This window comes from Vipera berus (genome assembly GCF_964194415.1).
Source record: "Vipera berus genome assembly, chromosome: 2".
Lineage (NCBI taxonomy): Eukaryota > Metazoa > Chordata > Lepidosauria > Squamata > Viperidae > Vipera > Vipera berus.
The window spans coordinates 256,246,308-256,534,665 of NC_138203.1; the positions used below are offsets into that span (position 1 = coordinate 256,246,308).

The window sequence follows — 288,358 nt, forward strand, 5'->3', positions numbered from 1 at the left end:
CAGTGTTTAAAGACCTTTTCAATCTAACTGAATTCATCCTACTGACAATTTAGTGAAGATCGTGACACTATCTCTTTTCTATGTGGGAAATGAATGTGTAAAACTGCAGAAAATAAGAAATGAAGAAAAGGCTACACCCACAAAGCATTAAAAGTACAATTTCCTACTGCAGATGATGATGCTCAGGTAACTGCTCTGTAAAAATGGAAACTCTAGTTTAGTCTAATTTTGCTAAACCTTGTCCACAACCTAGAGACCTCTTTTATGCAACCACTAATGATGTTTGTATTTTCTGATAAAGACAAATTGCTCTGCCTATATCAAAATTAGGTTCATTTGGAGAAAGTGAGAAAAATGTTTGAATCAAAGAAAGAGCATTTTGGTTGCAGACAATAAAATATAAACTCTGGGATGGTCTACTAGCAATTCAGCATTCAGAAGGGAAATGCGATTTTTCTTTTCATTAAAATACAACAGCACAAGTTTTGACCCACTAAACTAAATACACCTGAGACTGTCTTGAAGACCAAGCAAGGCCAAGGTTCAGTAATATGCAGAAAGCTTTGCATTTACAATGTGATGGTCAAATAACTGTCAACACAGATAGTGAATATCTTTTTTAAAAAAGATAATTCTTTTTGATAACACAGTCCCTTTTGTTCCTGGGTACAAACTTCTGAGAGATTATCTCATGGTATAAGTTTTAGGTTTGTTATTTAATTGTTATTTAATTTATTTATGCAAAGTTTTCTACCACCTCATGCTCTCTAGGCAGTTCACAATTACAAAAATAAGAAGAATAAAAATATGCTTTTATGACAAACAACTAACATTGTTTAAATTATAATTTGAAAATGTATTAGGAAATCTAAAATATAGCATGCCGACATATGTATATATTAAATATTTCATACATGAGAAAAAAATTTGAGAATTTGAGAACTGGATTCAGCTAATCCACCATCAATAATAATAATAATAATAATAATAATAATAATAATAATAATAATAATAATAATAATAATAATAATAACAACAACAACAACAACAACAACAACAAACAATAGTTGGAAGGGACCTTGGAGGTCATCTAGTCCAACCCCCTGCTCAGGCAGAAAACCCTATACTATTTCAGACAAATGGCTGTCCAGTCTCTTCTTAAAAACTCCCAGTGTTGGAGCATTCACAACTTCTGGAGGCAGGTTGTTCCACTGATTGTTTAATTGTTAATTGTTCCACTGATTAATCACAACCTGTCTCCAATAAAAGAAATTCAAAAAATCTCTCCCTCCCTCTCCCCCCCTCTCTCTCTTATTCTCTAGAAAAGGAAATGTTTATGATACTTATCTTTGCCTCAGAATTCTCCCAATGTTTATTTGAAAAGGTAAAATGTTTGCATCAGTTTAATTTTATTTGGGTGAAATCTAGGAACACCCTAGAAATAGTACTAGTATTTTACAAGCCTCTCTCAATTCCTTGAATTTTTCTGATATATAATGGGACTATGCTTGTTTCGGAAATGGTGCAGAAATGCTTTGGACTTCATAGCACCAATCATCTCTTTGTATTAAAGCAACCCCAACGTTTTCAGACTTCCATGGGCATCTGAAAAACAATGGTGTTACTGTTTTTAGAATCATATTAACTTTAATAATTTGGCTTCCTAAAGCAACCATACCGGTTTTTCCCCAAAAAAACATATTGAAGCACTTGTTCAAAATATTTTCACAATGTGCACAATCGTGATTTCCATCACACTGAAGAATTTCACCTACCCAAATTTTTCCTATTTTTCTTTAGGCAAATGTTCAGTAGTATAACTTTTCTACTTTGGTTTTCTTTCCACAACAGAAGAGGCAGGAAAATGGTTAGACTTTTGGCAGGCTATAGTCAGTGGTGGGATTCAAATACATGAACAACCAGTTCTCTATGTGGATGCCACTTCCAGAAGTCCATTCTGGGCCTGGGAAACAAAACATTAGCTACCAGTTCTGCCAAAGTGGTGCAAACCAGTTGAATCCCATCACTGGCTATTGTTCATATTAATCAAGATATGCTAGTTATCTTGGTTCACAAGCTATCCAGTCCAGTTTTAAATTATGAAAATAAGGGGAAAATAAGGGGAAAACAACTGTAGGCATCAAAAGTCATCTGTAAATAATCTCATTTTAGTGTCTACTGAGATAGGAAGCTATTCAGGTTCTTTAACAGATAGTTATGCTCAGCTAAATCTTACAAAATCTGGAAGACTCTAAGCCAGGCATGTTCAGCCTTTTGGTTTGCACAGGCTGAAGAGGAATTGTCTTGGACTGCATATAATATATATATATATATAATATAGTAACTAGTGCTAAAATAACAAAATAATTTTAAAAGTTTACAGTTTTGTGGGCTTGCATTATTAGTTGTCCAAGGTTGCATGCAGGTTGGATATGTATGCTCTAAACCAGGGGTAGGCAACCTCGGCTCTTTTATGACTCGTGGACTTCAACTCCCAGAATTCCTGAGCCAGCATGGCTCAGCTTGGAAACCTCTCCCTTTTCCCTCAGTGTGGCTGGCTCAGGAATTCTGGGAGTTGAAGTTCACGAGTCATAAAAGAGCCAAGGTTGCCTACCCCTGCTCTAAACACTTTCCAATGCCTGCTAAACCTTGATAGCAATAGCACTTAGACTTATATACTGCTTCACAGTGCTTTTACAGCCTTCTCTAAGCAGTTTACAAAGTCAGCATATTGCCCCCAACAATCTGGGTCCTTATTTTACCAACTTCAGAAGGATGGAAGGCTGAATCAACCTTGAGTCACTCAGAATCGATCTCCTGGAGTGAGCACTGTGTTATTTTATTTATTTATTTTATTTATTTATTTATTTTTATTACATTTATATCCCGCCCTTCTCCGAAGACTCAGGGCGGCTTACAAGCTTAGCAGTAGCCTTCATTCTACAGTATGTATATGCCTGCTTGTTAGGGCTTTCACACACACCCCCAAGCGGCATTATTACAAAGTCAGCTTATTGCCCCCAACAATCTGGGTCCTCATTTTACCTACCTCGGAAGGATGGAAGGCTGAGTCAACCTTGAGCCTGGTGGGATGCGAACCTGCACTAATTGCAGGCAGCTGGTGTTACTTAAGGAGGCATTAGCCCACTGCTCCACCAAGGCTCATGTTAGCCCACACTACCACATTCTAACCACTGTGTCACCACGGCTTATCCAGTGGTGGGATTCAGCCAGTTTGCACCACTTCAGCAGAACCGGTAGCTAATTTTTTGTTGCCCAGGCCCAGAATGGACTTCCGGAAGTGGCATCCACACAGAGAACCAGTTGTTCATATATTTGAATTCCACCACTGGGCTCATCATAACATGCAGTTATAATGTTCTGTATGCTCTGTAACTCCAAATATTAGCAAAATATTCAGGATTTCCACTGCATCTTTTGAGATTTGGGAAAATATGAAATATCTGTGCTTTTGTTCTTGGAAACATAAATTTAAACATAAACAAAGACTTCTTTTACAGATGTTAGGTAAGTAGAAATGCTTCTGACAGGACAATGTTTCTCAACCTTGGCAACTTTAAGATATGTGGACGTCAACTTCCAGAATTCCCCAGCTTTCTATATTGGCTGGGAAATTCTGGGAGTTTAAGTCCACATATCTTAAAATTGCTAAGTTGAGAAATATTATGATAGGACTTCAAGGACATTGTTCAACAAAATCATCCATACCTTCGCAATAATCTTGAAGCTAATTTAGACTTAAAGTGGTTCAGCAAAGACATTATGATTCGAATCCAGCAATCGTGGGTCAAAACATTACTTATACCACATGGGCTTCTAGGTTTGCTACTTGCTAGGAGCTCTAGAGTTTAAAGTATTATTACCTGAGATGCACTTTGTTTTAGCACATCATTTATGTGCTGCGTGACCTGCCCTGGAAGCCTATGAGACTGATAAAAAAATAAGATTCTTTGTTTAATGAATAGAATTTAAAAAAAATGATTGTGGGTTTATCTGAAAAAGATATTACTTTTGCATAGTTTATGTAGGAGAAAATGTGTTTTTGATAAGGCGAAGCTCATTACAACGAATTTAGCTAACTTTTTGATGATTCTACAGAAAATTCCAGGCATTATTCTGAAAGAGATTAAACTGACCACCAGCACGGGCACTCTGACCTTAGTTCTGGATTCAACACCAACAAGTAGGTCTATCTCGTCAGCAAGTTAAAAGCTAGTCAGCACAATAAAGTTGCTAGAAGTACCACAATATTCTTTGTTTAATGTTATGTTTTTACTTTGATAACTATACTGCTTAATGTAGCTGTGCCTTTCGGTACAGAAACTGTAAGCACTGCAATTAACAATGGAAATATGATGAAAACAAAAGCAAAAAAAATCTATCTGGGCAGAGATCTTTCCCAGTTTCTCTGTCTGAGCCACATGGGTCACACCAAGAAGATTTTGGAAGACAGCTGAACAAGATGCCAGCAGTGGGCTGCTCATTTCCTCTCCAAGGCAATGTACCCATTCACTTGCCTTCTTCCTCTGCACTCAATCCATGCAACCATCAGAAAGAGAATACATGTCAGACGGAGAGATAATTCTTCCCATCCTCTGTATAGTTTGCGAGGGGAAAAATATTGTTGGGACCCATGCAGTTGTTAGGAAGAATTGCCGCATGCAGTCTCTTTGTGCAGATGACTTTAAATTTCCTGAATGACATACTCTATTGAGGTCCCCATGCAATAAGAAAATGGATATGAAAGGGGGAAGTTGTCAGTGCAAGTGGCAGAATACACGTTTGTTTCAGTTTAAGCAAAAAGGCAGGAGAAAATATTCTATGCAAAGCTTTTAATAGACTACTGAAACCATAGACAACATAAGAATTCAGCTAGATCAGGCAAAGACCCAATCTTGTTCAATATTCTATGTCAGAGCTCCCCAATCTTTCCAGGTTGGCAGGGAAATGTGCGAGCCCGTGCCCTGTGCACATATGCAAATGGACATGTGCATGGTGGCAGAGCTGGCAGTGGCGCGGGTGCCGGCGTGCATGTGCAAATGGGCTGCTAGCACTGCATGCATAGGCAAATGGGGCTGCTAGTGCCCACGAGGCAGCGCTAGCACAAGTGGGGGTGTGCGGGCAAGTGCATGCACTCACCAGCCATTCCCACCAGCCAGTGGCCAACAGGCCACGGCGTGATACCAGACAACAGCCCACAGGTTGGGGACCCCTGTTCTATGTCACACTATGGCCAATTACTCTTTCATTATGTACTGTATGTATGTATGTATGCATGCATGCCTGAATGAATATATGTATAAAGCTATCTAGACAAAACAATTCTTTATTTATTTATTTATTTATTATATTTTTATACCGCCCTTCTCCCAAAAGGAGAACTAATCCAGTTAGCTTTCCTGTACCTTCTCCAGTCTGCAATATAACATCTTTTTAAAAAAGATTACACAGCTTGCTTTGCTCAAGCCAGTTTAACCTATAAGTACATTTCTAATATAAAGATACAAATGCAAGTATTGAGCATGAAATAGAATCTTTTCTCCTGTTTTTGCTGTGTTTTGTAAAATGTTTTGTGTGTACACATTTTAATCAAGCTTACACAGAAAATACATTCTCTGAGACCATACTGTAGTTATTTCATTTATTAAATCATGGATGTACCCAGAGTTAATGCTGATCTTAGACATTCAAACCACAGATATGATTGTACATAATTAAGAGATTTTTGAAATTAATTCCTTATGGAAAGGAAGGGAGGGGGGAAAAAAGTCTCTAATGACAACCTTAGAATTGATCTGATTGTTCCGAGTCTGCTAGTTATTATCCATGATTGTTTTTCTTGTCTATTTCAGTAGCTCCAATAAGACCAATTTATCTTCCATTTTATTATTTGCTGATACAACAATAAAAAACCCCAATAAATACAAAAATATTTTTCAATTAGATTCTACACCAAACCAGTATGAATGAAGAAGATGTCCACTTATTCTCCAAAGCACCTGAAGGCAGCACAAGAAGTAACACATGGAAAACTTATCAAGGAGAGAAGCAACCTAGAACTTAGGAGAAATTTCTTGATAGTCAGAACAATTAATCAGTGGAACAACCTGCCTCCAGAGGTGATGAATGCTCCAACAAGTGGATGTTTTTAAGAAAAGATTGGACAGTCATTTGTCTGGAATTCTATAGGGCAGAGGTTCCCAACCAGGGTTGCTCGCACCCCCTGGGGGCACGAGATGATATTCCAGGGGGTGCGAAAACTTGAGTTTTCAAAATCATAGTGTATATGCATAATTCGTTGCTGTTGTTTCAAACTTTTGTAAGGGGTGCGAGAATATATCAGCAGCATCCTAGGGGTACTATGTATAGAAATGTTTGAGCTGGGGGTTGGACTAGAATACCTCCAAGGTCCCTTCCAATTCTTTTATTCTGTATTCTGATCAAAAGAAAGTCTGAAGCGAGGTGCCATCAGTACACTGATGGTGTCTAATGCTGTATTTTGTCTACTCATTTATCTACTCATTTGTCTACTCATTTGTCTACTCATTCAGAAGTAGCAGTTCCATCTCTTAAATGGAACCAGACTGAAGAACTGTAGGTAGTTGTATGGAAAGTACAACTACAACGGCAACAAGAAGAATAATTGCTAATGTTATTTCCAGGCAAAAACAAAGGGACAAGGAGGTCTGGAAAGAATAGAATGACTTGGTAACTTTGTGTCCAAAAAATTTACCAGTGTGGCATTTATATTTTAACAGCTGCAACTTATTTATTAGCTTTTACTATTTCAGGAAAAAGCCTTCAACATTTTTTTTTAAAAAAAAAACTTTTAAAGTTTAACCACCATGATAATTCTTCCTTTGTATTGCTTTGGCTGGTAGTGCAAAGGTTATCTTCTACAAGCTATTAGAAATTGCGGACATATACAGCTTATATTGCATTGCCTGCTTTTATTATTAGGCATAATCCAGTGTTGAGATGCTATTATATGCCTGAATTCAGCCTAACGTACGAAGTTCATTACTCTGGGTATAGCAATACAGGTATTCCTCATTAAGCAACAGCCTCATACAACAACTGTTTGCAGTTACAGTGGAGATGAAAAAGTAACTTTGAAAACAATCTTTTCATTTACAATCTTCCCAGATCTATAAAACAAAGGAAAGCTGAAGATCATAAGCACAATTTCACTTAATGACCAGAACTAAGTTGCCAGGCCTGTTTGCGGTCACTAAAGAAGGGCTATCTTCATCAGTCATTCTGATACACACACACACACACACACACAATCTTGCATAGAACATTGTGAGCAAATTTTAGAATAAAAATGAACTTGTGTTGTACTTGTTTGAAACTGGCCAAGCTATGCCATGATTGACTGGTACTATCCTTACCATCAGTGGTGGGATAGAACCAGTAGTTAATTTTTTCTTGCCCAAGCCAAGAATGGACTTCCAGAAGCGGCATCCACACAGAGAACTAACTGGTTGTTCACATATTTGAATCCCACAACTGCTTACCATTGATAAAGTTGCAGCTGGTATGAGTACAAGTAAAATTGATAGGCTAGTGTATTCCTTCTTAATTTTATTAAGAATTCATCCACACATTCCCTTAACTTAAAACCCATCTCTTTGAACAAGCTGGCCTGGCCTGATGGGACGGGGTTGGATTTTATAAATGGATTTTAACTTTTAATCTGTATTAATTTATTACGGGCACTGTTTAATTACTTTTTAATATTTTTTAATTTTTGTATCTTGTTTTTATGTATTGCCCTGTTCACCGCCCTGAGTCCTTCGGGAGAAGGGCGGTATACAAATTAAATAAATAAATAAATAAATAAATAAATAAATAAATAAATAACTGAAGATGCCTCACTAATACTGATCTTTCAGAACATATGAGCATGCTGTGATCTTTTATTTTTCTTATTGCAAATCTTCCATTTCTTTGGCTTAATATTTTGTTATTTCTTTTGGGGGGGGTTATGAATAGTTAGTGATTGTAGTTTGTGAATATACAAAGAAGGATAAAGGAGGAGGGAGAGGTAAAATTGTTGAGGCAGAATTTTTTGTTTATTTTTGTGTACTTAAAATGTGTGTCTATATATGTACACAGGTATTTACATGCTTTACGTGACTGTATTTTATCTTAGGTTTTTTCTTTAGGATTTTTTTTTAAAAAAAACCCTTGGGTTAACATGTAGCAATGAATAAACAAACACCACCCTTACTGGATGGCATTTAGCCAGTTTCATTCTCCAGAATGTTTATTATGGGACTATGTTGAGGAGGAAGTGTTATGAATATATTTTCAGATTCTAGAGGGAAGGTAGGATAACAATCATCAAACGGACCAACAAATCCAAAAAGAAAAATGTAGCAAGATTATTTGGGCCTTTACACAATCCTCTTCGTAAAATTGAAAATTGGTATGAAAACACATTCTTGTTATTCAACAATTTGCCCCCAAATGTTGACAATGTGGTTTTACATGAGTTAATCTCATGAGTTGCATCTTTTTCCTGAGTCCTGTGTTATTTAATTTAATAATTTAATTTAATAATTTGATTTCTATACCGCCCTTCTCCCGAAGGACTCAGGGTGGTGAACAGGGCAATACACAATAAAAATCGAATACAAAAATTAAAAAGCCATTAAACATCATGCCCATAAAATCAATACATATTAAAATTAAAACTAGTTTTAAAAACCCAACCCCATCCCGTCAGACCAGGCCAGCTTGTTCAAAAAAGAATGTTTTGAGATCGCGCCGGAAGGAGCGAAGGTCGGGGGCCATCCGGAGCTCTACCGGTAGGCGGTTCCAAAGGTCTGGTGCGCCCACAGAGAACGCTCTCCCCCTGGGGGTCACCAATCGGCATTCTTTGATCGGCGGCACCCTGAGGAGGCCCTCTCTGTGGGAGCGCACTGGACGGAGGGAAGTTGACGCCGGCCGCAGGTGTTGCCGTAGGTAATCCGGACCCATGCCATGAAGGGCTTTGTAAGTCATAACTAACACCTTGAACCTCACCCGGAGAGCAACCAGTAGCCAATGCAGCTCGCGGAGCAAAGGTGTAACATGGGAGTATCGGGAAACTCCCAAGACAACTCACGCGGCTGCATTCTGCACAAGTTGGAGTCTCCGGGTGGACCTCAAGGGCAGCCCCATGAAGAGAGCATTACAGTAGTCTAGACAAGAGGTCACGAGCGCATGAGTGACTGTGCGCAAGGCATCCCGGTCTAGATAGGGCCGCAACTGGCGCACCAAGCGAACCTGGGCAAAGGCCCCCCTAGTCACAGCTCCAATATGCTCTTCCAAAGAGAGCTGTGAATCTAGAAGGACCCCCAAGTTGCGGGCCCTATCTACGGGGGGTAATAGCTCACCCCCCATGGCCAATGATGGAATAATCGGAATTTCCCGGGATGCCGGCACAAACAGCCACTCAGTCTTGTCAGGGTTGAGTCGAAGCCTGTTCCTCCCCATCCAGACCCGGACCGCCTCCAGGCAACGGGACATCACGTCGAGGGCATCGCTGGGGTGGTTTGGGGTAGAAATAAAAAGTTGGGTATCATCAGCATATTGGTGATACCCAACTCCAAAACCACGAATGATCTCACCCAGCGGCTTCATATAGATGTTGAACAGGAGAGGCGAGAGAACCGATCCCTGAGGGACTCCACAAATGAGAGGTCTCAAGGTCGATCTCTGCCCCCCTGCCAACACCGACTGCGAACGTCCCAGAAGGTAAGAGGAGAACCACTGGAGAACTGTGCCTCCCACTCCTAACCCTCTGAGATGTCGCAGCAGGATACCATGGTCGATGGTATCAAAAGCCGCTGAGAGGTCTAAAAGGACTAGGACAGAGGAGCAACCTCTGTCCCGAGCCCGCCAGAGATCATTTACCAGCACGACCAATGCCGTCTCCGTGCTGTACCCGGGCCTGAAACCCGATTGGTACGGGTCTATTCAATAAAGAGCTTCTTTTTATATTCAAAAATTAAACGTTCCCAAGTGTGTACAAGTGTGATGGCTGAAGCTTGCAAGGTTGAAATTAGGAGCCTGGAATCAGAGATTATTGTATAGACACAGAGTAGGGGTCATCAACAACCCAGCATCAAGCAAGCTATTCAAGAGAAGAACTAAAGAAAGATGCTCAGGAGTTAAACTTTGGGATTTGGGCACCTACAAAGAGACACACACGGTTAGATAGTTAGTCACTGTGGAAACTGCTCTTTGCCACTAGGGCTGCAGAGCATCTATAATAAAGTTTCTTCTCAAGTCAACTCCTTTGAGACTTCTTGAGTGCAGTTTTAATTCTCAGAGAGAAAGAATTAGTGCATTGGCCCGGATATAACCCCTTGTAAGAAATCAGGAAGGAATGAAATTACTGAGAACTCATTTTGAGTAACAGTGAGCAATATCCACACTTTAAAAAAAATCTTAGAAAAGCCATTGAGGATGCAAATAAGAAGAAATGGTAATATTTTTCACACCCAACCGTCTTCCCAGCACTTCTAAGAGCAATGTTCCTCATAACACTTTATTCCCTAGTCCTGTGAATTAGGATAACAAAATAATAAACCATCATTATCATCAGGATTTCTACTAAAAATTATGAAGCTTTTTTCATATCACCAAATGATGCATTGTGTTTTACAAATACGCTATGAACTATTATAAATTTAATATGAAATATTTCAAATATATCTATTTTCTTAAGTAATGCAGCAACAAAGAATCTAAAGTAACCAAGGCTATGGAAGTAAAATCCTACAAGCAATAAGAGTATGACATAATACATATTCAGATTGACTGTAATAAACTTTTATCTTTGGCACATTTCAAAAAAAATATTTAAAAAATGCAATGAATTCAAAGCTGTAGAGAATCAGGATATTATACTGTGGGAAGTGAGGTGGCTTATATCACCTACCACCTATCTCCAGATTCTGAAATCCCATTCAGATGTTATTAACACCATGGAAGTGCTCTTCATAAGATCTGCCCCTGCCAAGGTAACTTTAATGGACTTGTGCCTACAGCACGATTCTCTGCGGAATCTCCATAGATTAATGCAAAGCTCGGAGTAGTTTGGAAGCCAATGTATGGGTAGTCTTACATGTAAAGTCGTTCTTCCTTCACATGTTATTTGAATGATATTGCAGGGAATGATATAAAGTCAGGATAAGTGGGTCATGTCTTTTCTTTTATGAATCAAAAATTGCAAATTACCATCCCTAATGAGTTCACAGCTCCAGTATTAAGCTTTTCACTCCAGTATTAAGCTTCACCACTTGTGAAGAATATTCTCACAGAAGCTGGGATTGACTCTATAGCAATGTACGCTTACAACTCAAGGAAGACTTTTGCTGAAAATGAACTGCTCATAGCCCCCATATACCCTGTTCACTGCACAATAAAGCCTTTTCCAAAGAATCCCAATCAGAGAGCTTAAAATCAGAACTCTGAAGTATAGAATTTTGAGCGAAATTTGATGTTTCAGCCTGTGAAGTCCACGAAGTGACTTTCAGCCCGTGAAATCATTATCAGGAGAGTAAAAGTTCCAAAAGCATGTCAGCTGACATCAGCCAGAGTGGAACTAGGAGTAGGAATGGGTTCTCCCTTTTGTTATTTATCCAGTTCTCTAGCTTCTTCCTTGTTCACCTACAAATTGGTTCCAGTGGGGCAAACAAATCTGAGATCAGAGGAAGTCCAGAGGTGGGAGGAAGGGGAAGTGCATAATGAGAAGAAAATTGGAGAATGAAGGAGCTTTAAATCTAAATCTTACCGACACATTGCTACTCCCATTGCACAGCTGAATTGTCATGCCCATATCCCAGGGAACAACCCACTTTGGGATCTAACACTTGCTAAGCAAATAACACAACTAAAATTAGATTTCAGTTTGTGGAAATGTCTAGAGATGTACTTAGGTGTGGATGCAGAAAACACTTCGCCATCAGCAAAGGGCCAGTTCTAACTTCCCTTCAATGGCCACCTCAAATCAAATCAACCTTTATTGTCAAAGTACAACATGTGTACAATGAGATTGGTTGAGCCTCCCTTTGTGCACCCCACCACCACAACTCACAGTGACAACAAACCCACCATCTTATTACACTATGTGAACTTATTGCACAACGCACCGGCCCTGCAAGTCTATCATACATAGGGTTATTTTCCATTCAGGAGTCTGACAGCCCATGGATAGAAATTGTTCTCCAGCCTGTTGGTGCAGCTGGTTATACTTCTATATCAGGTACTGGCATCACTGTGTATGTCACTCTGTATAGGGTTTCCTGCTTGAACAGGGGGTTGGACTAGAAGACCTCTTGTAGTCCCTTTCAACTCTGTTATTCTGTCACTGGTTTATTAACAATTTTGACTTCAGCTCCATTTTACATTTATTTGCTACACCTGCTTTTCTCACTTACGGATCTGCAGCAGCCGTCCTTTGTAGCAAGCTGCACGGAAATTCAGGAACCCAATATTTCAGCTCCTAAATGTACAGCAATATAGCCATCCAGGCATTTTGACCAAAGCAGGTTCATAACTATCTCTGTTAACAATGCAGGTCATATATCAGTCTAACTAGGTTTGTGGGTATCCTAGGTCCTCCCTAGGTCCCATCCTATGTTAGTAGCGTCTGAAAGGCCTGCCAGTGTGGCACTAAATCAGATGCCCCTAAATATGTAGCTAAATTTACCTCTCTGTTCTGCTTCAAATGGAGAAGCTGGCATGGAAGGCTGGACAAGCTTCATCAGAAGACCTTAGCAGGGCCCTGAAACCCTCACAATTTCCTGGAGACACCAGTTGCTGACATCAGTCCTGATATTCATTAAGTGATACAAACTGGCTATAACCTGTAAATATGACAAGCCTGTAAGTTTTCAAGCTTTTTCTGAGCCTGCTTTCTGTTGAGTCTGCATGTAAAGGGAGACCAGATTTTCTCGCAGGAGGCCCAATGACGCATAGTGAAGCAAATCCAAACATACCGCTCTGTTCACTGAAGCAGCAAAGATACCACAAAGAACATTTTTCTCCTCTCGTCTCCTCATCCCCAGCCCCCTTTTGTGCTGTTCTCCTAAACTGTTTACAATAAATAACTGCGGCTAGTCCTTGGCTTCAGAGCACTTCTTCAAGGATTCAATCCAGCTTGAAAATGCAGGTCACCGTGACTTCCCCACTCTAGAAAGCAACTGAAAAGGGAGCTGAACTTGAAAACAGGAAGATTAGGGCAATGTGCTAAAACTGCAAAAGTCAATTGATTTCCAGGGCAAAGCAAAAAAAAAGTCAATAATTTCGTCAGCGTCTGTATCTCCTGTCCTCAATTATTTTATCAAGCAATGACATCTTATTTCTTGCAGGATGAGATGTGCTTCCTTTAGTGCCAATATAATATAATCCTCCTCCTCCTCCTCCTCCTCCATTCACAAATCCTGGATCTTATTTTGGAGTCTGACCTCTCTTTTGCCATCCTTTCATCAAGCATACAGGTAGTCCTCAACTCCCGACCAAAACTGAGCCCAGAATTTCTGTTGCTAAATGAAATGTTTGTTAACTGAGTTTTGCTCTCTTTTACAACCTTTCTTGCCATCGTTGCTGAGTGAATCCCTGCAGGTGCTAAGTTAGTAACATGGATGTTAAGTGAATCTGATTTCCCCATTGAGTTTGGCCAGTCAGAAGGTCGCAAAAGGAGATCACCTGACTCTGGGATGCGGCAACCGTTGTAAATATAAGCCAGTTGCCAAGTGTCTGAATTTTAGTCCTCTGACCCTGGGGATGCTGCAATGGTCTTAAGTGTGAAAAATGGTCATAAGTCACTTTTTGGGGGGCTGATGTAACTTAAATCGGTCACTAAATGAACTATTGTAATTCGAGGAATACCTGTACTTTATTCTATTTCTCCACCTATTTTATTCCCATAAAACTGTTTTCACCCTCTGCAAGAATATAAGGAGCTACCTTCCTTAGCTATCTATATGTCTACCTCCCCACTCAGTTAGTACAGGCAACCTTGACCTGTGACGATGCTTCGGTTTCTCAGGCAGATTCCTTTATCGTCTTACTGTCCACATGTGAAGTTTGGGCCTGTCTGACTTGAAATCCATTTTGATGAGTTCTTCTTCTTCCTTCTTTGGGCAGCTGAGATGATTTCCTTCTAGGCCCCAGCAAAGTTCCCATAGTAAATCTTCCACTTTTGCAAGCTGCATCTGTGAAATTCAGTTGCATTTGACACCATTTTCCAAGTTTTGCAATTTCCCAAATTTTTCAGTCTCCCTCTGCTTCCTAGTTAGTCACTTTCAAACTCCTTTTAAAATAAACCAGTGGTTCTCAACCTATGGTCCGCGGAATCCCTAAGGGCTTGAAGAAAATAATAATAATAATAATAATAATAATAATAATAATAATAATAATAATAATAATAATAATAATAATAAAGTGGCAGTGCCTAAAGACAGCAGAATAGAGAAAGAACTGGAGAAGATAACAAAATACAAAGACCTACAAATAGAAATAGAAAGACTGTGGCAAAGGCAAGCAAGGGTAGTACCAATAATAATAGGCGCCTTGGGTGCAATCCCAAAACAACTGGAGCACCACTGGAACACCATTGGCATTGACAAATTCACCATTAGTCAATTGCAAAAGGTGGCCTTACTAGGAACTGCTTCCATCCTGCAACAATATGTGTAATGCCATCAAACATCCACATCTGCCTGTCCCAGGTCCTTGGTAAGGACTCGATAGGTAGACAAAAATGCCAAATCCAGTCTGAACATCTGGATGACTGTGCGATGATTAATAATAATAATAATAATAATAATAATAATAATAATAATAATAATAATAATAATAATAATAACAACAACAACAACAACAACAACAACAACAACAACAACAACAACGTCTGGATAGTGGACATGGCTGTGCCTGGAGAAAGCAGACAAATGGCTGTTCAGTCTCTTCTAAAAAACTTCCAGTGTTGGAGCATTCACAACTTCTGGAGGCAGGTTGTTCCACTGATTAATAGTTGTAACTGTCAGGAAGTTTCTCCTTAGTTCTAGGTTGCTTCTCTCTTTGGTTAGTTTCCATCCGTTGCTTCTTGTCCTGCCTTCGGGCACTTTGGAGAACAGCTTGACTCCCTCTTCTTTGTGGCAGCCCCTGAGATATTGGAACACTGCTATCATGTCCCCCCCTCACCCTTCTCTTTATTAAACTAGACATACCCAGTTCCAGCAACCGTTCCTTATATGTTTTAAACGTTAAATGTTATTATTTAAATCTTAAGTCTTGGTGGTTCATGGCCTTGATCCGTTGCCACAACAGGTATTTAAAGGGGGTCCCTGGTGAAGAAAACATTGAGAACCACTGAGTTAAGCCATTACTCTGTCTCCCTACATAGAAGGGTTATAGCTGTGGGGAAAAAACACTGGCCACAATAATACAAATCATCACTACTGTACCGCTTTCAGTGCTACATGCCAAAAGGAATGATGTCTTAGGTCAGGAAACTTTCCATTCCTTTTTTTTAAAAAAAAAGTCAGGCAGACAAATGGACACAGCATGTACGGAAATCACAGGGGAGGGAGAACTCATTGTTTGTTTTTCCCTTTCTTGTGTACAGTGGGTATGAAAGGATTTGTGTGTCTTCGGGAGCTCTAATAGCTCTTAAATTACCATTTTTACACTCTTCTATGGATCCACTGGAAGAATGATGAATTCCTAGTTCACGGTCTCTGCTTGTTCTCCACATGCTAAGGTTGAAGGAGTGAAGGTAAACACACAGTCAGCTTCAAAACACATTGGAAGGACTTTAGCTGGAGATATCAGGAGCTGAACTCAGTCAAACAATCAAGGATATGTTACAATATTCAATCTAGGAAAGAAATAATATTTTCCTGCCTATGCCTATACAACCTAAATTAGGGTCCTTCATTTCATAAGAGCTTTCTGGAAATCTGATTGAATTCTTATATTTGGAACTGAGATGTAAATGTGTAGTCCTCAATGTGTAATTGTTAATGGAACTGCATCTAAATGGAGAGAAGTATGCAGTGGGGCACCCCAAGGCTCTGTTTTAGGCCCAGTACTCTTCAATATCTTTATATGTGATTTAGATGAATAGATAGAAGGGGAACTCATCAAATTTGCACAGGACACCAAGCTGGCAGGAATAGCCAACACACCAGAAGATAGGCTTAAAATACAGAAGGATCTTGACAGACATGAACACTGGGCGCTATTTAACAAAATGAAATTCAGTGGTGAAAAAAGTAAGGTTCTACATTTAGGCAAGAAAAACCAAATCTACTGGTATAGTATAGGTGGCACCTGGCTCAATAGTAGCAACTGTGAGAGGGATCTTGGAGTCCTAGTGGACAATCACTTAAATACGAGCCAGCAGTGTGCTGCTGGTGCCAAAAAAAGCCAACACAGTGCTAGGCTGCTTTAACAGAGGCATAGAATCAAGATCACATGAAGTGTTAATACCATTTTATAAGGCCTTGGTAAGACCACACTTGGAATACTGCATCCACTTTGGGTCACCATATTATAAAAAAAGATGTTGAGAATCTAGAAAGAGTGCAAAGAAGAGCAACAAAGATGATCAGGGGACTGGAGGCTAAAACATATAAAGAACAGTTGTTGGAATTGGATATGTCTAGTTTAATGAAAAGAACTAGAGGTAGAGTTGTTCCAGTGAAACAACTTGCCTCCAGAAGTTGTGGATGCTCCAACACTGGAAGTTATTAAGAAGAGATTGGGCAACATTTGTCTAAAATGGTATGGTTTTTTCTCCCTGAGCAGGTGGTTGGACTAGAAGACCTCCAAGGTCCCTTCCAACTCTGTTATTCTGTTATTCTGTAATATAGACATCTCAAAGACTGAGGAAAGGGTGGGATGGAAAGTTTTTCAATGGGCAGGCATAATGCTGAGAAGATACATTTCTGAGTCCATCACCCAATGGCATTGTGCAATTCTTAATGCAAGCTCATCTCTGTATCATATACGTTCTGTTCACTAATATACAGGTATTCCTCAACTTACAACCATAACTGAGCCCAAAATTTCTGTTGCTAAGTGAGATAGTTGTTAAGTGAATTTTGTCCCTTTGAATGACCTTTCTTGCCAGAACTGCACTTAACTTAGTAACATAGTTGTTAAGTGAATCTGGCTTCCCTATTGACTTTGCTTGTCAGAAGGTCACAAAAGGTGATCACAGGACGCCAGGACACGGCAACCGTCACAAATGCAAGTCACTTGCCAAGCATCCAAATTCTGATGATGTGACCATTGGGATTTTGGAACAGTTGTAAGTGTGAAAAATGGTCATAAGTCACTTTTCTCAGTGCTGTTGTAACTTTGAACAGTCACTAAATGAACTGTTGTAACTCAAGGACTAGCTGTATTCAGTTTTGAGTGCACATTTTGTTATTCCTTTGCTTGCTTGTTGTGAGCCATCCAGAGTCATTGAGAGTCTGGCAGCATACAATTTTAATAAATTACTATTTGCAATTTTGTCCATATGTTTTCTATAATGAGCTAGCTAGATTATAATTGTAATGTTGATCTATCCAGATTTTAAAGTTGCCTATAGGTTTGGAAAGTGCAATGTGTAATTTCACATTAAAAAAAAAATCAAATAAATACTTTTTCTCCCTAGCTTTATTTATTATTGTGTCTTCCATATTTGCCCAAGATTGAATTCTTCTATTTTTCTTCTCTGCAAATAGATTTTAAAATATGTTCATATATCATAGTCTAAACAGAAGTTTTCAAAATATATTTTACTTCCCTTGTGATTATTTGGTTTACTCCATTTCCTTAAGCTGCTCTCAGATATAAGCCATTGTTAATCTATGTCCTCATTTTTTTTAAAGTTTATTTTTCATCTTCAGAACTGTATTATTGTACCATCAATGTAAAATCAGGGTTAAATAAGTGGAGTTTATTTTGGCTTGACTTTTGACAGTGCTACTCAGTTCTCTGAAGCCTCTGTCATTTAGAAATTATTTATCTTTTTTTTTATTGAAAAGTTTTACATTTTTTTAAAAAAGACAAAACCCCTCCCAACCCCCTCCCCTCTCCCCAACCCTCCCCAACACCTCCCTCCCCTCCCCCTCCCTCCTCCCCGATTTCCCAGAGCTCAATACAGGGTATAAAAATACAAACAATCATAGTCTACCTTATGCAAACAACAATAAAATATTAAATCTATCGCACTTTAACTCTTATAGAATAAATAAAAAATAAATAAATAAATAAATAAATAAATTATTTATCCGGGTGATAGCTGACATTCTTGTAATTTTGAATAAAGGTGTGGGTTCTTGTTAAACAAACACAATAGAAACTGTATGCGGTATTGCCCTTTAGATTTGAGCTGTGTATCAAATTCAACAAGAAGTAATAGTTTTTGATTCATTAAAGTAGTAGCTAAGGTCTTCTTCCCCCCCCCTTTTCTCATGGCTGCCATGTGGAGATTTTACATTGTACTTGTTCTAAAACACTGGCTAAGTAGATCAATAATATCATATATATTGTATCGAGGCATTTTCATAACCACCACACCATGGTGCCTGGCTGAGGAATTCTGGGAGTTGAAGCCCACAAGTCATAAAAGGGCCAAGTCTGAAGACCCCTGTGATACATAGATATAAGCATCCCCTTTGCAAGCAGTTCTGATAATTAATAAAGACAAGATCGCCCTTGTCTTTATTAGTAATAAAGACAAATAACAAAATACAGGCAAATTCACTTTGCATTAAAATATCAGAGATGGATAGCATAATCCTGGCTTTGACTGATTATGTGCCATCAGACCAGTGTTGACTCAATACATAGATAGTTGACCGACAAATAGATAATCCCATCTTTACCCAAATGTTAATTTTATTATTTGTAATTTGGCCTTCAGGGGTCAATGTAGGATGATATTAAAAAAATAATAAAACTGAAGGTAGGCCAAAGGCTAATCACACATATAACACAATAAAGCTTTGACTTTATTTGCTGAAAGCTTATTTAGCACAACAATGTGAGAGAAAATGCCAGGAATTAAAGAGTTTTAGTTTTGTAAGAAGATGGACAATGTCAAAAAAGAGAGTTCAAAACATGTACATGTTGGTGGTTTAACTTAATAAAAGAACAGACTAGCTGAAACATTGCAAAAGGGAAAAAAAACATATTTACAGGTAGCCCAAAACCTACGACCATAACTGAGCCCAACATTTCTGTTGCTAAGTGAGACATTTGTTAAGTGAATTTTGCCTCATTTTATGACCTTTCTTGCCACAGTTGTTAGGTGAATCATTGCAGGTAAGTAAGTAACTTGGTTGTTAAGTGAATTGTTAACTGAATCAAAATTAATTGACTTTGCTTCTCAGAAGTTTGCAAAAGGTGATTACCTGATCCTGGGACACTGCAACTGTCATATATATCAGGGGTCCCCAACCTGTGGACAGGCTGGCCAGTGTGTGCGCATGTGTGCACACACCCGCTCACTTGCACTAGTGCCGTGGCCGCAGGGTGCAAAAACAGGCTGCTGCTGTGCCATAGGGAACAAAAAATGGGCTGCCGCTGTGCCAAAGGGAACAAAAAACGGACTGCCGCTCTGCCACAAGGTGCAAAAATGGCCACCGCCGCACCACGGGGTGCAGAAACAAGGTGCTGCACCCCACAAGAATGGGGCAAGGCTAGTGAATATCATGTGGGCGCTAGCCCTGCCCCGTTTGCGGCATGCACATGCTTGTGGCCCCGTGCGCACACACATGCACATGAGCATGTAAAATGCTTCCCCCTCCCTTTTCTTCCAGTCTGCGAACTGAGAAAGGTTGGTGACCCCTGATATATATGATTCAGTTGCCAAGCATCTTTGAAGTTTGATCATGTGACTATTGGGATACTGCAATGGTTGTAAGTGTGAAAAATCAGCATAAGTCATTTTTTGCAATGCAGTTGTAAATTACAAGGGTCACTTCATGAACTGTTGTAAGTCTAGCACTACCTATATTACAAAAGCTAAATAGTTATACACGCATTAAACAGGAACAGGAAAGTTGAAAAAGCACTGAAAATATATTGAGCTGGTGTGGAAAAAATAATGATACCATGCGTCTTTATCTGTAGAGAGAATGTTCATCGGTGTTAATATGTTGTTGTTGTTAGCTGCGAAGTCGTGTCCGACCCATCGCGACCCTATGGACAACATTCCTCCAGGCCTTCCTGTCCTCTACCATCTTCTGGAGTCCATTTAAGCTCACGCCTACTGCTTCAGTGACTCCATCCAGCCACCTCATTCTCTGTCGTCCCCTTCTTCTATTGCCCTCGATCTTTCCCAGCATTAGGCTCTTCTCCAGTGAGTCCTTCCTTCTCATTAGGTGGCCAAAGTATTTGAGTTTTAGCTTCAGGATCTGGCCTTCTAAAGAGCAGTCAGGATTGATCTCCTCTAGGACTGACCGGTTTGATCGCCTTGCAGTCCAAGGGACTCGCAGGAGTCTTCTCCAGCACCACAGTTCAAAGGCCTCAATTCTTTGGCGCTCAGCCTTTCTTATGGTCCAACTTTCACTGCCATACATTGCAACTGGGAAGACCATAGCCTTGACTATACGCACTTTTGTTGACAGGGTGATGTCTCTGCTTTTTAGTGTGCTGTCTAGATTTGCCATGGCTTTCCTCCCCAGGAGCAAGCGTCTTTTAATTTCTTGGCTACAGTCCCCATCTGCAGTGATCTTGGAGCCCAGGAAAATAAAATCTGTCACTACCTCCATTTCTTCCCCATCTATTTGCCAGGAATTGAGAGGGCCAGATGCCATGATCTTGGTTTTCTTAATGTTAAGTTTCAACCCAAGTTTTGCACTCTCCTTCTTCACCTGCAACAAGAGGCTCTTTAGTTCTTCTTCACTTTCTGCCATTAGAGTGGTGTTAATATAGAATGTTTAAAATATGTGCATCCATATTGCTCAAGTATTTTACTTACCAAGAGAATTATATATTATGTCATGTGAGGACTATCACTGTCATTTTAAGAAACAGTCCCCAATTTTTGTAAAGACAGGTGGGTTTTCTGTTGTTGTTGTTTTAAACTTAGTTTAAATTTCAAAATACAGCAGTACAGTATCTGCAGAAACAAATTTAAAAGCTCTCCCTGGACATGCAGCATATTCCAATATAGGAATGTATTGTGCAATGACGAATTGATAATGGTAAATGGTTGTGTGTAGAAAATGCCCTACTTTAGATGCAGTAGCATCAATTGAGTGGAGAATTTAATGGCTAAAAACAAAAATCAAATCCACTCCTATAAAATCTTCAAAGAAGAAAGAAGTCCAGCTGCAAAACTATACAAATAAGAAGAATATGCTACCCTGAGGGGAAAAATAAATAGCTGCTAAAGACAAAAGAAAATATTCCATATGATAAATCCATGAAGAGATACAGTGTGACATCACTCCTAAAACAAAATACAGGCAGAGACAGAAATTCCAATAAATTCAGAAACAGAAGTAGAAACTATTTTAAATGCACTTGATGGCTCATCACTAGTACCGTATTTTCCGGCGTATAAGACGACTGGGCGTATAAGACGACCCCCAACTTTTGAGATGATTTTCATGGGTTAAAGTCTTATACGCCGGAAAATACGGGTAAGTAGGGAGTCAGGGCTGCTTCTCAATTAGGTGAAGGTTTATCAAGAGCTTTTGGCCTCAAGATCAGCTTTGCTCTGCCTCGCCTAAACCTCGTCTCCTCTCACCTTGGCGCCCCCTTCTACTTCAGCCACACGCGCTGGCTGTTTCGGCCAGGAGCAACGAGCATTGTGGCCCAACACTTCGGGAAGGCACCAGGTCTGAAAGAAGGTGGTTCTTTCTGTAGATTAGTTAATGAACAGGGCGGCGGAGGGCGGGGGGTGGTGGTGAAAGAAACGGGCTCAGCCCTGCGCCGCAGGTTTGAGATTCCCTTAAAGAAAGCCCCGAGTCTCCAAGTAACTAGAAACCAGAAGGAGCCCTGCGTGGCACTGAGATCGAGAAGCCCATTTACCCTCCCCTGCATTTTGCTGTGCTTTTCTAAAGTTTTCCAAGAAAATGCAAACTCGGGGTTTTTCCTCCTTTCACTTGCATAAGTTATCGCTGGAGTATACAGAAAGGGGAAAAAGAAATAAAGGGGAAAAAACCTGCACATATTATAATATTTATTTTTCAAAAGGCCGCCTTCTACTTCAGGGCGGAGGGGCGACCCCGGGTTGCTGAAGCCCCAGCTCCAGCTTTCCGCTGCGGTCTGCCTGTTGCAATTCCTGAGCTGCGCCTTCCCGGGCAGGTGTTGCTGTAGGTCTGGTCACGGCACCACGCCCTGAAGTTGAACTCCCAAGGTCAGGTGAAGCTCAGCTCCGCGCAAACATGTCAGGTCGGCCTCCGCCTGGCTTCCCGCGCTCCCTTGAGCTCTCGTGCTCGCCGAGCGCCGGCAGCTCGGCACGCGCTTGACTCCCACTCCCTTCCCAAAAAAGGGGGGGTCTGCTGCCCTAGGACGCCGGTAAGCTGGAGCCTCAGCCTCGGTTGGGCTGGTCGCTTTATTTATCAGGAGGCCGTCTTTCGCCATTCTCGAGCGCTGGATTTGTCCGTTTCCACTAACGTCTCTGCTCCTGAGGATTTACTATTTTCCGGCGTATAAGGCGACTGGGCGTATAAGACGACCCCCAACTTTTGAAAAGATTTTCATGTGTTAAAAAGTTGTCTTATACGCCGGAAAATACGGTATATTGAAATATGTATTTTGCACACAATAGAAGATCAGAATCAGTCAGAAATGTATTTAATATTCTATTTGACCCATTTTATTTTTATCAAGTTAACAGGCATATATTGACAGCTTAATTTCTATACCACTCTTTTTGAGAATTCCCAGGTTAAAAAAAATAGTCATTAAAATAACAGCAAAAAATAATAATTCAAGTATATATTCTGTAACAAGCATAATCCAATATTATTTGTTGAAAGAATTCTAGGCAATGAATAGATAATAAAAAAAATAAACATTAGAAAAACATTGATGACAAGAATTGGAAACATAACGATCTACATCAGGGATCAAGCTTGCCAGTAATAATAAGGCGGCCTTATCTCTAATTGCCAACCTTCATCATTATGATGGAGAAAGTGCCAGAAAAAAAGCCTTAGCAATTATTTCAGTGAATTGAGAAAGTTCATATAATAATAATGACAGGATAATAATAATTAAAGATATGCACAAATAATTTTTGCAATCTTTCTTTGCTACCCTCATTTCTTTCCAATTAACATATAAGGTATGGCTTATGAACTTGCATGAACATTATCCTTAAAGGTACAAGGAACACATATGCTGCTTCCCCTCCACCAATGTCAAAGGTCAAGAATTCAACCTCAGGGTCAAGAATTCTTCCTCCCAGATGTCAACTGCCCTCCAAGGTCAGTTGTTTTTAGGACTGGAAATTAACAACCCTAGAAAATACTTTTCCCCCCACCCTTAAACTATTGGAATTGGGAAGGGGTGAGGCCAGATAGGATTGGAATCCACTAGATCCTATGCTGTTTTGCAGGCTATTTCTGCTGAATGCTCTTTATATTTAAACTAGTTTTCAAGCTTACAATAGCCAGAGTTGTTTTTTCTTTAGATACTGCTCTTCCAGTATTTTTGTCAAGCTACTTCCACATTAGTGGGGCACTGGAAACATTGAAGCTTTGTTAGCATTGTTACTTAGTGGATGCCTGGGAAAGGGCTGTCACTGAGGCACTCGACCGTGTTGTCCCCTTGTGACCCCTAACCCGACACAGATCCCGATGGGCTCCATGGTTTTCTTCGGAGCTCCGGGAGATGAAACGTCGGAGATGGGGTCTAGAGTGCTGTTGGAGATCCAGCCGATCTGAGCCTGACCGATTGCGACTAAGAGCCTTTACAAGGTCTTATCTCGCTGCAATGAGGACGGCAAAGTCTAATTACTTCACTACCCTCATCGCGTCCGCAGATAATTGCCCAGCCGCCCTGTTTCGGGTTACTCGCTCCCTCCTTCATCGGGAGGAGAGGGAGGATCCCTTGCAGGGACAGGCCGAGGAGTTCAGTCGTCATCTTGCAGATAAAATTGCTCAGATTCGGGCCGGCTTGGACTCTGACTGGACAGAATCTGACAGGGAGGATTCGAGTGGTCTTGAAAGTGTTATCTGGACTGAGTTTGATCCTATGACCCCCGATGAGGTGGACAGGATCATGAGGAGGCTGAGCTCTACCACCTGTTTATTGGACCCGTGCCCCTCCTGGCTGGTTTATGCAGCCCGGGAGAAGACACGAGGCTGGTTCCAGGCAGTAATAACTGCTTCTTTGAGCAAGGGTGTTTTCCCTTCTGCCTTGAAAGAGGCAGTGGTGAGGCCACTCCTCAAGAAGTCCACCCTGGACTCGGCGATTTTGAATAACTATCGTCCTGTCTCCAACCTTCGCTTTTTGGTGAAGGTTGTTGAGAGTGTGGTAGCGCATCAGCTTCCTCTGTTCCTGGAGGAAACCGATTATCTCGACCTGTACCAATCGGGTTTCAGACCTGGGCATAGCACAGAGACGGCATTGGTCGCACTGGTGAATGATCTCTGGCGGGCTCGGGACAGGGGTTGTTCCTCTATCCTAGTCCTATTAGACCTCTCAGCAGCTTTTGATACCATCGACCATGGTATCCTACTGCGGCGTGTCAGGGGGCTGGGAGTGGGAGGCACCGTTTTACAGTGGTTCTCCTCCTACCTCCTGGGCCGCTCGCAGTCGGTGTTGACGGGAGGACAGAGGTCCACCCTGAGATCTCTCGTTTGTGGAGTCCCTCAGGGGTCGGTCCTCTCTCCCCTCCTGTTCAACATCTACATGAAGCCGCTGGGTGAGCTCATTCGTGGTTTCGGGGTGGGGTATCACCAGTACGCTGATGATACCCAACTTTTTCTTTCCACCCCGACCCAACCCAGTGATGCCCTCACTGTGATGTCCCGTTGCCTGGAGGCGGTCTGGGTTTGGATGGGGAGAAACAGGCTTCATCTCAATCCTGACAAGACTGAGTGGCTGTTCATACCGGCATCTCGGGCTGACCAGCCTTCTCCATCATTAACAATAGGGGATGAGGTATTACCCCCCGTTGATAGGGCTCGCAACTTGGGAGTCCTCCTGGATTCAAGGCTCAGTTTGGAAGATCATATAGGAGCCGTGACCAGGGGGGCTTTTGCCCAGATTCGCCTGGTGCACCAGTTGCGTCCCGGTCTCGGTCCAGATGCTCTACGTACAGTCACTCATGCGCTCGTGACCTCCCGGTTAGACTACTGCAATGCCCTCTACATGGGGCTGCCCTTGAGGACCACCCGAAGGCTTCAACTGGTGAAGAATTCAGCCATGTGAGTTTTGATGGGAGCTTCCCGATACTCCCGTGTAACACCTCTTCTCCGTGAGCTGCATTGGCTTCCGGTTGCCCTCCGGGTGAGATTCAAGGTGCTGGTAATGACCTATAAAGCCCTAAATGGCTTGGGTCCGGACTATCTAAGGGAACACCTGCTGCCGGCATCATCTTCCCATCGTCCTGTGTGCCCCCACAGGGAGGGCCTTCTCAGGGTACCGTCGGTTAATGAATGCCGGCGGGTTATTCCCAGGGGAAGGGCGTTCTCTGTGGGTGCGCCTGCCCTATGGAACCAACTACCCACAGAACTTAGGACTGCCCCCGACCTTCGCTCATTTCGCCGGGACCTGAAAACTTGGCTCTTTGATCTATTTTGGTCCAGACTGTGGGGTTGTTAATTTAACTGGGTTTTAGATTTACTCTTGGGGCTTGAATTTAATTTAATTGTTTTATTTGTTTTTAATTTTTTGTATTCATGGTTTTAACTGCCCTGTAAACTGCCCTGAGTCCTACGGGAATAGGGCGGTATACAAATCCAATAAAATAAATAAATGAATAAATAGTTACTGCATAGAATTGGAAGGGACCTTGGAGGTCTTCCAGTCCAACCCATTGATCAAGCAGGAGACCTTATACCATTTCAAACAAGTGGATGCCCAGTCTCTTCCAGTGATGAAGCACCCACAATTTCTGAAGGCAAGCCATTCCACAAGTTAATTGTTATCACTGTTAAGAAGTTTCTCCTTAATTCTAGGTTGCTTTTCTCCTTAATTAGTTTCAATCCATTGTTTCTTGTCCTGCCCTCTGATGCTGTGGGAAATAATTTGACCCCCTCTTCTTTGTGGCAGCCCCTCAAATATTGGAACACTGCTATCATGTCTCCCCCTAGTCCTCTTTTTTTCTAGACTAGACATGCCCAATTCCTGCAACCGTTTGTTTCCTTAACTGAACAACAAATTGTTTTATTAAGGTTTTTAATGTGGCATGTTGTTACTGTTTTAGAAAAAAACGTTATCTGAAGTACATTTTGGCATGGGTTAGTGTTAGAAGTTAACCAAACCATTACTGCATTCTAATTGAATTTCCAGGAACTAGATTTATGGGCTTATGGATCTTTGTTTTCAGAGAAATGGGTCTTAGAAACCATTTTTCCCCCTAAAGAAAATGTTCTGATCTGTGTTTTCTTTTTTAAGAAAAACCTGAAGAATATGGGCAAGTTTTTCCTCCAAAGAAAGCATGTTAAAAATATAAACACAACCTCTGGATAAATTTCAGTATGCCAAGAGAACTTGTCTTCTGTTTAATGTTCATCCAAAACCATCTGGTACCTTCCATTCATGGCCAAGAAACACAGTAATTTATTTATTTTTTAGAGGATATTTGGCTTTTTACCTTAAAATTCATCTGCCTCTCTTGGATACCAGTTCAGACATGATATTTCAGATGATACAGCTGAGTTTGGCTCCAACTTGGGGATGGGGTGACTTAACTTCTTCACTAATTGTCAGGATGCTCTTTCAGAAAAGGACCCACAGGAACCAATACAAGTAGCTATATGAAATTTATGTTGTTAAGTGAGACATTTGTTAAATGGGTTTTGCCCCATTTTACAACCTTTCTTGCCACTGTCGTTAAGTGAATCACTGCAGTTGATAAGTTAGTAACAAAGTTGCTAAGTGAATCTGGCTTCCCCATTGATTTAGCTTGTCAAAAGGTTGTAAAAGTTGATCACGTGGCCTTGGGACACAGCAACGGCAATAAGTATGAACCAGATGCCAAGCATCTGAATTTTGATCATATGATCATGGGAATGTTGCAAAGGTTGTAAGAGTGAAAAATGGTCATAAGTCACTTTTTTCAGTGACATTGTAACTTTGAACAGTCACTAAACGAACTGTTATAAGTTGAGGACTACCTGTACCCAGAATCATGGACCACATCTACCTCTGCCTTACTGCCTACTTTCAATTTGATGGACAAATATACCAACAAATAAGAGGAACAACCCTGGGATCACTGCTTTCCGTACCCACAGCAGAGACTAACACAAGATGTAGAAACTATAGTACTCCCAGGCATATCACCAAAAATATGGATCCAGTATGTAGATGATACCTTTGTCATAATAGAAAAATAACCAACAGCATTTTCAAAGCAATGAAATTCACAAAGGAAGGAGAAAACAACAATATAATACTCTTCCTTGATGACCTCATCAGGAGAGGAAATGGTGGCAAATTAGAAAGACAAGTTTATCATAAACCATCCACACTAGCCAAGTGTTCCGTTTCCAAGCTAAGAATTTAACCCCTCACAAGAGACCTGTGTAAGAACATTATTTAGATGAGCACAAACCACTGCAGCAACACTGAACACCAGAAAAAGGAAATGGGCTGCCTATATATCATCCAACAAAATGGATATCCATGCATCTTTTTGATAAAGTGTCTCACTATTCAAACCACTACAGTATAACCAACACAAACTATGAAAAAGATAACATAAGTAGACATCAAAAACAGCTCAGAAAAACCAACAGATTACTACCACAAGGTATCACCCTAGCACACAAACCAACTAAAGTCCTTCAAAAATCTTAAATAAACCAAAAGATCCAGTAGCTAAAGAAGAAGAAAAACACAAGAATAATCTACAACACACTGTGGAAAGATTGTAACAGTCACTATGTAGGACAGACAGCTCAAAACAAGCAGAGTGCATCCCTGAACATCAACTAGCTGTCAGCGGACACAATAAAAACCCCATAATCTCACATGGACAGATTCAATCATACTTTCAACTGGGAAACTGTGAGCATTCTAGACCCAGCTAGAATTATTGGAAGCTTGGCACCCATAAATCAGCCATCAATAGACACAGAGAGATAAACAATATTCACACACCATTCAAAACAGAAAGATAAAAAAAAGCTAAAAAGGAAACAAAAAGACCAAAATATCTCCTTGCCAGCAATCCACACTCAGATAAACCGGGATTAATGTGAGGATTAACATGATGCAAACAAGCTGCAAACAATACTCCAAACAAAGAAATGCCAACTCAGACAAACAAGGAAACAATAAACAGACTAATCAAGGAACTACCAAGAAAAAAAAAACACTGCCACCAACAGTGACAGGACACACCACTGTATATACCAGAGAACAAACCCCAATCTCTTCTAGCATTGAAAATGTTACCAGGTTGGGTAATGAAACAACTGCAAGAATACAACCAAGCTCAGAGAACATCAAGGATTCCACAAGGAAAAAAAATATTGGAAGATTCAGCAGCATTTCGACATCATATTTTTTGCAGAGGAGTTCACAACAATTTATTTTTATTTTATTTATTTTAATTCCATTTATATCCCACCCTTCTCCGAAGACTCAGGACTCAGTATAATGAAATAGCTAATACCTTTATGATCAGGTTGTTTGATTCTGAAGGAAATCAACACATCAAAGATGTGGAAAATAAAAGGCTTAATTGAGAGAGCTATAAAAAAATTTTATGCTGCCTTGTGATACAATTCTTTGTCCTACACATCAAGATATTTTATATAGTCTTGGGGTAAACAACATGGGTTTGTGTACACCACCCTTGGTGCCTGTCAGGTTCACTGCATCACCAATTTTTAGAAGAATTTTTTAAATTAAATAATAATAACCTGGGAAGATGCATGCTACAAAACAAAGCACCAGCCTCCAGCATTATTTTATTTACAAAAAATGCCTGGAGGGATTCTTTAGAAAATAATAATATTGGTATAGCTTCAGGCAAGTGCTTTGTTTGGATGTAGGCCCATTTGTCCTGAGAAAAAGAGAAAAAGATACTAGAGAGCATCTGAGGGGAAAGTTAATGGATGTCAAACCTCCCCTACTTGTCTTCTTAATCAATCTTTTGTGACTGACTACAGCGATCATGGCAGCCATTTTAGAGATAGCTCCAAATGTTTGCTTCCCAGCCTAAATTGATGCTGCCCATTTTAAGGAGACATTGCAGCTTCCTTGCAAAGGAAGTGTCACTCTGCATAACAATGCCTTTTACTGACAAAACAAACTGTGACATTCCTGTGATTCTGTCACCTTTTTGAGATAAGCCAGTTTACAAGCAAATGCGTGCTGGAACAACTCACCATTCTCTCCGAAGTTTGATTAGTTGAATAATACAGTGGGAAAGCCTCAAGTTCACTGCCCACATGCTATATATGTGCCCAGATTCTTAACAGATGTGCTCATTTTAAATAAAAATGAATAAAATTAGAAGTCTGGTCCACTTGTTCTCTGCTGCTGATAGATGGCCTTGGATCCAGGCAGCATTACTTTCCTCATGAGCTTATTTGAGTGATTACTTTATGGTATCATGGATTATGAAATAGTTAGTGAAGAATAGATGGCCATAAGGCTAAAAGCTCTCTGGGCCTTTATGTACATTACCCATTTCACAAATCATTTTCTGGGTTAGATAGAAGAATTACAGTTTTTTCCACTTAACTGAGTACCATTTATAATTTTTCTGGCAAAGATTCCTGGGTTGTGATCCATACTACATGTGTTTTCAAATCTTTACCATTACTTTATATGATGGGTGACCTTGAGCCATTTACTTTGCTTCACCTTTAGACTGTCCCCCCAAAAAATCTATCTGCAAACCAGCATGGTAGATTATGATCCATAACCTTCAACAAAGGGGCTTTCATTCTGCAGTGAATTGATTTGGATGGTAATCAGTCAATTGTAATAGGCAGCTTGACTTGGAACAGCTTATGTCCTACAGTGATACCTTTTAGCCCATCAAACAACAACATCTGCCTATCCCAGGTCAGGTCGACTGCAACCAACCATAATAATAATAACAGCAATAGTAATACTTTCTTATCAGGAAACCTTATCTACATAAAAACATGAGATGTATTCAAGGAATACTAGATTTTCCAAGGAATGCTTGTGTGTGTGTGTGTGTGTGTGTGTGTGTGTGTGTGTGTGTTCCCTATGAAGGGAAAAAGGAAATTGCTAAAAAAGCAGATATACAGTGAAAAATGTCCCTAAGTAATAATAATTTTTTCTTGGTAAAATTGTCTCTCAATAGGTTTTCAATCCTGCATATTGTTAAAACATTTATCTATGCCACTTAAGTCAACGTGTCTTTTTATATTATCAGTAATGCTGATACAGTATTTCATAATCATAATCATAATAGTAAAGTTGGAAGGGATCTTGGAGGTCATCTAGTCCAACCCCCTGCTCAGGCAGGAAACCCTATACCATTTCATACAAATGGTTGGCCAGTCTCTTCTTAAAAACTTCCAGTGTTGGAGCATTCACAGCTTCTGGAGGCAGGTTGTTCCACTGGTTAATTGTTCTAACTGTCAGGAAGTTTCTCCTTAGTTCTAGGTTGCTTCTCTCCTTGATTAGTTTCCATCTGTTGCTTCTTCTCCTGCCTTCAGGCACTTTGGTGAATAGCTTGACTCCCTCTTCTTTGTGGCAGCCCCTGAGATATTGGAACACTGCTATCATGTCATCCCTAGACCTTCTATTCATTAAACGAGACATAACCAATTCCAGGAGCCGTTCATTTTATGTTTTAGCCTCCAGACCTCTAATCATCTTTGTTGCTCTTCTCTGTACTCTTTCCAGAGTCTCAACATCTTTTTTACATCGTGGTGACCAAAACTGGATGCAGTATTCCAAGTGTGGCCTTACCAAGACATTGTAAAGTGGTATTAATACTTCACGTGATCTTGATTCTATCCCTCTGTTAATGCAGCCTAGCACTGTGTTGGCTTTTTTGGCAGCTGCAGCACACTGCTGGCTTATATTTAAGTGATTGTCCATTAGGACTCCGAGATCCCTCTCACAGTTACTACTATTTGATACCCTTTGAAGGGTATTTGATAGCCTTTAAAGCAGAAGTCAACCAAAATACTTCTGATTCTCTTCCTTTCCTCTTTCCTCCAGTCATAATTCTTAAAACATAACTCTTGATGCCATATAATTTTCATAGTGCTTCCAATTTTAGGTTGTTTTATGTTATTGATCAATGATTAAGTGTGCATTCATACAGACACATATTTTCCCTCTTTCCGGAACACACACACACAAAAACAACAACCAACAGATAAATGTGTTACAAGAATAAAAGCCATGTATCCGCAAAAAAGGAAATGAAGGAAAAATAAACATTGTATAAGTACAGACTAAGAGATAGAGGAAAAATAAAAGGCTATTTATGGTGGTGAAAAGATTCTAGAATAGCATTCGTACCAATTACCTGGGATGATCATAGTTTGGGAGAGGAATCATCACATAAGGAAAACCTGGTCCAGGAAATCTCAGACTGATTAAACAGAATGATGGAATGTCCATACCATGTTTACCTTGTCTGTTTTCCCAAGGACATCCCATATCTTGCCTGACCAACCAACCTCTATTCCCAACTCACTACAGTCCAGGCTAGAACATCTAAAGGTGGCATAAGAAACAGCCAGGAGCAGTATGAGAGACAAGGCTGCAGTGAGGAACTGCCTATCCTCTAAACAGGAGGCTTCAGACTTGTGGACTTCAACTCCCAGAAGTCCTGGCTGAGGAATTCTGGGAGTTGAAGTCCACAAGTCATAAAAGGGCCAAGGTTTAAACTAAAGAGATGAGTGGATTCATCTCCAACTGTTAAGTTGTAGTGTATTTTAAATTGTAATAACCCTCCTCTTCCTTCCTTCTTGTTGGTATGAGGAAACGGATGGTTCCCAATGTTGAATAGTTGAATTGATCCACATTATGAATCTTCTTCCTAAATAAATAATGCATCCTATCAGAAATAAAGATGAATTCTGTGCTCTAATACCGGTAATGAACTCAGATTTGACACCTCCCCACTCCATAAAAAAAGAAGGTAAGGTGAGTATTGCACAGTCAAACACAGAAGGCCAGCACAAGACTAGAAAGCTAATTGCAGCATTACCCAACAGCCATTAGAAAATAGTGCCCATTTTGGCTTTCACTAAGTAATGACAGTTTCATTTCTTTTTTCTTTTTTAAATTAATTATCTGGAGCTGCCACCAGAACAGAACCTTACTGGCAATGTGAAAGGAACATTTTTTTGCAAATATTTCTTTTGCAATTTGATGAGCTACTGATTTACATTCATGCTATTTAATCTTCATGTCTACTATGACTCTTACTTTTCTATGTAGATAGTAACATTGCACAGGGCAAGTCAACCTACGGTTGAAGGAAAAGTCTTCATCATGGTTCAGTCCAAGCCAGGAATAAACAACATGGCAACTGCTTTAGAAAGAAGGTTGCAGTTTATTGAAGAGGAGAGCCAGACAGGAAGATGGCTCTGGAAGAAAAAAAAAGAGAGCACATGTAGGGAGTGGGTTTTTATACCCTCTGGGGCTTTTGAGGTTGTTTCCTGTTCCTGTTTGAGGCTTTGTGTTTCCTGTGTCATGTATTTTGACCTGAGTCTGAGTCTGCCCCTTTGGCATCCTATTATGTCCTGTCTTAGACTTTGGGTGGGGTATGTAGATTTTAGGTCTTTGTCTTCTTAATCTTCTAGCTGGGGTCCTCCAACCTTTCTGGATTATTTACATTTCTACAGAGCTGGTTTCTGCTTGGGGGAGGAAGACTTGGGGCTATTAAGAAAACTGGGCATGCTTTTCTGCCTCTTTAAGATCCTTTGAGGAAATATATTTTTCTGCCCTTGTAATATTTCCTTCTCTGGGGGGCTGACTTCCCATACTACTTTGGTTAGGAAATGAAACATGTAGCAAATTATCACCTACTTCAGTTTGTGAGCTTGTGAGCTGAGCACCTATCTGGTATTGAAAATCAGCTGAGGACTACTACTATTAACTTATTCCTCTAAGTGTCTTTTTAAGATAAGGTACATGTTCCTTCAGGTCATGGGAAGGTTTGCTCTGAAAAAGTGGTAATATTGCACCTTCCCTCCCAAATTACAAAGGGCAAGACTTTAAATCAGGTTGAGGGGAATGCTCAGCAACTGTCAGCCTTACAGCAATGCACTAGTTAGATAATGTGAAATAAATAATAACTTTATAATAACCTCTGCTAATATGAAAAGGTTTCCTATTTATAGCTCATGTGTTTCTTAGATGTCCTTTCTGTAGAAATATGCACTTATGACTTTGCTATTAGTAGTAGTCTTAGTAGTTCTGAGAACAAAATCATTTGCGTCTTACTGTTATCAGGCACTCTAACATCTCCAGGAGAGTTGAACAATTTCTTCCAGTTGCCATTGCTTCTCCTTTAACTTTTAGGATCCCATTAATATACAACTCAGCTTTTAAAAAACAGCTTTCATGTTTGTGTTTTTAGTCTTGTTATGTTTCACTAAGAATCAACCACAACAAGGTTTATACAGTAAACATACATGCATATGGTATGTGAGCATATACTTGCTTACCAGTGTAATGCTTAGTAAGTAAAGCATTTTAGTTTTTTTATTCACATACTAGTTTTATAATCCTGTTAATTAATTATAAGATCCAGATTCCTTAATATTTTATTTTCTGCATGTATAGCATTATTCTGAATTATTATTTCAGTTTTAGACAATATGCCTGTATTTGTAATTTGTAATTTGAACCTTGTAATCTCTTATAATAATTGCACAAAATGCTGGCAGTAAAAAGTTAATTAATAATAATAAAAGATAACATAGGGAAGACCGATAAAAATGTTTTCACACATATCATTTTATAGTGTATTTAGACAGCCTCAAAGTCAAGGCCACTAGTACCTTCTACAAAAGACAAATTATCTTCTTTTCCCAAGAATTCATTGTGTCTAAGGCCTACAATCTGTAGACAACAAGGACAAGTAATTAAAATATATTCCTTCGTATTTCTGTTATAATATTCTTCTGTACTAAAGTGATGAAGACCTAACCATTGGAGAATTACTCAGTAGTACAAGGACCAGGCTTAAAAGCTAATTGAATAATTTGGACTCATTAGTTATGAAACTAAACTTCAGTGGTTTTATGGAAATCAAGCTATAAGTGAATTCTCTCTCATCAGCATGTTACACCTTGATTTAATTCCAGTCTACAAAATAAATTAAAACTGGTCAGGAACTATAAAATAAATTATATTAATCCATCTTCCTTATATGAACTCAGACTATTTCTGGGCTCTTTGGACTATTAGATTAAAGTTTAATTTTTACCTAAACTCGCCCAACCTGGAACTTTCCAAAAATGTTGGGGTTGCCATTCAAAGTATTGCTTGTACAAATGGGCATTTCTGGAAGCTGGATAAGAGTAGCTTGAATATAGAATATAGAAATATAGAATATAGAAATGATCGCCCAACAATTAATCCAGTCTGAAATAGCAGGAAGGAGCTGAATTTTAGACCCACATAAATGTCATTTTCCTCTCTTTGGGACTACACAGTGTGATGTTTGCACAAATATTACATCCAGAGCTGTTTGTGAGTAGAAACAGACTCTTCATGATAGGGAAGCTATTTGCTGAGTATGTATTTAGGATTATAGCTTTGTTCTTTCAGATGTTGGATATCTGTTCACTTAGGCTAGAGTTTTTCTGCAAGCAGACGGTCTCTCTTGTCTGCAAAGATTCATGGCACAGAACCATAAGAGACTAGTCTGCATTTCATCCAAACTGCCAATAAAATAAATCAAACAGTCAAATACAATACCACCCAGGAACTGGGGGCAACAGCAGAGTCTGATCTATAGTTCCATTCCATAGTTGATGGCTCTTTATGTAAGCACAGAAATATGTTGATCAAGCTTGGTAACAAGAACAAAACAAACACAACATAAGCATTTATTTGACCTTTTTGTGTTAAAGTTGGAACACTTCTAAAGAAGAAAAAGCAAATGGCCTTTTGCTACCATTCCTGTACGGAACTATTCCTATGGACAACAATGAAAACAGCTAAATAAGTATCTGCTGCACAGAATAATATTATAGTGTAGCAACAGATTGTAAGGGAGCACACTGTTCTTTAGAGAAATTACTTCCTTATGCTGCATGTTTCCTTTCTAGAAAACCTAATTGGGCAAAAGGTAATTAAGATGGCAATGTACTTACTAGGAATAAGCCAGAAGCTTACCTCTCAGTAAACAGTGTGCTGTTAAAAAAAAAAGTTTCTCTATAGAATCTTAGGATGATGAGCTTTTTTTCCCCTCTTATCTTTCAGGGCTCCCTTGATCTTTCCTCTGTTTATTGTATTTTCTTTTCAAAAAACGGAATTATGTGAGAATGATGAAATAAGTCAATTGTAATTAGGTACTTAATTAGACATTCTATTAAGTACCATTTGCAGTTAATATCTAACACCGGAGGCTTGTTTGGAGTTGTGCTCAACTTGAGTTTTTAAGAGCTAAATTGGTACTTAACAAAACAGGCCAAAACTGTTATCTCTTAAGTTCTCTTCAAATAATTACATGATTATTACTCATTCCCCACCTAATTTCTCCAATGTGTTGGCTGATGACCAGCAGAGGTCTATTGACTTGGCATAATGGGAGTTACAGTATGCCAGATATAAAGGAAATACCTTTTTTTTTAGTCAGTGCAGATGTTGTGGGAAAACGGGGTTTTTTTGGGGTGCTTATATGATATGCTTTATTATCTCTCTCTATGTATGTGGTTTCCAGTCAATGTTGACTCCTGGTGACCACCTGGAGAAGTCCCTAGAATATTCTTGGCAAGGTTTTTTCAAAAGTGGTTTCTGAATTGCCTCTTTCTCAGGATTGAGAAAGTCGGGGAGGGGGGAGAGTGACCCATGTTCACCAGCTGGTATTGTGCCTAGAACTCCCAATCTCCCAATTTTTACCCTGATGCCTTCTGGGAAGGAAGGAAGGAAGGAAGGAAGGAAGGAAGGAAGGAAGGAAGGAAGGAAGGAAGGAAGGAAGGAAGGAAGGAAGGAAGGAAGGAAGGAAGGAGTTGGAAATTGCTCCCACTCTCATTGATTTTTTTGCCCAGCCTTGGTCATTCTGTTTCTCTGTTTAAGTAAGGAAACATCTCAAAAATGATGACTCAATGGACCACAGGTTGTCTAGTGAACATTAAAACTAAATAGCAGGTCACTAGAAGGTGCCCTAATATATTATCTCTAGATGAGGGGTCAAATATTTTGCTGTCCTTTGCTGCATATCTATCTGTCGCATCTCTCTCAGCTTTTCTTCTTTGGTCAGATGTGGTTTTTCAACCATCTTCAGTCACAGGAAGACTCCTTACAATTTGTCTTCTCTTTCCTCTCTGCTCCATTTTTCCCCACAGATCTGTCTGTTTCACAGTGCCTTACAGAGGAGCAAAATCTGAGGCCACAGAGTCCCAATAAGCTTGAATGGGATCACCAGCCTCCTGTGAAAAATGTAATTTTAATGGCTTAAAAATTATTCATTGTATGGTTATATTAATGGTATTACTTTAATTTAATGTTTATCTTGGCCCTGTTTATTTTGGGACTACAGCAACCTTTTCCAGTGCCTCTGAGTGGGTAATTGATGAGATACCCTCATCAACCATTACAGTTCCAAAATGGATGGAAATTATTTCTTAAAGACTATTTTCACCCATGTCAGTCTTTGAAATCTGGAGTCCTCGGCTTATAACCATTCATTTAGTGACAATTCAAAGTTGCTACAGTGCTGAAAAAAGTGACTTACAACCAGTCCTCACACTTATGACTTTTGCAGCATCTCCATGTTCACCTGATCAAAAGTCAGACACTGGGCAACCAGCATGTATTCACAACAGTTGCAGTGCCTCGGGGTCATGTGATCACCCTTTATAACTTTCCCAACTGGCTTCCAACAAGCAAGTCAATGGGAGAAGCTGGCTTCACTTAGTGACAACATGATTTGCTTCACAACTATGGCAAAAAAAGTTGTAAACTTAGGAATAACTCAATTAACACCTAGCTTAGCAACATAAATATTTTTGCTTCACAACAAACAAAAATGGTCTTATTCATGGTCATAAGTTGAGGACCACCCATATTACACTAATTTCCCATAACATCCAGTCTGCAGGAACAATGAAAGTGTTGCCTGGGAACTGTGAAGACTAGTCTCACTGCTCTGGATAACCCAGACTGACCCTGAGCTAAAAGGGAATGCACTGGAACAACAACCTTTCAAGGGAAAATGGGCCACAGACTGAAGTAATTTTAAAAATGGATTGGTCTCTGTGCAATTCCCAGGGTTTATTTCATCTTGCTTGGACATGTATGCATTACATTAGCTACTAATGTGGTTTACAAATATTGGACTTGCAGGGTAGAGTTAGCTCGCGGCTGTGAACCTGGTTGAGCAACTGCCTGTCATTCATCCAAGAACCACATCCAGTTTGCCAGCATGCTCCTCAAATGCTGTCTACTTTTTTTTTGTACATGCGGACAGGACAAGGCAAACCAGTTATCACCTCAGGTTCTTGCTACCATTGTGCCACTGTTGTTTTGTTTGTTTTTTCCCTTCTATTCATTTCACCCGGTTGATTCTAGCTGGCTTTTATGGTAGGTTAAGTTGTTACTGCTGCTTTATAGGAGTCTGTTGGAAACAATGAGGGTTCATAAATGGCTTAAGAATGTTTGTGTGCAGAGAGAGAGAAAGAGAGAGAGAGAGAGAGAGAGAGAGAGAAAGAGAATGAGAGACAGAGAGAGAAAGAGAATGAGAATGAGAGAGAGAGAAAGAGAGAAAGAGAGAGAAAGAGACAGAGAGAGAGAGAAAGAGAAGAGAGAAGAGAGAAGAGAAAGAAAGAAAAAGAGAGAGAGAAAGAGAGAGAGATTGTGGTCAATCATGGCCAGCCAGAAAGTGGAAGTCTCTTGCAGAGATGAAGTCTAGTAGAGCTAGTCCTTAATTTATCCCCACAATGAGGACCAGAATTTAAGTTGCTAAACATTGGAGGTTATTAAATGAGTCATGCCTGATTGTACAATCTTTTTTGTCATGACCTTTAAGCAAATCACTGCTGCTATTAAGTGAATCATGCAGCTGTTAAGAGAATTCACCTCCTCTCCCTCCCCTTGACTTTGTCAGAAGGTTGCAAATGCTGATCATGTGACCACAGGATGCTGCAACCATCGTAAATATATGCCGGCTGCAAAGTGCTCAGAATGTGATCACACACCACTGCTGGGATGCTGTGACAGTGTAAGTGCAAGAATCAGTCGTAAGTCACTTTTTTCAGTGCTGTGGTAACTTTGAATGGTCCCTAAACGAATAGTTGTAAATTGAGGACTACAGGTAATTCAAGTGGCCACTGTAAGGGAATGAAATTAATTCACAACAAATGGCAAATATTCTTAATACTGTTGTGCTTAAAAAAAAATCCTGCATTTTTTCCCCTGCCAGTTTATCATTCAGTTTGATGAACTGAATTTTGGAAAAACTTTCATAGATGAAGCTTCGTCATTCTTCCATTATTTTAACCACAAGGGCCAGAGAAATGGGTGAATGCCCTCCCTTTTGTTCAATAATCATCTCTCCGTCAGGCTTATTTTATTGATCAGCTGCTCCGAGTCACATTGAATGGTGAGATGTGTGGCAAATAAATTTGATAACAACAACAACAATAATAATAGTAATTGATGGAGTGATCAAATTTATACACCACCCATCTCACTATCTAAGTGACAGATTGCAACCTCTCTGAGTCTCCACTCTTCAATTAAATAGAAAGGGGAGACCTGATTTTTTTTAAAACAACAACAACAACAACCTCCTTCTCTAACATAGCCTTTTCAGGTTGGCAAAGCAGAGAGGCTTCCGAATGATGGAAAGATGTACAATTAAAAAAATAACAACACTCGCAGTGGTAGCTCTCTGCCATTTGTAACAATAATTTCTCACCACCAACAACCCTCCCTGATTAATAATAATAATAAAGTTGGAACGGACCTTGGAGGTTATCTAGTCCAACCCTCTGTTCAGGCAGGAAACCCTATACCATTTCATACAAATGGCTGTCCAGTCTCTTCTTAAAAACTTCCAGTGTTTGAGCATTCACAGCTTCTGGAGGCAGGTTGTTCCACTGGTTAATTGTTCTAACTGTCAGGAAGTTTCTCCTTAGTTCTAGGTTGCTTCTCTCCTTGATTAGTTTCCATCCATTGCTTCTTGTCCTTCCTTTGGGCTCTTTGGAGAATAGCTTGACTCCCTCTTCTTTGTGGCAGCCCCTGAGATATTGGAACACTGCTATCATGTCCCCCCTCATCCTTCTCTTCATTAAACTAGACATACCCAATTCCAGCAGCCTTATATGTTTTAGTCTCCAGTCCCCTAATCATCTTTTTTGCTATTCTCTGTTCTCTTTCTAGAGTCTCAACATCTTTTTTACATCGTAGTGACCAAAACTGGATTCCCCAAGCATTCAAAAGGAATCCTCAAAGCACTCAGGAAAGTGCAAGACAGATTTTAGGGGCAGCTTATTATGTCCAAAGACATATTAAAGGTGCAAGAAATCTTTTGATATTTTTTCCCCAAGGCTGGTTTCCTGACTTACAAAACAGAAGGTTAACTGATTAAAAGTCTAGGCACTTTTTCCTGTGGTGAGAGACAAACCTCTATAGCTGAAAATAGCAGTTTTTCTAACTGTTGGATATGGGCACCATTTCTTTGCATGCCCTCTTGTGAAATTCAAATCCCTGTAGCTCCAATGAAATAATTTGGAACTCTGCAGGATTCAGAATACCTTTAATTCATCCACATGAGTCTTTCAAGAGAACAACATCAACAAAATAAGAAAGACATTAAGTAATCGAAAAGATAACTTGATTTTTTAAAAACGTATAGGGAGGGGTGTCTTCTATAAATCAGTAGAGAGGTACCTCAAATATTCCTTGGGAAAAGAATTGCAAAATGATTACAGAAGATACCATGTTTTGTTTTGTTTTTTTATGAGGCCCTTTTTATCCCAGCTTCACTATTTTTTATAAATAAGGAGACAAACATGCATAATAGTCCTTCCTTCTCCTATTTTTCCCATAACAAACCTGTGAGGTGACTTGGGCTAAGGAGAGTGACTGGCCCAAGGCCACCCAGCTGGTTTCATGCTTAAGGCAAGGCCAGAATTCACAGTCTCTTGGTTTCTAGGCCAACATCTTAAACCATTACACCAGACTGGCTCCTGTTCCTAGTATTCTTCAGCTGGTGTCTCTTTCCATTCTCTGAAAGATAATAGATATTTTCTATTCTCAGAAAGAAGACAGAATATCAGTCTGAATGCAAGATAAACTTCAGGGGAACTGGTCTAGAACAGTAAACCCTAAACATTTTAAAGTGAACTGGATTAAGTAGGCAGCCAATTATAAGGAGTATAGAAGAGCTTAATGCGGTAGGAATGTTTTACTCCTGCAGGAAACCTATTGCTGCTTTCTGCTTGGAGTTTCAAGAACATCTTTAATACTTATGTTATGCACCCCTGAGGTCTCCATCATCAAGTTAGCATCTTAGTCATAAGGAGTCACATCTTAGTCACCACTTCAACAGAACCGGTAGCTAATTTTTTGTTGTCCAGGCCCAGAATGGAGTTCCAGAAACGGCATTCACACAGAGAACCGGTTGTTCACATATTTGAATCCCACCACTGGAAATAATGGCTTATAAGCAAGCAGTGTAGCAGTAATTTATGACTTCTACATTGCTGCCTCAGATGGAAAGAGAATTACATACAATGCCTGGAATTATACAACCTGGAATTAAGGAGAAACTTCCTAACAGGGAGTACAATTAACCAGTGGAACAGCTTGCCTCCAGAAATCATGGGTGCTCCATCCCTGGAGGTTTTTAAGAAGAGACTAGACCACAGGTCTGCAACCCGCGGCTCTGGAGCCGCATGCGGCTCTTTCAGCCGTCTCCTGTGGCTCCCAGTCCTCTGCCATGTGCAGTCCAAAAAAAAAAGTGGGACTAAAAAAGTTCAACCAATCAATTCAAATATGCAGGGTAGGTGCATATCTCGCCTTGGCTCCACTCTTCAGTCATACCCTGTTCTGTGCATGCGCGCCTGTACACGCATACGAACATATTTTTGGCGGCTCCCAGTTTTTCCTTTTGTGAGGGAACCGGTTCCGAGTGGCTCTTTCACTGTTTCAGGTTGCTGACCCCTGGACTAGACAATCACCTGTCTGAGATGATATAGGTCCTCCAGCTTGAGCAGGGGGCTGGACTAGAAGACCTCTAAAGTCCCTTCAAGCTCTATTCTACTCTATTCTATTCTATTCTATTCTATTCTATTCTATTCTATTCTATTCTATTCTATTCTATTTCTCCATTTAGCCAAGATTCATAGGAAAGTCAGTGACATTTGACAGATCTACAAAGAGAAAATGTAACCTGATAAAAAATTTTATTTTTATTTTTATTTTAATTCCATTTATATCCCGCCCTTCTCCGAAGACTCAGGGCGGCTTACAGTCTAAGCACAAATCAAATGTGCTTAGCAATAGCCTTCATTCTATGTATATGCCTGCTTATTAGAGCTTTCCCCCCCCCCCCAAGCAGCATTATTACAAAGTCAGCTTATTGCCCCCAACAATCTGGGTCCTCATTTTACCTACCTCGGAAGGATGGAAGGCTGAGTCAACCTTGAGCCTGGTGGGATGCGAACCTGCACTAATTGCAGGCAGCTGGTGTTACTTAAGGAGGCATTAGCCCACTGTCAATGAGGCAAGCGTGGTTAGATAAAATAGTATAAGTTCTCTTGTCTATGGAGATTCTCAGTCATCCAGGTCATGGTTGTCTCAAAGGGGCTTTTTCAAGAGACAACTGGACTTTCATATAAGCTCTCTTATAAAGAAGACAGCTGAAATGGACTGGCTGATTGATTATAAGAATAATCAGCATCAACTCTTACAGACAACATAGCTAAACCTTATCTTGGGTAGTTGTCTTCAGTGTGGTCTCTCAGGTCTTTTAGTAGAATCCCTAACATTGGTGTAATTGGGGCATCCACTTTGCTGCTGGCACTTTCCTCCCACTTTTCCAGCATTATAGACTTCTCAAGAGGTAGACCGAATTAGGGCTATGTATAATTCATAGTATTTTTCTGGTTGAAGTTCTGCAATATTAAAACACAAAGAGAATGTTATTTCAGCAACTGGTCAGATGATATTTTATTCCTTTAAGGAAGCCCTCTGACCTATACAAAACTAAAATATGGTGTAGCATTATTGCCCATATTAATTGCTGGTGGGAGGAGGCAGTAAGGGAAATAGTTACAGCACTAAAATATAATCCAGGGTTGTTTTTCCCATTATGGGAGGAAGTCAGACTGTGAAGGTTGTTTTTCATAGTATACAGTGGAATCCAGTGTTATTGTATACTTAGAAATATCTAAGGAACTGTACAACACATTATTAGATATTTGCCTCCCTAGCAGATGTTAAATAGGGTAAGTTACATCATCCATTCCTCAGTCTATTTCCATTAGATAACTTTCTTGCAGCTGCCTCAGATTTTCAGCAATGTTTGCCTCATCCAGCACAAATCTTGCAACAAAGATAATTTCACTTTCTTGTCATTTTTGTTACTCCTACCAATCCATTCCCAACTCATATCCAGTTCTTAATTAAATGTAAGTTATACATTATTCATTTCTAAATAATTGGGCTAGTGTGTAAAAATGTAAAACCAATAGGCCATTAAATATCAGGTAATGTTTAAGTAGTTTTATTTTATACTAACAAATTAGGCATTCTTGAATGATATTTCCCATGCTATCTGGGAAATGAGAAAGGTTTAAAGCCACAATTTCCAAGCTTTATTTTCCAGACTGTTCTTTCAGATAGAGGGAGTTACAGAAGAGTTTGCTTGAATTAGGAACCAAAGAAGAACTTTTGAGGAAAATGCAGCAATAGTGATTGGACTGCAGCCTTGATCATTTCAAGTTGGACAAGTTCACATTTCCTTGAGCCAATTAGCTTTGAACTTTGGCAACATCAATGCATCTCTGTAGCACTGCATAAGCCCAACTTAATGGTTGCTATTTTAAGTATCATAAACCAAAACCATTTAAGGAGTAAGTTGATTTGGATTTTCAAAAAGTCTAGGCCAAAATGGATTTATTCATTTGATTTATAAAACTGTCCATTTTACTTTTATGGGTGGATGATCCTAAAGGGGAAAAGCATTGTAAATTACAAGAAAAGAGAAAGAAATTTCACATTAATATGCAATGAAAGATCTAAAAATAACAAATATACTGATTCAATTAAAATCTGACATCATGTGTAATTTTTTGGTATAAATATAATCTGCTTAGCAGGAACTATCAAATCTCCATGTTCTTTCCACATTTCTCTTCTATTTTCTTTGGATCACTACAGGAGCATCATTGTCAGAATACATCTTCAAGCTAACATACCAAACAAAAGCAAAATTATTATTTTTGTGTTGAGAATACTCCTTGCATTGAGTTTCCTGATCACCTTGAGCAGGGGTCTTCAAAGTTGGCCCTTTTATGACTTGTGGACTTTAACTCCCAAAATTCCTCAGCCAGCCTGGCTGAGGAATTCTGGGAGTTGAAGTCCAAAAGTCATAAAAGGGCCAACTTTGAAGACCCCTGACCTTGAGGATACCAGAAAGAGTGAGTTGAGGGATACCTTTTCAACCAGACTTGGAGCCTATGCATTTGGGAACAGAACATCCCACAAAATAAAACTGAACTGCTGCAAACTGTGTCTTGGAGAATGCCTTATTGCCGAAGATTCTGCATCCTGTTAGAAATATATCATAATTCACAGTGCAACTATTTGTTTTTGAGTGCTGTGGTGGGAAAGAGTAGTAGAGTAGTAGTTATGGTCACTCCCATCAACTGCACACTGATCATTTTTCAGCTTTCTGTCCCCATGTCTAGATTGATTTCAATGGCCTCAGCCTCATTGGCACCAAGGTGCTCAACCTGTGCGGAAGGACAATGAATAGATGTGACTTTAAGATGTCTCCTCTATAAAGAAAATGCTATTCATTCTATGTGTGGGGAGGGGGAAGGGCTCTCCATCAATTGCCATAAGATATTTTGGACAGGAACACTATACAATGTAGGGTTCTAATTAAAGTAATATAATGAATATTTTAATCTTCTAACGTCCCTTTAGAGCCTGCCTAACCTGAGGAATTTTTTTTAACTGTCAAGATCCAGCTTCTAGATATATTTTGAAGGTGTGATATGCAAATAATATTTTCAATAACTGATTTATTTTGCTGCCTTTGGGGATAATCCTTACGTTTTAGTTTTAACATATATAAACAGATTTTGTTTTTTTTAACACAATAACACTACTGGCAGGTCAGAAAAGCTAAAGTGTCCAAACAATAATTAATTTTAGAAGAGTGATGCTAGTCTATCACATACCTTCCTGTTGAAGGAAACTTTCCTTCCCAAGTGAGATTAGGAGTTGACTAACAGAATAAAATCAAATGAACATTAAAAGGATCAAATCAATATCAAAAGTGTTCTTTAATAGAAACCAGTTAAACTGGTATGAGGTAGCAGGTACAGTAGGTTGCCACCAAGTTCAGTTCTGTATCTTCTCAATATATATTTTAATGATTTAGATGAAGAGGTGAAGGGAATGCTTATACAATTAGCAGATGACACAAAATTGGATGGGATAACTAACGCTCAGGAAGACAGAAATGTAATTCAAATTGGTCTTTATAGGAGTTGGCCATAGGATCAGTGCAATATAAGTTCTGCCTCTTTCAATTATTTATTTGATTTTTATCTCACTGCCTGTGGAGATTCTCAGTCATCCAGGTCATGGTTGTCCCAAAGGTCTTTTTTTCAAACAGCAACTGGATTTACTTTGTTTTTTTTCCTTGAAGACATTTCGCTTCTCATCCAAGAACTGAAGAATCTTCTTGGATGAGAAGCGAGACGTCTTCAAGGAAAAAACAAAGAAAGTCCAGCTGCCTTTTGAAAAAGCACTTTGGGGATTTTTAGCTCACCATTACTTTGTTTATAAATAATTCAAGGTGGCAAATATACCAAATATTCCTTCCTTTTATTTTCCCCACAACAACAACCCTGTGAGCTGAATTGGACTGAGAGCAAGTGACTGGCCCAAGGTTACCCAGCCAGTTTTTCAAGCCTAAGGAGGCATATTTGCAAGCTTGCATTATATGACACTCCATTTGTCATTTACCTCCCATCCCTGCTGCCGACATTGCTCTTTACAGCTTAGAGAAATGGGCTGAAAGTAACAAAATCCAATTTAACAAGAAGAAATGTGTTTTTTTTCACTTAGGTAACAATTAAAGTATATATATATATATATATATATATATATATATATATATATATATATATATGTGTGTGTGTGTGTGTGTGTGTGTGTGTGAAATGTTAACTATTTAGATTACCTTGCTAGGCCCCAAACATGGGGCAAATCTTTATTTCCTGTTTTCAGCCTATCTTGAAGGCCATCGAACAGGCAGTAGTCACACCGGACAGCTCATATATTTGTGTAAATTACTAACAAAGAATTAAGGGAGACTGAAATGCAATTCTTTGTTAGTAATTTACACAAATATATATATACACAGTATATAAAGGTAAAGGTTCCCCCGCACATGCGTGCTAGTCATTTCCAACTCTAGGGGCCGGTGCTCATCTCCGTTTCAAAGCCGAAGAGCCAGCGCTTGTCCGAGGACATCTCCGTGGTCATGTGGCTGGCATGACAAGACGCCAAAGGTACACGGAACGCTGTTACCTTCCCACCGTAGTGGTTCCTATTTTTCTACTTGCATTTTTACGTGGTTTTGAACTGCTAGGTTGGCAGAAGCTAGGACGAGTAACAGGCGCTCACTCTGTTACACGGCACTTGGGATTCAACCCACCAAACTGCCGACCTTCTGATCGACAAGCTCAGCATCCTAACCCACTGAGCCACCGCAACCACATATATATATGTTTTCTGAGGTTTTCGCGGGTGTTTGTATGTGGATCTTTGGTTATTCAGGTTTTTCCCCACATAGAATTGAAGGTGTAAAAGCAATGTTTCAACGAAATCCCATCCGTCATCCTCAGGCTCGTGGCTTCAGCTTCCTTCTTCTGGGAGAAGCATGTGGTAGTGACTGTTTGTTCCTCATATATATATATATATATATATATATAAAACAAGCATATATATATATATAAAACAAGTATATATATATAAAGATCCATATATATATATATATATATATATATATATATATATATATATATATATATATATATATATATATATATATATATATATATATATATATATATGGATCTTTGGTTATTCGGGTTTTTCCCCACGTAGAACTAAAGGTGTAGGAGCGACGTTTCGACGGAGTCCCATCCGTCATCATCAGGCTGGTGGCTTCTGCTTCCTTCTTCTGGGAGAAGCATGTGGCTGTTTGTTCCTCTTTTTTAAACTGCCAGAGGGGGTGTGTTCTGTGGGTAGAGGTGTGCTCTGATTGGGTGGGAGTTTAAGTGTGTTCTGATTGGGTGGGAGTGTGTTTTGAATGGTGGGTGTGTTCTGATTGGGTGGAGGTGTGTTTTGAGTGTATGGGCTGGTGTGTGTGTGTGTGTGTGTGTGTGTGTGTGTGTGTGTGTTAAATGTTTGTTAAGTATTTAATTACCTTGCTAGGCCCCAAACATGGGACAAATCTTATTTCCTGTTTCAGCCTAACCCAAGGCCATCCACAGGCAGTGGTCACAGTAGTGACAGCTCATATTTGTGTAAATTTTTTGGGATTGCTAACAAAGAATTAAAGGGAAACTGATATGCATTTCAAACTTATTTGTTCTCATCAGTCAGCCATACCCTTCTGAGATTCGAACCTGGGCTGATTGCACATTAGGCAATTGTTTTAACTCCTAGGCCACAGGCTCTCGCTCTCTCTTTGTTAGCTGAGAAGCAAGGGAGATATGTGTTTAATGTTTGTTAAGTATTTCGATTACCTTGCTAGGCCCCAAACATGGGACAAATCTATGTGTGTGTGTGTGTGTGTGTGTGTGTGTGTGAAAATATTTACACACCCCTCACATCCTAGATATAAACTATTTCAACTTCTTCTCTCAAGACAATGCTACAGGACATTGCACACCAGAACGACTAGACATAAGGACAGTTTTTTCCCTAGGCCATCACTCTGCTTAACAACTAATTCCTACAACACTGTCGAAATACTTGTAAAGCTGTATTACTATGATACTCCTCATCTTTCCTATTACCTATCCTTATCTTCTTATGACTATAACTTGCTGCTTCTATACCCTAGTATGATTTATGTTGTTTGGTTAGCTAGTACGCTATGACTATCACTAAGTGTTGCATCTTATGATTTATGGTGAAGTGTTGTATTTCACAATTTATGATGAATGTATTTCATGTTGTATACGATCATGATTACCACTATTACTTGTATGTACACTGAGAGCTTATGCACCAGAAACAAATTCCTTGTAGGTCCCACCACACTTGGCCAATAAAGAATTCTATTCTATTCTAAATTGAATGTGCAATGAGTAGCAAAGAGGGAAAAGCACAATTTTAGGCTGCATCAATATAAGCATTAGACTGTACAGTTTCTAATTCCGGGGAAGTACTAGATCTACTTGAGTCTGCATTAACTAGTTTCCACTTTGAAAAGTTTGTCCTGTCCTGGGGATAATGTTTTTAAAAGTTTTAAAGGTTAAAACTTTTGTAAAGAGGTTTTAAAAAGTAAAAGAGGAGCAGGAATAGGTACAGACAAAAGAAACAAAATTATTAAGGGACTCAATAATATGAAAAGAGAAAGACCTGCGTACGTATATCCTTGAGAAGACTGGGGCGGGGGGGGGCAAAATCAATAGTGTTCTTCAAGTCTTTGAAAGGATGTCACACAGAAGGAGGTTAAGACCTATGATTCCAGCATACAAAATAAGGATTTAAGTTACAAAAGGACAAACTTCAGTGGAAAGTTAAGGGCAGGGGGGAAATACCTAACATTAAGACCATTCAACAGCGGAGCTAGCTGCTCAGGAGATGTAGAACATTTCTATTCATTGGATGAGTTCAATGAAATAAGTTAGCTAACTGTTGCAAATGCTTTAACTTGGATTCCACGTGGAGCAGGGATTTGACCCTAAGTCACCCCTTCTAATTCTATAATTTGAAGCAATGGAAGCTGTAATCCAGGTACAGGTTAAAATCACTTTGTTCTTTAAAACATCATTCTGGTGTCAACAAACACTTTACACAGTAGCTTAGAAAAAAAAATAGATTTGATTTTGCAACTGTAGTTCAGGGGTGTTAAACTGCCGGCCCGCGGGCCAGATGCGTCATGGTGAAACCGCGCCGACCCCATTGCTGGCAATGGAAAAAAAGTTGTGATACATCACAACACATTATTATTATTATTATTATTATTATTATTATTATTATTATTATTATTATTATTATTATTATTATTAAATTTGTATACCGCCCTTCTCCCGAGGGACTCAGGGCGGTGAACAGGGCACATACAAATAGAAAATACAAAAATTAAAAGGAATTAAATAATCGCCCAGATAAAAACAATAACATTATAAAAACCCCCATTAAAAACCCTAACATCCCCCATCAGGCCAGGCCAGCTTGTTCAAATAAATGGGTCTTCAGACCACGTCGGAAGGAGCGAAGGTCCGGTGCCATCCGGAGCTCGACCGGCAGCTGGTTCCATAAAGCCGGAGCGCCCACAGAGAAGGCCCTCCCCCTGGGGGCCACCAGCTGACATTCTCTGACCGGAGGCACCCTGAGGAGGCCCTCTCTGTGGGAACGCACAGGGCGGAGGGAAGTTGACGCCGGCAGCAGGTGGTCCCTGAGGTACTCCGGACCCATGCCATGTAGGGACTTAAAGACCATCACCAGAACCTTGAATCTCACCCGGAAGACAACTGGTAACCAATGCAGCTCGCAGAGCAAAGGTGTAACATGGGAGTACCGGGAAACTCCCAAGACAACTCTCGCGGCTGCATTCTGTACCAGTTGGAGCCTCCGAGTGGTCTTCAAGGGAAGCCCCATGTAAAGAGCATTGCAGTAGTCCAGACGAGAGGTCACGTGACGTCACAAGTTTCACACCCCTGCTCTAGTTCAACCACAGTTAGCTCTCATTTTATGTACATGTATGGTTTGGTTTAGGTTTTAGGGGGCCAAAAAATGAAATGAAATCTTATTTTGCATTAGTTAGCACTCTGTCATAATTTGACAGTACTTTCTTTCTTTTTTTTTGGTTTGAGCAACATAATAGGAATATCTCTCTACACACACACATATGCATACTATAAGAGATTATATAAATGTATTTCTGTGTGACTCTTGGGAAAAAATGAGGGTTTCCCCTCCAATTAGATTATCTAATAAAGTAGAAATAAAAAGATAAAGGTTCCCCCGCACATGCGTGCTAGTTGTTTCCGACTCTAGGGGCCGGTGCTCATCTCCGTTTCAAAGCCGAAGAGCCAGTGCTTGTCCGAGGACATCTCCGTGGTCATGTGGCCGGCATGACTAGAAGCCAAAGGCGCACGGAACGCTGTTACCTTCCCACCGTAGTGGTCCCTATTTTTCTACTTGCATTTTTACGTGCTTTCGAACTGCTAGGTTGGCAGAAGCTGGGACGAGTAACAGGCGCTCACTCTGTTATGCAGCAGTCAGGATTCAACCCGTCAAACTGCCGACCTTCTGATCGACAAGCTCAGCGCCCTAACCCACTGAGCCACCGCATCCCTTAAAGTAGAAATAGGTATAGAAAAAAGAAGCAACATTATTGTTTTATTTAATATTAAAAAGCTTAAGAATGCTGGTAAACTCAAAACATATTGAATTACAGCTCTTTTTATCCCCAACCAGTGTAGCTAGCTTGCCCTAACTGGCTGGGCATTGGTACATTTGAGTCCAGTACAGCTGTAGTACAAAAATTTGTTCAGCCATTTTAACACTGTTTCACAATTTTATTAATATTCCTCATGTGCAGATTTCAATTCCCTAGGCTAGCTGGGGAATTCTTGAAGCTGAAGTCCATACAGCTTAAAGTGGCTGAGGTTGAGAAACACTAGTATAGAACTACAAGGTGGTGGGGTGGGTTTTTTTGGTCTATTCAAATAAATGAAATATTGAATAAATGAATGATAGCTACTCTTTATAAGCAGTATAAAGACAAGCATGTGTGCGGCAGGCATAAATGGAGTCTGACTTCCATATTCTCTGCCAAATTAATAGTATTTCCTACGCACATCAAATAAATCTGAACATTAGAAAAGCAGTGAATCTATAGACCATGGAACAGGTTAGTTTGTTTATTAAATTTATAGGCTGCCCATCTTACCTCTAATGCGATGTTTAATACAAGATTGTAGGAATAGTGCAGCTGAAATGCTACTATATTAGTGAGATCCACTTTTATAATTTCCTTCTAAATAAAGTTTGGTAAAGTGTCACTTCATTATTCAAAACTGATTTGGACATGACCTTTTTATTCAATTTAAACAGTAAAATATATGCATAGCGCCATGCATTCTGAAAAGTGTGTGGATATTGGATGGCTCAATTTTTCTGCTTTAAACTAAGAAACAAATCTGGGAAAAGATGAAATCCCTACTTACACATCCAGTGAGGAACAGCCTCACTATTTAAATGAATATTCATAGCTCATAACTGACAAGGCCTTCAAGTGCATACGTTTGCTATTTAATTTGAGTACCTTCTGTACCAATTTAAATAATAAAGTGTGACTTTGCTGTAATGCAGTTGTATCATGATGGCAGTTTCATATGCGGATGTGACAATTAGCTAGTATGATTAAACTTTATTAGGTACAAATCTATTTATAAAAATGTTAGATGTTCTTGGCCTAATTTTACTTTTAGTTGTGTTAGGACCCTCTTTTTAAGATTTCATTCCTTAAAGTTACGTACAGAAAGAAACACACAAATATGTAAGTGGTAATATACCCCATCAGCTATTCTCAAGTGCTGGGGGAAAAGATTTTTAACTTTTAAAGGGCAACTATCTATGCTTTTAGCAAATGGAAAGGTGAAAGATGAAGTTATATTTGAATGTTAGGAAAGATACAATTTACATTTTAGCTAATTAAATTTACAATTTAGCTAATTAAGGACACAAAAAGATACAGGTGGTCCTCAACTTACAACAGTTCCTTTAGTGACCACTCAAAGTTACAACCGCACTGAAAAATGTGATTTATGACATTTTTTTACACTTACGACCGTTGTAGCATTTCCATGGTCACGTGATCAAAATGCAGACCCCTGGCAACTGACTCATATTATGACAGTTGCAGTATCCCAGGGTCATGTGATTCTCTTTTGCAACCTTTTTACAAGCAAAATCAGATTCGCTTTACAACTATGTTACTACTTTAACAACTGTAGAGATTCACTTAATGGCTGTGGCAAGAAAGGTCGAAAGTGGGGCAAAACTCACTTAAATAATATTCCACTTAGGCAGAGAAATTTGGGGATCAATTGTGGTCATAAGTTGAGGACTATCTGTACTGCTCCCAAAGCATCAACAATTCTTAGCCATTTATATACCAAGTACTTCTATGCACAGAGACCACACACACACATACAGTGTGTGAAAGAGAGTGAGAAAGAGAAAGAGAGATGAAAGAGAGAGGTATTCCTGCCCTTTCTGAACTTCTACAGATGTCCCTCATGAATCTCAGCCTGCTATATATTCCAGGGATTGAAATTCCTGCAATTCATACTGGATAATTTGTAGGCCGTCTCAAATGTTCCTATATGAGCATATAGCATAATTTGGGGTATATTTATGACAAAAAGATTGCTTTGGTTACCATGGTGAATGATCTAATTTGCAAACTAGCAAGGGGTGTATGTTGCTTTTGATTTTGTTGGATTTCTCAGACATTTTTTTTTATTTAAAATGGCCATGACATCATAATTGGATAAGTCTTCACAGCACTGTTTTATGAGGGGTCTGTTCCTTCTTGGAGCAGGTTTCAAGAGATGGTGCCAAGGCTCAATAACAGTTTTCATTTTATCCTACTTGAATTTTTAATTCTGCTAGGAAATATTCTGTATTTTAGATATTCAATGGCATTACAGGTAGTCCTCAATTTATGATTGTGACTGAGCCCAGAAATATGACGATTAAGTTGTGGTGGTCATTAAATAGATCACCACGTGACTATGTTCTGATTTTGCAACCTTTTTTGTGGTAGCTGTTAAGCAAATACCACTCACTAAGCAAATTAATTTTCACCAATGGGCTTTTTTTTTGCAGTAAACCAGAAGCAAACACTGGAAATCAGTGAAAAATGCCAAAAATCATAATTATGTGCTCTTGGGATGCTGCAAATGGTCATCAATGTGAGTTGGTTGCCAAGCACCCAAAATGTGATCACATAACCACATGGAATTTCAAAAAAAGGTGGTAAGTAGCTCTAAGAAGATCCATTATAAGTTTGAACAGCCGCTAAGTGAGGACTAGCTGTATGTATACTGGTTTCTATAACTTTAGTGCTCCATCTCCATCTTGCAAATCGGTGCTCAATACTGTTAATGTAGTGAAGCTTAATCCAGAAAAGACAAACTTATTTTGGACAGTCGAAACAAAATAGGCAATAGGATTAGAGATATCATCTGTGCTGGAAAGCTATATACAGCCTGAAGATTCCTTGGCTCAGCCCTAAGATTCCATTCCACATTCACATAATATTAATATAGCTGTCCTTTATAATGTTATTTGGCTAGTGTGTATATCTTTTGATCACAACTAGTTGGACAATATTCTCCACCAAGAGGTTTAGAAGTTCAATTGGTCCAAACAATTGATTAAAGTTAGCTAAAGGAATATAATGATTTCCATGTTAAAACAATCTTTCCAACTACGGATACATTTTCAGCCTGATTCCATGTGCTGGTTATGACTTAAGAAGCTGTTTACAACTTGAAACCTATCCCAAGGAATCTGCCCGGGTCCCAAATGAGATATTTCTAAAGGACTTTCTTTGTTTTTCCTTGAAGACATTTCGCTTCTCATCCAAGAAGCTTCTTCAGTTTTGCTTCTCATCCAAGAAGCTTCAACTATGGAGCTGAAAAAGCTTCCTAGTTCCTAGTTGCCTTTCAAAAAGCACTTTTGGGACAACCATGATCTTGATGACTGAGAATCTCCATAGATAATCTGTCCAGGTGTTAAGATTTTTAGGAAAATACTCTCTTACAGTTTTTCCATCAAGACATGGTTGCTGGAACACGAGAGTGTTCTATTTGGTGACAACTCCTTTACTGTATAAGGAGGTAAAGCTAACTGTGGTCCTCATATTGGCAGAGTAAAAAAAAAATAAGCATTTTTTTCATATGTAGTCAAGGACTGGCTGATAAAGTTAGCATTTTTCAAGTTATGGTATATCTTAATGTATTTTAATGTATACTTTTAGTTACCGGTATACTGTACTGTATAGTTTAAATTTATCTTGTTAGCTAGCTTGAGCGCCACCTATTGGTGAAAATATAGGATACACATCCTCTAAATAAAAACACTAAATGTTTTTAAAGAAAAAAAATGCTAAACAATTACAGAGACATTTACCATAAAAGCTTAAAATTATTACATAGTGCCATTAACACTATCAAATTTGACATTTTAGAATCATATATATTAACTGGAGATATTAAGCCTGTGCTTAAGGCTGTAATCTAAAAAAAAAATAACTCAATAACAAGTTCTGCTTAAGTCAATTGCATTTTTTGTATAAAGCAGATTTTTTTTGGTAAAAATCTGTCATTAACACTCTCACTAAACTAAATGGACTTTAAAAGTATTTAATTTTAATGGCTTAAACTTTAGGTCCACATGTGCTGTGGAGTGTAGATGAAAGACCAGTATTGCACTTTTCAACTTGCTACTTATTAACCATAGAATCTACTGTGTACAATTTTGTATTGTATAAGTGTGTTCTATTATCTGGCTCTATAATTCAGGGTTTCTGACTGCCCAGAATAAATGCTATGGATGTCAAATTGGCTATGAATAGACTCTGTGTGAACCTATAGGCTCACCGAAGGATGCTGACCCAGTCCCTCCTCTCAGCCCAACCAACCTCACAAGGTCATTTTTGGGGGTATAAAATTGCAGGAGGGGAAAAGTGGGATAACAATCAGAAGAACAAAGAAAGCACTGAAGAGCAGAGCTCGCTATGACTAACATACTGTATGTCTTTTTATTTCATGAGATGCTTTGAATATCTGGGGGGGGGGGAAGATCTGGGGACATGCAACAGTAACTTTTATTGTAGCATAAGCTTTTATAACTAGAGCCCATTTCTTTTAGCAAACAGGTGCATCATATTTTAAGGTGAGCTAAGATTGTTTTAATGATTTGTTGCAGAAGACAATGACTTCGAAAATATGTAATTATTTTGTGGCCCAGGTCCTGACTGCCAATGGTGAGATTAGTACATTGTGCAAACACTGTAATTCAATCAGCAGTGATGTGGGAAAAGATTACATTTAATATTAGACAGCTCCAGGTTTAGGCAAATCTGTTAGGCTAGCGTCATTTGACAAATTGCATTGTGTGAATGCTATATTCTGTTCAAAAGTGAGGTGCTTTCTAAATTCTGTCCAGTCAACCCTATTAAAATAAAAGAGTGTATTCTCACAAGACGTGTAACCTGTTTCCAAATTAACCCATGTTATGGCTTTCCATAGTATGGGGAACTTAAATGTTCTTTAACAAAACCATTAAAAAATAACCAGAAATAAATAAAGCTGCCTTTTACAATTGACCGGCAATTTTGTCAATGCCAATGGTGTTCAGGTGGTGCTCCAATTGTTTCGGGATTGCAACCAAGGTGCCTATTACTATTGGTACTACCTTTGCTTTTTTTTGCCACAGTCCTTCTATTTCTATTCGCAGGTCTTTGTATTTTGTTATCTTCTCCACTTCTTTCTCTTCTATTCTGCTGTCTCCAAGTATACCACATCCACTATCTAGATTTTTTTTTGTCAACAATTGCTAAATCTGGGGTGTTATGTGGCAGGTGCCTATTTGATTTCTAAACTCCCCCCAGCACTTTAGCTTCTTCATTTTCTATTACTTTTTGTACTTTATGGTCCCACTAGTTCTTGCTTGCAGGCAAATTATATTTCTTGCAGATCTTCCAACGCACCGTTGTTATGACTGTTGTGCAGTTGTGGTCACTCTGCAATCTTTCTGCAGCAGCTAACCCGGTAGTCTGCTGTTTCTCCTCATTATTAAATTTATTTGCCATCCATCTGACAGTTTGAAGCGACTCTGAGCAGTTATAGCGCAGCTATGAAGCCCACCTTGGACTTCACTGCAAAAAACCTTTCATTTCCAAACACTGGTTGGCTGTAGCACCAAAGCCATACCTACTTCTGTCCGCTGAGCCAAGAGTGAACCAGTTGTATTTGTAAAGATACTATGCTGTGCAAGTGTTCATGAGATAGCAAACACTTCCAGGAGAAAGTGAGTCATATCGCCTGAACCATCGGTTAGAACAGTGTTCCTCAACCTTGACAGTTGAAGATGGGTGGACTTCAACTCCCAGAATTCCCTCACCATACTGGCTGAGGAACCATTTTAAGTCCAAGTTGCCAAGGTTGAGAAACACTGGGTTAGAAGAGTTAACCAAATTAGTTGACTTGCCGATCGAAGGCTGTTCTTGTTCAAACAGCACTGGTGTAATAACAGGGATTATTAGATTATAATAAAAGTTGTTAAAAGTGCTACGTTCAAATCTTGATTTTTGGCATATTGCTTTCCTTCTAGCCACCTCAAGGGCTTGTCTGAAGAGACTGAATGTACTTGGTATAGGTGCATCAGAGGAAAAATTCCAAATAAAATGAATAACATTTAAGGTTCATTTATTTTTAATCCTAGTTCTATCCTGAAATTAGATGAGAATAAAGAACCAGTTTGGTGTAGACACCAAGCTATAAACCAAGAGTTCTAGTTCTGTCCTAGACACGAAGCCAGTGAACCTGGCCAGTCCCTATCTCTTAGTCCTAGGAAGAAGGCAGGGACAAACTGCCAAATCTTGTCAAGTAAACTGCAAGGACTTGTCCAGGTAGTCACCAGGAGTCAACACTGACTCAAAGTCACCAAAAAGAAATGAGAACATATTTATTAAATCCTGTATAATTCCATACCACTCCATGGCCTTTCCCCAAAGCTGAACTGAAGGGTTATTCTCCTGTTCCTTATAACAAAAACCTGTACCAGCATTACATTTGCTTTCCTAATTGTTGCCCACCCCTAGCTCTATTGCTGTTGATCCCAGTCAGCTCAGGTGCCTCCAAGGTGATAGGTAACAATTATCAGATTTTCCGTGTCTTCGACTTACCCTTGGGCAGTGTCGGAATAAAATGGCAAATATTACTTTTAACACCAGTGCAGCTAAGGACAGCTCAAGATTGTCTTGCTCATGGGTTAAAGACGAGACGCACCATGAAATGTAGAAAAAAGATGTCCAGGCAAGTTTGTACCATGGTTATTTGCAAATGAAGCAAGTCCTGTAATTACTTCATTGTAACTTTAATGCAGCAGAGACGGGATGTCATCATTTTAATGTTTACACTGCTGGTATTTATTTTATAGGAATTGTTATGGTTAACCAAGGACTGATCCTACTTACTGTGGCACAAAAACACCTCAGTAAGCATTTTTACAAGAGCTGTACCCCTGACATTGCTTGTCTCATCCTTAACCTACTGCAGAGAGACCCTGAATAGTCTTTCGTTCCTTTGCTATTACAGAGCTTTTTCCCTTCTTCTCCCAACACAAAGCGTGCTGTACAGACAATTGATGTCTTGTTGAAATGCTGGCAGTGGCATGATCAGGGACTGGGATCTGCCCAACTCCTACTGGCTATTGAAGTCATTCCTCCCCACCACGCCACTGGGCACAGGCCATTCTCTCTGGTCCTTTGAGCTTAGGATTTAAGGGAGACTGGATGGCCACTTCTGCACGGACATTGCCAGACTACCTATGTAGAGGTATCTACATAATACACAGGCCTAAGTATCTTCTGCAAGACCAGGTCGGCTTCTATGTATACAGCAGTCTTTCGAAAGAACAATTGAAAGGGGATTATTAGTTAATGTAAGCCAGGGAAGTGCTGGTGTCCTTGTCCCACATTAGTACATTAAACTTTTTTTATAGTGCAGATGAGCATGTAAGCCGTTCTCATCCTGGCTTTATTATAATTTATTAGAAGGTGGGGTTCTGCCTCCATCCTTATACATGACTAACTCACATTTCAAGCAGTGAAATTTACTTTTTTGTTTACATGAGACTATCAGTTGTCCAGAAAATTAATCTTTGCCTCTGTCGGTATAATCTTGGTTTAGAGGTCAGTTTGGGGTATAGGGGAAGCAGAGTAAAGAAGCTCTGATACATTCCCAATTATTTTTCTAGACATCTGTGTTTATCTACCCAACATATTCAGTTGCACTGATTCTGGGATGCTATATGGTCAGTCAGTCCTACATTTTTGCCCTGAAATGATGATATTGAATTCAATGAAGCCTACATCGAAGTGCAACATATAAATAAAAAAATATAGCATCAGTAAAGATTATTTCTTCTCTCCCCCCCCCCAATATTTTATGCCTAAATAAACCTGCAGGGGGAAAAACGAGGTTTAAATTACCCTGTCTAAAAGAACGCTAAAATAATACAAGTAAAACTTCAAAGGTGGGGGGGGGGGGGCGGGTAGTGGTGTATTGAGTTATTTCTTAAGAAGAGCACAGGCAGGATTTTTTTTTCCCCCTGGCTGGCGATCCATTTTCCTTTTTATGTCTCGGAAAGAAAAAGGGCAAAAAGGGAAGAGGAAAAAAACCGCACTTCCCAGATAACGTTAAGATGCTCGATTGTCCCGGGTTAATTTTTATCGAACGGGAAGCTAAACTGAGGCAAGCTTGGCCGACAAGCGCCTTAAGCTTAAGAGAGTCCAGAGCGCAAAGCAGGCGGATTTCAGGAGGCAAAAATTCTAACGGGAAAAGCCTGGCGAAAAGCCAAGGGGACACCGCTACGAGTCCTTTGCACACACACACACACACAAAAAGTTACGCGTTGCCCCTTCGGGCCGGTGCCTTGTCCCTGCCAGCGTGCCCCGGACGTTAATTGGGAAAGGATCCCTTCTGGAAGAAGATTGAAGAGGGAGAAAGACGCGGCGGCGGCGGCGCCTTGGCCTACCCGCCACGGAAGGCCGGCATGAACTTCCCAACCCCAAAACTCCGCGGCCTCCGCGCCATCAAGCAACCCCTCCGGGCCGAGCGGCCAAGCAAAGAGACGAGCGCGCTGCCTTCCCCAACTTTCTCCCGCCTTTTGTCCCCTCCTTCCCGGGAGGCGGGAACTCTCGGATCCCGCCTCCTCGGGATCCTAAGACTTTCCAGGGACCCTGAAGTGCGGCGGAGAAACGGGGGGGAGGAGGCGGAGGGCGAAGAGGGAGCCGCAGCTAGCGGGGCTGATTTTTCTCCGTCCCTCCACCAGCCCCTCTCCCTCTCTCTCTCTCTCTCTCTCGCTAAAAAAGCACGATGCTGGTGTTTATCCTCTCCCGAGCTCGACTCCTTTTTCTCCTCTCGATCGACTGGCTCCAGGGCGGACAGTTCTCGCCACAGCCGAACCCCGAGAACCCCAATTAGATGAACGCGATCCTCAAGTTTAATAAAAGTGAAGCCGAGGAAGGCGGTGTGGGGGGAGGAGGAGGAGGAGGAGGAGGGGAGAAAAGACCTCGGGAGTTTTGACAATAAACCACCTCTCCTCCCCTCTCCGCCCCCCCTCCCCAAGCAACTAGAAGGGAGGACTCTGGGGGGGGGAGAAACCAAGGGGGGGTGGAAAGCTTGATCGCTGCAACCAAGCGGCACAAACCACCATGCAGCTGGTGTTATGGGCGGTAGGGTTAAGCACGCTACTCCTGCAAGACTTCTTGGATAGAGCCGGCGCAGCAGCAGCAGCAACAGCAACAGCAGCCGCCAGAAAGCAAGGGAGGCATCTCCGACAAGGTAAGAAAGATGCTTGGCAGGACTAAAGAAAAGTCGCAAGAGCAGCGCGCAGCATTGTCGGAAAGAGAGCGGGCGAATTTGGCGTTCACTTGGCGTGAGGTCAGGGCTTTGGGGTGGTTGTTGTTTTTTTTTTCTTCTTCTTTTTCTTTTTCTCCCCAACCCCCCCACCACCACCACCACCACCCCCCCGCGCTTCTCCCTACACTGCCGCAGGGAAGGAAAATGGCAAAGCTCAGAAAGCGGCGTTGTGCCGTAAGTCCGCGGAGTTCTCCGATCTGCCAGCGGCTCCGCCTACAGATGTATGCTAATTTTATTCCTGGTGGCTCTTCTTCCGTGCATGTCCTAGGAAAGCACCGATTAGGGCAGCGTTTCCCAACCTTAGGAACTTGAAGATGCGTGGACTTCAACTCCCAGAATTCCCCAGCCAGCTATGCTGGCTGGGGAATTCTGGGAGTTGAAGTCCACGCATCTTCAAGTTCCTAAGGTTGGAAAACGCTGGATTAGGGAGTCCCCAAGTGTCCTCTTGCCACTCCGGGGTGGGGGGGTGGGGTGGAGGGTGGGGGGGGGGCGACAAAACACGTCCACTATGCCTAACTGCAAGCGGATCTGTTTTATCTGTGTCTTGACGTTTTGGCCTTTTGCATTAAAGCTAACATTTTTTAAAAAAAAAAAATCAAATTATGCCAGGGTGGCACAGTTCAAAACTCTTATTGGTCACAGTATTTTCTGAGAGTCTGAGAAGCTTTTTGCAAAGCATTTTAAAAAAAAACCCAAACAAACCTTATTTCCTATCGCGATGAGTTCATCGTATATGAATAGTGAACAGGTATTGTATTCATACCTGTAATGCTGCGGGGGGGGGCGTTTGGGGAAGAGCATTTGCGGGTCCTAACTGGGTTTCTTTTTATTCTGTAAATGCTGCTGATTGTGTGAACTATTTGGAGTGTTTAGCCTGGTTACATAAAGGCTAAAAAAAATGAATTCAGCATCCTTTGCTGCCATTTTTTAAGTTGCCAGCTTTTCACCTGTGTGACTGTGTGCAGACTGGTCAACTTTGGGAATATTGCAGAACGGAGTTGGGTGGTAAGGAAGGTGTTTAATTTGGACGCTGGCTAGATGAAGTTTAGAAGGACTTTCCAATCAGTTCTGACAAGAATATTCCTTCATGACTGGCTAAATTAATCTTCCTGTTGGACCAGCACAGTAAAAAGTATTGTTAAATAGTTTGCGCATGCGTGCGCACACCCACACCCCGTATCCATTCATGGGCACCTATGTCAACTTTTCACAGCCAAACTTTTGGAGACGCTGAGAGAGTACGAGATTGTGATCCCGACCCGTGTGAATGAGCTTGGGGAACCGTTGCCTACAAAGGTGCACTTTCAGAGAAAGAAGCGAAGCCTTCATTCGGAAGCTGAGCCCTGGATCCTGGATGCTCCCTCTTCTTCCATCGCCTCCTCTTCTTTCAGTACCACCCAAGTGCATTATAGACTGCAAGCCTTTGGGCGGCACTTCGTTTTCAACCTTACAGCCCATTCGGGATTTATTGCCCCTCTTTTCACGGTCAGCTTCCTTGGACAACCCGAGGTTAACCAAACAAACTTTTATGCCGAGGAGGAAAGTGATATTAAGCACTGTTTCTATAAAGGACATGTCAACACGGAGCCCCAACATACAGCAGTCATAAGCCTATGTTCTGGGATGGTAAGTGTATAAATCCTCTTGCTGAATTCATGGTTTTGCTTACAGGATGGAAAATCAACAGCTTTTTAAGAAAAGACCTCAGTTCCCAGCTTTGGATCTTGCTAGGAGAGTTGGAAGCACATGGTGTGTTTTTTAAACATCTTTTCGTTGTTGCCTTCTCCACAGCATTCTTGGTTTCGATCGCAACAAAACTTGAAAACAAAGCAAAGCTCTCTTCAAAGTTGTGCTGATCAACACTACAACAGGGTGCATTTCTCCCCCCCCCCCCGTTCCTTCCCTCCTGCCTAGCCACTTTCTTTCTTCTAGATTATAAATAACTTCAATCTAGTGGCAGAAAACTTAAGAAATCATTACTGGAGTATATGGCAAAACCTCAAGAATCAAAGGCTTTGCTTTTAAGGAGCTCTCACTTTGATTGATGGGAGGGGGAGAAGAAGGGAGGGACGTCCTGGGAGGTGCCAGGAACATGCAGTAGTCATGAACCATTTCTGTACTTCCCCTATAAGGGTCATCCCAGACAGGTAGCTTGGGGGCATTGTTTTGTGCTCTTGGCAACAGCTGTGTCCCCTGAAGACTTTCAACATCTCAACATCCAGGAAACTCTGATGTGGAACAGTTTGCCAGGGGAGTGAAAGCAAGGAGGTGGGGTTTTACCCCAGGTGGCTTTTGGGAAGAGGGGGCCGCTGAGTGGGTTGGTGAGGAGCACTTGAGTCTGAACGGCAAACAAGGGTGGCACTTGGAGGCCCGAGAGACATTTAAGGTGGAGGGAGACAAACAGAAACTGCGTAATTGATTCCTTCTCCCTCACTCCCCCTAGGGACGAAAGTTTACTCCAGGAAGATTTGACTGCCATTGCTAAGAGCCAGTCGGGTTTTTGCTCTCCTCAGTAAAGCTCCCGTTTAATGGCCTTGGGATTTGAAAAAGGCACGGAATTGTCAGCATGCATGCATTTGGACTGAGGAACCATTCCCACCACCCCCGGAACAGGGAAACGGTTTAAAAGTGAAGCAGTTGAGGGGGAGAGCAAAGGAGAGGCTTTCAAAGCACCAAATCAGTAATTTGATTTTTTTTTCTCCCGTTCAGCTTGAGAACTTATGCTCTTAGCAGCTAAAAATAGGTTGTGGAGGGGGGGGGAAATAACCATAGTTTGGTAGCTGTCTGCTCTGAGTGGTGAAGAAGTAGCGGTTTGGTTTCCTATAATAGATTTTTCAAGATCTATTCTGCAAATATAATTGGGATGGGAGCGGGGAGGGGGCTAGGCTCTTCTTTCCTTCCTGGGTATTCCAAAAAAAAAGAGGATGCAAGCAGCTGAGTTTAGCTATACTTACCAGCCAGGCCGAACTGTCCAATGGCAGTGCCCTACTTCAAAGGGGAAGGGGCTGTAGGAATGAAAAGCCCCCAGTCTCTCCACCCCAAAACCATCTTGTCTTCTTCCAGTTTGTACCATGACGGGTCACTTTCTGGGCTTGTTGTTGTTATTGTGATGTTCTGATGTTTGGTAGGTGCGGCCGTAGAGGAGGAGGAGGGCCGATACCGCCCCAGAGTTCTCCAAAGGGAACCAGTGGAGCTGGTGGGAATGTGTTTTTCCAGACCTCCAAGGCAAAGATTGCAAGCTGGGTTTAAGCTGAGGAGGAAAACAGTTCACACCCACTTCCTGGTAGATAAGGCACTCTTTGGCATTTGCTTTCATGGAAGGTCAACCTTAAGGGAGGCCAGGCTTTTTTATGGAGAGGACTTAAGGTGGAAAGAAGAGAAGGCTGTCCAGAGAGAGTCCAAAATGAATTGTGGCAGATGGCAGGAGGAGCCCTCCCCCAAACTTGGAAGTAACCCATGGAATGTGGGGAAGGCAAAGCTCTGTAGCACAGCATCTGACTTTAGTGTGTACAGTATGGCAGATGTTTAGAGCATTTTTTAAAGGTTTGCCTTTCTGAGATTTGTGCAGAAAGACCCAATGCATCTTTCTAATTTTTATTAGAGTGGAAGGAGAAGGTGTGTGTGTGTGTTTTTTTTAATGCTGGACCAGGGGTAGGTAACCTTGGCTCTTTTATGACTCGTGGACTTCAACTCCCAGAATTCCTGAGTCGGCATGGCTGGCTCAGGAATTCTGGGAGTTGAAGTCCACGACTCATAAAAGAGCCAAGGTTGCCTACCCCTGTGCTAGACAGACAAGTATCTTCTTTTTTTTATCAAGGAAACTCTTGGAAGTAGAGTTCTATCTGTAAAGTAAAATCATCCCTTTTCCTCAGAGTCTGTATTTTTTTTGTTACACACGGTCCTAAACTTGTGTTTGTGAGATACTGGCCTGATGCTTTGGTGAAAGATGTGAAGGGGTCAGTTACAATTATGCTGCCTCAACCTGTGTCTCCAGGTTAATTTCCACTATATTTATTTTCCTCTTTTAGTATTTTTTATAATTCAGGCTGGTGAACATACATAATATTCATTCCTCTTCCTATTTTCCCCACAACAACTCTTATGAGGTGGGTTGGGCTAAGAGAGAATGACTAGTCCAATGTCACCCAGCTGGCTTTCATGTGTAAGGCAGAACTAGAACTCACAGTCCTCTGGTTTTTCAGCTGGTGCTTTAACCGCCAGACCAAATTCCTCTCCAAGAAATTGGATGGGCAACTAATTTGGGAGGCAGGTTGAAGACAAGACTGACTGACTAAAAGCCTTGGTGGAGCAGTGGGCTAATGCCTCCTTAAGTAATACCAGCTGCCTGCAATTAGTGCAGGTTCGAGTCCCACCAGGCTCAAGGTTGACTCAGCCTTCCATCCTTCCGAGGTAGGTAAAATGAGGACCCAGATTGTTGGGGGCAATAAGATGACTTTGTAATAATGCCGCTTGGGGGGGGGGGCGAAAGCCCTAATAAGCAGGCATATACATAGAATGAAGGCTATTGCTAAGCACATTGATTTGTGCTTTAGATTGTAAGCCGCCCTGAGTCTTCGGAGAAGGGCAGGATATAAATGGGATTGAGAGAGAAAAAGTCCCCTTTGATTGTTGGTTTCTCTGGTTGCATCACTGTGGCATATTAAGTGAGTGGTTCCCAAAATTTAAAGAGACAAATCCATCAGAGATTCTGAATCTGATAGAGGGCCATGAAACTGGTTTATCTAGTATACCATCTAAACTAGTTTAAAACTGTTTCATCAATTACGCCAACCATTCTCCAGATTTGTTGACCATACTGCAGGGGATTGTGTGTTTATGGCAACTCACCGTGGCCAACTCACTCCAGGACAACTCACCATACGACAAGAGTTATACTAATATCAGACAAATAGTGGAATAGAATCATTAAAGAAAGGATGCCGAAGGAGGGACCCAATGAAACGTGAATGACAAAAATTAAAATAGTTTTGTAAATGTTTCAAATAATTAAACTGAACAGTTGAATTGTCCTGCAGCAAGTTGCCCCATGGTGAGTTGCCCCATGGTGAGTTGGCCTGGCAAACTGACTGTGGTGAATTGGCGTGCTTCGACGAATTGTCCTGTTCTGGGAAACTGTAGTGACTGGAAGGTATTATTGCTGGGGAAGCTGGCATTAAAAAACATTGCTTCTCCTTCAGATTGTGCTTGGTTGCTGGCGACTTCATGGACAGATCCATTGAGCTAACTTTCTAGCAGTATAAAAGTGGTTTGCCACTGCATTCCTCCAGTTGAGATCTTCAGCTTCCCAGGCTGATACGATGATACCTCTCTGGAAATCTCCAGTGCAAGTACTAATCAAACTTGCACATCCAAATTTGACCAAGCGCTGCAACCTATTTTAAGTAAAGGTCAACTCAGGTTGGCAACCGAGTATACTGTACATTCAAGGAGCCACAGCTAGACATGTTTTCTGCTTGGTTAAACAACAAGCTATAAACTACTTCCAAACCGCGTGTGAGCGTTCCTAAAGTTGCTATCAAATTATAATTTTCTTGTCATCCAAGGGGAAAATTATTACACGTTTGGGAGCAATTATATCAACTTGAATGTACTTGATTTATAATTTTCATGGGGAAGTAAAAGTAATTTTGTGGCTTCATCTGATTTTTTGGAGTGTAGCCTTTACCTTGGCCCCGAAAAGGGCTGACATTCAGGAAGCTTAGGAATGATAAAACATATAAAGCAAAACCAGAAAACAGCCTTGTGGGTCCAAGAAACTGTTACAGTTCTCAGCGGAAGATTTATAAATCTCCATTAAACTTTTGTGGCTTTTTTTTTTAAAGCACAGCTCCATTGAAAGTTATGTGATGTGTCTCTCATTCCTTCTCAGTTAGGCACGTTCAGGTCTCATGATGGAGAATACTTTGTAGAGCCACTCATGTCACCTGATCAACAAGAATATGAAGAAGAGTATAAAAAGCCACATATTGTCTACCGACACAGTGTATCACCAAGATTCTCACCAAGGAACAAACGGACCTGTGATATTTCAGGTATTTTCCATTTAAATTTTTTCAGGCCTTTTGATCTGAACTGGTAAAATAACTTTGTAACAATACTATTCTGTTCGTGAGAACTAAGATCCAACATGTAAGATGAAGAACTGATTGTATGGGATGTTTTGTTTTTTTACTCTAGAAATAGTAAATCAGAATTAAAAACTTGACGCCAGCACTGAATAGGGATGTCCTGAGGTAAAGTTCAACCATTTTCATCTCTCATTACACGTGGTTTGTTTTCCTTTTTCAGGTAGTCCTCGACTTACATCCACAATTGAGCCCAAAATTTATGTTGCTTAGTGAGACAGTTAAAGGAGTTTTGCCCCATTTTATGACCTGTCTTGCTGCAATTGTTAAATGAGTCGCTGCAGGTGTTAAGTTAATAATAATAATAATAATAATAATAATAATAATAATAATAATAATAATAATAATAACAATAATAACAACAACAACAACAACAACAACAACAAAGTTGGAAGGGACCCTAGAGGTCATCTAGTCCAACCCCCTGCTCAGGCAGGAACCCCTATACCATTTCGGACAAATGGCTGTCCAGTCTCTTCTTAAAAACTTCCAGTGTTGGAGCATTCACAGCTTCTGGAGGCAGGTTGTTCCACTGGTTAATTGTTCTGACTGTCAGGTAGTTTCTCCTTAGTTCTAGGTTGTTTCTCTCCTTGATTAGTTTCCATCCGTTGCTTCTTGTCCTGCTTTCAGGTGCTTTGGAGACTACCTTGAGTCCCTCCTCTTTGCCCCTGAGATATTGGAGCACTGCTATCACGTCACCCCTCGTCCTTCTCTTCATTAAACTAGACATACCCAATTCCAGCAGCCGTTCCTTGTCTCCAGTCCCCTAATCATCTTTGTTGCTCTTCTCTGTAATAACACGGTTATTAAGTGAATCTGGCTTCCCCATTGACTTTGCTTGTCAGAAGGTCACAAAAGGTGGTCACAGGACCCCAGGACACGGCAACCGTCATAAACATAAGCCAGTTGCCGAGCTTCGGAATTTTGATCACGGGACTATGGGGATGCTGCAATAGTCATAAGTGTGAAAAATGGTCATAAGTCACTTTTTTCAGTGCTGTTGTAACTGAATGGCCACTAAATGAATGTTTGTAAGTCGAGGACTACCCATATTTCATTATGGTTGAATCCGGAAATGAGCCCTTAGTTTCCTTCCTATGAAAAATATAATAATGTGGTATTCATTTTATAGTACCTCAAGAAGGAGAGGAAAACTTTCTCCAATTGATTTGTGGCTAACACCCCAGGAATGTGGGCCTGAGAAGTTGATATTTCATTATTTATGTATTTATTTATTCAATTTCTATAAATTGATTGAGAACACAGTCAAAACAGAGAAAACTTTAGCTGCCATCCAGAGTTCCTTCCACCCTCTGTCCATCCCCAAATGTGTCCTGCTTGAGTCCTCTTTTGGTGAGGCTTTCCTGACAATAGACATAAGGAACTATATCACATTTCTTCCCCCCAAAATCAGAGCTAGGAAACTGAACAAAGTTATGGTACTTGGGATTATGCAACTTAAAGGGATTGATTTCATTGTTCATTACACTACAATAAATTAAATAAAACTATGAAGGCTGCATCAGCTGTATTTATCAGTTCAGAGAGAAAAATAAGGTGTAAGATTAGTACTTATCATATCATCCTGTAAAATATCAAAAAAATCCAGATGAAACATTTGGGTTCCAAGTTAATATTGACCTAAAACCACACCCTAGTTGTAACTGCATCTTGTTACTAAAATAGAAATAATATCTGATGTGCATGATATGTGACTATGTATAGTATGGTAAAATTCAAATGATGTGAGAGGAAGAGTGAAGTCAGAGACAGTAAAAATAGCATAACTTGACAGTATAGTTGCAATGGCTTCTTGCATCATTCTGAGAAAAAAGGAAGCTAATGAACACTAGACCTGTATGTCTGTACAAGTAACATTTAGAATGTATTTTATAATCTTAATTTAAAACTAGCAGATAATAAACCACAATTTAAATTTGGCGACAATACGTTACATCCTGTTTTGAGTAATTGCTACTTATAAAGTATATTGTTAATTTCCTTGTGCTGGAGAAGAGTGAGCAGAATTTTATGGCAGCTATAAAAGTTGAACCAGAGAGCTTCTGTTCCATATTTCGTATTCTAAGCAACTGTACTAGTATTCAGTATATAAGGATATGTAGAAAATGATGAAGGCTTGCAGTAGGATTTGGTTTGGAAGAGGGGCTTTGGAATATGAACACCACACCTGCCTGTGATTCATTAAAGGAGGCTTGATTGTTTCCAGGATTGTGCAGCTTCTGGAAGTGGATATGACTGCTTTAATGAGTCACAGACTGGACGGCATCCGCATTATTACACGTTCTGAAGCACATCTTTCAAATCAAATCTGAAGCATTGGACAGCCATAGGTATTGATCTGCACTGATAATAGATGATACCTAATCAGCTTTCCCCAAGTAGGAATTCTCCATATGTGTAGTGGGAAGGGGTGTGTAGAGGTATTGATGCAACCAGGAACCATAATGTAGAGGTGTAACAATTTCATCCTATTAGATCATGTCAGAGGACAGAGCATACAGGAGTGAGAATTGTACCTCTCACAAGGCTCTTATTGTTCTTCCAAGGGTTGCTGCTGGACTATGCCATTCTGGTTTCTCTCTTCCAGCTGTCTCTGCTCCCTTCTTTGAGATCAGATACAGGAGATTCAGAACAGTTGGAAAGAAACATGGAATCTGGCACAATTCATCAGCAACCCTTGGAAGATTGAAGCAACAGATCCTGGACCTCAACAAGGCAAAGGTAGTTGGAAGGGTCCTGGCAAACTGTATGGAAATTTTTCTTCCCTGTCTTTCTTCTTCCCTTTTCCAAGGAGAGAGGGATTAGGTCCATCTATCTTTCTTTCTTTCTTTCTTTCTTTCTTTCTTTCTTTCTTTCTTTCTTTCTTTCTTTCTTTCTTTCTTTCTTTCTTTCTTTCTTTGAATTGCTTGATTTCCTTTACTTGACTGAATATTCACTTGGAGAGCATTAAAAGTTGTTTGCTTCTCGAGAAGAACCAGGTTTCCTTATTCAGTTTCTCTGTCATCGTCCCAGTGGAGACTGCTGTGCTGGTAACTGTTGGCCTTAAAGATATCCGGGAGGCACAATACAGACCATGAGGTCCTCTTCTGTGACCTTTCTGTCAGAGAGGGGCTTGCTCCAAAAGCATAGGGCAGTGGGGAGGAGTAGTGGCTTTTGTCAGCTTCATCACTGTGACTTGCTTGCTGATGTCCTTTTGTGTAGGGTGACTTCATCAGTCACAGATGCCAGCCAACCCCAGACAAAGAAATAATCTCATTGTCACTTTGAAGTTTCCACTATGTTTACAGCAGCCCCAGAGCAAGTTATATTTTTCAGGTTGCTTCTTATCAGCAAAGGTTGGTTAACTAAAGAAGAAGACTACAAATGTGGAAATATCTTAAAGACTCATTCATAACAGTTCAGCTATTAAGTCTTGTCAGCCGAGAGTTGAGTGCAGGTTCATGAGAAATAAAAAGTTTCTCAGACACTATTAATGTTCATATATTTCCTAAATGTAAAAATAATTTATCTGGTCATTTCCTTATATTTTACTTAGGGATCTTCTAAGGAAGACATTACAGTCATTCTCTTGAAGTTACTTCCTTTATCCTTTATTTCCTGGGGGGGGGGTGAGGATGACAAAAAATGCTGATTTTTCCCCTAAATGGTATTCTGAGAGTTTTTCTTTCTTTTTCTTCTTGTCTTTTACAGTTCAAAACAGGTTATAAAAATTGCTAATGGGAAACCTGCCTCATAGGAGAAAAAATATATATCCTTGAATTAGATACAGATTCTCCATCACATTTATGGCTAGAAAAATTGAGTAGATGCTTATTTCAGCAGATGGGAAGCTATCCAACAATTTCTCAAGGGCAGAACTGCACTAAGTGGTACTGTTACTGAGATGCTCTCACCTTATGTCTTTCCTTATGCTTTAATTGAAGTGTGGGTAGCTTGGCAGACTACAGACCACTGGAAGGTTGACTGTATGGTGCCAAGAAGGACATTCACATTCTTGGTCCACCTTGTAACTGGATGGGTTGGAAAATCCCACACAACACCCACCAGGATCTCTCTAGCCCAGTGGTGGCGAACCTATGGCACGCGTGCCAGAGTCGGTACTCAGAGTCCTCTCTGTGGGCACGTGTGCCGTCGCCCCAGCCCTGCCTCCTCCCGCAGCCCCCTCCTCACCAGCCCCCCCCGGAGGAGAGTTGCCCTCGGGTGCATCCCGTGTGGAACAGCACACCCAAGGACATGACAGCTGGGCAAGACTCCACCCTCGCGCTCCGTCGCGTGCAGATGATGCTGTGGGGTGCGGACAGAGGGCATGGCTGCCATGGTGCTGCTGGGCTGCCTGGGCGATCTCTGTGTAGGTGGTGGGTGGCCCTGAGGGCGGGGGGCGGGGCAGGGTTGGGGTGGGGCGGTTTTGGGGCACTTGGTCTCTAAAAGGTTCGCCATCACTGCTCTAGCCTCTTCACTACTGAAAGAATTGCTAAAGCAAAACCTCTTACCTCAGGCAGAGTAAGAATTGGTAGAGAAAATGTAGCCCACACCTACAATTGTCTAGGAAGAATTTGGATATCAAAATGTGCTAAATCTACTATCTAGCTACATCTACATGTACAGTACATGTCCATCTACCTGAACATGGACATCTACACCTACAGTACACTTACAAGTATATGTATACTGTAGATATACAATTGGTTTATTTGTTTATTAAATTTTTACGCTACCCATTTCACCTAAGCTACAACCTAATAAAACAATATAGACACATTAATAAAAACACAGATTAAAAATGCAGTTAGGAACAAAGTCAAAGCTTGTAAAAGTGGAATTCAAAGATGAAAAAAAAACCCAAAAGGCTAAAAATTGACAAAACAGGGAGTATCTTCAAGCTACCAACCATCCCCAAGGTTGCATCATATTCTCAGGCATCCTGGCTAATTGGCAAAGCTTGGTCTTTACGCTCTTCTGGAAAATCAGAACGGTGGGGGTTCACCTCACCTCCTGAGTGGACTAAAAGCACTGAGGCACTGCTCATAGTATATCACAAGAGCAGACACTAAACACCAAGTCCATAGTAGCAGGGATCTACCAACTAGAAAGGATCCAAAGTGCAGATTATGTAGATAAGCCTCAGAGACAGTCCAACATAGAGTGACAAATTGCACGATGCAGGCAGGAACAGGATACACTGAAAAGCACAAGTAGCTGGCCATTGTGGACAGGAACATCTGTCAGCTGACTCAGGAATTCTGGGAGTTGAAGTCCATGAGTCATAAAAGAGCCGAGGTTGCCTACTCCTCGCTTAGGCCCTCCCAAGACCAGATGGAAAATTCTACAGAAAGCCATAGAGAGTCAAAGGGCTAAGGTCCTTTGGGACTTCCTGATCCAGGTAATAGCCAATCAGCCAGACACCACAGTAACAAGATGCAAAGCAGAAGACAACAGGGGTGATAGGAGTAATAATGCCAAGTGACAGAAACATCCAGGAAGAAAGAATACGAGAAGTTGGAGAAGTACCAGGGCCTCGAGGAATTAGGATGTGAAAGTAAAGACCAAAGTGCTCCCAGAGGTGGTGGGAATGCTTCGGCTGGGAATCTAAACTTGGAAGGTGGCTCCAACAGTTCCCAGGAACATCATCAGAGCTGTCTGTGCAGGAGAGTGCAGTGGTAGGAAGAAAGGCCACCCTTCTAAGTTGATGCCACAAATGGAAGCAAACCATTTTGTAAGCATTGAAGAGGGGATGCAGGATGATTCATAGTCCAGAGATCCCCAACCTTTTGGGCACCAGGGACCGGTTCCGTGGAGAGAAGTTTTTTTCCTGGATTGGAAGGTGCGTGGTTTTGTGTGCTGCCTGCATCTCGCGGATGGGGTTTCACTTGTTGGTGCAGCCCGGTTGCTGGCATGCCACGGCCTGCTACTGGTCCACGGACCGGGGATTGGGGATGCCTGGTCTAGTCTACCTATCAGCAAAATAATTACAAAAATCACAGGGAGGGTTAGGATGAGTGGTCAAATGTGAGCATTGTTTCTCTATATGGGTTGTCCTTGACTTACAACCACAACTGAGCCCAAATTTTGATCACATGACCATGGGGATGCTGCAGTGATCGTAAGGTTGACTCAGCCTTCCATCCTTCCGAGGTAGGTAAAATGAGGACCCAGATTGTTGGGGGCAATAAGCTGACTTTGTAATAATGCTGCTTGGGGGGGGGCAAAAGCCCTAATAAGCAGGCATATACATAGAATGAAGGCTATTGCTAAGCACATTGGTTTGTGCTTAAACTGTAAGCCGGCCTGAGTCTTCGGAGAAGGGCGGGATATAAATGGGATTTAAAAAAAAGTGTGAGTAACATTCACAAGTCAGTTTTTCCAGTGCCATTGTAACTTTGAATGGTCACTAAATGATTGGTTGTAGGTCAAGGGCTATCTGTAAAAAGAAAAGATAACAAAAACGAATGCAAAAACTACAAAGTTATTGAATTGCTAAGTTTTTCTGGGAAGTTTTTCTTTGGCAGACTAGCAGTAGCACTTAGACTTGTATACCGCTTCACAATGCTTTACAGTCCTCTCACAGCGGTTTACAGAGTCAGCCTATTGCCCCCCCCAATAATCTGGGTCCTCATTTTAGTGACCTCGGAAGGATGGAAGGCTGAGTCAACCTTGAGCCGCTCAGGATCAAACTCCTGGCAGTGGGCAGAGTTTGCCTGCAATGCTGCATTCTAACCACTGTGCCACCATGGCTCTTAATTCTGATTCAATTCTGATTTAATTATATTAAGTTAATTCTGATTAAAAGAGTAGAAGAAGGGACAGTGAGCAAAAGTTGAGAAATGCACCACAGCCTCTGTGCAGAGGAGGGAATGTTCAGACCAGACTTTTGTTCTTGGGCAGGTCATTAAAATTTATGGGCACAGGGAAGTTTATTGTACTTTGTTGATTTGGAGACAGTGTATAATAAAGCAAAGAGCCTTGAATTATGGGACGTTCTCTGCAAATACGGGATTGATGATTCTCTGCTGAATGTAAGCTGGGCAAAAAGCAAGCATAAGAATAAATGGAACCTCACTGAATTGTTCAACACTAAGGATGCTGTTAGTTGTTTAAAATATTTATGGGTGGGAATACAGAAATTTTAAGACGTGCATATGCTGGTAGAGAGATAGTGGATATGGCGTGGTCTGTTGTGAAAAATGAACGTTTTCCTTAAAAGGAGCTGAATGGCTACAAACAGTGTAGCAGCATGCACGGGCTCACTGTGTTAGGTGTCATAGTTGAGAATGCCAGGAGGAATATAAAAGTAAGGGGAAATGCAGTCGGAATGGGGAAGAGACAGAAATGAATGGATGCAGATTGAATGTATAAGCAATGGTGTTTTATCTGTGTTTCTTTTCTGTTGCTTATCTCATGCCTTTTAATTTCTTTGCTATTCTTTATTCCTTTACTTTGCCCTCAGTTGAAAGGGTAGTCAATTTCAGCCTGAATTACCCCACATAGCTCTGACAGTAAACTTTGCCACCCTTACCTGGAGAATCCAGGCATTGGGTATAGGTGCTTCTGGCAGCCAAACATATCTTTTGCGATTGAATTAGTGTTGCAAGTATGCACGTAATAGATCTTAAATTTAAATCTTGTTTTGACTGTATTAGATCAATCTGAATTGCTCAGTACAGAAGATGCAGTTGATGTTTCTTTCTCTTTTTAAGTTCATCATGCCTGCAGCCTTGGAGCTTGTCAACAATAAATTTTGCATACTGGTAGTTGTGATGTGTGAAGATCTGGTTGCAACTGCACAGGACTGAATATAGTTACCAGAGGATTCTTCTAGTCATAAGCTCAAATTGCTGCCAATTGTAATTCTTTATGTCAGCATCCCTGTTGAGTGGTCCTTCAGATCTGAGCTTCAAATAACTCTGATCTAAACATTTCCAGTTATTGTAGGGAGGGGAAGTGAAGGGAACAGCCAGGAGAAGGAGGGGATTTGGGAACTTAAAAATAACTTTAATAAAGAAAGGAAATTTCTCATAGCAGATTTCAGGAGCTGAGTCTTTCCTGAGTTGTTGAAGTAGGATACTGAGAGAAGAATTCAGATTTGCTTGATGATAAAGAAAGGGAGACTTGTTAAAAGGTCAAGAATTAAGTTTTTTATTGCTAGAGATAGAGTGATATCCAATCATAGCACTATAAAACACAGGATGTTCGTTTCATATCCTCTTATATTCTAGTTTAGTAGTTTGGCACATATTTTCCTACAGGATATACCAGAAGATGGCTTCAATCAATCCCACTTAAAGGAAACTTTTGAATTCAGGGGTCAGGCTATCATAGATAACAGGTTCCACTGTATTCTGTGGTTTTACTCTAAACATGATTTCCACATGGAACTTTTTCATTATTAACAAAATTTGCAAAATTTAGTACTAGTAGACTTCATTTTTTTAAATCTACCAAGTTAGAGTATATATCTCTGCCTTTCTAAGTTCTGTTGTCATGATTCTATTGCTTCTCACAATAATAACAGGTCCAAATGGGTTTGTACTGAGTTAGATTTATGACCATCAAGTCTTACACCGTGATAGGTAGGCTCCATTTCTGTTGTATAGAATATAGAATAACAGAGTTGGAAGGGACCTTGGAGGTCTTCTAGTCCAACCCCCTGCTCAGGCAGGAAACCCTAGACCATTTCAGAAAAATTGTTATCCAGTCTCCTCTTTAAAACTTCCAGTATTGGAGCATTCACAATTTCTGCAGGCAAGTTGTCGCACTGATTAATTGTTCTAGCTGTCAGGAAATTTCTCCCTGGTTTCAGGTTGCTTCTCTCCTTGATTAGTTTCCATCCATTGCTTCTTGTCCTGCCCTCAGATGCTTTGTAGAATAGTTTGACTCCCTCTTCTTTGTGGCAGCCCCTGAGATATTGGAACTATCATGTCACCCCCTAGTCCTTTTTTTCTTTAAACTAGACATACTCAATTCCAGCAACCGTTCTTTATATGTTTTAGCCTTCAGTCTTCTGATCATCTTTGTTGCTCTTCTCTGTACCCTTTCTAGAGTCTCAACATCTTTCTTACATTATGGTAACTAAAAGTGGATGCAGTATTCCAAGTGTGGCCTTACCAAGGCATTACCAAGTAATGCCTTCACATGTTCTTGATTCTATCCCTCTGTTAATGCAGCCTAGGACTGCATTGGCTTTTTTTGGCAGCTGCAGCACACTGCTGGCTCATATTTAAGTGATTGTCCACTAGGACTCCAAGATCCCTCTCAGAGTTATGTTGAGGACTATCTGTACCAGTTCTGGGGCTCGGCTTCTGCATGTTATGGTTGTAGAGAGAATGGTTTCAGCAACATTCATGGAATATAAAAGTATCAGAACATTGGAATGTTGGCTGGGGAATTCTGGGAATTGAGTTCACACATCTTAAAGAAGCCAAGGTTGGGGACCCCTGCCTTTGATGGTCAGGTGACTAGGATCAAATATGTTGAAGCATATGATTTTTTGGTTGCGGCTTGTGTTAGCATGTTTGATTGTGGCTTGTAGTATAATATGGCTCAGTCTACTGTATGAATCATCAGAGAAGGGCTCATACAGGTATCATCTTTGTTTCTTAAAGATCTGCTCGCAATGCACTTGTGTCAGAAGCACCGAGGCGCTTCCAGGGTGAAAGGATTAGCCAGTGACATCACTTTGCAGGGGATGCCTGGTTCCTTTCACATACCCAGCTGGAGCTGGAGCAAAGGATGGGAGCTCGCCCCGCCCCATGGCAGCACTCAGGGTCTTGAACATGGGCTTGCTAATCTCCAACCCAGCCTCCTAACCACGTGAGCTACTGTGCTCCTGATGATCTGGCGATTTTGGTTATACACCAGCATAGAAATTACATCATTCCCTTTTCCTGAGACATGATATTGTCTCTAAGCTTTTGTGGGAAAATGGTTCAGGAATGCTCTACTTCCTGTAACTTCTACAACCTGTGTGCAACAAGGGAGCTTTCCATTGTCAAGCAGCTGGCAAAAAAAATGGGAAAACCAAAGTTTATATTGTTTTTAATTAAATATATTTAGGTTTAATGATGATCTCATGTGTCCAGATACACTGGGGCTATGTCTTCCAAGCTGAATTCCAGTCCAGCTTGCTGCATTAGCTGGTAGCCAATTCTAGGAATGAAATCCCAGGAGAGTATAGGGAGAAGGGTTTGTAAGGAAGGTTTTAGAGAAAAAATATTAATAGCAGAAATTTGAAAATAATAAAATAAAATAAAAAGCAAGAGTGGTGTCTCACGCCTTTTTTCTACTTCATTATATTTTATAGTTCTATTATCAGTAACTTTTATGCGCATAGCCTAATGGCTCATTGATAAGAATATTCAGAGTTAATAAACTACAGTATACCAGGATTACAGGTATTCCTCAACTTACAACAGTTCATATAGTGGCCAGTCAAAGTGACAACAGCACTGAAAAAGTGACTTATGACTGGGGTTTTTTCCCCCACACTTATGACTGTTGCAGCGTTCCCCGGGTCACATGATCAACATTCAGACTCTTGGCAACTGGTTCATATTTATGACGGCTGCAGTGTCCCCGGGGTCACGTGATCCCCTTTTGCGACCTTCCGACAGGCAAAGTCAATGGGGAAGCCAGATTCACTTCACAACCCTGTTGCTAACTTAACGGCTACAGCGATTCACTTAATAAACTGTGGCGAGAAAGGTCATAAAAGGGGGCAAAATTCCTTTTAACAACAGTCTCACTTAGCGACAGAAATTCTGGGCTCAGTTGTGATCGTTACGTCGAGGACTACCTGTATGGCTGGGTTTTTCCTTTATTTTATTTCTGTGAAACTAGGAATGCCACCCTATATGCAACTACTTGGCAATAAGTTGCATTGTGCATATGAGGCTTAATCTCTGATGAAACATGGGTTGGATCACACAGCTGCAGTTTCCTTCCCTTTTCCAGGGCTAGATTTATTTATTTCTTTTTTTTTCCTCCCTCCCTACCCGTCAGGCTGTGCAAAGTCTTTCTTTCCTTCTCCCTACGTACTGCATTGAGGAGGTGTCCTTTTTAATGAGCTGTTTCTGCTCTTTTCCTCTTCAGCTTCCTGAATGGTGTTCAACTTGGGGTTTGGCCTTTCCCTCGCTGCCTTTGTTTTGTTCTCGGCTTCACCTTTATATTTTTCAAATGTGTCATACAAGTTGCCTCCTCGTTCCCGCACAACATTTTCCTTCTGACCTCTCTGGTCTTTGGGGGCGGTTAGGGAGAGCTGCATCTGCTTTGGTCTGCAGCAGCTGATAAGGAGATTTTCCCATGTATTAGGAGCAGGGCTAAAAGCCTTGACTGAGAGCGGATTCCCGGTGTGCTTGGTGTGGCGGCCTGCGTGCCTCGGCCCTTTGCGGAGGCCAGGGATTCCTGAGCGAGGTGAAATGTTCACCCGAGGCCCCGTAGCTCTAGTGACCCAGCATTACTCATCTCATTTGTGAGTAGGAAAGCGATCAGATTTCCCTTGTCTTGAGAAGAGCCAAAAGGGGATTACAGTCAGGGGAGAAAAGGCCTGCTGCTGATTCCTCCAGTGGTAGTGGAGCTGTTCTTAGCATGGTGCCATTTTCTGGGACCATACAGGGGACCTGACGCCAACATCTTCTCCCCCCTTTCAACAGTGACTGATCAGGTAAAGTGTGGGTGACAGAAGTGCTAAAGGTTTTTGTCTGAGGTCTTTTGTGCCCTCGCTTCAATGCACATCACAACTCTCTGAAGCTTAAACACATGAAGAAATCACCTAGTATTTGATCTCTCTCTCTCTCTCTCTCTCTCTCCCTCCCTCCCTCCCCCCCCTCTCTCTCTCTCTCCCCACTACGTGAAGTATAAATCAGATTCTTATATACTTGCCTCAGATGTGGTTTGGCTAATTTAGATGTATATACACAGAGAGAGCCTGACAGCTCACTTATGCACACTGCTTTCCTTCTAAAAGGTAAACGGCATGCAGGATTGTGATAAACAATGCAGAAACAAAGCTAAATTGAATGTCAAACCATTGGCAAGAGTAAGATGGGCAATCTTTTATATACATGAACTTTACTGTTGTTGTAGGCAGTCCCTGGGCTGAAGCCAGTCATTAGTCTCTTTCCTTACTCACTGCCACCGATTTTTGTCTCCTATATACTTAGAATTCTATCGTTCTCCCCATACCATAGTAGCAGCATGTTGTCTCGGTTACAATTGTTGGCAAAAACGCCCGCTTGCAAAATTGCAAGCCTGTTTACATGCCACTTTCACAACTCATGGCAGCCTTTAAATGGAATTGAGAATTTAAGTGTTTCCCTGTACATTTTTAACGATCCACGTGTTCACTCGCAGCTTCCCAACCTAGAAAACTTCCAGACTGTTGTTGTTTTTTTGTTAAATCAACAAACAAACAAAAAACACAGTGTATGAAAATTGGGAGGAAGAGGTCCCAAAGGTGCTTTTTTTCATGAGAACCCGTCAGAGCTGAAGAAGCTTCTTGGATGAGAAGCAAAACATCTTCAAGAAAAACAAGAAAGTCCAGTTGCCTCGTGAAAAAAGTTGCCTTTGGGACAACCATGACCTGGATGACTGAGAACCTCCATAGAACCTCTGTGAGGAAGAGGGTACTGCGTGTGACCAATTTGTTTCATTTGTGCTTGAGTGTAGAGTGGGAGCTTCATGTCATTTCTGAACTGGATGGTGTGTGGTTTTTTTCCTCATCTCCTGTTGACCAACTGGAGTAGAAGATAAACAGCAACTGCAAGATTAACAGAGATGAAGAATATTGTGGAGTGATTTCAAATTGCTTTTTGAGAGATTGAAATGCATGGAAGTTTCTGCAGCAATAATATTCGGATCTGTTCTCAGCTTTGCACTCTCAGTTTTGGAGGTCATATTGGATTCTCATACTTAGCTGTGTACTAAGCAATAGCAATGGGAGTCTCTGTGTGTGACCCCATTAAGTCTGGGTTGAAGGACATAAGCAGAATGAACAAAAGTTGAATCACTGTAGCCTGTATTACAGTGTTGTATTGTCTACCTGGCGTTTTGGGGGAGGGCTGGGGCAAGGTGAGGTAATAGCAATATGGAATAAGTTTCCACTATCTGTAATGTTAGCAGCCTCCATTAGCTATGATCAAAAGGACCTTTGAAATAATGAAAACTATCTATAATGGAAGCATTTAGAGATAAGCTGAAATGAATAGACATCTTTGTTGGTATGGATGTTTTAGGGCCAGTTCCACCAGAAGGGAATGAAGTAAGACTTGGATTTCCTAGTGGCATAACCTCCCAGTCACTCAATGACATAATGTAGAGTAGTCTATAAAGACAGGGGAACTCACATCACTTGTTTTCTTTAAATTTTCTTTTCACAGCCTTTATGGATTAAATGAATGTGATGACTCTGGACGAATTGAGTCAAGACTGAATTGGCACATGCTTAACTTGGTTTTTAAATTAACCCAATTTCTGGTTTAGGACCCTACTTTGAATCATAAATTAACCCAATCAGCTAGGATTGTAGTACCTGAAAACAAGCAAGCCATGGTTAATACTAATCCAGTTTAACAAGTTGTGGTAATGCAGTCACTAGGTATTGAATTGAATTGAGTTATGTACTTGCTGTGCTGGTTCCTGCACCCTTCCTCTGGGTCATAATACAAAATATGGATAATTGTATAGTATGATATGCATGTGTGTGTGTGTGTGTGTGTGCACGTGCACACACACACACACACATGCCACATTAGTTACCATTTAAAGTTACAAAAGCACTGAAAAAAGTCGCTTATGCCCTTTTCCCCCCACATACAACCATTGCAGCATCCCTACAGCTATGTAATCAAAATTCAGGCGCTTGGGAACAGCATGTATATATAAGTTGCACTTTCCAAATCATGTGATCAATATTTGATAATCTTTTATCAAGCAAAGCCAATGGAAGAAGCCAAATTCGCGTAATGTCCACGTGATTCACTTAAAAACTGCAGTGATTCACTTAACAACCGTGGCAAAAAGGTCGAAAAATGGAGCACAACCATTGCCTTGCTTAGCAATCAAAAGTTTAGGCTCAGCTGTGGTCGTAAGTCGAGGACTACCTGTATCTATGACTGACAGAGAAAAAACCTCCTCAGGAGCTGATTCTTAATGGACTTTCTGCCTTCCATGAGGACCTAGAGTTGTTAAATGGTGTCAGAGGACAAATGAAGGAGAAAGGTCCTTCTCAAGAGCTAATTGAAAACGTTCCCTGCTATGGGTTCCTCATTACTTAAGTGAGATTTTTATTTTCCCCAGTCACTGGCTTTTCTCCTGGCAAAATTTCTTCTTTGAATTGTTTAAGTATGGATTAGGAACAACAAGAAAAAGTTTGGAAAGCTCAGTAAGTTGTATATGGCTTGTTATTTTCCATTTAGCAGGGTTGAATGTTGATTCACAGAAGGTAGCAGTTTGTCGTCCCCCCCCCCTAAACGGAGATAAATTTACCAATGCATCTGTCCAAATTGGGAATTTGAGCAACTCAACCTTGTGAGATTTGGGGGGAGGGGGGGCAGGACATGGATTATGGAATAGATTCGTCTGCTCTCAGGGATCTGGTAACACCCTCCCTAGTGGTGTTTAAGCTAGCAGGAAAGACAGAATTATTCCATAAAATGTTTAATGTGCAGCATTGCTGGCAAATGGATTCTGAAGGAGATTTGATTACATTATGGTTTTAATTGTTTCAATGGTTTTATGAATAATCTGTAAACCATCAGGAGACCACATGGAATTGTCAGTGTATAAATACTGTAAGTAAATCAATCAACTGCACAGTGGAGGAGAGGCAAGTTTTTCCTGTTTCTTAACTCTCACTCTTCTCTCTGCTGTCCTGGCCTTTGCTGTCTGATTAAGTTCACACAGCACATAGTCTCTCTAAACCTGGGTTCACAACATGTACTTTGTGTAACAGCATGACCCAGCTTAGAAGACCATGGGAGATGAAGTTGTGGCAATTTATTTAATCAAGGGGTTATGCATAGCACATGGGTAAAATATCATAATTGACAGCCGATATGTAGGATGAGAATTAGCTATGGTAATGAAGAAGCTGAATCTGTGGTTTCTGTTCCTATCTTGCCCTTTCCCATATCCTTGTCAATAATGATGACTGTAAGTTTTCATTCCAACCTAAATAACCAGCTCTGGGGTCTTTTCCATATTCCTTGGTATATTGGCATTTATCCACTTAGTCAGGCCTTATTTTATGTTAATCCAGACTTTGTAAAACCCAGAATTTGTGTGAAGAATTCAATTTTTTCTCTCTTTTAACCTCTCAATAGGCCCTGGGTTCACTCCCAGCCATAGGTACCCAGCAGAATAAGAGAATAACAAAGTTGCAAGTCTTCTAGTCCAACACCCTACTCAAACAGGAAACCCTATACCAGACATGTCAAACACAAGGCCCGCGAAGCCATCCTGGAAACAGTGAGGGAACGGCCCCCACTGCCTTGGCCCTGGCCCAGAGACCCTCCTTCTGCCAGAGACCCTCAGATCTGTCCCACTCCTGCCCAGGCCCCCATAGGCACCCTTGATGCAAAAAATGTAGAGCTGGCCACGCCCACCCAGTAGGCCTTATGCACTCTAGCCACTCCCACCCAGTAGGCCACGCCCACCCTGGCCATACCCACCCGGTCCCCTGAGGGCAACCACAATGCTGATGCGGCCCTCAATGAAATTGAGTTTGACACCCCTAGTCCAACACCCTACTCAAACAGGAAACCTATACTGTTTCGGACAAATGATTGTCAAAATCTCTTCTCAAACACCTCCAGTGTTGGAGCACCCAAACCTCTGGAGGCAAGTCATTCCGCTGATCAGTTGTTCTAACTGTCAGAAAATTTCTCCTTAGTTCTAAGTTGCTTTTCTCCTTGATTAGTTTCCATCCATTGCTTCTTGTCCTGCCTTCTGGTGCTTTGGAAAATAGTTTGATTCCCCCTCATCTTTGTGGCAGCCCCTTAGATATTGAAACACTGTTATCATATCACCCCTAGTCCTTCTTTTCATTAAACTAGACATACCCAATTCCTGCAACCGGTCTTCCTATCCCCTAATCATCTTCACTGCTCTTCTATGCACTCTTGATAGAGTCTCAACATCTTTTTTGTATCGTGGTGACCAAAACTGGATGCAATATTCCTAGTGTGGTCTTACCAAGGCGTTGTAAAGTGGTATTAACACTTCACTTGATCTTGATTCTATCCCTCTGTTAATGCAGCCTAGGACTATGTTACCTTTTTTGGCAGCTGCTACACACTGCTGACTCATATTTATGCTTCTAATTCAAAATCCTTTCAATCAAAGCTGCTGCTTCCTCTTCCATCAGCAGGAGAATGTATGGAACATTACCACTGTTCTCTAGATAAGGGGTGTCCAGTGTTAGCAAGTTTAAGCCTTGTGGTCTTGAATCCACAGGTCTTAAAGTCGCCAAGGTTGGACACCCCTGCTTAGATCCGATGAGATCTAAGATACTTCTAGTTAAGAACAGACTCTACACTTTGACTTCCTTGCTTTTAGAGCACAGGTTCATAACAAGCCTATTTTAGAACCTGCATTAAACAAGAACCACACAGAGTACTCCAGGTATGTTCATAGTAAGACCACACTGGAATACTGCATCCAGTTTTGGTCACCACATTACCAAAAAATGTTGAAACTTTGAAAAAAAAAGTGCAAAGAAGAGCAACTATGATGATTAAGGGCCTGGGGACAAAAACATATGAAGAACGGTTGCAGGAATTGGGTATGGGTAATCTAGAGAAAAGAAGGACTCGGGATGACATGATAGCAGTATTCCAGTATTGGAGGGGCTGTCACAAAGAAGAGGGGGTCAACTTATTTTCCAAAGCAAGACAATAAACAATGGATGGAAACTAATCAAGAAGAGAAGTAACCTGGAATTAAGGAGAAACTTCCTAACAGTGAGGACAGTTAACCAGCCACCTGTCTCCAATGGTACAGGCTCTTCTGCTTGAGCAAGGGGTTGAATTAGAAGACCTCCAAGGTCCCTTCCGGCTCTATTCTGATTGTTTCATTGTTTCATGATATTGTATGCAAGTCTTGTAATCCAGTTTATTGCTGCCATATTCCCAGTGTACTGAGACACAGTGAAGGTACCTATGTTACTCTAAATAAAGGCAATATCATTTGAGGTTCAGCTAGTAAGAAAATCCCCATCATTTCTCCTCTTACCCTAGGTGCAATTGCCAGAGGGAGCATTTGTTAACAAGCAATCAGCTCTGTGAAAGCCTTTTGAAATAACTAATTCCCTCCTTACTGTATTTAATCCTGAGGTAGCTGAGTCAAGGTTTCTATAGTAATTCCTCTCCCCACACAAACGTGAAACCACATTTCATTTATTTTCATGTTTACTAATAGAAAATGCTTGGTTTTCGGAGGACTAGTTTAATATGGAAGTCAAAAGGATCAGAGGTACTAAGAATTTGTTATTGTCCTCTTTCATTTTGTCATAATAATTTAGCACCTTGGCAACTTGAAATGTGTGGACTTCCAAGTCCCAGAATTCCCCAGCCAACATGAGTTTAATTTACACATTTTAAATTTGCCAAGGTTGAAAGACACTGATTTAGCATGACAATTTTTATGGGTACAACATATGTGCCCCTATATGTGATTGTATATGTGATTTGCCATATAGCCTGAATAACTTATTTTTAAAAAAATATTTTTGGACCTGCTGTTATATTGTTTGAACTATGGCACCCAGACTTTATTCTTACCTGTGTTTTTCTGTCTTTCGGTCTTTGTTTTGATATGTAAGACTCCATTTACTGCTGCTGAAATTTTTTAAAAGCTGTGCAGACTACCTTCTGTTAAATCATTTAATTAAAAACAAACTTTGGTTTACACTGTTCTAACCAATGAAAAACAACTCCACAAGATTAATGATGGCAGAGAGTCATTGGAACTATAAATGAATAGTAATGTCCTTTGTATAGTTCACTTAAATGACATAGTTGCTAATTTTATTTGACATTCAAGAAGGAGAATTATAAAATAGATACAGAAGTATGCATTCAGAATTTTTTTCCTAGTCCATATGACTTTGTATGTTTCTCAACCTTGGCAACTTAAAATATGTGGACTTCAACTCCCAGAATTCCCCAGCCAGCCTTCCCTTTCTTTGCTAGCTAGGGAATTTGGGGAGCTGAAGTCCATATTCTTAAAGTTGCCAAGGGTGAGAAACACTGGCCTGCACTCAATTCACTGAACAGTAGCTATTTATATTAATATAACTTAAGTGTTTGTATAATGTACTTTTCAGATGTGAATGGTTTGGTAATTGCATTATTATATTTTACTTCCCACTTTGTATACTGTAGTTCATTTATATGTTTCTTTTTAACATTTTGCCTGGTTTTGTCTCTTTCTTACACATTTTTAGCCAGTTTAGTTTACATTTTCTTTTTCAGCATATACTTTATTATATAACAGTTTTATTTTTGTCTAAAGTAGATTTGCATAGATTTGTTGCCAATTCTAATTAACATGCAATGTCTTTTAAGAAAATTTAGCTGTAATGCATCATAACATCTTTTAAAACTAGATTTTGACAGGTGCATTTTGGTTCATAAACATATTTGGAAAAGATGTCAACCGTGGTCTGTTTTTCTCATTTCTCCACTTAAATGCCTGCTTTTGAGCATGGACTTATTTGAGCATAAGTCCAGATCTCTTAAATTGCCAAGGTTGAGGAACATACAAAGTCATATAGTCTACAGAAAAAATTTTTTGCATGTATACCTCTGTATCTATTTTGTAATTCTCAGTCTTGAATGTCAAATAAAATTAAGAACCAGTGAAGTTTAGATAAGGTTTTTTTGTGCCTTACTAAGGTATCTTCTCGAGAATACTTACTGCTTTATTTTCTTTTAAAACTTCAGGGCATGTAAAAAATCACAGAAACCCTAAAAGACAAAACAAGGCAAAGCAATGGGCCCCCAATGCCATATCCTCTGACATAGAGGCTTTGAAACTTAACTTAGGGCAATTTCCTGCATCTAGTAAAAACAGTACTGGCAACATAAGGAAAAAAAGTAGTCCGCGAAGAATCAAACGATTTCTCTCCTATCCCCGATATGTGGAAGTTATGGTGGTGGCAGACAGTCGAATGGCTGCATACCATGGAGCAAATCTTCAGCACTACATTTTGACATTAATGTCCATAGTAAGTATTAAAATGTATTTATTCACTTATTTCATTTATTTATGTCTATCCCACCTTTTGTACTTTTGAAAGTTACTTAAGGCAGCAAACATACATAATGTTCCTTCCTCCTCCTCATTTTCCCCACAACAGTCCTGTGAGATGGGTTGGGCTGAGGGAGTTCACCCAAGTTCACCCCATCAGGTTTCATGGCTAAGGTGGGACTAGAACTCACAGTCTCCCAGTTTCTAGCCTAGTGCTTTAATCACTAGATCAAACTGGCTCTCTCTATATTGCTGTGCACCTCCACTGTGCTCCTAAATGTTATACTTGCCCACTAACCAAACAGCCTGTGTCACCTGTGTTAGGGTTTTTCTTTCTATGGGCCTCTAAATGTAGAACATGACTACCCATTGTGGAATGGTTTTTTTTGTGTAGAACATGACTGCCTACGATGGAATGATTCTTGGGTGTAGAACAGGGGTCTTCAAACTTGGCCCTTTTATGACTTGTGGACTTCAGCTCCCAGAATTCCTCAGCCAGGCATGCTGGCTGAGGAAATCTGGGAGTTGAAGTCCACAAATCATAAAAGGGCCAAGTTTGAAGACCCCTGGTGTAGAACATGACTATCCACAGTGGAATGGTTCTTTGATACAGAACATGACTGCCTACAGTGGAATGGTTCTTGGGTGTAAAAACATGACTGCCCATGGTGGATTGGTTCTTGGGTGTAGAACATGACTATCCATAGTGGAATGGTTCTTCACTCCATGGAGATGTCATCAAGATTCCTGATTTGGAATTCTGATTTGGAATAGGTCAAAGGGAGTCTCCAGGTTAGAACCAATTCTCTTTATAGAGGGTGCTTACCACATAAAGAACTCATATCAAGCAAATGACTGTGCAATTGTAAATATGCTGAACTCCTGGATTTTTCCATTGTGGGCAGTTGTACTGGGGGAGTCCTGAAAGGGGCATTCAGCCTGAGTCCAGAAATTCCCACTCCAAACAATGAAATTACTTGCTGAAATAGTTCATTATTTCTGTGTCCAAAAATATTCTGTAAGATCCTGGAAGCTACATATCTTTAAATTCAGGACTTCTGTTTACAAATATATATAGTTTTGCATATTGAGGTAAGTCTAGGTATGCGAAAACAACCTATTTTTGTGTGGTCTCTGTTCCCAGACTTATAATTACTAAATCGCCTGAGCAATTTTTCCCAGAGAACAGTGATTTCTGCAAAACAAAAAAACAAACAACAAAAAAAAAACAGCACAAACAAACAAAAAAACCCACAAACCTTTTGTATTTTTTTTTCTCCAGGTAATGTTTTAGAATATTTTGGTGTATTATGAAAACAAAGAACATTTTTTCTGTTTCCTCTTTTAAATCTGATCTATGTTTTTAAGCCACTGTTTTGGCTAGATTCCTTATTTCAACTTTAGATTTCCTTTTGGCTTTAAAGTGGAGTTATCACAGCTTTTGCTTCCTGACCACCAACGTTATAACTGTAAAAGCTGCACTTCCAGCACCTGTATGACTGTCAAGGAGAGGATATATAAATAATATGAGTTAAGGAAGATAATACTAGTCTGGATAGGGAAGATTGTCAGTCAGTCTGGTAGCCCAGGGCTCTTTTCTGTCTGTGCTTGCTTACTGAAAGGAAAAAAGTTATATCCAGTTCCAGTCTTGGTTGCCTGCTACTTTACGGTGCAGCATTTCCTTCTGTGTAGCTTTCACTTTTTGCTTCCTTGTATATTTTTTATACCAATAAAATCTGCACCTTTTTCAAAAGAAGGAAAAAAAAGCTGTCAATTCTTTCCTTGCTTGTATGCTAATTAACATCTTTTTTGAATTTATCTTTTACGCAGGTAGCATCTATATACAAAGACCCAAGCATTGGGAATTTAATTAATATTGTTATTGTGAAATTAGCCATCATACATAATGAACAGGTAATTGCTTTTGAGAATACTCCCTTTGTTTTGTGTATCTGCTTGTTATGTTTCCAGAAATGCCTTCTTAATTATTCCTTCAAGGAGATGCTTTACAACATGTCATGCCTGACAATTCACTATGTTTCAAAGTGCTGAAACTTGTCTGATAGAGGCAGGTAGTTTATCTCAGTCACGGAGCCTATATATTTTAGTTTGCATTAAGACCAAACATCATTATTAGCCCCTGCACTGTGTGTCTAGATAGATAGATACAGTGGTGGGATTTAACTGGTTCACACCAGTTCAGCAGAACTGGTAGCTAATTTTTTGTTGACTTCGGTGAACCGGCTGATACTCTAGCCCAGGGGTAGGCAACCTTGGCTCTTTTATGACTCGTGAACTTCAACTCCCAGAAATCCTGAGCCAGCAAGGCTCAGCTTGGAAACCTCTCCCTTTCCCCTCAGCATGGCTGGCTCAGGAATTCTGGGAGTTGAAGTCCACGAGTCATAAAAGAGCCAAGGTTGCCTACCCTGCCCTAGCCCTTTTTCTCAAGGCCCAAAACAGACTGCCAAAAGTGCCTGGAGAGATAAAATGAAAAAGCCGTAGATGTGGCAGATTCTGGGGAGCACTGGGCTGTGGGGGCAATCGTGCTGTTCCCCAAGACTTGAGTGCCATTGTACAGGGTGGCCTAGATGGGGGGGGAGGGGGAGGAGGAGGACAGCAAATTGTTTCTGTTGTTGTGGGTGGGGTGACATGCCAGCAGGATCAAGTTGCCCATTTTCCAATTTGAGGGGTCCTTGGTGCTGCCTGAGCTTGGTTGCTTTCCTGCAGACGTTTCATTACACAAACTAGGTAACATCATCAATGCTAGTCAGGAGAGGGATATTTTCCTATTTCTGACATGCACTCCCAGGCCAAAAGGTTCACCACTATTGATGTACACCGAACAAGCGGGCCTGGACTGACTACGATTTTTAATTAGGCTTTTACTGGGTTAAATTGTTTTGTAATTTTGTATTTATTGTTTAATTCTCTTTTAAATTTTTTACTCTATGTTTTTTAATTTTTATTGTTGTGAGCCGCCCTGAGTCCTCAGGGAGAAGGGTGGCATATAAATTTAATAAAATGAAATGAAATGAAACGAACTTATACTGCATTCCCCTTTCCTCTAGATCAGTATTACTTAACCTTAGCAACTTTAAGCTGTGTGGACTTTGATTCCCAGAATTCCCTCACCGGCATGGGAGTTGGATTCCAAACTGCTTAAAGTTACTAAGGTTGAGAAACCCTGATCTAGATGCTTGAGGCAGTATAGGTTGCATTCCTCTACTTTTCCCAGACAGCCATTCAGGAAGTTTGGAGGCATCTAATGGACAGTGATTGGTAAAAAGTTACCTAATATATTTTCATGGCTATTGGTCTGCTCTCTCCAGTCCTAATCCAACACTTTCACTAGTGCAGCATACAGAGTCTCATGCTAACTTCAGTTAATTTTAACTTGGGCTGTTTTCTTTTTGTGGGTCAGCATCTTGTACAAATGCAGGCAGTTTAATTAGTTTGATTCAACACACTGCAAGAAGCCAGAAAATAGCTTGATTTGGCAATCAAATAAAGCGGGTTGTGTGAGCCCATCTAATATGTAATTTAGCACTCAGCTTTTCTTTTTGTAGGAAAGACTTTGTGGGAGAGGAAACACGCAGAGCTATTTTTCTGATGGTTTCTAGTATGGTTCATAATTACAAAAGCTGATTGTGAATCCTGTTCATATTACTTTGCGTTTTTATGACTATCCTTTTCGCACTTTACTCTTTATTGAGTTTATATTTTACTGTGACATATTTGGGGCAGAAAAATGGTACGTAGGTATTTTATTTGCAGAATGAAATGCCTTTCAATAAAATTTGCTGATCTGAAAAGTTGATACCAGTTTCCTTCTGACACAAGGAGAAAGAACACCTAAAGAGGATAGAAAATTATATAACCCCTTTTTTTGTACCTTTTATTTTTAGGATGGCCCAGCCATATCTTACAATGCTCAAACAACACTAAAAAACTTCTGCCAGTGGCAGCAAACTCAAAACCAGCTCAGTGAAGAACATCCAGATAAACATGATACTGCTGTATTGGTGACAAGGTATGTCATGGGAAATTTTCAGCTCACACTGAAATCATCATGTGATTGGTTTTTTTCCCCTTTCATACAATCATATGTGGTTCTGAAAGACTGCCCAGACAAGTTGATGTAGTTTTCTTGGCAAGATTTTTCAGAAGTGGTTTGCCATTGCAAGGGCTGAGAGAAAGTGACTGGCCAAAGATCACTCAGCTTTCGTCATGCCCAACACCAGACTCGAACTCCCAGTCTCCCAATTTCTAATCTACTGCTTTAACCACTACACAAACTGGCTCTGAAACTTGTTTTCCCAAGAATGGTACCACCCAAATAGGTTTCCAGAATTCTCAGTCATAGGATATGCCTGGTAGCAAATATGGAAAGTATAGTCCTAGTACATTTAAACCAGTGGTCCTCAACCTTGGCAACTTTAAGACTCCCAGAGTTGAAGTCCACAAGTCTTAAAGTTGCCAAGGTTGAGGACCCCTGATCTAGACAGTACTAGGTTGCAGAAAACTGACTTGATCTATGACAGTAAAAATATCAAATGATTCTAGTTAAAAGTGTAAGGGACTATCTGGTTGTAACTGGATCAATTTAGCAATATATCATGAACAGCTTACGATATGGAGAATCTTTCCAGCTATCTCCATGGGCTGAATGTTGGCAAAATTCCCTGAAATTTGGAGATATTGTTACCTCTAAAGCAGAAATATACCTTGCTTTTTTAATGAGGTTGGTGGGGAAGGACTGTGCACTTGTTTCTTATAACAAGCTGATCATCACATCCCAAAACCTGGCTGAGGCCAGGACAAAAATAGTAGTATTTAAATGCCTGCAGTTGAATGGTAATGTTAATTTATATTTTGGATTGTTTGTTAAATATTTGTTACTCTAACACTTTAAAAAAAACTAGAGTTCATTCTTACTTTTGAGCCTACTGTTACCAAATCTGTATGAAAAAAATTGAAAAAATATTAACATTTGGCAGGAAGAATAGGTTTATTGTGTTGCAAATGATGACTTGCACAGAGATTAAAGGCATTAAAAGTGTGTTTTGCTTTCAGGCAGGATATTTGTAGAGCTCACGACAAATGTGATACTTTAGGTAAGCTTAATCTCCTTTTTTTACTCTTTAAGATAATAACGTTTTTGACAGCAAGTTGTGTGTCTTTATAACAGGTTCTTTTTTTATTTTATTTTTTTTAATTTCCCAGGTTTGGCTGAATTGGGTACAGTCTGTGATCCATACCGAAGTTGTTCAATTAGTGAAGACAGTGGACTAAGTACTGCTTTTACAATTGCACATGAACTTGGCCATGTGTATGTGCTATCATTTTATATCAACTTTAAAAACCAACAGTATACAGTATTGGGTAATATATTTTAAAAGCCAATGCAGGTAGTTCTCAACTAATAACCGCAATTGAGCCCAAAATTTCTGTTGCTAAGTGAGACAGTTGCTAAGTGAGTTTTTCCCCATTGCCACAGTTCTTAAGTGAATTGTGTGTGATTTTCTCCTAGATCAGGGGTCGGCAACCTCGGCTCTTTTATGACTCGTGGACTTCCAACTCCCAGAATTCCTGAGCCAGCATAGCTGGCTCAGGAATTCTGGGAGTTGAAGTCCACGAGTCATAAAAGAGCCGAGGTTGCCGACCCCTGTCCTAGATAGTTTCTTGATTAGGGTATTGCTCTCTGCTTGATAGTTTGTCTGGTGTTAATCCCTGCTTATCTGGGTGTTGGCTGCTGGAGAGGATGTATTCTGGTCTTTTTGTTTCCTTCTTAATTTTTTTTATTGTCTCTTTTGAATGGTGCATAAATGTGGTTAATAAATATGTCTCTTGTTAGCTGTTTTGTCTGAATGCCAAGCGTTCAGAATTTTGGATTTAGCTTGGTTTAGGATGCTCACAGGTACCCTAATCAAGGAACTACCAAGGAGAAAGCCACATCCACATTAATACTGACAGGGCCCACTGCTCTATATAAACAGGGAGCAAATTCAACATTCACTAGCACTGTTTATGTTACCTAGTTGGATAGTGAAACATCTGCAAGCAAACAAGCTCAGCCAGCATAATAAATCTTAAATGTGACTATTAAAGTTACTTTCTATTGAATCCAAAAATGCCCTACAATAGCAGAAGGTCCTGGCCTTGCATAAATTTCTGAAACCAGTAAATTTAGGTACTTTGTTCTTCTCCTAGAAGCCTACTGGATTGAGGGAAGAGGTGAGACAGGAATTTAGTCTTACCCAATCAAAGAGAGTGGAAGAGAAAAGAAAGAATGCAATAGCTGACAATAGAACAGCTGGACTTACATTGAATCAAGCCTGTGTTCTGCTGTTCATTCAACTGTGATATAGCACAGCTTAATCTACTAGCCGAATCAAAAGGTTTCCAAACTTTAATATATACGTACATACTTTGTCATATTGCATAACTGAAAATTTGGGAACTGAACTTAGTAAATTCAGAGATTGGATGGACTCTTGGGATTATCGTAATAATTCATCTTTTTATTATTTATACTTTGGGATGTTTTTTTTGTGGCTTTAATTATATTTTGGTTTATGTGTTTTATTATAAACTCCTATGAGTTGCAAGATTCAGCAGGATATAAATGTGCCGAATCTATAAAATAATAATGAATTGTTTTAAATTGTTCCAAGAACTTACAGTTTTCAGGAAAGAGCTAATTAACTGAAATCAACTAGGATTACTAGGAGTGCTTTAATCAGTTATTCATAGTGAGTTGTAGAATTCAAAAATATTTCTACAGTGGTTGCATAATATATACAGTACATTATAATGCAGAGCAAAATATTGATAAGTAAATGAATCTTTGAATCCCATGAGGACTAACCTCTTAATTCATGTATATCTGGTGATAGCATTTTGGCTGCTGGTGCTATTTTGTTTCCTTGCCTGTACAGAAATTGAAATTCTTTGTTGAGACTGTTCCTGGGTTCAGGTTAGGGACAGATAATCATGGAAAATTTCTATGTGGTTGCTGAGAGTCGACAAGAATTCGATGGCATGTAATCAATCAGTCATTCTTAGGTTCAAATATGTTGAGCCAGCTCTAAGACAGTTCCTCCAATTATGCATATAGGCTACAGGTCTTTGCTTTGGAATGAGGATTCCAATCTTCAGAAAAGAACCCTATTAATAAGGTACTTCAAATTTCAAAGAAATAGGGTATGGAATTTTGTGTGCTTATTTGCAACTTCTGCACTTTTGTTTTGCACAATAAATCCTATTTAAAGCATAAGCCAGCAGATTCAGCTTTTTTAAAACCTCATTGATCTCAACAGGGGAGTTAACCTGTCTAGTTCGTGTAATCTGCTATATATAAAAGTGTTTAATTTGGACAAATTGATTTTTTTAAAAAAATTGTATTAACACAGTGGTCAACCTACTGTCTCTCTTTAGATTTAACATGCCCCACGATGACAATAATAAGTGCAAAGAAGAAGGAGGAAAAAGCCAGCAACATGTTATGGCTCCCACCCTCAACTACAACACTAACCCCTGGATGTGGTCAAAATGTAGCCGTAAATACATCACGGAATTTCTGGAGTAAGATTGTAATTATTTCTTGATGCGTGTCATATGATTTTAAAAAATACTTTATGAGCTGCTTTTGGCATAATATGTGAGAGAGTGACATGTAAATAAATAGGTGATGGTAACGATATACTGCAGGCAAGTGCCTAATGTTCATGTCTCTTTCTCTCTCTGTATATAGGGTATACCAAAATACAGGCCACATTCACAGTTTATTATATGCATTACATTACATGTTGGAATTGGTTGCCATTTTCTTCTAAATGCGTCTTCATTTGTTTCACATATACAGTAGCTTTTGAATATTCCTAAGTGATGTAACATTTTTCCCCAGAAAAAAACCAGCTTTTTACACATATAATGGAATAAAATGGAGTGGAATATAAGAGTGGAATGGAATAGGAATAGGCATAGGCATAGGTGTAAGAATAGAATAGAATAGAATAGAATAGAATAGAATAGAATAGAATAGAATAGAATAGAATAGAATAGAATAGAATAGAATAGAATTTAAAACTTCTTGTAAAGCATCCTAAGGGGTGATAAAGGTGATTATGTTGTAGCTGGTTGTGAGACATTCCAAAAGGGTGATTAAGATGCCATTATTTTGTTTTTGATTTATCATTTTATGATTATGTTTTATAGTTATTGGTTTTTAGTGCTGTTGTGAGCCACCCAAAGTTTTTTTAACTTAAGTGGCTATATAAACTTATTGTGATTACCCTATGGCACGGGTCGGCAACCCGCGGCTCCGGAGCCGCATGCAGCTCTATCAGCTGTCTCCTGCGGCTCCCAGTCCTCCTACGCCAGGGGTCTTCAAACTTGGCCCTTTTATGACTTGTGGACTTTAACTCCCAGAATTCCTCAGCCAGTGTGCCTGGCTGAGGAATTCTGGGAGTTGAAGTCCACAAGTCATAAAAGGGCCAAGTTTGAAGACCTCTGCCCTACGCCATGTGCAGTCCCCCCCAAAAAAAAATGGACTAAAAAAGTTCAACTAATCTATTCAAACTTCTCACACACAAAAAAAACCTCGCGATATTTGAATTGATTGGTTGAAGTTCTTTGGTTTGTGGGACTGCCCACAAACCGCTTTTCTTCTTCGGACTCCACATGGCGGCAGCGGACGAAGAGACTGGAGGACTGCTGGAAAGGTGAGTGGGCCCATTTTCCATCTGCTGCACCTTCCTCGGGCTCCCCTCCTCCGAACACACCGCTGCCGTCTCGCCCGACTCTCTTTCCACCCCACTCTTTCGCAGCAGGGCCGTTTGGCCGTTTTTCTGGCTCCCCAGGGTGTTGTTTTTTTTTGAGGGAACCGGTTCCGAGTGGGTCTTTCACTGTTTCAGGTTGCCGACCCCTGCCCTATGGGATTGAATTTTGGTACGCCTATAAAGACATTAATGAAATTTACTGTGTTATTTTTCCCTAAGTGTAAACTGGCAGAAATCATTTGAGCTAGGGCAGGATAGAAAGAAAGGTTGTTATAAGTAGCACACTACGTAAATTGAGGAAGCACAGTGAATGACCATACACATATGCACCTCATCTCCTGAGTCCTTTCTGCATATGACATGTGTGTGGAGCATAAGACTCACGGGGATGAATTCCTATCCAGACTTTTAGTTTTTCCTTGGCAAAGTCCTGGATAAAAAGAAAGAACTAAGTGACAAACAGCAGAAGCCACGTGAAACATGGGGGGGGGGGGGCGGGGGGGAGAACATTTCTCTGAAAAATAGTGTGATCACAAAACCTGGACCAAAAAAAGTTTCAGTAATTTATTTTCCTAATGCTAGACTTGTGTATTCTGTTGTTTTCCAAACAGACTCCTCTCCTCTCTGGTTTTTCCTAGGTGTTTTCTAGCTACTAAGCAAACTGATTTTCCACTGTGTTCTTAAGGGGCAAAAGTTCTGTTTTTGTAAGGATCTTTAAGGACTCTTCTACAAATTGGGGAAAATCCTTCTTTGACTATACTTTTCCTGATACTTGGTAGCTGAGTTTTATATCAAAGAGGGTAATAAAGAGGTTCATTTTGTAGTGCAGAACCTGTACCTTTTCCCCAGAATAATAGTGCTAGCTACAGTGATGGTGAACCTTTTAGAGACCGAGTGCCCAAATTGCAACCCAAAACCCACTTATGTATCATCGGATGCTGGGTGGGCATGGCCCATTGGGTGGGCGTGGCTGCGGTGGTAACGGCAGACTGGGTGGGACTAAAAAGTTCAATCAATCAATTCCAACTTTGCAAGATCTTTTTTTTCCCATGAGAAGTTGAAATTGATTGATTGATTGAACCTTTTTTTTTGCACACGGCAGTGGAGGCCTAAAGCGAAAAGGTTTTATAAAACCCAGCTGAAGGCCTAGGACTGGGCCGACGGTGTGCGTGCCCACAGAGAGGTCTCTGCGTGCCACCTGTGGCACCCATGCCATAGGTTTGTTACCACGGTGCTAGGGCTTGGCATGCTTCCAAAATTATTTGGAAAAATAATAACTCGCAGGAGCCCAGTATCTCTACAGTTCATTGAAGAAGCTCATTTTTTTTCAGTCGAGTGAAAAAATAGATGCTACTGCTTTACAGTTAATGCAACTCTTAAGTCAGTCCCATCTTCTTTTTTTCCACGCACGAAAGCTCAAAAAAATCTCTAGCTGTTTAATTAATAGCAGCAAAATTCGATGCTCACAAGAGGTCTGAAGCCCTTCTTCCAAATCATTTTTGAAACAAGCTTTGAATTTTAATGTATAGTATAGTACTATTCTTAAGAGCAGGTGCATGTCATGAAATGCAGCATTCATGGCATGATAGCAATTGTTCAGTTGTCTGGCAACTATAAGAACTGAATGTTTTACTTACTACGGGCCAAGTGTTATCTGTTCAGTGTTAATATTCTCTTGATTATCTGTTAGTGGGAGATTTTAAAATAACCTTAATCTACTACAACACTATGGTCGTGAAGATAACTGTAATGCTTTTCATTCTAGCACTGGATACGGGGAGTGTTTGCTTGATGAGCCTTCATCAAGAACCTACACTTTGCCTCAACAACTTCCTGGTCATATGTATGATGTCAATAAGCAGTGCGAGTTAATTTTTGGGCCTGGAGCTAAGGTTTGCCCTTATATGGTAATGTGCTTTTTTTTTACTTCTTTGGTTTGCTTTTAATATGAACAACTGTTAGGTTTATCAAAAGGAAAATGCCTGCTTGGTATCCAATATTTGGATCTGGAAAAAGACCTTACTTCTAAAAAAACATTATGGTCTGACCAGTTTGGATTTCAGTTTTTAATTCCCAAATTAATTTGAGATTTCTACATTATTTCTGCCTTGTATTTACATCCAGACATTTGAGATATATACAGGTAGTCCTTGACTTACAACCATTTGTTTAGTGACTGTTCCGAAGTTACAATAGCACTGAAAAAAGTGACTTGTGACTATTTTTCACACTTACAAGTATTGCGGCATCCCTATGGTCACATGATCAGAATTTGGGCACTTGGCAACTGGCATGTATTTATGACGACTGCAGTGTCCTGGGCTGATGTGATCACATTTTTGCGACCTTCTGGCAAGCAAAGCCAATGGGGAAACCAGATTCACTTAACCACAATTTTACTAACTTAACAACTGCAGTAATTCACTTAGCAAATGTGGCAAGAAAGGTTGCAAAACTCACTTAACTGTCTTGCTTAGCAATGGAAGTTTTGGGTTCAGCAGTGGTTGTAAGTCAAGACTACCTGTAGGTGAATTGAGCCAGTCACCGCCCTCAAACAAACAGCACCATATTTCCTTAGGAATTTTGTCAGCCTTCCCTGGTATGGCCCATGAATTCCATAGCCTAGTACAATATTTCTCAACCTTGGCAACTTTCAGATGTCTGGACTTCAACTCCCAGAATTCCCCAGCCACCAAGTCCAGACATCTTAAACTTGCCAGGATTCTCCATCACTGGAGGTTTCCAAGAAAAGACTAGTCAACCATTTTTCAGGATGGTATAAGGACTCCTACCTTGGCCATAAGGTTAGACTAGAAGACCTCCAAGGTCCTTTCCAGCCCTATGATTCTGTGATCCTAGTGAAAGAAGGTTATAGCGTGTGAGTGTAATAATCTTTAAAATTAGATTGCATATTGGATTTTTCAGAGAAAAATCCATTAGTTTAACAAGTGGGGAACTTCTTTGCAGATTTTCACAGCCACCTGCTTATACAAGGCAGATATCTTACAAAGTTGTTGTTTTCTTTATAAAGCCATAGTATGAAAGAGCTGTGACTGTTAATGTCACACTCATGGCTTTTTGATTATTTAATCAGGACTGAGGTGACATAGAAAATGACTAATCAGAAGAGTTGCAGATTAAATGCATCATTAGTTTTATCAACATGTGTTAAATGCCTTCAACATGTACGCATGTACAGTACACACATATACTGTAATTTCAGCTTTGAAAGATGGAATCTGTTCTTGTAACTTGGATGCACAGATTGGGACTTGATGTAGACATCCTTCAGAAATGTGGGGTTTCTAGCTCTGAATGTTAAAAGTTCCTGTTTATATAAACAATAAACAATAATCTTATCTAATCTGACTGAGTCTTATCAACCCTTATATGACCTGTGAAGCAATAGAGTTTTCAAGACCTTCGTGAGAATCAGAACATTGGGGACATTCCTTACCTCAAGAGCAGGGTGGTCACTGAGAATCCTTGAGACTACCCTCCTCATCTCTTATGGATAGGGCATGTGCTTTCCCTCAAATATGGCATGGAATCAGCCATATGTAGTGTTGGAAAGATGTTCCATATAGCTACTTTTGCTCCAAACCATGCAAGGCTTTAAAGGTAATAACTACCATGTTGAACTGGATTCAGAAGCAGAGTGGTAACCAGTGCAACAAACATAGCACAGATGGTACATTATTGGATCTTGATACTCTGAGTAAGCAGATGGGCCACAGCGTTATGTACCACTTGGAGTTTTGGGGTAGTTTTCAGCCCAGCTGCAGAATGTTACAATATACCAGGTGACGAGGGTGAAGCCCTCTCCTCCATTGATACTGTAATAGGAGTTTAGAATCCTGAGGACCCCAAATTACAGACCTGTAATATAATCCAAAGGGACGCAGTGGCTCAGTGGGTTAGGACGCTGAGCTTGTCGATCAGATGGTCGGCATTTTGGCGGGTCGAATCCTGAGTGCCGCATAACAGAGTGAGTGCCTGTTACTCGTCCCAGCTTCTGCCAACCTAGCAGTTTGAAAGCACGTAAAAATGCAAGTACAAAAATAGGGACCACTACGGTGGGAAGGTAACAGCGTTCCATGCGCCTTTGGCGTCTAGTCATGCCGGCCACATGACCACGGAGACGTCTTCAGACAAGCGCTGGCTCTTCGGCTTTGAAACGGAGATGAGCACCGGCCCCTAGAGTTAGAAACGACTAGCACGCATGTGCGGAGGAACCTTTACCTTTACTTTAATATAATCCAGAATCAAACTTGGAATGAGGCTTCAGCCAGAATATCACTGACAACTCCTATCTTTCAAGGGTTTAATCTGAGCTTGTTTTGATCCAGCCAGGCCATTACAGCAAGGATTGCTGTGGTATCCCTGGGTGTTATCATCATATGATAATTTCTCATTCCAGACTTAAAGTCAGTACTGGAATCCTTTATATCTGGAGTCCCCCACCCCCCAATATCTGGAAATTGGTCAATAGTTATTCAAAATAGCTGGACTGAGAGATGGCTTCTTCAGGAAGATGTATACTTGGTGGCAGTCTTATTCAGTGCTATCATCACTGGTGAGACATGCGGCATAGACATGCAAGATTGCTAGGTGATTCCCTAAGATCCTGTAGAGGATTGGTGTCACAGAATAACTCTTTAAGCAACTTATCCATGAAATTTCCCAGTGTCTGCTCAGTAGTAATTCCCACTGAACTTAATAAGACTTACTTACATTATATTGTATACAACCCAGAATAATATATAGCCCTTTTAAATAGAAATTACAGAGGAAGCTGAGTAAAATTCTGCAAAGTTGTAGCTTATATCTGTATTTTTAACACTGATAAAAACAGAACAATATGTAAGACAGTCTCATAGGAAATAGTGACTGGTAATCTGTGTAAAAAGTTTTGTTTTAATGGGATTGATTTGAAAGCATAGGACATTCAGGTCTTAATAATTTGCGGGGGGGGGCATCTGCCTTTCTCAGCTGTAGCTTATTCAACTCTTTCTTAATAATCATGAAATTTAAAAATAGAAACCATTAATTACTTCAAAGAAAGAGAATACATGAACAGTCCAAATGGAGTGCAGGATCAGATATTTCAATAAGAATCTGTCAAATTTGAGGGTAATAGCAATATTCACTATTTCTGATTTTCAGGCTTTGTTCATTTTGTACTTCAAGAGGAAGCTTTTAACCAATTTTTTATAATGTGATTTTTGACTATTTTGTACGGGCACAGGTTTAGCTTTTAAATCAGGAGGTTAGGACCTTTGAGCCAAAAGTTTCAGCATTTGCAACCTTAGCCAAGTCACTTCCTCTAGTTTATTGTGCTCATTGTTTATACTTCCTTTCTCAGTGATGGTAATAACACCAGGGAGATAATCTAAAATAAGTATGTGGCCTATAGCATATGTTATACTGGCTGTTGAGTAATGCTGAGACCATTTAAAATCACTTAAGCAGAAGCAGTGCAGAAGACTATGGTGCATTAATGATGACGGAGCACATAAAGGATGTCGTACACAACACACACCGTGGGCAGATGGGACGGACTGTGGCCTGGGAAAGGTTGGTCTCTTTGCTCTTATCATTACTGATGTATTTGATTTTTTATTCCACCTTTCTTTTCTTTTTTTGTAAATAACTCATGGCAGCAAACATACCCAATATTCTCCTCCTATTTTCCCCACAACAATTTTATGAGGTGGGTTGGGCTGGGAGAAAGTAACTGGCCCAAAGTCACCTAGCTGGCTTTCATGTCTAAGGCAGAACTAGAACTCACTGTCTCCTGGTTTCTAGGCCAGCACTTTAACCACTACACCAGATAATGGCATCCATTCATTGAGAATATCTTTAACCATTTTATTGTTTGATTAGAAGCATTTTTAAATTGTTCTATCACCAGGCTGTACTCATTCGTAGACCAGTTCCTATTGGCCTATTCACTAGGAGAAAAAGCTCAACCTTCTCTTTTGAATGAGATATTTTCCTTTCTGTAATATCCAGCTTTATACTGGTAACCATTGATAAAAGGACTGTGTGAAAGCTACTTCACAGATTATTTCTATGAGGGAGTCTCCCATATCATCTCATAACATTTTCTTTTTAAACACTATTGAACGCAACATCACACCACAATTAATTTGGAGCAAGCAGTTTTAGTGCAGAGTACTGATACAACATCTGGAGCCCAGTCCCCTCAGTTGGAGAAGTTTATCTTCCTTTTAAACATTTTCTATGTTCTCTAACCAAAGTGAAGCAAAATGATTTGCTTCAGCTTTGCAGACTTTAAAACTCATGGGTGTATATAATTAGTAAAAAAAATTAAAAAGAGAATTAAAAAGACATAAAACCTGACACACCGAGAAAAACCCTGAAATTTTAACTAAACCTGTTATAGAAATGTCTGCTTCAAGCCTCTTTCTTGCAGCAGACAAACTCGTGTGACGTGTTAGAAATATTTTATGTGTGAGAACACTGAGCTGGATAGCATTAAATCCAAATAATAATCCAAACTCTAAACTTTTCAGACAAATATATGCTGTGCAGTATTTGTTTGCTTTACTTCAGGGTTAGCAAGCTGCTGCTGCTATCATATAAAAAGCAGATATAATTTTCTGAATATGATTATTTCATTGGATTTGCACATCCAAATGGGAAATATCATCTAATTAAGCTTATCATTGAGACTTAACCATTGGTGGGAACTCGGTCATAGTAAATTTCTTACAGGAAATGGCTTGCCTTCCACTGTTAACTTCTAATGGTTTAGAATGTCTGGTATCAATCCATTCTGCAGTGGGCACACTTGCTTTTCAACAATTTTGTTGTATATAGAGCTGCAAAATATTCTTAAAGGATAGTGCTATGTCAATTAACACCTTTTGTGTTTTATTAATGTCAACTGTGGTACTAACATGCCAGTGCAGAAGGTTAGTGTTTCGATTTTCTTTCATTTTCAGACTGTCTCTTCCATTTGCAGTTTACTGATTGCCCATAAGTGGTGTGCAACTATTTGTAGCCTTTTAGAAGACAGACTGATTCTAAACTATCCAGATCAGAGATGTGAAGCCAACCTAACTAGAAAATGTTGGGCTTACAGCTGCATCCCAGATCAGCCTACCCCACTATTTAAATTCCTTCCTACTGTGCTGTTTAATATGATAGTTCATGCTTTAAAAAAATCATTCTGTAGATAAAACATTTTCTGTTGAGACATCGTAATATCTAGCCTGTAACTGAAAAACAGAGACGGCTTTCCTTAGAAGCTATCACATCTTGATTTTTTTTTCTGGATCAATAAATGGCCACAGCCAAGAGAATAGCAGTCTTAGCAAATACACTGCAAGTCATTGATAAAAAGAATAAGAGCTGTTCATATTCCAAAAGTATTTTTCATTATTACTGCAATGCAAGCTGTGAAATTGTTGGGTTTATCTTGCCTAGTCATCTAAATTACACACTTGTCCTTATTTTTATATATATAAGACCTAGGGAAAGATAAAAGCTTCTGGTTGTATTTTGTAACCAAATTGCAGTTACTTGATATCTGAACTCAGAAACCCATTGTCTGTTTAAATTCTGTTACTGGAAAAAGGATTTGACAATGTGACTTACCTTAGCATTTATATTAAACGTGTATAACAAGGGGGAAAAATAGTTTGCCATGAAGTATTCATCAAAGTAGATCCACATCCCCACAATCCTAATAATGGTATGATTAACTATTTCTCGTTAGAACACCAGATGGCCTGATTATCATGAAAAATACCACCTGCTTTAAGTAAAATGTTTAGAAGTATACATATAAAACGTGCCTGGATTTAAAATGCAGTATATATGTGCATGTAGAACAGACATGTCAAAGGCCCGGGGGCCAGATCCGGCCCGCGAAGTGGTTTTATGCGGCCCGCGAAGCCATCCTGGAAACAGGGAGGGAACGGCCCCCACTGCCTTGGCCCTGGCCCAGAGACCCTCCTTCTGCCAGAGACCCTCAGATCTGTCCCACTCCTGCCCAGGCCCCCATAGGCACCCTTGATGCGAACGACGTAGAGCTGGCCACGCCCACCCAGTAGGCCATACGTACTCTAACCACGCCCACCCAGTAGGCCACACCCACCCTGGCCACACCCACCCGGCCCCCTGAGGGCAACCGCAATGCTGATGCGGCTCTCAATGAAATTGAGTTTGACACCCCTGATGTAGAACATATACTCGTGTTTCCACATCTACTATAGAAATAATAGAAGTTTCATTTTGGCCAACTTGACTTTAGTAAAATTCACCCATGAGAATACCGGTTCAAACCAGAAGGTCAATATGGCTAGAAGCTGCCAACGAAATAGATTCCATTTCTTTTAAAAGGTATATTACTGTTTCTTTTGAGGAAGGGTCACATAAATTTTTCAAGGGAAGCAGTGTTAAACATTTTGTCTTAATCATTCAGGCAGTCCTTGACTTACAACAGTTCATTTAGTGACCGTTAAAAGTTACCATGGCACTGAGCCTTTTTTCATACTTATGACCATTACAGCAATCCCTATGGTCACGTGATCAAAATTTAGATGCTTGGCAACTGACTCATCTTTATAACAGTTGCAGTGTCCCAGGGTCATGTGATCACCTTTTGCAACCTTCTGGCAAGCAAAATCAACGGGGAATCCAGATTCACCTAACAGCTGAGTTACTAACTTGACTAAAAAATTGTGGCAGGAAAAGTCATAAAATGGGGCAAAATTCACTTAACAAATGACTCACTTAGTAAAAGAACTTTTGGGCTCAATTATGGTTATAAGCTGAAGATACCTGTATATTCAAGGAATATTAACAACGTGTTGTTGAAGTATATTTTTCATAGGGGCAAGTTTAAAAAAATGTGATTTATTTTTATGTCCAGAAATCCCAATTCAATACTAATTTATTTTAATTTTATTGGCATTATTGTTGTTGTTCTGTTGCTTTTCATGTACACTGAGGGCTTCAGAACCAGACACAAATTCCTTGTATGTTTAATCACATTTTTCCAGATAAAGTATTCAATTCAATTCAAATTCAATTCAATTTATATAATTAAAGCTCAAAACATTTCTAAGGCAATCATAAAATGCAAGTGATGTCCCTGCAACAATAAAACTGCATACAGCAAAGATCTTGGGCTTTCTATTATGCGGTGCACAGTTCTGTGTTTACACTATAAAGATGCTTCTACATTAGAAGCCATTCATTCTAATTTTCTGAAAACCATTCTCTGTGTTCCACACTTAACTTTAAACGCCTTTGGCGGGCTCTCTTGGGTTAGCCTGAGATTTTGCTGTCACAGATTTTGGCTGAAAAGAAATCCTTTGGGGTTAAAATCTGGTTCACCTCATTCTACTGAAAAGTTTTCCTCCTCTCTAAAGAAGCAAATGGATTCTGATCTAATATATTGTGGCACCTTACTCCAGGCAATATGATCTCTTGGCCCAGACAATGCCTTAATTGAACTCAGAGGATTTGGGATTTAGATGCAGAAAATGAGAGTGCCCAAATCACCCGTCCCTATTATATGTAATTTGAGATTCTCCATGGACAATTCCTTGCTACTTCTATAACATCCTGAATATTGCACTTAGGAGGCTTCTTACCTTGACTTGAATTGGTGCTTTGCCTAGTATGGAGACTTTGGATAAATGTATTAGTCTCCCTAATATATCTAATATATCATATGTGCTTCTGCTCAAATACAGAGGTAGAAGCAGGACTTGCTACATTGCATGTTGTATCACCCTTGGTTCCTGACACTTATAACCCCTTTGCCCATCCCATGCGGTGGATACATCTAATACATTTCAGTCAGGATGTCCTGTTCATACAAATACCAAAATCTTGTGCTTTCCATTATTTCTGCTTTTTAACTGAAGAGATTACAAATGTTGTTTTAGAATAATGTAACAACAATAATAATTAGTGAATTATTGATAGATTTACCCTGCTTCATTTGTCAACATAGGTAAAGCCATATTTTTGACATTTGAATTGCTTTTTCCCATTTGTGGTGCCATCACAATTTTTTTAAGTTCTACTCTTTGTTTCTGCCAATCTAAATTTAATTGTCCTTCTTGCTGTCACATACGTAAGCATTTGACACTGGATCATCAGAAAAGATGGTGTGTCTATCAAAATCTAGGCCAGGGATCAGCAACCTGAAACAGTGAAAGAGCCACTCGGAACCGGTTCCCTCACAAAAGGAAAAACTGGGAGCCGCAGAAAATGTGTGCGCATGCGCGTACATGCGTGCATGTGCAGAACAGAGTTTGACTGAAGAGTGGAGCCAAGGCGAGATATGCACCTACCCTGCATATTTGAATTAATTGGTTGAAATTTTTTAGTCCCACTTTTTTTTTTTGGACTGCACATGGCAGAGGACTGGGAGCCGCAGGAGACGGCTGAAAGAGCCACATGCGGCTCCGGAGCCGCGGGTTGCGGACCTGTGATCTAGGCTAACAGTTTTCTCTCTGTGGTTGTTTTGTTTTTTTTTGTAAATCGAAACTTTGTTTCCTCTTTGACATCTTGGCAAGATATATTTATGTATGAAGGAAACTTTGAAATATCATAAAAGCTTTATCTTATCCATGAAATACACAGGTGGAGGGGAGAATTTTAACATAAACACATTTACTAAATCACTGCATCTTAACAAAATATTTGAGGTATTTTATGCGTAGCTTTTTATTCTTTTCATATTCAGTTACTGTACATTCAATGCAGCATCAGCTAATAAATTTTGCAGTTGAAAATTATGGCAGTGAAAATCATTAAAAGTGTGTCTGTTACAAATTCTCACATGCCAGTGCCACTGAATTTTCTAGCATTATTAATTACATTGAGAGACACAAGGATTTTCAGAGTGATGGAGTGTTTTCCTAGCTTCAGTTGTTACAAGTAATTTCAATTTTCTGTAATATTTATTGCCTATCTACCCCGGATGTGTCTGAGGAAATGCATGGGGGGAAAAAACCCCGCATTCTAGCTTTTTAAATTTTTATTTTATTACATATATGTATCTATAAATTCCTTTTTGTAGTACATTTAAAAACCACAGGAATTAAGAATAAAAAATGTGTTGTAGTAGGGACAGATTGACATAATTTTGGATACTAATGAAAATTAATTTGTGTAATTCAGAGTAAGACTATCTCTCTCAATTCATTTGAGAGCAAGGAAGGCTTATCTTTAGTGAAACGTTCTAACAAGTAAAACTATAACAATCGGTTATCTCTCAAGGTAGTCCAGACAAGAAACATGACAATAAATCCAGCTGTATCTTTATTCCAAGTTTACCTTTAATACAATCTTGCATGTCTCCTCTTGCCCTCTCTTTTACTCACCCCAAAACTAGGGAGGGTCCCTTCTGCCACCACTCCTCCTCCTTCAGACTCAGATTTCATTTGTCAGGTTGTTTAGGCTGCCGCTCTTCCTCCTGTTTCCCAAGGTCTTTTCCACAACCATGACAAAATTAGAGAAAGTTTTATTTCAAAAAACATTGCAGTGTGTGTGAAGAAGAGAGCATGTGTTGTGTTTTAAGAGGAGGTGATAAGCTATAGGTAGTCTTCGACTTACAACCACAATTGAGCCCAGAATTTTGGTTGTAAGTTGTTGCAGACATAAGTCGCCCTGTGGCTGCACTCAATTTTGCAACTGTTTACAGTCATTAAGCGAATCACATGGTTGTAAGTCTGAATCCAGCTTTTCCAATGGGTGTTTTTTGCCAGAAAATGGTGAAGACGTGAGCATGGGATGCTGCAACCAGTTGTAAATGTGAGCACCCAAAATGCAATCATGTGACTGCTGGAGTGGTACATGACTTCAAGGATGGTTTGTAAATAACTTTTTAGAGTATGTACTACTAACTTGAAACAGTTGTAAGTTGAGGACTACCTATAGTAAAATTATTTGTACTTGTTATGATGGTGAGAAGTCACTACTTTATATTTTTATTTTCTTTTTCTTTCCTATATCCTTACTTTTCTTCCTTTTCTGTTATCTCCTTATTTTTCCCTTGTTTCTTTTTTGCACCTTCTACTCTTTCCTTTATTCTACTTTTTTTGTTTTGGTATTAGCATTTTGTTGTTGTTGTTAGTTGCGAAGTTGTGTCCGACCCATCGCGATCCCATGGACAATGTTCCTCCAGGCCTTCCTGTCCTCTACCATCTCCTGGAGTCCATTTAAGCTCACGCCTACTGCTTCAGTGACTCCATCCAGCCACCTCATTCTCTGTCGTCCCCTTCTTCTATTGCCCTCAATCTTTCCCAGCATTAGGCTCTTCTCCAGTGAGTCCTTCCTTCTCATTAGGTGGCCAAAGTATTTGAGTTTCAGCTTCAGGATCTGGCCTTCTAAAGAGCAGTCAGGGTTTATCTCCTCTAGGACTGACCGGTTTGATCGCCTTGCAGTACAAGGGACTCGCAGGAGTCTTCTCCAGCACCATAGTTCAAAGGCCTCAATTCTTTGGTGCTCAGCCTTCCTTATGGTCCAACTTTCACAGCCATACGTTGCAACTGGGAAGACCATAGCCTTGACTATACACACTTTTGTTGGCAGGGTGATGTCTCTGCTTTTTAGTGTGCTGTCTAGATTTGCCATGGCCTTCCTCCCCAGGAGCAAGCGTCTTTTAATTTCTTGGCTGCAGTCCCTGTCTGCGGTGATCTTGGAGCCCACGAAAATAAAATCTGCCCAGGAAAATAAAATTACAGCATTTACTGCTGTAATTATGATCTTTAATAAAATTACTATTAAAAATATTGTAATATGCTGGAATGAAGCCTAACTGTACAATAAAATAATCTTGTTAAAAGTTTTTTTTTTCTCTCTTTCTCTCTCTCTGGTCTCCTGTCTGGAATTTAGCATTGCAAGTATGGCCACTGTGTTCCCAAAGAGCGAGAAGTACCTATGACAGACGGGGCTTGGGGTGCATGGAGCCCCTTCGGAGCATGCTCACGAACATGTGGTGGGGGTATTAAAAATGCCGTTCGAGAATGCAACAGGCCTGAGTAAGTACAAAAGATTAAATATTACAACTGTATTCTCACCACACTTTAAGGCAGGAATCCTGAATGGACAGCAACCTGTGTTTGCAGCACAGCAAGTATGTTTCTTCTTTCTACATGTGTAGAATCTGGAAGTGCTAACTTTATTTAACAACTGCATCCCTATTTGAATCATTGGGAATAAACTAACTTCAAGCCAGGATAAATTGTTGGCTTAAGGGTAATGACTTCTTGGGGTTTGCTGCATATAATATTACATTCAAATATCTCATAAAGTTATCTCTTTCTGACCTGTATTTAGTAGTCATCTGAAAGGGGAATGAAGCTGCTGGCAATAGGCCACATGCATCAGAAAGTTGCTTGTTCACATGATGGTTTATAACAGGATTCCTGTTATAAACAGGAATGTGGGTGCACCCTGTTAGATGACAAAAGTAATGAGGGAGCTATAACATATATTGAACACTCTTCTCTGAAAACCCCAAACTGTAACTTGATAATAAAATATGTGCCTCACAAAACATGAAAGTTAATCACTGAACAGCAGGGGGTAGCACTCTTTGTGAAACCTGCTTCTTAAAGAGGCTTGCCTGTTGGCTCTTCTGAATTTAATTTGGTGCAGGGATACACTTTATTTTAATTTAATTTTAATGTTTTATCATGGATGAGTTTGTTTTTATGCTGTTGCTAATTTACAGTGCTGAATATTTTAGTATGTTTTGAAATAGTGTCATCTGCTTTAGAATTTTACTGAGGGACAGGATATAAATTCTTACAATAGATAGCTGGATTAAAAGATGAGTAAATAAGAACACTGTATGAAAGGCATTTTGGTAAAATGGATCAAGATATCAGGAATGATTCATGTAAATGGGATATGAAGATGATGGAACAGATGACATGCATGCATACATATAGTATATGACAAACAGATGGCACACATGCATACACACTGGGGACAGCTGTAATCCAGTGAAGTGTCTCAACACACATTCAATGAAACATAGATAGGTTAGTCTATCTATAAATCTGTATTTAGATTGGAAATTGCCCTAAATTGGGACTGAAACTGAAGCTGTGTTTATGACTGAACCCCCAAGACCTGATTTCGTTGCCAAAGCACAACTCTGAACTAATGAAACTGGAACTTAGTCCAGAATTGCACCAGCAAAGCTGTGATTTTCATAGGGGAAAAAACAGTCTGTTCAGGTTTTTCTTAGAAATCCAGCTAGAATGGAAAGTGAGAAATTTACCTCTCCTGCCTGCTGCAATCTTGATACTACACATATATACTCATTTTATTTTTTTATTTATTTTATTCATTTATCTAATACATATAATTTCATATCTCACAAGCAAGTGACTCTGAGTGGTATACTACAAAACTAAATTTGAATAGAATATTTAGCCAAGTGTGATTAGACACAAGGAATTTGTCTCTGGTTCAGAAACTCAATGTACCTGAGGGGAGGAGCTGAAACAGTTTATGCCAGGATGTGTAGGGTCTGTACATATTTTCTCAGCCCTCCTTCCGACCCATGCAATATACAGGTCCTCATGGAAAGCAGACTGGTCACAGTTGTTTTTTCTGCAGTCCTAACTATCCATTGAAGTGTGTCCCTGTCCTGTTTGGTTGCTGTATCAAACCAGACAGTTATCGAAGTACAGATGACAGACTCAATAATTCCTCTGTAGAACTGTGTCAACAGCTCCTGGGGTTGGAAGAATAAATATTTTAAATCATTGTCATTAACAAATATTAAAAAACATTTTTAATTTAGCATTAATCTTAACACATACAATAATGCTAATGCTAAAGATCAAGTGTCTTTGCAAGTGTCCTTTTCATTTCTGGTTGTAGGTTGTCATCACACCATAAACTCTTTGAAGGCCTTTATGGCCTCCAAAGAATAATCTCCTGTAAAGAGCAATCAACTGCTATGATTAGGAATTATTCCATTTTATGTTAAGAACTATAGGCAGTCCTTGACAACAACCATAATTGGGACCAGATGTCCTGTTGCTAAGCAGGACAGTTGTTAAGTGATTTTCACCCAGTTTTACCATATTTTTGCCACAGTTGTTAAGTGAAACATGCAGTTGTTAAGCTTCCCCAATGACTTCGCATGTTGAAAATCGGCTGGGCAGGTCACAAATAGTGATCACATGACTCCAGGATATGGCAATCCTAGTAAATACATGCCAATTGCCAAGTGCCTAAATTTTGATCACATGACCATGAGGATGCTTGCTTCAGTGGTCCTAAGGGTGAGGACCAGTTGTAAGTTACTTTTTAATGCTATTTGTAACTTTTGAACAGTTGCTAAAAAAATGGTTGTAAGTCAGGGACTATCTATAATTGCCTTAATGTTTTCAAGATAAGAGTATTAATAACCAATGCAAAAATGTTGCATTCATAAAAGTAAATCATGAAAATATTACAGTATATAGGACTGCTAAACATGACCTGCAAAACTGTGAAGAACCATAGGATGCTAGCAAAGAGATGCAAAACATTTTATCCCTTGCTGCCATTTGATAGCTACCGAGATCTTTGCAGTTAAGCCATCAGAAACAAACAAACAAACAAAAAAGGCTTTTTTTGGTATTGGCCTAGGAAGCTGTTAACAGTTTCTGCAATATGGGTAAAAAGTGCTTTCCTCAGATGAGCAACAAGCCTAGTGACACTCAGCTCAGCTGTTTTCTTGGTCTGAGTTGGAGAATATGGCATACAAGGCTTGCTATGGGATAAAAAGGAATTACATAACGTCTGGAGAAAATAAAAGTCTTATAAATATTGCTTTAATAATCTGCTTCCATACCATATATAGCAATAGAAACTGGAGTTAGTACACGATTTGTCATTCTAGACTACTGTCCTACCCAAGCACAAAACATCTCAAGATAGCACCTACATTAGGACCATTCCACTGTTATACTGCTTACATTTTATTGTTTATGGTGGCTCTACAGAGTAAGCCGTGGTGCCTAATATATCAAGGCAAACTTCTTTCAGAGCATTATAATCAGTTTGCTACATGAGGAAAATTTTAAATACTCTTTAGATTGTCTTTTTGGTCCTTTCAGAACTGTTAAGAGTTCACCATCATGGTGAAAACATTATGAGATGTTTTGTTTTCTAGTTGGTTCAACCTTCTGGTTAGAGAAGATACTGACACCTTTTTGTGCCTGAAAACTATGTCTATGGTTTTGGGAAGAATAAGGATGGCAGTTAATGGTATATTGATGCAGAAAGTCAGGAGGCTGTTGGTAGAGGCAAAAAACTATAAAACTCTGTCTCTGTTTTTGTACCAATTTGCCAGGTGTCATGAAAATTCTGTCATGTTGGTGTTACATGATTGTTAATTCATGGGAGAGGGTTGTTTGCAACCACGGCCAGTTTATATTGAAAAAAGTGCTGTAATAAACATGTTAATGACATGGAACAAAATGCCATTATTTTGTTTCATAGTTAAAAGACTTCAGTATTTTTTTTCAAATGATTGTCATTTTTGCAAATGAGATACAGTATCCAGTATTTCCAAACACAGGTGTTCAAATAAATAATATTGTTTATAATGACAATGGAAACTTATGCCAAAATAAGAAAATGATACAAAAAAGCGTGAATTCATGAAGTTCCAAAAATCCCTATGCCTGACAATATTAAACTGATTTCCAATATACTGTACTACCTTTTATGTAATCTGGAAGTGATTCCAGGTTTAATATATGAAATACCTCTAGGCTATCTCAGTAAACCTTAGTGAGTTGTTAGGACTTCACAGATGTTTTAAAAGTTCTTTGGGCTCCCAGTTAAGTATAAAGTTATGGGAGTACTGTGTGAAAGGAATCTACCTTTAAAATACCTCATCTTTGCAACTGGAAAGATACACTTTGCAACAGATGCATGCTTGGTTAATTAAAAGGAAGCAACAAGAGGATTAGGTGACATTGAATTTCAGATACAGATACATAGGATTACATTGCAAGGTTGCAGTGTAGAAATACCTGCTGATAACCTCTATTGAACACTTGGGAATTGAGTTTTGAAAAAAATATGAATACAGGACTAGGATAAAAAGCTTGCTTCCCCCCCCCCCACACACACACACTTCCTGAGCAGAGATGACAAGCTGGAGGCTCATCTTTGTCACACCTTCACGTATTTGCAATCATAATTTGAATGAAGATATGGTAACAATTCCTCAGCATTTTAATCAAGCCGCTGCCCCCTATAAAAGCACCTGATTGACCATCTCTAAAATTAACCACATTAGAACCATAGCCTTATATTGATCACTTGTAGAGTAGAGCTTTTCCATTTTCCTAGACCATAAGATAGACCTTTGCATGATAATCTGTTGGTTAATGATTCATGACGAAACTTTAATATGTTAAAAAAGTTCATTTGTAAAGCTCAAGTCATCTTGCAAGTCATGATTCAACAGAGATCTTCTAGGCCTTTTTGAAATGGGATTAGATTAAGATCCAGGTTTGCTTGTTTTTCTAAGAAAAGCAAATTAAGCCTTAAATTTTCCAGTTTTGTAACTTTGTCAGAATATTCAGGAGCAATAAATGAAAAAGAAATCCATTTCAAAGCTGTATGTATTAACCCACTCATCTCAAGTGAGAGAAAGTTCCATCATCGTACTCTGAAGCTTGTAAATGATAGATAGCTTGGAAGAAGAACTTGACATTGTACAATTTGTGACATTTTTTTATACACAGCCTCTATATTAAAAAACAATATTGTTATACATTACCTCTGATGTTAAAAAACAATATTCTGGGGAGAATAGTATTCCTTTCAAAAATTATTGTAGGTGGCCTTCAAACACAGTTTCATGTAAATCAGACAATCCACTATTGATAAACAATCCATTATTGTTTACTGTCTTCAAATAAAAAGTGCATGCCATCTTAATGAAAAAGTATTGTGTTTAAAAGTCTTAAGGAGAGTTTTTTTATGTGTACAAACCTCATAGGTATGTTTGTTTTAGAAGTAGATCCCATATAATTATGTGATTTGTTCCACGCATCATTGTCTTTGGGGGAGTGGGAGGGGTAGAATGCAAATAGTATGGTTTATATACGTGCATCAAACAACAAGATGGATATGCCTAATGATGGGGCTTGTGTTGTGATGTCACGTAATTTTCCATTGTTTTTCTTCTGGATGCTTACTGTTAAGTCATGGGCTCTGGTGAGCAGGAATGAAGACACACAGCTGAGTACAGAGGAACTCATTCTTTATTCAAGCTGGAACTGTACTAGAACTTGGGCCGCTCCCCGCCACAATATATAGCCAAACCCTATGGTAGCAACCAATCAGATTGAACCTGTGCTTGCTGCCCAAGGCTGACCAATTGCAGGACCGGAGACGTCCTGTCTGAGTTGCTGGAGAGCCGTTAGCTCTCCAGCAACGCACGTGGTGTGATACCAAAAGCCCAGTACATAACACTTACATAGATAGGTGTGGAATTACCATTTGAAATTATGACGGCCCTAAATGAACCCCTACATGACAGTCCAACGTTGCAGTGCCCCTACAGTGATGTGATCAAAATTTGGGTGCTTACCATTGTGCTCATCCTTCTGACTGTGGGAGTGCTACTACCAATCCACCCCAATTGAGTCCTCAGCTGCCTAGGAAACCTCTCAGGCTAGAAGGCCTCAACTGCAGGCCCAACCACGTGCAAGCTCCCGTCTCCCCTCTGTCACTCCTGAAAGGCCTGGACCTTCTCTTCTCCTACCATGCCCGGAAGGCACAAGCTGGCTACTCCTAGGTCCAGTTACCTTTCCCTTTCCTTATAGCTGCTGACAGGCATATGCAGCTGATGTGAAGCTCAGCTAAAAAGCTAGGGAAGACATCTTCCTCATGGCTAGAGAGGCAATCTTTCTTAAGGCTGGCCAAGAACAGGAACTGGCTAATGCTGAGGCTTTCTGGGAATGGTGCAGAGGAGGCCAGGGAGAAGGCTAGGCTTTCAGGTAGAGGAAGTCTGCATGTCCCTGGGTCTGGCCGGTTGAGGCCTTCCAGGCATAGTGGGACAGGGAGAAGACCAGGCCTCTTGAGAGGGAGGAGGCCCACATGCTCCTGGACCTGGCTGGCCAAGGCCTTCTGGGCCCCGTAGGTCTCTGCTTGCAGGTGAGCGCTGGTCCTCTCAAGACTTCCCCCTTAGGCACCTTTAACAACTGCAGTGGGGAATGCTGGGATTGTGGTCGTTGAGCAAGGCAGTCACATGGGAGTCTCACCTGACTTGCAACTAAGATTCTGTGGTCCTAAGTTGAGGTCTCTCTGTATTTCCTGTCACCTTATTAAGCCTTGAAAAGAAGTGAAATTTACCAGATGGAGCATTGCACTTGAAATATGTGAATGTTAAGAAATTGAGCTTTCATATTTTCCTGAGCAAATAGTTAATAAGCGAAAAGCAAAACGTGAAGTACAACATGCAAGTTCAATATCCAGTGAGGGCACAGATTGTATATTAGATTGGGTTGGATTGGACTGGATTGGGTTTATTTATATATTTATTTATATCCTGCCTTCATTATTTTTTTATACATAACTCAAGGCAGCGAACATACCTAATACTCCTCCTCCTCTTTTCCCCACAACAACCCTGTGAGGTGGGTAGGGCTAAGAGAGAGTTACTGGCCCAAGATCCCACATTCAGCTGTCATGTGTAATGCAGGACTAGAACTCACAGACTCCTGGTTTTTAAACCAGCATCTTAACTACTACACCAAACTGGCTCTCTTGAATGGCCACTTACTTGATAATTTTCACCTTACCTATTTTCCTAAATGTTGGAAGGTGGCATTAGTCATTCACAATCAGATTCATACACCACTGTTTCAATTCTGTCTGAAAACAGAGGCACAGAAAAGAAACCTGTTTTATCTATCTAAGCTTTATTGTGTGGCTTTTCGGAGGATTTGACAGTTCTCTTGCTTTCATAGTCCCAGTCAAATAAGAAAATATTGGTTTTTAGCCTTTAAAGGGCTATTCCACATAACAGGGAGATTGCATTTGGTCTTGCTGGTTGAAAGTGAAACCTGTTTAATTTCTAAAATGATTTCTCTTTCTCTCTGATCTTGAAATATAACCATTTCAGTCCAGTGCTTTCTCAGGTGGAGAATAAATGTGGTTTACAAGCCTTCCCCACTTCCCCTCCCTTTTCTTCCTTTGCAAACTTCATCAGCACATCTAAGGCTAAATGCTATTGCTAAACTAATTCTCCAATACATCTGAATCTGAAACAGATTTAAACTTCAATTAAAAATCTTCATTTTAAACAAATGTTTATCTTGATGTACAAACTGAAATTATGATTCCTAGTTCAAATTTAAGGGGACCTTCATTATTTGATAAATACACCTCCTTGCTCACTAAAACCTGGATTGATTTAATTACTTCTAAACTGGACCCTAAGATAATAGCTCATTTATCACTTTTCTTTTCTTTGAACATGTTTTCCCCAGACTTTATAAATACATGAGACCACTGTGAGAGAACTGATTCCTGATTCACAAGAAGTAGCATCACAAGATGTAACATACTGTCTAGTTTATTGCCAGCCTGGTATCTTTCAAAGAAAGCTGCCATCTTCTATTGTTTATAATAGAAGTAGAAAAGCTAACTTAATTCAGACACAATAACATCTTGATATAATGGAAAGAAAACAAAAGCTGGGAAAAGCATCATGAACTCAAACATGGTTCAGCTGAATCTGAGAGAATACAAAATTTCCTAATGTCATTCATAAACATATCTTTTTTTGCTTAATTTGTTTAGGCCAAAAAATGGTGGAAAATACTGTGTGGGGCGCAGGATGAAATTTAAATCGTGCAACACTGAACCATGTTCCAAACTAAAGAAAGATTTCCGTGATGAACAGTGTGCTGTCTTTGATGGAAAGCATTTTAACATTAACGGTCTACCTCCTAATGTGCGCTGGGTTCCTAAGTATAGTGGAAGTAAGTACATCAGTAAAACAACTAGGTGCGAGAATTCGCAAGGAATTTGTTTGTTTGTTTATTTGATTTATTTATATCCTGCCTTTATTTTTTTATAAGTAACTTGAGACGATGAACTCAAGGCTAATACTCCTTCCTCCTCCTATTTTCCCTACACTGCTGGCTGCTGGTGAGGAGGGGGCCACGGGGGGGGGATATGGGGCTGGGGCGGTGGTGCACATGCCCACAGAGAGGGCTCTGCGTGTCGCCTCTGGCACGCATGCCATAGGTTCACCACCACTGGATTAGAACAATCCTTTGCTTAGGCGGGCCCAATCTCTCTACCTCCTCTTTGGTTTTGTTCCTATTCTTCAGGTAAGACAAGCTCACTTGTCCCCTGTTTAGCTACACTATTCTCAGGAAGTACAGATAGTCCTCAACTTATGACGAGTCACTTAGCAACTGTTCAAAGTTACAATGAACCTTCCAAAAGCTACTTATGAGTCAGTTCTAGAGTTCTGATGGCTGCATAAATGACCACATTTTGGGCACTTGGTAACTGGGTCACCTTTATGGTCATTTGCAGCATTCTGTGGTCATGTGACTGCAAATTACAACCTTTTCTGCCAGTTTCTGGGCTTTTCTGCCACTTTTTGGGCAAAAATACCTATAGGAATACATTGATTCATTTAATAACTGTGGTGTCACTTAGCGACCGCCACATTTCCTTAACAACCACAATGTTCACTTAATAACTGCCACAAAAAAGTTGTAAAATTGGGTCCGGTCACATGGGTGCCTTAACGTATGATGGCCATGAATTACAACAGAAATTCAGGGCTTCATTACGGTCGTAAGACAAGGACTATTGGTAAGCACCATTGGCATCTGGTGCCTCTTTGTCCTTTTAACTGAGCTGGGAATAGCCCATTGGGTAAAAGATCGGTAATTTGGGCCAAGCAGATGTTGGCAGAGTTTCTCTTTATTTGTTTGTTTGTTTGTTAGTTTTTAAAATTTATTTGCTGCCTATCTCGCCATGGGGCTACTCTAAGTGGCTTACAACAGTAAAAACAGAGAAATGAAAAGTGTAAACATAACAATAAAGTAATGGAGCAACAGAACAAACAATGAAAAATAAAACAATGATACAGCGATGTGAAAATAAAAGACGGGCAAGGGGGAAGCAGGGAGCAAGCAGGGAGGTGGCGTTTGCTATCAATCTAGTAACTACCTCCAGTGTGGTACTCTCCCATTGGGGTTCCCAGGCCAAATGGTAGAGCCAGGTCTTCTGGTTAGAATGCAATATTGCAGGCTAACTCTGCATTCTGTTGCCAGGAGTTCAATCCTGACCAGCTCAAGGTTTGACTCAGCCTTCCATCCTTCTGAAGTCGGTAAAATGAGGACCCATATTGTTGGGGGGCAATATGCTGACTCTGTAAACCGCTTAGAGAGGGCTGTAAAGCTCTGTGAAGCGGTTTATAAGTGTAAGTGCTATTCTTACCAAAGGATAGGAGGCTGGAGGTTAATCTCACCTTAGAGAGTAAGATGTTCCAAAACCTTGAACTGCACCTGGATGCAGATTGGTAGCCAGTGTAGTTCACAGAGCGGAGCTATAATATGAGCCATTCTGGGGTCCCCAAAGACTGCTCTCACTGCTGCTGAAGCTCCCAAATGGATTTCAGGAGTAGCCCCATGTAGAGTGCATTAACTCAGAGGCTGCAGCATGAACTCAGTGCTATTGGTCAACAACAAGAGAACTTTCTTATCAAAGAAAGTGAAAGACCAGATAGAAAATAACCGGATTATTTTGCTTTGACAGTTTTAATGAAAGACCGGTGCAAGCTCTTCTGCAGAGTGGCAGGAAATACAGCTTATTATCAGCTCAGGGACAGGGTTATTGATGGCACCCCTTGTGGCCCAGACACAAATGACATCTGTGTACAAGGACTTTGTCGGGTAAATGTTACTTTATTTTGTTTAACAAGCTAACTATTTTCAAACATGGGTCACGTTTTCCATCTTCTCCTCACATGAACTGATAATTATGTGACATACCCTTAATTTAAGCCAGAGCTCTATTTTATATAATTTGCACAATAGTATTTCTGTTTTACATTACTCCTTGGCTAACCACTGGAAGTGGTAGTAGTAAAGTTCCAAATTGTACAGAATGTCAAGTATGTCAAGCATAAATAAATGCCATCCTAAAGAGAGATGCTGCTTGGTCCCAATGCATGGCTATGTTATGCCAAGTGCGAGAGCTTGGAGGCATCAAATGCCCAAAATGAATCTACCAAAAAAAAAAAAGTCAGTCCAATCTAAACTGGATTTAGCACTAATTGCTTCCTGCTTTAGCAGATGTGTTGCCATTTCTCTGTAAGCAAGAACAGTTCCCTATTAATAGTATAGTATTTGTTTTCAGTGGAAAAAAAATCTCCTATTTCATGTCCAGCAGCTCCAAGTTAACTTAGATCGGGCTTTAATTTTGAAGAACTGCTGTCAGTTTTATTTATTTTATTAAATTTTTATCCTTCCATTATTACTTTATAGTTAACTGAAGGAAATGAACATACATAAACTCCCACCCAGTGGTGGGATTCAGCCGGTTCACACCAGTTCAGCAGAACTGGTAGCTAATTTTTTGTTGCCCAGGCCCAGAATGGACTTCCGGAAGCGGCATCAAACACAGACAACCGGTTGTTCACATATTTGAATCCCACCACTGGTCCCACCTCCTTCCGTTTTCTCCACAACAACAATCCGGTGAGGTGGGTTGGGCCGAGAGAGAATGATTGGCCCAAAGTCATCTAGCTACCTTTCATGCTTAAATTGAGACTAGAACTCACAGACGTCTAGTTTCTAGGCCAGCACCTTACCCGCTACACACCAATCTGGTTCTCTTTAGTTCAGTTGAGCTTAAAATGTGTGTTCTTTTTTGATCCTGCTAGCCACACAAGCCTGACTGAATTAGTAGCTACACTACATCTTGTCACTCGTGCAAATGCAAGCTGATACAAATTTTCCATTCCCTTTTCCTGTCGTTCACCAAATACTTACTCGCATCCAGAGACTTACTTACATAGCAAGGGAGGCAAAAATAATCCTTACCCATCTCAGGAAGCAGAGATAGAGACTGAAATCTCTCTCCCTCATTGCATGCTGAGTTTATTTTACACCTGTCCTCTTACACAAAAACTCGAGGTTTTTAAGAAGAGATTGGACAACCATTTGTCTGAAATGGTATGTAGGGTTTTCTGCCTGAAGAAGGGGTTGGACTAGAAGACCTCCAAGGTCCTTTCCAACTCTGTTATCCTGTTATCTCGGGACCAATCTTGGCATGAAATTTAAAGACAGAAGAATTTATCTGAGGAGAGCCCTGCTCCCCACACCACCTTCCCCGCTTCAATTGCTTTCCTGACCGTCTTCCAAAGAGCCTGTTAGTCAGCTCTTGAGAGACAATTAAGTTTGAAGAGACGAGATGTGAGCAGAATATCATTTTCTACATTTCCATCAGACTTCCACTAGCTTAGGAGTATTATTGTACCAGGAAGACAGCATGCCAGGATAATTCCTTGTGTGTCATCATCCTTCACAAAGTAGCAGCTGCAGCAGCAGGGAACACGGATGGGAACCAGAAAGCCTGTATTGATCTGCACGGGAGTCCTCCGAGTGTTTCGTGTGTGCACCGCTTGTTCCACATGCAATACAGATTGTACTGAACTAAATGGGCTAATTGTCTGATTCAAGTAGAAATCAGCTCTATTCTCTATTGCCACTAAATCCTCTTTTGTTTGAAAATGATTGAAAAGCAGTGGAGAGGCTAAAAAGAAAAAAGTACATTATACGTATCCTGGGCTTTCTGTTTCCTCTGTTTCGTCAGCTCAGCTGCAGTGTCTGAATTGAAACAGACACGTTGCTTCTCTTTCTAGAGAGACTTACAGGATTGGCTTACACATACGTATTTACGAGAACTGTTTAGGTGCCAGGCTTCCCATAAAACGATATAATTTAACTAGGACAGATATAAAAGAATGTCCTGTTTGTAAATGGGAGTCATTTCCTTCCCCAAATGTCTGAATAACTCTGAAAATGCAGTGCAGGAATTACTCTATTGTAAATGAGAAGCTGGTGGAGAAGTATCTAAGATCACATCGTTGTAAGTTTCTGCTTTAAGTGGGAAACTTATTAATAGTAGAAATCTTACTTTCTTAGGGTTGCAGAAGACCTATGTAGTTGAGATTGGCATTATTATGGACAAGTGAACATAGATAATTGGAGCAATTATAGTCATTTTGTTGGGATCACAGTTGCATTCATGATCTGGCTGAAAGCTTCATAAGCCTAGTGCTTAATAACCCAGACTCATCTGTTGTTACAACTGCTACCCATTTCCACAAGGCATAATAATCTTTGTGTAATCTCTGTAGCTCCAGGAGTTCACCTGCCTATCCTGTCTCACTTATCTCCCAGCGTGCTGTATTGCTTTGCACTTCACATGGCTTGAAGCATGCTTACTTTTCATGTCCTAATAGGAGGATGGTTATGATTATTATAGCTTAACAGGATATTGGAAAAATAAAGAATGAATGTGCTGTCAGAGGCCATTGCTGGTAGTATGGTTTTCATTTGCAACCCTGTAAATTCTATCTTATTTTCATATTTGTCCAATTTCATTCTGAACCTTTCTTTCTCTAAAGCAAGCTGGATGTGATCATGTGCTCAATTCCAAAGCCAGAAGGGATAAATGTGGTGTGTGTGGTGGCGATAATTCATCATGCAAAACCATTGCAGGGACATTCAATACGGTGCACTATGGTAAGAAGAGAAAAGCTGTTTGCTAGCAAACTTAACCATATATGACATGTTTTTAAAAAACCAGTACTATAATGAATAAGATTTTGCTTTCAGTTTTTTCATATTTTTTTGTTTCTTGCTATTTGATGATAACATGAAAGTTTTCTACTTGGTTACTGTGATGTTGAATCATAGCAGTTTTTCTTTTTTTTATCATTATTATAAAAAAATACCAAGGCTGCACGTATGCATGAAAAGCTTGACTTTCTGGCTTGTCTTCTCAGGTTATAACACTGTGATACGCATTCCAGCCGGTGCTACAAATATCGACGTACGGCAGCATAGTTACTCAGGGAAACCAGAAGATGATAATTACCTTGGTAAGAGGTGATGCTCTTCAGCAACTGCAAATTAATGTTATTCCCTTCAAAAAAAATAAATGCTCTTTCATATAACTGTTAGTTTGGGAAAAGACACAAAAATCACAACGGCAGTCCTCGTCTTACAGCCATCACTGAATCTGCAAATTTCGGTCATAAGCGGTGACGGTTATATAGTAGGTCACCATGTGACCATGCCTGATTTTAGGATCTTTTTTGCAGTGAATACTGCAAAAAGTACTGCAGTATTCATAAAGTGAATACTGCGGTTGTTAAGCAAACGCCATGATCATGAAGCATAGCCATTGCTCACTATGAGGCGTTTTTTTGCCAGAAACTGGAAGTAAACATTGGTTTCTAGCAAAAATGCCATAAATCACAGTCACGTGACCATGGGATGCTGCAAATGGCGGTAAATATGTACCACTTGCCAAACACCCATAAGGCAATGATGGCATGGGTATATGTGGCCAGAGGTCATAATCTTTTTCACAGTCAATTTTAACTTATTAAGTGATCAGTCATAAGTCAAGGACTATTTGTATTGGGCTTTCCCATATCATTTTAGGATAGGCTCGTATGAACACTTCTTAACAGACTTGGCCATTTAGTCAAGTGTTAATAGTACCATAATTGGCTACATTAAGGGTTGTTTTTTTAAAAAATAAATCATCCTATTCAGAAGGGAGGGTAGAAAATAGACATTTTTATTGATACTCTCACTTCATGTGAAGGATAAAGGCTAAATTTCATAGACATGGGGCATTTTCTTGGGAAAAATTAACTCCCCTCCACCTTGAGTGCGCTATGGTCTGGATGCCCAGGTCTATCTCCTTTCCTATGTTTTAAAAAACTCATTTGAGTGAATGTTGTTGTTTTTTCTCAATTTTGGGTTTGAAATGCAGTTTGGCTTTCTTTCAAAATCTAGAACAGATTTTGCCTTAACTGAAATGTCTATAGAAGCTTTCAATACAATGTATTTACATTTTTTATGCAGTTAAGACTATGAGGCCTTCTATAATGCCTGATGTTGATATTTAGACGTTTTGGAGGAATTTTGTCTCTCTCACTCAGCCTTTCATCCTTCTCAGTTTTTTCATATTTTCCATGATTTGGCCAATTCAAGTCTAATTAATTTAACTGGGTCTATTAAGTATAAATAAGGGACGCGGTGGCTCAGTGGGTTAGGACGCTGAGCCTGTCGATCAGAAGGTCGGCAGTTTGGCGGGTCCTAGCAGTTCGAGAGCACGTAAAAATGCAAGTAGAAAAATAGGGACCACTACGGTGGGAAGGTAACAGCGTTCTGTGCGCCTTTGGGATCCAGTCATGCCGGCCACATGACCACGGAGATGTCCTCGGACAAGTGCTGGCTCTTCGGCTTTGAAACGGAGATGAGCACTGGCCCCTAGAGTCGGAAACGACTAGCATGCATGTGCGGGAGAACCTTTACCTTTTATATTAAGTATAAATCTGGGTCTAGCCATTATTATCTGGCACCATGCAGATAGAATAGAATGTGATGGTGCCTGCATTCTCTATCAGTTGTGTCTTTCCTTATCTCTTGCAGTCTTGTTCAGTCTCCACTGAGCACTCCCTTAGGGCAGTAGAGTAGCAGTGATAAGAAACAGGTGAGAAACTAATTGAGGAAATTCACTATATAACAACAGCAAGCTGATATTATTCAGGAAACAGTACATTTTAAAGGAAGATAGGGTTTCCTGAGCTGAAAGGGAACTATTTTTCTAAGTTTTGAAGTTTTCAGTATAGCTGCAAGTCAAAGACAACACTTTCTAATTTTCCATTTGTAAGTTCAGTTTGGAATTCATTGCACTCTGTACAAATAAAGGAATTCTTTATAATGATACTAGATGGGGAAAAGAGGATAGATTGGAAGATAGAAATTTGAACTAGCATAATGTTGTGCTTGTGGTACTTGAGATTTTTTTTAAATTATCAGTAGTGGGAAATATTACAGCACACACACACACACACACACACACACACACACACACACACACACACATTCCCTTCATACGCAGGTGCACATCTGATTATACAGAAGTAGAATACAGAGCTGGAAGGAAACCTGATTAAGTTTTAGGCTCTCAATTTCTTTATCCTATCTGGAAGCACAGAAACCTTAGATCCATAGAATCCTAGATGGTGATTTACAATTTGTGAAGCCTCGTTTCCCTTTGAGATCTTGAGGTGATTTTTGTTTTCTTTTTGGCTGAGCCTCCTTTTCGTAGCAGAAAAATGGTGGAACTAAGTCATGAAGCAAAATGCTTGAATGCAGACTGAGGAAAACACATTCTGAATCTGTGGCACTTAAGAGTCACAACAAAATGGTCTGTCATGAGCAGTTTGGCATGTTTGAGGATAAAGCTATTTTGATTTAACTGGGCCTAGTTGGATTACTTGAGTTAGATCAAGCAAACAATTTGGAATGAGGGACTATATAGCTCCATTATCCCCTTGGAGAAAGTGCAATCTAAATTCTGAAGAAAACATACTTCAATTCCCATGATGTATACCTAGTCTGGTTTTGCACTGAAAACTAGTCTGCCTACAATTTGGAAATGTATCCCTTCATACTGGCAAAAATTACTTTTTTCCCCTCCTGTGATTTTAATGGATTACTTGCTTTTATCTTGGAATAAGTGTTGTGGTTGGCTACGTTGACCATAGCTTGCTCTAAATGGGATACATTTCTTCACTAGAATCAAGTTCATAACTTGGAGGAGCTTGAAGACCCAGCTTGGATACTTGAGATTAAAATAATCAGAGAGAGAATTGAAATCTTGTTATTGGCTTTGGCTGATATATCAGCTACAAATACGTATAAACAGAAGTGAATTGGGAATGTACCATAGGTAGAGTTACATTGGAAGACTCTACAAATTCCTTATTAAAAATTCACTTTTAAAGAACTATTGTTGCTGGATTGGCCAAGATTAAATGGCACTAAATTAGAATTTCATTTGTACAGGTTGTCTGAAATCATATAAAAAGATTTTTATATTCCAACCAAGCACAGCAGGAGTCACTGAAAATTCAGAATGACACATAGCTTTTTTCTACAGCAGACATGTCAAACTCACAACGTCATGTGACATTGCGCAATGTATTGGGACGGTTTTGCCATTGCCAGCAATGGGGTGGGCATGGCTTCCGCATGACACCCCTGTTCTACAGGAAGTCTTTGACTTAGAACCGGTCACTTACTGACAATTTGAAGTTAGAATGGACCTCACCAGGGCTATTTAGAATCCCGTTCCAAAGTTCTCATGACTGTCCACTCTGGACCATCCCCCATCATGTGACTGTGTTTCGGGTGCTTTTTGGCAACCAGCTCACATTTACTGTTGCATGACAACATTTTATTACTTTTTTGGGCGGAAATGACATTTACTTTGTTTTCAGCAATATCTGCCCATAATGAACAGTTGATTCACTTAGCAACCACAGCATTCACTTAATGACCACCACAGAAAAGATTGTAAAATCAGGCCAATCACATAGGTAATCACTGTACAACCATCATTACTTACAACTACTTACCTGTAATAGGCATACTCCATTACAATCCTAAGTCGAGTACTGCCTGCACGGTATTTTGGTGTGGTTATTGTTGAAATCACATTCAGGTAAAATGAAATCCATTCTGGGGAAAAATAGGTAACTTGTTCTTTAACAGATATTGTTCCAGCATTATATCATATGTTTATTCTGAATATAGGTACAATTCAAGTATACCTGGAAAGCATGCTGCAGAGTATTCCAGAGTAATTGTGTAATCTAGTCCGTTAAAAAGCAAACTCTCCAGGTTATGATTTTTCGTATTGTGGGGTTGCATCCGGAAAACACAACTTCTATGATTATGATTTTCTAATTTATTCTAATTAGGCTGCATTTTAAAGCAGAATTTAAATTATAGAATTCCTATTAAGTAAATAAATTGATTTCTACACTGCCAGAAGAACCACAATCATTGGGTTGTCTAGAAGTAAAATGAATAAATCAATATCAATATTAAATGCACTGTAATATACTTCCTGGTGTATGTAAGAAAATTACTGTGATTCATTTTTTGTTTATCTTTGTGAACACAGCATTGTCAAGCAATGAGGGCTTCATATTAAATGGAGACTATGTTGTCAGTATGTTTAAGAAGGAAATCAAAATTGGAAATGCTGTCATAGAATACAGTGGCTCAGACGCTCCCGTTGAACGAATCAATTCTACTTACCGCATTGATCAAGAAATAGTTCTTCAGGTGAAAAATCTCTTTTTTTTCCCCTAAAAGAAAATCAAATAGATATTGCTCTTTTTTAATGTTTATGGAGATGAAATAGTACAGTTCCTCCCTTGATGTTATGCTTTTCTTATCTTTTTCTTCTCAGGTTTTATCAGTGGGTAATTTATATAACCCTGATGTTCGATACACATTCAATATCCCCATTGAAGATAAACCTCAGCAGTTTTATTGGAATGTCTATGGACCTTGGCAGCCCTGCAGTAAACTCTGCCAAGGTATGTGGCTTTAAAGGGATTTGAAAAACCCAGACAATATATATAATGGTTTTGATTTGTTAAAGGGGATGCTGTATTAATAATTAGATGATTTAATATGGTGGGAAATAGATAACTTTTAGAAAATAGAACAAGACTATACTCAAATAGATAAGATGCGTATTTTGAATATTAGATTCTGTTATGGTTACCTAAACTTTGGTTACCTAAAGCCTGGAAATTATAAATATCAAATGTTAAATTTGAATATTGATGGGAAACTAAAAATTGGGGAAAAAACCAATAACAGGACATTGATTGTCTATAAAGATTGAAAAGCTGTAGCAGGATGATGGATGCTGTCTTTTAAGCTGCTCACAATATTAAGACCCTTCTTAGTACTTTAGGCTGACTTGAAGGAATCTTTATGTCAAAATCATGACCGCTGCCCTGCATTAGAACTAATGTCTAACTAAGTCTAGAAGCTAGGAAATGGTGAGTTCTTAGGTATAAATCCAGTTGATTGATTCTGGGCTAGTTATCTCTCAGTTCAGGAAGCAGACAAGCACAAGCCACTCCTGAAATCTTGCCAAGAAAATTTGCGGACCAGTTCAGGCAGTCACCACCAGTCAACATTGACTCTATGACATCAAAGAAAACAACAGCTCTACATTAAGTTGGCTTCTCTTGTGCTACTCAAGATAGAGAAATAGCATAAGCTACTAAACACCAATGCCTAGCTTACAACCTGATTTTATGACCTTTTTTTTGCCAGGGTTGTTAAGCAAATCCATGGTCATTAGGTAAATGCCATAGTTGTTAAGTAAAGCAGTGGTTTTAGTATGGGTGTAGTTTTGCCAAAAAGCAAAAGTAAATGTTATTTTTTTTGACAAAACTGTTGTAAAATGCAGTCCTATGGCTGCGAGACACTGCAAAGGGCCATAGATATGGCTCGGTTGCCGGGAGTTTCAAGTATGGTCATATGGCCACAGGGGAACCTTACCATTGGAACTTTGAATCTGGGTCATAAGTACCCACCAGGTAGGTCCATCAGAATTTTGAATGTTGACTAAGTTGAGGAATACCTCTATACCAGTGGCCCCCAACCTTTTGAGCATCACGGACTGGTTCCATGGAAAGAGGTTTTTCCGCGGACCAGAGGGGCTGTGGTTTCTCATGCTGCCTGCATCCCACAGAGAGGCCTTTGATTGTTTGCACAGCCCAGTTTCTGGCATGCTGTGGCCTGGTGCCAGTCCTTGGCCCGGGGGTTGGGGAATCCTGCTGTATACTGCTTTTTTACAGTTCAAGATAGTGTGTGTGTGTATGTGTGTATGTATGTGTGTGTGTGTGTGTGTTTATATATATATGTATGTGTGTATGTGTATATATATATATATATATATATATATATATATATATTTGTTTTCTGAGGTTTTCGCGGGTGTTTGTATGTGGATCTTTGGTCATTCGGGTTTTTCCCCGCGTAGAACTAAAGGTGTAGGCGCAACGTTTCGACGGAATCCCATCCGTCATCATCAGGCTGGTGGATTTAGCTTCCTTCTTCTGGGAGAAGCATGTGGCTGTTTGTTCCTCTTTTTTAAACTACCAGAGGGGGTGTGTTCTGTGGGTGGAGGTGTGCTCTGATTGGGTGGGGGATTAAGTGTGTTCTGATTGGGTGGGAGTGTGTTTTGAATGGTGGGTGTGTTCTGATTGGGTGGGGGTGTGTTTTGAGTGGATGGGCTGGTCTCAGCTGCCAGCCTTAGACCTGAGCTGGTGAGTTGTGCTGCTTTTGTTCGGCTTCGTGTTTGTGGTGGTGCCATGTTTTTATAGTGGGTGTCAGTTTGCTTATTGTGTGGTTTGGAGGGGTTTAAAGTGGCTGATGTTGCAGCTGTAGTTAGGTTTCTGTTTTGTGGTTGTGCCTCGTTATCATTGTGGGTTTGGATTTGCTTTTTGAATGGTTGTGTGGTGGTGATGTCATGTGATGTTATCCTGAGTTTGGGTCTGGTATCATTCTTGGTGGTTGGGCCTCGTCTGTCAATCAAGGCGGGTTTCCAAATGGCTGGTAGGCGAGAGGTATCATCTCGTTTGTTCATGCTGTGGGGGCGTTTTTCTATCTCAATGGCTTCTCTGATTATTCTGTTGTTAAAATGTTCAATTTTGGCGATAGTTTTGGTTTTTTTTAAATCAATTTCATGTCCCGTGGCTTCAAAGTGGTTGGATGATCTTGGTGGGGGCTCTCCATTTATTATGCCCCTGTCATGGACCGATCATCACCTCCTGCGGCTGGTCTTCCATTTTGCCACCCCCCGCCGTGGGGGTACGGAACCAACTAGATGGTACCGCCCCAGACGCCTAATGGATCCTGATAGGTTCCAAGCGGCGCTGGGGTCCCCACCTGCCTCCATTGCTCACAGCTCGGCGGATGCCTTAGTGGAAGCCTGGGAAAGGGCAGCCACTGAGGCACTCGACCGGGTTGTACCCTTGCGGCCCCTGACCCGGCGCAGATCCCAGCGAGCTCCATGGTTCTCCGCGGAGCTCCGGGAGATGAAGCGTCGGAAACGGGGCCTAGAGAGCTGCTGGAGGTCCAGCCGATCTGAACCCGACCGATTGCGGTTAAGAACCTACATTAGGTCTTATCTCGCTGCGATGAGGGAGGCGAGGTGTAATTACTTCTCCACCCTCATCGCGTCCGCAGATAATCGCCCGGCCGCCTTGTTTAGGGTGACTCGCTCCCTTCTTAATCAGGAGGTGAGGGAGGATCCCTTGCAGGGTCATGCCGAGGAGTTTAGTCAACATCTGTTGGATAAAATCGCTCGGATTCGGACCGGTTTGGACTCCAGCTGGGCAGAGTCTGGCGATCAGGACGCGGGCGGTCTTGTCAATGTTATCTGGGAGGAGTTTGATTCTGTGACCCCTGATGAAGTGGACAGGATTATGGGGAAGCTGAGTTCCACCACATGTTTATTGGATCCGTGCCCTTCCTGGCTGGTTTATGCAGCTAGGGAGAGGACACGAGGCTGGCTCCAGGCGGTTATATCTGCTTCTTTGAGCGAGGGTTATTTCCCCACCATCTTGAAGAAGGCGGTGGTGAGACCTCTCCTCAAGAAGCCTGCCTTGGACCCAGCTGTATTGAACAACTTTCGTCCAGTCTCCAACCTTCGCTTTCTTGCGAAGGTTGTTGAGAGTGTGGTGGCGCATCAGCTCCCTCTGGTCCTGGATGAAGCGGATTATCTGGACCCTTACCAATCGGGTTTCAGGCCTGGGCACAGCACGGAGACGGCATTGGTCGCTCTGGTGAATGATCTCTGGAGGGCTCGGGATAGGGGATATTCCTCTGTCCTAGTCCTATTAGACCTCTCGGCGGCTTTCGATACCATCGACCATGGTATCCTGCTGCAGCGTCTCAGGAGATTGGGAGTGGGAGGCACGGTTTTTCAGTGGTTCTCCTCCTATCTCCTGGGACGCTCGCAGTCGGTGTTGGCAGGGGGGCAGAGGTCGACCCCTAGGACTCTCGCTTGTGGAGTTCCTCAGGGGTCGGTCCTCTCGCCTCTCCTGTTCAACATCTATATGAAACCGCTGGGTGAGATCATTCGTGGTTTTGGAGTTGGGTATCATCAATATGCTGATGATACCCAACTTTTTATTTCGACCCCAAACCACCCCAGTGATGCCCTCGCTGTGATGTCCCGTTGCCTGGAGGCGGTTCGGGTCTGGATGGGGAGGAACAGACTTCAACTCAACCCTGACAAGACTGAGTGGCTGTACATTCCGGCTTCCCGGGACACCTGGGATGTTCCATCTCTTTCTATGGGGGGTGAGCTTTTACCCCCTGTGGATAGGGCTCGCAACTTGGGAGTCCTCCTAGATTCACGACTCACTTTGGAGGATCACATAGTGGCCGTGACTAGGGGGGCTTTTGCCCAGGTTCGCCTGGTGCGCCAGTTGCGGCCCTATGTGGACCGGGAGGCCTTATGTACGGTCACTCATGCGCTCGTGACCTCTCGCCTAGACTACTGTAATGCTCTCTACATGGGACTTCCCTTGAAGACTACTAGGAGGCTCCAACTGGTACAGAATGCGGCCGCGAGAGTTGTCTTGGGAGTTTCCCGGTACTCCCATGTTACACCTTTGCTCCGTGAGCTGCATTGGTTACCAGTTGTCTTCCGGGTAAGGTTCAAGGTTTTGGTTATGATCTTTAAGTCCCTACATGGCATGGGTCCGCGATACCTCGAGGACCACCTGCTGCCGGCGTCGACTCCCCTCCGCCCTGTGCGCGCCCACAGAGAGGGCCTCCTCAGGGTGCCTCCTGTCAAGGAATGTCGACTGGTGGCCCCCAGGGGGAGGGCCTTCTCTGTGGGTGCTCCGGCGTTATGGAACCAACTGCCGGTTGAGCTCCGGATGGCATCAGACCTCCGATCCTTCCGTCGCGGGTTGAAGACCCATTTATTTGAACTAGCGGGTCTGGCCTGATGGGGGTACATGGGTTTTTTTATAGGCTTGTTTTATTATTTTTGTTTTAACTTGGGCACTGATTTAATTGTCTTTTAATGTTTGTATTGTTATTTATATTTATGCCCTGTGAACCGCCCTGAGTCCCTTTGGGAGAAGGGCGGTATACAAATCTCGATAAATTAAATTAAATTAAATTAATTAAATTAAATTAAAGTGTTGGACCAGGGATGAAGTTTGTTCTCCCTTTCTGAGTGAGTTTTTGTGCTCTTCAATGCGTGCACTTATTCTTCTGTTGGTCTGTCCGATGTATGTGGTGGGGCAGGTGGTGCATGGGATTTCGTATACTCCTTGGTTTTCTAACCCAATTATGTCCTTGGGGTTTCTTAGGATGGTGGATATTTTTCTGTCTGTATAGAATGCTGTTTTGATGTTGTGTTTTTGGAGGACCTTGCTGATTCTGTCTGTGGTCCCTTTTAAGTATGGGAGGAGGGCTTTGCCATTTTCTTGTTCTCTGTCTTGGGTTTTTGTGGGTGTCTCTCTTCGGATTAAGTTGGTAATCGTGTTTCTTTGGAATCCATTGGCTGTTAGTACATTAGTGAGAGTGTGTAGTTCGGTTTTTAGGTGTTGTTCGTCAGCTAGGTGTTTTGTTCTGGAGATGAGTGTCTTGGCTACGGAGTTGATCTGTGCTGGGTGGTGGTGTGAGAGTGCGTTCAGATAGCAGTTTGTGTGTGTTTTTTATGGTAGATAGTGTGTCCTAGGGAGCCGTTGGATTTCTTGTAGACTAAGACATCAAGGAAGGGAAGTTGATTGTTAGCTTCTGTTTCCATGGTGAATTGTATTTTGGGGTGTAGGCTATTGAGGTGTGTGAGGAAGTCATCCAGTTTTTCTTTGCCGTGTGGCCAGATTACGAAGGTGTCATCTACGTATCTGAGCCAGAGTTTGGGTTTGTGGTTGGATTTTTCTAGAGCGAGGGTTTCAAAGTGTTCCATGTAGAGGTTTGCGATGACAGGTGAAAGGGGTGATCCCATGGGTGCTCCTTCCATTTGTTTGTATCTTTGTCCATTGTAGATGAAGTATGTGTTAGATAGGCAGTGGTTGGTCAGATCTAGGATGTGTTTTGGGGGGTTGTATTTATTTAGGATAGCACTTAATCCCCCACCCAATCAGAGCACACCTCCACCCACAGAACACACCCCCTCTGGTAGTTTAAAAAAGAGGAACAAACAGCCACATGCTTCTCCCAGAAGAAGGAAGCTAAATCCACCAGCCTGATGATGACGGATGGGATTCCGTCGAAACGTTGCGCCTACACCTTTAGTTCTACGCGGGGAAAAACCCAAATGACCAAAGATCCATATATATATATATATATATATATATATATATATATATATATATATATATATATATAGAGAGAGAGAGAGAGAGAGAGAGAGAGAGAGAGAGAGAGAGAGAGAGAGAGAGAGAGAGAGAGAGCGCTCCATTCTGCTATTTTCCCCACAATAACTCCCTTGTGAGGTAGGTTGAGTTGAAGGAAATGGCTGACTTATGGCCATTTCCTGGCTAAGGGTAGACTTCTACTCCAAACCTTAACACTACCTCATATACCCTGTTTCTCTGAAAATAAGACCTAACCGAAATATAAGCCATAGCATGACTTTTCAGGATGCTTGTAATATAAGCCCCCCAAAAAATAAGCCTCAGTTAAGACCGTTAGCCTGACAGATGCAATTTAGTACCATGTTGTTAGCTGCGAAGTCGTGTCCGACCCATCACGACCCTATGGACAACGTTCCTCCAGGCCTTCCTGTTTTTTACCATCTTCTGGAGTCCATTTAAGCTCACACCTACTGCTTCAGTGACTCCATCCAGCCTCCTCATTCTCTGTCGTCCCTTTCTTCTCTTGCCCTCAATCTTTCCCAGCATTAGGCTCTTCTCCAGTGAGTCCTTCCTTCTCATTAGGTGGCCATAGTATTTGAGTTTCACCTTCAGGATCTGGCCTTCTAAAGAGCAATCAGGGTTGATCTCCTCTAGGACTGACCGGTTTGATCGCCTTGAAGTCCAAGGGACTCGCAGGAGTCTTCTCCAGCACCATAGTTCAAAGGCCTCAATTCTTTGGCGCTCAGCCTTTCTTATGGTCCAACTTTCACTTCCATACATTGCAACTGGGAAGACCATAGCCTTGACTATACGCACTTTTGTTGGCAGGGTGATGTCTCTGCTTTTTAGTGTGCTGTCTAGATTTTCCATGGCTTTCCCCAGGAGCAAGCGTCTTTTAATTTCTTGGCTACAGTCCCCATCTGCAGTGATCTTGGAGCCCAGGAAAATAAAATCTGTCACTACCTCCATTTCTTCCCCATCTATTTGCTAGGAATTGAGAGGGCCAGAAGCCATGATCTTGGTTTTCTTAAGGTTAGTACCATATTTCCCCCAAAATAAGACCTAACCAGAAAATAAGCCCTGATGCATCTTTTGGAGCAAAAATTAATTTAAGATCTGGTCTTATTTTCAGGGAAATACGGTATTGACACTAACATATTATGGGAAGCTGGAAGTTTGAGACATTATGGCAAAAATAGGAAGGAGTATCAAACTGGGCAGCATATTTTCCATCTTTCCTTATAACATCAAGAATTGCATTTCTGCCCACATACTATTCTCACATTGTAAAGTAAACTTCTGTAGGGAGATATAAATAAACTGTAGGGAGGTATAAATAAAATTATAACAGGCACCTGGAAGCTGTTCACATAAATCAGACCTGGGCATTTTATGCCCCCCCTCCGGCCATATTGAGGTCTTTGGTTGTCACTGTCCAGCCTGCATGAGGTCAATCGGAAATTAGAAATCAAATGTAAATAAGTGTCCACAGTGCTTTTTTTGTAAAAGAAAAAGGTGCCGGAACTCACGCATGTCATACAGCCCGCCTTGCCTACCCTACAAGGTTCCATCCAAAAAAGGTGCCGGAACTCCGTTCTGAGCATTCTATGAGGAAAAAAGCCCTGAGTGTCCAGCATGCATGCAATATAAATTCTTGCTTTTATATTGAAAGCAACGGCCATTTTTTCTCCCAATTTACATGTGTTCATGCCTGCATGCCTACACACTTTCACAACTCTTTTGGTTCAGCCCTCTACAACAGCCCACCGTTTCTCATTTGGCCCCCTGGGAAAATTAATTACTTACCCTTGACGTAACTGATTGATATGACTAATTTGTCTCAAGCAAAATGGCCTTTGCTTCATCCACACACCTAATTGCCATTGAAACATCTACAATTCTGAAGACATGTGTAGGAATAAAGGCATCTAAGCTTATATAGACAAAGTATTTCACTACCTCTGTGGTCAGTGTTTGAGCCAGCAGACTTCCCATTTTTGCCCTTGTACATTTTTCTAATGTGCATAGTGCTATGTCTTTATGGTTTCACTTTCACTAATCGTCTGTGAATACCAAATTAGTGCTGTATCTTGCTGCTGTAGTGGCAAGAATCAGAGCCAAAGAATAACTGACCTAGGCAGCCAGCAGACCTAGAAAGATTTTATTACTCTGATTAATCTTTCATAGCCCTTTCTGGCCAAGGCAATGTAATGGCTGACTGTTATGAGCAGACCTTTTCCATGGAATAACTTACTGCTAGAAATTTGCTCCAAGTTGAAATTAAGTTTAACAAACCCGAGAAACCCATTTCAGTCTCTAAAGCTCCCAACCAGTAGCTTTTAGTACAGCTTTACAGGTGGGGAGTTGAAACTGAGAAATAGTGATTTTGCCATGCGTTATTAATTAATTAATTAATTAATTAATTTTCAATTCTAAGGCTAATTTTTCCTTTCCTAAATCACAATGGCTGTTCCTATGTGGAGCCAAAAATCTCAGTTTTCAAGATGATGGGTTGGAAAAAGTAATCTAATTGTAAAATAGATTAACATTAATGGAATTAATAAAGTTAGGATGTATGAGAAAGGCAGGGAAGTAACCAGTTTGACCTTCAAATATGTTCTCCTTGATAGTTTTTTCTTAACATGTGCAAAATCTTACTGTTTAAATGCGTGTTTTTCCAGTCTTCCAGTGCTGCAAATTCTGGATCTGCATTGCAATTAATTTAGCATCCTGGCCTTACTTTTTCCTAGGAGACTGATCTTTTCAATAGGCTTTTCTCACTGGTCCAAGTTATTCTTTTATTTTCGAAGCAAAAGTTGCTCCCTCTTTTTTCATATCCAACAGGATGGATACTGTCCTACAACCTTGGAAATTCAGTTAATGGGTTACTTATTATAACCACAGAAGAAGTATAGACTTCTGAGAACTGGATGCATCAAAAATTATCTAAGGTTTTTCATGTATGAATTGCTTGTTCCCAGTTCCCAGTGTAGGCAACCATTTGAGCGGGGTGAAAGTTACAGAGAGGAGCTAATATAAAATGTGTATTTATTTTATTTATTTTATTTAAATTCCATTTATATCCCGCCCTTCTCCGAAGACTCAGGGTGGCTTACAAGCTTAGCAGTAGCCTTCATTCTATGTATATGCCTGCTTATTAGGGCTTTCACACACACCCCAAGCGGCATTATTAGAAAGTCAGCTTAATTGCCCCCAACAATCTGGGTCCTCATTTTACCTACCTCGGAAGGATGGAAGGCTGAGTCAACCTTGTGCCTGGTGGGATGCGAACCTGCACTAATTGCAGGCAGCTGGTGTTACTTAAGGAGGCATTAGCCCACTGCTCCACCAAGTCTCTATTGTGATACAGTCTATAGACTTTTGGATGCAAATACCAAAGTTTGTATTAGAAGCCTTTATTCACAGTAAAAGTGGCCTAAATATAGAGAGATAACATACTCCCTCCAGACTTCCCCGTGCCTTCATCAAATCTCACTGTGGTAGGACTAGCATATATGGACTGCATAACTCAGATGACCTTTAGACATGGCAGCAAGGAGATACAGAAACTCTTGACTCTTTGTTGCCCTCTGGTGGAGTTCTGCATAGCAGACATGGTCCCTCACGTTCAATATTCCAGTAGAAATTATAATGAAAGAATAGCGCAAAAACGAAGGAGGCAGCAAACAAGTATTCCCCAGCTAGATGTTGCCTCAGCAGCAGCTCAGCTAACACTGGGAATAGAGTTCTCATCCTCATCCTTTCTTTCATTCTCTTGTCACCTCCTTTTTGATGCTTGTGAAGGAATGAAGAGGGAGGAAATTTGTATGCAGAATCCCAACAGACAGCAAAGGTGTTGTGTTTTCTGCTATTTTCTTAGGAGAAAAGTATTTTATTAGGCTGAGCTGAGTTTGCACGGCAAGCTTTGCCAGATTCCTTTTTTTAAAAGGTTTTTATTGATTTTTTTCCCATACATTCAATAGTATTTATTCAACAAAGGCGCTGTCTGAGTTTACATTCACTAATCCATACTTAGTTCCTAATCCTTTATTTTTTCCTCTAACCATCGATATTTTCTGGCCAATCAAAGTTTGGAGCACAGACTTTTCTGATGGCTGAGTTTAAGACGATCTTTTAGAGCAGGGGTGTCAAACTCAGTTTCATTGAGGGCCACATCAGCATTGTGGTTGCCCTCGGGGGGCTGGGTGGGTGTGGCCAGGGTGGGCGCAGCCTACTGGGTGGGCGCAGCTGGAGTGCGTATGGCCTACTGGGTGGGCATGGCCAGCTCTACATCATTGGCATCAAGGGTGCCTATGTGGGCCTGGGCAGGAGTGGGACAGATCTGGGGGTCTCTGGCAGAAGGAGGGTCTCTGGGCTAGGGCCAAGGCAGCGGGGACAGTTCCCTCACTGTTTCCAGGATGGCTTCGGGGGCCACATGGAACCACTTTGCAGGCCGGATCTGGCCCCCGGGCCTTGTGTTTGACATGTCTGTTTTAGAGGAAGAGTTATGAGTTCTTCCAAAATGTGTGGTTGCCTTAGTGATGGCAGGGGGAGACTCTAATGGGAGACCAGATGTTCTGACACTCAGTAGCCAGTTAGGTGCTAGTAGGTTCTTTTGGATCCAAACCGAAAACAAAAGAAAACACCCATGGAACAAAGAGCCCAAAGGTTTGAGGTAATATACCGTAAATTATGAGAGAAGGTATACCTAGACATCTTCACCTGCAGTTAGGAACTCTGAAAGGACTGTAGACACACCTCTTTCTCATGCCAGATGAAATGTTGCACACTTCTTATTCCATCTACACTGAGAGTTTCCACTCTCACCCTCTCTTCTCTTGGTTTAAATAACTTTTCATGGGTGAGGGAGATTGATCTAATTAGTACCTGGACAGGTCTGCCCAGAACATTCCAGAGGAGATCTATGTTCTTGGCATTTCTCAACTCATCCTCCCTTATGAAGAGTTATACATTTATTCTTTAGAGCCAGTTTGGCGTGGTAGTTAGAGGCCCCAGAGTAGAAAGTAAGAGGCCGTGAGTTCTAGCCCTGCCTGAAGCATAAAGCCAAGTGGGTGACCTTGGAGCAGTTTCCCTCTTTCTCAGCCCTTACAAAATCTGGTCAAGAAAACTGCAGGAAAATGTGCGGGCATTCACCAGGAGTCAACACTAACTCAAAAGGCATTTCTTCTCCCCACCCCGATCCCCCAATAGTTGTTTTTTAAGTGGTAGGTTGAGGTAGAAACATAAATTTAGCGAATGCATGTGTGTGTGTGTGTATATATATATATATATATACAAGTACAAGATAAAAATCAGTACAAGATAAAAATCAGTAACCCAAAGAAATAAGAATGCAAAGTCAAGTAAATAATGCAATATTGCATCGCATAATATGCCATTTATGTAAGATACCAAGACAAAAGTAGATCGTACCTTGCCATTTTTTCTGCATGAATACTAGAAGATGATTCCTTGTTTTGCTGCAGGGAATAAGCTAGTCTGGGGCCCTTCCCTTCCCTTTTCCTTACCCATCCTCACTGCTGCTGAGGGTGGGGCCTGGCCCCCCAAACTCTACCATCATTGTTGCAGAGGAGACAAAATTGTTGGCTTGAGACATTGGCACAACACTTTTAGCCAGAAAGAATTGCATAAATTATACAAATATTAAATTGGCTGAAGCAGTCATTCTAACAGGCAGCTGGTGGAGAGGTATGGAACTGTTAACCTCACTACTATATCATTCTGACTTCATCATTATTCTGTCTTTAATGAAACAAAACACAAAGAAGAGAGCACATACTGTAGCTATTTAAACCTCCTTTAAATGTAGCAAGTGGAATAATCATACCTGCAGTCAATGTCAGTGGATCAAGCTCTGCGTTATGCTCATACACAGTAGTAGCTACCCCTCCAACCCTCATTATAATTTAACATAACTACACAAATTCATCACACATTGTTTGGAAGGGGTGCTTGAACCCTGCATCTGCAAAAGGCTTGATTTAGGAATTCCCTCATATTTGACATTTTTGGAAATTAAACATGGGAGAGTGGGGTAAACTTCAGTTGCATCAAGTAGCAATTCTCAAATACAGCTAGGTTTTGAAAAGCAAACTTCACATATACTGGTGTTTCAGTTCCTCCAGCCAGTGTAGATTGTTTAGGAAGGGCATAAACAATATTTAAAACCTATCTAAATATAGGCCTATTTTGGAATATATGTATGGGGAAAAATGAGTTCTTTACCCTTTATGTAATTGTATTTGTTTCATTCGTTTCAGGAGAACGAAAAAGGAAACCAATTTGCACCCGGGAATCTGATCAGCTCATGGTATCTGACCAAAGATGTGATAAAATTCCCCAACCTGATCCAGTGACGGAGCTGTGTAATTTAAATTGTGAATTAAGGTAAGGCAGTTTTATAGACTCCGTTGTTTTGGATTCCATAATTTAAATTTTCGGGCCCAAAATCTCAGGACCGTATTGACTGGATTCACACAGAAGAGGCCTTCATCCTGCAGTGGACAGATAATGGCTAAAATGATGAATGATGAATTAAAGTTTTAAATGTTGTACAAGTCTTACAACCATTCATCAGCAAACATTTGAAGATACAATAGCACTGAAAAAAGTGACTTATGACCAGTTCTTGCACTTATGACCATCGCAGCTTCCCCAAAGTCATATGATCAAAATTTGGGCAGTTGGCAACCAGCAGGCATTTGTCACGGTCACATGGTCATGAGATCACCATTTGTGACCTTCTTAGCCAACTTTCGACAATCAAAGGCAATGGAGGAAGCCACGTTTGCTTAACAACCATGTTTTTCGCTTAACAACTCCAGTAATTTGCTTAACAACTGTGACAAAAAAAGGTCATAAAATCAGACGGGACTCACTGAACTTGCTTAGCAATGGAAATTCTGATCCAATTATGGTTGTATGTAAAGGACAATCTGTACATCACAGTGTAGAATGTTGTTCCTTCCATGTGGGTTCAATCAATCAGAATAGAGCTGGAAGGGACCTTGGAGGTCTTCTACTCCAGCCCCCTGCTCAAGCAGGAGAACCTATACCATCTCAGACAAGTGACTGTCTAGCCTCTTCTTAAAAATCTTCAGTGATGGAGCACCCAAGATTTCTGGAGGCAAGCTGTTCCACTGGTTAATTGTCCTTACCGTCAGGAAGTTTCTCCTTAGTTCCAGGTTGCTTCTCTCTTTGGTCAGTTTCCATCCGTTGTTTCTTGTCTTGCCTTCTGGTGCTGGGTGCAGTGAATCCAGTTCTGTCACCACAGAGCAATAACAGGGTAGCCGTTTGTTCTATACAACTTCCATTTCCTGTGGAGTCAGCCTAAACTTAAAGGAAAGTATATTTGCTGTGTAATCTCATAGATATTAATATTTTATATTGGGGCACTAAAAGCATTCAAAGCAAAATTCAGTTTCTTAAAAAAATAATCACAATAAAATGTTAGGTGGCAAAAAAAGCAAATTAAACAACAACAGTTAATTACAGAAGAAATCATTAGTTTAGTTAGTGATGAACTTTCCACTTTTCAACGGCCCTATATAAGCCTCCCCAGAACACAGTTAATGAAGACTAGGCATGGCACTTAAGGAGATCGTACTTTTCTCTGAGATTACAATAAAATTTAGTAAGGTCGTTATGATTGCTTTGGCAAATGCTCTTCCTCTTTTGATCACAAAAGTTATATCTGTAGATCCTACAGTTCCATTAAACCTTCTGTTTTTTTGCCATGTCATGCTTTTTATGTACTTGAGGTATTCACTTACTGTATTTTGATGCCATTAGAGATGAAGCTAGTTACTAACTCCTACAGGCTGAAAAGGGAATTAAAGCATGGGGGCTGGGGAATTCTGGGAGCTGAAGTCCAGTTCTCTTAAAGTTTCTCTTAAATTGAGAAACACTCTTCTAGCTTCTGACACTGGATTGTGTGTGTGGGGGGAGGGGACAGTGAAGATGAAGGTGCCCTTGAAGACCACCCGGAAGCTTCAACTGGTGCAGAGTGCAGCTGCACAAGTAGTGATGGGAGCACCCCGATACTCCCATATTACACCCCTCCTGCGTGAGCTGCATTGGCTACCGGTTGCCCTCCGGGTGAGATTTAAGGTGCTGATACTTACCTTTAAAGCCCTACATGGCTTAGGCCCGGGATACTTGCAGGACCATCTGCTGCCGGGAACGAATTCCCATCGCCCAGTACGCTCACACAGAGAAGGCCTCCTCAGGGTACCGTCGGCTAGACAATGTCGGCTGGCGACCCCCAGGGGGAGGGCCTTCTCTGTGGCAGCGCCAGCCCTGTGGAACCAGCTCCCCCATGAGCTTCGGATGGCCCAAGATCTCCAGTCCTTTCGCCGCGGCCTCAAAACACTCCTTTTCCACCTGGCTGACCTGGACTGACAGGGATTTTTAATTATGTTTACAATTTTAACTCTAATCTTTAATTTATTTCAATTTTCAATTTTAATTTACTGTACAGAGACCTTTAATTTTTGTTGTTGTTAGCCGCCCTGAGTCCCTCGGGAGATAGGGCGGGATATAAGTCCCATTAATAAATAAATAAATAAGTAAATAAAAACTTGTGAATTTGAGGAAGCACTTGCTATTTCCAGATCAGTTGATTTGATTAGGAAGTCAGTGATTTTGGCTCTTGAGTTTACCTACTGTGTATATGTGTGTACAAACGCCTTTGTTCTCTTTCTGGAGTGTACTGTAGTGCAGAAAGGTTCGGCCATTCCCTTGCTCCCCCTGCCCTATTGTGGTCTAGATTTCTACTCCCCTGATGGTCATGCCAGCAAGGTAACAATGATCTTGAGAATGCTCGCTCATTCTTTGGGAAGCCTCACGCTGTTCCCTCTCAGTGACTCTGCAGATGGTTGTTTCTCCATTTCTACAGTCATTAGCTTATCCCCACCTAACAGCAAACTGCGCAGCAGAAAAAGGAAGTGAGCCTCTCTCAAACGATGCGAGGGCCCCCAAAGGAGCAGCCGAGGCCCACACGTATCCCCCAAGCTGTGGGTGAGCCTCCACGGACAATATGGATTTGCCTCAGTCATGTAATAGGGAGGGGATTAGGTGGCTTTCATTTTTAAAACGAAAGGGGTCTGGAATGTGGGTGTTTAAACATTTCCTTTCATCCAGAATTTTCTATTATTCCGTGCTTCTCCCCCTCCCTCAGAAAAAAAAAGTACCTGGGACTGTTCATAGATTAATGAGAATAACAGGGGTGTGGAGGAGGGTGAGACCGTTTTTCCCCCCTTCCCTAATCAAAGTGCATGTTACCGAAAAAGCAGCCAAGATATTTTTCACATGTAACAGGAAATCCCCCAAGTTCATTTTCCTTTTTTTTTTTTTGATAATCAAAAATCCATTAAATGACTAACCATTCTTCTGCCCTTTTTCTGATACTTAGACCGTCCCGCTGAGACTGTGCCTGACTCTAATGATAGGTTGAACGTGATTTCTACTCTCCCTGTGCGCACATTTTTAAACTGCATGAATAGGAACCTCGCTCACTCATAGGCAAAACAATTGCCATCAGACAATTAAGAATACTATGCTTTTTTCATCTCATATTAGAGAGTGCACAAAGTTCACAATCCCAAAGAACACGCATTGTGCGGGAGGACTGAATGCCAATTATTATTTAGAGTGTTTCCTGTCTTCCTTGCTAGTTTCCCCCTCATGTTTGTTCATTTATTTATTTATGAAATTTACACACACACACACACACACCATCTCACTGTCACGCAGTTCTGGTCATAAAAGTAGGGCTAGAAACATGAAAAGATTAAATATTAAAATAAACCGAGATTAAACAAGTTAAAACTAAAATACACTGGGGTGGAGGTGGGAATCTTCTTCCTAGTCCACTAACCGCCTCCAGTGTGGAACACCCCAGCAGATCTAGAGTTTGGAAGACCTTGAGGATGGGGTTGGATCTCGCCTCAAGGGGCACAGTGTTCCAGAGGACGGGTGCCTTGGCAAAAAAAAGTGTTTCTCCTGGACCCTACCAGGCCAGAATTCCTTTACCAATGGGGTCCACAGCATCTCCTTCTGCCAGATCCAGGGCCAATGTTGGTATCCCTTGGGCCAATGACCAGCCTGACATCTGGGCTTCTTAGTGATGGCATCAATAATTATGAAATTTCGGCATCAGTCAGACCTGACTGGACCTGCTGTGCTCCTTTTCATTATTATTATTTTTTTCAGTCTTTTAACTTTGGATTTAGGGGGATGATATTGCTGCCGTTTTCTACTTGGTTATTATTTTAACCATCCACCTTGCTATTACTAATCTTGTAACTTTTTCTGAGTGTTGAGAATATTTCTGTTGCTGGGTGGTATAGATTGTAAATAAAAATAACCCATTTTAAATTTGGCGCCATAGAAAAATTAATTGGTAGCAGAAAGTAGTCACTTAGGTTGTCATTTTCTACTTTGACTGTTAAAACAATAGAAAAATATTTCCGAAAACTGTAGCTGGAGGAATATGCTGAAGGTTACCCGATGCCTTTTATTTGAAAGGACAATAAGAGTTCCATATTTTAGGTTTTTTTCCTATTCTCTCTCCCCAAGAAGATCACAACTCAATAGAAAGTTCTTGTTTTGAAACAGTAAGCTCCATAAAATAAACACTCATATTCTCTTTCTCTGTCTCCATTCCCAATACTATTTAAAAAGGGGGTGGGGAATCTGCATTCATTTGGCAACCACAACTCCAACCACAAAGTTATCCAATTTATCATGGACAGATCCTTTCTTTTAAAAGCATTTGAAATTGGTAACGTTGTAGGGTTCTTTTTTTTTCTTTCTTTAATTTTCCTTTGGGGATGCTCTGGTGATTTTTCAAATATGTTGCTTCTCTAAGTACATGTGAACCAGCTCTTTTGTTTCTGCCTGCCTTCTCCAAAGAGAAGACTGTAAAAATTGGGGTCCACAGAGCAAAGAGTTAGTACACTCAAAAGTCTGTCAGACAGTAACAGTACAGCAGTAGTTGACCAGATGGGTGCTTTAGCAGTAGACATTGCTTCTAGTAATAAACGGTGATGGCTGGATTGTTGTCATATTTTTTTCCTAGGTTTAACAACAGAGTAAGGGCAGCTGTAATGAGCTGCTCTCAAGCCAAGAGCAGCTCTTACTCAGCTGGTCCTCATCAAGAGTGCTCTGGCTGCAAAGCTGTGAGGCTGGATTGCATTTCCAGCTTCATCTAGCTATACTGCCCTTCTCAAATATCACACGCTGTCACCTCTCATTGTTTCTGGTACTCCAAGGAGCATCAGATAAAAGGGCGAGGAGCCCACAGTTGCTTAACAATCAGAAAAAGAAACTTAGGATGGATTGGCCCTAATTGATCAGACTGCAAAGTCTGTGACAGTGTCACTGCTAAAAGTGACAGCAGGAAATTTGTACTTTCAGACCTCCAAAATTCTGTTAACGCGGCTTTACGATAAAGTAGAATTAAGTTATCTGGCATTGTTTTCTATCTGATTTGCCTGGGAGGGCTGAAGAAGGAAGGGAGGGAAATGCTTTCAGGGCTGAAAGATTCTGTTAGTGTAACATTACAATAAAGAGAAAGCTAGTACTCCTGAGTGTGCACCTTGTCTGGACCTACCTTGCAGGACAACCATCTTTGTACAGCATTCTTCCAATAGACAAGCACAAACACAGTTTTTCACATATGTTAAACAAGTTGCACAGCCGGTCAATAAGCACGGGCATTTTAGCATCTCTGCAATTATACCATCTACACCTACATCCTTACTATTGGATAGGCCTATATTTAGATAGGTTTTAAGGTGTAGCATTCATTTCAAGTCCATCCCTCAACCTTGGGATTCCTGTAGAGCTGACTCTAAATTTCCAGCATTTTCTCACTTCAGCTTCATCCCAAATCGTGTATTTACTTTTATTTTTAATTTGATTCATTCTGCTGGAGACTCCTTCGCTCACTTTCCATCAAAGCACCTTGCATTTCCTCTGTCTCTTTTAACCTTAAACGTCTCTTTTTCTCATTGCATTCCTAGCACCATTATACTTATATTGTGTTAATGGCATGCTAGTAGCTGTGTGGGAGACAATTAAGATGGCTCCTGCCTAGCAGTTCTCAGAGTACATGTTTAATGGTGCAAATAGTTTGGTTTAGTTTGGCAAAATTGCTGCCTATAGGTGAAGAACAATAAAGGAAATTGCATCTAAATTTTTAGATGCAATTTTTTGGGAGAAAATGAAAAAAATGAAGCATGCTTACAACTATGTTACATATTTCCCCTGTTTCTGTTTTTGCTTTCGGTCACAGACACATTTTTGACCATTTAAAGAGCTTTCTCTTGCAGTGGTTGCCTTTGCTAATACATTATCTCAATTTTCCATAGGTGGCATATTGTCAGAAAAAGTGAATGCTCTGTGCAGTGTGGAATGGGCTATAAAACTCTGGAAATTTCCTGTGCCAAGTACAGCAAGCTTGAAGGCAAAGTTGAAAAGTATGATGACCGATACTGTACTGGAATACCCAAGCCAAACTCTAGGGAAAAATGTTCAGGAGACTGTAACACTGGAGGATGGCGCTATTCAGCCTGGACTGAAGTAAGTTGGTCCTTTATGGGATAAAAGCATAAGGGCATGCTGGGTGGGAGAGAAGAATGATACAAAAGAAAGTCAAAATGATTAGAACTATATTTGTGGTATAAACCAGAAGTCCCCAACCTTTTGGGCACCAGGGACCGGTTCCGTGGAGACAGGTTTTTCTGTGGACCGGAGGGGTCATGCTTTCATGTACTGCCTCATCCCATGGATGGTGCTTTGTTTTTTTGCGTGGACCAGTTTCTGGCATGCTGTGGCCCGGTGCCGGTCCATGGACCAGGCATTGAGGACCCGTGGTATAAACATCTTAAATTTTTCATTACGTAATCTACATGCTGCATAACCAATCTCTCAATTCAGTAACCACTATAAATTGATCTATTTTTTAAAAAAAAATGGGAAAAGTATTAGAAGGGGAGAAGGTTGCTTTAATATGCAAAAAAATAAAAAATAAAATAAAAATTAGAACAAAAGCATTCATATTACATAAAGAAATACAACAATGTAATATTTAAGCCAGAAGTGACTTAAGCTACTGAATTATCTTCCCTAACAACTGGATTTTTTATTCTTTCAACTGTCTGGTTGCTCATATTTTACTTTGTATTTTCCATTATTTGTTTGTATACTGTATATGATTTATATAGCCACCTAACTTGCATAAGTGAATCTCAGTGATTTTCAAGATTAAAACACAAAAGTCTACCACACATAAACCACCAGCATCCAAGGATAAACAATAACTCCAACAACACAATAACACAATCAATGCTGCCTCAGTGCTTTAAGTAGGCCTGAATCCTGACTGAAAGAGGGCTCGGTAATCTGCTTTTTCCAGGGACCCATGGAGCTGTAAGCCAATCACTTTTTCAGCAACCTTCCCTGAAAAAAGATTTTATCCTATCCTCTCATTTCAGATAGCCATTCTAACCCTAAAAGCCAATTAGCTGATGAGGGGCTTAGCAATGAAAGGTATCACCCAAACATTTGCCATGATGGGACAGCAATTCTTTGTATGGGATATCAGCCTATAAAGACAATAATGACTCAAGGGTTTTCCCCCTTTTTTTAAAAAAGTAGCTATTTTTAGTGCTACCAGGATGTGCTAAATGCACGTACTAGCAATTGTTAGCTAGATGCAGCACAATTTCGCTAGTTTATAGACTGTCAAGAGAGTCAGGATTGCAATAATTAGCATGTACTTTATAGGTGGAATTTCCTAAGGAGAAATTCCTGGCTGTTTTTGTAAAGAACTCTTTGACAAACAGACAGACTTAAAACTCAGTCAGAGGCCAATCTGGAATATGGACGAGTGGGCGTTTTCAGCTGACCTTGTAGTCATCCCTGACTTTTGAGTACTGACTTTGCTTTTATTCCTTGAAGTGCTCCAAGAGCTGTGGTGGTGGCACAAAGAGGCGTCGAGCCGTCTGCATGAACACATTGAACGATGTTTTGGAGGACAGTAAATGCAGTCAGCAGGAAAAAGTGACCGCACAGCGGTGCAACGAACTCCCGTGCCCACACTGGAAAACAGGAGATTGGTCAGAAGTAAGAGTGTTATGTTGCATTAATACTGTAATTTTAATCACAGCGAAATTGCACTCGAATGGTTATTCAGATCTGATAAACTTCTTCACGTCTCCATTCCTTAATGCACAGTTAGGACGGGGGGGGGGGGGAGGGAACCTTGGCTCTTTTATGGCTTCTGGACTTCAACTCCCAGAATTCCTGAGCCAATGGCTGGCTCAGGAATTTTGGGAGTTGAAGTCCAGAAGCCATAAAAGAGCCAAGGTTCCCCACCCTGGGTTAGGATCTGCTCATTTCTTCTTCTGCCATTAGCGTGATGAATTAGACAAGCTATTTTAGGCCTTCTTTCAATTCGAAAAGTGGGTCTTAGAGTTCATTTAGCATCAGATAACAAAACAGATAAAGAGAAGATTTTTTAACTTTTGCTTTATGGATCCTGTGGGGCTGTGTAGAACTTATCTGTCCTGTTAAGTTGCTAAGATTTACTTTGAACAGTATGTCTTTAGCTAGAAGAGCTAATTTTAGCCTTGATGTGCCCAAGCTTGTACCCCTCCTTAAAGTCTTGTATCACTTTATTAACCCTTTTTTCTGGAAGTTAAGGCATTGAACGAGTGAGGCCAGTTTAAGGTAGATATGTTCTTCTTTCAGTGTTTGGTAACCTGTGGAAAAGGGCACAAGCATCGGCAGATCTGGTGCCAATACGGAGAAGATCGGATCAGTGACAGGCTTTGTGACCTTCAGGCCAAACCAGATTCCATGCAGGATTGCCAGCAGCAAGAATGTGCAGCATGGCAAGTGGGACCATGGGGCCAGGTACCTGAAACCATTTGTTCCTTTCCGTTAGTTTGTTTCCAAAATATGTAAATCACTCTGCAACAACAACAACAAAGTTTAGTTCTACAACTAAAGGATACCAAGCAAGAAACAAAGCAAAGTATTGTATTAAGGAAATAACAACAGTGATGATGATGGTGGTGATGATGTTGAGGCAATCAGTTGGGACATTGATAGCCCCCTAGAACAATAGGAAGTGAAAAAAACATATATATGCAAGTTGCCTGAAAATAGATAGATAGATAGATAGATAGATAGATAGATAGATAGATAGATAGATAGACAGACAGACAGACAGACAGATAGATAGAGATAGATAGAGATAGATAGATAGATAGATAGATAGATAGATAGATAGATAGATAGATGATAGATAGATAGATAGATAGATGATAGATAGATAGATAGATAGATAGATAGATAGATAGATAGACAGACAGACAGACAGACAGACAGACAGACAGATAGATAGATAGAGATAGATAGATAGAGATAGATAGATAGATAGATAGATAGATAGATAGATAGATAGATAGATAGATGATAGATAGATAGATAGATAGATAGATAGATAGATAGATAGATAGATAGATAGATAGATATAGGTATAGATATAGATATAGATATAGATATAGATAGATAGATAGATAGATAGATAGATAGATAGATAGATAGATAGATAGATAGATAGATAGATAGATAGATAGATAGATAGATAGATATAGATAGATATAGATATAGATATAGATATATATAGATATATACACACACACGGACACACGCACACACACACATATTTTATTTATAAGCCACCTTTCCTCCAAGTGTTGTATGTGACTCCTACACTTTGTAGTTTTATTTTGATAATTTCCATGTAGGAAAGGTAAGGCAACTTAAAAATCTTCTGAGCCTTAACGCGGTATTCTAATAACTGGATCATTATTGTACCCAATGTGTAATAATAATAATAATAATAATAATTTTATTTATATACCGCCCTTCTCCCGAAGGACTCAGGGCGGTGAACAGGGCAAACATATAAAAATACAAAGATACAAAAGTTAAAAAGAATTAAACACAATGCCCAACTAAAACAATAAATAGATATATTAAAAACAACAGTAAACCCCCCCCCCATCAGGCCAGGCCGGCTTGTTCGAATAAGTGGGTCTTCAGATCGCGTCGGAAGGAGCGAAGGTCGGGCGCCATCCGGAGCTCGACCGGCAACCGATTCCATAAATCCAGGGCGCCCACAGAGAAGGACCTCCCCCTGGGGGCCACCAGATGACATTCTCTGACCGGTGGCACCCTGAGGAGGCCCTCTCTGTGGGAACGCACAGGGCAGAGGGAAGTTGATGCCGGCAGCAGGTGATCCCTGAGGTACTCCGGACCCATGCCATGTAGGGCCTTGAACACCATTACCAGTACCTTGAATCTGACCCGGAAGACAACTGGGAGCCAATGCAGCTCACGGAGCAGAGGTGTAACATGGGAGTATCGGAAGACTCCCAGCACAACTCTCGCGGTTGCATTCTGTACCAGTTGGAGCCTCCGAGTGGTCCTCAAGGGCAGCCCCATGTAGAGAGCATTGCAGTAGTCCAAACGAGAGGTCACGAGCGCATGAGTGACCGTACACAGGGCATCTCGGTCTAGATAGGGCCGCAACTGGCGCACCAGGCGAACCTGGGTGAAGGCCCCCCTAGTCACGGCCACTATGTGGTCTTCCAAAGTAAGCCGTGAATCTAGGAGGACTCCCAAGTTGCGAGCCCTATCTACGGGGGGTAATAGCTCACCCCCCATAGAAAGAGATGGAATATTCTGAATATCCCGGGATGCCGGTATGCACAGCCACTCAGTATTGTCGGGGTTGAGTTGGAGTCTGTTCCTCCCCATCCAGACCCGAACCGCTTCCAGGCAACGTAACTGTCTTTAAGCAACCATGACTAATTAGAGGATGCTCGTGATACAGTTCTTAACTGTAATCTACTTCTGTGCCCTGATTTTTTTTAAAAAAAAAGTAAAAAGGAATTTATACTGAGTCAGATTACAGATTCCTGAGCCCAATTCTAACAGTCCAGACTATTTATAGCTATGACTTTCAATTGCAGCAGTATAAAAATTGAATGAATTGTTGTTGCAGTTCACAGACTAGTACCAGAGAAAGCCTGTTGATTTTTTTTCTGACAGTTCTCATTCAGTTTTATGTAAAAAAAAATATTTTGAAAGAATTTCTAAAGCAGAAAATTTCTTTGACATTCTTGTCAGCAGAATAGAGTGTTCTCACATCCTCGTTAGAAGTTGGTTTACAAGTTGCAAGGGGTGCATATACAATGAAAGATGGGACATTGATTTATGATATTTCCAGAAGTTACAGTCTCCTTTACTTTCTACAATTCAGGTGAATCCCTTGAGAAAGTAGAATAAGAGACTTCATCTTACATTGTTGTTTTTTATATGTCCTTGCTAAATGGAAGTCTTACCCTTGAGAAATGGTTGGAAAATTTCTTCTTCCCTGGATAAAGTCAAAGGATTCTCCACCTCATTTCTCTAACTTCACATTTGGTGAAGAAATGTGAAAAGCTACAGTACGTGTCTCATGCTCTGCATCAGACAGAAGTCCTCTTAAACCCTGACCCTTAACTATCCTGTAATCTGGAAAATGGAATGAACCTGCAAAGTATATAGTGTGTGGTCTTCAAGGCAAATAACCCCGTGAAAACATGCATGGGAAAGGGAAAACATTCTAATCCATAAATGACTTAGCCCTGCACACATTTATTTGAAGGAAATAAATGAAGAATTTGGGATTCTAGTAAAAGGAATATATTTTAAGTGTTTCAGCTAATTTGAAGCGGAAGGAACTGTGTTAAATCGGGTTCGCGGATCAATGAGACGCAGGCGTAGGTGTGAGCACAATCTTTATTGGTGTAAGCATGGTCTGAACTGAGGGCAACGTTTACCTGGGCATGCTTTTATACCTGGCCAGGTGAATGCCTGACCAATAGGTTTGAACTCTGGTTTCCCGCCGGCCAGGCAGCCAATCCTTTTAAATCCGGTTTTCCCGCCAAACTCAGTTCCTGCATGGAGCTGTCCAGCTCCGTGCCTCCTGATGCGGCTGCTACACGTGTATGCCAGCCCAGCATACACTGCAAACTGAAACAGCAGAAAGAACTCTTGTTTATTGTAAGTTTCTCTCCGTTCAGGGAGGCAGGGATGCCAATCTTTGGGTCAGTTTTGAGCCCTTGGACAAATCCCTGCAGTTTTGGTGAGATTTCAAAAGTGGCTTGCAGTTGCCTTCTTCCTACAGCTAAGAGAGAGGGAGACTGATCCAATGTCACCTAGCTGGTTTTGTGTCTCAGGCAGGACTGGAACTCACAGTCTCCTAGTTTCTAGCCAGGTGCCTTAACCACTAGACCAAACTGGCTCTTCCCTGCATTAGAATGGAATGGAATGGAATCTGTACTTGTAAATGTAAATTGTACATTTGAGGAATTTTAATTTCTGAAATCATCCATGTATATTGTGGCATGGGACTTATTTGATATTATCCGGTGGCTTCCAGAGAGATTACCTAGCACTATTAATACGAAAGCATTGTGCAGCTATTCCATGTTACACATTTTATTTTTTTTAAAAAATGATAAACAAGGAAGAAATAGAAAAATACAGAAAGCTTCCATCTAGACTCTCCCTTCCCTTTAAAGTGTTGTGAATCAGGCAAGGCATTAGTGCAGGGGTCTTCAAACTTGGCCCTTTTTATGACTTGTGGACTTCAACTCCCAGAATTCCTCAGCCAGGCACACTGGCTGAGGAATTCTGGGAGTTGAAGTCCACAAGTCATAAAAAAGGGCCAAGTTTGAAGACCCCTACATTAGTGCAATGAGGAGGTTATAGGAAAGCCTTTCTCATCTAGGAAAGTTGGGCTTTCTGTACTCTTAACCAAGGCTCAGAGTGTTAAGCTAATGTGAATCAGTATCTGTTTATTTGCAGAATTGATATATTCAGACCTTTTTAAAATCTGTGGATTCTTTTTTTCCTCTAGTGCACAGTAACCTGTGGGCAAGGCTATCAGATGAGGGCAGTGAAATGTGTGGTTGGTGCCTACATTTCTGTAGTAGATGATAATGAATGCAATGCTGCAACCAAGCCAACAGATGCACAGGTAGGCGTGGTGTGATGATAGAGTAAACATGCAATAATTTCAGGGGTTTTTTTAACATTTCAAAAGGGCTGTGGAGCCCAAGTTACAAAGATTGAAAATTGGAAATGTCATTGTAAATTTGTTTGTTTATTTATTAAATTTAGAAATTCATCTTCCACTGAATGGAGGGGCATGCAACCACCTTGGATGAAATGGCTTTTCTTGCAAAGTGGTAGAAACCCATGACATGCAAGGAGGGTTTATGGAAGAATTCAACCTAGTGCAATTCTTTTAACCATTTTAAAACATTGAAACTTTTCTACCACAATGTAGTGGACCAGTCCAGATTAAATAGGACAGTTCAAGAAAAATGAGGATGCTGTTGTTGCAGTTTTAAATCATATTTTAATTCCCTCTTCTATTTCATTCTCTCATGGTTTTCTTTTATTTGAAGTAGGTACAGTATCTATCCAACTGGTAAATCTGTGCCATTTAGAGTTTTCTTTCTTAGCATACTCCTTGTCATTAACTAATTTAATTCTTAATTCCATCTCATCATTTGAATAATTATTGAAATAAATTTGAGTCTCTCTGATGTGGACATGGGCTGGAAACCACTTGCAGGACTTTCAAGAGCATGTTTCTATGATACATTTTGATATTGTGGAAAAAAATCAATAGTACCACCATATTCTTATCTAGATGGTTTCTATCTAGATGGCCACCCACCCAAACAGATGAAATAGATGAACTTTTTGCTAGTCAGCTAACTAAGGTACTGTATGTAGGAAGCACATCACAATAGTAATGGGGGACTTTAACTACTCTGACATCAACTGGGAGACAAACTCTGCACCAAGTGGAAGATCAAACAGATTCCTGACAAACCTAGCAGTCAACTTTGTCACCCAAAAAATAGAGAAGGGAACTAGGGGATTAGCCATTTTGGATCTAATTCTCACTAACAGAGATGAAATGATAGAAGGTGTTGAAGCCACAGGAACCTTGGGGGGAAGTGATCATGCAATATTGGAATTCAACATTCTGGAAGCACAAGCAATAGAATACAGTCAAACTAGAGTCTTGGACTTTAAGAGAGCTAATTTCAATAAACTTAGAGAGAGCTTGGGAAGAATTCCATGGATGAGAATCCTCAAGGGGAAAACAACTCAAGAAGCTTGGGAAATTTTGAAAAGTGAGATAATAAAGGCCCAGTCTAGCACAATACCAACAAAGAGGAAAAATAACAGCTCTCAAAAGAAACCAGCATGGCTGCATAAAGAACTCTGATAAATTGAAAGATAAAATGGGCAAGTATAGAAAATGGAAAGAGGGGCACATAACTAAGTCAGAATATAAGCAAATAGCCCGAGCCTGCAAAGACGAAGTGAGGAAAGCTAAGGCTCAAAATGAACAAAGGCTTGCGACCAAAGTCAAAAATAACAAAAAAGCTTCTTTCAACATGTAAAAAAAAAGTGAAGGAAATGATTGGTCCATTAGTGGGTAAAAGTGACAAGAAGGTGACAAACAAAAGGGACAAAGCAGAACTATTTAACTCGTTTTTTGCATCTGTCTTTACACAAAGGGAAAAAAACAGACCAACCTATCAAAAATAGTGCCATAAGAAACAGAATAGAAACACAAGTTAAGATAGGCAAGAAAATGGTAAGTGAACACCAGCCTAGATGAGTTCAAATCACCAGGACCAGATGGATTACACCCCAAGGTTCTCAAGGAACTGGCGGATGTGATCTCAGAACCACTGAACTATATTTTTCAAAGATCCTGGAGCACTGGGGAACTACCAGAGGACTGGAAAAGAGCTGATGTAGTTCCCATCTTCAAAAAAGGAAAAAAAATGGATCCAGGAAATTACAGACCTATCAGCCTAACCTCAAGACCTGGGAAGATTCTGGAAAAGATAACCAAACAACGAATCAGCGAGCACCTAGAGGTAAACAAAATCATTACTAAAAGCCAACATGAGTTTGTCAAAAACAGGTCATGCCAGACAAATCTTATTGCATTCTTTGACCAAGTGACAAAATTAGTGGATCAGAGGAATGCTGTGGATATAATTTACTTGGACTTCAGTAAGGCATTTGATAAAGTAGATCACAACCTACTACTTGATAAGATAGAAAAATGTGGGTTAGACAGCATCAGCACCAGATGGATTCATAGCTGGCTGACCGGCCGTACTCAGTGTGTGGTCCTCAATGGAACTGCATCTACATGGAAGGAAGTGTGTAGTGGGGTGCCCCAGGGCTCTGTTCTGGGCCCAGTGCTCTTCAACATCTTCAACAATTTGGATGAGGGGATAGATGGGGAACTCATCAAATTTGCAGACGACACCAAGCTGGCAGGAATAGCCAACACTCCAGAAGACAGGCTTAAGATACAGGAGGATCTGGACAGACTTGAACACTGGGTGCTAGCTAACAAAATGAAATTCAATGGTGAAAAAAGTAAGGTTCTACATTTAGACAAGAAAAACCAAATGTACAGGTATAGTATAGGTGGTACCTTGCTCAATAGTAGTAACTGTGAGAGGGATCTCGGAATCCTAGTGGACAATCACTTCAATATGAGCCAGCAGTGTGCTGCAGCTGCCAAAAAAGCCAACACAGTGCTAGGCTTCATTAACAGAGGGATAGAATCAAGATCACGTGAAGTACTAATACCACTTTATGATGCCTTGGTAAGGCCACACTTGGAATACTGCATCCAGTTTTGGTCACCACAATGTAAAAAAGAAGTTAAGACTGGAAAGAGTACAGAGAAGAGCAACAAAGATGATTAGAGGTCTGGAGGCTAAAAAATATAAAGAACGGTTGCTTGAATTGGGCATGTCTAGTTTAATGAAGAGAAGGGCAAGGGGTGACATGATAGCAATGTTCCAATAACTCAGGGGTTGCCACAAAGAAGAGGGAGTCAAGCTATTCTCCAAAGCACCTGAAAGCAGGACAAGAAGCAACGGATGGAAACTAGTCAAGGAGAGAAGCAACCTAGAACTAAGGAGAAACTTCCTGACAGTTAGAACAATTAATCAGTGGAACAATTTGCCTCCAGAAGGGGTGAATGCTCCAACACTGGAAGTTTTTAAGAAGAGACTGGACAGCCATTTCTCTGAAATGGTATAGGGTTTTCTGCCTTAGCAGGGGGTTGGACTAGATGACTTCCCAGGTCCCTTCCAACTTTACTATTATGATTATGATTACTGTGTATGTTTGTGAGTGCCAGCTGTTTTTTGTGCGATGGGAATACATTTTGACACCAAAGCCCACCATGGTTTCGGTTTCCAGAGGGATGTTACCTGTTGCAATAAAACTAGTAATAATTTATATATTGTCAAGCGCGCGAAATCAGAAAACCCAGGCAGTTCAAATGAATGTAAAGGTTTTTTTGCAAGCTTAAGCTCGCTGCAAAAATCTGAACTACTAAAGGTCAAATCAAATTGGCGGTAGATAAGAGTCAATTCATGGTGGGCTGGACTTAGATCGCTTGTGGGTGTGAAGGGACTTGAGGCTGATGATGCGCTCGACTCCTCCCTTGGGCTCAGCCTGGTCATCTACATATATATGTGCATATATAATGAGGGGTCCTTGGTGCTCTCTGAGCTTAGTTGTTTTCTTGCAGATGTTTTATTACCCTAACTAGGTAACATCATCAGTGCTAGATAACATCACCAGGACTAGCAATGATGATGTTACCTAGTTAAGGTAATGAAACGTCTGTAAGAAAATAAGCAAGCTCAGAGAGCACCAAGGACTCCTCATTTCAACCCTGAGCTACAAATATTCTCCTTCATTGGTGCATATATAATATATACAGTATGTATATTTTATGATTTGCCAGATACACTGGATATATCCACTTTTAATAGAAGATGAGTCAATTATATTTGTGTCTGGCCAGAGATGGAATCTAATAATTTTAATCTTTTATTATTACAATAGTATAATCCCTAACTTGCAATGAAATATTTGTGGTATCAGTTATCTGGTATTGGATTTATTTATTTTTAATGTTCTTTTTTGTGAAACAGGACTGTGAAACAGTACCATGTCGTCTTCATCCTAGCAGCCCAGAAATCAAGCCAAACAGTCACAGAACCCAGTGGAGATTTGGATCCTGGACTTCTGTATGTTAAAACTAACCAATTCAGTCCATACTTTTATTTTCCTTGATAATTAACCCTATCTATGTAAAGATTATGATACACTTGTCACAGGAATTTGCTTCATATGCATTCTTGTCGATCTTCTCTAGTGTTCTGCTACCTGTGGGAAAGGCACCAGGATGAGGTATGTCAGCTGTCGAGATGATCATGGCTCTGTGGCTGATGAAGCCGCCTGTTTCCATCTTCCAAAACCATCAGCAACAGAAGTATGTCTTGTAATATCTTGTGGCCGGTGGAAAGCCTTGGAATGGAGCTCAGTAAGCAACTTCCTTGTTTAAATATGCCAAATATCTGCCCACCAATCCTCTTATGAACATGCATAATTCACCATTAAGAGGAGAAGATTTGGTTTGCTCTTAGGTGGAAGACAAAACACACATCATTGTTGGTCATCATGGCAGCTCTTCTTTCAGAATCTAGCAAGTACCCTTGTTGAAACATAGCCAAGATAGTTTTACCAGCAATCAGGTTAATACATAGTGGACCAGGAGCTAGTGCATACCTATCATCCATCTCTGGTTAAAAGGACCAGGTACTCAGTGATGGCAAATACCTATACCCAAAGAGCTAAATACAAGTATTCTGACTTGATATAAATTAGATTTGTAAGCTGCTAAAGCAATAAAACAATGAGACCTGTTGAATCCACTTTAGTGAAACTTCTAGTACTTAAAATAGGTTTATATGCATGAGGGTTTGTTTGGGCTTTGTTTTCTTTGCATTTCTCAAAATCTATCTCATGGCTATGGTCAGCTATTCTCTCTCTTCTCTCCTTATTAATGTAGTGCTCTGTAACTTGTGGGCAAGGTAAGGTGACCAGGCAAATACTCTGCGTAGATTACAATGACCAGAATATCGATAGAAACGAGTGTGATGCTGAAGATATCCTTGCAACAGAGCAGGACTGCTCTATGCCATCATGTCAGCAGATCAACCTGGATAACAGGCCCGCTAATCCTTTTCCTTACCCTGATTATCATCAAAAAAACAATCGAGGTGGGCACCCGAATCGAAATCAAGGTCATGGACATGGAGGCAACCAGTGGCGAACTGGACCATGGGGAGCAGTAAGTAGTTGCTGGGGTTTGGGGTTTTTTTGTTGTTGTTGTTCCCTTGTGAATTGGGTTGTACACTAGATATAACCTACTATATAACACTCCTCAGATAGCTTTCAGCTATCCTAGACTGGTTTATTTATGCTCCAAAAATTCAAGATTTTAAGAAGCTTGGATTCCCTCTCCCCCCCCCCCCCCGACCCAGAACTCAAGGTTTCCGAGGACATGGAAAGATGGAGAAGACAAAGTGATCGGTATTATATGGTTTCTGAATCAGTGAAACAAGAAATAATAGAAATGATACCAATCAAAATCCTTATTCAAAGGATTTACAAGTGGCTTTGCAACACTATCCTTACATTGTTACCATAGATAATTGGCAGGTGGCAGCAATCATTTGCTACAGACATCATGGGCTCACTGCACTTAACACTGGTTAGCATCATTTTTACCAGGTGCAAATTCCTGACACTTTTCAGAGGTAGCCCCACATTGCAGTAGTCAAGGTTTAGATACCTGGCATCAAACCTGGCTGGCTAGGGAAGGTTTGCAACTAGCTATAGTTGTGCAACTAATCTCCTATCCCAAACAGGTTTCACTTCAGTCCCTGACTCCAGTTTGCATCTTACCAGTAACCACTTTGTCTTGTCTATTGTAAGGGGAAGATTAGGCCAGGATAGAAACACATGACATGAATTCATTATTAGGTAGAATTCAGTTTTGTTTTGCCATTAAAGCAAGCTTTTTCTGCTGACAGAAGGGAAAGGCCTTCCTTTCTCATTGCAATTGCTCCCATACTTTAGACTTTTAAGGATATATGAATTGCTGCAAGGAAGAGAGGAGAAAATCCACATAATTTTACAAGAGTCTGCAAGCATTGTATTTCTTTTCACTATTGTAGCTATTCTTTTTGTTGCATGACTTAGATTAGTGTTTTTCAAACTTGACAACTTTAAGACAGAGGTGTCAAATTGCCGGCCCGCGGGCCAGACACGTCATCCAGAAGCCGCACCCACTCCATTGCCGGCAATGGCGAAAAGGCTCCGATACGTTGCACGACGTCACGTGACGTGAGTTTGACATCTCTGAGTTAGTCAGAAGGTGAACTGATTGGACTTTCTGAATGAAGCCTGGAGGAGATTGCAAACAATTAGAGTTTAGTTCAGAAAAGTGACAGACCTACAAGGGAACATTCCACAAAATCTGAGGGAGTAGTTATTTCTCTGTTAGAAAAGAAAGATTTCACCTGCCTGTTGTAGATGTATATTTTAACATTTTTATTATTGTTACTGCTAACGTTTATATTATCACTGCTGCTAGTAGCCAAAAAAGATACAAAAGCTTTTATACACTTCAGAGATCTGGATTTGTAGCAAGGATGAAACAGAAATAGCAACCTATAGTAAACAGCCTAAGCCTATGACAATTACATTTTTATAGTGCTCAAGTACCTGTGCTGGTGGATTTCAACGGCGGGTTGTCGTATGCCAGGATGAAAATGGATACGCTGCTGATAATTGTGATGCAAGGATGAAACCAGATGAGCTAAGATCCTGTGAATCAGGACCCTGCCCTCAGTGGGCCTACGGAAGCTGGAGTGAGGTAAGTTGTTTTCTGTTATCTTTAAAAACAAGTGAACTCTCTCACTTCGAATATACTATAATATATTATTAATAGAGTACTATAATTACACAGGCTATTTGATTGCATTTGCAGGTGAACGTCATTCATTATTTCAAAAGGGGTTTTCCAAGAATGTTAAGGTTTGGTCCAGGGATAATGATCTTGGTCTGAAAGATCATGTTTGTTATGAGTGGAGGGAAGGCATATGAATGCATGTATTTATTTATCTCAGTATGTCACTGACCACTAAAGTCTGCTGGGGTGAAAATTAAATTTTAAATCAAGACATTGCAAACAGTATAAGAATGAAAGCCTATAAAAGCAAGTGAAACAAATAAAATTAAAACATGATATTAACTAAGGAAAGTTTATTCAGGAAGACATGTTTTACTCTCCTTTATTGTATATTATAAATTTTCTGTTTATAAAACTGGATATGACAGGAAGCTATTTTAACAGACCACTGTAGTAGTTGCTTGAATCCAGGCTATCTTTAAGGAAGTAGATTGAAGCAGGATTCCTTCTCCCCATTCTGTCAACTGTGTTTGTGAGCCCAAGATCAGAACTAATCTTAAAAAGTAGAAGGAACCAGATTTTTGAACGCTTAATTCATTCATTCATTCATTCATTCATTCATTCATTCATTCATTCATTCATTCAGTTTAGATGCCAGCTGACTCTATCTAACTCTATGCAGCTCACAAGAATAGAGTAATATAAAAATGACAAAATACAAATAAATAATCAGACCAAGTACAAGCATAACCACAAAATAATTCCAAGATGGCAATCCAAACAATGAACATAAAACATCACAAGCCGGGGGAGGTCCCATTCAGACCTGGTTAAATAATCAGGTTTTTACAGCCTTCTTTCTATTTTCCACAGGCTTTGAGCTTGGAAAACTAATAGCATATCCAATGAGTTAATCTTACTCTCTCTTTCCCTTCCCTCTCCATTTTTTTTTGCACAATTAGTACAATTTTCAGTGTATAGGTAGTCCTCAATTTACAGCCACAATTGAGTCTGGAACTTACTGCAGTCAAGAAGTGAATCACATCCAATTTTACAACCTTTTGTGCTACGGTTGTTAAGCAAATTACAGGGTTGTTAAGCAAGTCCCCCACTGACTTTGTTTGGTGGTCATGTGATTCCAGGATGCTACAACCATCGTAAATACATGCTAGTTGCCAAGCATCCAAATTTTGATCAAGTAATCATGGGAATACTGCAATGGTTTTAAGTGCAAGGACCAGTCATAAGTCAGGTTTTTTTTAGTGCCAGACAGTTTTTAACTTTGAACTGTCATTAAATGAATGCAAATAAATCAAGTACTACCTCTGCATATCAATTCATACTTTTGGAACGATCCAGGGGAAACTAAATTGTTAGTGTGAGGAGCATCAATAATTTCATGTCCCCCACATTCCATCAGTGCTGCTAATTCACTCTGTTTTTGTGTTGCAAGTTATTATTTTTTTCCCCTCTTGCATCCCCTGGAATCATATGCCTTTTGAATGGCAGAAAAATTAATGTCCAAACTGGCTTTGAGTCAGACCAGGGAAGCATAAAGTAGTCATAATGCCGATATCCATCATTGTAATGCCTTTTCTTTCCAGTGTACAAAGTCATGCGGTGGAGGAACCAGAACAAGGCTAGTCGTATGCCAGCATTCCAACGGAGAGAGATTTACTGATCTGAGCTGTGAAATCCTTGACAAGCCACCAGACCGCGAGCAGTGCAATGTCCAGGACTGTCCCCAAGAAGCTGCCTGGAAGGCTGGTCCTTGGAGCTCGGTACGACCATAACATAATTATTTTATTGTGGTTACACATTATTCCTAGGAACAGAATGAAATACTTAAAAGTCACGGTCCTGATATTTGGTGTGGTGCATGGTTGTTTGCTTGTGGTTTTTTTTTTAAAAAAAACCAATATTCACATAAAATTATTTTTAAAAAAAAAAAAAGAAAGAAAAGAAAAAGAAATGATGAGTTCCATGTAGTATAGACATATGGGAAAAGCTTCATCTCCCAAATCTGTTCATTTTTAAAAGCACTTTCTGCTTGATAGTGAAGTTTGTACACTTTATTAATCCCATTGCATGTCCTGTACCTTACATTCTGCCCATGAAGAATATTTTGTAAGCAAATTCCATTACACAGCCTTTTTTTCCTTTTTTTTGTCTTCATCGGGCTGATTAACCTCTTTAATCAGCTTTTCGAGCCGTAGTGGCGCAGTGGTTAGAATGCAGTATTGCAGGCTAATTCTGCTGACTGCCAGCAGTTCAGCAGTTTCAGTCTCACCGGTTCAAGGTTGAGTCGGCCTTCCAAGGTCAGTAAAATGAGGACCCAGATTGTTGGGAGACAACAGGCTGACTCTGTAAACCGCTTAGAGAGGGCTGTAAAGCACTGTGAAGCAGTATGTAAGTCTTATTGCTATTGCTTTAGCAACAGTCTGAATCCTCTGCAAAAGTGCCTTGGAATTCTCATCTTAAAGTACTGTCCTTTTTGCATACTTACTTCTAGGTGTAGCACAAACTAAATTGTCTGGGAATTATTATTTTTAAATAAGAAGAAATAGAAGTAAGGGCCTTTTCACACAGCCACCACCGTTGTCTTGCATATATTCTACAGCAACTTCACAGCATCGGGCACACATCCCAGCTACTGAGCTCTAACCCCACCTTGCCAGACAAGAAGTGATCCCCTTCCAGTTGGCCAGTGGAAGGATGTACAAAATATATCCAGCAGCCACCCCACTCCACCTCCTCTTTCCTTGGTGACACTTTCTTTTTGTTCTGGAAAGGAGAAAAATAATTAAAAATCCAGCCCACTGCTTAGTGAGGGGACAAATAAAGATTCCTTCTGTGCAACTTTGAAGAATAAAGTAAAGCATTAGCAAGGCAAGATGACCCCTTGCTGCATGGCAGGAGAAGGAGAATCTCAGTGGATGGAATCGGATGAAAGATCCCACCGACAGGAAATTGCTTTCTCTATAATTCCAGAAGAAATGGCAAAATGCTGTTCCTAATGAATCGGTTCAGCTTCTCGCGCTTCCTAGAAGATCCATAATGTTGTGGGGGCTACAAGGAGGCAGCACCGCTCTCCGATCAGTGTAGTCTTCTCTCCACACCCGCATGAAAGGAGTCTTAAGAATAACGCACAAACAATGTGGATGTGGGACTACATGAGGGAGAAAGCAGAGGTTTACTTTGTGGAACATAGCTTTAAGAGCATATCATATAATTCTCTGTCCGAATCTAAATGTAGAGACTGAAATGACTTCCTTTTAACCTCATTTTATCAGTAGACTTCTTGATTGATTTTAATTGTTCCAAGTCCTTATTTTTAGTCAATGTTCCAAATACAATTGATAGATCTCAACCATAAGACCTTGATAAATAATGGAGAAGCAGGCAACATGTGTTTTCCACAAGCCAGTGCTACTGTGCTGGCATGTGATGGTGAATAAACTCAACTGATAGAAATTGAATATAGAAATTTAGGCATGTCCACAAGCATTCTGCATGTCTTAACTAGCAAACCTCAATGTCTGTCAGCCCTAGCAGGTCGGTTTAGGAGCACCCCTTTCGTAAGTAGTCCTACCTTCCTCAAAGAAGGCTCTATTGTCTTATGTCTCTGAGCCAACATACACTACAGCACTTCTCTATAGAGCAGAAAAAGTACTTGATGTTAGCTTCAACTTGTTTAGAAATTACAGTAGCCAAGTGTAAGGAAGAGCATTAGAAGAGGCATCAGGCCTAGGCAATAACTCCCCTGTTGGGATTTGGCAGTGGTGGGATTCAAATATGTGAACAACCGGTTCTCTTTGTGGATGCCGCTTCTGGAAGTTCATTCTGGGCCTGGGCAACAAAAAATTAGCTACCGGTTCTGCCGAAGTGGTGCGAACCGGCTGAATCCCACCACTGGATTTGGGCCTTGGTAGAAATCAGTAATACCAGTTTTTGGTAGTAGTCATACTCGCCACATAGAAAACTTTAAAAGCCCATTCACTGTGAGTCCCAGGTTCATATTCAAATATCAAAGAATATATGCAACCTTAATTATGAGCAAGCTTCATAGTGATTCAGGATCTGACTTATTATTCCCAAACACAGAAGCTTACAACAATGACATTACAGGTACCTCTTTTATGCCATATTTAAAAAGAGCTGAAATTTGGCCAGGTTTTAATTTGTTGTTTTGAGACTCGGTTGGCTTTTGTTTGTAACTTGCTATATATAACATGCTGTGAAGTGCTTCAGAAGTATGTGCATGTGTATTTCTAGAAGATGTCCTTGGGAAGGCTCTTGTGGCTGGTCATGTTCTGCAGATAGGAACCATCAAGTGAAAAGATCTCATTCATTTGCAGATGCTGTGTTTTGTTTTGTTTTTTCTTACACGGGACATTTGGTTGATCACCCGCAGGCTTCTCTCAATCACTTTCTTCAGATGGAAAATGCAAGCTATGCTTGTTCGTGCCAACTTGTATTTTGGGGATAATCCTCAGAAGTACTGCAATTTGCATTTTTATCTCTATTTAATTCCATGCTAGTAGTAGATTCATGTATTGTAAGGAAACCGGGCTTCCTTCAGTGTTCCTGAGTTACCACAAGTTAACGTTAAATGAGTTCAACTGACTTTTTCACCAAACAGAGGTATGGAATGGCAGAAAGGAGCGACTGGTCTTTTTCTTCCTCTGCTTCTTTCTTGACTTGCTAGGTCCACTAAGGGGTAGGCAGGCAAAGATCTTGACTTCAATGTAACCTATCTTCTCTCACAGACTCCAACAAACAGGCAAGGCAGCCTTCAGTTGTTCACAAACAATTTCCTGATGCCAGCAGTTCTACTGGTCGATAAATCTTTGTGGGACAGCATAAACATTGGTACCTAAATAAATCAGCATTTAATTTCTGTCCTGTGCAAATTTACCACTTGAAGAGAGGCCCTGAGCTTATCTAATAAACTCACCCTTCCTTCTTATAATGATAGTGCAGGAGGCACGGAACCATTGCTGAATTTCTGGACCTTTTAAATGAATAGATATTCAGCCCAGCTGAATAACTTTAGAACACGAGACATTAACCAAATGGTAGAGTACTGATGTCTCTGTTCAAAGTTGAATACAAAGCAAACTCAAAATAAGTGTTATGCCATTGTTTTGTGGTTTAGATTTTGTTTGGCCTAATTTGACTCTAAAGCACTTTATATAGAGAAGAGAATCCTTTTCACTCAATTTATAAACTTCCTAACCTTGCCTGGATTTTATATTCCATTCGCAAAAATAGTAACGTGTTAATTTATTCACTGCTGTTTCTGAGGCGGGTTTTGTAATAGATTTAATCTGCATACCTCAATGAATGGTTTAATAGCCATACAGAATAGGGCTGTGCAATGCTCTGAATTCAAATCCAAAAGGTGTTTGGAGTATGCAAGGGCAGAAATGTCTCTCTTTTCTGCAAGCCTTTAAAGCAACCACATTGTCTTACAGGACCAAAAGGCAGTTGCACAATCCTGGAAAAAGATCTAGTAGCTTTGGTGAGCAGTAGACAGGTGCTACATTTGTCAATCGTTTCAGGAGTTGTATGTGAAACACTGAAGAGCCATAATACATATGCATAAATCATATTTTTGGTGCTTTATCATTGCAAGGGACAGACCTGTAAAATATTTTATTTCCAAGATGCTAGTGAAGTCTTCTCAATTCCAAGGAGTAAATTTACATGTTAGCTTTATTTCCAAACTATGTACTGAGAATTGATGTTGATAGTGAATTACACTTACTTCCAGTTAAATTTTCAAAAGCCAAAGGGCATGAAATAAAAAGCTACTCCCTGAAATGCAGCCCTGCTTCCCTCCTGTAATTATTCTAGAAGTCTTTGGTGAATTAAATGTAGTTCCTCTTCCTAAAAGTGTGATTTTATTTCCCTCTTAATATTTAACCAGATGTGTCATTCAGACATTTCTTAATTAGGCAATACTTTGAGGTGTCTGTAGTTCCCAATGTCTTCTCTCTTTTTTTAAAAAAAAAAAATTAAAACAGAAATAAACCAAAGCCTTATGATACCTGTGTATTTTTTAATGCAGGAGCGAAAACTAGAAATCTGAACTCAGTAGAAAATATAACTTAGTGGGGTGATTTTCTCTGTGTTGTTTTAATAGCTTTAAAATAAAATGCCCTGGTGTCATTTTATTAAACATGCAATCACAAATAGCTTAGAAAACTGAAACCTAAAGAAGTGGGCCTAACATACTTAAATCTTCAGAATATTCAGATTCTAAAACAGAAAAAGTACATTAATTGCATAATTCCATAATTCTACTTGCCTCTAAATATGCTGAAGAGACAAATGATAGCAGAACTGAAATAAGACTATTTTAATTCAGTTCTTGCTGCTCAAGATATCATTCAATTATTATTAATCCTAAGCTAAGATATTTTGTCTTTGCACGTTTCTGTTATATGAACAGCTTTTGGTTCTTCAGGGAAGAGTCTTATGAAAGACCTTCATTAAAATTGCAGCAATCCTCATATGTGAATATTCCAGTGAATATTCCACACACGTTCACGCACACGCACACCGAAAATATCTGCAGGACTGAGCCATATCTCTATATCCTAACCCAAATGTATCACTGTTTTAAAAATGTAAAATCCACAAGAGTGTAAGCATGCTAGATTTCTCCAGAATGAAAACACTAATGGTGCTGACCAAAAGAAACCTTCTCCCAAGAAAATAAGCTTGTTGTTTCAGATGCTTGTCTACCTCGTTTTGATATCGTACGGTACTAATATAGCAATGGAGTATTTTAGTTTTAAATTACAATTTCTTTTAGCTGTGACATTTATCAATGTGTTTCTGCTGTAGATCTTTATACTTCATCTGTAACAGATGGAGGGTTGCTTCCTATGATGATGCTGTTTATGATATTATTATTATTATTGTTGTTATTATTAGGGGAGATTTTTGAACCAAGAGTATACTGATGGCTGAAGCTTTTCAGTAGAATGGATTCCTTTATGTATTTATGTTAATGATATGTATTTATTTTTCAACTATTGCTATTTAATTTTATATAAACATTGCATTTCCACAGTGTTTGAATTCTGGTCTAAGGACAAAAAGATTAAAATATATTGTTAATGTGTTTTGTTTTGTCTTGGCTCTTCTATCTTACATTCACAATATACTCACATTGTAAGCGACAGTTTTCCAAACAAGATTTTCTAGCTCTGATTCCTATCTTTTGCAAGAGAATAGCTAATTTGTTAATAGAAACCAAAATGTTGATAGAAATCAAGAACAAACGTTTAGAAACAAGAATGTATATGCAACAGCATTTTGCAATTCACACGCATGTATGCACATGCCATATAAACTCTCTATCCTGAACTATCCAGATGGCTTTACAAAATCTGTCAGTTTGACTTCTATTTTCAGTATGTCAACAGTGGGCCACCTGGAATAGTCTAGATAATCAAACTACAAATTCCACAGTCCCTTTCATTTGTCATCCTGGGAGGGACTGATGGATATTGGGGGTCCCAAACATCTGTAGAGGATCAGTTTGCCTGTGGCTACAGTATCTGGATGTTAACAACACTTGGCATAGAAAGCTGTTAAATTCCAGAATCCATTTTGATCCCTATATGAAATTTTCCTGATCTGCTCAAGCAGGAGAACCTATACCATCTCAGACAAGTGACTGTCTAGACATTTCTTAAAAATCTCCAGTGACGGAGCGCCCACAATTTCTGAAGGCAAGCTGTTCCACTGGTTGATTGTCCTCACTGTCAGGAAGTTTCTCCTTAATTCCAGGTTGCTTCTCTCTTTGGTCAGTTTCCAACCATTGTTTCTCGTCCTTCCCTCTGGTGCTCCTTTTAATGTTTGGAGATTTGTCGTTCCATAGTTAGAACACATTTTTTCTCACTGCCTGTCAGTGAGATGAGCAGCATATACATTTAATAAGTAAGCACATAAATAAAACTAAACCCAATGAATAGAAATTTCAGAAATATAAATTTTGGAAAAGAAACACTCAGCAAATCTTTCCTTTAAAAATGAGGTTGTTCAGTGGTGATATAGTCTCAAGAAATGTTGAGCTGTCTTTTGGAAATATTTAACCCGAGGTTAGATGGCCATCTCTGTAATTGGTACCATACATTACATCTTCTCTATTACACATCAGGTTAAGTTAGAGGACTACCAGAGATCCCTTCTATCTATTCTTTCTGTTACTTGTCGGTCATTCGATTTAATATTTTCTATGTGTGGTTGTTTTGTTTTTTACATTCTAAATGGCAAGGTTATTGTAAGGGAAAATCAATTTCTCACTAAGCCCCCTCCTGATCTGTGCCTCTTTAAATGGATCGTGAAGCCAAATCAAAACATCTGAACTTTGTTCATTTTCTGGTACTGAATATAATTGCAGGTATTTGGTAATAAAGGGATGCTGTGGTTCAGTGGGTTAGGACGCTGAGCCTGTCGATCAGAAGGTCGGCAGTTTGGCAGGTCGAATCCCGAGTGCCGCGTAACAGAGTGAGCGCCTGTTACTCGTCCCAGCTTCTGCTAACCTAGCAGTTCGAAAGTACGTAAAAATGCAAGTAGAAAAATAGGGACCACTACGGTGGGAAGGTAACAGAGTTCCGTGTGCCTTTGGCGTCTAGTCATGCCAGCCACATGACCAGGGAGACGTCCTCAGACAAGCGCTGGCTCTTCGGCTTTGAAACGGAGATGAGCACCAGCCCCTAGAGTTGGAAACAACTAGCACGCATGTGCGGGGGAACCTTTACCTTTACCTTTATTTGGTAATATCTTGTATGGTATCAGTGCAAAGAGACAGAGATTGATTGCTGTATCAATAATTTGAAGTATCTGAAGTACACTTTTGTTGGAAGTTATGAAAAACCTCTTAATCTTAGTGACATATCTGAGGGTTACTGATAGAATAATATATCACTAATTTAATAGGCAGTTTGTTCAGCTGAATGCTACTTCAGAAAGTTGTCTTGAGCTAAGCTGCAACTAAACGGCAACTAAAGCCATATATTGCACATCATTCATAGGACTCTAACAGGTACTAGCTGAAGCTGATGGGTATACTGAGTCTCTTAAAAAAGATGGAATTCAGCTAGTTTGGAACATATTTATCAGGCAGTAAAGTATTTCCAATGCAAAGGGATTTACTAGGATTGCGTCTTATCATTTCGCTGCCTGAAGTGAGACATAAGGTGTTCCTTATTACTAGTGTATATTAGTATCTGATTTTAAAGCTGCAGCCCTAAGCATATTTTCTGCCCAAAGAGCAACTAAATTATGGGATGTAGTGGAATTATTGCATACTCAGTGGGCTTTCATTGCTGAATTCCAGTAAAATTCATCAGTAAACAAGGAAATATATGGAACAGGCAAATCAAATACCATAATAATCTACCTGTAACATGAGAACTGTCTGTGATACTCTTCAATTTTGTATCATTCCCACGCTCAAATAATAAACAGGTTGTTATAAAATCTGATCCCCACATCAGCAATAATCAACCCACAGCAAATTTAATATCTTATTTTAATGCAACTAAATCCTTTGGGCATTAATGCATGCCTGACTTCTGTCTTGGTTTCATTGTGTGCAACTTCTTCAAAGACTTGTAAGCTTCATATTTACATCCATGAGTTTAACCTAAGTTATATATCAGTCCTTCTAGCCCAGGGGTATTCAAATTTGGCCCTTTTATGACTTGTGGACTTCAACTCCCAGAATTCCTTAGCCAGGCATGCTGGCAGAGGAATTCTGGGAATTGAAGTCCACAAGTCATAAAAGGGCCAAGTTTGAAGACCCCTGTTCTAGCCAATATGCTTACAGTTGCTGTCCTAGCAGCCCGAACCATTACAAACCAAAATACACTTGGTTTTACTTTACTGTATTTGCTTTTTCATTAGGAATATAGTCATTTTATGCCCTGCCAGAACATGGTTTATGGAGCTCAGCAGTGCCAATGCAGTGTCTGCTTTGACTTGGCAACAGCATTGCAGGTTCCTATACATGATTCTCCTACTAGGAAATACCAGAGATTGAATCTGAGGCTTTTTGGCAGCAAAGTATGTACTTTTCTAGTTGCTTGCATCAGTACTCGAGATACAGTGGCTGTTCCTGCAAGGTGTTACATCTGTTTTATACAAGCAAGAGGTTCCAAACAGGTTTGTTTTTCTGCATAGCTTGAACACTTTTGTTTGTTTCTACAGCATATGTAATTCTGATAAAGGAAGATATTTGTAGCCTGAAATGAGGGGGTCCTTGGTGTTCTCTGAGCTTGGTTGTAACATGTAATTCTTTAATATATAATGGTTTTTTTTCTTTTTTAAAAAAGATTTTGATCCCACTTTTTTTCAAATGCAACTGAACATTTTATATATATATATATATGACAAATGCTTGTTAACTCTTAGATTACCTTGCTAGGCCCCAAACATGGGACAAATCTTTATCTCCTGTGTCAGCCTATCCTGAAGGCCATCGACAGGCATTAGTCACACCGGTGACAGCTCATATTTGTGTAATTTTTTTTAATTCGAATCTCAGAAGGGTATGGCTGACTGATGAAAACTAATAAGTTTGAAATGCATATTAGTCTCCCTTAATTCTTTGTTAGCAATTTAAAGTATGAACATGCCTTATACTCCTTCCACCACCTGTTTTCCCCAGAACAACAACAGTGTGAAGAGAATTGGGATGAGGTAGAGTGATTGGGCCAAAGTCACCCAGCAGGCTTTTGTGCCTAGACATCTCCTGGTTTCTAGGTCAGCACTTTAATCACTATACCCAAGTGGCTTTTCATTTCTTTTTTTCCTGTGGTAATTCATAATATATGTGTGTGATTGCCATTTGTGAGAAATGTTTATGGCACTCAGGAATTCATGCTGTTCAACAAGTTTGCCCATTGTGCCCCTCCCTCCCTCTCTCTCTCTCTCTCTCTCATTCATCTTCAGCCTTACTGTGTCACCAGTTTACAGGCCTACATTTAGACAATATTACAAAATATTATGTACGTATATATATCAGCAAAAACAAAGTAAGTTTCTAGCTTCACTTTATCTATTTCTGTTGCTGTAGGATAATTGTATGTTACTTGCCACAGGAAGGTTGGGGAAAAATTGTATATGTTTTTAGGCAGTAGCATATTTTCTTGTACATGTAAGCTTGCTTCGTGCGTGTGTGTGTCTGTCTGTCTGTCTGTCTTGCTGTCTCTATAGTACATAAGTGCTCCCATTTGTACATGCAATGAGTCTGTTCTATTAACCCATCCATTCTGTATATATGGAAGTAGGGTTACCACATGAAACTGACAACATTTCTTTCCTTATGTATGTTACTGAAAAATAATATTTTGCACTGCTGTGAATTGTTGGAGGTTCACATATGCATGCACATTAGTCTCTTAAAGGAATATTGGATCTAACTGTAGCTACTGCCAAAAAAATGAAGAAAGGCCTATTGAACAAACAAGACTCTTGTGATGTTAACACTCTCACTGTGTGCTAACAATTGTGGACTTGATTTACAATCCCAGATTTTTAACAAGAAATGTCAGGGATTAATGCAACAGTGTGTGCCTTGTGGCTTTTAGAATCAAATGCCATGATAGTAAGTATGTCACATGTATCTACCATTTCTTTTTTTAAGCAGTGGTTTAGTTCACAAGTAGTTTGACTGACTGGCATTACAAAAGGTTTTTGTTTTTTAAGAGATCAACAATTCCTTACTACAGAGTGTATATCAATTTATCAAAATAAGTGCTTTAGAGAGGAGGTCTTAAACTGCCCACCCTTCCTATGATGTTCCCATTCTGGTATTGAACCACAATAGTTTTCCTCTGATGACCTAGCATGGAATTATTTGTCACTATCGCCTTTTAGCTAGAGAGATGAATTTAGTAAAGGTGTTGTCGGAACAAGCATAAAGCAGACCATTTAGATCAGGGGTGTCAAATTGCCGGCCCGTGGGCTGGATGCGTTATGGCAAAACCACACCCACCCCATTGCTTGCAAAGGAAAAAAAGTCATGATATGTTGTGACACATCACGTGATGTTGTGAGTTTGACACTCCTGATTTAGATGATAGGTCTGGCAAAAAAAGCTGGAGTAGTATTGCAATCAAACATTATCAACTGGAACTTCATTTCCTTTTCTTTCTAGCTAATTTTTCCATTACTATGTAGTAGCTTTGTGTGTATGTTTTGACTCCATTTTGTACCAGTTTGCTTTTGTTCTCTGTTTTTAATTCTCTCAAATGCTCATGGGAGCTAGGCAATTTTCTTTTTCCCTCATTCAAAGAACTCCCAAGACTGCAATATAATTTTTACTAGTATTTTGCTGTATAATAATCCACTTTCTGTCTTCCTGCGAAATGCATTAAGCACAGGTCTTCAAGTAAGGAAGCCATAATTGCCAAGAGGATAAAATTCAATTGAGTTGAAACCTATATCATTCTCTTTTTGAAATTGATCCCTTTTTGTGGCAAGATAGATGTTCTGTAAAAGTCTTTTAGGCCTGTTGAAAAAAATCTTCAGCCCTTAATGCTGATTCACAAAATGCAGATGTGCTTGATGTGTTTTGATTTATCCATGTGGCCTGAATCCTCAAATATATTCTCATGTGCGCTATTTAAATTTGTACTGAAATTAAAGAATAAAAGCAAATGTTTTTATACAGTTTTATAATTTTGCCCAGAATAACTGCTAAATTATTCCATTGGTTTCATGCAATAGATGGAATCTAGAATTCTCTTTCTGTGAATTGGACTCTTTTAATTGACCAAGGGAATTAGATCAGATTGATTGATTGATTGATTATCTCCATCAAGTCAGAGTTGACTCTTAGGAACCACATACATACATTTTCTCCATAACTTCTTTTCTTAATTTGGTCCTTCATGTCTTTGATTTGGGGTTTATAAGATTTGGGAATACTTACCAAGCACATTCCTTTGAATAGTAAAACAAGGAACTAGTGAAATGTGTAGGGTCATTTAATTTGTACAGGTCTATTTTATATATCCAGAGTTATTGTGTGAAAATCCAGTAATTAAAAGCTCTTGGTAGAAATAAAGTGAAGAAATAACAAAGCAGGTGAGATCATGACAAGTCATACTTAAAGATGCAGGAAATTTAGATAATCACATCAGTTGGCCTATAAAGATAAATCCATGAGCCAAAATAGGTTATTTAAAAAGGTTAATGTCTTTATTGTAGCTTTTCTGTTTAAGGATTCATTAAATACTGATTTCATACGCATTAACTGAATATCAGTTTCGTTATAAAGAGATAGGTAACCCATAGACATTGTTTTAGTCTTTAGAACCATCTGATACTCTATTGCTGAAATAACTGTAACATTATTTTTTGTGTATATTTTTCTATGTACATTATTTTGCAAAATAAATCCAAGAAACATGTTAAATCTCTGAAAAGCTTAATGCATCTATTTTATTTTAAGGGCACCTTTGCTCCAGTTTTTATGTTTCTCATAAAAACATTGATGAAGACTTGATTTTCCTCATCTTTGAATGCATATTTAATGCACTACTAGTATTATTTTTCACACTTTTTGTAACTGATCTAAGTACAAAATAATAAAATACCCCAATAAATTAATACCAGAACAGACTACAAGTCAACTTAAGTTTAGAATTATACTATCAAGCCCTGGTAACCTGAATGGCCTTCAAATCATTTAAAATTATCATTAGAACCTATGTGTAAACAACAATAGAAATAGTAATACTTTATTGATTACATATTACATACATATCAGAGTAGAAAATATAAAACACAGAACAGTAATAAGACTATGTGTTAAAAAATGGAATAAAGTAAATAAATAAAATAAAATGCAGATCATATCTGTGTGTCACTCCTACAGTTTACCCCAATCAGATCCATATATGCAGTTCTCAGCTGTACAGTTTTGTTCATATAAAGAGCTGCATTATATGTAATTTTTGAATTCTAACCACACATGGAATCTGTTGCTTTAATATAGGGATCCCAGTAGGCTTTTTGTCTAAAGTATGGTCCAAGTACTGATCTCTCTTTCTTATGCAATTGACATTCAGATAATATATTTGTTATGTCTTCTACCTCTGGGGCTCCACAAATAAGTAAGTTCATTGTAAGGGACTCAGTTATATCTTCCATATTTAATCATTTAATCATGCTCGGGTAAAGACCCACCTAAACACATTTCTGTGTTTACATAGTTGGCAATTTGGAAGGTACATTTATAGTGGTTCATTCATGTCAACGTGCCAACCTCGCTAAGGATGGCTGTATCTCTCTCTGAGCTTCAATATCCCAAATTCTTTCTGCAGCAAAGTTTTTAACTTGTTTTCCAAGGACAGTTGGACAATAAGCAGGGCAATCACAGCTCCTAATATCATTTGTGAGTGGTACAATCCAAGAGGTGTGCAATTGAGATTTTGTCTGTTCTGACACACTTTTGTGTGTCTGACATTTTCTACAGCATTGATTTTGCACCAATAATTGTATGATCTGATTTTAGACAAAGAACAGGTTGTATAAATTCCCAATTCAGGTCTGACTGCAGCAGGTGAGTTCCTTTTATATGCATCCTAAAATATTTCTCAGATTCTGTGATTGTGTTTATTGTAATACTAGTATATGTTGTAAACCCTAATCTTCAGCCCTATATAAGAGCTTAGAGGTAACCTTTAATAATTGGGGCTAAGGAACCCCACATAACTGTGATTTATTAATGTGAGCAGTGAATTTCCCTTGCTCTGAGTGAACTCCTTTGATGATGAGGGAGCCAAGATCCAGTCTCAGAGAAGATTATCCCTAGATAATTTGCTCTATTGGGCTCACCATCTAATAGCTATCTATGGCTGTGATGTCATTTTCCAAAAGCCATGATTTTTTACTTTATTAATAATCAGAAAATTATTGTGATAGTTGGGCCAGGTCTTCTTAACAACCTATACAACCCAACTTGCAAAAAAAAAAACCATATTGTCAGTGGATAAGAATTTGAGTCCCTTAGGCATATATACTTCTGGATCCTTCATCAGTCCTGGTAAGTCGTTAATGTACAGAGTGAATATCAGTGGTGCAAGTATCCCTTCTTGTCTTACTTCTTTGTGAGTATCTATTCTATTGTCATGCTCCATTAACCCAAAATTCAAGTAAGTGTTTGTATGAAGGGCTTTGATCAGTGCCAGCAGTCTGGCTTCCATATTGAGGACAGTTAGTTTTCTCCATAATATTTCTCTGTTTACTGTGTCAAATGCTGTACTAAATTCTATAAAGGCAGCAAAAGATTGTTTCTCCTTACTGACGTATTTTAATTAGATGGTTCAAAACAAAGCAACTTTTGATATGGATCGGCTGTGTCTAACCCCAGCTTGTTCTTATGTGAGAATGCGTTTTTCATCTACCTAGCTCTCAATTCTATTTAAAAGGAACCTGGCATATCTTTTAGCCACAGTGTCTATTAGAATAATAGATCTGTAACTGCTAGGGTCCTTTCTGTTTCTTTTTTGGTATGTAGGAACTATTATTGTCCAGCTGGCTTATGGCAGGTATTATTTATGTGTGAATAAACCTGCCAAAAGAGGAGCCCACCAGAGAATTTCTGGAATAGCTCAGCGAGTAGAAGTCCTTACCAAGGGTTCTATTGCTCTTCCAGCCTTTTATGATAGATTTGATCTCATCTAAACAACTAGGGATGCAGTGGCTCAGTGGGTTAGGACGCTGAGCTTGTCGATCAGAAGGTCGGCAGTTTGGCGGGTCGAATCCCGAGTGCCGCGTAACAGAGTGAGCACCTGTTACTCGTCCCAGCTTCTGCCAACCTAGCAGTTCGAAAGCACGTAAAAATGCAAGTAGAAAAATAGGGACCGCTACGGTGGGAAGGTAACAGCGTTCCGTGCACCTTTGGCGTCTAGTCATGCCGGCCACATGACCACGGAGACGTCCTCGGGCAAGCGCTGGCTCTTCGGCTTTGAAACGGAGATAAGCACCGGCCCCTAGAGTTGGAAACGACTAGCACGCATGTGCGGGGGAAACTTTGCCTTTTTAAACAACAGTAAATTTCTGCATAAAAATATTAAAACCAGTTACATAAAGTTAATCATGTTATTGCCTTTTTATAGTTGGATACATTAAGCTCCAGGTATGGTTCTGATGAAAGCTGGTTCTAGAGGAGGGGAGGGGTCCCCAACCTGGCTAGGGAAATCTGGGAGTTGAAGTTCACAGACCTTAAAGTTGCCAAGGCTGGGGACCCCTGTTCTAGAGAACTGGTATTGATCTGGAAAATGTTCTAAATTTTGGTACAGATTTTTTTAGTACAAGAAGGTCCCAGTCAGCCTTGGTTGATTATAGGATTAAATGCACTTGCATACAGTATAGAGGTAGTCCTCAATTTAGCAACCATTCAAAGTTACAACTGACTTACCATGACCCAGATTTAAGTTCTGATGGTTCCCCCTCTCTGTAGCCATTTGGCTGGAACTTCAGGCACTTGACAACATGGCTGCATTTATGGCTGTTTGCAACATCCTGTGGTCACACAACCACATAGGACAGTGAGTTTGCCAAAAACCAGCACTTCTGGTTTTCAACAAAACTGCCCATTGTTTCATTTAATGACTATAGTACTTACTTAACAACCACAGCATCTGCTTTGCAACCATCACGACTCCATTACGGTCGTGAATCGAGGTTAACGTGTACTGTATGCACTCTTAAAATAGAAAGAATTAATTCTTTACAAAAAGGATGCCAAATTTCTCAGGACTGAAATATAAATCTCTTGTAAGGATTTTTGCAATGTAATCAACAGATCACCTAATATTTGTGTCCTTAGCTATTTGTAAGAATTACCTATTCCAATAATTAAACATCTATGTGCTAAACTGAAATCCCCAAAAGATAATAAAATATCATTGGCCCTGGAAATTGTATATTCTTAAGGCTCTTCTTTCAAAGGATGGTTTTGGGATTAGCCTCGAAAAAAGAAACAGACCTTTACCTCTATACTGTGCTAACATGGAAAGCATATTAATAACATGAAAATAAATTTGGCCATCCTGATTATGTCAGCAAGACTGAGGATCATTTTATATTAACTTCTTATTCTAAAGAACGCCTTGCAAAAGTTTGTGCTGAATTTACATCCAAATTCTCTGTTTCATACCACTGATCAGCACCCAAAGAATCATTTCATAAGTAACTCTTCTGACATGGAACGTAGCAGTAGTGAACTAAGTGAAGTAGAAGTAACTGGGGGGGGGGGAACCTAAAATAGTGCAAATTGCCAAAACTAAGTGGATGTCAGGGGAAAATAGCAAATTTGAAAATGTGTTGTGGTCATTTACCCCCACAATTTGTAAAATCAGATGCTTAAGTGTTTTTCCTGATCATCAAAATAAATGTGAAACACATTCATAAGTAAGAATTACTGGGCCTCTTACCTTATTTTCAGCGGCCACGAGGGCCCACCAGACTGATAAGTGAATAACCTTCGTGCAGGAATGTCATCCAGATCATCGTTATCTCAAAGCTGCTTTTTCAAAAGGCAACTTATTTGAGGAGGACCGCCGTCCTGCCCACCCCACCATCCTGCCAGAACCGATGAAGCTTCTTGGATGAGAAGTGAAACGTCTTCCTCCAAGAAAAAAAACAGTCCAGTTGCCTTTGGAAAAGCACCTTTGACACTTCGTGCGGGGAAAGTAATTTAGTGCAAAACTAGCAACATTCGATATATATCAAAATAGATTTTACAATATAGCCTGCAACATTCGATATATATCAAAATAGATTTTACAATATAGCCTGCAACATTTGATATATATCAAAATAGATTTTACAATATAGCCTGCTTTAAGACAGGCTTCTTACCATGACAATGGAAAGGGGTCCTTCCTTTCAAGCATTCCTTAAGCATGAATCCTCTGACACAGATTTCCTCCTACAGGTCATGTGTATGCATTCTTTTAATAACTTGTGTATGCCTTCATAACCCTGAGGATTAATTATTGTAAACTAGTTATTTACTCTTAACAAGAGCCAGCAATGTGGTACCAGTGTGCCACCAAATTTCACAACATCTCATACAAAATTAGCCAAAGACTGATGAGAGCATTTCTATAATTTGCTTTGGCATATGGGCATCAAGGCTTTTCCATACATGAAAAATTTACTCCTGTGGCTTCTTTTAGAGATGTGTAGATTGAAACTGGTCAATATTATAATATTTTAGGAAATGACGGGTCCTTGCTGTGCTCTGAGCTTGATTGCTTTCTTGCAGATGTTTCATTACCCAAACATCTGCAAGAAAAAAGGGAAAAAAAGCTCAACACCAAGGACCCATCGTTTTAACCCTGAGCTACAAATATTCTCCTTTATTGCTATTAGGCAATATTTTCATCTGCCAGCCCTTATATGACTTGAGTCCAACAACGTCACCTAGTTTCTTTGTTACAATGTTTTAGCCTACAATTTTGTACAGTCTTACTTGGGAGTGTATTTCTTGAGCTAAACTGAGATAACTTCTGAGAAGACGTGCATATGATTGCATTGCTGGCTGATTAATTTCTCTAAATCTTAAAGACTTGACAGCTCATAAGAATTAGCAAGTAAAATCAAAAGACTTCTTCAGCTTTTTAACTTTTTCAATTTATCAAAAATCAAATCCATAATTTCAGTATAAATCAAGAAGTCATGCTGATGATCTTAATTTATATTCACGATGTGAAAAGTACTGTATCATTTTTATCTGTTTGTCCGTACTTTTAATACAAATAATTAAACAATGATATTAATATTTGAGAATGATGTGATACCAAAATTAATGCATGATAGGAGTGGAGATTTGAGGATTATACTAATTTGCCCAAGGTCATAAATGCACACAGGTTACAGCAATCATTTGTTAAATCCAAATCCTGAATGTATTAATGAGAACATATTGGCTATAACTACTCTGTTTTAATTAACATCTAGGAAAGTAATGCATAAATATGCATAAACATAACCCAATTTTTCTGACAGCGATGTTGATACCTTTTCCTTTCATCAGTGTACAGTCACTCCATCCACTTCCAGTATAAGGCAGAACATGACATCAATCGCTGTCTAAAAACTTGTTTCATGCTGTTTAACATTTCCCACCATCAAAAAAAGGAAACTTTAAATATCCTGGTTTCCATGTAGCATTCGCATGGAATACTCAAGCAAGACCTTCTTCTGCCTTGAAATAATCTGTAACAAATTTGAGGATTATGGGCTCTTAAATAATTGGTAGATCAGCCTTGATTCAGTGGCTTATGAAATGTTTCAACGTCAATTTAAGTCAAAGAATGTCAGTATTCATACTTTAATTCCACATTATAATTATTCATAAATCGTAATCCAACCATCTACTGTAAAAATGAGACTTGTGTTCAATTGCCTAATGAAACAAACCTGTTAGCGAATTATGTTCTAGATCCTGTAACAGTTTCCAACTGTTCAAATCCAAAGGAAGGGAAGTATTTTGAAATTGATGTGGGACCCTCAGCTCCTTACTGAAAGGGCTGTGTATTTTCCAAGGTTCGTACAGTACCTGTGCGAATTCAGGAAAAAATGTATATTTGAGTAAAGAAGTAAGAAACCCTTTGGGACACCCTTGACACTGCCCACATTCATCCATCATCGCCCAATCCATGCCCAGCAATTTGCCATATGGTTCTGTTAAGGAAAAGTTAACAGATATAAGAAGGAAGTCCTTGGTAGAATCAAAAAATCGTTGCCGACTTAGACCTTAATCTTACATACTTTTAAATCATTCACTAGTCTGTATTACACTAGAAAAATATACCAGTTTATTTTAATGCTAAAAAGTAGAAATGATCTCATATAAAACTCAATATTCTGTTATCAAAACACTTTCAATGTAGCCTCATATTTTGGCTTGGATTCTTCTGTATATCTATTCACCATCCAGTGTCTTCCATACCTAATGTGGGACAAAAAAATAAATATTGTAAATTTTGTCCAAAAGTGTGTGTGTGTGTGTGTGTGTTTGTGTCTGTGCAATATAAATAAATGATTTGATAAATGTGCATTGATACCCAGAATTTTCATATTCTCTTTCATTAACGAGAGTCAGTTTGGGGTAGAGGTTAAGGCACCAAACTAGAAACCAGGAGACTATGCATTCTAGTATTGCCTTAGGTACAGAGACAGCTGGGTGTCTTTGAGCCAATCATTCTCTTTTAGCCGTAGGGGAAAGGTCTTAGCAAATCACTTGCTAAAATGCTGCCAGGCAAACTGCAGGGACTTGTCAGGTCAGTTGCCAGAAGTCAAGTCTAACTCAAAGACACACATGCACACAAAATGTTACTTAATACAGAATGTTGCTTTAGCTGTAGTGATATTCCTGATGTAAGATCATTAAATAATAATAACAATAATAATAATAATAACAACAATAAAAGTTGGAAGGGACCTTGGAAGTCCTCTTGTCCAGCCCCCTGCTCAAGCAGGAAACCCTATTCCATTTCAGACAAATGGCTGTCCAGTTTCTTCTTAAAAACTTCCAGTGTTGGAACATTCACAGCTTCTGGTGGCAGGTTGTTCCACTGGTTAATTGTTCTAACTGTCCGGAAGTTTCTCCTTAGTTCTAGGTTGCTGCTTTCCTTGATTAGTTTCCATCCATTGCCTCTTGTCCTGCTTTCAGGTGCTTTGGAGAATAGCTTGACTCCCTCTTTTTTGTGGCAGCCATTCGAATGAACCTTTATTATCAAAGTACAACATGTGTACAGTGAGATTGGCTGAGCCTCCCTTCGTGCCCCCCCACACTTCACAGTGACAACAAACCCACCATCTTGTTACACCATGTGAGCTAATTGCACAACACACTGGCCTCGCAAGTTGATCATTACATAGAGTTATTTCCCATTCAGGAGCCTGACAGCCCATGGACAGAAGTTGTTCTTGGCCTGTTGGTACGGCTGGCTATACTCCTGTATCTCCTACCCAATGGTAAGAGAGTAAAGAGGTACCGACCAGGGTGTGAGTCGTCCCTGAGAATTTTCCTCACTCTTCCAAGGCAGTGAGCCCTGGCGATGTCATCCAGTGGTGTCAGGGGACGGTAAGATTTCCATAGAGGTAGACTCCCAGAAATCTCCTTTGTCTTGCCGATGTTCAGGTGCAAGTTGTTCTCTAAACACTATAAGGATAGTTTTTGTACCTCCCCCCCTGTACACAGTTTCATCTTCACCTGTAATAAGACCCACTACGGTGGTATCATATGCGAAGGGTCGGACGATACACAATCGTATGTGTACAGTGAGTACAGGTAGGGGCTAACACTGCTATCATGTCACCCTTCATCCTTCTCTTCATTTAACTAGAGTACTAGACATTTGGTTGCTCTTCTCTGAACTCTTTCCAGAGTCTCACCTTTTTTACATCGTGGTGACCAAAACTGGATGCAAATTTGTAAATCATAAGGTGTTTCTAAATTCTACCATTCCTTCAAATATTTTTGGTATATTCTACTATACTAGGATCATTTTGGTGTATTTGAATTGCCAAGAGTCATTTATTTTGTTGTATTTTATGCCTATTTATTATTCCTATCTTTAATTCTCAATATATGTCCCAAAGGTGCTTTTCCAAAAAGGAACTGGAGTTTCTTTGTTTTTCCTTGAAAATGTTTTGCTTCTCCTCCAAGAAGCTTCTTAAGTACTAACTGTTAGAACTGAAGAAGCTGCTTGGATGAGAAGTGAAATGTCCTAAAGGAAAAACAAAGAAAGTCTAGTTGCCTTTTGAAAAAGCACCTTTGGGACAACCTGGATGACTGAGTATCTCCATAGACAATTAGCTCTCAGTATATGTGTTTCTATGTACTATTTTCTGGCTCAAGGCCACAGTAAAGGTTTATTGTTGATGATGATTGCCGTGACATAAAAATATGTTTAATAAATAAATGAATAAAAGCTCTATCACCTAAACCTGTCACTGAACAGAATTACAATTAAGAAATGTTTTGTTTTGTTTTTTCTTATGTTCCCGTTTCTTTCCTTTTTCATTTCTTTTCAAGATAACATCTAATAGTGGCAGCTTTCTGGAAGGATTGTTGTGGGATATATATTTCAATATGTTGATCTAGGGAGATGTATATGGAAATTTTTTAGGAAATCAGTTTGGTACGGTGGTTAAGGTGCCAGCCTAGAGACCCAGAGACTGCATTCCAGCCCTATTTTAGGCATGAAAAATCTGCTGGGTGATCTTTGGCCAGCCACTCTCTTTCTTAGCCCAAATCACCTCACAGGGTTATTGTTATGGGGAAAATAGGAGGAGAAGGGAATATTTGCCGCCTTGAGGCCTGTATATTTAAAAAATGGGATAAAAATCTTTTTTTAAAAAGCCCTTATCTGGTTTTCTAGAACTGAATAAAAGAATCGGATTAAGCTAGACCAGGCATAGGCAACCTTGGCTCTTTTATGATTCATGGACTTCAACTCCCAGAATTCCTGAGCCAGCATGGTGTATCAAAAGCAAAGAGTGTTTTGAATCATCCCAATAGATTTAGCTGTTTAATCTTCTTTGTATAGCATGATGGTGACACATGAGATTGCTGTTGGAGTTATGCCATCTGCCAAAGCTGCAGCTGCAGAAGGACATTGAAATAAAATGGCAGTTACCATTGTAATTAGAGTTCTGAAGAAAAAAGAGAGATGCCAGGACTGGAAACCATTGGCGTCCCCTGACCTGGGTAGTTCCTGGAATACCATTGAAGGGGGTTGCTGACAATGTGCTTTGGAAAGACCATATCAAAGGTAGGGCGATACTGTTGAGCTGAGATGGGTCTGACCCTTGAAAACTCAGAATTGAGTCAGGCCATATTGATAGATTCTGGTAATGTGAGAGGTCCTACAGAAACCTACAAATTGTGTTCCAAAAAGCTTGGTTCAGAGTCAGCCAGATGGGATGGGCAAATGTTGCCCTTCATATGAATTAAGAGAAAAGTTAAGGGGGAGCCTCAACTTGATTCACTGCGAGAGGATCCTTCAGAAGCCTCAGTCCCAAGTCCAGGATCTGTTGATCTTAACAGACATTTGCCCTATGATCATGAACTCTGCTCCTGAGGTGACTGGGTATGAATGCATGCATGTTATTGAGCCATTGGGACAAATCCTGCTGATATATTCACCACTCACTAGATGACATTATTAGTGCTAGTGAGTGTGGGATTTTACTTCTTATTTATATTGGCTTGCCCTGCCAGTTTTGGTGACAGTATGATTTTCTCCTTGGTAGTTCCTTGCTTAGAGTATTGCTTTCTGCTTGATAGTTTGCTGGTGTCAATCCCTACTTATCTAGGTGTTGGCTGCTAGAGAAGATGTATTCTGGTCTTTGTCTTTCCTTCTTAGTTTTTTTTATTGCCTCTTGTGTATGGTATATAAATATGGTTTATCTCTCTGAGTCTGTTAGTGGTTCTTTTGTCTGAAGTGGAAGCTTCCAGGAATTTCCTAGCAGTTTGGGATTTGTCTTGGTTTAAGATGCTAATAGTTTCCTGGTTGAAATTGTGGTTGGTAGACTGCCTATTTGTCGTGCAATTGAAGAGTTTTCATCATGTCTTCTAAGTGTAGTTGATGATCATGGATGCATTCTTCTTGTCATTTGCCTATCTGTCCTACATAGTGATTGTTACAGTCCTTACACTGTATGTTGTAGATGACTTCTGTTTTTCCTTCTTGGGCTACTGAGGGGTTGTTGTTTTTTTGGCTTGCTTAAGATGTTTTAGTTGTTTTATGTGCTATAGTGATGCAGGGTAGGTGTAATAGTCTGTTGATTGTTTAAAAATCATTTTTGATTATCGTTAACGTTATCCTTTTCATAGCTTGTGCTGGTTGTGCTATAGTGGACTGAGTGGACAGGCACTTCTTGATGAAGTTGCATGGGATCCATTTTGATGGACTATGTTGTATAAGCAATTTGTTTCCTTTTTCTGGTGTTCCAGGCTGCTGCAGTGGATTTGTGCCGGTCTGAATAATGTTGTTTTTTAAAATAGTACTTTTATTAAAGATTACAATTACAACAATAAAAACTAATGCAAACTAAAAACAAAACAAAAATAAAATGTAAAGGGTGGATAAAACAAAAGAGAAAAGAGAAAAAAATAGAGAAATAATGAAGAAAAATAATATAATAAAGAAAAAGAAAAGAAATATATAAAGAATCACAAGAGTAAACAGTTTTAGTAACTTATTATCTTCTCTTAAAATGCAATAAATGATCTCTTTTTCCCATATCTCGTCTCTTCTCTATAACAAGTCCATGAAACCTCATCATTTCAGTCCTGATGTCTGCAAAAATCCACTAAGGGTTACCAGAGATACCTGCTTTAACCTTGATCAAATAAACCAGCTTTATATTCCTTCCTTTTATTTCTTACCATCTTAATCTTTAGTCCCTTCAAAAAACATTATAGAACTTGATTTCATTTCTCAGAAAATTCTTCAAAAGTTTTAACAAGCCCCTTTTGTACATCCAGTATAGGAAAATTATCCAAGTTAATATTATCCAAATTATCCTTCTTGTTTTGTTATTTGCATACACCTTTTTAATTATTAATACAGTACATCAGCCAAGGGCTCCACAATTAGCGTTTTTTTTCTATTGGGGATTCTGGGGCGTGTTTAGCGAGTTTCATCACAATCCAGCAAAGACTTCTATTGAGCTCCTAGTTGCTCACTGGGCAACAGAAAGCAATAGGTGCTTGACATTATTATCCTTAAAACTAATCAGTTGGCTGGTCTAAGATGGCTGCTTAGTCACAAAGTGGTATCTGCTGGGCTAGTGAAGGAAAATGAAGCTGATTAAGGGTACAAGTAGGAGTACAAGCTCCTGTTGGAGCCCACACCATGGAATTGGTAGAAGATTATACTTCTTTCTTTATTGTATCAGTGGGCTCTCATTCATGGGACCGGAATGGACAACTCCTTTTAGGGAAGAGAAGTGCAGCTACAACTCTTGCCTGATCACTTTACTAGTTTCCACATTCGTTAACAAATATGTTGATCAAAGAATCCAGTCCCTTCCCTTAAATATTGCCACCTAGTGGAACCTAGGAAGTGTGTCTTTTCTGCAGCAGCTCTTGCCCTATGGAACATCTTGCCCAATATTGGGCAGACCCTGCTCTCTTGGCTTTTCCATAAGGCCAAGAATTGTCTCCTCCCCCAAAATACTGGGATAGGGTGAAGGAGAAGCCAAAGATGGTGAAGTTGAATGCATCAGGGGCTGAAAGCCCAGGTTTTTGCTTGTCCTTTTCTTTTGATGCTTTTATTCCCAAGGGGTGTTTTTTGGGGGGGCGGGGGGGTACTGTTATTGTGAGCCACTCAGGCTTGTATCTCGTAAGATGAGCAGCCGCATAAGTATTTGAAATAAATCTCCAATATACTGGGGGGGGGGAGAGAATCTAGTGTTTGAAAAGCTTGCTTGAAATAGAGAGAGACACTGCGTATCCCTGGATCCTTGCAGGATTTAGTACTGATTTTGGACAGCCATGTACCATTGATGGTAAGGCAACCTTTTTATAGGCCTTTGACTTTATCTGGGTGAAACTTGGCTTTGGTGACTCACGAGCTGGTAAGCTCAAGCATCAATTATTGTAATGTAGCCTGTATGGAGTGGTCTTTGGAAATAATCTGAAAATGCCAGTAGGCCCAAGATGCCAAATTACAGGCAGTGACAGATATTTCTCATTATCCTTGTACTAAAACACGTTCATGGACAGCTTTCCCAGCTCACTTCAATGTGTTTAAAGCCTTCCATGGCTACGGGTCAATTGCCTCCTCCTGTGCACTCCTTCCCCTACTCTCAGATCCTAAGTGGGACAGGTTTTTTGTGGTCCCATCATGGATGCTTTTAATATCCACATTGGAATTGTGTTTCTTTTCCCACTGCCCAGCTCATGCTATGAAACAAGCTGACGCTGGAATTAAAGCAGTCTTTCCTCCTTACTTAAAGCATTTTAGTATTTTGCCTTATGTTTCAGTTTTTACATTTTTATTCGTTATATCTTTTAATACTTTTTAATGAATATTTTATCCTAGTTTTGAGGCCATAATAGTAGTAGGCAACATATACATTTTTCAAATGCAGGTAGTCCTAGACCTGCAATCATAATTGAGCCCATAGCTTTGGTCATAAGTTGTGGAAGTTGTAAATCAAGTCACTACGTAGCCAGAACCAATTTTAGAACCGTTTCTATGGTGGTCATTAAGCAAATGCTGCAATTGCTGAAAGTCTACCACAGTCATTAAGCAAACCCATTGTTCACTATAGGGCATTTTTTTGCCAGAAACTGGAAGTAAAGATTGTAAATCATGGTCATATGACTGCAGGGCACCGCAAACAGTCATAAATGTGGGCTAGTTTCTGAATGTCCAAAATGCAAACTTGAACTTGTCCGAAATGGAACTTTGAATTCAGATTGTAAGTAGCTTTTGGAGTGTCTGTTATAACTTGAAATGGTTGTTATGCAATAGATCGTAAGTCAAGAACTATCTGTAAATAAAATACAGGTCCAGCATGCCAATTCAATATAGAAATGTTAAATAATGCTTACACTGATTTAGTTACTTTCCAAATAAAAAATCATACCCTCTAGCAATATTTAGAAAGCTTAACATAAGGCTTTCCAAATTGGAATGGCAGATCTTATATTTTTATAATGCCTTGAAAGTCTTAGATGTTTGTACAGCTAGCACAGTGGAACCTAATATTCAGCATCCAAATCATAATTACTGACGTCATTTGGTCAGTAACAAGGACAAAAAGAGAGACCATTTCTTCCAAGCTTGCAAAATGGGTAGTGGTAACTCACAGACTGATTTTATCATGCAATTTGGCTGGGTATCCTATAGACAAAGAGGTATATACTGGAAGAAGAGTACATTGCCTGAGTTTTGTGAAAGCAGTAATGGCACTGTAGACATAAAAAGGGTGATTAGGCAATTAATAATAAAATAAATACTTTCCAGCTCTTGCCATTATGGTTACCTTAAATCAGATTTTTAAAAACCTGCCATTTAAGCCCTTGCACTGATTATCATCTCTGTCAACCAAGCCAAGAACCTGCTAGGTGTTAGTGAACTGCCTCTTCTTGAATTGACTCCATTCTGGAAAGAAAACAGGAGATCATTACTTTGAGAGATCACAAGAAAATGTATTTGTGTATAGGATTCAGGATTAAACAGGCACTGTGTGTGAAATAACGCATAATGACTTGTTTAACATGTAATGAAGGAATGAAAAATGAATATTCCTGCATCATGCTGCGTAAGAGGCCCACTGAGCAAGGAACTGTCATATTAAATTCCTGCTCTGCCTTTAGATTCCTTTTGATTCCTAAACCTTTTGATAGATACTAATCTAAAATCAAAATGGTTCAGGGGCCCATATGCCAGAAGTGGTCACATTTGTAAAAGTTCAATGAACCAGCAGAAGTAGGTTGAATGTCACTGTTTTATTACAAAGCTTGTACCAATATACTCGTGCTGTGCTTTTTGCTTGGCTCATAATGTCCCATTGCGTCTCTTTTCCCATCTTCCTAGCTGGCTACAAAAAGTACTTAAAATCCCAAGCCCCTTCTGGTTACACATATGTGTAATTAGCAAGCAACAGCAAACAATTATTTCAGTCTAAAAGAAAAAATTGAACACGTTATTTTGAGAGATTGGTGACACCATCTCAAAGAGTTCCAGAAGCTGAAAAAGAGAAACGTAGTAAACAGGGGGACGCCAAACATATAACAGCTGGTGCATGCTTTTCCTTTCACTTCAAATGCTGTATTTTAATAATATGTGTAAGGACTTAACAAAAATGCGTAAGGTACATTAGCATCCCTCTTTTCTTTTCAGTGTTCTGTTTCTTGTGGACGAGGACAGAAGTACCGAGAAGTATATTGCATGTCGAAGGATGGGAAACTTTTAGAAAACAGTCTTTGTACACAACTGGCTAAACCAAATGTGCTGAGGAAGTGTAGAGGTGGCAGGTGCCCCAAATGGAAAGCAGGAGACTGGGGACAGGTAAGGTGTTTACACAGTAACTGTTGGTCATATTTGCATAAGACTGAAAGGGTGTGTACCTTCATTGCATGTGTATACTGAAAATACTTGGAGTACATGTTTTATACTCCTAAGGATACTGAACCTCCCATATATTCTACATGGGAAGAAACAAGCAACTGGTACATGCAAGAAACTTGAACATTCATTATTCGTTTGAAAGAAACTGTTCTTAGGTAGCTCTGCTTCTATATCAATACCAAACCCATAGGTATATAGAGACAGAAACATTATGGATTCAGTATTAAGTACCTCTCTTTCTATTTCTGAATTGATAGCCCTGCTCCCCTTCAGCCCAACCATTTTAAAGATGGGGGGTTGGGCTGATCCATCAAACTCAGATGAAGTACCAAAGGAAAGTCATCTTGTATTAGTTGCAGTATTTCTTCCGCTGCTTCTCTTGTTGTACGATACAGAACTTGGATCTTGTAATTTATCCAATATTATAGTCCACATGTCTATTCAGATGTACTAAGACAACTTTAATTGGAGAAAGTGTCCCCTGCTTCCAAACCAGGAGGGTTAACAAGTATTTATAAATACTTTTTTTCTATGCTGCCAGGTTTCTTTTCTCCCTCCCTCAGTCCCTCCCTCTCTCTCTGGTCAATTAGGATTTTTAACTCTAAACCAAACCAATTCTGTATTTCCTCACCAAACATGTGTACCTCACCCACTTTGTATGTAGAGTATATGCTGGTTACTATATGTGTGTACAGATAAACATGTGCGTGCACCAGCATAAGCCAAACTCTGTTTCCCTAAAAGAGTAAAATCAAGTCAAAATTAACTGGATTAACAAATGCCGGTTGAAATTAATTACTTGTAAAATAAGGCATCTGTTGGTCAGATTAATTGACCCCTCACATATAGACCTTTTCACACCTACAGATTGTGAACATCTAAACATAAAATCTATGCTTTATGTTCAATAGAACATACGTTTTATTTAATCAAAGGTTACATAGGGAAGAGATCCTTGGGTACTAAGTTGCTTTGTCCTTCAGTCTCTTGTTCCCCTCTACAAGCAGAGGGTTAATTTCTGATGGGAAAAACCCCATAGCCCTTTTGAGGAATTGCAAAAAGGATTAGGAATTACCAGGCAAGCAGTGGGGCTAAACTCATTTTTACTAACGTTGTCTGTTCTCAGAGAATGTAAAATGACTATCCTGCCCAATGTGCTAATAATTATTTGGGGGTATAACTTTTCATCTTCCTATTTAATACATACAAGCACACCCATTAAATTTAAACTGGCTACTAAAATATAGGATATTTTGTATAATATAGAACTGCGTGGATAATAATCTTCCCTGCACACATACATTCTTCATAACCTTTCTTGGAATATCTAGCTTTAAAAGCTTCAGCATCATTTATTGAGAAGAGAGATCTGCGTCTCTTGAGTGTAGCTGAAGAAAGGGCAGAGAATCTACACAAAAGAACATTATTTCTGCTCACACAGCCCAGAGATTGCCCCATATCCCAGACCTCTGGTTTGTCTGTGCTGTAACTATTCCACTTACTGGTAGTAATTCACAGAAAAGGCTGTTATAATGTACCATCCTTTTATAAACAGAGACGAATGGGAGGGACCAGTGCTTGATGTTGCTAGGCAACTGTGAGGTGGGTCAAGGAATCTGAAATAGCAGAACACTTGGCCCTAGCTTTCCTTTCTCACTAGTGGCTAGATGGCGAATAGGAAAGAAAAGAATAAAAATGAAATTACCTAGAAAGAAAGAAGAACAGTAAAGAACATGCAAATGTGAAAAGCAAGTGATCAGAAATACAGTTATGTATTATGACTGCCGCTGAGTAAATAATAACAACTAAACATCCTTCAATTTAGTAATATTAGTTCTTTGGTCAAAATAGAAAGCTAGGGAATTATTATTCCTTTATCCAGGATCCTGAGCATTTTGACCTGTCTTTCCCAAGATGTACCCTCCATAAATGTTGAGTATAACTCCCACAATTCCCAAAAATGCACATTATTGTGGGGATTCTGGGAGTTGGAAGTCCCAGAAATCCACATGTGGGTGGGAGATAAATTGCAGAGTTTAACTGTGGTGGGAGGACATCTGAGGAAGAAAGGGAAGGAAGAGGGGAGGGGAGGAATTGAAGGTGGGTGAGCACCCTGGGGGAAAAAAATGCCACCCAAAGATACAGTGAAATTAGTAAGCACAGCGAGTAAATAGGTAGCAGATAGATGAGTACTGTAAATAGAAGCAGAGGATAAATCAACTAATGGTCTTCCTTTTTTCTGCACCCTTCTATTATGAATATAATACTTTAAACATATCAAGGAAGGTAGCCCTGATTCCAGTTAGAGTGAGGAGAAGCATAAGAAAAAGAAGATCTGGGTCCCCTTCTTAGACCTCAATATTTGTCCGTCTCTTAATCAGGTCACCTGTCATAATTTGGAGTAAATCTGAAAAGTCGAATATATTATTTTGTGCCTCCTTAACAAAATAACTGCCTCTAGTTATCAAACTCATAGCTTAAACAATTTGGAATTTAATAAAAGCATGCTGGAGAATGCATAACAGTCTGTCAAAAGCATGAAGAAATATAAAAATAGACATTTTAAATTGTTTAACCATGATCCAAAATGATTGGGTCCATTTCGGAAAGAAACACAAATTAGCAAGGCTAGAGCATGATTTATAGGCTATGGTAATGTGTTGTGATGTGACAATTAAAAGATTTATGATTGCAGTGCTGCGCCCAGTTGCATATGTTTAGCCCCATTGACACTCATGGGGTAAGTATGCCTAACTGAGGGTAAGATTGTATATAATCTGAATGCTAATGCTTATTTCAAGTATAAGCTTATCAGGCCTAGCCAGGAGGCTATATTTTTCAGGCAGTATAAATAGAAGCGTCTGTCACCTTAATATTGTAAATGATATCAGTTTAAGCCATCTGGTCATCTGGCTATAAAGCTGCAGCACTATTTTTAAAAAATTTACAAAATGTATTTATTGCCACCCATGGGGGAACTTGAGATTTTGCCATTATATAGTCAGTCTAGAAAAAGATATTACTCATTATGGCACAATGCAGTGGCACATTTTGTCTAGCTGAACCGTTAGAAAATCAAAACATAAGGAGGCTGAAATAATGTTTTTTAGAATGTGGTGCCTCTTCGTGCTAGGTACCGATGTTGAAAAAAATATTTTTATTAGCTGCTACAATATATTGTAGCATTTCCAAATCCTGTTCTCCAAGCATTTCAGAGAACTGGTCATTTAAAAGCAACAGAAAGTATAGAAAGTCAAGAAGCTTAGGTATAAGATAATACAGAGATAACATAGCCAAGGCTTGAAATTTAGTCGGAAGGAAGGAAGGAAGGAAGGAAGGAAGGAAGGAAGGAAGGAAGGAAGGAAGGAAGGAAGGAAGGAAGGAAGGAAGGAAGGAAGAGAGACATGAAATTTCATGGTTTCCTTTTAAATTTTCTGGAGGCAAAAGCTATGGGAGAAAAATGCCTATAAAAAGACTACGGTATTTACCCATCTATAAGAAGAAGTGTTTTCCCAATTAAGTAGCTCGAATTGCTTGTGGGGGAGTTGTCCTTACATTAAACAGACAATCCTGCTCAAAACCACAAAGAATTGTAGATGCAAATAATGAAAGCAAATGGCTTCCGAAAGGAAGAATCCATTTGCCCAACTGGAGTGGGATTATACCACTTGTTCCCATTGTGACTTCTAATTTTTCCCCAATGAAGGAGCAGCCACACAAATTGGGGAAAAGAGGTGGTTGCCATGACAATTAAAAATGATGTTCATTTCCATTCCAAAATGTTCTAAAACAGATCGACCAGGGAATTAGCGTGGTCCTGGTTATTATTTGCTGATTGTAATTTCCAAATAGGCATCTAAGCGGCCACTGTGGTAAGCAAATGGGACTACATACGGTACAACATTGGTCTGAGCCAGCAGAATAGTTCTTAAAATCTTATTTCCTAAACAGTAGTAAAGTGATGGCTGATATTTTTGCTATTATCATCAGAAGCAATTCATTAGCTGAATCCAGTGTTTCTTTTGCCTCAGAATTACCAACTGTAAGCCCATCACCATCATTGTTTTTTTTATTTAAAAAGTTTTACAATACATTTTGACTTTAATCCCCCCCTCCCCCACCCCCCACCCAACCCTCCCTATCCCTTCCCCCCATTCCCTCCCCCCCCCCGACTTCCCAGAGCTAAATACAGGGTATAAAATCAAAAAACAAACATAAGCACCCCTATGTTATCAGCAATAAACTATTAATTCTATCTCCCTCTAGCTCATGTAAAATGAATACAAACAATATTAATATTACAAATAAAGTAAAAGAGAAAAACAGAAAAAGAGCTTTACTCAGAATAGATTTTCTTAATCCCAGTCCTTATTCATATTAATTTCAAAAAAAAGAAAAAAAACTTTCACCTACTATTTACATTCTCCAACCTTTCTCTAATTTCTAAACAAATTCTCAGTTACGCGCCAAAAGCGCCTATCTATTAACCTTAATAATCTCCAACCAAACTAAACCATAATCAAAAATAATTCTTGCATGTATCACGCCAAATGTCTCGCAGTTCCAAGTCATCCTTGAGTTCAAATAAAAAGAGTAAAAAAAAAAGGTGTAAGCAGTCTGTAAGACAACTTGTTGTTAATTAGGAGCTTGCATACCCATTCTTAGTTCAACACATACTTTTAGTCCATAACCCTAATATACTTTTCTAACAAGCAAATAACATCCATCTTAAATTGTGTTAAATATTAAAAAAAAACTTTCTTTCTCCTCTATGATAAATTTAATCCATTAAGATTCTAATTTAAAAATTTAATCAGCAATCTTAACGCCCCAAAGCTTTTGGAGCACGTCTGTCATGACCCCCAAAACTTCTTTGGACCGCGCCCCTCCCACATCTTCACTGTAAGTACACCATCACCATCATTGTTTGTATTTGGCTTACTCTGAGTAACTGAGTAAATACGGTCAGGGTAACAAAGGCACTTTCAAAGCTGATCATTTGTTGCTCTTGGATACCCATTAATGTCTGCTCTGTTACCTGCATTTATGATAAAACAGTCAAAACTTTTTCTATAAATCAAGCTTCAATCTGGAAAAGAGACTTCTGTCCCAAAACATATTTAAATATCAATTCATTTCTGAATAATCTAGGCTCAGTGTTGTATTAGGACTTCTATCCCTCCTCGGCAGGTAGAATGAAGATGCAAAACACTCTCTGCTGTTACATTCATTCGTTGGTCATTTGATTTTTTTTCCTCATTTTCAGAATTTTTTTTTAAATGACAAGCTTTGCACTCACATATTCCCAAAACTTCTTTTCAGCTTTTAAAAAAACAGTGAACCAAACCTTTGCTCTTCCTTCTTTCATACCTTCTTCTGCTTACACAAATAAAAAAGGCAGTCTATGCCTGCATTTATTTGGAGGGGAGAGTAAAATAGCAAGAAATCACCCAATTTGAAGTTTAAAATATCAGAAAGATGTTTAATTTTTATAAAAGACTAAACATGTTTTAATGAACTCAGATTGTAAGCATATTCCAAAATGGAAGTGCACATCTCTGTAATGCTCAAGAGCAGATTGGGGACAGTCAGCAAAGCAGCATTTTTCATGGGGATATATATTATTTTCAGTATTTTTTTAAACAAATGGGAAACATTTTTATTAAATTATTTTTTGCTGGGGCTATGCCTTTCTGTGTTCTTTTATTTCAAGTTTAAAAAGTTGGGGAGGGGGTTGGCCAAATTGTGATTTGCAGATCAAATCTTTTTATCTACTGGAAATGTTCTAACTTCTCCCTATAAAGTAATAAGCTTGCAATTATTCCCAGGATATTAGTTAGGGAATTATATAAGTATTAGATTCATATGTTCGCATATATTCTTGAGATTTAAATCTTTGAATACTATAGATATGAGATAGCTTTAAATTTTAGAGTGCATTTCTTTTGCTGTGATTAAATTATCCCAGTATCCCATGAGGAATACAGAGAATAAACAGTATTATTAATCACAATGGAAAGCACAGTACCATATGGGAAATACTTGCATCAGCCAACATAGAAATGAGACTATATTGTGTTCCACTTTTCAATGTTAGAAACCTGGCTTTCATAAATATTTATAATCCAAAGGAATGTCCACAGTCAGCTTATTCTTTTGGGTTTATCCACTTATGGGGCAACAAAGGCTAAAGAAACTGTTCTGTGGAATATTTCTTTTTCTTTGTATAGTAATTTGTAACAAATTGTAAATACAAAAAAGTTATAAGAACGTGTAACTTATGAATGTGATGTTATTTTACGGTATAAACGTATTCCTGCTTTAACTGGAACTTTTATAATCTACCTGTCAATGTTATACCTGTTATTTGCGTTTCAAATATCTCACAAAGCATAAAGTTGTAAATTATAACATGTTGTTTAATAATTTTTTGTTGCATTATTGCAAAGCCTTTAAAGTTCAAAAATGCTAAATGTCAGATTATTGTTCAGCTATATATCTTCTTGATTTTTAACCATTCCCCACTAAATTTAATTATCCTATTTAGAATCAAATTGCCTTTGATAATATTCTAACGAGTATATCATTGCTATAGTCAGGCTGCAAAATTGTGCATAAGTATTTCAAAATAAATCTAATTTGGTGTTAGGATTGTCTTCTTTGAAAACATCTTCATTGTGCTATAACACATACATTCAACTTGTTGTTGAGCAGCCTTAGACCTAAATACTCATTATCACTGAGTGCAGTGATAGTTGATCAAGTGTTTTCATGCATTGCAAATAATACCTAAGGTTTCACAATGATAATTAATATAAAAGAAAAGACAACTGTCATGCATCAAATATGCTAGATTCTTATAGAAAAAATGAATGTGCTTTCATGTGTAAACTTATGGTTTTTTTGCATCATATTTTCCTGGAAACAATAGACTTCTGTGGTTCAAAATAAAGGCCAGCCATGCCATGAAATACTGTATACTGAGGAGTCTGCCTTCGCCAGCAGAGTTTAGGCACAGTAAAGCACAAATTGCTGTTAATTATACACTTTATATGTATGTTATAAAAATGATTTTGTATATATGATGCTATATTATGTCCTCTACAGTGTAATGTTTTGAAATTATAAGCATGAATGCAAATATATTGATCAGATGGGAAGTGGATACAACAGATAGCTATTATTTTAGTAGTATACTGTACTTGATCAATACAATATAAATTTGTCTATGTGTCCCAATGGGAGAATATAATTTCAATATAAGTAAATGAATTTATTCAAGCTTATTGTTCAAGGTCTGTGGTGCCTCGGATAAGCCCTATATAAGAGCACTACATATGGAAATAATAAATTTTCTGACAACTCGCAATGGCATGTGTCTCTTAAAATCTAAAGTCCTTGATAAGCTTTGAATTAAGAACATTTTCCCAATGAACAGAGATTTTAAAAACATAGGCAAAGTGTTTTACACTTACTTTTTGAATCTCTCCAGTGTTCAGTATCCTGTGGGAAAGGAACTCAGCGGAGAAACGTCTTCTGCCATTTTACTGCTTCAAAAAGAACTAGAGAAACTGAATGCAATCAGTCAAGCAGACCAGCTTCTGAACAGGAATGTCAAATGGCAGAATGTTCGTTCTATTATTGGAAAACGGGGGATTGGCAAGAAGTAAGTAGACAAACAGTTTGGTATAAAATCAATTACATTAAAAATATTTAGAAAAGAGTTTTTTTAAGGCCTTATTATTCTTTGCAAAGAGCATTTACATTATCTGAACTTTCATAGGTAGGAACATAACAGCTGTGCTTAGTAATTGGATTAGGAGCTACCAGAAAACTCCAAAGCTATTGGCTACAGTGGGAAGTTAAAAAATGAATGCCAGAAAGAAGGAAGTGAGGAACCACTTCTATACTATTGTAAAAAAAAAGAAAAGAAATGAGAAATGTCGTCACTAAAGATTGAGCTTAACTTGGGGACATCTTTACCTTTTCTTCAGGGAATACCATGAGCTGAATGAAATAACTGCTGGCTACTTCAAAGATGCACTTAATAAATGGACATTTTTTTAATGCCACGGTTAACTTGTACCATGTCTTATTTAGAAATACAGGCTACCATTTGGCTTCTACTGACTGTGAGAGTGACTGAACAAATCAGGAAGCCTTATGTCTCAGTTCAGAGCCTGAAGTTATGGCTTTATTGGCTTCTTTTCTTAAATGAAAAAAAAATCACTTGTTTTTGCAATTCTTGTTTTACGGAAAAAGGAACAAGTCAACAGTCTTACTTTGTACCTAACCGTAAAACCAACCCAAAATAGAATTTTCTAATTTGTGAGCTCAATTCTTGCTGGCAGAAAGTTCCAAGACATTATGACTAAAGAAGACTATCTTATTATTATAAACAAATTGGAGCTTTGCCTAGTTGCTGAAGCTTATTCTATGACTTTCCCTGAAGAATTGGATTAAAAGGTTCTATAATTTAATCATCAGTAGGATACGTATTACAATAATCTTTTTCTGTACCCCTATTCTTGTATTGATCTTACCGTTCTCCAAAAATATACCTATGTTATGTGATCCAAGTCTGACCACTAGAAAGCACTTGCTTTCAAAAATGCTTTATTATTAATACATTACCAAGTTGTTCATTGCTGTAAACGTTGCAATTGGAGTGAAAGTGAAAAATATCTGACAAACTTATCGACATAGTGATTGGTCTGGTAGGTAGTGAAAAGGCTTATCAGAAATAAAGTCCATAGAAGATAATACAGTAGTCTCGACTTGCAACCATTCATTTAGTGACTGTTTAAAATTAAACAGCACTGGAAAAAGTGACTTACGATGTTTTTTTCACAGTTACGACCATTGCAAAATCCCCATGGTCTCCATTATCAAAATTTGGATGCTTGGCAACTGGCATGTATTTATGACAGTTACAGTGTCCCAGGGTCATGGGATCACCTTTTGCAACCTTCTGACAAGCAAAGTCAACGGGGAAGCCAGATACACTTAACAATTATGCTACTAACTTAACAACTACAGCGATTGAAGGTCCTTCTAAAAATAAAACCTGCTTAAATTGTGTTCATGCCTTAAAGCCTTTCACCGAAGGCTATTCAAATAGAATAAGAATAATTAAGAGGGAGATTACTATATGTGAGGTCAGAGCAAGTCAGGTAATAAGTAGAATGATTTGTTTTTATTTCAGCACAGAAAAATTCTCAGTACTTGAGACTGTACAACCTGATATATTAATAATGATCTAAGAGTAAACACTTTGGCTAGATGACCTATCAGGTTAAATATACAGTACATAGCTCCTTTTTCAGTTTTCCTTTGCTGAAACAAAGCATAGGAGCCTGACACTGATCAGTGTACCAGACAGATTTTATCCCTACTCCCTTGGCCATGCACCCACTTCAAAACTAATTGGAGCTTTCACATGACATGGGTAGTTAAAACCAAAAACAAAAGAAACAGAAAAGTCTTATTGATGTCCAACATACAAAAGATTAAACTTTCCCCTCTATCAAACTGAGGTTCTACTCTATACCGGGGCCTGAATGCCTACTTTGACCCCATACTTTCATGCTCATTAAAAACTGAATAACCACACCCAGGGGTTTTCTTAATGCCCACTTGTCTTCCCTTTTCCTTTACATTCTACAGCATAATCAGACTTTGGTGAGTTGTGAGTTGCGTGTATTGATATAGGAGAGGCGCATCGCATTACTTCTATCACCCAGGATATCTCAAAATACATGCAAAGTATATATCTTTATTTTAGTTTTGAGTTATATACAGAACGAAGGCATGCCCAGTGTAGTGCAATTTCACACCAGGATGACAGTATTGTATAACCTGTTAAATTACCTAATATGATCTGGTTATGAAAGATATGGCACTAATGTTTCATTTACACAAAATTGCATATAGTTCTTTCCTCTCTATTCTCTCCTTGCTGAATTTCTATTTGAAAGGGCAAGGGGGAAAAGTAATGCAACTCCCAGTTCTTCAGACTCTGAAAAAGCCAACTTTCCCCATTCAGATAATTATTCAAAACTAAGAAAGAAACACCTCTCCACCCAATTAAACATCTCTTTTGATGTCAGCCTTCTTGTCAATTGCTTAAGTGAAGGCTACAATATAGAGGGCAGAAGTTCTTACCACATTTTCTGTATAAAGTTACAGACTGCAGAGATCTCTTTTTTTTTTAAGAAAATGTGTACTTTGCTGGTTTTTCTATTTACTTTATAATCCATACATGCTCCTTTTGCATATAACGGGAAATGGGGTAATAGCTATGCCAAAGAGGTTTATCTTCAATTAGGGTAAATATATATGTAATACATATATTTGAATAGTGCTGCAGTAGTTTACATCATCTTATGGTTTAGTAGTTGTTTTACACAAAGAAGAAAGAAATAAAGATCCAATCTAACAATCCTGTTACTTTCCAACAAGCTTCTGGTAAAAAGAGAATGAAATATTGTTGGAAACACAGTATGAACGTAACACATTCAAGCTAATACACATATTATAAATACTTAAAAAGTAGGTCATCAAATAACATGAATTAGTAAGACTTACCAGTTGAAATAATTAGCTCCAAAGTAACTAACTTGCCTTGTCTCTCCATTGCTTTCTTCTCTGTTTCTCACTATTTTTGTTACAACTTTCCACAACTGGAAAGCATTAGATACCCCTCCTCTGCAAAACACTGCCCACCCTTTTGTGGGAGGTGAATGTCTGATGGGCTATGCTGATTCTCTAAAGCTTTCCAGGCTCTCTCTGTGTTAGTTTGATGTGTGTGTGTATCTGTGTCTAGTCTCTGTAAATCTCTAACATGTGACTGAAGTAACTACCAAGAATGTTTTTCTTTAAAAAAAATACACACCACTTTTTATTTTTCTTTAAAGAAAGCATATTCTATATCTATCAGATTGTTATAAAAATTATTCCTTTCTTTCTCTTCGTCAACCATTCTGGATTTCTTGTTTGGGTTTGCCTCACCTCCTTTTCAGATTAGTTTTGCCTATCGATTGAAAAAAAACACTTATCAAAAAGTCGCCTTGTCTGACATATATAAGTAGTTTACCAGTTATTTATTGAGAAATGAGATGCAGACTGAATTAAGCCAGCTATTAGTAAATCCAAATTGACAGAAAAGGCCTGTTGGAAACAAGGTTACAACCTCATTAATGTCTCAACTTGAACCCTCCGCCACTTTGTTATTTACTGTCCCAAGCTGTCATTCATAATCCCTCCAAAACTCTGTCTTGTTTTGATGTACATAATTCTTTAGAAATGCAGTTGGCACAGCATTCCATAATCCAATGCCCATCAGAAGAGTTCACCTTTAATCCTCAAATCCCCAGCTAACAAGAAGGTGAAGTTTTATAATGCAAGACCTACATATCTGGAAAGCCTGGGATGAAGTAATTTTTGTAGATAATTTAGAAAGTCCAAATCATATTTTCAAATATAGGACATATCTTGACACTACAGTGATTTTAATACAGTGTATTAAAAATTTGTGAAGGCAAGCAATGCAAGTGAAGTTCATCAATAAATCCATTGCCATGACATTTGATGTCACACTTTCCTCTTCTCTAAATTATATAATGTGGTCTTTGATAGTTACACAGCAATGTGCAGAAATTGGAAGCAAACCAACAGCATCAGCTATTGCTAGGCATCTTCTATTGACATGCCTGTACAAAGTGAACAGCAGATTTTGTACAGTAGTTCCACTGATTTGAGGAATAACTATTTCTAAATGAACCAGCAAGCAGCAGGGGGGAAAAAATCAGTCCAGTTATTCAGACTCAAGAGCAGACATTCACGAAGGGTGTGGTTTTCCCTCATATGCCCAAATAGAGTATTAAAGGAACTGGCAACTAAAAACCAAACATTTACAGAACCAAGCTTGGATTCCGTTGCTGTTTCAAAGCATTTTCTCTGGTTATCCAAGACAATGACTTAAATAGGCACAGAAGATGAGTATTTAAGTCAAGAATTCTAGGTCTGAAAACAGGAATAATGTTAGTGCTAGGTGAAAAATGACAAAGAACAGTCCAGGAGACAAATAGATGCTGAATTAATCCTGTGCTAAATTGGTTTGAGAGAAATGAGACAAGGAAATGAGTAAAAAAAAGACAAATATTGCTCATACTCTGTTAAGAATTGAAGCCAAGGTAACAAAGCTCTAAACCTTAAAATGGCTTAACATAAAATAATAATGAGTGTTGTGATTCAGGGTCAGCCTGTGGGTTCGGCAGTTGGGTCGGACGACTCAGAGGAGGAGGGGGGTGTTGAAGACCTTGCTGATGAGAGCCCTCAGCCAGGCCCCTCCCACTTGGTCACCACGGAGACCCAGCAGTGTGAGCCTGACAGCGTGGATGAAGATGACCCACAGCTGGCCCTGTTCAAGGATGCCCGACGCAGGAGGCAGTCAATTAGGAGTAAACAGAGGAAGGCAATGGGGCTTCTCGGAAGGAGGCAGAGGGAAGCCACGCCCTGAACTCTATATAAGGGGAATGTGTGGGGAGGGCTGGTTTGCTGAAGGCAACCGCTTGGATAGTTCGTGTTTCTTAAAGCTCCTGTTTCTTGGTTCGTGTCTTGTTTGTTTTTGTAGCTATAAATTTGGCAGGCGTAATTCCAGCCTCTTGCCGTTTGTAAAGGGGTGGTCCCTGCCTTTTCTGCAGGGCCGGTAGCAGGCTGGTACAGAACAATGAGTTTCTACTGAGCAGTAAAAAAGTAACCTTGTTAGTATAAAATAATTGCCCTTTGTTTTGTTTAAGAAAGGATAAGCTGCTAAAGATGATTGCTGTGGATACAAATGGTATTCAGAGCTATTTCAGTTTCTCGATATATTGAGATAGCAACTCTCCAATACCAGACTATATTTTTCTACCAGACTTCTGACTAGCCATTTTCGTTGGGTGTACTTTCACAGTCATGTAGTTATAATCAAATATTGCATGTCTCTGACAATAGCACCCACAGAAGTACATATTCAGTAGGAGCACATTTATGTTCTTAACTTAATTGGCAAATAACACATATAATTGATTACTTCCCCCTTCAGTTTACCTAATGTGCTTAACAGTTTCTTATGTTCTGAGCTAGGTTGCTGTTTCCAAAATAAAATTGAAACTTTGAGCCAAGGGATTTAGGAAATGTCCAAAGTAAACACAATGTGCTAAGCACATTGATTTGTGCTTTAGATTGTAAGCCGCCCTGAGTCTTCGGAGAAGGGCGGGATATAAATGGGATTTAAAAAAAAATTAGGATTACCGATGAAGAGGAAGCCAGCAAAACTGTAAATCAAAGGAAAGACAGCAGGGAAGAGATTTTTTTTTCCATGGAAGAACCTAATAAGAGCCCTGCTGTATCAGGCCAAGAGTCCATCTAGCTTAGCATTCTCTAACTGGCTGCATTCAGGAAGCTCAGTCATAACCATTGTCCTCTGTTGTTCCTTAAAATATTCTGCCTATGATTTCCACAGCTAGCAAACTGGCATTTAAAGGCTAGTAGCCATTTATAGTCAAATCGTATATACATTTGTCCACCACCACCCCTTTAAATGATCTAAATAGGTGTCCCTCAACTTCATCAGAGAAGAATTTGGGAATATTGAATTTCCAGAAAATTGTCTTAACCTCCACTGAGATCTTAAGTGCCCTTAAGAAGGTGGGAAGAATATGCCACATTTCCTGAGGTAATGATGTCCCTAACTTTTGATCAAGTGCTCAAATTCAGGAATTTTGCTGGAATATAATGACAGCCAGCACTACATATAATCAAGGCTCTGATATGTGTGAATAACCATTCCCATCATCCCCAGCTCAGCTGTTTTTTAGTGAACCTACTGCCCTTTTAAATTGCCTTCCTGGTTGACTCTTCTAAAGCCCATCTGAAATTAAGGTGGTAGCAACTGCAGAATTTCACCCAGAACCTTGACTTAGTCTTGGGGAGCAAGCCATTCTCCTGTTACTGAGGAAGGATGAATCCCTCATCAATTGCATAATCTTGTAACCATTTTGAGCAATTTTAATATATCACTGTTACAGGGATACCGAATCTATGGGTGTGAAAATGCCACATTATAGCAGTAAATATTGCTGCCGAAAGGACACCTTTCTTGTGTTTTCACTTGAGAGGGACTTTGGTTTACCCTGCCTCCAACTCTGGGGGGGGGGTCTGTCACCGACTAATACCTTTAGTAAGGTAAAGGTTCCCCTGCACATGCGTGCTAGTCGTTTCCAACTCTAGGGACCGGTGCTCATCTCCATTTCAAAGCCGAAGAGCCAGTGCTTGTCCGAGGACGTCTCTGTGGTCATGTGGCCGGCATGACTAGACGTCAAAGGCGCACGGAACACTGTTACCTTCCCACTGTAGTGGTCCCTATTTTTCTACTTGCATTTTTACGTGCTTTCGAACTGCTAGGTTGGCAGAAGCTGGGACGAGTAACAGGCGCTCACTCTGTTACGCGGCACTCGGGATTCAACCCGCCAGACTGCCGACCTTCTGATCGACAAGCTCAGCGTCCTAACCAGCTGAGCCACCGCGTCCCTTATACCTTTAGTAAAGAAACCCAAAGGCAGACTTGCCAATGTTCCAGCGTTAGAAGTTTGGAAGTCCCTAGCATACCACCATGGGAAATGAATAGCATTTTTTTATTGTTCTGTGCTTGTGAAAAGGGAAAAGAGATCCATGCTTAGGTTCTCAGTTGCTGGCCCGCAAGCAAATATTGATTGACTGGGAGGTTTTGGTGCTCAAGTATTAGCCAGAAAGAGTTAACTAGATTGGGTCTGTTTGCCAGCTTTAGACTTATAGCATATATCCATGCTATATTCATAGAACTAGGAATAGTCAAGCAGCTCAGGTCATCCTCAGGTGTATTTTAAACTAGATTTAGAAGAGTTAAATAGATGGAAAGGCCATGAATGGAAAAGAATCTGTACCAGAATACTGGAATTTCAGACCCAGGAATCACAATCACAATTTATGGCCCTTCAGGATATGAGGGCCCTAAACTTTGCTGTCCTGCCAAGTGCTACCTTATTCAAGCCTGTGAACAGATGAATATCCCTTGTTATTGAGTGTGTGCCCCATTTATATCTTCAGAAGAGTCCCCTACAGAATGTTTGTTCGGTTTCAGTCATGTTTCAGTGAGTTGTTGTGTTTCCTATAGATACGTAGATAGCGTGAAAAGACCAAATAAGTGATAATAGATAGTTATATTGTAAAGTACATGTACAGTAAATAGCTATACTATACAAGTAGCTACTTTGTGAGCTAATGTGAAAGGAACTATTGAAGTCAAGGAAGAAAAATTCTTTAATGCGCTTTCACTTTGCTTCCAGTTAAGCAAATTGCCACTTGTTATCTATTTTCAGTAATCCCTAAAGAAAGCACTTACAAATCTAGTACTGGTGTTCATTTAATATACATAATACATGGCTAAGAGCGGGCTGTACAGCTGCAGTCATTCCACAGTAATAATTACACACTATGAAATTATTCCATATTTAATGAGGATTGGAAAGTTCTAGAGAGGCTAAGTGGGTTGAAGTAATTTCGCCTATTTAGAATGGTTAAACATAGTTATGGTGCAGGTGGGTTTATTGGGCCCACCGAAATAATTCCTTGGTATTTTGGGGAAACAATCATAAATTTGCACAATATTTCAAGTGTTACCTTTTTGAAGCTGTGAATAATGTTTGATTTGTTTTGCATTAATGAATTTCATTTGTGTTAATACACTTTAGATTGTACTGTGATTCTAAATTGCCGTGACATTTTGTAAATAAAATAAAATAAAATTGCAGCAGAAGTATGTTACCGTTCTTCCATATTTGCAAGCTATATGCATACCATATAACACAATATAGCAATAATTACCTTTTGGGTAGGTACTTTTCCTATCCCCAAATGTTATTTCCTGCCTAGAAATATTTATTATAAAGTGGAGTTACATTAGCTACGAACAGCTGCTAATATGATCATTCAACAATTACATATTAGTATACATGACTTAAAAGATACCTATATGTGGAGCTGAGTTTCTTTGTTCTGTATGGATAAAACCATGCAGGTTGTTTTGGTAGTGTGCTTGGGCAGTATCTACTATCCAAACATTTTTTACTTCCCTATCTAGCTTATAGTCTTTGAATTCCTCGATGGTCTGCACATCCTAACTAGGCATAACCCTGATTAGTTTTAAGGCCCAGCACGCTCAGCCAGGTGCTGCTTCCTGTTGAGATATATAATTTAATGGTGATGGGATAGGTGTGTTTTTATTTATAGATGACACATGCTTTAAATGTAGGATTTACTCCAAGAGTCTTATTTAGGGAAGTTGATATTGATCATTTCAAGTTACTGGATCAGCTCCATCACTTATTTAATAACTGAAAATGATGTTGAAAAATTACTAAAAGGGATGAAAGTCATAGGGAATGCATGCAGCCCACCAGTATCCCTTTGCAGTTAGAAGAATCTCTTCCATGGTATTGTGGTGGAATGTAGTCCTATTCCCAGGAGGGAGGGAGGCAATATATTCCAGAGGAGCAAAAGACACTAAGGTTAAGGTAGTTTACGTGGGAGAGAGTTAATGGAGAGAGTTAAGACGGTTCCTCCCTAATAGTTCTCAGAGTACGTTTAATGGTGTTTAGTCTCCTTTAGTTTGGTAAGATTTTGATCTGTCCTTGAGGAACAATAAAGGAAACTACTTAGAAGAACCGCAGCATGTCTTTCTTAATTTTGGAGCCTGACAGGTATTGACATTATCAAAATGTTTGCTTTTTTTGCATTTGGGGAGTTTTAAAGGTCAAAATAAATGCTATAAGTCTTGTATATGTTTAGGACATTTTGTTTCACCTCTTAAAAACCTACTACTCCCTTCTTATTTTCTTTTTTGGTTTCATTGTTTTTTTAATATTTACATATACATGTATTTGTGAAGCAATATGGTGGTTGGGTAGTCAAAAGTAACAAATAACAAGTTGTTTGTAAATAGTTCAGGTTGCATCAATAAAAATTCCCTCTCTGATTCCCTTAGTTTTCACATAGTCAAAGTAATCAAGTTAATACATTTCTAGTTGTGACTGAGTCAATTAACAAAATTTTCAATATAATTTCACTAATACATATCAAAATCCTGTTTTTAAGTTTTACCTAATTGCAATAAAATACTCTAAAGTAACATATAATATACAGAAAAAAGCTTAATTTTTGGGTAACCCACAATTCCCTATTTCAATAAAGAATAATTGTCTTGTCTACAAAACTTACATTGTTCATTACAAAACATTCTTATGATTTACCAGTAAAGTCTAGTTTTCATCTTAACAAATCCCCAATTATTAGAAAAATATTTTTGTCTTAACTGTTCAACAATTATTAAAATACTATCTTTTGTTATAAGATTTTAAATTCTATAGTATAGTTCAAAATTTTATTCTAAAAGCTTAATTTTGTTTTCCTTTAAAGATCTAAAACCTAAATGTAAAATCAGTATGTATATATATACATACATATACACACACACATATATATAAAGATTCTCCTTAGTCCATCAAAAGACATTTTTTAAGCTCTGTCCTTGCAAATCCCAAAAAAGAGATAAGTCTAAATTTTTAAATCTAACTCTCGCCTTCCTTTTGTACCAATCAAGCTTCCATCTTAGTGCCTTTGAATTTTGAAATATGTCTCCCTTTCTTCCTCCACCTCTTATTTGAATCTGAGGACAGTTTTGCCAAGCTGGTGTCCCCTTTATAATCATTGAAATATTGCTTTAATAGCTCAGTTTTTGATGTTTGATGTAACATAATTGTCATTAATTCAGTCTGATCTTTTTCTTCTTCCATTTCCATCTGGGTTAGGTAGATAGTAGTAGCTAATGTTGTTATCGTTTGATTAGCTGGATCCTCAACATACTGTATTTGAAGGCCTTTGATATCTTTACTCTTAATGTTGCTTTCTTTGGGTGTTGTTTTTTGGGTTGTAATTTTTGTAGTTGAAGTTGAAGTTTGGACTTCAAGGTTCTCTGTATGCTGTGTTTGTTGCTCTCTGAAGTCTCCTATTTTGATGTTAATTTCCACTTTTTCTATTTGTTTTTGAATTGTCAGTTCATCATTTAAGGTCAAAGTGTGGTTTAGTGGCTTTAAGTTGTCAGGTTTATCATGCAATTTGCCTTTAATTTGCTCAGTTATAGCCAAGATTGTGTCCAATATCAATTTGTAGTTAAGTGGTGGGATATAGTCTGGATGGGTCTGGATGGGGAGGAACAGGCTTCGACTCAACCCTGACAAGACTGAGTGGCTGTTCGTGCCGGCATCCCGGGAAATTCCGATTATCCCATCATTGGCCATGGGGGGTGAGCTATTACCCCCCGTAGATAGGGCCCGCAACTTGGGGGTCCTTCTAGATTCACAGCTCTCTTTGGAAGAGCATATTGGAGCTGTGACTAGGGGGGCCTTTGCCCAGGTTCGCCTGGTGCGCCAGTTGCGGCCCTATCTAGACCGGGATGCCTTGCGCACAGTCACTCATGCGCTCGTGACCTCTCGTCTAGACTACTGTAATGCTCTCTACATGGGGATGCCCTTGAGGTCCACCCGGAGACTCCAGCTGGTGCAGAATGCAGCCGTGCGAGTTGTCTTGGGAGTTTCCCGATACTCCCATATTACACCTTTGCTCCGCGAGCTGCATTGGCTACCGGTTGCTCTCCGGGTGAGGTTCAAGGTGTTAGTGATGACTTACAAAGCCCTTCATGGCATGGGTCCGGATTACCTACGGCAACACCTGCGGCCGGCGTCAACTTCCCTCCGTCCAGTGCGCTCCCACAGAGAGGGCCTCCTCAGGGTGCCGCCGATCAAAGAATGCCGATTGGTGACCCCCAGGGGGAGAGCGTTCTCTGTGGGCGCGCCAGACCTTTGGAACAGCTTACCGGTTGAGCTCCGGACGGCCCCCGACCTTCGCTCCTTCCGGCGCGATCTCAAAACTTTCTTTTTCGAACAAGCTGGCCTGGTCTGACGGGATGGGGTTGGGTTTTTATAAATAGTTTTAATTGTAATATGTATTAATTTTAAGGGCATAATGTTTAATGGCTTTTTAATTTTTGTATAATATTTTTATTGTGTATTGCCCTGTTCACCGCCCTGAGTCCTTCGGGAGAAGGGCAGTATAGAAATCAAATTATTAAATTAAATTAAATTAAATTTTGTTGGTGTTTACAGCTAAGTCTTCCATGCACGCTATTTTAATAAGAGTCAATAATTTTCCACCTCCAGTGCTCCTAAAAGTTGTTTTCAGTGCCAGGTGTTCCCACACTTATCTTTGAAGATAGTATCAAGGACAGCTCTGTTATTCAGTCAGCTCTCACAATAAGCAAAAGGTTTAATTGCAATTCCAGGTCTAGCCACAAGATGTCATCAATAGCATATAGAATAAGTTGTAAAGTTCTTTTTTTTCCAAATTAATATAAAGCTTTTGTATAATTAATCCATTCTTTTTTCCTTGATTCAAATCTTAAACAGAAATTAGGGTAGTAGATCCCCACAAAAATAGGAGCTTTTTAATGAGTAGAAATAAGATTGCTTAATTTCTTTGCTTAATCAGATGATTTTTTTTCCTTCCACGCTTTAAGGCTTAAAATGTTATTCCCCAAGTATATAAATGCCGTTGTTTCAAAAAAAGGGGAGAGAAAATTTTCAGAAAAGTCCCACAGGCAGGCAGTTGGGGGGGATAAGAAAGGTAAGGTCTCACCCAGGTCCTCCAGATTGCTTTGTTGTGCTAGGTAGTGCTTTTGGCTTTCGGCAGGGAATGGCTTAATGATCGGCCATCTTGATGGCCGGTCTCTTCTTCGGGCCAAAAGGAACTGCTCCGGATTCAAGCAGAGGGCTGCCACCCTTCCACGATCACAGGAGGGCCTCCCTGCAGTGGTTGCCCCTCCTGGGCAACTCAACCCTTTTCAGGGTCCTCGAATGAAGAAGGATCGGACGGCAGGGAGAGAGCTCTTCCTGCACGTCCAAAAGTGCCATGCGCGCAAACCGAAAGCCTGCCTATATTTTCAATACAGCGTTCAACATGCCATGTAAAGTCTGAAGCAGCCAGCAAGCCAAGAGAAATTATGCATCTCTGACCAAATTTCTTATACTCTTTTTTTTGTCATCTAACTAGCCTGGTGTCATATGCTGTCTACCAACTGCTGTCTTTATTCCTTTATGTTGACAGTGTAGCAAAACCTGCGGCAAGGGGTCTAGATACCGGAAAGTTATCTGTGTGGACCAAAATATGCAAGAAGCTGAGAGTCTTCACTGTGATCCAAGCCAGAGGCCATCTGATGTTGAGATTTGCACGTTACCCCCATGTGAATACATTTGGATTACAGGAGACTGGTCAGAGGTATGTGTCTTAACTCTGGGCCAAGCTTAGTTGCTAAACTATCATCAGTGCCAGCTCTAGAGAATGGCAAGATAAAATACGCAAACCAGCTAGCTTTGAAATTTTCTTCTAATACTCATCCATTGGTTCTTCACTGACTGACTTGTTGGGCTACCAAAAGCAAGGGCAGTGGGGAGAGACCCGGCAGAATGTACTCTTACCTCTTAATAGAAAAAAGTTCTGTAACTGTGGAGCATCTTTACGAACTCTGTTCGTTATAATGAAGCTCAAAAATTATATTTAATCAAATAAAAGCTGAAGAGTTTTCATGCTTGCATCAAAGTAGAGATAGGGCTACCATCAAAAGTTGGTATTTGTAGACAGGCGTCAACGCTAATTCTTACAGGAAGGTCCAACTGCCAGTAGCTGGAGCTTTTTGCTACCTCAAGTCAAATGTCACCTATCAGCATTCATCTGAAATACAGCCGTGATACAGTGGTTCAATGCAGTACTGCAGGCTACTTCTGCTGACTGCCTGCTGCCAGCAGTTTGGCAGTTCGATTCTCACTGGCTCAAGGTTGACTCAGCCTTCCATCCTTCTGAAGTCGGTAAAATGAGGACCCAGTTTGTTGGGGGCAATATGCTGACTCTGTACACCGCTTAGAGAGGGCTGTGAAGCACTGTGAAGCAGTATATAAATCTAAGTGCTATTGAAGTTTCATGACTGTCTGGAATGGGCAGTAGTAATAAAGAAATTGGGGCCCCTGAGTAGAGTCTCACATAGAACACATTTCATTTGAAAGGTTTCCCCTAAATGTGATGCTGATATTGTATGTAGAAAAAAGAATACTTTAGAGAAGTTGAAGATCTTAACCTTAAGAGAATATGACTAATTTATTTTGGTATTTTACCTATGTGTTGAGAAATTGACATCATCATCAACTTTATCATCTGTAAAGTTCCTGGTGTGCTATATTTTTCAAGATTGCTAGCCAAAATAAATTAAATAGAATCAGAATCAGATTTACAGACTACAACTAGATTTTAAGTCACTTGTCCTCCAATCTTGTGTCTCCACGTTGTGTTGGAATCACTGCATCCAGAATTCTTGGATTTGTAGTTTCAATACACCTGAATGATATTGCTAAAGACTGAATGTGGGCAGCAATTATCTGTTATTGAGTGAAAGAAGGGGACAATGAAATTATCTATCAAATTAGGAAGCAGAAGTCTAGGTCCTGTCAAAAAAAATTATATTTGGCTTGAAAACCTGATTGCCTAATTGAGGTTCTGTTCCAAAATCTAGCAGCAAAATTGTACATTTGCAGAAAATTCAGTAACATTTTTAGCATGGATTTCTATGTCTTCCTTAGCAAAAGTGCTTCTAGCTTCATCAGAAAGCAAAGAAAAAAAGTTCATAGTTAAGGGAGAACATGTCAGTCAAAACTGACAAAAAAAGATAAAATATAAATACTGTATCTGTTCCTTTGAACAAAGTCACCAGAGTAGGTGTTCACAAATTATATATGGGCTTTGCAGTAAGTAGATAGTAAAAGGGATACAGAATGCCTTCCTGTTTTCAGGAAGCAATATCAATCATACAAACAGCAGGGTTTTCAGAACATTCAGCCCTGTTTTCATAAAATAAAATTATAAAAGGTGACTATTTTCCTTCAATGTTCCCACCCACCCTATTTGGCAGAGCAATTAAAATGCGTATTCAAAGGATTAAAAGGCAAGACTGAAATAATCCATCATCTTTAGCCTCCAGCTTCTTCTTTCACATCACATTCATCCTCTGTTCTTCTGTTTTGTAGTACTTTACCTTCCTGGCCATACACATTTTTCAATTCTGCCGTGACCACTACTGTTAGTTTGACAGACAGGATGAATACAAAGTAAAGTATTCATCCAGTATTGTCACCTCTCCCTTGTGGATTGCCTCATTTTCTGGATAGGATGTGACCCTAAAGAAAAATTATGGAAAAGTGCCAAGGATAAGCCAGGATCCTAAGTTGATTGCCAAGTTTCTTGCTTCCAAGGTGACACCTTAATAAATCAGTCCCCACCCAAAACTGGACTGACCTAGGAAGTTTACCTTCCCCAGGAGATAAGCAAGTCAATGAACCTGCCAGCTGAGGAACCAAGCCCCAGGACCAACAAAGGAATATACTGATGGAATTTAGGCCAAAACCTCTGGAAAATACCCAAGCTGGAAGAAGGAGCAATTCACATTTGATTCATGAAACTTCACAGGCTAATTTTCTACTTTGTCAAATGCTTACTTTGAGTGATACATTTTATTTTTTATTTTTTTTATTTTTTTTGCTTTGTATTTTTCAGTGCTCTGTGACCTGTGGTAAAGGCTACAAGCAAAGACTGGTTTCCTGCAGTGAAATTTATACAGGGAAAGATCACTATGAGTATGGTTATCAGAACACTGTCCATTGTCCAGGCACGCCACCACCAAATGTGCAGTCATGCTATCTAGGCGAGTGCCCTGTTTTGGCATCGTGGAGAGTTGGAAATTGGGGAAGTGTATGTTTCTAAACTTTTGTTTTGTTATTTATTCATGATTTATTTTGCTACATAGCCCAAATGACCTTAAAAAAACAAGATGCCCTATTTCCTCTCTTTCATGGATTACTGTGTGTTACTTCATGACTTAATTATTCTTTATCTTTTGTCTGTTGCGTGGCTGTACAAACTCATGCCCAAGAGCCGTGTGCCACATGCCAAAGACTCCTCTTATTTACTGATTTATTCCTATTTATTGGTTTATTTATATGACTGCCCTTCTCAACATAGTGATTTTGGATTTTGGCTAAAAAGGCATCACAACATAGCATAAAAGCTTTTAGAAAAGGTTATTCAGATATCTGTAACAGAAAAATATAATAGTTAACTATACATAAATAGTATAGTGTGACCAGGGCTTCTAGTAAACTATCTGAAATTAAAATAATTTTATGTATCAAGCTAAGCAGACATCCCTGGCTCAATGTTTGCAGGAAACCCAGATCTTTGAAGCCCTACAAAGGGCTGACAGGGTAGGTTAATCCAATTGTCTGGGGGGAACATTTTTCCATAGGTGCCACGATAAGGAAGGAATGTCTCCTGGTTCCTGCTAGATGGCGGAAGGACCCAGATTGTGCCTAACCTGCCACATTATATGGAATGAGCGCAAATACTTGGATACAGGCAGTACTGCAAACAACCTGACACTATGACATGTAGGGCTTTTACAGCACTTTGAATTACACCCCAAAGTTTACTCTGAGCCAGCACAGTTTGAAAAGCAGTGTGGCTACATGGGTGAACTGGGTTATGTCCCAAACCGCATGTACTGGGGCACACCACTGAATGTAGAGATCCATGCAGAGCACATTGCACCAGTCCAACTGGAAAATGAACAAAACATGAGCATAGTCTTCCCGGGCAAGAAGGGCCACAGGTTGTGCACAAAAAGGATTTGAGCAAAACCCCCTCATGGCCATCTTCTCAGTCGAGAGCTGCAAGTCCAAGAGGACCTGCAAATTGTGTACCATCTCTGTCTGCCACCCTAACCAGAGTCAAGGGTGGAAAATCTCCAGATTCTGGGGGCCCTAAAACCCACAACCACTTGGTCCTGTTAGGGTTAAGACAAAGCCTGAACCTTTCCCATCCAGCCTCCACATACCGGAGCGACCCAGAATAGAAATGTACACCTGAGCCCCACCAGCCTACTAATTATGCCTCACTCTCTGCCAATGGATGATCTCACCTACCTGTTTCATGCAGAGTTGCTACTGAGTTGTACATTTAACATGCTAAAGAGAACACTTATTAAATACAAATGGATTAATTGTATTTAATGAATTTTAGTTCCTGGGTTTGGTCCCATTCACGTCATTTTCATGGCCCCATTTATGTTTTTGGAAAATGGCCTGTGCCAAGTACACCTTCACACCCTTCAAAGGTTGCCTGATTTAATTTTCCCTACCTACAGTGAATGGCCAGAACTTACAGCTTTTATGTGTATAAAAGGGATATCTAAATAATTATATCTAAATGTTGGTGGCTTAGAGAAGCACATGTTTGGTTCATGGCAAAAAAAATAAAGTACAGTGATCAGCCTACCAGTTAACGTGAATAGAAAGCAGCAACGAAGGATAGAAAAATTGTTCCAGATTCAGGTCCGATTTCAAAGAGATTCATTTTTCCTTACCTAGGTTACGTTCTCACTGCCAATCATTGTTTCTCCTCATGCATAAGGAAAAGCAATACAAATTCTAGGCGGTTGAGTAAATGAAGAAAGAAAGCTAGGCAGGCCAACACTAAACAAGTCAGTGTTGACCGAAGCATGCTCAAACCAAGGTGGTCAGATTGTGTGGTCCTGTGTTGCTAGGAGATATGGAATTTTGCTACTGAAAAACCCAGATTCCACTTACAAGGTCACATACAGATCTCTCTCTCCTTTTAACACCATTCCTACACAACTGAAAATTCTGGTATTTGTTTGGAGTTCAGAAGGCTCTTGCTGTGAACAATTGTTTGTATTGCTTGGATACAGAAATAAAATCCAATCCATTTGAACTTTAGAAAAGAGCCTTTCTGACAGCTCTTCGAATAACTTTCATATTTGTCCGATGGATTCTCACTTGGCTTGATACATTTTACGGTACAAAGCTTGCTGTAGTTGTAGATCTCTGCTAAAAGAGAAATTTAGTCCTTCACAGTAAACAACTGAAATAGTCAGAGTGAAGTGTTGCTTATATTTCTTTTCAATAGTTATTACTGCCCTAGTTAGAGAAGAGTGGTTTTTAGGGAGTACCGGTCCGCGGCATGCCAGAAACCGGTCCGCACAAACAAGCAAAGCCCCATCCGTGGGATGCAGGCAGTACATTAAACCACGCCCCCTCCGGTCCGCATTAAAACCTCTCCACGGAACTGGTCCCTGGTGCTCAAAAGGTTGGGGACCTCTGGTTTAGAGCAAGGAAGTTCCATTAGAGAACATTCAGAAAAATAAAAAATCTGTTTTTGAGGCTGGAAACGCAAAAGCCGCAATGTAAATCTTAAAGCGGTTTAGCCTGATTTTTAAAACACTAACCTTTTGTCTCCAGAATACCTAGGCAAGAGAAGAAAAAATTCTGTTCTTGCCATGTGCAGTCCCGCCCATTTTGCATCTTTGTCTCACCCAATGTTGGGACCCATCTACCCCTTCCACAGTTATAGATAATCCCCTGCCCACCCAAAGGTTATTTAGATGTGTTCTCAAAACCCTCTACGGTGCTCTTAAATGAGGGACAATGTAGTTTCTAATTCGTGCCAAAAATGGGAAGTGTTACCTTGTGCCTCCGTTCAAACTTGTTTACTCAGTAACTGTATATGTATGTATCCATCTGCATTTGTTTGTTGTTCTGAAAATAATTTATCTAAATAACTGCAAACAGCTGGCGCAGTCTGCAATTTATCCTGCAGTTTATCCTGCTACTTCTCCTTAATTGTTCCATCCTTGATCTGCACCTTACCAAAGAGTTTTATTGCAGAAAGATCAATGCTATTTTGAACAATTAATTGGTTTTCCTTCAGCATGGCCTTTTTTCAGATGGTATATTACTATATCCAGTCATAAATAGCTGTGATAATATGCCTGCCAGCAAGCAAATCTGTGTATGTGTGCACAGAGAGAGAGAGTTAGTTGTGTGGCAAATTGCTGTTTATAGCACTGGGTAAGAACTGCATACTGTGTGAAAAAGTTTCCTCCCCTGTTTCTTCTACTTTTAAAAATTGTTCTGCTATTTAAGCCTCAATAGGCTTGGAGTTGTCACTGTGCCTAGTTCCTAATATCTTTGTGTTTTTAAAGCGCATCTTAATTTTCGCACAGTTGTGCCAAATATGCAACAAAACCTTTGCAGAATTCAGAAGAGTCAAGAGGGTAAAGATGCACAAACGTTTCCTATATTTTATTCAGCCTTTTAATTAAGCTTTGGTTTTGCTAGCCACTTACCTTTTCATTCTCTCTTTCTTTCTCCCCATGACTCACTAGAAAGTTACAGGTATTAGGCAAGGTTCTGAATTTGGTTTCCTTCCTTTTCAGTGTTCGGTGACTTGTGGAATTGGGGTGATGCATCGGTCAGTTCAGTGCCTGACAAACAGTGATCAAGCAAGTACCTTCTGCCTTGATGATTTAAAACCCGAGGAAAGGAGGCCATGCCACAACATCCATAATTGTAAGAGTCTTTGGAAATGAGTTTTATTTTTTTTCCTTTTAATCCTGTGCTAGTATTGCTACAGATCTAGTTCTCTATCATGTCCCGCACTTTTTCAGTTAAATTAAATTAAGCATTGCTGGCTGGGTAATTCTGAGAGTTGAAGTCCACGCCGCTGTCAAGGTTGAGAAACAATACTATTTAGAGGGATTTTTTAAAAAAACAGCTCCCTTCCACACTTAACACAATCTCTCTTAAGAATTTGGGAACTCTGGTTTGAAGAAGCCTCAAGCGATCTGAAGCTTTGGCATTACTTCAGTGGTATGTTGTAAAAAGGCCCTGCAGCGTTTCCTAAGCCAGGAAGGCAACAACAGAAATAGCAGGGAATGTTATGGCTGCTTGATTTCATGACAACGCATGGAGCTCAGTCCTTGAGAGACCATCATAGGTGCAATCTCGAATGCAAAAGAAGGAAAGAGGGAGGGGAATGAATGTAAGGCACAAATAAAATCTCCTGGCACCTAGATACTTGGGGTGGGAAGTGGGAGGTGTGGGAGTTGTGAAATCCTGCACTGCCACAAAAATGGTGTTTTATTTTTATTTTATTTTTTACAAAATGGGTTTCTTCCAACAAACGAACAGCAGCAATAATAATCTTCAAGTATAATAGTCCAAGAAAACTGTCAAAAGTGATTAACCTTTTCTACCTACCTTTACCTGATTTCTTTTCATACTCTTTATAAGATGATAGACAGGGCTGGTATCACTTCAAATGGAAGAGCAACCAGCGATTAAACATATTCCTTGGATGGATATATGAGCAAAATGCCATAGGTTGCACTGACATTGGAAGTCTGGTGCTGAGTCATCTCAAAAGAAAATCTTATCCCTTACAAATTTTATAACATCACTGCAGGTCCCTGCTTCATACACATCTAAGGTCTTCCTCTTCAATTAAATAACTGAAGACATTTCACGTATCTTGAAATATTCACAGTAATGTTTCACTGATCAGCTGTTAGAAATGGACACTGCGTTATTTTGACTCTCGCTTTTGTTGATTAGAACCTCATCTTACTTTTCCTTATTTTAGGTGAACTACCAACAAACTGCAAAGAAGTAAAAAGGCTCAAAGTCATTACTGAGGATGGTGAATATTTTCTGAACGTTAAAGGAAGACTTTTAAAGGTGTGATTCAAACACCGCCTCTGTTTTTGGAGGGGGAATACAGTTTATAGGACGGGGGGGGGGGGGAAATAGGTTCAAACGACTAAAGATTCTTCTGCCTGTTATACATTTCTGTTTTCTTGCTGGAAGTATAGGCATTTGTTTTTCAGTGAGTTAGAAGCAATAAATATTACTATGAAGATAACTTTCTATTTGAGTTCTCATTTCAAGAGGGAAAAGATTGTTAGAACAATGTGAAAGGAAAATGAGGACCTGGCCCTTTGAGATTCAATTACATTTACATTGTGCAATTTTTCAGAAATTCATAAGTCTACACACTCTTCTTAATTCTGTCCTTTGTATTCAGCATCAGTTTTAATTGTTTTATAAAATTACGGCTCCTTTCCTCCCCAGATATATTGTGCTGGCATGGACTCTGATAGCCCTAAAGAATACATCACTTTGGTAAATGGTGATGCGGAAAATTTCTCAGAAGTCTACAGCTACAGGTAAGAACAGGCAGCCATTCTGTATTTTTTTATTATGTCTTATATGAGCTGCCACTGCTGTGGCTACTGCCTGTAGATGGCCTTGGGCTAGGCTGAAACAGGAAATAAGATTTGTCCCGTGTCTGGGACTAAGCAAGTGTATTCTGAATGCTTAACAAACATTTAACATATATATATATATATATGGATGTTTGGTCATTCAGGGTTTTTCCCGCGTAGAACTAAAGGTGTAGGAGCAACGTTTCGACGGAATCCCATCCGTCATCATCAGGCTAGTGGTTTCAGCTTCCTTCTTCTGGGAATATATGTATATGTATACACACACACACACACACACAGAGACACGCACACACATATATATGCAGTAAGTAGAAAAGGAGCTTTCTTTTGGTTCAGGTTACATAACCCAACTGAATGTCCATATAATGGAAGCCGAAGAGAGAATTGCCAATGTAGGAAAGATTACACAGCAGCTGGGTTTTCTGCCTTCAGCAAAGTAAGGCTGGACCTGAGTGCTATGCAGATAATAAGTAAGTAACAAAAATGTTTTGTTTCTCATTTTGTTTTTCTTTGTTGGAATTGTTGGAATTACTATTTTGAAAGAGACCAGCTTACATTTCCTGAGTTTTAACTTTTATATTACCATATCTTCTTTTACAGTGTTTAAAAATGACATAATTTTACCTTGCTGCACATTAAACGTAGTTCTCCATGAATGGTCTTTGCCCTATCTTGCCTCAGCTAAGCTCAAATGTAAAAATTATAATCATAAGCATTGTCATGGAAATTCTACTTGATGTAATCCCATTTCTCATTGGGAAATTAGTGTAGGAGATGACCAGGTTGAGCCTGAGGGAGGGAGGGGTCAAAGATGTCATCAGTCATGAGTCCCTTCAAGCCCACAAGAGAGGTAAGCCCAGCCCACCTTGAATTCCTTATCTACCACCAAATTACTTTGAACGTCAGCAGTTCAGACTCTTGCAGAGAGCTTAAGTTTGCAATAAATCCCAACAACCATTTGAAGTGCCTGGCTCTCCTGATTTCCCTGGCGCTTGACATTAGACTCTTACAGTATTGGGATGGTGGTTCTCACCACAATTCCCTTTCAGATGAAGTCGCATCAGAAAGCAGAGAGGACATACAAGAGCAATCAGATTGCACAATTTAGCAACAATATTGGAGCTGATTTTTGTATTCTAACTGGACATTGTCTTGAGCAAGAGACAGCTCCTAGTGATAGCTCCTAAAGAGGCATATGAAATAGGCCAGTAAGTTGCAGTTCTTTTATGATCTCTAGGACCACATCCACATTTTTATGCCAAAGTTTAAAACAAATAGAAGGAGCGACTTGCTGCTATAGAACAATCCCTACAATTTTAGACATATTAGAAAACATAAAGAGAAAGACCTGTAGTGCATTGTTAAAAAATTGGTGCCTCTGCATATTTTTACAGTGCTTGCAATGGTGAATGTTTTTCACAGAATTATTCCTCATTCTTTAATATCTCACTACACAAGTTTAAACACTGTGCCAAGTTTCTCATTTAGTTATCTGTGTGAAAAATCAGGGAGGGTTGCTGATGAGTCAGAAAATAAATGTATAAAGTTAAGTGTTTTATTTTATTATAAGAGCCAAATGAAACATTTGCATTTTCTTTTTCTTTTCCAACCATTCCCTTCCCCTTTGTCTCTTTGGTTCTTGCCAAATATTTTTTCACAGCTACCGATTTACAGTTTGCACAGACAGTTGATGGGAGACCTGTTCCTTTTGCCACTGCTGGGGATTGCTACAGTGCAGCCAAGTGCCCACAGGTATCCCTCTAGCCCTTGAATCTCAAGTTACATTCCAGCATTTTGTCATTTATTCCCAATCAAATTAATCATACGCCAACCATTGCCTTATTCCGTCATTCCTTGTCTAACATCTCCTTTCTTAAATATTGTACATTCTGGGAGGGGGGTTGTTTTTTGTTTTTAAATGTACCGGTAAAAGGGTTTGTACCTTTGAATTGAGGGTTTCTTGTGACAATCCAAATATAGTGGTGATCGAATGTTCTTTAATGTTTTTCTTGTATTTAATGTATTATTGCATTTAAGCCAGTTTTCTTTGCAAGTAATCTACTGTTTAATCCAAAAGAATTCTTAAAGAGACTCATAAAGTAAATGAGAACTAATTCTTAAAACTGTATAAATCATCAGATTAAAATGCATATCAATAACTAATTTTTAATTTTGCTTGTTTTTTTGAAAACAATGTATAAGTGGTGCTACAAATTTATGTGTATCTGAAGAATCTCAAACGGACGGACTGGGGGGGAGGGAACGGGACAGATTAAGAGAAATCTCTGCTTCCCATCATGTATGAGGACTAAAGACAAGGCCCTGTTGAATATCTGAGAAATGAATGGTTTCATATGAGAACAAGTTATCCTTGAGATGTAAAAGCTATTCTAGACGGATTTATGTCATAAAGGTGATATATAAATTTTAAGTGGTGAGCTCCCGTTACTTGCCCCAGCTCTTGCCAACCCACCAGTTTGAATGCGTGCAAATTCAAGTAGATAAAAAGCTACCACTTCAGTGGGAAGGTATCAGCGTTCCATGCACCTTGGCGTTGTCATACTGGCTACATGACCCTAGTAATGTCTTCAGACAACACTGGCTCCCTTGGCTTAGAAACAGAGATGAGCACCGCCCTCTAGAGTTGGACTCGACTGACAGGGGAAACCTTTAAGAGCATTGCATAAAATGACAGTAAAAATAAAATACATGGAGTTCTGTTTTAGCCAACACAAACACCAGTGATTCGTGCAGAAAAAATAAATAAATATTTGTTCCATGGAAATTAAGTAGGGGAGAAAAGACGCCTCTTCCACTTTCAATTGATCAGGAAGGAAAGTGTTATGATATGCATTTTAAATTATAAAACTAAACTCAGAACCTGTTCTGAGTTAGGCCATTTGCCTGGTTGACTTCTTGGTTGATTGTCATGATCTAGCCAGACTAAGACTCCTTTAGCATTTGTATGCCAGAACATAGAGGAGCCTTAGTTTGGCCACAGAAAATCATGACAAGTGAACCAGGCAAATGTCCTATCTAGATATAAGAGCAAGAAAATATAGCTGTCCAAATGTAGGAAACTATTCTCTCTCTCTCTCTCTCTCTCTCTCTCTCTCTCTCTCTCTCTCTCTCTCTCTCTCTCTCTCTCTCTCTCCTCTCTCTCTCTCTCTTTTCTCAGAAGAGTTAAAGAACAACAGAGTTAAAGATCACTTGAAGGACAAGAATGCCCTCAACTGGCAGGCCAACAGCAAAACAGCCTTGTTCTCAAACTGCTACAAATGAGAATAAATGCTTAATCTCATTCCTGCTGTGATTTGTACAGTATGTGCTAATCGTTGCAAGGGCTTGGAACAATTGAAAACAGTGCCAGGGAAATCTTGTTAGAATAATGACTCTGTGGTCTGTTGTTACACAGGGGATCCAAAGCATTAGAAAACGGCATTGCTCACAAATAGATTTTCTTTCTTTTTCTTTCCTTTGTCTTTGTTTTTAAAGGAGCCTGCATTATGGGTATTTAGTCATCATTTCAGAAAGCTAGTACAATCTCATATATGTTCTTTCTTGTTTTTTGAAAGGGCCGTTTTAGCATCAACCTCTCTGGAACTGGCCTGTCAGTAATGCAGTCCTCAAAGTGGCTTTCACAAGGAAATTATGCTGTTTCTGAAATTACAAGATCTCCTGTAAGCAAAACTTACTTTGAATTAATGTGTTGCATATGTTAACTTGTTGCTCCTTCTTATAAATAGTAAAAAGTGTGTGTGTAAGAGTAGCCTCTTGAAATCAAAACTAAAGCCCAAGAATTGCAAAGCATGGTATGTAATTGGTGTATTTAAAACCATAGATTGGAGTAAATTCAACTTGATCTGTATTATTGCAATTAATTAGTGGATCTGCTTAACCGTGAAAGTAAAAAGAATGAGCTTCATGATTGCACACACTTCTTTAATTAATTGTCTTGAGTCCTCCACAATAGGCAGCTCAGTGCTTGTTCTAACAATGCTATGAAACTCAAGGAAAAGGACAAATTCTTTCCTAGGCTCTGTAGTGCCTAAGTACCCTCCAGATATATAATGCCCTAGGCTGCTCCGTTTTTGTGTGACTTATTTATATGTCTAATAATTGTGTAGTAATTTCCTGAAGGTACCTGAATATAAGGTGCAGTAACAATAAATAAGCATAAATAACTCAAACCGGCTAACATACCTAGTAAACCTTCTTCCTCCTCCCTATTTTCCTCGCAACAACAACAACCCTGGGAGGTGAGTTGGGCTAAGAGAGGATGACTGGCCCAAAGTCACACAGCTGGCTTTTCATGCCAAAATCGGGACTAGAACTCAACATCTCCTGGTTTCTAGCCTGGTGCCCTCACCACTAGACCATATAGTCTGTATTCTACACATGGCCAAGTCCAGCAGGTCAGCAAAGGCATTCAGGCAGAACAGAAACAAGTGCAATCCCTTTCAGGTTTCTTCATGACACCCCCCCTTCCTTCCCCATTGCTGAAACCCATAGTTTGAGAATCTACACAAATTTCAATCTTGCAGTGATCGACAATTTGCCACAATAAGCAGGACAATTCCTGTGGAAGAAGAGTTGGCATTCTTGGGCTACTTGCAGTGGTGGGGATTCAGCCGGTTCGTACCACTTCGCCAAGAAGCGGTAGCTAATTTTTTGTTGCCCAGACCCAGAATGGACGTCCAGAAATGGCATCCACACAGAGAACCGGTTGTTCACATATTTGAATCCCACCGGTGGCTACTCGCAAATAAAGGGAACAAAGACATGTGGAAAATAAAAGGCATTATGTCTGTCTCAAAAGGCACAGTGCAAAGGGGAATTTTCACTAGTTACTCTGAAGCCACTGGGGGGGGGGAAATCGATCTCCAGCAGGAACTCCAAAAGGGGGTCCCAAATGACCAACTGAAAGCAGAGACTCAAGACAATCAATATTGGCTCCTCTCCCTCCTTCAGAGCTGTCAGGCACAGCTCTTGAAGTTTCAGTGTCAGAATAAGTGAGCAAGAAATTGGGATCAGTATCAGAGATCAAGAGTAGCAAGCAAAGTTTTGTAGACTACGTTTGAACATGTAGGACTGGAAAGTCTCATGTATTATTTGTTTCACCTTTTATATTTGTTCTCTCTTTTTGAGGGAAATTCTGTTGTTGTTGTTTTTAAAAAAAATATATCCAAAGGCGTTTGAAGCTGAAATAAAGAAAACAGAACAAAACCAGAATGCTACGTGTGTATAATTTCATTTTAAAAACATAATATTTTACAGAGTTGGGGGATGACCTCTTTGTTTTATGATAATTTTTTTTTATTATCAGTTCCTTCATTTCCTCATATGTTCTTTTTAACCTAAATACATTTTCTTTTCATAACCCTCTGCATTTTTACTCAGAAATATATTCTCTTTGCCTAATGTAAGTGGGGTTAAGGTTAATACATTTTCTTTCTATAAATTGCTCAAAATGGATTTGGGATATGAAGAATTGCATTTACTCCTTTCTGTTGTATTTTATTTATCATTTTATCTATAGGATGGTACCAAAGTAATAGGAAAATGTGGTGGTTACTGTGGAAAATGTACTCCATCATCTGGAACTGGCCTCGATGTTCAAGTGTTATAGCAATGGTAAGTTGTAATTTCTCCATATTTCTGTGTTATATTTACACATATTTAAACGTTTATGGGCTTAATTGTGCATCTGGTCAGTGATATTTATTTATTTAATCAACTAGGTCAGGGGTGTCAAACTCAATTTCATTGAGGGCCACATCATCATTGTGGTTGCCCTCGGGGGGGCGGGGTGTGTGTGGCTAGGATGGGTGTGGCCTACTGGGTGGGTGTGGCTAGGATGGGCGTGGCCTACATCACTTGCTTCAGGGGTTCCTGGGTAGGACTGGGGCAGATCTAAGGGTCTCCGGCAGAGGAGGATGTGACCGGGGCGAGTGCCGGGACATGGTCCTTCCCTCCCTTCCATCCTCTGTTCTTTCCTTCCTCCCTCTATTCCTTCCTTCCTCTGTTCCTTCCTTCTTCCCTTCCTTCCTCTGTTCCTTCCTTCTTCCCTCCCACTGTCCATTCCTTCCTCCCTGTTCCTTCCTTCCTCCCTCCCTTTTTCCCTCCCTCCCTCCTACTCTCCCTTCCTTCGCCTTCTCATCTCTTTCCTTCCCCCGCACTCAGGAAGGGGTGATGGGAGGGGGAGGGATTGCCAGCACTAATATGCTGCTGCTGGCCATTCCTATACTATGTGGGTGGGTGGGGATGGTCCTGTTGAAAGGGATGCCTCGTGGCTGCAAGGCTGGAGATGCTGGTGGGGTGGGTGGGGTGCTGATCTACAACCTGGTTACGTCCATCAAAGCCAGGACACATTCAGCCTAAGATCCACTGGAAACAGCAAGGAGCTGCCCCACCACCTCTGTCCTGGCCCCCGGGTGTGCACACAGGAGACAGCCAGTGCCGGCATCCTGGCTGAAGTCAGCCTGCAGGGCAAGACAGCCAGCAGGGTTTCCGGACTCTACTTGTGTGCACACCCAAGGGGTGGGGTGAGACTGCCCCGTGGATTTAAGGCTGAGTGTATTTTGGCTTTGATGGATGCAATCAAGTTGTAGATCAGCGCCAACCTCCCCCCCCACCAGCACCTCCACCCTCACAGCCACAAGGCATTGCTTTCATTGGCACAGAACCCCCTCCCCACACAGGATAGCAAGACCGGCAGCAACATGGCAGCGCTGGCAATCTCTCCCCTTCCCATCACCCCTTCCTGAGCATTGAGGAAGGAAAAATGAGAAGGAAGGAAGGAAGGAAGTGTAGCAGAGAGAGTAATTGTGGGGGGGATCGGCACTGCCTGGGAGGCTTTGCCAGAGCTCTGGGGATTCAGCAGAGTGGTCAGGAGCTCCAAAGGCCTCCGTGGGGGCGGGGCGGGGCTCTTGGGGAGGGATTTTTAAAGGGGAAGAAGAGATTGACTGGGGGAAGAAGATTTTAGTTTCTCTTTTCCAGAGAGACACGCCAGGAGGGAGAGTGAGGTAGGAAGTTGATTCTCTGGAGAGAGAATAAAAAACCTTTTTGCCTTCCTACCTCGTTCTCCCTTTTTCTGGCTGGTCTCTCTGGAAAAGAGAAACTAAAATCTTCTTCCCCCAGTCAATCTCCTCTTCCCCTTTAAAAATCCCTCACCAAGAGTCCTGCCCTACCCCCAGCCTCCATGGAGGCCTCTGGAGCTCCCGACTGCAGAAACAACAGAGCTCTGGCAAAGCCTCCCAGCCAGCGCCGATCCCCCCCCCCAATTCCCCTCTCTGCTACACTTCCTTCCTTCTCTCCTTCTCATCTCTTTCCTTCCTCCATGCTGAGGAAGGGGTGATGGGAAGGGGAGAGATTGCCAGTGCTACCATGTTGCTGCCGGTCTTGTTATCCCGCATGGGGGGGGGTCTGTCCCAGTGAAAGGAAAGCCGCAAGACTGGACGTGCTGGTGGGGGTGGGGGTTGGCGCTGATCTACAACCTGGTTGCGTCCATCAAAGTCAGAACGCACTCAGCCTAAGATCCACTGGAAACAGCAAGGAGCTGCCTTGCCACCTCTGCCCCGCCCCGAGTGTGCGCACAGCAGACGGCCAGTGCCAGCGTCCTGGGTGAAGTCAGCATGCGTGACAAGACAGCCAGCAGGGACACTGGACTCTGCTTGCGCGCGCATGCAGGGAGGTGGGGCTGCCCCGTGGATTTAACGCTGAGCGCGTTCTGGCTTTGATGGATGCAATCAGGTTGTAGATCAGCATCTGGTCAGCCTGGGCCAGGCCGAGGTGCAGCGGGCCAGTCCTTCGCTCTTTTCAGAGCAGGTCCCCGGGCCGGATGGAACCACATGTCGGGCCGCATCCGGCCCGCGGGCCTTGTGTTTGACATGTCTGAACTAGGTCTATATTTATTTCCAGTTAGGTTCATTTGGCTGAACTGTAATTCCACCAGGCAAGCTTTGCCTGTAATCTTTCAGCCCCCAAATTATGGTACGTTGAGTCATCAAATACTGTTCACTGATGCATTTGAGTATAATGACATCACTTCAGGCCCAATACCATACTTGGATTTAGCCCTAAAATAGCCCTTTTTCCTTTCCTTTCATCAAACTGACGAAAGCGGTGTTGTGAGACAAACTTCACTTAAAAAAAGGAATAGGGTTTGCTTCGTGACAGTACAATGCTGCTATCATCAGATGTTCAGTTTCATACTGGCTGTCTTCAGAGTTTGGAATTCCATCAAACAGTGTAAGGAATAGCAATGTCATCTCTTTTCCCTTGGGCGGAGGCATTCTTAATCATTTGTCAACTGATTAAGTTTAAATTTTTGTTGTTTTGTTTTTCTTGAATATTCAGATGTCATCACAACACAAGCAACATTGCTTACTACTATAATATTTCATTAAAAAAAAGATTCTGAATAATCACATATCCACTTAAACCTATTCCAGGCTGATATTTCTGAATTGCTATTCATTCATTCACTCACTCATTCGTTCATTCGCTTTCTTTTAAGATGAGCACTCAAGGCATCTAATCAGCTCCATACAAAAATAGTGGTTTGTTGATTGTTTGTTTGCTTTAAGAAAAGTATACCAGGTTTTTTGTTTTTTTAAGGCTGACTTTTTGTATGTCAGCCATGCCTAGGACACTTGACCCTTTGGGAAGTGATTCTCACAAACTTGGTGGTTCCAAAAACATTGAGGAATTGCTGAGTCTGCGTGTGTTGAATCTATGCATAATTCAATTATCTTCATATAAAGCCTACGTGGAATGACATAAAGATAATTTAGTGGTATAAGGACCTTGTGCTGGAAGCTGTTACACTGATGTTAAAAAAAGGTTTATTAAACTATGCAGTGTAGAGTTATGGTGCTTCTGCGCATATGAGTTTGTCCCCATAAAAGATCATATACACACAAACACCTCAGTTGTCTAAAAAATAGAAATGAGATCTCTTTATCTTTTTTTTTTAATTTCCAGGATTTCTTAAAGCCGGGAGCTTAAGCAAGATGGATGAAGGACAATTAAGCAATACCTCTGCCTTCCATTTTTTATTTCTCTGTGTGTGTGTGTGTGTGTGTGTGTTTGTGTTTATGTATGTGTGTGTGTATGTGTGTGTGTGTGTGTGAGAGAGAGAGAGAGAGAAATGTATGTAATGTGCCTTTTTTTAAAGTATGAATGTGTATGTGTATGTGTGTGTGTGTGTGTACAGTATATTCTTGAAGTTCTAATGTATTATATTTATGTCCGGAATTATTTATTTTGATTTAATATTTTTGTATGTAAAATTTTATATTAAAGCTGCTTATCCTGTGTTCTTTTTAAAAAAAAATTAAACCTTGCAGTCACACCACTGCATTTTTACATATTCTACATCATATGTAGCATTTTGACAAAAGTGATATGTTTATTGTCACTGTATTCAGTTGTTTACCTTCATTCAGTAATTTCTCTTCTTGTTACAGGCTGCACTGATATTTGTAAGGTGCTAACTGGTTACCATTAAGGTATTTTTGGCATTTTAAAACCAACTGTTCCTTATGAGGAAAATAATTATTGTTATTAAATTTATATAGTAATCAATACTTTGCAGGAAATTGGTGAACATGCATGATAGTATTTTCGCTTTATCAATAATTGTATCTTACATATTTTAATGGCAGGTAATATCCATTGACTAATGCTATAAAAGTCACTGGTTTGGTGCTAATATGATAATATTTATTAATAACCTGTAGGCTTTAAAAGCTAATTCTTTGCCATGTCTTGTGGCAATGGAGAATGAGTAATTAAATTTGTATAAAATGAAAAATGGTTCAAATATTAGTTTAAGGCAGACGAAGTTTTTACCTATATTGGATGAAGGCGTAATATTATTTAGAAATTTATGAGTGGTTCCTTCTTCAAAGAAATTATTTTCAGTGATAGGACTTGTGTATGCTATCATACTGGCAAGCAGCAGTTACTATCAATCTGGATCAGTGGTCTTCAAAATCGCAAATTAAAATATGGAAACTAAATAAATACAGAGGAAAAAATTATCTAAAAATTAGACATTTGATTTTTTTTCTCCCTAAAATTTCATACTATCAGGAAAACATGTTTTTAAACATGGTTTTAAAGAGAGATTTCCAAATGTGGGATCTAGACATATTTGAACCCCAGCTCCAAGAATTTTGCCAAAGAAGAATATACTTATTTTTCAATCAAACAGAATGGAACACAAAAATATTTTGCCTCAATTAGTCCCATACTTCAGCAGTAGCACAAAACAATCCCTCTTCTATTAAGAAAATTATTCAGACAAAATTGCAGAATCATTAATAAAAAAAGAAAAAATAATGTACATTAATCCACATCTACATTGTTGAAATTTTGGAATTGCTATATATGCTATATCACAGCATATATTCCTATCAGAAATTAGGTGAATCTGCTATACATACTGCATTCTTATTTTTTTTAAAAACAAATACATCTGGATCAGATCACAATTGCTATATTTAAAGCATTTCTACTTTAGAGCGATGCAGGGCAGTGTCATTTTTGTGTGTAAAGTTATTACAGTTGCTCCAACAATAATTCATAAAAATCAGAATATTCATTTTCTGTTATTAAGAAGTCAGTAATTCCAGAAGCCTGTTTTTTCTGCCAAATACAGTATACCACATGAAGAAGAAATGTTATGCCTAATTTCCCTATTCATTTTTTTTCAAAATAATTTTTATCTGCAAGATTGATAAGCAAGCACACCTTATTTTATTAATTTTAGCTATTTTAATTATAGCATAATAAGATTTCAGAAATTAATAGTTATCTACTCTTGCAGCAAAGCTATTTCTCTTGTGTCAAACTGGATACCCCTAATAGCAGTAACACCTTAAAAATCAGTAAGTTATAAGCTTAATAAAGTTGGTTACCTTTTCCAACATAAGCAGCTCAAAAAATAAAATTACACCACCATGTTCACTGTGCATTTGAAAATCACCTCATGTAGATGAGCTATTGTTTTATTTTTTTAAAAAAATAACAGCCATTTGTTTATTAACTACTGGGCAGATTTAGAAAAATTAAATGGTTCTACCATAAATCTCCCTGAGATATCTGCCCCTTCGCAATAATTTCTGTTGAACTCATTCTCTGAGGTCCAAAGAGTTGGTCACTGAAATCTAATTCAAAATAAACACATTGTATCAATATCAAAAGAACTGATTAAAATAACATTGCATATCCAAATATTAAATGCACTTTTGCTCTGTATTGGTGTGGCAGGTTAAATAGCTTGTGACCAGTTTGAGAATACAAAGTACGAACGAGGTTTTCCACAAAGAGTTATATATCTCCAGGTATTTATGTCTCATTATTTACCTAACTTGCTAGATCACAATTATTATTTTGACTGAACAGGTAACATGATCTTCTTTACAAATATGCCCAGATGTTAGGAAACTCCCAGCCAGGCAGAGAGGAGAGGTCAAGCTTAGAACTAGCCTTGAGTCCTTGCTCAGCCGCAAACACTTCTTCCAAGTTCATGGAACCTTATCTATTGGTTCCCAAGGGAAGGCAAGCAGTCTGAGGAGATTCTTGTATTATAGATAGAATGCAATAAAATAGCTGAGCTCTTCATGAGTGGATCTGTTTGCTTCCGGCCGACACCAGACCACAAACTACCCTTCTTTTATACATTTATTCTTGCTGTGGATCGGTAAGATAATGTTGGCCATCAATATGATTTCTCATGAATGTTCTCACTTTCACTGTGGAGCATAAGCTGTTCCTTAGTTCTATCGATTAAGGCAAAATACTGGTTTTTAATCTGCTTTACAATTATTGTAGGATGATTCCTGATGAGAAGCATATATGAATATCTTTAATGAATAATGAAAACAAATGTTTCCTACAAGCATTCACAACTAATAGATTTCAGAAGTGAATAAATTCAGGCGGATCAAAATGTCGATATACATTTTAGATTTAAATAAATATTAAAAGGTGTAATTTCTTTTTTTAGGAAAAATGCCAAAAATACCTTTCAGAGTACATTTTATGGAAATACTGTGTAGTATAAAGGAGTAGTGATTTTGTTACAATATCACTCATTTTTTAAAATGTTCTGTAGGGAAAAGGGAAACTTGCACTATAAGCATTTAGACAGAAATATGGTGCTTAATTCCATCTACTATTTTTCAGTAATGAGGTGACTGAGTATTTATACAAAAATATATTTTAAAAACCCTATACATTCCTTTGTACTAAGTAGTATTATGATGTCTATCAGTGGTTCAAAAGAAAAGAAAATGAATGACATATAAGGAGGTTACAATAGTTACTAATTTTTAGTGTGAGGTGGATTACTTCTTTTTTTTCCAACAAGAGGACCACCAAATGATTAAGCAGTTCTTGTAATATATACATATACTTTTGTAAGGATCCCATTAATCTTTATGAAATTCAATAATATTTGCAAGCACTTTTGTTATGTTGCTTTCTTATTTTTTAATTATTTTACTTTTCCTTTTGGGTCAGAAAAGAAAGGGGTAAATAATGTTTCAGTGATTTTCCTTTGTTGACCACATTGTGCTGCATTGCTTTCCTATGGACAAAAACAAAATGCATACATAGGATGAATAAAATGAATTTTTAAAAAGTATACTGTTGTAGCCATATTTGTTCTTGACAAACAAAATAAATGTTGTCATTGCTAGGTAATGCAATCAAAATTCTCAGGGATTCAGAATATGGATGTCTGCCAAGATACACATTCCAAAAAGGAGAGCACTAAGGAAATCCGTGCAGTGAGGATGACGATGTGGCTTAATATAAGTAAATAAGTGATCCCCGTACTGACATTTGTTTTCAAACATTTACATTCAGTGTGGTCTATATGCTCACAACGCATGGACAGACTGAACCGTAGTTTCAACTGGGAAACTGAGCATCCTAGACCAAGCCAAATCCAAAACCACTAGGGAATTCCTGGAAGCTTGGCATGCAGACATATCAGCCATCAATAGACGCATAGAGGTGAACCACATTTACAAACCATTCAAAAGAGATGATAGAAAAGCTAAGAGGGAAACAAAAAGACCGTGACTCATCCTCTTTAGCAGTCAACCTCAGGAATTAACCTGAGCAAAACTATTACCCTAATCAAGTAACTACTGAGTCCAAACCACAGTCCAAACCTGAGCTACAAATATTCTCTTCTGTCAGAACTACCAAATAGAAAACCACTCCCCCATCAATGCTGTCAAAGTAAGCCTCTGTATATAAACAAGGAGCAAGCATCACTGATGATATTACCCAGTTGGGTAATGAAACATTCTGCAAGCAAGCAACCAAGCTCATAGAGCATTAAGGTCTCCAACAGTTCGGTCCTGGGCTATAGATACTCTTTTACTGGTATCTACATTCAATGGGTGATAGTTGGGAAAGAGTCAACCTTGAGGTTGCAGTAGGGAGGGAAATAGCAGCACAGCCTAACATTTAAGTGCTGTATGCATACTTCATGCCTGAATAGCACCATCCACAGAGTCTAGTCTTTCTTGGCCCTAGAAGAAGGAAAGGCAACCCAAATACAGGTTATAACACTACAAGCAAGTAATTAACTGGAAAGGAGGAGGAGGAGAAATAGACACTATATGGGCAGTCACGAAGGGATGATGTGGCACCACTAAAAGCGCTAAAATAATACTAAACCAGATGGTATAGTTAATAATCTAGAGCAGGGGTGTCAAACTGCCAGCCCGTGGGCTGGATGCGTCATGCCGAAACCACGCCTACCCCGTTGCCAGCAACGGAAAAAAGTCGCAATATATTGCGACACATCATGTGACATTGCAAGTTTGACACCCCTGATCAAGAATTAGTAGATAAAGAATTTTAAATTACTGTGATAATTTAGAGAACAATGCTAAAATAGCATTCCCAGTTAGCTCTGTATGTATACCCATAGAGAGATGATTAAACCCTAGCTCTTTCAGCAGTCTTGAAGGCAAATGTATTATGAAGTGTTGCTCTTGGAACATGTTCTTCTGTTTGAACTGAGGTGGCTAATTGTCCCTCAGTGGTACATGTTTTATTCTTGCCTATATTTTTAATGTTTTATTTTCCAGAATAACCTCTAGGAGTTTGTTACAAATGGAGCATCATATAAGCCCGATAAAATAAAATGCTAAATAAAATAAAGCTATCAGCGAGAGTTTAATTTGGATTCTAGCACTGAACACATGGGCTTGCTCCCATTCTATTATTCTACTCAAAGGGAAATTCTTCTAAATTAGTTATGATGAATGGGATCCAAAGTACAATGTTAAGTCTAGCAATAAGCATTGACATATCCCATACATTTCCATCATTCCCCTTGAAAGAATATTTCCTGAGCTGCATCACAAATGGCTTTTGAAGTGAAAGGAGGGCTAATGTTCCCTTAGGCATGTGGAATGAATCATCATCATCTTTGGAACCAAGCCTAATGTGGGCTAAACGTTTCAAATGTTTAAAGGTTATACGTGCCTTTGGGGAAAAGAATTACCTTTCAGCTGTTCTATTTTGTGCTCTAAGGATGCCCATTAGAAGACCTCTAAATTTGTTAACGTTATATTCCAATTTCTATTTGTTAAAGAAGAAATGATATGAATGAATGGCAACCAGACGACATATTTGTAACTGTTAGTGACATATCAAGTCCACTATAGAAGCGTTTATCAATTTGAACATCCTTCAGCTGCTGAGTTTCATTTCCCCAAATTCTCCACTCAATCTGGTTGCTGAGTATTCTGGGAATTGTAGGTGAACATACCTGAAGGGCATCCTTCAAAAACCAGGTTCAAAAGTTTATTTAACTTCTCCAGAGGAATGAAATAATAGCAAATCTATCTTTCCATTGAGTCCTGGTAGGTCAGTGGCTTAATAGACACCGGAGAAGGTCTGTGCTCCATCAATTAGAGTCCTACCACCACATGACAGGACGAGCTGCCATTACTTGCTGCAACTCCTGCCAACCTAACAGTTCAAAAGCATGTAAATGCAAGTAGATGAATAAGTACCACTTTGGTGGGAAGGTAACAGTGTTTGGTGTTTCACTGCATGGTCTGTGCTGCAGTGTGATGTCATGCTGGCCACATGACCATGGAAATGTCTTTGGACGGTGCTGGCTCAGTGGCCTAAAAATGGAGATCAGCATCACACCCTAAATTTGGCTATGACTAGTGGAGTAAAATTCCCAGAGACTCCATTACCTTATCTTTCCGTTAAGGTGAAACAAATTCTAAAATTCTGACTTCTACAAAAATATGAAATGAAGCTACATCCAAATCTCCCTGGCTTTTCCACATTGTAACAGCCACTAGACCCACCCTCCCAATTTGCTGATGTCGTTTTTGTTTTTTGTTTTTTTTCTTAAAGGCAACCAAAATGTGGGAATCCACTTCTTTGTTTAACAAAATGCAAAATTAGGTTTGTCAAATTATGGAGCAGGAGACTGGATCATTGCAGAAAATACAGGCTGGAGGGATTTTCAGTTTGACAAGTATGAAATAATCACTACGGAAGAAATTCTGGGATGGATGTTGCAGAGGAAGATATTAAAATTCTGGCAAAGCTTCCACACATTTCAGCTAAACTAGGATAATAAATACCTATGTAGAGATTTATAAAGGAAGCAAAAGAGATTGATGTAAAAAGAGCTGCCCTCTGGCTTCGAGAGGGTTTATATCCCTGCTTCTTGTCTCCCAAATGGCCATTCTGGGCAATTTCCTGCTACACATGGATTAACTCCCTCATCCCTTATGAGTCTCTGTGGTCTTTATTGGCTAGGCTGAAACAACTTAGGGAGGTATCACCTCATTGATCATCATAAATCTCAAGTCGAAAAGCAAAGGCAATGAAACCACAAGTCACTGGAAATTCTTACAGCTGTCTCTGACTCCTGGATAACCTCCTTGGTGCTTCCTTTAGCTCAGGGTCATGGTTTCACTATTCTTCCAAAGGAGGGTCTTTACTTACCTTTCCTGATAAATTCCTGCAGAGGCCAAAAGCGCCCCAGAGGCAGGTGACAATACTGGTAAGGGACCAGCATTTCCATCGGACAGTTGCTACATGGGTTATGCACAATTTTATGACTTTTTTTTTCTAAGTGAATCACTGCAGCTGTGAAGTGAATCAGGCTGTTATTAAGTAAATCCAGATTCCCCCATTAACTCTGCTTGCCAGAAGCCAGCTGGGAAGGTCGTAAATACCCCGGGACACTGCAACCATCATAGATACATGCCAGGCTCCAAATGCCCAAATTTTGATCACATGAGGGATGCTGTGATGGTTGTAAATACGAGATCCAGTCATAAATACAAGGAGCGATCATAAGTCACTTTTTTCAATGCCATTGTGAGTAACTTTGAATGGTCACTAAACAAATGGTGGTAAGTTGAGACCTGCGTTCAGAATAGAGTCTACAATCTGAACTTTGTGTTTGAAGATCAGTAAAATACAAAACTAAATCATGTGGAAGATAATACACTCCTGCTTTATAGATCTTTGAACTCAGTCTCTTTAGTGCTGTCTCACAGATGCACATGCTTGGAAAGAGGTATTGAACAATATCCGTAGAGTGGTGAAGATGTGTTATCTAAGAGCACACAGGAGTCCTGATTTATGTTTTGGAAAGAACCAGCCAAACTGTTCAGTATCATGTGTCTCCTGCAGCACAAGTCAAAACGACCGCAGAGGTTAGTGCCCTTTACTTGGAGAACAGGTAATGTATACCCGGTAGCCAAACATGGCCTATAGGAACTGGGCAAATTCTAGCCCCCCCCCCCCCATTGCATCTACATCATGCTTTCTGCTGCTGCATCAAGAGAAGATGGAAGACATCACTCTAACATTAGTCAGCCCCTGCTATAATGGAGGTGAAATAATAATAATAACAACAATAGTAACAACAACAACAACAACAACAACAACAACAACAACAACAATAATAATAATAATAATAATAATAATAATAATAATAATAATAGACAAATTCACCATTAGTCAATTGCAAAAGGTGGCTTTACTAGGAGAACTGCTTCTATCCTGCGACGATATCTATAATACCATCAAACATCCACATCTGCCTATCCCAGGTCCTTGGTAAGGACTCGATAGGTAGACAAAAATGTCAAATCCAGTCTGAACATCTGGCTGACTGTGTAATGAATAATAATAATAATAATAATGATGATGATGATGATGATGATGATGATGATGATGATGATGATGATGTTGGAAGGGACCTTGGAGGTCATCTAGTCCAAATCCGCTGCTTAGGCAGGAAACCCTATACCATTTCAGACAAATGGCTGTCCAGTCTCTTCTTAAAAACTTCCAGTTTTGGAGCATTCACAGCTTCTGGAGGCAGGTTGTTCCACTGATTAATTGTTCTAACTGTCAGGAAGTTTCTCCTTAGTTCTAGGTTGCTTCTCTCCTTGATTAGTTTCCATCCGTTGCTTCTTGTCCTGCCTTCAAGTGCTTTGGAGAATAATGGTAGCATCCTGAAGACATTCAAGAATAATTAATGAAGCATCTCCAAAATGCCATTAGGGAAACCTATAGATAACCTCTATGTACTTGAGAACTACAATCTTACTGGACAAGGTACTTGAGAAGAGGATGGCCCACTAATTTCATGCTGTACTTAGAGGATACAAATCATCTAGGTCTAGTCCAATCATGTTTCAGACTATATTTTAGCATTGCAACTGCATATGTCACACTCACAGATCACCCATTCTAAAGAAAAGATGATGGAAGTTCAATTCTTAAAAGTTTTGAAAGTCTGACCTTACAGTAGCTTTGATTTAAAACCCACCTCCCTGGATAATACATCAGGAGCAATTAAAAGGGCTCTTCAGTCAGTTCCCTTCCCTTTTTTTGTGGGTACCCCATCAATGGAGATTTTCTTTTTATTAATATAACTTTTATTGTTTTATCAATGTATAAAATACAAAGAAAAATAAAAATAGAGAATTAAGGGAAGAAAAAAGAAAAGGGGAAAGAATATATGAGGTACAAGGGGGGAAAAAAGGCGTTGACTTCCGACTCTTTTTAACACAGTGGAAGATAACAACATTACAATCTTAACATTTTACTTTTACACATTAATATGTAACTAGCCATTTCTATAAGAACCAATCTATCCTCAATGGAACTACATCTACATGGAGGAAAGTCTGCAGTGGGGTGCCCCAGGGCTCTGTTCTGAGTCCTGTGCTCTTCAACATCTTCATCAATGATTTGGATGAGGGGATAAATGGGGAACTCATCACATTTGCAGATGACACCAAGCTGGCAGGAATAGCCAACACTCCAGAAGACAGGCTTAAGATACAGGAGGATCTGGACAGACTTGAACACTGGGCGCTATCTAACAAAATGAAATTCAATGGTGAAAAAAGTAAGGTTCTACATTTAGGCAAGAAAAACCAAATGCACCGGTATAATATAGTAGTAACTGTGAGAGGGATCTCAGGGTCCTACTGGACAATCACTTAAATATGAGCCAGCAGTGTGCTGCAGCTGCCAAAAATCCAATACAATTCTAGGCTGCATTAACAGGGGAATACAATCAAGATCATGTGAAGTGTTAATACCACTTTACAATGCCTTGGTAAGGCCACACTTGGAATACTGCATCCAGTTTTGGTCACCACGATGTAAAAGAGATGTTGAGACTCTAGAACAGGGGTGTTAAACTGCCGGCCCGTGGGCCAGATGCATCATTTAGAAGTCACACCCACCCCATTGCCGGCAATGGCAAAACTGTCCCAATACATTGCACAACGTCATGTGACGTCGTGAGTTTGACATGTCTGCTCTAGAAAGAGTACAGAGAAGAGCAACAAAGATGATTAGGGGACTGGAGGCTAAAACATATAAAGAATGGTTGCTGGAATTAGGTATGACTACTTTAATGAAGTGAAGGACTAGGGATGTCCTAGCAGTGTTTCAATACCTCAGGGGTTGCCACAAAGAAGAGGGGGTCAAAGTATCCTCCAAAGCACCTGAAGGCAGAACAAGAAGCAATGGATAGAAACTAATCAAGGAGAGAAGCAACCTATAACTAAGAAATTTCCTGACAGAACAATTAATCAATGGAACAACTTGCCTCCAGAAGTTGTGCATGGAGGTTTTTAAGAAGAGATTGGACATCCATTTGTCTGAAATGTATAGGGTTTCCTGCCTGAGCAGGGGGTTGGACTAGAAGACCTCCAAGGTCCCTTCCCACTCTGTTATTCTCTTACTCTGTTATCTAATCGGCAAAACCAAAGTCATTTTTTTTCTTCACAAGCACAAAATCCAGAAGTGATATCCAAATAAGAAAACATACGGTAAATGTATTCTCCTTGAATAGAACAATTTAACTATTGCTGCTTTATCTTCCTTGCTATTGAAATAATATCTATTTCTATTTGCACTTAATAATCTTTACAAACTAAAAAGGTAAAGGTTCCCCTGCACATGCATGCTAGTCGTTTCCAACTCTAGGGGCCGGTGCTCATCTCCGTTTCAAAGCCGAAGAGCCAGCACTTGTCCGAGGAAGTCTCTGTGGTCATGTGGTCGGCATGACTAGACATCAAAGGTGCACAGAATGCTGTTACCTTCCCACCGTAGCGGTCCCTATTTTTCTACTTGCATTTTTACGTCCTTTCGAACTGCTAGGTTGGCATTAACTGGGACGAGTAACAGGCGCTCACTCTGTTACGCGGCACTCAGGATTCAACCTGCAAAACTGCCGACCTTCTGATCGACAAGCTCAGTGTCCTAACCCACTGAGCCACAGCGTCCGTCTTTACAAACTATCACCATTTATATTAACAAATTACATTGTATTCTTTCAGATTCTTTAATCTTAAAGGGAAAAATATTTTTTCATCCATTTTAAAACACTAACCTTTTCTTTAAAAACATTTCTAAAATTAAAACATTCTAATATTCTAAAACATTTTTTTAACTTCCTCTTAGCATATATAGGTTAAAGTTCACTTTCAGATCAATAAAGTTCCAAATACTTCCATTTAACTCATTAAATTTAGATCACTCTAAATTTGATTCCCTTCAAATTTAGTCCCCAAGAAACTAACACTAACTAACAACTGTGTTACTTTTAAGCAAGCACCTGTCCAACGTAGGACTGTTACACAGGAAAGCACTCTGAAAAGGTGGTAGAAAGGTTGGTTTATTTAGCAAGCTTCAGTCTCTCAACACAGGCTGAATTACTAAAATTCTTTAATGCAATCTCTGCAGTTTTGTGAGAAAATTCAAGGAACTTCCTGATACCCTCCAACATGTTCTTTATCCCTCCTTCAAAAGATAAAATCGTCTTGTGTGCCTGCATACAGATCAGAGCCTAATTTACAGCCTTTTTATAAGAGAGTCCTCCTTATGAACTCTGACTGCAGCAGTTTAATTTTAACCTCCTTGCTTAGCGTATTTGCTCAGGCAGGCAGGAACCTTGACAGTCATAAATTTGCTTAGCTATTAAGTCTTTAGATTATGTTGGCTTAAATAGACCCTGTTTAACCTTGCCTTGCCTTCATTCATGGGTTTATCACTTCTCACTTTTGACCATGGGATCCTGTCGAGCCAATATCCTGATCTTCAGCAGTTGCATTTCAGCCTCAATGCCAGTGCCAGAAGGAGTCATTAAGTGAATTAACCTGGCCCCAGAATTGTTAGACCGCAGCTTAAACAGGACCCTATTCTGTCACTCTTGTTTATGAAGTCACTGAATGAGGTTATCAGGAAGCTTGGGGTTATCTGGCTAGGTCACGGGGTGTCAAACTCACCATTGTGTCGTGACCTTTTTTGCATTGCCAGAGCTGGGGTGGGTGCGGCCTCCGTATGATGCAACCAGCCCGCAGGCCAGCAGTTTGACACCCCTGGGCTAGGTGACAAGTGCATGGGAAAGTGGAGTCTTATATGATAGCTTGCCCTGCCACTTTTTGTTGCTTTGTGCTTTATCCCATAATTGTGGTATTGTTCTTCCCTTTAATTGATGCTCTTTCCTGCTCTTTGGTATCATGAAGAAAGAAACCAGACATCAAGAACTCAAAGTTCAACTATGACCCAACTAGTTCCAAAGCTGCTTTTCCAGTTACCTAGTTTAGATAATGAAACATCTGCAACAAAACAACCAAGCTCAGAGAGCACCAAGAACCCCTCTGAAAGAATTGCTTTGTACTGATCATCCAAAAATGTTTTCCTTATGACAGCCCAATTTTGAAAAGGTTTTTGAAGGCCGCGTACTAGTTTTGTTAGGCCAGGTTACAGAAGCACTTCCCCTCTCTTCAGCCAGCAAATAACCTTAGAGGACTCTTAGAGGACTCTTATTCGGGTGACCAGCCAGTGGTGCGATTCAGTCAGTTTGCACTGATTCAGCAGAACCGGTAGCTAATTTTTTGGCGAACCAACTGAAGCACTAGCCCTTTTTCGCAAGGCCCAGAATGGATTGCCGGAAGTGCATGGGCACCACTTCCAGAAGTCAATTTTGAGCCTTGGTGGCCTGTGGGAGGCTTCCCAGGCCCAAAACGACCCACCACAAGTACATAGATGCCACTTCCAAAAATCCATTCTGGGCCTCGGAGGCCCAGGCCCAGAATGGACTCCCAGAAGCGGCATCCACACAGAGAACCGGTTGTTCAGATATTTGAATCCCACCACTGTGACTAGCCGTGTTTAGCTTCCAAGCTCAAAAGCAGTCGGGTAGGCCATCTGCTGAGGAACAAAGAAAACCGCTGGAGTCAAGAGCACTGACACTACCATCAGGCTGTCTTTGCCCCTCGTTGGCTGCAAAATATTATGCTTTCAGGAACAGGAGGAAGGTCAACTCTCCATGGAACAAAATAGGCATTAAATGGGTATACCCAAAAGTCTTCTGGAGGGAACAAAGAAAAATAGAGAAAACATAGGAAGAATAGCATGAAACCTTTAGACTTTGGTTCCAGCTATTTGGCACTGAGGCATGTTATGCAGCATTCTAGGAAATATCCAATTATACCAAATATCCTTTAAAAAAAAGAATATGACCTTTATATTAGATGCACTTAGAAGAATGTCATGTTCCCTGGTGAAATATTGAAGAGTGTCAGGCCATTGTCAAACTATAGTAAAGGTGTATTCTGAGGACATTAAAGGAGAAGGAAGAACTATTTATCAACACACTAATAGATTTCAGTATTTAAACTACAATCAGGAAGCTATTAAGCTGAGTTTATCACCCGGTGAGTGATTGGACAGAGACGTCTGCTACAACCCACTGTGATTTTAAGGGTGTTATGACATAATCATGCCAATAAGGTAAATGATGGAACTTATGTCTAAATAACACAGAGTCGTTTGCCTGAGGACATCATGACTCATAACTGCCACCCACATCACTCCATGGACAATCAGAAAGACTCTGTCTGAGCCACACAATTGAGAGATACTTGCCAAAGCTAGTTTCCAAAGTCCTAAAATGATTGGGAATGTAAATTATGATTAATGACTTAGTATGAGATCAGAATCAAATTTCTGATGGCTTAGTCAATAAAGTTAACTATTGTTGGACGTCAGTCTCCCCCACCCCCCACCCCCAGAGAAGGAAATATTAAAAAGGGCAGACTATTATATTTCCTCAAAGGATCTTAAAAAGGCAGAAAAGCATGCCCAGTTTTTTCTTAATAGCCCCAAGTCTGTCTGACCCAAACAGAAACCAGGTCTGCAGAAATGCAGATGTGATAATCTTGTCAGAAAGATTGGAGCCAGAAAGCTGGGATTAGAAAGATAAAGTTCCCTAGAATCAACAATCCCTCATGCCAGAAAATCCAACACTTATCAGCCATCAAAGGGAAGGAGGATATGACCTTTGGGACATAATAGGCTTAACCCACCACCATCAGAATACCAGAAAGGCATATTCAGACTCAGGTCAACGTTCATGCCACAGGAACAACTCCAAACAAAAGCCCAAGAAGGTATAAAAACCCACCACTCCCTGCTACATGTGGTCAGTTTTTCCCAGAGCCATCTTTCTGTCTGGCTCTTCAATAAAGTCCAACCTTATTTCTAAAGCAGTCTCCATTTTGATTATTCCCAGCTTGGACTGGACTCTGATGAAGATTTTTCTTTCAACACTATAATGCACTAATGGGTAAAAGATTATTAAAGAGACAGCCAACCCAGTATAAAGGAGAAATTTCTTGACAGTAGAACAATTAAACAATGGAACAGCTTGCCTCCAGAAATTGTGGCTGCTCCAACCCTGGAGGTTTTTAAGAAGAGATTGGACAGCCTTTTATCCAGAATAGTATAGGGTATCCCGCTTAAGCAGTGGGTTGGAGTAGAAGACCTCCAGTCCCCCAAAGTTCTATGTTCTAATCCTTTCTCCTTTTGCTAGCAGAAAGTTACTACAGAAATAAAAGTGGAGAGGACCATATCTCTGTTATCTTCAGCTCTAAAAACAGCAAAAGTGAATCCCTGGGCAGGTTCAGGCTTTTCTATAGATACCACTGTTCAGAAATCAGTTGCCTGAAGTATAACCCCTTGAAATGGTTCAAATGTCAGAGACACAGTATAGGCCAGTAGTGGCGAACCTATGGCACGCATGCCAGAGGTGGCACGCAGAGCCGTCTCTGTGTGCACACGTGCCGTCGCCCTAGCCTTGCCTCCCCCTGTGGCCTCCTCCTTCCCATCAGCCTCCCCCCCCCCGAGAAGAGTCACTCCCAGGCACGGCCTGCGCGGAGCAGCGCAGCCAAGGACATGGCAGCCAGGCAGCAGGGACAAGACTCTGGCCTCATGCCCCGTCGCACGCAGATGATGCTGCAGGGCATGGCCAGAGGGCGTGGCTGCCATGGTGCTTCAGGGCCTCCTGTGGGCTGTGGAGGCGGTAGGTGGCCCTGCAGCAGGCGTGGCGGGGGCAGGGCGGGTTTTGGGCACATGGTGTCTAAAAGGTTCGCCATCACTGGTATAGGCCATCTTCAAGAATTGTTTAATGATTGTTCAAGGTACAGCAGTACTGAAAAAAGTTACATACAATGGGTCCTCACATTTACAACCGTTCCAGCATTTCCAGAATTGGTCAGAATTCAGGTGTTTGGCAACCAACATGTATTTACAATGGTTACAATGTCCTGGGGTCATGTGATTATATTTCTGACCTTTCCAGCCAGCTTCTAATAAGGAAAGTCAATGTGGGGAAGCTGGATTTGCTTAACATTCATATGATTCACTTAACGGCTTCACTTAACTGTGGCAAAAAAGTTGCAAAATAAAACACTTAACAAGTGCCTTGCTTAGCAATGGAAATTCTGGTCCCAATTGTGGCTGTATGTTGAGGACTATCTGTAGTTCACTGGGACATTTGATCCCATCTGGTTATTGATATCATTCTGTCTTTCAGCAGAGAGATTCACTCAGATGCTCATTAGTCTTATTCTGCATTTCCCCAGCACTGCCACAGCCAACAAAAAAGCCAACACAGTGCTAGGCTGAATTAACAGAGGAATAGAATCAACGTCACACTAAGTGTTAATGCCTCTTTATTATGCCTTGGAATACTGCATCCGATGTTGGTCACCACCCTGTAAAAAAGATGTTGAGACTCTAGAAAGAGTACAGAGAAGAGCAACAAAGACGATTAGGGGCCTAGAGGCTAAAACATATAAGGAACGGCTGCTGGAATTGGGTATGTCTAGTCTAATGAAGGAGTGACAAGATGGCAGTGTTCCAATCTGTCAGGGGTTGCCACAAAAAGAGAGAGTCAAGCTATTCTCCAAAGCACCTGAAGGCAGGACAAGAAGCAATGGATGGAAACTAATCAAAGAGAGAAGCAACCTAGAACTAAGAAGAAATTTCCTGACAGTGAGAGCTATTAATTGATGGAGCAGCTTAACTCCAGAAACTGTGAGTGTTCCATCACTGAAGATTTTTAAGAAGAGATTGGACAACCATTTTTTTTGAAATGGTGTAAGGTCTCCTGCTTGAACAGGGGGTTGGAATAGAAGACCTCCATGGTCCCTTTCAAATCTGTTATTCTGTATTCAGTACTTGTGCAGCACTTGAGGTGGGAGGGGAAACCACAAGATATGATCAGAGAAGGCAAGATGGTGGCTCTCATGGTTGCAAAGAACATAAAAAAGTCAGGTGGAGCTTTGATCAGACCTTATAGCCCCCATTTTGGCATGAATACCGACTGTGGATATCCCTAAGCTCTAATTCAGTTATTTGCGCATTTGCTGCTGCTGACTCTAATCTTCCCTTATTTGCTGTAGCTGATTTTTCCCTTTTGACACTGTTCTGTGTTGCAGATGGATCCCCCCCCTCTTTTCAGAGAACCAAAGAAATCCTCTCTCAGCAAAATTATTTCCTTGTTCTTACTCATTATGATGGACGACTTTGGCTGACTTCAAAGGGATTAAATGATCACCGAGCTGCAAATGTTATGGACACATAACTTTTTTGTTATATGCCAAAAGTTAGTAATGCTGATTTCCTTTTATTTTGGGAGGCAGTCCAGAATTGATTATTGTTATCATCATCTGTTTTTACTCACAGTTTCAACTTTTATAAAAACAGATATTTCTCCCTCCCCCACCACATACCCTCATGCCATTTACTTGTGTTCCAGTAAACCAGGCTGGGTGAATCTATCAGTAACTATATGTTTTCTCCAGATTCCTTTTTTAAAATAAAAACACACACAAACACACACACACACACACACACACAAAACTTCTGGTGTAGTGTTTAATATCAGCAAACTAGAAACTGGGAGAAAATGAATTCTATTCCTGCCTTAGGTATGAAGCCAGCTGGGTAACCCTGGGCCAGCCACTTTCTCTTGGCCCCAGGAAGAGCCAATGGCATTGTCAACTCTACAAATGAGCATTGCTACAGCCATTTTCCCTATTCATTTTCGGTTGCTACATAGAATAGAGACAGGCGGGGTTGCCAGGTGCTTTGCTAGTCTAAATAAACTTTTATGCTGAGGGAACCAAGGTCATCAGCTGCTCCCGAGACTGCAGCCTGGGCATTGTGTAGAAAGCCTGCCAAGAAGATGTATTGGGGAATGTAGTTTCTTGCATAGCCTTAGTGGGATTTTTTACCTTTGTATTGGGGAATTGTTACCTGTGTCTCCAGACTTGGTTTCACTTTTGATGTGCCGATACTTTGTAACTAATAAACATGTTCTTTGAGGAATTTGCAAGCCTCTGAGTTCTGCTTTATTCATCTCTGTCTGTTGGAACCATGACAGGCATACCATTTTTGAAAACATTGCCAAAAACTCGGCAGCAACTTGTTTGGGATGCCAAGAATCAAAACTAACTTGATTTCAAATTTCTTTTTTTTCTATTCTTGCTATTTATTAAGAAATATATACAGTTTAGCAGGTTGTTGTTGTTGTTGTTGTTTAAACAAAATTGAACAAAATTTCCACCCACCTGCTGCCACCTGTTATTACAATCACCTACCTTCTTCAAGTTTTACACATACCTGAAATTAGCTTCTAATTCAGATGATAGTTCTGATGGAAAATAATGTGTGTCGTTTGCATAATGCCACTGTGATGTGTATGCCCCTTGTCCCACTTCTACCTTCATGGCTTCTCCAGAGCTGGAAAGGAGCAATTGACCTCATCGGCCTTGTGATGCCATCGTCGTGGAAATGATGCCAATGATGTAATTTGCATTATTTGTGCAAAGATGTCAAGACACATCTTTCTGGCTTCCACTGAGCATCTATGTAAGGATCCCCAGTGCAAACATTGAAATGTTAAGCCCTCCAAGCTGTCTCTCTGGTTTGATATCTGAAACTTTCTGCCCAAATGCAAAATGGAGCAAATTCTTGCTTTTTAAAAAAATATCAGGATTCTCCCCTAGTTCAATGCTTGGGAGTGGGTGGGTGTCAAACTGATAATGGGGAAATCAAGGTTCTTAGTCCGTAGAAGCTCAGTAAGTAATTTTTAGCCAATCATTCGTGCTCAGCCCAAATTATCTCCCTCTGGGGTTTTTTTCTGGGAAAAACAGGAGAAACAAAGGTGTGTTTCATCTTAAAATCCTGAATTACAGGTAGTCCTCAACTTATCACCACACCTGAGCCCCAAATTCCTATTGTTAAGCAAGACAGTTTTAAGTGAGTTTTGACCCATTTTATGACTTTTCTTGCCACAGTTGTTAATTGAATCACTGCAGTTGTTAAATTAGTAAGACGGTTGTTAAGTGAATCTGGCTTCCCCATTGACAGAAGGTCGCAAAAGCTGATTGCATGACCCAGGGACATGGCAACTGTCATAAATACAAACAGATTTACTTTCCATTACATCTGCTCACTAGAGTTAATAGCTGTTCCTTCTCTACCAATGTCTATATTCCAAGCTGATCAATTATGCACCTTTAGCTACTGATCCAGTAAATTGGAGTGAAGGAGACTGATTAATGCTCACCAGTGCTTCAAACAATCAAGTCTGATCCAGGATATTTTAGACAGCACTCGTGAATTTCGACATGAAGAGTTTACAGATTGAAGTGGAAGTACCTCTATGTATACACACAGTGGGGCAGTTCAAAGTGTAGCCCAGTCCATTAGCTCTGCCCTTCTCCATAATAATCCAAAAAGTCCTACAACTTTTCAAGATCTCAGAGGATGTAAGTGTGTGTGTGTGTGTGTGTGTGTGTGTGTACATATATACATATAGTGAGCATTTGTTGTTAGTTGCGAAGTCATGTCTGACCAATCACGACCCCATAGACAACGTTCCTCCAGGCCTTCCTGTCCTCTACCATTTTCTGGAGTCTATTTAAGCTCACACCTACTGCTTCAGTGACTCCATCCAGCCACCTCATTCTCTGTCATCCCCTTCTTCTATTGCCCTCAATCTTTCCCAGCATTAGGATCTTCTCCAGTGAGTCCTTTCTTCTCTTTAGGTGGCCAAAGTATTTGAGTTTTAGCTTCAGGATCTGGCCTTCTAAAGAGTAGTCAGGGTTGATCTCCTCTAGGACTGACCGGTTTGATCACCTTACAGTCCAAGGGACTCGCAGGAGTCTTCTCCAGCACCATAGTTCAAAGGCCTCAATTCTTTGGCACTCAGCCTTTCTTATGGTCCAACTTTCACAGCCATACATTGCAACTGGGAAGACCATAGCCTTGACTATACATACTTTTGTTGACAGGGTGATGTCTCTGCTTATTAGTGTGCTGTTTAGATTTGCCATAGCTTTCCTCCCCAGGAGCAAGCATCTTTTAATTTCTTGGCTGCAGTCCCCATCTGTGGTGATCTTGGAGCCCAGGAAAATAAAATCTGTCACTACCTCCATTTCTTCCCCATCTATTTGCCAGGAATTGAGAGGGCCGGATGCCATGATCTTGGTTTTCTTAATGTTAAGTTTCAAGCCAACTTTTGCACTCTCCTTCTTCACCCTCAACAAGAGGCTCTTTAGTTCCTCTTCACTTTCTGCCATTAGAGTGGTATCATCTGCATACCTTAGGTTGTTGATATTTCTCCTGGCAATCTTAATTCCAACTTTTGATTCATCTAGCCCTGCCTTTCTCATGATGTGCTCTGCATATAAGTTAAATAGGCAGGGTGACAGTATACAGCCTTGCCGGACTCCTTTCCCAATTTTGAACCAATCAGTGGTTCCGTGTCCAGTTCTCTCTGTTGCTTCTTGACCCGTGTATAGGTTCCTCAGGAGACAAATAAGATGGTCTGGTACTCCCATCTCTTTAAGAACTTGCCACAGTTTGTTGTGATCCAACAAACTGTAGTGAGCATAGTGAATGGATAATGTCTCATATATTGTTGTTGTTGTTGTTGTTAGTTGCGAAGTCGTGTCCGACCCATCGCGACCCTATGGACAACGTTCCTCCAGGCCTTCCTGTCCTCTACCATCTTCTGGAGTCCATTTAAGCTCACGCTTACTGCTTCAGTGACTCCATCCAGCCACCTCATTCTCTGTCGTCCCCTTCTTCTATTGCCCTCAATCTTTCCCAGCATTAGGCTCTTCTCCAGTGAGTCCTTCCTTCTCATTAGGTGGCCAAAGTATTTGAGTTTTAGCTTCAGGATCTGGCCTTCTAAAGAGCAGTCAGGGTTGATCTCCTCTAGGACTGACCGGTTTGATTGCCTTGCAGTCCAAGGGACTCGCAGGAGTCTTCTCCAGCACCATAGTTCAAAGGCTTCAATTCTTTGGTGCTCAGCCTTTCTTATGGTCCAACTTTCACTGCCATACATTGCAACTGGGAAGACCATAGCCTTGACTATACGCACTTTTGTTGACAGGGTGATGTCTCTACTTTTTAGTGTGCTGTCTAGATTTGCCATTGCTTTCCTCCTGAGGAGCAAGCGTCTTTTAATTTCTTGGCTACAGTCCCCATCTGCAGTGATCTTGGAGCCCAGGAAAATAAAATCTGTCACTACCTCCATTTCTTCCCCATCTATTTGCCAGGAATTGAGAGGGCCAGATGCCATGATCTTGGTTTTCTTAATGTTTAGTTTCAACCCAACTTTTGCACTCTCCTTCTTCACTCGCAACAAGAGGCTCTTTAGTTCTTCTTCACTTTCTGCCATTAGAGTGGTATCATCTGCATATCTTAGGTTGTTGATGTTTCTTCCGGCAATCTTAATTCCAACTTTTGATTCATCTAGCCCTGCCTTTCTCATGATGTGCTCTGCATATAAGTTAAATAGGCAAGGCGACAGTATACAGCCTTGCTGGACTCCTTTCCCAATTTTGAACCAATCAGTGGTTCCGTGTCCAGTTCTCACTGTTGCTTCTTGGTCCGCATATAGGTTTCTCAAGAGACAAATAAGATGGTCTGGTACACCCATCTCTTTAAGGACTTGCCACAGTTTGTTATGATCCACACAATCAAAGGCTTTAGCATAGTCAATAAAGCAGAAGTAGATGTTTTTCTGGAACTCTCTAGCTTTCTCCATGATCCAGCGTATGTTAGCAATTTGATCTCTAGTTCCTCTGCCTCTTCGAAATCCTGCTTGTACTTCTGGTAGTTCTCGATCCACATACTGCTGGAGTCTAGCTTGTAGAATTTTAAGCATAACTTTACTAGCATGTGAAATGAGTGCAATGGTGCGATAGTTTGAACATTCTTTGGCACTTCGTCTCATATATAAGGCTGCAATTTTTTTGAAAATCGTGGAACCGATATGTTGGTTTTATTTGTATTTATTTATTGTTATCTTACCTTTATTATTTGTTTGTAAACCACTCAAAGCAGCAAACAGATCTCATACTCCTTCCTCCTTCCATTTTCCCCACAACAACAACCCTATTGAAGTGGGCTGGGCTGAGAGGAAGCCTTAAGGTCACCCAGCTGGCTTTCATGCCTAGGATGACACTAGAACTCACAGTCACCTGATTTCTAGCTTGGTGCCTTAAGCATAAGACCAATTTTTTTTAATCCCATTTATATCCCGCCCTTCTCCGAAGACTCAGGGCGGCTTACAATTTAAGCACAAACCAATGTGCTTAGCAATAGCCTTCATTCTATGTATATGCCTGCTTATTAGGGCTTTCGCCCCCCCCCAAGCGGCATTATTACAAAGTCAGCTTATTGCCCCCAACAATCTGGGTCCTGGATATAGAACATGTATATTATATGCTGAACATGTCTGTGGAGATTCTCAGTCATCTCAGTTGCCTCAAAGGAGCATTTTTTCTTGAAAAGGCAACTGGGCTCCTTTTTCACGTCATATCTTTATGTTTTATATGTCTATATGCTGAAAAGTTATTTTAGCAGAAATAATTATTATGGTGTACATTTTCACAAAGCAGAATCCATGACAGCTCAGGGCATGTTACCTTTCAGGAACCACAAGATGCACTTACACAGCGAAGGCCAAAATGCTGAAATATATAGCTATTAAATGACACTAGGGGGCAATAAAGATCTGTTTTTCATGCAAAGAGGACTTCAGAAATGCATGCTATATTTTCTCTTCCATGTGGCGCTCTTCTTGAATTCGGGACCCATCTTTCTCTTTTATGAGTTCCAGAATTAGGTTTCTGGGCCTTTTTATCCTGATATGTGGAAGCTAGCTAGGAATTTTAGGGCACACCGGTGTATACTCCTCCCCCAAATGTTTATTTTACAGCCCAACCCTTGCTTTTACAAATTAACAATAGATGACTATAAATCTCACTCAGTTCCCTAGCAACTAACACAATAAAAATCCAAAGGTTAGGCAGAGAGAGGTTGCGTGGTGGATACATGAGGGCTGATTTCTCATTTAAGTTAAAAATGCAGGAGACCGGCCAGGGACATGACATGAAAGCTGGCAAAAATAGATACTGGACCCTATCTGATAGTTAGATATAATTATAGCTAGCTGGTTAATTGTAAGCAGGGGATACTAGTGTGAAAACATTGTTCCTCTCTCTAGCTGGGAAAATTAAGGGAATTGCAATGTTTTTGTATGGCAGCCTAAGCAATAAAATTATATTTGCTGCCTTGAGTTTATTTGTAAAAAGATGTGATAAAAATTAACATTAGGCTAGCTAGGGGGTCAGTGATTGAGGCCTGACCTTAGCAATAGGATGGTCCATAGTTTACCATTTCAACATGTCTCCAATAATCATTGATAGGTTTTCTGATTACATTCTTGTAATGCCTTTGATGTCAATATGGACCTCAGCCATCGTTTTCCCCTTCTTTATTTCTCTCAGTCTTGCCATCATCGAGATAAATTAATGTGGTCATGTTGTTCTAGAACAGGGGTCTTCAAACTTGGCCCTTTGATGACTTGTGGACTTCAACTCTCAGAATTCCTCAGCCAGGTACGCTGGCTGAGGAATTCTGGGAGTTGAAGTCCACAAGTCATCAAAGGGCCAAGTTTGGATACCCCTGTTCTAGAACATCCTATGCTCATATCACATGCCAAACATCACAAGGAGCAGCCAGCCTTTATCTGATCTAGCAGTGATGGATTGGTTCTTCTTATAGTCCATAATGCTTTGAATAACCAGCTCCAAATCCATAATGTGAAAGCCTGCACCTTCTTACTCTTAACTGTCTCTTAGGGTCCAGTTTTCACAGCCATACTTTACACTAAAAGGTTCATTGCTTTATTCTGATGTTTATGATTACAGAAATATCATAGAATAACAGGGATGGAAAATCCAATCCTCTGTTCAGTACAGATTATACAAAGTATTTCAAGCAGATGACTAACCAAGCCTCTGTCTATTGGAAATCTTGCACTGATAGGAAACATGCTATTTCATGAGGCAATATATTCCAATGATTGACAGCTCTTACCATCAAGAGATTCATCCTAATATCAATAACATTCTCTTTAGATTCTGAGAGGTAGATTGCTGTAATATTTCCCCTCAGTCTTCTATCAACTTCATTCTTTCAACTTCTATCAAGTTCCTTTAATCAATTTTCCTAGGGTTGGTGTGTTCTCACTAGCCTGGAAGCTGTGTTCTGAACCTTCATTTTTAAGTGGTCCTTGGTGCTCTCTGAGATTGGTTGTTTTCTTGCTGATATTTCATTACCCCAAATAAGTACCGTAACATCATCAGTGATAGATTCCTTTTTAAAGGTAAAGGTAAAGGTTCCCCCGCACATGCGTGCTAGTCGTTTCCGACTCTAGGGGCCGGTGCTCATCTCCGTTTCAAAGCCGCAGAGCCAGCGCTTGTCCGAGGACGTCTCCGTGGTCATGTGGCCGGCATGACTAGACGCCAAAGGCGCACGGAACGCTGTTACCTTCCCACTGTAGTGGTCCCTATTTTTCTACTTGCATTTTTACGTGCTTTCAAACTGCTAGGTTGGCAGAAGCTGGGATGAGTAACAGGTGCTCACTCTGCTACGTGGCACTCGGGATTCGACCCGCCAAACTGCCAACCCTCTGATCGACAAGCTCAGCGTCCTAACCCACTGAGCCACCAGATTCCTTTTTAGTGATTCCCTTTTAGACTAAGAAACCCAGAAAGGGACACTCATGCTAAGTGACACCTGATCAAGGAGAACAGAAAGAAGCTCTGTGCTCCTTTTAATACAGCTCCAGTCAATGGCTGAAAAAGCACAAGCCAGCTTAGAGTAGTCCATGTCTTGTACTTTGGAAAGAGAGAGAATACATCTTGACCCATTGTGGGGTATCCTTCCAGCTATTTCATGAGTGCCATTGTATCCTATTCTGTTTTCTTTTCTCAGAACAAAACATACCCAGTTCCCTCAGCCACTCCTTGTCAGGCTTCCATTTTCTTTCATCTCTCAATCATATTCATTCTTTCCATTTATTCCAGATCCTCTGACTCTTTATTAAAATGTCATAGCCAGATCTGGGAACCATATTTCAAGTACAGGCTGAATTATTACTTTCCATGATGTTGAAATTACCCTTTGATTGATGCAGCTTAAAATTGCACTTCCAGAGCACATCATGCTGATGACTCACATTCTATTTGTGACGAACTGAAATTCCAAGGCGTTTTCAGATATACTCTTAATTTAGTTCAGAAACACCCAACATAATACCTGTGCATTTGATTTCACTTTCCAAAGTGATGAACCTCACTTTTGTCTCTGTTAAATTTTTAGTGCTTTGCCCCACCCACTTCTTTAAACCATCAACAGCATTTTGAATGTCATCCCGACGATTAATTATTTCATCTAGTTTTGTGTTATCTGGAAATTGGATAAGTATTCCCTTCATGACTGAAATTTTTGGAAAGTAATTTTGTAGAGGACAGGATTGGTTCTCTGGCCTTCAACTTGACACCTTAGTCCAATATGATGATGAACCATCACTCTGTGATTAGTTTTTAAGCTACCGTTAGACCAATGAACTTGCTCTCTGTACATATCTGGTTTGCTATTAGCATATAATCAGGTAGTTTGTTAAATGCTTTGTTGGAGTCAAGATGTTATATCGACAGCATTTCCATAATCTGTCTAGGTCAAATAAAAATGAAACAAGGTTTCATCCGTCTAGCAAGATTTGCTTTTGAAAAATCCATACTGAATTTTAGTCATCATTGATTTTTTTTTCAAGATGGTTGCAAATTGATTGCTTTATTATCTGTTTAGAATCTTCCTGGGTATTGATGGTAGACTGACAAGTCTATAGCTTTTTTGTCTTCCCCATTGATGATGTTTGCCCTTCTCAGCTTGTTTCCCAGGATATCAATAATGTTCAACCATGCTATCAGCAGGTTGTCTCCGTACTTTAGGATGCAATCCATCTGCAGTCAAGGTCAGCAATTTCCTGACTTCCTTTTTGTCAACCTGGAGGTGGTATTGTGCTCCTCCTGCTTTTTGCAATTGCAAAACACACACCCTCTTTTTAGGGAAGGCTGGACCCGAAAAAAGGTTGAGTAGTTCAGCCTTATCTTCCTTAGCTAGTACCTCTTTGCCCTTTTCACTAATCAGCTGGTGCGCTATTTCCTAACCATCATTTCAAACATAAACCTATGAAGAAACTGTTTTTTGTTAGTGCTAGAATTCTTCACTAATCTGAGCTCATTCAGAGCTTTACCTTCCTTGACATCTTTACAAATCCAAGTCATTTGTCTGTACTCTTATTTGATGACCTGGTTTTCTAACCGTATTCTGGGTCTCCATTTGGATTTTTGGATTTTCACTAAACTTTATTTTTAATTTATTTTTCCTGTTGTCCATCTTTTTTTTTCCTGTTAGCGATTATGTTTTCAGTTATCTTTTTTCCACAACTCTCATCCATCTCAGGAATTTTTCCCATTAGCTTTTCCTGGCATAGATTTCCACTTATTATGGCTCTGAGTTTATCAAATCTACTTTCCTGAACTTCAAAGTATGTGCCAAATTATCTTCACATTTTGCCACCTGTAATATTGCTTCCAGATGTCCATATAATATAAATCCATATAATAGTGGCCAGTGGGTGTCCATATGATATAAGATTGAAGAGAATTTCAGAATTATTCAGCTGCTCTCTTCCACATGGATAGAATCAACTCTAAGACAAGTATAGTGCCTTCTTCTATTTTTATGTATTCATATCCCATCTTTAGTATTTTTATAAACAACTCAAGGTGGCCAACATATCGAATTTACCTTCCTTCTCCTATTTTCCCCCACAGCTACAACCCTGTGATGTAAGTTGGGCTGAGAAAGAGTAATTGTCCCAAAGTCACCCACCTGGTTTTCATGTCTAAGGCGGGACTAAAACTCGCAGTCTCTTGCTGATTGGCCCAAAGTCACCCAGGTGACTTTCATGGCTAAGGCAAGGCTAGAACTCACAGTCTTCTGTTCGCTAGCCTGGTGCCTTAACCATTATACCAGTCTGACTCTGAAATGAAAGCAAGAAAAGTCAGGGGCTGATTGGAATAACCATTTTTGTCTCTCTTCAGATGTCGGGGTAATTAGAAGTCCCCTGTCACTATTGCTTCATTTGAAAGATCTGCATTTTGCTTTTGGGAGGAAACATCTACAACTGCTTCCTGGTTGAGTAATCAGCAACACCATCAATGGTACAATTTTTATCCCAACTTCCCTAATTTTAATTCAATTCAGTAGGACCACCAACTTGATTCCCATAAATTCTCTGCGGGTATTGATATTTATAGCAATGCTCTCCCAATTTTAATTCTTCCTATACATTTTGGACAACCTGTATTCTTCAACTGCTTCATTCCAGGAATGAGCTTTGTTGTGTAGTGGGTTCTGGAGAGCAGGAAAGACACTGAGATGATGAGTACAGCATAGCAGCTCTTTATTGGTGGAAGGGACTGTACTGGGGAATAGGGGCTACCTGCACTCTTATATATACCTGGCCAGGTACTCAACCAACCAATCGGTTTGAACCTGTTTCCCGCTGAAATGCTTCCCGCCAAAACAGTTACAGTTCAACGCCTCCTGGTGGTGACTCTTATACACAGCTTTAGGTGTTGCAATAAAGCTTAATACATAACACCCCTTCTCCCTTAAGGATGAAACTATATACACAAACAATGAACGTACATTCATGACAACCAACTTCCCAATGGACCCAGCCACCCAGCTTCCCTTATTTGCGCACATAGTCCGTGAGGTACGCGGGTGGCCTAAGGGGCCGAGATGAACGTCTTAGGGTTTCTTCCCCCTTGTGGGCTGGCACCTTACTCAGCGTATCCTAGATGTCCAAGTTCTCCTGAACTGGAGATTCAGCAGGTAAGCTCTGGCTGGCCATTTCTGGTGGACCCACCCCATAGTCAGACCCTGTGGCAGGGTTAGTCCCCCAGTCCTGGGGGGGTTGCAGTCCAGGTTGATTGGGGTTCTCCTGGTCCTCCTCGGGCTTGGATGTGGTTGTTTGTTGATGGTGCTGGTGGGGGGAATGTGAGCTAGCTTGTGTGCCAGCTTGGAAACTCCATGAGGGGTAATTTTCCCCGTGGTCGCTTGTTGACCGTTTTGAAACTCTTTTCCTTAGTTGGTCTATGTGCCGTTTGACCTGATGACCCCCCTCCACCCCTACTATGTAAGATAAGGGCCCAGTTTTGTCAACCACCACCCCTGAAATCCACAAGTATCCCGGACCGTAGTTCCTGGCCCAAACCAAGTCCCCCAGGTGTAGTTCTCTTGGGGTTTTGGGTTGCGCAGCCTCAGAAGCCACTCTGTCGGGGTGAAGCCTGTCCAGTTTGGTGATGAGGCATCTGCCCCAACAGAGCTCCGCAGGACTCTTCCCCGTGGCTGTGCATGGTGTGGTGTGCTATGATAATAGGAATTCCTCCAACCTGTGGTGCCAATCACCGACGATAATGCGCCTGAGTGTGTCCTTGGTTGTTCTCACCATCCTTTCTGCTTGTCCATTAGTCGATGGGTGGAAGGGTATGGATATGACGTGTCTAATCAAGTTTGCTCTCATGAAGGCCTGAAATTCGGCAGCGGTAAATTGAGCCCCATTATCTGATACCACAACGTCAGGCAGACCATATGTGGCAAAAAGTCTCCTGAGCACTTGGATTGTTTTGGCCGTGGTCATATTTGGGACTGGCACTACCTCCAGCCATTTTGAGTGGCTGTCTACCACTATTAGGAAAAGCTGTCCATGAAATGGACCAGCGTTGTCTATATGGACCCTGGACCAGGGTGTATGTGTTGCCTCCCATTTGTGGACAGGCACTTGGGGCATCTCATGTCTGGACCTTTGGTAAGTATAGCATCCCTGTATCTGCTCTTCCACTGCCTTATCTAACCCTGGCCACCAAAGGTAGCTCCTTGCTAAAGCCTTCATGTGAACTATGCCAGGGTGCCCTTCATGTAGAGACTGCAGCACCCTATCTCTTAGTGTTGCTGGTATAATAACCCTACTACCCCACAACAGGCATCCTTTGTGTGCGGATAATTCATGCCTCCTTACAAAATACGCTTGGAATTCTGGGCCTGGACTTTAATCCTGCCACCCTGTGAATACCCAAGACTGAACTCTGCTCAGGATTTTATCTGAGGCTGCCTCCGCTGCAACGTCCTTTGCATGGAGAGGGCATTCCGGTAGCTCCTGGATTGCCAGTATCTGTGCAGCTGGCACCAGATCTGGTTCTATGTTTGCTAGGGGTAGCCTACTTAACCCATCTGCATGGCCAATTTCTTTCCCTGGCTTATGAATCAGTTTAAATTTATAAGCTGATAGGAATATGGACCATCTGAGCATCCTAGGAGAGAGTATTTGAGGGGTTTGTTTGTCAGTGGTGAATAAACCTAATAGAGGCTTATGGTCCGTAAACACTGTGAATTCCCTACCATACAGATAGTCGTGGAATTTTTTGACCCCAGCCACTATTGCCAGGGCTTCCTTGTCTATCTGTGCATAGTTCCTTTCTGCCCCTGACAAAATTCTGGAGTACTAAGCTATGGGAACCTGTGTACCATTTCCCTCCAGATGGCTTAGCACTGCTCCCACTCCATATGGTGAAGCATCGCAAGCGATGCAGATAGGCTTGTTTTCTATGAAATGGGTGACCGTGGACTTGTTGGACAGTAGAGCCTTTAGTTCCTGGAAGCTTTTGTCATGGACCTTGGTCCATGTCCATGCAGCTTTTTTATCTAGGAGTCTATGCAGGGGTTCAGCTATGGCTGCTTTGTGGGGTAGGAAGGAGTGGTAAAAATTTAATAATCCCAGAAAGGCTTGCAGTTCCGCCTTGTTCTTGGGAGTGGGGGCCATCTTAATGCCCTTCACTTTGGATTCTGTGGGATGAATCCCGCTGGCATCGATCCTGAACCCCAAAAATTCTGTGGATGTAACCCCTATGCTGCATTTGTCTCTTTTTAGTTTAAGACCTGCAGAGCGAAGCCTCTGTAAAACTGCCCTCAGTCTGTCTGCTAACACTTCCTCAGTTTCTCCAGCAATGAGGACATCGTCAAAATAAGGGCATACACCTTGGATGCCCTTAAGTGTTCCCTCCATTACCTCCTGAAAAATCCCAGGTGCTACACTTACTCCAAACTGCAGGCAGTTAACTCTGAAGGCTCCCTTATGAGTTATAATTGTTTGTGCTACTGCAGTCTCCATGGTAACTGGCAGCTGCTGGTATGCCTGCATGAGGTCTAGTTTAGCAAAGATGGTGCCGCCTTGGAGGGAAGCAAGAACGTGGCTGACCGTGGGGACCAGGTAAGCGTGCTGGTTTAGGGCCTTATTTAATGTGCATTTATAATCAGCACAGATACGGATCTCCCTGTTAGCTTTGAGGGGGGTGACTATCAGGGTCTCCCATTCTCCCCCATCTGTTGGCTGCAGGACCCCCTGTTCCACTAGTTTGTCTAACTCTTTCTCAATTTTGTGCTTGAGTGCGAAGGGGACTCTCCTGGGCTTGATTCTAATTGGTAAGACACTGGGATTTAATTTAAATGAAATGGGTGGCCCTGTGTATTTTCCCAGTTTACTATCAAATACGTCTGCAAACTCTTTGCAGACAGATTCGATGTTGTTCCCCTGAAATCTGTGGATGCCAGAAATTACTATGCCTAATACCTCAAACCAGTCCAACCCGACTAAACTGGTCCTACGGCCCTCGACTACGATAACATCCAAGTGCCCGTGAAACCTCTTAAACCGCACAGAAAGGGTGGCCTCCCCTTTAACTTTTACTGGGGCATTTTGGAAGTCGGTTAACATGATGCTGGAGGGCCTCAATTTAACCCACTGCTTGCTCCGGCCGCAAACAAGTTTAAATGTCTCTTTGGAGATAATCAAGACTGCAGAGCCGGAGTCTAGCTCCATTTTACAAGGAATGCCTTGTAAATGGACTTCCAATTTTAGTTTGGGTTTAAGCGGCCGGCGGGCCCCGGTTCGGCAAATAGCCCTCTGGCTTTCAAAAAACCCCACGCTTGTCGAGCTCCAGGCCCCGGTACCTTTCCACAACGAGTTCTCCGACTGTCACTTGGGTAGGCCCTCTCAGAAACGGCTACGGCAGACCGATGCGATGTGGTCCAATTTTCCGCAGGCCCGACACGTGGCTGACCGGAACTTGCAATTCGCCTGCACGTGGTTGCCTCCGCAGCCTCCGCATTTTGGGGAGGGAGCTGCCTGTGGCTGGCTCTCCCTGTGCTCACGTCGTCGATCCCGTTGTTCCATTTTCCGCTGGATCAGGTCAATATCGGGTTCTTCCGCATCTGTGTGCTCACTGTACATAGCGCCTTTGTTGTGCATGGCTTCCTCTGGGCTGCTGGGCAGGGGAGTCTGTACTGTTTGCACCGCACCTCTGGCCGCCTCATTGGCCAAGATTTCATCTTGGGTGTCTTGGAGAGTTATATTGGGCCTTGTGAAAAGCCTCTGCTGCAGACGCTTGTCTCGTAGGCCGCACACCAGCCTGTCCTGAAGTCTCTCGTCCAGGTTGGAGAACTTGCAGAGACAGCCGGCCTGTCGCAAGGCCACGATGAACTCCAACGCAGATTCACCCGGCTGTTGTACCCTCTGGTCAAAATGGAACCACCAGGCCAGCTCGGACATTCAGGGCTTGAAATGCCTGTTCAGCTTTGTCATGAGGTCTCTGTATGAGACAGTTTCAATTGGCATCGGTGTGAATAGGCTTTTGGCCAAGTCGAATGTGGCCGGCCTGCTTATGCAAAGCAGGGTCACCACTTTTAGGCCGTCCTCGGCGATTTGGTTTGCCTGGAGATAGTTCTCAACTTGCCCCAGGTGTGATGGCCTTCGTTTGGGATGGCGGATGTTGAACTCTCTGGGCTGGCCAACCTTCGGCATCTTCCTCTTGTTCTTGGATCCTGCTCCGCCGACTCAGACGGTTGATTCTGAGTATGTGAGGGCGCTAGCGTGGTGACTAGCCAGCCGTAGAAGGGGGGGAAAAGATGCCTCTTTCCTCCAGCACGCAAAGCCGTCCCCTCGTGAATTCAGCGAAGCAGGATCCCACCTTTGTCGCCACTGTTGTGTAGTCGGTTTTGGAGAGCAGGAAGGATGCCGAGACGATGAGTACAGCATAGCAGCTCTTTATTGGTGGAAGGGACTGTACTGGGGAATAGGGGCTATCTGCATTCTTATATATACCTGGCCAGTACCTGGCCAGGTACTCAACCAACCAATCGGTTTGAACCTCTGTTTCCCGCCGAAATGCTTCCCGCCAAAACAGTTACAGTTCAACGCCTCCTGGTGGTGGCTCTTATACACAGCTTTAGGTGTTGCAATAAAGCTTAATACATAACAAGCATCATCCCACCAGATCTCAGTTGTACCAGTTCAATAATATTTATCTTCTTTCTGTAAGCATTCCAATTTGTATTATTTCCCATACTCTAAGCCTGTCAGGACCCACCCCAAACCACGTCTTAGGAAGACAAATTCTTGGAGTCAAGTCTATTCCAAAAAGAATCTTTACTATGACATGCTTGGTTGTAGGAAATGAGACAGGACTTAATATTATTCCACGAACTAACCCTTATATAGAGTTCCCGGTTTAACCCCCCTTAGCCCCATTTGGTCAGTCCCCCATCCTTTCTCTCGTATCATCCCTCTCGTGGGAAAAAGGAATTTAGGACCTTTCATGTTTATTGCTCTCTTCCGTGACACAAGCCAGATGCTAGCCCTCCCTTTTGTTTCCCCAGTTCAAAAGGCTTCTCCTTTCCTTTGAAATGCCTAATACCGGTTCAATACACATCCATTCTCTTCTCTTCGGGAGATGGCAGAATCCATGGAATAATGTTTTAAACATACATTTATGAATATGATATAAATGGATTCTGACAAAGCCACTGTTTCTCAACTTTGGCAGCTTTAAGATGTGTGGACTTCAATTCCCAGAATCCCCCAGCCAGCATGGAATTCTGGAGGTTGAAGACCACACATCTTAAAGCTACCAAAGTAGAGAAACACCGCTGTAAGCATTATTATTTTTTAATTCCATTTATTATTATTATTTATTAAGCAGGTAGACAGTGAAGACTGTGGATTTTATTCAGCAATTTATTCCCAGATTTTCAATTGATTCATTGGTTTTGTGCTTCATCAGTAATCTAGGCTTGCTTATTCTTGTCATGTGCACTTTACTTTTCTGAGGTTCTTATTCCCAGGTTTTCATTTCCAACTCCTACAGGGTACAGCTAAAAATCCTCTTGACCAAGCACCAGGAAAACACATTATCCCAATTCTTATAAAGCAAACACTTTGCAGTGATCTGAATAGATGATTGTGAATATCCTGAGCACAGGTCTTTGAATCTCGCTCACGGAATAAGGAAGGAGTGGGAGAGAAATAAGTGCTGCTTTTTGTTTCCTTACCGGTACAGCAACTTAATTCCTTGGAAAACAGAAATGGGAAAAACAATTGCGCCAGTTGGATGCTAACAGCATGAACTTTGTAGGCTTCCACCAAAGAGAAGAATTTCCCCCTCCCAATGTTTAAACAGAGAGTCCATGTAATAGGTAGTTTGAGCTTTTATTTATAACATGGATTCAACAGTAATAGGATTTTTAAAATATATTCTGATAGAAAGAGAATTTTCCATTCCAACAAAGGGCATAATGCAGCTTAGAATATATATATATATATATATATATATATATATATATATATATATATATATATATATATATATATATATATATATATATATATATATATATATATATATATATATATATATATATATATATATATATATATATTAAAAGAACAAACAGTAGATGATAGCACATAGATGACCTTGGATGGTCTAGTCCAGGGGTCAGCAACCTGAAACAGTGAAAGAGCCACTTGGAACCGGTTCCCTCACAAAAGGAAAAACTGGGAGCCGCAAAAAATGTGTGCACATGCGCGTACATGCGCGCATGCGCAGAACAGGGTTTGACTGAAGAGTGGAGCCAAGGCAAGATACGCACCTACCCTGCATATTTGAATTGATTGGTTGAACTTTTTTAGTCCCACTTTTTTTTTTGTTTTTTGGACTGCACATGGCAGAGGACTGGGAGCCGCAGGAGACGGCTGAAAGAGCCGCATGCGGCTCCGGAGCCGCGGGTTGCAGACCTGTGGTCTAGGAAAACTAAGCAGGATCAGACATGTTTAGAACTGGGATGAGAGACCGGTAGGAAATCTGATGTTTGTCTGAGAAGACAAAAAAAAATCTCAGATGAAGGCAGTGGTATTGATTACATGTTGCATAGTCGAAGTTGAGTCAGGGGAGCATTTAGCATTATTTTATTAATTACTGGTACACTAGAAAGTCAAAGATATGAGGGTTCTCCATGCTTAATAGGTCTCAGGAACTGTAGTCACTACTCAAAAAGCTAGCCTCACACATTACGCAAAACCTTGATGTGGTTTGTTGAAGTAGCTTGTAATATGAACCAGGCATTCTGGTTTTATAAGCTCAAATTTGTTTTACGTGATAACCAAATCAAATCATTATGGAAACAAACTATACCTTAGCACATGACTGAACGCTTAAGACAAAAACATACAGTAATAACAGCTTGAAGCACAGAAGGTTAGAGGCTCCACAAAAATCCCTAAATGGGCATAGTCATAAATTCACCAGGAACTGAGTATGGCTTGCAGGAGAATTTACTATTTTAATGCTACTTCGATTTTTTTTTATGTTGTTCCGATTTGTTAAACTGCTGGCTTTAATCAATATGGTCTTTTTATTACTTTCCCACAGCACTGATTCTGCTTGACCATTTTTCTCTTTCTGGTACCACAGATGAGTAGATATACTTTCATTGCTAAGGTTGTGGACTTCCGCTTACTTAGCTGAGTAGACCCCACTGAATAGCTGTATAGCCTGTGGAAGATTTCAACCAACTGTTTAGAAAAACTACCCTAGGCGTAATTTTCTGTGTTTCAAGCCACGAATCAACCAGCACATCTGTCTGGCAGATAGGGTGATTAACAACTTCATTTGTTAATTACTGTTTTGATGTATGTTGTATATAGCTACCAAATCCCTCTAAAAACTGAGATGGCAACTGCTCATGAAATCTAGAATTTTATGGGTCGAGAAATGAGGAGACATGACAGACCCAGTCCTGTAGCTTTCTTACCAATTATATGGAAATGATTTGCCACTACTTTTTTTTCAGGGATTTGCTTGGTAAAACTTCCACTCTGTCCTACGAGTCGACCCTGGAATTTCCTGATCAGCTTCCACCAAGAACTGACCAACTTAGGTTTTCAAGATCACTAGCTATTTAACTATAATGAGGAAGGAAATAACTCAGCCATCACTGATGTGGGATGATATCCTTCCAGTCATTATTTAACAAACTACAGTATATGAGTTCCCTTTGCATTTCTCATGCTTGCACCTCCCACACCCCAGCAATTTGCTCCAGGTGGGCTTCCAAATTTCCACAGCAGGCATTTTTTAAAAATTAGAATAGAGCTGGAAGGGACCTTAGAGGTCTTCTAGTCCAGCCCCCTGCTCAAGCAGGAGAACCTATACCATTTCAGACAAGTGACTGTCTAGTCTTTTCTTAAAAACCTCCAGTGATGGAGCGCCCATGATTTCTGAAGGCAAGCTCTTCCACTGGTTAATTGGGGAGGGGCAGTACATTAAAAATGGAGGAAGGAAAGATCTGCTGCATTGGCATATGGCATTCCATTAATAGATGGACTATCCATGGTTGGAGACCAATCCCAAGACAATTCAAAAATGTAAGCACCTGAAGGCAAGACAGGAAGCAGTGGATGGAATCTAATCAAGGAGAGAAGAAACTTAGAACTAAGGAGAAATTCACTGACAGTTAGAACAACTAATCAGTAGAACGGCTTGCCTTCAAGCCGTTGCCACTTGATAGGTGCTCCATCACTGTAGGTCAGGGATCTTCAAACCTGGCCCTTTTATGACTTGTGGACTTCAACTCCCAGAATTCCTCAGCCAGCTATTCTGGGAGTTGAAGTCCACAAGTCACGAAAGGGCCAAGTTTGAAGACCCCTGCTGTAGGTTTTAAAAAAGAGATTGGACAGATATTTATCTGAAATGGTATAGGGCAGAGATGGCGAACCTTTTAGAGACCGAGTGCCCAAACTGCAACCCAAAACCCACTCATCAAGTGCTGAGTGGGCATGGCCCATTGGGTGGATGTGGCCCATTGGGTGGGTGTGGCCCATTGGGGGGCATGGCCCATAAGGTGGACGTGGCTGCGGTTGTAACGGCAGACTGGGTGGGACTAAAAAGTTCAATCAATCAATTCCAACTTTGTAAGATCTTTTTTTTCCCTCGAGAAGTTGAAATTGTTTGATTTTTTTTTTTTTTTGCACACAGCGGTGGAGGCCTAAACCCAGGTGAAGGACTACGACTGGGGCAACGGCGCGTGTGCCCACAGAGAGGGCTCTGTGTGCCACCTGTGGCACGCATGCCATAGGTTTGCCACTATGGGTATAGGGTCTCCTGCTTGCGGGGTGATTGGATTGCAGGACCTCCAGGCTTCCTTCCAACTTGATATTCTGTTCTGTTATTTATTTATTGTTTATTTATTTATTTATTGCATTTATATACCGCCCTTTCCCTGAGGACTCAGGGCGGTTTACAGGGAGTTAAAAAACAACCATACAAAAGTTAAAACCCAATTTAAAAAATATTAAATCAACCCTGTACTATTAAAAAACCCCAATTAAAATGAATATCTCCTCAGCCTGGGCCCGAGAGCTCAAAGAGCCAGGTCTTCAGGCCCCGGCGGAATGATCGGAGGTCAGGAGCAGTCCTCAGCTCCACCGGCAGCTGGTTCCAGAGGGCAGGCGCCCCCACTGAGAAGGCCCTATCCCTGGGTGTCACCCACCGGCAATCTCTTACCGGCGGGACCCTGAGCAGACCCTCCCTGTGGGAGCGCACTGGGCGAAGGGCGTTTGATGCCGGCAGCAGGTGTTCCCTCAAATACCCCGGACCCATGCCATGTAGGGCTTTATAGGTGATAACCAGCACCTTGAATTTCACCCGGAGGGCAACCGGAAGCCAATGCAGCTCGCGGAGTAGAGGTGTTACATGGGAGTATCGGGAGACCCCCATTACAACTCGCGCGGCCGCATTCTGCACCAGTTGAAGCCTTATTCTGTTATTCTTTCTACGATCACATGTATCCATCCCATCAAGGCCAAATAAATGGTATAGGCTCTCCTGCCATGGGCAGGGAACTGAACTAGATGACCTCCAAGGTCCCTTTCAACCCTATTATTCTATGTTCTATATTCTACATATAGAATATAGAATTTGTTGCCTGACAGTGCATTGACAAGCTGTTTAGCAATGCATTTCGCCTGTTATATTTGAAATCCTATTCTTTCATTCTATTTCAGTGGTGTTGGTTAGAATAGATTCTGAAGTACAAATATCTGCATCACAACTCTGTAAAACTACTAAGATATGTGGAAGGGAGCTGAAAACCTGAATATCTGGCAATTAGGAAGAAATACGAAAGCTCACTTTTAAGGCTTCTTCAGTCTTGTTGTTACTGTATTCCAGCACAAAGCATGTGACTCCAAAACATATATCAGTCCAAGCAATACAGGCTAATCAAGTTTATCTACTAGTAAAGTAAACCAAACTGGTGAAAATCAGTTAGTTTTTAGTCTAATGAAATAAAAAAAAAACATTTTTACAATAAATGAAAATTGTGCTAACAGCATCTCATGCAACTCCACCAAGAGTTACTTAAAGTTGTATTTTTGAGGATGACAGAAGGAAAGAGAATATTTAGCTGTAATTACATTTAAACACTAAATCAAATGCAGTTTTGTGTTTTTTGCCCAGCCCTAAACTTTTTGGAGTACAGCCCTTAATATGTGATTCAGAGGATGTGGGTGTTCTCAGCCCCACCATCTCCATATACACCTCCCACTTTTAGAGGCGTTTTTTTTTTTTTTGGTAAAGCAGTATAAACATGCCAGTTGGGTTTTGTTGATTTGTTTGTCTTTATTAGTACAATTCACATACTGTTCCATTTCAGAAGGCTCCAAAGTGACTTAGTTAAAAACAGAAACCAATTAATACAATTGCAGACTGATGCACCCTCACTCAAGGGTAATAAGCATGGCCTTAGCATTAAATGCCTTTCTGAGGAGTCATGTTTTTACAGCTTTCCAAAAATGTAATGGGGGGGGGGCGAGGGTGATTTAAATACTTGAAGATAAGCTCCTCCAAAGGAAAGTCGAGCCAAGAATGCTGGAGTCTGGGAACTCTGGAATTCTTCTGCAAGCCCTCTCCTTTAGCTCTTACTGGATGGACAGATTCAGCTTTGAGAACTTGGACAACAAGCATGTCCAGGCCTTAAGCCATAGATGAGAAATGGGACCTTGTCTTTCAATGCAGTTCCCATAGTTTTAAAAGGATGACTATTGGTGCATGCATAATTATGTTTGCTGCAATTCCTGCTCCAGCAGAAGTTTCCAGATGATATTCAAGGGCTTGCAGAGCGCATTATAATAATTCACTGTAGGAGAAGATGAGACAGTATCAAGAGAGGAATCAGTCTGGAGACATTACGTTCCCACAAGTGATCCAAGTGCAGGTCCCCCTTGAATTCTGTTGACTTTTACCTATCACCAATTTAGTGCTGACCATTAGTTGACTAGACTCTTGTGTATAAGGGTGAGCAACAAATCTTCTTATTTGGACTTAATGTGTGGTCCTGGTTCTTCATGTCTGACATCCACTATTGAAGTGACACAGGCAGAAGTGACTGAATCATTCAAGAAAGACTGCAAATGTCATGTACTATATTTGCAAAGGTCCTCCTGGCTGTGGACTCCATCTGCTAACTAGGAGGATCTCCAATTTGCAGGCCAGCTTTGTCTGCTGGAGCACCATCCCATCTGCAGTCAAAGATTGAGGATGATGGAGATGAGCAAGTAGAATGATCCACATCCCCACAGGTCCAAGCATAGCCTTCTCAGTTTCTATTTAAGGGCCAACACTTCTCCCATCCCTAATACACACATTTACATAAGCACAAACCTGGGCTTGGCATTTTTAATAATAATAAGTTGGAAGGGATCTTGGAGGTCATCTAGTCCAACCCCCTGCTCAGGGAGGAAACCCTATACCATTTCAGGCAAATGGCTGTCCAGTCTCTCCTTAAAAACTTCCAGTGTTGGAGCATTCACCACTTCTAGAGGCAGGTTGTTCCACTGGTTAATTGTTCTAACTGTCAGGAAGTTTCTCCTTAGTTCTAGGTTGCTTCTCTCCTTGACTAGTTTCCATCCCTTGCTTCTTGTCCTGCTTTCAGGTGCTTTGGAGAATAGTTTGACTCCCTCTTCTTTGTGGCAGCCCCTGAGATATTGGAACACTGCTATCATGTCACCCCTCACCCTTCTCTTCGTTAAATTACACATACCCAACTCCAGCAACCTTTCCCTATATGTTTTAGCCTCCAGCCCCCTAATCATCTTTGTTGCCCTTCTCTGTACCCTTTCTAGAGTCTCAACACCATTTTTACATCGTGGTGACCCAAACTGGATGCAGTATTCCAGGTGTGGCCTTACCAAAGCATTGTAAAGTGGTATTAGTACTTCACGTGATCTTGATTCTATCCCTCTGTTAATGCAGCCTAGCACTGTGTTGGCTTTTTTGGCAGCTGCAGCACACTGCTGCCTCATATTGAAGTGATTGTCTACTAGGACTCCGAGATCCCTCTCACAGTTACTACTATTGAGCACGGTACCACCTATACTATACCTGTGCATTTGATTTTTCCTGCCTAAGTGTAGAACCTTACTTTTTCACCATTGAATTTCATTTTGTTAGATAGCGCCCAGTATTTGAGTCTGTCCAGATCAACCTGTATTTTAAGCCTGTCTTCTGGAGTATTGGCTATTCCTGCCAGCTTGGTGTCGTCTGCAAATTTGATGTGTTCCCCATCTATCCCCTCATCCAAATCGTTGATGAAGATGTTGGAGCACTGGGCCCAGAACAGAGCCCTGGGGCACCCCACCACACACTTCCTTCCATGTAGTTGCAGTTCCATTGAGGACCACACGTTGAGTATGGCCGGTCAGCCAGCTACGAATCCATTTGGTGGTGATGCTATCTAACCCACATTTTTCTATCTTATCAAGTAGTAGGTTGTGATCTACTTTATCAAATGCCTTACTGAAGTCCAAGTAAATTATATCTACAGCATTCCTCTGGTCCACTAGTTTTGTCACTTGGTCAAAGAATGCAATGAGATTTGTCTGGCATTATCTGTTTTTGACAAACCCATGTTGGCTTTTAGTGATAACTTTGTTCTCATCAAGGTGTTTGCTGATTTGTTGTTTGATTATCTTTTCCAGAATCTTCCCAGGTATAGAGGTCAGGCTGATAGGTCTGTAGTTTCCTGGATCTATTTTTCCCCTTTTTTGAAGATGGGAACTACATCAGCTCTCTTCCAGTCCTCTGGTAGTTCCCCAGTGCTCCAGGATTTTTGAAAAATATAGTTCAGTGGTTCTGAGATCATGTCTGCCAGTTCCTTGAGAACTTTGGCGTGTAATCCATCTGGTCCTGGTGACTTGAACTCATCTAGGCTGGACAGGTACTCACTTACCATTTACCTAATGTATCTACCTAATGTAACAAACTTCATGGAACAAGATATTTTGTGAGCTGCTGGTTGGCAAAGGAGGACTAGGAGTCTACGCATCATTTACTATGCATGGATTCTCAAGGGCAACTTAGTATATTGTTGCCCTATCTTCAAAATTATTTCTAAAGTTGCCTAGACCAGTCCACTCTAAAAAAACAACACCACAATGTAGTGGTACGTGTTCAAGTGTCCTACTTTCTCCCCTGATGCAGCCCTAATCAGCCATGATGCAGGAATCCAGGAGACCAAGGCTAGCTCATACATCCTTCTGCTATGCTCTCATAGAGATCCTAAATCTTTGTGGGCCCAGTGAGCACATCTGCAGTGTTGAAAACATGCTGTGGCCACTCTCACAAAATGGTTGCCGGTAGAGAGATCCATAATATAGCTATCATGTGGCACATAACTTAAAAATTGGTAATTTACCAAAATTCAATTGTTTTCCTCAAACATCGCATCTCTCCATGGGACGTACCCTTCCTTTTCCCCTTGAACAGATGGTCACATTGCATTAAAGCCCAAGGTAGCAGCTCTCGTCATTTGAAGATTTATTCTTTTCAATCCAGTGGAATCCTGGAAAGAAAATATGTACAAGGGCTCAGGAATTTCTAACCATAGGATAAATAAGCTCAGGGTCTGGGTATCGGCAAGGCCACCTTATTGCCATCAGCTTCTGTCTATTGAATAAGAGTTGGTTGAGAAGACAACCTTCCAGTCCATCCTTAAAGGGCTGTCATCACTGGAGACTTGGCAGATGTGCCTTCTCTGTAGCTCTCTTCACTGTTGGAGCAATGATTTACAAGATCAGGCCTCATCAACCAGACTGGATCAAGAAAATCTAGTCTGAGATGGCTGTTTTGAGAAGCCTTTGGGGTTCGATATTTATTTATTTATTGCTATACTTAAACCACCTAATAGCTGAAGTTCTATGGTTGGTTTACAATAAAACACACTACCACTTGAAATAAAGATACTATATTTACCATAAAATCAAAGAAAATGCAAAACAAAAATGCTTTGGTTGGGTTGGTAGTAGTGTTCCCCCAAAGCTTATGATACCAGAGAACTTCGATGATTTGCTTTCCCTGGGAACAGAGTTGGAGGCAGTTTGGAGTTCCTGGTCATCATGACAACTGTGGACTTGATCCGGATCAAACAGTGGTCCCACATTAGATTTAGCATTTGCTTTGTGGCAATGTGATCCTGAGATGGAAGAGCTGTGGATATTCATCTTAGCGCCTTGCCTTGATTAGATCACTGTTTGTTTGCCTTCATTGGCCACTCCTTACAAGAAGGACCTCAGCAATTGGTCTGTTCCAGATGAAACCCTTTTGAGATGCAGAGGGAAATTAGGGGTTGTTTCCAAGGCTCATTGTTTGGCTGAGAGCTTAGCGGCTGCCTGGAGCAAGGGAAACGGAAACACTGCATTGGAGTGTGCCTTGTGACTTTTGGAAAGCTCCCTGATTTTCAGAGAAAAATCCCAGGAGATAAAACAGCAGAAGAGATACGCAGAGCATCAGTGGAGGAAGACAAAGGGGGAAACCAGTTGAACATGGCTAACTTTCTTGGATCTACTCCGAACTAGAATCGGGCTATGCGGGTCCTAGGAAATTGGCTGAAGCAAATTCTATGTTGGGTCCTCGGTGCTCTCAAGAGTTGGGTTGTTTTCTTGCCAAATGTTTCATTACCAAACTAGGTAACAGCACCAGTACTGGTAGGGAGTGCGGTTTGCTCTCATTTTATATACTAGTGGCTTCCCCTTTTCAGTTTTGGTGGGAGTGGTCTTGATTGGGCTGTTGTTTACTATTAGCTCATTTGTCTGAGTTGTTGGTTCCTTGATTGGGGTATTGTTTGCTTCTTGATTATTGGTCTACATTCATTATCAAGACAGAGAACAAGTCCTCAAGGCTTTAATTGTGGCCATCCGCATATTGGAACAAGGATATTTACCTGGTATTCTAAAAGTCAGAAGAACATCCATCCATCCATCCATCCATCCATCCATCCATCCATTCATCCATCCATCCATCCATCCTCTTATTTTACCTTGCTTCCCTTTGGGATGGGGGTCGGTCTTCTGGATTAAGAAAAAGAAACAAAAGCCCAACATAAAATCATCCCATCAATCTAACACAGCTCTGAGGTGGACCAAGATGGGAAAGGCAGAGAGAGATGAAGGAGGAAAAAAAAGGGAAGCTGGCGTTGGAGTATTGTGGCAACCCTCCATGAAGTATGCCATTCATTCTGGGTTGAGTGGCAGCTGGGATCACACAGCACCCTCAATCAGTAACCCAGGTTAAGAGAACGCAATAGCTGGGTTCACATAGCGTACTGTGGTGAACTTCCAGATCCCATTTAATGTAATGTGCAAACTCAGCCAGCCTGTGAGATGGTAATGGCTGAATCTGAACAACATGCTAGGCTAGTACTACTTTGTGGTTCAGCATGTGTGAACTGAGCCAATGCATGGAGACATAAAGTGGTTTATTGATATAGGAACGATTTGTTAACCCCAAATTAACAGTTGGGGATTTGATGTGTGGATTCACCTAAAAAAATACAGGGACGGGAAATGAATGAGGAAGGCAATTTTTACCTGTGAGAGGTGGGAGAGGAGAAATATATTTAGGATTCCCACATCATTTCTCCCCCCACTGCCTCTGGGTTAGTTATCCCTGACTTACTTCTTCATCACTTTGGGAAGCCAGAGGCTTTAGTAAACGGGAGCACTATTATAGCTTCCATTATTTGTTCTATAGCTCCGAATTAAAACGCATCGATTCCTTCGATCCTTTCCGACGCGTAATTATATAAGTTTCGTAGGAAAGCCCGCTCCACGTTCCCACCCGCGGGGGATTTGGTCTTCAACCGCCACTCCGTCCGGTCGAGCTTAGGAAACAACCCCGCGCTAGGATTGCGCTGCTGGGCGGGCGACTGAGCAAGCCGGGCGCAATACCTAGCCCTTCAGGGTTTCCGAAAGAAAGGCGGCTGCTTAAGTAAAGGCCGGGAGGGAAAGCGAAACGTAAGGCGCTAGAGCGCATGAAGGAGGCAGGCGCGCGCCCAGTCCCGACGGGAGCCCAAGACACGTGAGGTCAGCAGTCAGCACGAAGCCATCCCGGGGCCGAGGGGGAGGGGACCAGCAGCCGCCCAGGGCTGCGCGGCGGGCGAGTGGGAAGCCAGCGCGCCTCTCGCTCCGAGAAAGCCCCAGCTCAGACGCCGCCGCGCCGCTTCGCTGCCCAGAGCCCCAGCCTCCAGGTTGGGCCGTCTTCCCGGGCTTTCCCACGCCTTCGGGGGGGGGCGATTCCCGGGACCCGCCGGAGTCCGGCCCGCCAGACTCGACGCTCGTCCTTCGCCGGTGGGGAGCCGCTGCCATGTTCAGCCGGAGCTCTCGGAAGCGCTTCTCCAGCAGATCGGTGAGGGGACTTTACCCCACAAACACACACACAGACTCCCCCCGGCGCTCGTTGAGGGGAGGCGCGGGGGGGGGCGGCGGGTGGAATCGAGCGGCGGGGTTGCGATGTGGCGGGGAATCAATCCCCCTTTTCCGGAGCCGAGCGTCCCGTTTGGCAGCTCGGCTCCCTTTTTCAGACCCCAGCGTTGTGTCTGGGGGCACCTTCGGGACAGGACGCTGCCCTGCCCTGCCCTGCCCTCCCCCCCCCGCCCCGCCAATGCCTAAAGTCATTAAGCGGGTTACCGCATCCCTCAAGAGCGAAGTCAAAAGCCCGTTGACTCGCGGCTCCCTTTGTGCAGAAAGAATCGCGCCGGGGTCTCAGCTGGACATCTTCCGACACCCTCCCCCTGGAGGGGGGGGGCTCTCGGCTTCTCCCCCCTTGCCTCCCCCTCCCCTTCTTTTGAGAAGGCCAAGTCTCTGTCCTGAGTGAGCAGTTCCCTCGATTTACCTCTGTGGAATGAACACATTGTTGCTGTGTTTTTATTTATTTATTTATTATTATTTATTATTATTTATCATCATCATCATCATCATCATCATCATTATTATTATTACTGCTAAGCTTGTAAGCCGCCCTGAGTCTTCGGAGAAGGGCGGGATATAAATGGAATTAAAATAAATTATTATTATTATTATTATTATTATTATTATTATTATTATTATTATTATTATTATTATTATTATTATTATTATTATTATTATTTTAGGGATCCCAGGCCAGTCTAACACCCTCCCCTCTCTTCCCCTGTTTCTCAGTAGGCAGGTGTCATCCATCATCTGCTGGGTTCTGGCGGGTTTTCTGTATTGATGGAAATTTTTCTTCTTTTCTTAATTGAAGTTGACGGCCTTGGGGGAGTTGAAAAGGGAGCAGCCTTGCAACACCTGCGGAGATCAGTGTCCGGGCTTTGCGCTTCATAAATGGAGGTAAGAAAGCACACAGTTGGTACACAAAGCCCCCCCACACCTCTTTCCAGAGTTGTGAAAACAAAGGAGGGCACACCCACTCGCTGAAAAGAATAAGCTGTGAATGAGTGTGCTTGTGTGCTTTAAATGGGACCACCGTCGTGCCCCCACCCCACCCCCAGCGCACCAAGGAGGTTCTTGGTTGGATTGTTATGTTTGCAGTCAAGTTACTCAGCCTTCAGAAATAATGGACACAATGCTCAGGGCTTGTCGCTTTTGTTTTAAACACAAAGTTTGTGTGACTATCTGGCTTCATTTGTATAGAAGGCCTGCGTTGGCAACCTGTGGATCTTACTGTTTATTTGTCTCTGATTTTACCCTTCTGAGATCTGGTTATTTACTCGTGACTTCCTTCTAACAGAAGCTCCCAAATTCAAGATCGTTCTTTGCGGCTTGAATAGGAGCACTTGAGATGTTTCTGCTTGAAGGTCCACTCCCCCCCCCCTGCTTGGATCAATTTCTGACTGATCCTCTTGGGTGTCTTCTCCAAATCAGATGAAAGTCCTTCTGTTTCTGGAGGCTTCTCTGGATCCATCAGTTAAGGAAGTTCTCTCCTTCCATTTTTTTTGTGCAACGCTGGGCAGAGAAATGGAACATTGGCTCCCACCCCCCCACACCCCTAATTCATGTTTAGTCTGATGAAACAGGATTTTGAAGGAGACAAAAAAATATGCAAACTAATCAAGGAGATAACCAACCCACAAATAAAGAGAAGTTTCCTGACAGAACTATTTGCCTCCAGATGTTGTGGTTGCTCCAACACTGGAGGTTTTTAAGAAGCGATTGGACAGCTATTTGTCTGAAATAATGTAAGGTCTCCTACTTGAGCAGAGGGTTGGACTAGAAGACCTCCACGGTGCCTTCCAACTCTGTTATTCCTGGGTGGATTTTATTATGTGGTAGCTAAATGGTATGACATTTGTCTATAGGAAATATTTAGGCTACTCTATTCCTGCTAATGGGAACAACCTCTCCTTTTTAAAAAGAAAGTTGAAGAAACTGGCCCTTCTATATATTTTGGACACATTTAGAAGAGCCATTTCTGCCCAGCATTAACTTTCAGACCTTCACTTTCACAAGCCTAGTTATCCCTTAGAAGGCTAGAAAATATGAAGTTTGCAAATGTGTACATTCTCCTGGGTTCCATCTGGGGTTGCAACTCTCTCTTGAATACATTTTCTTTAGAAGTCAGATTTGTCATTGGGTGGTATGTGGAATATTTATCAGGTTTTGCCCTTTACGATAGTCAAACATGATCATTCACCTGCCTTTTGACATTGAATTGAAGCCTTTGGGCATTAAGGCTACAGTGCTAATACCGCTTGCACTTGGAATCAATTTCAATAGGAATGAGTACTAGTCAGATTTCACCCTGGAGATTAATATATTCCTGCCACAGGAAAGTCACACTTCACATTGCTTTTCGTCAAATTTGAATCTATTCTTTTGAATGGGTTGACATGTTAGGAAAGGGGCTGGAGTTAGAGCTACAATCTTTTTGATTTTCATGCTGTTGGTGGGATAGTGTAGGTTAAGTAGGATATTTGAAATGGTCCTACCTCCCCCCCCCTTTAAGATAAGGATTCTCCTAATTAATCCTCTAAGCCATTGGATTCTCCTGATTATAGAGATAGAAAGGCAGGGGTGCACGGCTGGAAGTCCGTGTGGCCCCAATTGAACTAGCAGTTTTCAGCCTTGCAGAGAGATTAATATGATTCAGTATTATTCACCAATTTATCCCATCCTTTATCTGACAGCTGAAGGTAGCACACATAAAGATCTCCCTTCACTTTTCCCCCACAACAATAACAATAAATTGGCATTGTGAGCTCTACAGAGGAAGTCAATTTGGTTTCCAAACCCTAGTCCATTATAATAAATCACTCATGACCTGGTCATTTCTCACCTGGATTACTGCAAAACATTCTACATGGGCTACCCTTGGAGAGTACTCAGAAGCTACAGTTGATTCAGAATGTAGCAGCACAGACAGGGTGACACATGTAACCCTATTGTTACATGAGTTGCACTGGCTGCTAATCTGCTTCCAAGTCCATTTCGAGATGTTGGTTATCACCTTTAAACCCACCCCACTCATTCTGGCAGAAGGAGCCCACTGACACCATGTTGGAGGGAATTGCCAACATTCCAGACGATAGATTCAAGATTCAGAAAGGTCTTGACAGACTTGAGCATTGGGCCCTATCCAACAAGATGCAGTTCAGTGGTGAGAAAAGTAAGGTCCTGTACTTAGGCAGGAAAAACCAATTGCACAGGTACAGGATAGGTAGTACCTGGCTCAACAGTTGTGTCTATGAGAGAGAACTAGGCGTCCTGATTGATCACCCTCAAGTATGAGTCAACAGTATGCTGCAGTGGGTCTAGGACAACTTGCTGTGGCCATCTTGCCACAGCCATCTTGCCACAGCCATCTTGCCATGGCCAACTTGCCATGGCTCTCTTCCCACAGCCAACCCAGTATGGTCATCTCCCATCCATCTGGGATAACTCAATGCAATAAATATTATCCACCTCTGTTTCTTCTACATTATTCCCATTTTTGTCCATGGAAATAATGTTGGCAGCTAATATTTATCGCGTTGAGTTATCCTGCATAAAATTGTTCTGCAGTAAGTTGTCCCACTGTGAATTGGCCACGAGTTGTCCTGTGGGGAGTTGGCCACAGCAAGGTGGCCATGCTGGGTTGGCTGTGGCAAGATGGCCACGGCGAGTTGGCCGTGGCAAGATGGCCACAGTGAGATAGCTGCAGCGAGTTGTCCCATTCTGGCTGCAGCTGCCCTGTAAGCTAAAACAGTCCTAGGCTGCATCAACAGAGATATAACGTCAAGATCACATGAACCAATAATTCTGCTGTGCACTGCACTAGGGAGGCCACATTGGGAATACTGTGTCCAGTTCTAGTCACCATGATACAAAAAAGAAAGAGTACAGAGAAAAGTAACAAAAATGATAAGGGGTCTAGAGACTAAATTGTATGATGAATGGCTAAGGAAACTAGTTTAGTTTGGCCTGAGTAAAAGAAGGCTTCCTGGTGATGTGATTGCAGTCTTCCAATACCTGAATGGCTGTCACAGGGAAGAGGGCATCAATTTAGTCTCCATAGCATCTGAGGATAGGCCTAGAAGCAATGGGTGGAAGCTCATCGGAGGGAAATCCAATCTGGAAACAAGAAATTTCTTGACAGTGAGAACAGTTAATCAGTGGAACAGCTTGCCTCCTGGAGTTGTGGGTACTCCATCACTGGAGGTTTTCAAGAAAAGATTAGACAACCATTTATCCAGAATAATATAGGGACTCCTACTTGGGCAAGGGGTTAGACTAGAAGACCTCCAAGGTGCCTTATAGCCCTATGGTTCTGTGATTCTACTAAGGATCCTATCAGCCAAGGAATTTAGGCTGGCGAGGTCAAGGAGAAAAACTTTTTCTGCTGTGTCCCTCGCCCTCTGGAATATCTTGCTGCCAGAGGTGAGATCCATCCCCAGCTTTGTGGCCTTCAGGAGGAGCCTTAAAACTTGGCTCTGCCAGTTGGTGGGGGCCCTGACTGAGATACTTTAGACCAGGGGTAGGCAACCTTGGCTCTTTTATGACTTGTGGACTTCAACTCCCAGAATTCCTGAGCCAGCACTTCCACGTCCACGAATCATAAAAGAGCCAAGGTTGCCTACCCCTGCTTTAGACTGCAAGTGACAGAAGTTTTTTTTAGTCTGTATTTAATCTTTGTAATTATAATTGTTCTTATGTTTAGAATTGTTTTTATATTTCTATTTTTACTACATTGCGAGCTGTCTAGAGTTGCTTTAAATAATGAACTGGGTGTCATAGAAATTTATTAAATAAATGAATGAGAGCAATTCTATTTAATTGCATTTAAAAATAACATTCAATTTTAATTGCATTCAAATTATATTATATTACAATTTTTTTTCTTACCCGTCTCCATTCCTTTGCAAGAACTCAGCTACTTATTACAACATGATTCTTACGTACACTTGGGCAAGAGAAGGTTATACACATCACAGTCAATGGAGGATTCTTGTTTGGTCAAGCCTAACCTAAGCTAAAAGAACTTTGAAGTTCTGCCGTGGTCTTTCCACTTCCTAACTTAATTGTCATTTTGCCTACAGCTGTCATTTGCCTACAGCTCGAGGCCTTAACTTCCAGCCAGTTAATACCTTCATGTTTCTGCCGCACAGGCATGTACTCGCCTCCCATTTTTATTAGAATGGGAATCTCCTCCAGCCCTGTACCATATCCTCCCTTTCTTTGTGATTCAGCATGGATTGTGTGGGTGCATTGGCAGTTGATGCAAAAGCTATTATTCATTTCAGGCTACAATTCCTACTTATTTTATTTATCAGCTTTTCAGTAGGACTTCACTATTGTAATTGTGCTACTGGGTGAGACTTTTGGGTGAGACTTCTAATGTTTTTCTTACTATTTTTTCCCATATAGAGATATACTGTTCCTTCTGTGCAGATCAGAATGCAAACTAGAACACCTATTCCTGAGGTGGAAAGTAATTAAATAAAAAACCAGAATAACGTTTTCAAACAATCTCTCTCTACCTGTCAGTCAGAAGCCAAAAATCCTAAATGATTCTGTTTATGAGAAGATAAATATGATTTAACTGTCTCAAGATAGCTTTATTTATATTTTAAAGAGTATTATTTTAGTGGTGAACAGGTATCACTGGGTTTTAGAAATCATCGTGGCAAATAGTAGAAGCATTATTTCCATTATGTTCAGGTTTCCTGTTTGAGTTTTCATTTTTAAGTAATCATCCTCTTCTTCCATTTTTCTGAAAGTTGACTGGCAGTATGAACTACTGCATGCACCTAGTTAGCATACTAAGTTGGAAAGGGTTTGAAAAATCATTGCAACAAAAAAAAACACTACACCATTCAAACACCGTGTTTAGAACAGCTGGCAACAACTAAATGTTGTTTCAAGAATCGGGCCAAACCGGAGTACATTACCTTTTGAGCTTGAAAGGGCTGCTTTTGAGTTCTAAACATCTTCAGCTTAGAACATTTTGTGCTCTAAGGAGAACAGTTACAGCTCAGGGTTGAAATGAGGGATCCTTGGTGCTCTCTGAGCTTGGTTGTTTTCTTGCAGATGTTTCATTACCCAAACAAGGTAATGATGATGTTACCTAGTTTGGGTAATGAAATCTCTGCAAGAAAACAGCCAGGCTCAGAGAACACCAAGGGCCCCTCATTTTGCAACCTCTTGTCCATTAAGACAAATAACAATTCCCACATACTCAAGTAGGCAGGCAGGACTTGCCTACTTGAGTATATGGGAGTCAGAGCCATGGCTGTAGCCCATTACAGATAATTCTTATGTCCTTGCACTTTCCATTCATCTCCTAGGAGTACGATGAGGAAGAAAGCGTAGAGGACGATGTCCTCTGTGATTTGGTCACGTTGAGCTAAGTTGGGCAGTGCCTGTCTATCTGAGCAGTCCTGAGAAGCTTCTGGGCAGTGGGAAGGATGAGGGGAAGATGGGTTCTCAATGCACAAAGACCGAAGATCAAAGTCTCCAATGAAGTTGTTGGGAGGCCTTTTTTTAGTGTCATAGTGTATGACTCCCGGTGGCGCAGTGGTTAGAATGCAGTACTGCAGGCTACTTCTGCTGATTCCCGTCTGCCAGCAGTTTGGCAGTTCAAGTCTCACCAGCTCAAGGTTGGCTCAGCCTCTTCAATCCTTCGGAGGTTGGTAAAATAAGGACCCAGATTGGCTGACTCTGTAAACCACTTAGAGAGGGCAGTAGAGCACTCTGAAACAGTATATAACTCTTAAGTGCTATTGCTATCTTTGTGTGTGGAAACAGATGTGTCTTTGTGAGAGATAGACTGCAAGGAAGGATGAATGGAAAAATTGTACTGTGAATGCAAGAGGAACGGTGGAGACATGTGATAGGAAGGCATGAATGAGTGAATGTGAGTGAAATTACTCCAAAGAGACAAGTAACATATAAACCAGTGTTTCTTAACCTTGGCAAGTTTAAGACATGTGGACTTCAACTCACAGAATTCCCCAGCCAGCTATGTATAGTATAAACCAGTATAGTATAAACCATTGCCGGCAATGGGGTGGGCACGGTTTCGGTGTGATGCATCCAGCCCACGGGCCGGCACTTTATCATGCCTGGTATAGACCATACATTTTGAAATGCTCATCACCACCAAGCAGCTTCCTGGCCAATAGTATATTCCTTAGATGTGGGCAAGTAGGGGCTCTTTGGGAGGGGGGGTGTTGCTCTTGTTGTTGTTAGTTGTAAAGTCATGTCCGACCCATTGCGACCTCATGGACAACTTTTCTCCAGGCCTTCCTGTCCTCTACCATCTTCTGGAGTCTATTTAAGCTCACGCCTACTGCTTCATTGACTCCATCCAGCCATCTCATTCTCCATCGTCCCATTCTTCTACTGCCTTCAATCTTTCCCAGCATTAGGCTCTTCTCCAGTGAGTCCTTCCTTCTCATTAGGTGGCCAAAGTATTTGAGTTTCAAATTCAGGATCTGGCCTTCTAAAAAGCAGTCAGGGTTTCTTATGGTCCAACTTTCACAGCCATACATTGCAACTGGGAAGACCATAGCCTTGACTATACGCACTTTTGTTGACAGGGTGATGTCTCTGCTTTTTAGTGTGCTGTCTAGATTTGCCATGGCTTTCCTCCCCAGGAGCAAGCGTCTTTTAATTTCTTGGCTACAGTCCCCATCTGCAGTGATCTTGGAGCCCAGGAAAATAAAATCTGTCACTACCTCCATTTCTTCCCCATCTATTTGCCAGAAATTGAGAGGGCTGGATGCCATCATCTTGGTTTTCTTAATGTTGAGTTTCAAGCCCACCCTTGCACTCTCCTTCTTCACCTGCATCAAGAGGCTCTTTAATTCCTCTTCACTTTCTGCCATTAGAGTGGTATCATCTGCATATCTTAGGTTGTTGATATTTCTTCCGGCAATCTTAATTCCAACTTTTGATTCATCTAGCCCTGCCTTTCTCATGATGTGCTCTGCATATAAGTTAAATAGGCAGGGCAACAGTGTACAGCCTTGCTGGACTCCTTTCCCAATTTTAAACCAATCAGTGGTTCCGTGTCCAGTTCTCACTGTTGCTTCTTGACCCGCATATAGGTTTCTCAGGAGACAAATAAGATGGTCTGGTACTCCTATCTCTGTAAGAAGTTGCCATAATTGTTGTGATCCACACAATCAAAGGCTTTAGCATAGCCAATGAAGCAGAAGTAGATGTTTTTCTGGAACTCCCTAGCTTTCTCCATGTTTTTACTGACTGTATAGAGCTTCTCCATCTTTGGCTGCAGAGCACACAGTCAATCTGATTTCTGTGTTGACTGTCTGGTGATGTCCATGTGTAGAGCCGTCTCTTGGGTTGTTGGAAAAGAGTGTTTGCTATGACCATCGTATTCTCTTGACAAAATTCTATCAGCCTGTGCCCTGCTTCATTTTGTACTCCAAGGCCAAACCTGCCTGTTATTCCAGTTATCTTTTGGCTTCCTACTTTAGCATTCCAATCCCCCATGATGATAAGGACATCATTTTTTTTGGTGTTAATTCTATAAGGTGCTGTAGGGCTTCATAGAACCAGTCATCTTCAGCACTGGTGGTTGGGGCATAGACTTGGACTACTGTGATATTGAATGGTTTGCCTTGGATTCGAACTGAGATCATTCTGTCATTTTGGAGATTGTAACCCAGTATTGCTTTTCCTACTCTTTTATTGACTATGAAGGCTACTCCATTTCTTCTGAGGGATTCTTTCCCGCAGTAGTATACCTGATGGTTATCTGAATAACCATAATTCACCCATTCCTGTCCATTTTAGCTCTTGTCATCTCTTGTTTGAACATGTCCAGCTTGCCTTGATTCATGGATCTTACATTCCAGGTTCCTATGGAGAAAAAATCTTTATAGCATCGGACTTTCCTTTCACCACCAGACACATCCACAGCTGAGCGTCCTTTCGGCTTTGGCCCAGTCGCTTCATTCTTTCTGGTGCTACTAGTACTAGCCCTCTGCTCTTCCCCAGTAGCACATTGGACACCTTCTGACCTGAGGGACTCATCTTCCAGCGTCATATCTTTTTGCCTTTTGGTACTGTCCATGGGGTTTTCATGGCAAAGATACTGGAGTGGGTTGCCATTTCCTTCTCCAATGTTGCTCTTTACAGATCTATTAATATGCCTGACAGAAATAGAAAATAGAACAAAATAAAACCAAATCTTTCAGGGAAACGCGCAGCTTCAGAGAACATACATCAATTAACCACTGAGATCCTTACACTTGATTTTCCTCAGTCTTTTATCTGTACATTTTTTGCTGTGAAATGTAAATTGGGCTTGGGGGCTTCAGAGATGAAAATTTATGGGATACCTTGGGGAGATTAGAGTTTCTAAGCCCACAATAGATTCAAAAAGCAAATCATCCCACTTGCTTATGGAAGCATTTTTGCATTTATTATCATCATGTAGAATCTTATGTTGTCTGATTAGCTGTGATTTCTGTTTATGAGTGATCTGGGCAACCCTGATATCGACCTGGTAAAATTTTGCTTTAGGTAAAACATTAAAGGAGCTATTTAAAAGTCAACTCTGAAAATTGGAGTCTGCTTTGATTGGACCCTTCTGTTCTTTTTACTGCTGGATATATCTCTTTAAAAGGAAAAAAGAATGAAATATATTATTATCTTCAGAGAATTTGAAAGCATCATTTTCTTCAGTTTGTTCTTTGAAGTGAACCATTAAGACTCTGTGACCTTTGTGTAGGTTTACAAGAAGTATAGAAATCACTCCATTCTTCCCTTAAATTGTTTTTTCAAATGATCTGAAAGAACAGTTCAACTGAGAAAAGTGATCTACATCAAAATTGGTGGAGAGCAATCATGGATAATCTCATGTTATAATCAAGTTGGACAGCATCAGTAGCAGAAAGCACTTAGCAATGTAGCAATACCTCTTAGACTTATATACCGCTTCAGAGTGCTTTACAGCCCTCTCTAACCAGTTTACAGAGTCAGCACATTGACCCCAACAATCTGGGTCCTCATTTTATCAAACTCGGAAGGATGGAAGGCTGAGTCAACCCTGAGCCAGTAAGAATGGAACTGCTGGCAGTCGGCTAGCAGTCAGCAGAGCTAACCACTGCGCCACTAACCCACTTCCTCTTTTGTTGTCCCTTCCATTTCTCTTGCTCTTGCTATGGGTCTCAGCAAAATGCATCTTCATCCAGAGTAGCCTGTAAGAAGTTGCAATGATAGCATGCCAGGGGAGAGGGCTGAGGGAGGCCATAATTTACTGTCAGGCCCCCAAACCAAGAAAGACACATTATGATTCTTCCAAGGAGAGGTCTTTATTGTTTCCATACCTGTAGAGAGAAGCTTGCTAGACTAAGCACTCTACTATCTCCATCTGCCATATACTCTGAGAACTGTTAGTTCTTCACCCTCTTTCTCACACATGTAGTATATGGACTGAGTTGTCTCTTATTCCTCTGGAATGCATGCCCTCCCTCCAGGGATTCCAGACTTCTACAGTACATTCCATCACTTTCACTGATTGGAAGGTTGACTGGGCCTTGCAGGATCATACTGAACCTCTTTGCCTAATTACTGTGTTCAGTAAGACTTTAAGGCTGAAAGATAGTAAATAACAACAACACTTCATTATTTATGATTAGTCATTAGATTTATATTTTACTGCTCCTTCAGGAGCTCAAAATGGTAAATGGAACACTCCTTCTTCCTTCACTTGTTAATCCACAACAACAATCTTATTAAGTAAGGCTGAGAAAGAATGAATGACTAGCTCAACATCATTCAGTACGATTCCATAGTGTGAAGGTGGACTTGAACTAGTCCAACATCTTAACTACTGTGTTATATTGGCTTGTAAGAGTCTAAGCCATCTTTGGCTTTAAAGATAATTAGTGCCTAGTAAACAGCTGACTAAAAGTACAGATCCTTTATTGAAGACATTATCTGATTTATGTATTTTGCTGTCCTATTTTCCATCAATTAACCTTACATAGTAATCAAGGTAAGTTTTAACCAAGATAAGAATCACCATTGCTAAATCTAATCACCTCTGGCACACTAGATACAATTGTGTAAAGGTGCTTTTGCCACAATTACTATTTGTGAATCAAGTGACAGACAGAGGGAACAAAGCATTGATCAAAACATGCTGAACTTTAGTCTCTGATTCCATTCTCCTATGTACCAACAGCTCTGACTTATTAGGGTTTAATGTCAGTTTGTTTTTTCTTATCTAGCCTGTTATTAATCATAGATAACATTTGGGGGCATAAAAATGTCATTCAAATAAGACAGTAATGAGTAAATGAGCAATTGATGATTCAGAATTCTGGATAATCTCCTTCAGTGGTTTCATGTTGATACTGAACAATACGTGGGCCCGGCAGAATTTGTGGGATGCTGTAGATCAGTGGCTTGAACAGCAGTGATCCATAACACCTTTTGGTAACTACGTTGCAGAAAGCCTGGAATCATCGATGACATTGAAATTCATCAAGATCAACCCAGTAAGTGCAGGAAGAGATAAAATTGGACAATATGGTGGAAAGTATATTAATACTGACCCAGCTACCCAAATATAGCAACCACATGACAAAACTTCAGATCAGAAATATCAGAAAGCCTCCATCACTGGAGGCTTTCTAAAAGAGACTGGACAACCATTTGTCTGAAATGGTATAGGTTTCCAGGGTTACAGGAAAAGACGGTCAATGGTTTTGAAGGTGGAAAAGCGCTGTATGCCCCAACAGCGGATAAAATGGCAGAACCATCTTCTAGGAAAAGGGAAACTCTGATTTCAAACCTCCACTGCCTTGTGGCTATATCTACTACTGGAAGAGGCTTCAGGAGTCAACCTCGAGGTAAAATCCGGAGCCGGAGTCCCGGAAGCAGTTTGTGACTGTGTACAATCACGTTCTGGTAACTCCTGTGACGCTGCTGGAACTAATCATATCGGCCTCGCTGTTCCATTGGACTATTTCAGCAATGTGGAGAGGGGGGATCTGCTGCTTGGGTAACAGTCTATCCTCCATATTAATCGACCCAGCCCTCGTGCTCTGGAGAGGACACTCCAGCTTTGCATACAGCATTGAAACAACATGGGGAATGGCAGTTACCGGTTATAAGTCTTTGCTTGATTGACATAGAGTGTGATGCCAGGGGCCACTTTCGATGGTGGGAGAGGTCATTGTACCTCACTGGGCAGCTACCACCTGACTTAAGCTGGGCAGCCCCCAGCCAGTAAGGTGCTGCCCTGCCACAGTCCGCTAACCTCACAGGGTGCATGGGGTTTAGGGTCAAAGCCAACAAGCAGATTGATAACTCTGCACCATGCAACAAACATAAGAAAATTTTAGTCCTAAAGTTGGGCACTTGGAATGTTCGGACAATGACCCCTGGCCTTTCTGATGATTTGCAGGAAATAGATGACATACTTAAGACAGCTGTCATCGACATGTAGCTGAGCAGACTGCAGATGGACATTGTTGCCCTTCAAGAGACAGGGCTGTCATACTCGGGATCTGTTAAGGAGAGAAACTTCTCATTCTTCTGGCAGGGAAAACCATCGAATGAGACTAGGGAATATGTGGTTGGCTTTGCGGTCAGAAACATCCTACTAGGATTCATTACTCCACCTGCTGCAGGAAGTGAAAGAATTCTGTCCCTGCAGTTCCACTCATCAACAGGGCTGGTTACTCTTATTAGCGCATATGCACCGACATTATCATCTTCAGTAGAATCCAAAGACAAATTCTACGACGATCTGGCTGCTACTATCAAGAAAATCACTGAGAAAGAATCACTGTTTATCCTTGGTGATTTTAATGCCAGAGTTGGAGCTGATTATAGTTCTTGGCCCACCTGTTTAGGTCAGTTCGGTGTCAGGAAGATGAACGAAAATGGCCAACGCCTGCCAGAGTTTTGTTGCTACTACAATTTTTGTGTTAGCAATACATTCTTTAAAACAAAGCCTCAATACAGAGTCTCTTGGAGACATACAAGATCGAAGCATTGGCACCAGCTTGACTTGATTCTTACCAGGCACTCCAACCTTCCCAGTATTACAATCACACGCAGCTACCAGGGCACTTATTGTGATACAGACCACTCCTTGGTGTGCAACAAAATAAAACTGAAAACAAAGAGATTGCATCACTCAAAAAAGGAAGGAAGACCACGAATTGACATCAGCAAGACCCTCAATCAGGGCAAAGTGGAGGAATTTGCACAAGCACTCAAAGAAACTCTCCCAGGCCCAGCTGAAGCAAACGCATCTGAACGATGGGAATATTTCAAGAATGCAGTTTATAACACCACCTTATCAGTATTTGGTAAAGAGATCAGAAAGACAGCAGATTGGTTTGAAGCCCATTCGAAGGAGCTGACGGCAGCCATCGAGGAAAAAAGGAGAGCTCTAATTGCATATAAAGCCTGTTCCAGTGAGCACAACCTACAGGTTCTGCGAGCTGTTTGTAGCAAAGTCAAACAGACCGCCAGGAGATGTGCTAATGACTATTGGCTGAAGCTTTGCTCTCGGATCCAGATAGCATCTGACACAGGCAACATCAAGCGGATGTATGATGGCATCAAGCAGGCCTTAGGTCCAACATAGAAGAAATCTGCCTCTCTGAAGTCTGCTACAGGCAAGGTTATCCAGGACCGAGCACAGCAGATGGCACACTGGGTGCAGTATTACTCTGAGTTATATTCCAGAGAAAATGGGGTAACTGAAGAAGCATTAAATAATATTGAGTGCCTGCCTGTCTTGGAGGAGCTTGACAGTGAACCAACTTTAGAAGAACTAAATGCGGCTCTGGATTCCCTTGCCTCTGGCAAGGCACCCGGAAAAGATAACATCCCTGCCAAAATTCTGAAGTGCTGCAAAGAGAACATCCATACCGAACTGCATGAAATCTTCTGTCTTTGTTGGAGGAAAGGTGGAGTGCCACAGGACATGAAGGATGTAAATATCGTCACGCTGTATAAGAACAAAGGCGACAGGGGTTACTGTAACAACTACCGCGGCATCTCTCTTCTCAGTGTTGTAGGGAAACTGCTTGCCCGTGTCATACTGAAGAGGCTCCAGGTGCTTGCAGAGACAGTCTACCGAGAATCACACTGTGGATTCCAAGCCAACAGGTCCACTACTGACATGGTATTTTCCCTTAGACAGTTGCAGGAGAAATGCAGGGAACAAAGACAGCCATTTTTCGTAGCCTTCATAGATCTTACGAAGGCTTTTGATTTGGTTAGTAGGGATGGCCTTTGTAAAATTCTCCCCAAGATTGGATGTCCACCTCAGCTCCTCAACATCATCAGGTCCTTTCACAAGGAAATGAAGGGCACTGTAGTTTTTGATGGCTTTACATCAGATTCCTTTGACATTCGAAATGGAGTGAAGCAGGGCTGCGTCCTCATGCCAACTTTATTCGGGATCTTTTTTGCTGTCATGCTGAAACACGCTTTTGGAACTGCAACAGAGGATATTTATCTCTAGACCAGATCAGATGGAAAACTCTTTAATCTCTCTAGATTGAGAGCAAAGTCTGAAGTCCAGCTGAAATGCCTATGGGATTTCCTCTTCGCTGATGATGCTGCCATTACTGCTCACTCTGCTGAAGACCTTCAACAACTTATGGACTGCTTTAGCAAAGCCTGCCAAGACTTTGGACTAACAATCAGCCTGAAAAAAACACAAGTAATGGGTCAGGACGTGGATTCACCTCCCTGCATTACAATCTCTGCACAAGAACTGGAGGTCATCCATGACTTTGTGTACCTCGGCTCAACTATCTCTGACACTCTCTAGATACTGAGCTGAATAAACGTATTGGTAAAGCGGCCACCACATTTTCCAGACTTACAAAGAGAGTATGGCTTAATAAGAATCTGACAGAACATACAAAGATCCAGATCTATAGAGCCTGCGTCTTGAGCACACTCTTGTACTGTAGTGAGTCTTGGACCCTTTACGCATGGCAGGAGAGAAAGCTGAATACCTTCCATATGCGCTTCGACGTATTCTCGGCATCACCTGGCATGACAAAGTGCCAAATAGCACAGTCCTGGAACGTGCTGGAATTTCTAGCATGTATACACTATTGAAACAGTGATGTCTACTCTGGCTTGGGCATGTCGTGAGAATGGCTGATGGTCAGATTCCGAAAGATCTTCTGTATGGAGAACTAGTGCAGGAAAAGCGCCCCAGAGGGAGACCAGAGCTGCGATATAAGGATATCTGCAAGAAGGATCTAAAGGCCTTGGGAATGAACATTAACAGCTGGGAAACCTTGACCTCTGATCGTTCAGCCTGGAGGCTAAAGACGCAGCATGGCCTTCTCCAATTCGAAGAGACACTTGTGCGGCAGGCTGAGGCAAAGAGGCAGTCCCGGAACCAGCAAAATCTGGGGACTGGACAGGGGACAGATTGTATCTGCCCTCAGTGTGGAGGGGACTGCCACTCTTGAATTGGCCTTTTTAGCCACACCAGATGCTGCTTTAGGACCTCTTTCCAGAGCACGCTACCAAAGTCTCTTGAGACTGAAGGATGCCAATGAATATAGGGTCTTCTGCTTGAGCAAAGGGTTGGACTAGAAGACCTCCAAGGTCCTTTCCAACTCTATTATTTTATGTTCTATGTTCTAGATGGAACATCTAATCAATGAGTTAGATTTTCTGTAGACCACAGCCATTCTATAGCCCGCCTTTGTTTCTTTACAATGGCTGGGTTGCAGCCTTCTATACAGTATATCTCCCATTATTACTTATTACTCTGATGTTTGCTCCCAGGCTAGTTTTCTTGATTTTCAGTAGCCCAGATTCTTTCTGTTCTGAAATACTACCAAAATATAGATAACGTTATACATAATCTGGTTAATAAGCTGCTTGCCTCCATTACTTAATTACAGGATGCCATAGCATTTTAAAACTATGTCTTCTGTTAATGAGCTTGATTGTATAAAGTTTGCAAAACACTTCTATAGATTGTGGTTCAAAATCTGCTACTGGGAAGTAGGAAATAAAATAGATCACATGACCTCCCCCCCCCAAAAAAATCTCTGGGATAATTGTGAGTTCCAGCTAGAAACAGCAGTTCTGCAGAATCTCAGGGGTGGTGATCTTTCCTGGCTCTGTTTCCTGAGACTTTTTATCCTTGGACTCCCTGTTTGTTAAACTTGAGCCCTTTTTAATACAAAGCTGATATGCTCAAATCTTTCATCCTAGATCAGGGGTATCAAACTCACTGCATCACCTGATGTGTCGTGACGTATCGTGACTTTTCTTCCCTTGCCGGAGCTGGGGTGGGCACGGCTTCCGCGTGACTCATCCGACCTGCGGGCTGGCAGTTTGACACCCCTGTCTTAGATCTTCCATGCAATCCTCATTATAAGCTTCACAATGGCTTGTCAACCATCAGGCTTCTATTTGAATTAATTAATGAGGACAATTAATGAGTGTCAATCCATGGGAGGTCTGACTGCAACAATAAGCTCCCTCCAACCCCCACCCTAGCTTGATTTTTAGGCATATGTCTCGCCCCAAAACTAGTGCTTATTTTGGGGGTAGGGCTTATATTAGGCCCACCCCCCAAAATCAAGCTAGGGCTTATTTTGGGGGTAGGTCTTACTTTCAGGGAAACACGGTAGCAATAGAACTTATACACCACCACGGTTTACAAAGTCAGTCTATTGCCCCCAACAATCTGGGTCCCCATTTTACTGACCTCAGAAGGATGGAAGGCTGAGTCAACCTTGAGCTGGTTAGGATTAAATTCCTGGCAGTGGGCACAGTCAACCTCCAATACTGCATTCTAACCACTGCACCACCAATGGTATCATATCAGCATACGAAGAATTAAAGAGGAAATGGTGGAAGATTTTCTGCATTTTTAGTCATGCTACTGTCGAAGTTTCAAAGCAAGTTTTTTCCTGCTGCAACAGTTATTGCTTCTCAGCTTGCCAACAAACTCAGGGGGGAGGGTCTCCGATTGGAATGCAGACTTCAAAGATTAAGGAAGCAGACCATGGGAACCAAGGAAATTTACCAGGTGTCTGGCCAGACCCAGAGATACTTTCTCATAGCAATATTGCTGCATTTAATTGGGCATCGTGACCTGATCCAGAGAGGATCAGGAGAGAGAGAATTCTATGCTTTCATTATGTAGGGCTTGGGTGGGATTTTGCCAGAGCTGGTTTTGCTTTCATTAGTGCCGAAGTGATGTACTCAATAAAGTTTTACATTAAGAGATCAAAATGTCTCAAAGCTGTTTGCTTGATTGGGTTCATCAGTCGTAACATTGACAACTTTTTTTAAAAAAAGTTTGTATTTTAGGAGGTATTCTTCATTTTTAAGGCTTTGATCTACACTTTTTCTGGTACATTTAAGATAATTGAATATATATTCACGAGGTATCTATTTGAGAGCAACTTACTGTTATTTCTTAGATGTCCATCTTTGAAAGTAAAAATAATGTGATGCCTTTCAATGGTTAAAATAGTTACCTTAAAACAAATTGACTGGAATCCAGAAGATGCTGGAATGCTAATTTGTACACACACTGTGGGGTGAATAAAGTCCTAATATCATGCATTTTGAAGTCTAAAACTCTTTGACTATTTCATATCAAGCCCATGGGGAATGTGGCCTTATGGAATGAAATGAAATTCCACAAACTTTTTAGGGGTGGGTTTGCTGTGTTCTAACCAGATCTATTTTGCATTAAACTGCTAGCCATTCAGCTTGCTAACAAGCTTTGGTCCTTAAATAAAGCTGCCACAGAAGCCCAATGACTGAATGGCTATTAGGAGTGCCTTTTTTTTGCATAATGTCCCTCCTTTTCACAAAAAAATGTAAAAAGCCCTTCTCTAACAAGAGAAGGGAGAAGGGGATTTATAGCCTGTCCCTAATGCAATTAGAATGAATAGCTCAGCCTTTAAGGGCAAACAAATGGAAGAAACAAGCTGCAACTGCCACCATGAAAGCCTTTGATTAAAATCGCCTTTTTGGCAAGATCCTGTCTAAATGTACAAACATCTTTTGGACAAGCTGTCCGGTATTCCAGGAAATTAATAAAAAAGATATATTTTCTCATCAGTTTGCTGTGTGCACGCATCTTGGCTCTGGATTATATATTTTTGTTCTTGCTGGGAATTTTGTTGCTATAGTTTCCTCTTTTCTTCCTTTTCTTTTCTTTTTTTGGTTGGTAGCTTAAAATATCAGAATAGTCTCTTTAGTGATGTATAAAAATCCCATTAGAGTTCTGATTCCCTCCCCTACGGATAGTTTCTAGGGGGGAAAAAGTCTATGATCTTCCTTCCTCTCACTTTTTATCACATTGTGATGCTATGCCACATTTGTAGGTTCTTACTGTTTTGCTTTATCTTGGGGAACTTGCATCTTTGGTTTTGAATAAGTATTTCAAGAGTGTGATTTGAATAGATCTGGGCCAGAGGAAATTGAGCATGCTTGGTTTGGCTTAAGCAGCACTTGAGCTAATTTTCCTATCTTTTCATGTTACGATTCGTGCCTTTGGGGCCTTTGTAGCAATGGATGTTATCCTGTGATCACAAATGTTCTTGGGTACTGGAAGTTCTTGCAATACTGTCCCTTCAAATTTGGATGCTAGAATTAGAGAGATTTGATTTAGGCACATTGAAATTGATGTAATTAATCAGTAAAACATTATGGGGGAAAAGCTTATATTTCTGAATTTGAAATGTTTGTGCAAAGCCCAAAATTAAATCTTGACTTTGACTGAGGAACCAGTTGACCAAGTACAGTATAAGGTGTGTTATCCATATGGGATCATATGTACATATATGGGCTTGTGTGTCTCAGTGGATCAAATACATTTCCAAGTATATAATGTTGAATTTGTGCAAAATCCTCATTTGAATTCATATGTTCAGTTTTCCAGCTGCTCAGACTAACAGACCTTATTGCAGATTTTGAACGTTGTCCGGTTTTGAATGCTGTACTCTGTTAATACAGCCACATATGACACCTTCTTATTGGTGTGTCTGTTTATATCTTGTGTGTTAGAACATAAGATATTTTCCAGTTTTATTCTGATATGCCAGAGGCTTGTTTTCTACCTTATGTTAAGAATACTTTAGAATTTCCATAGAAATACAGTATTATTCTACAGCTTCCCCATCTGCCTCTACTTTCTGTTTTCAGAAAGTCCCAAGGAAAACCAGCCTCACAATATCTTCATCTGGTATTTGAAGAGTGAAACCCAGGAAAGGCAACAGATTAATAGAGAAATAGTTATGCTGTTTTACACACACACACACACACACACACACACACACACACACACACACACACACCCCAATAAAAACACATCATAAAACAAAGTAAAAGCCAGAATTTATTTATATTTTGGGTATTTTTATCCCACCTTTATTATCATTTTCCTAGGCATATTAATAATCCTCCCTCCTCCTATTTTCCTCACAATCACCCTGTGAGGTAGGTTGGGCTGAGAGAAAGTGAGTGGCCCAAAGTCACCCAGCCAGCTTTCATGCCAAAGGCAGGACGGAAGCTCACTGTCTTCTGGTTTCTAGTCTGGTGCCTTAACAATTAAACCCACAGTCTAAATTCAGCATCCATACCAACAGTGTACACATTAATCCATCAGGTCCCATTACTCCCAACCCAAAATGTGAAGAATAAACTAGGGCAGGGGTAGGCAACCTTGGCTCTTTTATGACTCGTGGACTTCAATTCCCAGAATTCCTGAGCCAGCTGGCTCAGGAATTCTGGGAGTTGAAGTCCACGAGTCATAAAAGAGCCAAGGTTGCCTACCCCTGAACTAGGCCTTTAATGCCTTCTGAAAGGTAGGCAGCATTGGGGCCAGTCAGATTCTTGAGGCGAATGCTTGCCCAAGGGACAGGGACAGTAACAGAGAAGCTTCATTCCTGGGGTTTCATCAGATGACATTGCCAAAGTGATGGAACGCAGAATACACCAATCCTGTCAGATCTTACTACATCAGAAAGTGCAACATAAAAAGACAGCATTTAAGGCATCTCTTACATACATCTCATATAAGTATAGTTACAGTAAGTGCAAGATCTCCTTTTTGTTTTCTTCTGAGAAATATCATAGCAACCAATTTTTCCCCCAGCAGATTCAATGAGAACCAACTATAAAGAAATTAGACGAATTATTATTCAGCATAGCACTAGTAAGTATTTTGTGCTTCAGTATATACACCCACATCAATGGCTGCCCCAGATGCTTCAAGAGACTTGAATTCAAGAAATTTCATGTTTGGAGTTATTTATTAATTATTGTCCTTATGCAGTATGTAGATTCCCACCTCTTCCATTTGAAATTTCAAGAACATTCAGCTGTTAAGTTCATTTCTGTTTGCTGTGACTAATACCACAGGATTTTAAAGCTAAAAATTAGATTCCTTTATGGTTGTTCTCAAGCAAAAACCGTGAGAAAGTAAGAAAAGGTCTTAGGTAAAATCACCTGAATTAATGTTCCTATATACGCATTGCAGTTTTTTATATATTTTTCCTGCACCTGGTTCTTTCAGTGATTGTGTTATTTAGAACAGGTTAGTTAAGTTGCTTTGGTTCAATTTGGTTTAATTTAGAATGAGGTGTTTAATGTTAAAAAATACTTTGAAAGTATACTTTGCTTTCAAACCCATATCACATAAGGAAAGTGTATTGTGGCCAGAATTGGTGCATATTGTTTTCAGGTTTGGTGCATAAGAGTCGTGGTGGCTCAGTGGTTATAATGCAGTACTGCATGCTAATTCGCTGCTCACTCCAGGAGTTCGATTCTGAGCGGTTCAAGAGTGACTCTGCCTTCCATCTTTCTGAGGTCAGTAAAATGAGGACCCAGATTGTTGGGGGCCATAGGCTGACTCTATAAACAGCTTAGAGAGGGCTGTAAAGCACTATGAAGTAGTATATACGTCTGAGTGCTATTGCTATATTTCCAAAAGAACGTCCTTGTGATTTAGCAAGCTGTCCTTGCTTTAAAGGATCTTCTATTCCAGAAGAAGATTGACTTCCTCAGAATAAAATGCAGTAGATTTTTTCTGGTGTTCCCCTTCAAATTTGTAGATTTCCCAGTGGGTCAATTGCCAATGGCTGAAATGTATTTGGATTTAATGGAAAAATATGCATATGATCCCCCATGCCCTTGTGTGCATTCCCAAATTCTTCTCTGATTATATTGCAAACATTTTGGTAATGTTGTTTTGTGCAGTTTTGAGTTAGGTCGTACAGCATACTGTAACCCTAGTAAAAGCCTTGAAACTTTAACTTAGCTTAAAAAAAAACAACATAACTCCTCCTCTCCAAATAGAATTTCTATCTAAAACCTCTCCAAAAACTTTCCCGTAATTTCATCTGTGTTCTTTTTCTGCTTCAAGGTCCTTCCCATCATCCTTACCCACCCAAACCAACTTAAGTGTGTCTCACACCTACCAAATATATTATTTTGTTTCTCCAAAAATTCCTAGCTTGCGCTTTCTGTTTCTTCTCTTGACACGGTTCCCTCTATTAGAGGTTTTGGCTGGATTAATAAACAAAGTGGAACTGCTGAATTTGATTTCTAGAGGCCAAAAATTCATGGTAGCTCTTTCAAAAGTTCTCCAACAACTAAGATCAATCACTACTTTTGTAATGCAACATGCGGTCTTAGATGTGCAGTGCACTTGCTGTGTTATATTTATTACTTCCTATGGGCTCTGTTGCTATGCAATTCCTAAAGGTACGGATTTTAGTGACATGTAGCTTCTGCTATCTTTGTTTGATTTCGTAGTCATTTAGCTTCAATTACTTTTTTATTTTATATTTTTACCTGCAGAGGACTTAGAGGGTTTTAAATTATTATTTTAGGGTAAGAGGTAAACAAAAACACAGGTGTATTATGCATTCTTTGCACATGACAAATAAAAGGAGAGCCTGTTTGACTAAAATATTTAACTATTTCCATGTTACTCTGCATTTTATTACAAGGAATTAAGGGGCTTTGAAAAGACCCTTGATTGAATTACTTTTGAGATCAGTTGTGCAAATCCACAGCTGGTGTCACACAATGGATTCAGGAATATTACATTGATAGCCTCTAGTAAACATTTGGTGCCTTGAATTTTACCTGGTACTTAAAATAAAGAGATAGAATTCTTCGTCTGTGTTTGATGTCAATGAATGTTCTTACTGTTTGAACATATCTTATATCTGGGAATGTACTTTTAACAAAGAATAAACAGAGCTTTCAAGGAACAGCAGTTCATGCCATGTGTGTTAACACTTTGGGTGTGGAAGAACATCCAGATCAATTCTGACATCACCTGCTGCTGTTCCCCTGCTAGTTTAAGCTTTTTCCCACTGACTTTTCAATCTGTCAAGGTCCAGTTTCCTGAAGATCACAGTCTGATAATGACACTTCGTTTTCATGCATGAATTTGCCACCAAATGGTTGAACTGCAGTTTCCCTATCCATCTCTTTTCTTTTCCCCCAGTCTTAGCTTAAAATAAAAGTACCCAGTGTTAGCTGGTGTTGTTCCCTCTACTGTTGCATCAGTAGGATTATCAGATAAGGGCTGCTGAAATCCAGAGGACCGATACTTAGACAATTAACTCTTGACTGTCATCTGGATTTTTGCAGCTCAGTTCTGGTAGCCCTAGCTTCTCGGCTTTATGGTCTCCTGTTTCATCATTCCTTACTGGTTTGGATGACATGTTGAGCAAATATTTTTGGTCAATGCACAGCTTGGGAAATGTGAAGGCTTACCATGGATGAAGGAAGGGCTTTCCTGTTTACAGTATAAACTGGCCACCACACTGGGTATCATCATTAAAAAAAAACCACTTGAGATGGCAATTGGTTGAGCTGCTCCACGTTATCTTTTCCTAGCCCTGGAGAAGTTCTTTATGGTTCCAGCTTGACTTTGTCTTCTTTCTTGGGCAGGTGGGCAGACTTCCAAACAAAGCACCGAGCTGAAGCCACCCACCATGGCCCTTCTGTGGGAAACAGGAAGATAAACAGAGACTTCCTGTTCCTGCTCCATTCTGTCCTACACATATGGGAGCCAGATTATCTGAAGGCGTCAATAATCGGATGTGGAAGGACATGAAAAAATCAATACTACATCTGATTCTAGAAAGGATTGGCTGTAGCATTAGAACACTGTGACCCATTTTTGTTCCTGCAGCTTCCAAGCTAACACTCTGGGTTCTGTGTTTGACTTACTTGTGAAAAATACAGATAC

The 288,358-nt window shown here is 40.3% G+C and overlaps 2 protein-coding genes across 2 annotated transcripts in view; both read left to right on the plus strand.

Moving 5' to 3' along the window:
* Window positions 1-59,287: 59,287 nt before the first annotated feature.
* ADAMTS9 (ADAM metallopeptidase with thrombospondin type 1 motif 9) lies at window positions 59,288-222,003 on the plus strand (the record flags this gene model as incomplete). Its single annotated transcript, XM_081319708.1, has 40 exons — window positions 59,288-59,417; window positions 60,709-61,121; window positions 65,386-65,548; window positions 84,598-84,881; window positions 86,735-86,818; window positions 88,810-88,934; window positions 89,978-90,018; window positions 90,128-90,233; window positions 92,342-92,488; window positions 95,450-95,591; window positions 99,154-99,261; window positions 106,573-106,718; window positions 114,514-114,695; window positions 116,494-116,630; window positions 119,372-119,489; window positions 119,753-119,848; window positions 123,961-124,124; window positions 124,252-124,381; window positions 136,474-136,600; window positions 142,588-142,798; window positions 144,179-144,343; window positions 144,971-145,135; window positions 149,199-149,318; window positions 153,346-153,441; window positions 153,570-153,737; window positions 154,266-154,547; window positions 155,976-156,137; window positions 157,778-157,954; window positions 184,088-184,255; window positions 191,808-191,981; window positions 204,554-204,724; window positions 207,047-207,241; window positions 210,783-210,915; window positions 211,988-212,082; window positions 212,476-212,570; window positions 212,967-213,100; window positions 214,291-214,382; window positions 216,206-216,310; window positions 218,170-218,264; window positions 221,616-222,003. 39 exons carry the CDS (start codon window positions 59,288-59,290, stop codon window positions 218,257-218,259), a joined length of 5,841 nt encoding a protein of 1,946 aa, XP_081175834.1. The 3' UTR covers window positions 218,260-218,264; window positions 221,616-222,003.
* Window positions 222,004-264,992: 42,989 nt separating this feature from the next.
* PRICKLE2 (prickle planar cell polarity protein 2) overlaps window positions 264,993-288,358 on the plus strand; it is a gene marked incomplete at its 3' end in the record, with an annotated part of 372,656 nt that continues 349,290 nt past the window's right edge. The window contains exons 1-2 of the mRNA XM_081316996.1: window positions 264,993-265,039; window positions 265,916-266,001. Of these exons, the coding sequence (XP_081173122.1) occupies window positions 264,998-265,039; window positions 265,916-266,001 (128 nt within the window). The 5' untranslated portion in view covers window positions 264,993-264,997. The remainder of the gene's footprint in view (window positions 265,040-265,915; window positions 266,002-288,358) is intronic.